General features: G+C 40.3%; 12 protein-coding genes and 1 long non-coding RNA gene across 27 annotated transcripts; 7 read left to right on the top strand and 6 right to left on the bottom strand.

The window, feature by feature from the left end:
- Positions 1-11,417: 11,417 nt before the first annotated feature.
- Positions 11,418-19,126, bottom strand: LOC134627153 (tRNA (guanine-N(7)-)-methyltransferase-like). The gene is made up of 6 exons (XM_063473091.1): positions 18,943-19,126; positions 18,595-18,722; positions 18,315-18,499; positions 15,243-15,356; positions 12,803-12,904; positions 11,418-12,438 (listed from the first exon to the last, which is right to left on the bottom strand). The coding sequence occupies exons 1-6, from the start codon at positions 19,020-19,022 to the stop codon at positions 12,313-12,315; spliced, it is 735 nt and encodes a 244-aa protein (XP_063329161.1). The 5' UTR covers positions 19,023-19,126; the 3' UTR covers positions 11,418-12,312.
- Positions 19,127-20,501: 1,375 nt separating this feature from the next.
- On the bottom strand, positions 20,502-29,513 carry LOC134627152 (E3 ubiquitin-protein ligase MARCHF9-like). The gene is made up of 4 exons (XM_063473090.1): positions 29,115-29,513; positions 25,578-25,733; positions 24,098-24,290; positions 20,502-21,372 (listed from the first exon to the last, which is right to left on the bottom strand). The coding sequence occupies exons 1-4, from the start codon at positions 29,460-29,462 to the stop codon at positions 21,053-21,055; spliced, it is 1,017 nt and encodes a 338-aa protein (XP_063329160.1). The 5' UTR covers positions 29,463-29,513; the 3' UTR covers positions 20,502-21,052.
- A 14,553-nt stretch (positions 29,514-44,066) lies between these two features.
- cdk4 (cyclin dependent kinase 4) lies at positions 44,067-57,390 on the top strand. The gene is made up of 8 exons (XM_063473089.1): positions 44,067-44,324; positions 50,808-51,042; positions 51,125-51,260; positions 51,435-51,602; positions 53,584-53,693; positions 54,895-54,945; positions 55,031-55,166; positions 56,593-57,390. The coding sequence occupies exons 2-8, from the start codon at positions 50,825-50,827 to the stop codon at positions 56,692-56,694; spliced, it is 921 nt and encodes a 306-aa protein (XP_063329159.1). The 5' UTR covers positions 44,067-44,324; positions 50,808-50,824; the 3' UTR covers positions 56,695-57,390.
- Positions 57,391-60,316: 2,926 nt separating this feature from the next.
- Positions 60,317-79,232, top strand: LOC134627852 (arf-GAP with GTPase, ANK repeat and PH domain-containing protein 1-like). Its single transcript, XM_063474284.1, has 20 exons — positions 60,317-60,895; positions 61,451-62,693; positions 69,429-69,487; positions 69,579-69,666; positions 69,982-70,067; positions 70,175-70,316; positions 70,396-70,530; positions 70,658-70,779; positions 70,994-71,152; positions 73,039-73,122; positions 73,393-73,497; positions 73,591-73,738; positions 74,336-74,464; positions 75,492-75,629; positions 75,762-75,821; positions 76,064-76,215; positions 76,516-76,606; positions 77,241-77,463; positions 77,627-77,927; positions 78,358-79,232. The coding sequence occupies exons 2-20, from the start codon at positions 61,535-61,537 to the stop codon at positions 78,637-78,639; spliced, it is 3,663 nt and encodes a 1,220-aa protein (XP_063330354.1). The 5' UTR covers positions 60,317-60,895; positions 61,451-61,534; the 3' UTR covers positions 78,640-79,232.
- A 5,269-nt stretch (positions 79,233-84,501) lies between these two features.
- Positions 84,502-94,789, bottom strand: LOC134627150 (phosphatidylinositol 5-phosphate 4-kinase type-2 gamma-like). The gene is made up of 10 exons (XM_063473087.1): positions 94,505-94,789; positions 94,319-94,416; positions 93,485-93,581; positions 92,809-92,958; positions 88,050-88,196; positions 87,704-87,742; positions 85,309-85,422; positions 84,980-85,232; positions 84,739-84,842; positions 84,502-84,658 (listed from the first exon to the last, which is right to left on the bottom strand). Exons 1-10 carry the CDS (start codon positions 94,652-94,654, stop codon positions 84,578-84,580), a joined length of 1,233 nt encoding a protein of 410 aa, XP_063329157.1. The 5' UTR covers positions 94,655-94,789; the 3' UTR covers positions 84,502-84,577.
- A 47,410-nt stretch (positions 94,790-142,199) lies between these two features.
- Positions 142,200-143,332, bottom strand: LOC134627149 (insulin-like growth factor-binding protein 5). Its single transcript, XM_063473086.1, has 4 exons — positions 143,023-143,332; positions 142,657-142,685; positions 142,419-142,538; positions 142,200-142,304 (listed from the first exon to the last, which is right to left on the bottom strand). The coding sequence occupies exons 1-4, from the start codon at positions 143,330-143,332 to the stop codon at positions 142,200-142,202; spliced, it is 564 nt and encodes a 187-aa protein (XP_063329156.1).
- Positions 143,333-145,605: 2,273 nt separating this feature from the next.
- LOC134627148 (SPRY domain-containing protein 3-like) lies at positions 145,606-165,223 on the top strand. The gene is made up of 11 exons (XM_063473085.1): positions 145,606-145,707; positions 147,110-147,256; positions 147,354-147,429; positions 152,399-152,523; positions 153,176-153,308; positions 153,407-153,595; positions 158,703-158,852; positions 160,626-160,683; positions 161,338-161,457; positions 161,535-161,659; positions 162,952-165,223. The coding sequence occupies exons 2-11, from the start codon at positions 147,129-147,131 to the stop codon at positions 163,084-163,086; spliced, it is 1,239 nt and encodes a 412-aa protein (XP_063329155.1). The 5' UTR covers positions 145,606-145,707; positions 147,110-147,128; the 3' UTR covers positions 163,087-165,223.
- A 722-nt stretch (positions 165,224-165,945) lies between these two features.
- Positions 165,946-175,613, bottom strand: LOC134627847 (LIM domain and actin-binding protein 1-like). Of its 2 annotated transcripts, none has more exons than XM_063474278.1 (8): positions 175,158-175,613; positions 171,727-172,143; positions 170,065-170,119; positions 169,874-169,962; positions 168,879-168,957; positions 168,695-168,726; positions 168,452-168,585; positions 165,946-168,375 (listed from the first exon to the last, which is right to left on the bottom strand). In XM_063474278.1, the coding sequence occupies exons 1-8, from the start codon at positions 175,170-175,172 to the stop codon at positions 167,307-167,309; spliced, it is 1,890 nt and encodes a 629-aa protein (XP_063330348.1). In that variant the 5' UTR covers positions 175,173-175,613; the 3' UTR covers positions 165,946-167,306. The 2 variants fall into 2 exon arrangements, with proteins under 2 accessions (XP_063330348.1, XP_063330350.1); XM_063474280.1 differs by lacking the exon at positions 175,158-175,613 and adding an exon at positions 173,014-173,140.
- On the top strand, positions 169,889-171,875 carry LOC134627849 (uncharacterized). The gene is made up of 3 exons (XR_010093934.1): positions 169,889-169,985; positions 170,095-170,166; positions 171,769-171,875. It is a non-coding gene; the product is annotated as an uncharacterized LOC134627849 (long non-coding RNA).
- A 6,942-nt stretch (positions 175,614-182,555) lies between the features above and the next one.
- Positions 182,556-206,508, top strand: znf740a (zinc finger protein 740a). 13 transcript variants are annotated; one of them, XM_063474264.1, is made up of 21 exons: positions 182,557-182,896; positions 185,324-185,486; positions 185,697-185,879; positions 186,520-186,666; positions 187,298-187,418; positions 187,660-187,743; positions 189,881-189,964; positions 191,772-191,855; positions 192,355-192,438; positions 192,921-193,004; positions 193,366-193,449; positions 194,097-194,180; positions 196,305-196,388; positions 196,763-196,846; positions 197,238-197,321; positions 197,727-197,810; positions 198,955-199,038; positions 199,439-199,522; positions 201,788-201,871; positions 202,355-202,473; positions 203,254-206,508. In XM_063474264.1, the coding sequence occupies exons 2-21, from the start codon at positions 185,442-185,444 to the stop codon at positions 203,425-203,427; spliced, it is 1,965 nt and encodes a 654-aa protein (XP_063330334.1). In that variant the 5' UTR covers positions 182,557-182,896; positions 185,324-185,441; the 3' UTR covers positions 203,428-206,508. The 13 variants fall into 13 exon arrangements, with proteins under 13 accessions (XP_063330344.1, XP_063330345.1, XP_063330334.1 ...); XM_063474265.1 differs by having other exon boundaries at positions 182,557-182,900; XM_063474266.1 differs by lacking the exon at positions 182,557-182,896 and adding an exon at positions 182,913-183,255.
- Positions 206,509-207,646: 1,138 nt separating this feature from the next.
- Positions 207,647-211,514, top strand: smug1 (single-strand-selective monofunctional uracil-DNA glycosylase 1). The gene is made up of 2 exons (XM_063473084.2): positions 207,647-208,155; positions 209,392-211,514. The coding sequence occupies exons 1-2, from the start codon at positions 207,832-207,834 to the stop codon at positions 209,935-209,937; spliced, it is 870 nt and encodes a 289-aa protein (XP_063329154.1). The 5' UTR covers positions 207,647-207,831; the 3' UTR covers positions 209,938-211,514.
- A 556-nt stretch (positions 211,515-212,070) lies between these two features.
- On the top strand, positions 212,071-217,488 carry LOC134627146 (calcium-binding and coiled-coil domain-containing protein 1-like). Its single transcript, XM_063473083.1, has 13 exons — positions 212,071-212,389; positions 212,483-212,585; positions 213,827-214,029; positions 214,129-214,341; positions 214,432-214,580; positions 214,670-214,739; positions 214,892-215,146; positions 215,239-215,364; positions 215,642-215,737; positions 216,017-216,108; positions 216,217-216,355; positions 217,118-217,200; positions 217,367-217,488. The coding sequence occupies exons 1-13, from the start codon at positions 212,222-212,224 to the stop codon at positions 217,392-217,394; spliced, it is 1,725 nt and encodes a 574-aa protein (XP_063329153.1). The 5' UTR covers positions 212,071-212,221; the 3' UTR covers positions 217,395-217,488.
- Positions 217,489-219,149: 1,661 nt separating this feature from the next.
- On the bottom strand, positions 219,150-255,535 carry LOC134627845 (retinoic acid receptor gamma-A-like). 2 transcript variants are annotated; one of them, XM_063474262.1, is made up of 9 exons: positions 255,426-255,535; positions 243,820-244,181; positions 224,435-224,583; positions 223,023-223,164; positions 222,758-222,921; positions 222,433-222,609; positions 222,047-222,251; positions 221,699-221,857; positions 219,150-221,541 (listed from the first exon to the last, which is right to left on the bottom strand). In XM_063474262.1, the coding sequence occupies exons 2-9, from the start codon at positions 243,986-243,988 to the stop codon at positions 221,222-221,224; spliced, it is 1,485 nt and encodes a 494-aa protein (XP_063330332.1). In that variant the 5' UTR covers positions 243,989-244,181; positions 255,426-255,535; the 3' UTR covers positions 219,150-221,221. The 2 variants fall into 2 exon arrangements, with proteins under 2 accessions (XP_063330332.1, XP_063330333.1); XM_063474263.1 differs by lacking the exons at positions 243,820-244,181; positions 255,426-255,535 and adding an exon at positions 235,754-236,226.
- Positions 255,536-266,887: the final 11,352 nt, after the last annotated feature.

The raw sequence follows: 266,887 nt of genomic DNA, 5'->3' as shown, positions 1-266,887 counted from the left end.
AGTGAAACACAGAGTGACACCGACATGCATGTTATACATGCAGAAGTATCCATCAGAGTTACTGCAGTGTTAAAAGCCTGTTACCCTCAGATGATCGGACTCTGTCATGAGCAAACAGTGTGGGGTTTTTTGCTGATTAAAACTGTGATTAGGAGAATTTTTTTTCCTTGCCACTGCAACATCACATGTCCAGTGAGCCTGCTGGTGGGTTACTTAACCCCTGCTGACATCATGCAAGATATTCAGACTCTAAGCACTTAGATGGTGTTTGGGATAATGTGGAGAACACGCCAACCCTTTAGATAAATTGTCTTTATTTTATGGTCCAATCTCTCTACAAAGGCCAGATATGGTGTGATTTTTTTTTAATTGTTTGTTTATCTTTTTGGCTCAGGGGAGGATTCAGTCTTATGAGGATCACTTTCTGTGCTTCTGGCCCTCCCCACACACACACACACACACACACACTTACATAAACTGTTCAGTATAATCAAAAATACACCCTTGATAGTCAAGCTGAACATGGAGATTAGTTCTTCTAAATCAGTTATTTTTCCAAAGCGGAGTGCTGGTCCAAGGAGACGGAAGTGCGAACATTACAAATAAAAGCAGCACGACTGTGACATAATAAAGTTAGATTTGATTGCACAATGATGATAGTGAATCAAGTGCTTGCATGGTGGATCGATGCAGGCACTTGATAACAGCTCCAATTGTATTGAAGAACTCCTCAGGGTAGGTGGAGGATATTGTCAGGAGACCAATTTTACGCATTGCAGCAATCCTCGTACATCTGACATCCATCTGACTAGACCATGAGAAGTGACTTCTGAATTAGAAGCTGCAAACAAACTAACTTTGACTAACGAAGATAAAAGTGCACCATGGAGCAGGACATGAGGCAATGACACCAGACTTCCTGAATCGAAGATGCATAGCTATCTTGAAGGGTGATAGATAAAGAGTGACCTCTGAAATTTTCATCAACACTAATAACTTATTAGACATGGCCACTCGTGCCTTGATAAGTCTCGGTCTTACACAACGCAGTGCAAACGTGTTATTTTTTTTGCTGGTTTGCTGAAGCTCCCTGTCCAGTGGATAGACAGCCTGAGAGACAACAGCAACATATAAACCAAACCAACGCTGGATCTCAGCAATCTTTTGGTGCTATGTAAAGCTATGATGATGTCAGACTGATGTCATTTTTATTGCATGGAATTAAAAATTCTAACTCTTTGTAAGAAAGATGGACACATTTTTGCACTGGTGTCAATTGGACGCACATCCTCACTTTCTTGTTCAGCTGGCTGGTAACTTAAGACCACACAAGGAACGAATTTCAATTAATCTGTGCTCGCCTCAGAAGCAGGGGATTAATACTGATTATGAAAAACCTAATAGAAAGAATGGCTTCTTTGTGCTGGTGTAAGGTGCAAAGTGTCGTGGCCCAAATGTAGATCATGCTATAGAGCACAGAGGGGGTACCCTCAGAGGTATTTTCCCTTATTGTATTGGCCCAATGCCCAGAAAGGAGGTAGTTATACTCCCAGACTAGTGTGTCAAAGTTCACATCTGCAGTCTGCCTGTCTGGGTGGCATCAGAAGAGTGCCTTTATACACACTTTCAAACACACACAGATGTCTATGTACCAGTGTGTGTGCCTAAGCGTGCATGAATGAGAATGTGTCTCACTGTTTTTCTTCACTCTGAAAGCTGTTAGTATAATTTATATATGGTGATGGGTCTCCCCGGGGACACCAAACCAGTGCTTTCGATATTTGAATGATCATGGACAGACATGACCTGTCGTCGGCTGTGTTTCATTGTTTTGTTGAATGTATCCCTATTTCAAATATAGTCATCAGGTAACAAAAGAAAGCTACTTTTAAAGGCCTCTTCTCCATAGAAAAGGAACATGGCAGCACAGGTTAGGCTTGCAAAATTGCGTCTGAACAAAACACAAGACTACAAAGTGGAGATGTTTGGCGGTAATGCACGCCACCATGTTTGGCGAAACCCAAACACAGCATATCAGCACAAACACTTTACAGTCAAACAAGGTGGGGGAGGGGTGATGATTTGGGCCACAGGTCCTGGGGACCCTTGCAGTTAAGTTGACCATGAATTCCTCTGTATACCAAAGTATTCTAGACTCAAATGCGAGGCCATCTGTCTAACAAACTGTATAAACTCTTGCTATTACAAAAGGAAAATGATCCCAAGTACATGGCATCAAATCTACAACAGAATGGCTGAAAAGAAACAAATTAAGGTGTTATAATGTCCCAAACTCCAGACCTCAACCTGATTGAAATGCTGTGGTGGGACTTTAAGAGAGGTGTGCATAAACAAATGCCTGCAAACCTCAATGAACTGTAACAAAGCTGTAAAGACAAGTGGGCCAAAATTCCTCCTCAATGATGTGAGAGACCGATAAAGTCATAGAGAAAACAGTTCTTTCTCACATGGCTGTTTATGCTTGTATTAAAGGTTTTTTTCTACTCTTGGATCTTTATATCACAGAGAGGGGACATACTTAATGTGTGATTAGTCCGTTCTTTGCTGGATCATTATTATTAAACTATTATTATTACCTTATTGTGTTTTACATGCTGCTCACATTTGTGTGCTTATATCTCACACATGGTTTTCATATCTCAATGTTTAAAAATGGTCTGTCTTCAGTGTGTGAGATTCAGTATGTATTTATACTGCTTCCGACATGCTCGGGCAACACAGTGTACACTCTGACTCTGCAAAAAAGTCAAAGTGTGCTTGGAGTGACTCAGAGTGTCTGGCAAATGCCCAACAGCTGCTTGAGAACACAACGGATATGAAGATGTGGTAATGAAGACTAAAAATATAGCAATAAAATTACTGAATAATGATTTTTATTGGCATACATGTGGTAACTGATTAAGACTGTGTGGAGTTAAGAAAAACACACACCTCCATGTCTTGAATAATAAATAGGTGTTTAAGGTGTCATAAAGGGCATCTGTCAGAGTAAGAGCACATCTGGGCACCAGGTGTGCTTGAGGTATGAGAAACCGTTTTTCACTCTGGCTGTGTATGAGGGATGTCCACCGCAGTGACTGCATGCATGCAATGGATAATGACATGTTTCTGGGCTGCATGTAAAGACTGATCACAGGGAAAAACGAATTCTCTATAATAACTATAATATATAATAAGAAACCAGCAGGATCTCTGCAGGTTTGATCTGCATGTTCTGTGGTCGGCTTCCGACAGACAACATGCAGCATTGCAGTGTTTAAAAGAGGTTTTCAGTGTTGCTAGATTTTCAGAGTAGTGCATCTCCTTTTTGTTCTACTTTGCTCTTTTGACTCTATGTATTGAATTTATTGCATCACACATTGATCAGTGGTTGTAGATTTGAACACAATTGAGCAACAGTCTTCAGAGCCACAATAACCTTTCGTTCTTCAATAAAATATTAGAAAGCACAATGGATGGATAAAAAAAATTAAAATCACTTTTCCCTTGCATTTGTATCATGTGTTTAGGAGTGGCACTAAAACACAAATTGCTCAAAATCCCTTTATGAATGAGGTGACCAAATTTCATTTGCACTCTGTGCCTTAAATTGATAAAAAATCATGTGTGCAAAATGAATTTATGCTATTTATGAAAGGTTTCCAAAATCTGGAAGATCCCATCCTGACATACATAAAATAAGTAAGAAAAAACAAACGAGTCAAATGAGTAAGAACATAAATAATACTCAATGTTTTTTGTTTATAATGGGGTTTTTTTTGAGTGTTTTGCACAATTGCTGCACAGAGACATTGGTTTGCTCTCAAACCTGCTTGTTGGCTGGAGTCCTCCCAGATTCCAAAGATATACATGTTTGATGGTTCGTTTTAAATTGACCTGTGGATCTAAGTATGACTGGCTCCAGCTACCCAATTTAGAATGGGGTGGATGGATGAATAAAAGGATGGAGGGATTTTTCTTGAGTAGGAATTTGCTGAAATATTGCAAATAACAAAAGCGCCAAAATCCTACCTAGGTGTCAAATACATGGACCGATTGAACCAAATTACCAACCTTGCAGTTCTACAAGCATGAAAAAAAAAATTCAACTTAACCTGAAAAAATCAAAGAGCGATGTAACTAGCTGTAGATGAATCTCATCCAAATCTGACAGTGATACAAACCAAGAAAAATATTTACCCAGCATAAAAAGTACAGATTCAGACTAACCCATGACCCTTATGTAGCAGCTCCGACATGATTAATGACCTCTCAGCACATATATTGGGGTGATCCAATGCAAGCTGACTTGAATAATGAGGCGGTCGTGATGTCATGACCGGCAGGAGTAAACAATTACTGAAAGGGCTGCAGCTGCACTCCGCTTCAAAAATAATTACCGGTGTCCATCAACGCCAAAGTTTACTTTTAAAAGTTTGAACAGATCACATTTCCTTCTATTTATCACTGACACATGCTGGCTGGACAAAAATAAAAAGGGAAGAGAATGAAAACATGGAATAAACTGCGTTGCTTGGTAAAACTTTGAGACATTTGCTTAGACAGTTTAAGTGATGTTTAAAATGTTTTTTCCTGAGTAGAGTGGATTGATAACCGTACTTTACACATACATTTCCAACATCTGTGGCTTTGGATTTCCAGCTTCATCTATGGCCGCCATTTATTTCAGTAACGAAAAAAATAAAAATAAAACATCACCATCACTGTGTCTACAGTGGAGGGTCAGACTGAACCCTGATGCTGACTTTATGTCAGTCTGTGAATAAAAACAAATGAAAGATGAAAACAGTTGGAAAAGTTATTTTGTGAAATTTTTTTTGTTTTGAAATGAAGAGTTGCAAGAATGGGTTAAAAGACAGCATGTGAAGCTGAATACAAAGTGAGCAGTTTTTCTTTGTTGAGTTGAAAGCCCGGGAAAGATTTTATCGGACACTTAGGTCAATAGAGAGAAGCCCAAATGAGCAAGGATCTGATTCTGAAGTCAAACTTGCAGGATGAGTTTCTCTTTTGTGGCTGCGTAAAGCCCCATCAGAATAAATCTTTTTTTATGGGAACGTGTCAGGATTTTGCTCTAGAAACATAGCACCTCGGTCTGATTTAGGGTGAGCCTGAGGTGGCAGGGTGGGATGTTAATGAGGCAGCAGAGGTTCATGTCTCAACCTGAGTATTAGGAAGGAAAAGAGACAGGTGAGTGCTAGTGACTTGGCACAAAAAGAAGGAAATTTTATGATACATTATTGTGAGTGTAGAAAGAAGAGTAGGACTGTTACGTCCCTCTGCAGGCCCTAATCTCCTCAGTGTGTTCAGCTGGTGCTAATTGGCCACACCTAGTCAGGTGTTGATAAAAGCATACCCGAGGCAGGCTTTCGGGAGCTCACTAGTCTTTGCCTTGGTGGCACCAGCCATTTCAGCCAGCCTGCTATGCCATTTTAAGATAAAAACCTCTTCTCACTAACACTCTGTTATTCATCTCCGGATGAGCCCCCACGTAACATAAGTGGGGGCTCATCCGGGATTGTTTGGACATTTTTGTGGCGACTGAATATCAGTTTGTTTCTCTTTTAAGTGGGTGAGTGAAGGTGTTCACTGTGATTGAGCAACGTCCTTTTAGTAAGTGTGTTTCAGGGGTACGCTTTGGGGTTTGGTGGGAGACTGTACCCCTGGTCTGCTGCTTAACCTTGAGTTTGCTTTTAAAGTTGCCTCGAGCTTGGTACACAACTGAAGACTAGGTAGGTAAAGTTAGGGTTTTATTGTTTTTAGTGTTTTAGGCTGGGAGTTGCACATAGTAAATCAATGGCACCAAACTTGGCAAGAGGTTTGAGACCATTCATTAATTATGGTCTTGTAGCTGAGGCAGGTAGGCTGTTTTTAAGTTGGCATAGTGTGTACACCATGTGTGTGTGCATCTAATATGTCAGTGTTGGTGGATGCCAAATGAGATCCTCATGAGGTGAATGTTTTGTGCTGTGACCTTTAGTGTTGTGGAGGATTTGGCTACTTTGGTTAGGTCACTTGTGAGTGTTGTTGGTCAGGTGATGGCAATAACGCTCAAGTACCTGAAGGCTTCAGAGGGGCTTTTAATTTGTTTAGGGGTCCTAGAGGAACCCTTTTGAGGGAGGAGGTGTTACGTCCCTCTGCAGCCCCTAAACTGTTCAGCTGGTGCTAATTGGCCACACCTAGTCAGGTGTTGATAAAAGCATGCCTGAGGCAGGCTTTCAGGAAGCCTCACTAGCCGTGCCTTGGTGGTACCAGCCATGTTAGCCAACCTGCTATGCATTTTAGGATTAAAACCTCTTCTCACCTAAAATCTGGTGTCTCCTGGTCTCCTTATTTATGTTGCAGTTTTTGAGCCGGGTCGTAGCAAGGACAAAAGCAACTGCAGCTTCAGGAAACTGCTCAGAACCGCAGGCGGAGACACAGCTGTCACTGGTTCTGTCACACATTCAGGCACTGGGGTTCGCTGTGAACTTTCAAAAGAACTCGCTAATCCCGAGTCAGCAGATTACTTTTCTTGGTTTGGAAATATGCTCGCTTTCCAGCCGCGCACGTTTGTCGGAGCACAGAGTGGCCACGTTTCATCGCTGCCTCGCTCAGTTTCAGCTGGGATTCAGACTGCGTTTCCAGACGATATTACGTTTGTTGGGCATGATGGCATCTATGATCGCCGTAGTGCCACTTGGACTGTTAAAGATGAGAGCGTTTCAACGCTGGACTCTCTCTCACCTGTGCGCATCGCGTCACCTCCGGAGGAGGCTGACGGTAACCGCGTCTTGCATGCTAGCTCTCCGTCCTTGGAGGGAGCCCTGGCTGCTGCATCAGCGCTCTCGGATTGGGAGGGTGTTGTTTTGCAAGGTGGTGTCCACAGATGCTTCCCTAAGAGGGTGGGGAGTGCTGTGCGAGGGTGCATCAGTGAGAGGGATCTGGTCCGCAGCCCAGCGCCAGCTGCACATCAACCACTTAGAGCTGTTAGCAGTGTTCTTAGCTCTAAAGCATTTCCTTCCAGTCCTGGAGGGCCAGCATGTCTTAGTCAGGATGGACAATTCAACAGTGGTGTCTTACATAAACAGGCAGGGAGGAACACGCTCTCTTCCCCTGTTGAAGCCGTCTCACTCTCTGCTGTTATGGTGCAGTGTTCACCCACGTTCCAGGCCACCTGAACTTGGGGCTGGACCTTCTCTCCGGGGGGATCCTCTGGTGAGAGAATGGAGGTTACATCCTTTAATAGTGGCTCAGATTTGGGATCTATTTGGCAAGGCGCAAGTAGATTTCTTTGCCTCCAGGGTAAATACTTACTGCCCCCTGTTCTTCTCCATAATTGACCACAATGCACCCTTGGGCATGGATGCACTAGCGCACCAATGGCCAGACGTGCTCCTCTATGCATTTCCCCCAGTGGAAATGATATCTCCAGTTCTAGAGAGAGTGCGTCGGCAGTCTCTCTCTCTGATTCTAGTGACCCTTTGGTGGCCCACAAGTTCGTGGTATGCAGAGATAATCAGCCTGCTAGCAGCGAGTCCTTGGCAGTTTACTCTCCGCAGGGACCTCCTCTCTCAGGCAGGAGGAGAAGTGATTCATCCACGCCCGGATCTGTGGCGCCTTCATGCTTACCTGCTGAGAGGTTAAACTTGATTGCTAAGGGTTTGCCCACCTAGTGTGATAGCAACAATTCAGAGCGCTAGGGCCTCATCTACTAGAGGCTTGTATGCTTACAAATGGCGAGCCTTCGAGCAATGGTGCCAGGACCGCCACACTCTCCCATTTCAGTGCTCTATTGTGGATGTTTTGACATTCCTGCAGGAGCTGCTGGATAAGGGCATTTCATTTTCGACAATTAAGGTTTATTTAGCAGCTATATCTGCTTGTCATATTGACTTTGACAGGGTGACACCAGGTGCACATCCCATTGCCATACATTTTCTGAAAGGGGTTCGCCGGCTGAGATCCGTGCTTAAGTTCAGTGTTCCTGCTTGGGACTTGTCTTTGGTGCTGGAGGCCCTTTGTAGCCCCCCATTTGAACCCATTGAGTTCAAATGGGTTTCATATAAATTTCTTATATGAAAGAAATTTATATGAAATTTCTTTCATATAAGACTGCATTACTTCTTGCTTTGGCTTCGGCAAAGCGAGTGGATGACCTTCATGCGCTGTCTGTGCATCCCTCCTGAACACAATTCTCGTATTGCGTCCAAATGCTGCCTATTTTCCCAAGATCATGCCTGCAGCTCTAAGTGGTTGAGATGCATCCTTTTGCATCTGAGGAGCAGAGGAGGATGCATTCTCTTTGTCCAGTTCATGTGCTACGCACCTACATTGAGCACTCTCAGAATGTGCGTTTATGTGACCAGCTGTTTGTCTGCTTCGCTAATCCAACTAGAGGTAGAGCTCTGTCTAAACAGAGGCTGTTCCACTGGATTATAGAAGCTATCTCACTGGCGTACAGCACCAAAGGTCTTGCTTTGCCCCAGGGGGTGAGACCTCATTCCACCAGGGGGATGGCGACCTCATGGGCTCTTTTTAAAGGGGTGCCTGTAGCTGATATTTGCACAGCAGCTAGTTTGGCATCACCGCAGACTTTTGTGTGGTTTTATCTTTACAGCCCCTTCGGTGGCTCAAGCTGTCCTTTCTGCTGGGTCTACCGCACACTAAGGTGGTGGTGGTCCGATTCCGGTTTGGTGGCTGCTCTGCAGGGCGTGTATATATGTCCCATACTTATGTGTTGTACCGAGTGAATCGACTGAAAGGGAAAAAATAGTTACGTCTATAACTTCTCTTCCCTGAAGGAGAGGAACGAGGTACAACACAAGGTGGCCCCACTGAGCAGTTTGGCTCGGTGAAGAGCGGCTATCGAGCTGAGGGATGACTGTGATGACAGAAGTTATAGACATAACTATTCGTTTTGGACCCAGATTATTCCGCGAGGCTCCTAAACTACGGTAGCCATAATTCATCAAGTGGTGCGGCTTCGTAGCTTACCAAAGTCGTACTAAGACATTTTTTGACAGATTTTTGAGCAGCATGTACCACATAAAATCAGTTCGAGGTCACTAAGCACAACCAGAATTCACACATAAGGCACACCGGATTATAAGGCGCACAGTCAATTTTTGAGAAAAACTAAAGTATTTTAAGTAAGCGGAAAATACAGTACTTTTTCATATGACTGTTTAAGGTTTTAGCTAGTATATTGTAGCTGGTTATTTTAGCTCAAGATCAAGTTTGAAAATGGAGAGAAACACGAAAAAGGTCACTTATGAACTTGTTCCAGTTTTCTTCCTAATTTGCCAAAATCCTAAGCAGTTTGTGGTTTATCAGAGAGGGCTTGTGGAGTCATGTGTCTGAATTTTTCTTAGCCGGGACAGTAACTTCTTTAGAGCATATTGGTTGTCTGGCATTCTTCCAGTGACAACAAAAAATAAAAAAAAGTTATTCTTTCAGGCTAAAAAGTAGTCTGGCACAAAATTCATCAGTACATTTTTTTTTTTTTTGCTTGTGGCTAGGGTTTGTCACCAGCCCTATCCATGTCTGCGCTAAACAAAGCTAGTCAGCTGCTGGAGGTAGTTTCATAACTAAGATACAGTACACACAAAAGAGCGCCATCAATCTTTCATCTGGTTTAAAGATGTTGTTTTATCACTGTGTAGTGCCAGAACTGTAGCTTTAAGTTGTCGATTATGTTATGACAAAGTAAGTCGAGCACCTGCCTCTGTAAAGACGTTCAGGGGGATTTATCTTTGACCCCAGTAACATTCCAATATCTGGATGTAATAAATTCTTTTTGGGTGAAACAAAAGTAAATCCACATTGCTTTACTAGTCCTGCCAAATGCAAATCATTAAGTTTCCCTTTCCTGGATTCCCCTGCAGAGCATTTAATAAAACTCTTATTTGATGACCTGATAGCATTAAAATGTTGCATGATGCATTGATTTGGCTGGCTCAGATGGGTTTGTTGCCATATGGCTAAAATAAGTGTCAACAGAAGAGCGGCTCCCCATCGTCACTCATTTGATGGACTGATTAACGTTCACACCATAAAAAAGCTGGTAATACTTCCTGTATTTAGCAAAGAAAAAGAAAAGAAATTCATGAACAACAATCACATTACTTGGTAAACTAGATTAACTATTTTAAAAATGGATCAAGTAAACTGTACAATACTAATAAGCTTGAAAGTCGGTATTTGCCATGATCCCCTTAACTCTTCAGCACATCCTGAATTCTCCTAGCCAGACAGTTTTATGTCAATATGATCCCACACTGAATCAATAAAGTCGAGGTCCAGGCATAGTGCTCCATTGTGTGTTATTCTATCCAGGTATGCTTTTACAGCATTGGCAGTGTGTTTGAGATCACTTTCATGCTAAAATTAAAGCCACTAAAACATTTTACAGATGATATTGCATGGTGGACAAATCTTAGCCATATGGCAACAAATCCATCTGAGCCAGCCACCCTTCCACTGTGTGCATTTCTGATTTGGCTTCAGTGAACATTAGATGGATGAACTGTAGGTCCAGATGCATCTCTCAGGTCCTGTGTCAGGTCATACTGTGCACCATGCTGTGATATGCCAAGTCTTTGGCCAATAACTCTTTGGAAATCAAGCTGTTGGTGCAAAAATACTATTTTATGCCAAACTGTGTTATCTTTGGCATTCTTTTTAGATTCAACTAAAGAAATGGGAACAAATCATGCATTTACGTGACAGGCTGCAATTAACAAAGTGCCTAAAGATACAATTTAAAGTGTCTGTTATCTGTAAACACAATGCTCATTCATCCCTTGAGTTAGGTGCATTTTTTTCCATTACTGAAAGACTCATACGACAGTGCTAAATGGCTTTACAAAAAAGAAAACTGACTAAAAAAGGCGGAGATACAAGGACTGAAAATGACTGTAAAAGCAGCCAATGTCCAAGGAAAACCTTTGAAAGACCTCCGGAAACCCTGGAGAACTATTGCTCAAGACCACTATAATAAAATTCCAAGAAAGTCTGGCTCCTTGGAAGCAAAATATAAAGAAATGTGGAGAGGCTTGAGAGTTTTGCACTCCATACATACTGCCAAATGTGGTGAACAAAGGATACAAAAGTGGAAAGATTTCTAATTGTGATGACAACAGGTATTTTGAGTGCTTCTCTCTGCTTTCAGCTCACGTTTTCCAGTGTTTGGGTTTCAAACATGAAGGCATGTACGGTCCTGTTTTTGTAATCACTGCAGCCTGCAGCAGCAAATGGGATTCAAATCTGCCCAGCTCCCTTTCCATACTCCTATCTAGCAACTTGGAATGGTGAGTTAAAATTTTTAAATGAACACAAAGTTAGCATTTTCACTGATTATATAATTGGACTTTATAATGGAACATGCACTGCATTTGTAATATAATCCACTCCAATAATATGACATGCTGTCCAGTGACGTACAACAACAGCCAGTCTAACAGTTCTGTGTTTTAGTTAAAGGGAGTGAAATGCTACAGTTTTATTTTGTGTTGGTATGATACAGCCATACAGTCTATGGATACACGTACATAGAAGAAGTTGATAACTTAGCACTCCAACACCTCATCCAAGTATTGAAGGCATTCATGTGACAGCACATGAGAAACCGCTAAAGTAATTATTGGCTCCAAAATACCAAGATGGCAATGGTCACTTGAGCCTTGAGGCTTCCAAACAGGAGTTTACAGTGGGTGACAATCATTTATATACAGTCTAAGAGTGAAAACTATGTGCCTTTTCAAATATTTGCTCATAATCCAAAGTTAAAAAACCTGGGGAGGGTTTTCGCAGCACAGTTATCAGTGAACTCTGCAGCACAGTTTGATAGGTTTGTGGTTTTAGATAACAATATTTAACCTGTCCATTTTCATTATTATTCTAAGAATAATGTTAGTAAACAAATTATGAATATAGAAGTCATTAAATGCATTTTAAATTTTGTTAGTAGTTTGTTTTTTTTATTGAAATACTGTACATCTTTACATGACATCCAAAACAGCACACTGACATTTGGTGAGAGAAACTAATGAACAAGAGAGGCAAAAAATTAGAAAGTGTAACCAAACATGTCAGATCCTGTCATGTGCTACGTCTCTTTTACAGTCTGAGAAAATTAAAAAAACATAAATTATGTGGAAAAAGCCCCCCCAAAAATTGTTTTTTAAAAATCTGCTAATATTAAAAGGGTCCATTAATAAAAGAAAAAAAAAAATCAGCATTCATCTGGTTGGTGAAAAATCCATTAGCAGAGCAGCTGAACCCACGCACAGATGACTGCATAAGGCATTTATTTCAGGAAATCTCATGTGGATCCTCAGTCCTCCGGAAAACTGCAAGAAAATTCTTTCCTCCATTTCTCTGCACTTTCTTTCCTTCCTCTGTGCAGGTACCCAGACGACTTATGATGACATCATCGGCCTGCCAAAAGAGGATTTAGGATTGAATCACATCTAAGGGTACAGCAGACCAAAACGTGCATTTTCTGACACTGTTCAGTAACTTTTTAGCAACTTATTCTAACATACAAATCAATTTACCACCATTCTGCGCTTTTCTGATCAATAATAGAAAATTTATGTTTCCTATTTAAGGAAACAGTGCAATATTTCCTACACCATAGAATATATTTCTCTCTACCAATATTTGAAAAGCCCCCCCCTCCCCGAAAAACTATTTACTATTTCATATCCTACTTTTGACTACTTTGCTCCAGTGAGCAGCTGAACAACAAATGCTGATGTCATGACCTGCAAACACAGCGATGCAAAGCATGTCAACGTACCAGTTCTTCATCGAGGACCCGCGTGAACAGTGGATGTTCACTGAAGTGCTTCACCATCCAGAGGTGGACTTCCTCCACATCTGTGATGGTATATACCAAACCCTGACACAAGCAGACAAACACACAGACATCATTAACACAGCTCTGAGAAAAATACTAAAACTTTGCTATTTACTGATATGAACCCATTTATCAAAAAACAAACACACTCGCTGCACTGATGAAAAAATAACAAACATATATACGAGTCTCTTTTTTTTGACACTGTCAGACATTTCAGACCTGCAGTTAGTTATATGGTTTCATCACCTTTGGAGAGCAATTTATCTCTAAAGATAAAAATAACCTATTGCCAACACAGAGGTGAATCACCTGTGTCAAGGTAGTTTACTTTGGAGACAGTGCTGATAAAATTACTAGAACTTGGATTTCTTTGAACACTTTGAAAAGGCACAGATTTCCACACCAGTGCATGTCAGCACGTATGTGTCTTAATTTCCAGAAAAAAAAAAAAAAAGCAGGGTGAGGGACGCCGTTTTATCCTGCCGTTCTGACAATACCCAAGATTTAAAACTTAGTCACAACTTAAAATTAGACTCGTTTTGGTTTGAAACTGCCTCTACAAATGAGCGTACACTTGACAGCCTCCGCTCCCACCGGCAGTTCTGGCTGCGAGCCAACGCTGAAGGCCCTTGTAGAGTTTGCACGCACACCTGCGCACACACAACGTATGTATGCACACGTGCATCAATGCACACACACACAACGGAGGAAAAAGGATAAATTTAGACACAAGCCTTCCATTGTTCCCCACAACCTCCATCAGCGTTCACTCCCAGTGTCCCACTGCTGCCTTGACAGCTCTGACAGGCAGGACCTGGGTGTATAAACCAGCTGTAGGCCACACCGGTTCCCACATTTTATTTCCTGTGAACTCACAGGTTTGTGCACAGTTCAATCATGTAGGAAACTAGGGAAGAAATGGTAGTTTAATTTTCAACTGTGACCCATAGTAGGGAAAAAAATATTAGTTGCATATATGGAAAAATACTTACAGTAATGATACAAGCTAAACCACACTGTTTTAAGTGGTTATTGTAGTGATACACTATCAATTTCCACTGTCAACAAATTCCATTAAAAGCTCCAAACCATCAGTGGACTCAGCCTATTAAAGCGGGATTCATGGTAGTGCATTTGTATAGGTTTGCGTTGGTGTTTGGATATACAGAGTGAAGGATTATTGGTATACAACCTACAAAACATATACAGACCCTAAGTGGGCTTGAACAGAAAGGGCAGCAACAGTAGAGTTTACCGCAGAGAGAGAAGTTTTCAACATTGTTAACACTGCAGGGCACGCTGAAGGACCAACAGGAAGCAAGAGTAGCCCACAGACTTCTTTATTTACACATTTTTGACACTGCCCCCCGGTGACAGTAACACAGTACAACATGGAGATGGCGGTCTGCAAAGCTGTGCATAAGCTCAGCGTAGGATCAACGCACAACTACGCTGGTCTCTGAACAGCTGTTGTGTTTATCCAAAGACATACGTGAACCATACTGCAGCACTGACGAAAATGTTACTTTAACTGAAGCTCAGCGCTAATGCAGTAGCCATTCTGACTGTGCATCACTCTGAGATTTCCTTCTTTTCATACACATTTCAGTAAAAATGACAACCAATCAACATTTCTTTACTCCAGGTGACTGAAGCAGAAAAAATGTGTTTTTTATGTTTGTTGTTTGTAGTTTATCTGAAGCGATAAAATTATTTGTGCATTTCCAATTTTAAATGATAAGCAAGAAAACTGAATAGTTATTTTTTAATTTATTATCCAGTACAACAAGTGAGAAATGTAAAATAAAGCTCAGGACAGAATCCTAAGCTATGTATTTTTTCTACTCATTTAAAAAAATCATAGACTTTATCTTTAGAGTCCGACCGATATCTAAGTTGATAGTTTCTATTTGTTGATTCATTGGTATCTGCATTTATAATGGCCTGTTGCCCACCAAAGGGCACTCTACAAATTCCCTGTTGGCAACACGTTTTTGGAACGCCACATACACGACAACCCGCTGATCCAAGCAGTGTCGGGCAGAGCGTCAATAAGCAATCCAACTTACTGTAGCAATGAAAAAAGATTATGTTTAAATGCAATTATCATATAATCTTAATAAGAATTCATTAATAACTACACATAACAAATCTGTTATGTCTAAAAGCAAAACAACAAAACAAGTATTAGCTGTTATATCGGATTCTCTTACATCCCTAAATATCAGTATTGGTCTTAAATATCCGATATCAGTCAGGTTTTAATTACATTGAAAGAAAACTGGAAGAAGGACAATGTTTTACATTTTTGTCTGATAAATGATGTTTGCATTAATGTTCACTAAAAACTTGGAATAAGCATAACTCAGATACATACCCCTACTCTGAGCGTGTAGGCGTATTCTGCCAACAGAGTGGGACTAATGATCCTCCATTTGTGCTTGGTCTTCTTAAAGTGAGGGTCAGGGAAGAGGAAGAACATCTTAGTGAGCTGAGAGACAGAAACAACATGTTAACAGTCACACAAGCAAAGACCAAACAAAGTGTAGGCAGTTTTATTCAACTATATTTAGCCATGCAACACAACAAAAGATGAGAAAATCTGGCCCCCATAATATGCTGTTGGATTTTAAACACTGAGGATTGCAAAAGTGGAATTTCCCTCCTTGATTTTTTTTTCCTTTTCTTCCCACAAAGTTCCCCGTGTCTCCGTCCTTGACAAGTGTACAAGTGCAGGCTCCGTTCATATTTGTCTGGCTGATATATTAAAAATACTTCCAGTCACTTTTTATTAGTTAAAATAAATAACATCAGGTACAGACAGAGAGTTGTGGGGATAATCACCGGGGACGGCTACAGCCTCAGGGGCTCCTTCAGTGCTGATAGAAGGTGGAAAAACCTTCAAAGAACTGAATTATTTTTGGGTTACAAAACACACCAACAAGAGGGAGGAAAAAAACAGAGTTTGAATCTTTTAGATACACTGTTCCAACACTTGAAACACGGCGTGCATGTGGGAAGGATTGTGGCTAGATTTTCATTTCTAGTCTGGGTGGTCTTCACTTAATACTCTCACTTTGAAAATTTGAATGATTTTGAGCCTATTGTAAGAAAAGGTAGACACCCAACGTTAAAGGAGGATGCAGCTGCACTGTTTAGCTCTGGGAAAAAAATATGAGCCAAGAGGTATTAATGCTTAGAGGCACTGAAGCTCTGCAAAGTTGCTCTTAGCACTGTTCAAAGTCCCAACTCTTTCCAGCATGTCCTATTATTTTAAATGACCTGAAATTGCATACTAAAATATAAATAGATTAAACAAATGTGCATGTTTCTATATGAAACACCTTCATGATTTGTGCTCCATAAATGTGTCACTGTTACAGTTACTCCTCTTTTTCCCCCTTTAGTTGATACCCACACAGGGCATTTGAGGTGAATTTTTTATGCAGGATACCTGAATGAACCCTGGTACACTAAGCCCACTGAGCAGTCTAATGCGGGTTTCAACAAGTCATAGAGCGCTGCAGCTAATTGGGCCGGATAAAAGGCGTCTCGCTCAGCTGATGTGATGTCAGTCAATGACCCCATTGTTGTGAAATCCCTGGATTTATTGGACCTTGTATAAATTAATTCAGTCCATATGTTGAACACGTGCATATTCTTATTACCTTGGCATTTCCAGCACAGACTGTCAGCGTCAATTTAACGTTTTTAAAGCCCACGTTGGCTGAGCCATTAAAAAAAAGGTCAGGTTTGTATATGTGCTCTAATTCAATAACCTGCACATAATCATATTAATGCTGGCCCTATATAGCAGGTAGGTACATGTGGTTTTTACTCTATTCAAAAAATGCATTAGTACCACAAAAATGGTGCTGCAGTGATATATTTTTTAGGTTTGCTAGAGAACTGTAGAAGCTAAAATGAGCACACAAGCATTGAACCGCAACAGAACCTGTAGTAGATTTTTGCAGCTGATGCTGATAACAATTTTATGGGAGTATTTATATGCAAGCTGGTAAATATCCACACAAAGAAAGAAAGAAAGAAAGAATGTGTTTCTATTTTTGCCTCTGTACACCGCCACAAATTTAAATAAGGCAACCGATATGTGATTGAAGTGCAGTGTTTCAGCTTTAATTCAAGGCATTTAACTAAAGTATCTAATTTACTGTTTAGGAATTACATTTATTTATATACACAGAGACTCAAAAACAATTGACTGATGAGCAGCTTCATTTCTATGTGAGGCCTGTTTTTCCTGTTATTTTGTGACAAGTAAAGCAGACAGAATATCTTAAGTTGATTCAAAGTGTTGAATTTTTATGAGCGCTAAAGAAATACCAGTGAGGGAGGTTATCATTAGGCTGAAAAGCTAAAATAAACCCATCAGAAAGATAGAGAAAAACTTTAGGAGTGGCCAAATCAACAATCTGGTGCATTCTTAAAAAGACTGAATACACTGGACAAGCTCAGCAACAATGAAAGACCGCAGAAGACGACTAAAGGTCATGATGACAGAATTATTTCCATGATTTAGAAAAACAACTTCCCAGAATGATGGAAGGAGAAACGTATGGAGATTGAGAGAAAAAGCTCGTGATCCGAAGCATATCAGTCTAGTGTTTATTGATGACGTGACTGCTGACAGAACCAGCAGGATCAACTCATAGCAGAGCATCTCAAGGGAGAGAACACAGAATTTGGTCATGTCTGAGAGTTTTACACTTCAAAAATCCCATTTAAAGTCATGCTAGTTTGTTCAGTTTATTTTAAGTGTCTGAAAATGAGGATGACGCATACATATGTGTAACTCCTAAACAGTTAATGCAAATTTTTTGTTAAACTTTAAAAATCTGCACTTCATTCACATCTTGATGGTCTGATTTAAGTGTAAGAACTACATATAAACTGTGTTATAGATGAATGCCGCACCGCAGACACTGACATCCGGTGTTATTATCTTATTCAAGAACTGAACATTTAATTTTAAATGTGTTTGATATTTGCCTAAAGGGGAAAGGTATTCTAATTTGATATGTCAAATGTGTTTGAAATGCTTTTAATTTCTTTAAAAACAAAAGTGAAAAACTGCAACTGATTCAGAAGTGACTTCTAACATTTTGCATTATGTTTGATTGAAGCCAGCCTGAGCCAGCTTTGGAAATTTAAGAGTTCTAATACGAATTCCAACAAAAAGCTCAATTAAACCAAATTAATAATGTTCCCTTTTTAATTTCTTAAATCACACTGCTGCCTTATAATGCCCTCATACTTAACCTTTTTCACTAATCCATTTTATGCGGGTAAGAGACCAAGAACATTTTTTAGGGGACTAATCTGCAGCATTTTTGTGAGCTCAAAGCGAAATATTTCTGCAGGAATTACTGAGCGAGTTAAGCCAAAAGACACCTCTGCCGTGCTGATTCATTAAACAGCAGCAACCCACCTGTCCTTTACAAAAGAAGTTGGGGAGGTACTTCATGGCATTGCTACGAATGCAGGCGATGTTCTGGTAGCTCCCTGGATTTGAGGCACGCAGCGACTGGATACGATCCTGAACATAATCTGACACTTTCACCCGGATCTCCATACCCAGGATGAGCTTATCTGGGAAGAGTGGAGATAACTCCACTGGAGTGCAGAGAAAATAAAGACACAAACATGATGTAGATTATGGAGCAATAAAAAGCTGAATGTGGTCTTTATACACAGGTTGTGTGTACTACCTAAAAGCCCCCCATATCCACATCCAATGTCAGCAAACTCGACTCGAGGGGGCTCTGTCTCACTCAGGCTGCCAGTGAATAAGTCTGGATACAGCTTGGACCAGTCCATTTTATCAGGACACACAGGGCTGAAGAGGAGGAGGAGAAAGTACATCACTATAAACAGTTTTCAATTAAATCGTCTTCTGCGGAAGACAGACCCCCTTTAAAACTAAAGGATCCATCAGCAGCGATCCTCTATTTCCTGTTTCTTTTATGTTATCTGTTTGTTTTATTTTCATACCAATCCAAACACTCAGAAACACTTAATCGTGCTCACAGAGAGCCGTGCACATGGAGCTCACTCACTAATCAAAGGTGTGGTGCGCCATCGGGTTTGAATGGGCTCGCTGTCTGTAGTAACGCTTCTGCGGCATGGACGAAGCCATGATGGCTCAAAGGAAAGCTGTTAATGCTGACGGTATTCAGGATGTTCACCCAGTTATGAACAAACTGCCGGAATCTGCGCTCACTCACGCTTGTTTCCACTCAGTTTGTTAGTCGAGGGGTTTTTTCGTCATCACCAAGCGCCCGCTCAGGGTTGCCAGGTTTGCTGATACCGGCTGAAAAACTCAACATTACAGTTTCTTTGTTTTCAAGTGATGTGTGTTGTTTTTAATGTTTACTGATCTATTACAGAAACCACAAAAATATGTAAACAAATTTTACCTGCACAAAGATAAACGTAAGTGTAAAAATGCAACTCCTCCCTAGTTGTAAGATGGAATGAAATTACCTTAAAGTTCTGTTTCTTTTCATGGACATGCTAAATGCAGTTAGCTATTTACTGCCGTAATGCAGCGTAATCTCTATGTGGCTATATATAGGGTATATATATCAGACCCAATGGGAGCTGATCCTCAAGCTTGGAATTGTGAACGTTCTTCAGTATCTTAGCTGTTCCTAGGACTGCTGTCTTCTGCACAGAAACCTCGGATGTTGTGCGTGGGATCTTTTAGAATCTTATCTTCCAGTTTCTGGGTTTGATCTCCTAGTGCTCCCATTACTACTGGGACCACTTTTGACTTTGTCTTCTACATCTGCATCAGTTGTTCCTTCAAGCCCCTAGTACTTCTCTGTTCTCTTTGCTGTCCACTGGGATGGCCACATCTATCACAGCTGTGGTCTTCTGCTCCTTGTCAGCCACCACTGTGCCTGGTTGACTGGCCAGCAGCTGCTTGCCTGTCTGGAAGTCCCACAGGATCCTAGCACCTTTGGTGGTGTCTCCCGTATGTGGCAGAGATGTTCTTGTACACTATCCCAGCCACTTAGTTGTGTCTCCACAGCACCTTTGTACAATCTGTAACTTGGGTCCAGCTGGCTGTGCTAGACCCCTGCCTTTTTAGATCTGATTCTTAGGGGCCACACGTATTCACTCAGAATGACATCCAAATGTCTTTACTGTGGATCCTGGTGGGGTGGACAAGGGACTGGTGTGATTTGCCTTGGAGTGCTGTTTTCCACAGTCCCAATGAATTCCTGATTAATTTTATTAGCTCACTATTAGTCTTGTTCGGTGCCGAGCACTCCAGTGGTGCACTGAGTCGCAGGCTTTCTTGTTGTCAGTGCAGGTGATGTTCAGGTTGGCCTGCCTGGTGTTAGAGTCCTGGTGTACTGCTCTATCGACCAGGAGCTGGTGCTTTGGCCCTCTGGTGTTATTTCCAATGCCTTGCTGAGCTGTGCTCATGTATTGACTCATGTGCCTACTCAGTTTACTCAGTTTGGTTAGCACATTTTTTAATATTAGGATTTTTACTGACAATTGACTGTTTAAAGCATCAAACAGTCAGATCTTTGTTTCCTAAATTGAGACGAGACAAAACCTAGAACATAAAATGTGACATTCTATGCACTTTTAACACATCCTAAAGTTTTATTGGGCATTTTCTTGACTTATCCATCAGTTCAACTTTAAGTGAAAACAGCACAAGTTACCAAGATCATGGCAAACCCTCAGAAATACACAGAAACATTAGAAGGGGAACTGCTACAGTGGTCATACGTAGAAGCACAATCATTATCACCATCAAAATCTCCCTTACGTTGTCAAATCCAAATCAACCTTAAAAACAAATCCAAATCAAACTTTTTTTTTTCTTTTCTAAGTAAAACAAACTTGTTTGGTTACATTTTGAAACCTTAGTCATAGTGTTAAAAATGGTTACTTGCTTTAAGAAAGAATCTGTTCAAAATCTGTTTTTTTTCCTCAATTCACAGGCTTCACATTTAAAGTCTCAAATAAAAACTTCAAGTTTCTCACAAAATAGGTAATACTCATCCTTAACTTCAGCAGAATCTGAGAAGGAAATATGAAAGTGGAAGTTCACGGCAGTGTTTATATGGCAGATTGGGATTTTATTTAATTAAACCCCAATCAACACTTTTCTCCTCCTTAAACATTACAGCACTTTAGTCAGCTTCATACGGTGGTCACTCTCATGACCACCTCATGGTTGCTGCTGTGCAAGTTGTTGGGTCTTAGCTGGCTGAGGAAATGTAAAACAGTGTAGCCACAGTGGTGGTTGAGAATAGTCCTGATATGGCGGTTTGCCCTCCGGCTGCTGTCTGTGACAGTGTGAGAAGAGTTCCTCTCTACTCGAACAGTGCTTTTGCTGCTGGAACTGATGGGGTCCCCTAAGTCCTTTGCTTTGTCATAATTCAGCACTTTCCACTTCTGGTTCACCGCCTGCCAGCGCTTAAAGATCCGGTAGACAGATGATCCTTCGTGGATTATAAGACCTGCATGTGAAGATCAAAGGCAAGAAAAGAAATGTTACTGTAGGCATTTAAGGATGTAGAATGTTTCTGTCCTCATCTGTGTTTGTGTGCAAACCAGAACATGGTGTGCAATGTGTGCTACAATTCCCAGGTTAACTGACATGTCTCCTTGAAATAGTGTGCAGCGGTGGGCAACAGGCTTTGAAATATGTGTGCTCTCATGTGGTGTGTGTGTGTGTGTGTGTGTGTAAAAAGTGTTATTCTATTGGCAGTGCCATGTATTGGAGTCTGAAAGGTTTATCAGAGGGCCAATCTTAGCAGCAGGTTGTTATTTCTGGCCAATATGGCGATGCTGATCTATCAATGTCTGAATTTATAACAGCTGATAAATAAAAAATTTAAAGAGTAAATAAGTGACAGGAGAAACACCAGTCCACCATGTCATGAGTGTTAATGTTGCATAGTTTGTCCACTAGAAGGCACTTCCTGTCAACTTCCAGCAACAATAACCAGCTGATCAGAGCAGAGGCGGGCTGAGCATAAACAAGTATAGCGGCCTGAGAACCAGCCTATTCATTTATGTCCTATGTAATGGACATTTGTTTTTGGTCTAGATATCTTTTGACTTATTTGAGCTGCCCTACTAAGTCCTGATGCACTAAATAGAGGACATCTTCCATTGATATCTCATGTGTTTGGGTGGCCTCTTTTAGCTCCAAAGAGGAAGGAAATCACAAAAAAAAATTGAATGGGAAGATCCCTTTTTCCTTGGTTCTCAAGAGGATATATCAGAATATTTTATATCACCAAATATTGGTATTGGTTTCTGTCTCAAAAATTCTATATCATTCAGTCTCTAATATAAACCCTGCTGTATTACAAAAGCAGCACACTCAGTGTAATACCTGCGTGTCAGACCAGAGTGTTCCTCTCACCATTGTCTGAGTACAAAAAGTTTTCAGGCAAACTCTTTCAGTTTTCTTCAGTGTGAAATCCTAGTGTTAACTTCATCCTCTTTGTGCTCCAGATTCGCTTCGTCTCCCTGCAAGCTCCTGATCCTCTTTGGTCTGCCTGCCCTCCATCAGACCTTCATTCTATGTGGCCAAAGCCATTCAGGGACATGCTCTCCTAGAATTCAGATCTAACAACGCTAACTTTTTTATATTAAAGCCACAAAAGCATCTATTCAAAATGTATTTGGTTTTATTTAAAAACCTAACAAGAAGCAATCTTAATATTGGGGATGCTTGGTTTTCCTTTAAAAAGGAAGTAAGCAATCATATTAAATTACTTGTTATAAGCTAAGTTTGGATATGGTAACTGAAAAAAAAACATAAAATAATGTATCTTACAGGATGTAGTGCAATTTTGTGTAATTATAGGGAATATACTCTTGTCATTCACATAGCTTGGAAATCAGTGGTTCTTTATGTATAATCATGTGCAAAGGTTTTTGATCATTTTTGATACAATAGTCACAACAATAAGAAAAACAAGGATCCTGATCCCATCATCATCATCAGACTGCAACAGATGGAGCTATTAAACAGCAGCTGTAGCAGGTTTTCTTTGAAACTACCTTAAAAATCAGTGCAAGTTAGAATTAGACTCTGTATATACTCTAGCCAAAAAAGTCACACATTCTAATATTTCACTGAACCGTCTTTAGCTTTAATGCATGCATTTGTCTTGGCATCGCTTCAACAAGCTTATGCAGTGTCACAACATTAATTTTCATCCTGAGTTGCGTTAATTGTTCGCCAAGATTTTGTACTTATGATGGGGGAGTCGGAAGTGTTCTCCAGCACATACAAAACATTATCAGTGGGGTTAAAGCCTGGAATCCATGGTGGCCAGTCCATGTGTGAAAATGATATTTAATGTTCCCTGCACCACTCGTCCACAAGAAACCCCAGCAACACTTGGGCAGGCATTACACTGCCCCCACAGGCTTGGACAGTACTAGGGATGATGGTTGCATCACTTCATCCCTTGTCTTCTAATCCTGATGCAATAAGAGACAACACGACCCTTTTCCATTGCTCCAGAGTCCAATCTTTATGCTCTATAGGCAAATAGAAGCCTTTTTTTCTCCACTGATATGTGGTTTTCTTAAGGCTGCACAGCTGTTTAGTCCCATCCCCTTGAGTTCTCTTCACATTTTGCTTCTGGAAACACACTCTTGCTTTCATCAGTAACCATAAACAAAGCTGCAGGTTCTACTGTTGATTTGCTTTACAATTTGATTTCACCAAATATTTAAACAATCTCTGACTGTTTGATCATTCGAGTTTTCTTTTCTGACCATATTTGTTCCTCAAAGTTGATGGTAGTAATGCCGTGCACCATTCTTAATATGATTTCAGTAGTTTTAGTAAGTACATTTTAGTAGCTTGATGCAGGCCAATAATTCAACCCATCTTTTTTCACGACAACGGCAACCTGTTGCCATCCCAAACATGTTAATCCTTGTAGTAATGATCCAATGGAAAGCTCCTAAAGCACCTATTTACTTAGATAAACCAAACCGTTGCCCTTTTGTGGGAACCTTGCAGTGTATATGGACTCACGACAAATTACTTAGAATAATTACCAAATGATAAATTCTAATAAATGATTAGGAAATTGCAGAGTTGTAAGATAAAAAGTCAGATTATGCAAGAATGGCACTCAGTTTGATGACATTTACACCAAGTGTGAAATATATAATAACGAATATGTGGCAGCCGTAGTATCTGTGTCTTACCTATGCAAACTATGTCCATGAAGCCGTACATGCCGTAGCATATCTGGAAGAGAAGGTCCTGCCGTTGCCATTTGGCTGAGGGGCTGAGAGAGGACCAAACCAACCAGGAAATACTTGCGATGAGGAACAGAGAGCCGAGGATAATGGCTGCAATCTGTACCTTCTCAATCACAGTCAGAGAGATGGCCTGCCACTGGGTACAGACACAAAAACTGAATGAAATGGTTTTTCAGATAGAAACTGCAAACTGCTTCTTGATTATGTGAGATAATAGCACAGAGTTTGAATCGTTGCCGTACATCTAAAGAGGCCCTGGTTTTTTATCAGCACATATTTCCCAGATGGTTTCTGTGATTTCTGGAGCATAATCACTGAATCTCACAGGCAATAACAGAAATTGTGTTTTGCAGGTTTGAAAGTGGATTTGAGGATAATCTGATCTCCATAATGAAACTACAGACTCTTCTCTGTTGCACCTTTTTGAAAGAGAATAAATTACAGGGAACAAAATTATTCTTCGTAAGTTTCAGTGTCTCTTCTCTTTTTTGTCCTGCCACAAAAGAAAACTCAAAATTTGTCAAAATTGGAAGCATGTCTACTCCTGATTCTGACTGTAACTAATCATAACTATGGTACTGTGGCATTTATTAATTTGGCATGTATTAGCCAGTATGGAACAACAGTAATGATGGCACATTCTCCAACATAGCATACGGCATCTCTCACACAGAAAAAGGACACAGGTCGAATATGTTCTGTCATTTCCTTCCCCTGGCCCCAGACCAGTCAAGGCAGATGGCTGCCCCTCCCTCACTCCGGTCCTGCCGGAGGTCTCATCCTGATAAAAAGGAGATCTTACTTTCCGCCTCTGCCAAGTGCTTGCTCACAGGAGATCATCAGATTATTGGAGTTTCCTTTCTAAAATTATAGGGTCTTTACCTTGCATTAGAAAGCTCCTTGAGATGGCTGCTGCTATTAGCATTAAGATGCTGAATTCACTTAGACCAAATCATTCAACTCTTTCAAATGTGCAGTGCCTCATTTTATTGTTCTTGGCAACCTCCGCCTGCAAGCCCTCAATCCTCACTGTTTTCTTCTCCATTTGTTCATAGAAACCCTAAAAATAGCTCTGTGAAAAGTATGCAAAGCTACTGTGCTTCCTGTTGGGAACCGGTGCAAGTTTACTGAACGGCATGAGTTCAAAATGACTGGGAGCCTGAGGGGATGGTAATGTGAATACTTCATGGCCTCTACAGAGTGCCAGCACATTGATTCTTAGATTACAGTGACCCCTAATGTGATTATTGTGCTCCTCTGCCAGTCAGTCACTCAAATCTGGCAAATTAACCTTTATTGATGGCTTTCGGCCATAAAGCCATCAAGGATTTTATCCTTGTAGCAATTCTAAGTCCTATAGGAAGGTTTTACACTGTTAACATTAAAACACAGTAAGAGTAGAACAAAACCACATTGACCATACCTGCAGTGGGTTTTTGGTTCTAATGGCCAACACCTGGTACTTAAAGTAGCAGAGCTCACAGCTCCAGGAGCCTCTCTCACTGATCCAGCGGATAAGGCAGGACTGGTGGGTACAGCGCACTGAGCCATCACAGCGACAAGGGCTCAGCAACTCCCCCTGCAGGATGAAACATTAAGTGCATGAAATAGCCTTCCACAGAGCCTCCTGTAGGGTAAAACTCCCACCGAATGAAGATTTGAGTCACACAGTTGACAGTAAAAATAGGAATAAAGATCTCTATCGTTGATTTTGATTTTCACAGCTTTAACAGTGTTCCTGATGTGTTTTACCTGGCGAAGACATTGTTTGAGGGCATCTCTGGGTCACAGACCTGTCTGGAGCAAGTACCAACAGATAAAATAATTTACTGTTTCTGGTTGGCAAGAAGGGGGGTGGTAAATGTTTGAGTTATGCCAGTGGGTTTTATAGGGTATGTGTGGCGTAGTTACAAATACCGTGAATTAAATCAAGACTGGACTCGTACTCCATTGCAGACAGCTGCAGACACCGTGGATGAATTGTTATTCTATATTATCTACAGGTCTGCTTTCAGGAAGAGTACACAGTTAGCGACTCTGCAGTGTTGTGGTTGTGCTGGCTCAATTGTGGTCACTGCAAATTGGATGCATGTCCACTGAGATATACACCCACTGACCTGTCGATGTAGAACGTGTAAAGATACATACAGTTGTGTTCTGTTTTAATACGGAGTTAAAAACTAATTACACTTTCCATTGTTTTGCCTTGACTGATAAGCACTGCCTGTACATGTAACCTCACAGTGTTGTGTTATCTCTCTCTGTAGTGAACAGGATCCTGTAACTCCAGCCTCTCCTTTGGGAACCATCTTAGAGTTTGTTGACTCTTCCTACTCTTTCTGACAGCTTGGAGTGCTTCTTTACTTGGCAAGCTTTGCTGGCATTTCATACTGAACATTGTTTGGCTTTTTCAGCCTGCTGCTGTGCTGCTGATGCTTTGCTACTCTCTTTTTGTGGTGAAGTAATCAATAGCCAGTGAGGCTTTTTTTTGTTGTTGTTGTTAAAAAAGGAGAGTTTTTGAAGAAATTCTAGGAAATTATTACTTATGGGAAGGTTTGTGGTTTGAACTTTGGCTCCTCCAGTCTGCATTTTGATCTATCCTTGGTAAATATACCAATGGAAATGGAATGGAAATGCAGTACATAGGGCTAAAAAACAGAGTTGGTATTGCATGGTTGGTCAAAATCTGATTGTACTGCATTCATAATTCCATCAATTTTGACCAAATCCCCAGCACCACCAGCTAAACCATGAAATAGCCTCTGCTGTGTGCTACAAATGCCTGCAGACACTCACTGTTGTACCTTTCTCTCCTTTTTGAGCCTTTTTTTTATTAGTGAATGATTTATAGGTCAGTGTTAAGAGGTTCAGCACACACAAACAACATTCCTCTGAAAATATTCAGGTACACGGAGTAGTCTGAAAATGAGTGAAAGAGCAGCCAAAGTCCAAAAAAATAAGAGAAAAAGACAAACTTTGAAAGACCAAGAAAGCCTGGAGAACTATCGCTTAAGACCACTTTAAAAATGACAAATAAGTCTGGCTAATTGGAAGAAAAATTTAAAGAAGCAAGAGGCGGCTCAAGATTTTTGCACAGTGTATAGCATATATGTGCTGTCTGCCTTAATATCCTGCGCTTAAGTGATTTCAAACATGAATTCACGATGACACTATGTGATATTCTTTGACTATATGCTTCCTAAGACCTTTATCTGAATACACTTACCTTTCTACTTCCCCCTTAAAAGAAACCACAGGATATCTGGTGCAGGTTTTCATTGTCAGCATGAGACTCCCTAAGGCCTTTGGACTGACAACACTCTTGCACATCTTAATTTATTTCCTGTCTGACTCTGGGTGACGTGCGAGGCCTTTAATTATGTGGATTTCTGGAGGCGAACCAAAAACTTTACGGAGACCTCCAGCAGAGTCTGTCTGTGGGAGACACTTTCACTGTACTTTGACCTACAGAGTCAGAGTTATTAAACAGATACTACCCTTCAAATCCCTTAGAATAACAATGAGCATAGATTGATTTATTTTCATGCTGAGAAATCCTTCTTAAAACCTTTCTTTATTGCTTTTTTAAAACAGCCTAATTTTGTGCATCAGATGCTGAATCTGTTACCGTAAAGACTTCACTACTTCACACAGTACATATAAAGCTCCTCCCTTTTCTCTGAGACTATTCTTAACTGATGCCCTTTGTCTGCCCACTGCTATTTTCAGATCGCTGTTGATAGATAGTTCCCCTATTTTAGTCTTACTCTCTCTGAGTTCGTTCTCTCTCTCTTTTTTAAACTTCAGAGCAGATGTAATGCAGTCTTCCAGATACTGAAAACAAGTTGAAACTGATCTACAGTAGCTGACATGTTCTCCATGTGTTTGCAAAGGAAACACATGGAATCCTTACTACATCCATGGCACATAAAAGGAATCCTTACTGATTTTACACATCAAGATTGCCTTAAAGGTCCTCTGGAGCACTTTTGCATTTGTGAAAAAAGATGTTATCACAGGTTATATCTGGCAAGCAATACAGAATTGTCTGTTGATGTACTCTCAGACTTTGGGGGCAGTGGGAATACTGAACTCCTTCATACCTGAGCATGAAAAATAGTCTTAGATTATTTGTTCACTCTTTTTTGTAACACAAGGAGACTATATGTACAGTTTCACTATGCAAACTTGAATTGACAGTATATTATGCTGAATCTTGACTCTTATGTGACTCCAGTAAAGGCTGAGGGGCTTTATTTGTGTGTGTCAGATGATACCACTTACTTACTAGTCCTCAGCAGCTTCAGGAATTATCCCCTGCTCCTAGCATTACACACCCAAATCTCTAACTGAGTTGCATTGTGGGTAATGCACAACACTTTTGGAGTTTCAGTCCTCACTGGTAAAGTAAAAATCTGGAGATTTCACCCTCTGCAGCTTTATCGGCTGTTCCCTTATTTTCCAAGCAGATGGATCTATGTGTTTGATTTGGCACAGATTTTACACCAGATGTCCTTCCTGACACAACCTTTATAACGACTTGGGATGGGCATTAGAAGCACACTTGTTGTGACTTCCTGAGAACCAGGAATTGTTCACATTTCAGGTAAATGTGTTAACCATTACACCTGCTCCAGGTTTGACCATTCATTAAGTCTGCCTCTAAGTAAATCACACTCAAGTAAAGTATTTGAGTGCATAAAGAAAGAGCTTGAGTGCACTGGGCTAAATGCAGCTCAGGCTGGTGGTAAACTTTAAAGATCTGGCTTCAACTTCTTTACTATTTTGGACAATGAGTAAATTTTCTAAGCAAACGTTCTCCATGTATCCGGTGGAAACTTTTCTTGTCTTAAGACAGTTTCTTCAAGTGATTAGAGGGAAGCACCATGAACAAGCCACTGCTAGAGGCTCCAGTGGTGTTTGTTCCTCCAGCACCAATACCTTTTTTTTCTAACTTTACCTTTTCTGGCCCCTGGAAGCAGATCCGGCACTGCGGTGATCGCGTCCCGCTCTCTGAGAGACTCGGGAGTGAAGCAGCATCCATGCTTCCTACTCCTCCTCCCTGAGGTTTGGCACCTTCTTTATCCTCAAACGCCAGGCTACGTGGCCGGAGGTCAGAGCCATAGTACTCCTCCTCGTCGTCCCGCTGAGAGCAGCTCAGCTGTGGCCAACCACAGCCTCCAATAGCGAGCCCTCTCATCGTGGTCTGTGTGTTCGGGTCAGTGTCCGTCCTCCTGCTTGATCCAGAGCGCATCAGTAGCAACACTTTGAGTTCATTAAAGAACATCCGGATGCGATACTTAAACATTCTTCAGCAGCTTTACTACACAGCCACAAACAGAGCAACCTTCAGCTTCACTGTCACAGTCCCTTCATTATTATTATTATTATTATTATTATTATTATTATTATTATTATTATTATTACTATTATTATTATTATTACTATTTTTGTTGTTGTTGAGGTATTGAATTGATTCAAGTAGACAGTTCAAATCTTACTGAATAAAATTCAGATCTGAATTGAGAAAGCATGCGACTAACATGATAGGCTATTAGATCAGCCCATAGCTCTTTGCATATCCTGTTGTTATAGCATGTGCACCGCAATCCAGCCAATAGGGAAGGATTATTTTTCATGGATAGAGGCGTTTTCTTTCGGGATTCAATGGAGGCTGAGAGCCACGAACTGTGAGGCACAAACATTAAAGTCAGAGTAGTCCAGCAGCATCCTCTTACACGTCTCCATCCCGCTCGCTCGCTGATATCGCAAGGTTCAAACGGGTCATCTCGATGTTGTAAATCACCAGGAGCTGTCCGAGGTTTGCCACAAAATGTTTTCTTCTTCTTCGTGCGGAAGAGCAGCGAGGGTGTCTGAGGTGTGGGGTTGATGCTGAATCCTATTAATAACTAAGTCCAATTCGATTTATATTTGAGTTTCTCATTTACCCACAGAGCGGGTAGAATTACACGAGGTGACAAGCGTGCATCCTTTGTTGTCTGGCAGTGGCGTCCATCACTTCGCCACTCTTTCCTCCTGTTCGCTTTAGCCCTTTCCCCCCCTCTCTCTCGTTCTCTGCTGTTACATCGGGGGGTGGGGGGGGGGCTCGTCCCGCACTTTCTCCCCTTAAGCAGGTCCGACAGCCAGATTATAAAGTTGGAATCCAGCGGCGTTCAATCTCAGCGGAGAAAGCGAAGAAAATAACATCACATGAAAAAAAAAATCCTTTCACAGCAACTTGTAATACCACTTCTTTTCCCGACCATCTCTGCGCCACAAATCAGGGAGAGCGAGAGGATGCCAGATATGGATTCCTGTGAACACAAAAAGAGCCGACCGCAACTGTCCCTTCCGGGTTGCTAAAAAAAACTGCACCTCTTCACTTATTTAGCAAATCATATAAAGACCCCGGAGAATAGGCGAGACAATGAAGTGCCACTTCACCTGGTAGACTGTAGTATAGTGTCTCCTTCATCATAATCCCCAGGATGCTGAGATTCGATTTTCAGAGGTTTCGCATGCACGTCAGCTCAAACCACCCAAACTTCGTTATCTGTATAGTTTCCTATTTTTTAAAAAGACCTTTGCTTCTTGCAGCTAAGAAGAAATTATCTCCATCCTTCATTGGTGGTGTAGCTGCTGACTGTGGCTGCTGTCCAAGGTGCTGATATTCATGTGACGTTAAAGCCACGTGCTGTTATTCATCTGATGGTTGAGAAAAAAAGCAACTATTGTAATAATCCAGTGAGTGAGTGTATGTGTGTGGTTGTGAGCTGTTCTGGTATTACCCATGTTGTAGGGACCTAAATCTACTCAAACAGTCGATTTATAGGGACACGTCTTTCTTCTGGGGACAAAAAACAAAGTCCCCTCAAGGAAAATCATTGAATTGCATGGAGGTGTGGGTTACTGTAAGGTCTGCACAGGGAATGAAATGTCCGCAGTAATCATTGAAGCCCAACAGTTTGTGTGTGTGTCTAACAACCAGAACAAAAGCTCTCCAGGGTTGAAACAGTAGAAAGTGTGCATATAAGATGATTTAACAGATCCATCATTCACAGGAACATAACAACACAGCACACATAACTGTTTCAGAGGAGACAGTGTACGGTTTATTATTAAATAAATAAACATGCTCTCTGTTCTCCCATTACAAGAAGCAGTGATTGGGCCGGAGCGAAAAGGCAGATTCAAAAGATGGAATGTTTCACTAGAAAGAAAAAGCTTTATTTATTGTTTTCTCATGAGACTTGATCACAGGGGCTGGAGGGAAAACTAGAGTCAGTGGTGAGGAATCCACTGCAAAAGAGGGAAAAGTGAGTTAGTTGTTGCAAAATGTCAGGGGGAGCAATTGTGGATGTGATTAGTGTTTACCTTTGTCCGGCAGGTAAGTGTCAAGATGTTCCAGACAGAGAAGGATCCAAGGGAGGAATTCCTTCGACAGGTGCTTCCAGGAGCAGAGAGGCAGCTATGTGAGTGATCTTGAGTGATACTTTCTTCAGTGATCGATTAAGGAATGTACTGCATTACTTTTAAGAAAAGTCACAAATAAAATGTTATTCATTAATTTTTTTGAGTAACAGCCCCCAGTACTATTTACAGCACAGTGGTGAGTTTTAGCTTAAAAATACAACATGTTATAATAAAAACTGTAAAAGTATATTATGTTTAAGGAAGTCTACAAATCGCCCTGATTGGTGATCTGTCTACAGTGTCCCTGATAGCTGGGATAGACTGTTTTCTTACAGTCGTGTAGAGAGAACTGAAGCATGTCTGCATGGACTCTGAGAACATCAGTGTATCGTCTGTTCGATGTGACAGGGACCAAGAGTTTTGACTGCACAGATTGAAATGATTATTTTGAGCCATAGGGCTTTGACCTGAACAAGTAGATGCAGTCAGACTGCTTGGTAATGTCCTAAGTATAAAGAGGTCATGTAGTGAGATCAGGAATTATTACTCACATTTATTATAAATCACATTTTTATGACACAAAGTTTGTTTTAGCACATTAAGATCACAGCTGCCACACTTTCACCCAAACCTCACCTAAAGCAACTGCAAGGCTTCTGTGTAGGTGCAGATGTTGTGGTATTTATTTAGACTACATGAAACTGTGTGTGCAAATGTGCATTTGTCATTATTTATTTTGGTATTAAATAATTTTTTAATTTATGGCTTAATGTGTTTCTTAAAGCAGCCACTGTTTCCCATTTTGACAGCTTCGCATGAAGATGCAAAGCTGTCAGGAAGGCATGATGTCATCCTGATGTCATTACCTGGTAAGGTAACAGAAGAGCTTCTTCGGAGTTTAATTGGCACCGTCTGTGTTCCAGCTTAACCAAACTATCTCATTTACATCAGCTGATTGTGGAGGCCAGGTCGTCTGATGCACCACAACACCTGGAGGCTGTGTAAGGGCCACAGGTTCACCTGGTCTGTGATACATAAAGCCATGGTAGCTGGAAACATAAATCTAATTGGACCAAAGTACATACTTTGGTCTTCCACTAGTTCAGCTTGTGTCTTGGCCCAAGCAATTTTCTTCTTATTATGGAGCTCCCTGGGTAGTGTGTGCTATTTGAACTGTGGGAAGCATTGGGCTCTACTCTGAGGTGCTAGTAATAGGCAATTTGAGGCTGGTAACCAAACTTTCATCAGCCATTGTGACATGAAATAGTAGGCAAGCACGGGTGTTGCTAATCACATTAATGAAGGCTCAGTTATTTTTAGGTCCAGAAGTATCTTTAATGTGATTAGTAACATCTGTGCTTACCTACTATTTTAAGTCAAAATGGATTTTGTGAAAGCAGACTGTCATACTGAACAGTTTGACAGTTACTTGGATTTTATAGAACAAAGGATCTTCTTATTGAAAATGACATAAACCTCCTTGAGAAGTAAATCAATCATTTAAAGAAGGAATATAGAGAAAAATGATACTTCTTAAAAACATAAGAAGTCTAGTCTGAGGTGATGAAACAAAGCAAAAACAAATAAACAAAAATCAACAACTAGATAAATTATTCCAACGAGATAGAGCTTCTTTTTTTTTAACCATACTTAGATACAGAGAAGACATGAAAGAAACACTGATGAAACTTAAAGAACATCCTGAAGCAGAAGGAACTTTTTTTTTAGTCCATAATGACAGTCAAAGTGAATACGATTAAAAATAACTTAGTACAAATGATATCTTCAACGAAGAAGAAGCTCACTGGGTTTGTCAAGCACTGCAGATGTAATTGTCAATTTTATATGATTTAAGAGGATGAAGATCAGTTTACAGGCATTCTGAAAACACCAAACTTGCTTTTTTCAAGATGTAATTAATACAAATTCAGTTTAGAGTAGATTATGATACCCAAGTATTTTTTTGTCCTTTCAAAGTGTTCCAGCACCATTACTGGTTAAAGCAAAAGATTTTGACTTGAGGTCGAGGTTCTGCCTCTTACTAATGAGCACTCAGTAAGGTTTGTATTTATTATGCAGTAGTTTGTTTGCTCAAATCTACATTTGTAGAATATTAAAACTGAATTACAGTGCTTCTTGAACTTGTAAAACCTTTTTTAAAATATAATACTGTTATCTGAATAATTTGTTTTTTAGAGTTAGCAGAAAAATAAAGGTTCAAATCATTAATAATATCAGAGAAAAGAAACGGTTTCAAGGTAGAACCACGAGGCACCCCTCACTGCTGTGTAATCAAATCTGATTTGCACTCATGCAAAAGAACAGTGCTTAAGTGTAGCTGTGAAAGATTAATTAAGTAGCTAAATAAGAAATTAATAATAATATACTTAATTATATGAGACTAATAATATAAACATTAATCCAAATTATGAATATAATTATTAATCTGTAAAGCCCTCTGTTATATGACCAATATCATAGATTAAATGTTAATGTTAATGTATGAATGTCACAAATTGGCTCTGTGTAAGCAGAAAAGGCCCCAAATGCAAACTCGCGGAGACGAAAAGTTAACTCAAAAAGAACACAGCTTTATTGCCGGCATGGTGGTCATACAAATAACAACACAAAACTAAATTAAGAAAAACTAATGCACGAGGAGCCACAGGGAGACTCACACACAGCTATAAGGGAGGACGCAACACTGAACACAGGAAGACTGAGGACTTAAATACACACATGAGGTGATCAGGAGAAGTGGCAACACATGGGGAAACAGCTGAAACAAATGAACATAACAATGTCACAGGGGACGTGTAAAACTAAACACTACGAACACAGGAACACAGGACCTCTTCAGAATAAAACAGCAAACATAATGAAACGCAGACATGACTACATGAACTTGACGACAAAAGACATGCAGACATGAAACACAGAAAGGACATGGGAGACTTAACACAGGGGTTGAAAACACAAGGGGAATCTAATAAACAAATGAATTTAAAAAACCCAATGAACTTAAACATAACCCATAAACATCAAAATAAACTAAAACTCAAAACGCTGGGTCAAAAGACCCAGGATCATGACAATGAGCTGAAGATGGTCTTGTGTTTTTCTTTACTAAGATGAACTGTTTTTCCTATTATGCGGGTTATTTGTTGTGTACTGAGTACCTGATGGCCCAAAAAAACAAGAAAGAAGTTTCAATCTGAACAATCTGAACAAGACTTACGTGAAAATCATCTCTGGTTAAGATATTTTAGTCATACAGAGAGTATTAAGCTTTCAACGAGTCAAAAAATGGCAGCTTGGGAAATTTCTAAATATAAAACATATTTAACATTGTCTACATTTTTTAGCAACGTAGAATTCAACTTGTGTTACTTTTCATGTATTTTCTTAACTGCAGAAAACACAGGTGTAAATCTTGAAATGAATAATTAAGTTATATACTTCAGGTAGAGGTATGGTTTTCAGGGGAATTGTGGGGGAGAAAGCTCATCAGATATTAATAGCGCTTGCACTTTTCAGTGATAATATTAAACTTTAATCATTTAGAATAAGTACTTTTTAAAAAGAGATACAGAATGCATAAGAAACCTAATGCATCATACCGTAGTGGTCTGTGTATGGAGTATTTACCTGGTGTCTTAGCTTTGTGTTTTTCAAAATAAAGGGGTGGTGAGATGAAAACTCCAGAGATGCCTGAAACCCTAAGGAACAACTTTATTACCAGACAAACGTGTTTCGGCTTGTGTACTTCATCAGGGCTATTATAAAAAAAACAAACAGCTTGTGCTTAATTTAAAATAAAACAACAGAAAATAAAAAAACTAATGAATCAATCAGCCATTCACACATAAACATAATCATTAATGGGGATGATGATGGTTCAAATAGGCTCTGGACCGAACCATTACAGGATAAGGTGACTGGATGTCACCTTATACATGTAAAAGTGGGTCATTCCCACAGGTGCACAAAAAATGCAAACAAGATAAAAATTATACATAACAATCACAGGAACTCTAGGAAATGAATTCCATGAACTAAACAACAACAATTTGCATCACAATTAAAAGTTTTTTTAGAGACATTTTTTCAGAGACAAAAATAGATTGAATCACAGAAACTCATTAATAGCTAGATCTTCATTCATACCTTTGGGAAATAAACTCTTTAAATGGAATATCTAGAATGCCTCTCACCTTTTTCTGATGAAATTGATATAACCAGCTCTTTGACTGAGCTTAATGGCTTCAATGCCTATAAAGAATAAAGATGAGCTACAATGTTTTTCATTAAAATGTCTTGCAACGGGGCTGGTTAAATCATTTCTCTTAATAGAACTTCTGCGTTTGTTAATTCATTCTTTCACAGGACAGGATGTTTTGTTGCATCGACACTGTATCATGTAGACCACAATTTTAGTTTTGCTGGTAATAAAGCCTTTTGCATCAATAATCTTGCTACTTGGTTTTACATTTTTGAGTATTCTCAATGTATGGAAGACCCACAATTAAAATGACCTTGTAGGTTATGAGTTACCAGGTGTTGTTTCTGAGGTTTTAGAATCACAAAAAGCTCGAAAAACCCTATCCTTAATGTTTTTATCTCTCTTACAAGTTATCATTGGCGGTTCTTTAAAAATCTCCTCTAAATTTGAAGGACGTGCCAATGTTTTAAAATTATTTCTTTAATGTTCCTGGTTTTTGTTGTAATGGTTGTGCAAAAAACAAGATTTCATTTGGGTTTTGGAGGTTTCTTAGTCACCAGTGAAACTTCCTGTTTTTTGAGTCCACCTTAGTTTCTGCAAATCTTAGCCTTTCCTCTTTGTCATTTTTATAACATCTTTTCTTTGCTGTAATTATATTGTTCAGGAATTTCACAAATGCGTTTGAATCTAACGACTTGGCTTACAGGTAAACCTTTTTTGAGGCTGAAAACTTCCAGCGTGAAGTAATGTATTTCAATACGTAGGTTTGGAGTAAAGAGATGTGGACAGATATTTGTCTTTTTTGGTTACTATTATGTCAAGAAAGTTAATTTCTTTACTACTATGATCAAGAGGAAAACGTCAATCTGCAAAGTGTTAATTTAAAAATCGTGCAAACTCCAGTACCGTGGAGACTGATCCCTTCCAAAATAAAAATACATCATCTATGTACCGTTACCAAGGATTTTTCTACCAGGAGGAGTTGGCCGTCCGACTGGGGTCTGGTGTGTGGGGCCTCCCTGCTGCTGCGGAGTCGGGGCAGTCTGCTTCTCCCCACTGCAGGGAAAAGGGTAACACTACCTGGGTCTGGGTGCAGTTTCCCCCTCCAGGGGCAAGGGTACCTAGACCCGGTTCTTAGAGTACGCTTGGGGAGTGTGATTGTGTGTACTGCGTCTCTTTATGTCTGTCTCCACGTTGGTTGAGTGTGGAGTAATTGTTTATGAGAGCATGAGGGTGGGAATGGATGTTTGTATCTGTGTGTGCCTGTATGTCTGCGTCTATATGTCAGGTTGGGTATCAGACACCACCTCTCTAGGGACATCTCAGGCCCTCCAAGGTATGGAGACCTATCTCCCCCCACCACTTCCCTTGCCAGTGGCAGACGCCCTCAGACATCGGTGCGTTGGTGGTTCTTTGTGTCCGGGGATGGGCGTCCAGGTACACACCAGCTCACTCCTTGGTGGCTGCTTATCGGGGCCTGGAGCCTGGGGCTCGCTCGGGCCACTTCGGGGGTGGGGTGCCCTCAGCCTCTCGGCCTGGGGCTCGGTCACTCAGGCACAGCTGGCTGCCGGCGCAGCACACGGGCACGTCACTGCAACCCCCCCTGGCTTCTCCTCCGCGGCTGAGTGACCCCTCATCTGGGGCTTTCCTCAGCTCTTTCTAGGATAGTGGCGCAGCTGCCCCTCTGTTGGTCTTCCTTGGTCTCTTGTGTTCTGAGGGCCTCTGGATGTCTGGGGCCTGGATCTCCTCCATACCTGCTTCATCCCCTGGAGGACGGGGCTGTGGCTCCCCACACCCTCTAGCAGATCATTACATGAAGGAACCTTTTAAATACAAGCGCGCTCATGCTCACAGGTGTACACACGGGTGCTCACACACACAAACTACACCCTTTTTGCTCCAACCTCAAAGCACACTGTGCGCTGTCAATCTCACGTGCTGCACAATAATGTTTAATATTTAGTATTTACTGCTATATTCCCATAGATCATCGTGATGTTGTTTATTATGTTGCTCTTTTTTTTCCTTCTGCTTGTTTTCTCTTTTTTCTTTCTCAACAGGTGATCCAGGTGATTGATATATGTATTTTTTGTCTGCTTATTTTGTTGGTTTTTGTTTTTTGCTCTTTATCCCCGTCCCTCTTCCCCGCTGTTTTTCTTTCCCTCTTTCTTTCTCCCCTTTCTTTTCCCCAGTCAAGTCTGTCCCATATTTAGCAAATGAAAATAAAATAAAATAAACAATAAAAGGTGAATCAAATAGACCATTACGGCAAGGCTGGGATGGTCCATTTGGTAAAGTAAATCCGTTGGGCATCTTTCTTTGCCTTTAAACAACAATTCTGATGGCAAAAGAACCAAACGGGACAGGCAAAAAAAAAAAAAAAAAAAAAGAAAAGGATTTTTTTGGTGGTCGTATAAAATTCATTCTTCCAGATGGCCAACAAGTAAACAAGCAAAACTAGGTGTCATTTTCGTGCCCATTGAAGTGCCAGAAATTTGAAGCCATAGTGTGTCATTATAAAAGAAATCATTCCTCTTCAGAACAAAAGCAGCCAGCTTAATTAAAAAGGAGGTAGATGGTGATTTTGTAGGCCTGTAGGCGAAAATGTTCGACTGACTCTTTGTCTTTGAGGCTTTGTTGTTTTTTCACAAGGATGTAACATCATTCATTGGTGGGAGGTATTTGAAAAGAAGCAGAAAATGAGAGCTGTCTTTTATGTAGGAGTTCAAGGTTGGTACGAATTTTTTAATATGGAAGCCTACAAAAGTTGATATTCACTCGGTTAAACTTCAGGTGGTTGTTCTAGATTTCTGTGGATTTTTGGAAATATATACAAAAAGCTTTTAAAGGATGTTCACTGAGTAAAAATGTTTTTTCCTTCAGAGAAATTTCACCATAGAAGAAGTCCTCTTCAAGGAACAGAAGGAACAGCTGTTTACAGCTTATTTACTTGTGACCATTATGACAATGGCACCTCCTTTCTTAGAGGCTTTAAATACAATTGATTTATCCTGTCCAAGCTCTATTACTGCTTTCTGTTGATCATTTGTTAAATTATGTAAGGGAAATCAAGTTCTGTGAGTCTACAGTATGTATCTATCATGTGATTTCTGTTCTCAGTGGGACAAAAATTACTTTTAATATTAAAATCACTTCATTTTGACAAGACTCACTTTTCATTAAAAATTCTCTGACGTTTTTACAGCTCTTAAAAACAAGTTCAAATGGACTTACAGAAGGAGTTGGCACAAAAGAAAGACAAAGTTCAAGCACTGATAGTGGAGCAGGAGTCAATACAGTTCTGCTCAGGTTGACAACAGCTGACTTCTTCCCCAATATTGAGATCGGGTCCATGGGCGGTTGAATGGATCTTTTCCTTTTTCCCCGTCATCCAGGACAAAACATTTTGCCCAAAAAAAGATGTCCAAGGTTGCTGGAGAATTTGCATTGTGTCTTTTTCTTGTTTGGAGTGGTTGAAGGGAATCTTTGCTTGGATCTGTGTGTCATTAAACCAAACTTTCTGTTCTGTTGGGCGTGGTTCAGTGATGGTGGTTAAATTGTGAGCGTCTTTAGACCAGGGATATATAAATCCCTCCTTATAGCCGTTCTAATCTCTTAGGAATTCGGGTTTTTTTAGGTCTTTTATTTCTTTTTCACATTCTGGTAATCTTATATCAGTTTCCTCCATTTGTTTTAGTGCATTATTATTATCTCTTGTCAACACTTCCAGTTGCTGTTCATTCTTTAATATTTCATTTTGTATCTTACTCTCTTTCTCATTCAAGTACTTTATAGTAATAGCCATCAGCCAAATGGCTTTCACATACAGTCGAAACGCATTGACCGTAATCAAGTTGTTCCCTAGTGTTTCAAGTGTTGCTGTAGTTTTTATCTCACCAGTTCTTTATTTTTCTCCAAGCACCGTGGAAAAGGTGAAGCTGAGGCAGAAACTTTTACATAACTGATTTTTAAAATAAAGAAACTTTCATAATTTATGCAGAAAGGAAACAATTTGGTCCATAATATGTTCAATCATAAGCTACAGTCATGATATTATACACAGTATCAGGTCTTACTGGGTCACTTTCATACAACTGAGCCATCACTGATGTTATTATTAACAGCTGTGTTTATAAGGCAAGTAAAGTGTCTGCAAGGGAAGAGTCTATCGAAGGTTCTTAAAATAGTTCGAGATCACTTCCTTATAAATCTCTATAACTGACTCTGTGTTTTCTCAGCAGTTCTCCTGGTAGGCAAAAAGCCCTCAAGCAGCTTAACAGTTTTAGAGAAGCATTGCCTTGTTTTAGAGTTTGTCCCAGCTACTGGGACAGCCTGCATGTCACTGTCACTGTACTATATTCCCATTTCTGGTCACAAGTAGACAATGTCCACTTTCTTCCCCTCTAGCAGGCAGCAGGCACATAAATGCAAGAGTGATGGCTGGAGAGAAAGCTGTAAAAGCAGTGAAAGATAGCGCCAAATGGATTTGTTGTGCAGGATATCAGAGCACATAAATTTTAACTGACCAAATGGGATTTTATTTATAAAATACTACGTCCACCATTCGTGTTTTTGTTTTTTGACCCCATGCATCAGTGCAGACCGATTGTGGAGTTTGTTCATAACCAATAAGCATCCATTAAGTAAATATAATGAATGTGTCTGGGATTGAATTCACCCCATTAAAGCCCCTTTATTTCCAGTACTAAACACTTGTATGTTGTTTTGGGTGCCTGATGCAGAATTCCCTCAAGGCACAAAGACAGACAGGATGTCCATTAGTGTGGACAGACGATAAGATCAGATTATTGTTAACAAGAGATTCACAGCCAAAAGTATTCAACCTAATAGCCACGTGTAATTCATTATTATCTAATAATGCAACACTGAATTGTTGTAACAGTCTGATAATCTGTCCAGGATACTCCACCTCTTACGCTACATCAGTACGACAGACTTGATATCCACCACCTGCTACTCTATATTGGATAAGCATTCAAAATAACAGTATGGACAGACTATTAGCTGCCAGAGATGAATGAAGCTGATGTTATTCCATTTGCATCTTTTAAATAAATACACAATTAGCCATTTTACTAATCTAATTACACTGTTTAGTTTTCATGGTGTAGTCTTTTTCTCCTTTTTAGAGGACACCTGTTTCTCTTTTGAATTGTTTTTTAGACTAACTGTTGAAAAAAACCTGTTTTGAAATTGAAATTAGGTGATGTTTTAAATACTGAACATATGGAGAGATTAAAGAAAAAACTGTTATATTAATTTGCAGGTCCATATGTCTCTAGATAAAGTTTGCAAACAAATGCATATTTTAACTGTTACATTACTCATATACTGTGCACCTCAGTACTTGGTATTTATGTAAAAGGTGATTTTAGGGTATGAAATAATCTATTACATACTTACTGGTACACAGTAAACAGAGGACAATACATATATGTATATTTCAAGGAAGTTGTACAACTTTTAATAGACTGGCTAGTCCTCTAGCCTCCATAGAGGAGGTGGGTGAGAGGAGGATGTTAGCCAAGCTAATGCCCATTATGGACAACAGCTCTCACTCCCTGCATGAGACTGTGGAGACTCGGAGCAGCTCCTTCAACAGTTAACAATTACAGCCACTGTGTAGGACAGAGCATCATTGCAGGCCCTACATCCCAACAGCAGTCAGACTGTACGATAGGCACATAGGATAAATACTTGCTGACAAAAATATGCGTGTATATATTATCATTCCTGCTGCACTTTATTTATGTATTTAAAAAAACCTTGATTTATCTTTTAGAGTATTTTGCTGTGTATAGTATTGTACAAACCAGTCTTGTGTAGTGTTTATTTGTAAATCATTTTTCTTATTTATTTATGTATTTTAATTGTTTTCTGAAGTATCTCTAATTCACTTTTTCTTTCTGCCCCTCGTGCTACAGTAACAAGTGGATTTCCCCAGTGTGGGTCTATATCTAGACCATATCTATATCTGCATCAGTCTGTCTGTATCTGTCTAGCTGTAGCAAATGCAGAAAAAGAAGAGTGATTTCAATCTTAGAGTCAAAACTCATTTGAAGAACCACACTGCTTCAGTTTTGTACAGCTTGACTGGATGGACGGATTTTTAACATATTTTTGGGGGGGATCTAAAAATCTATCAGGTACTTCATATAAATTTTGATGATGTGTTAATTAACTCATAATTAGCATAAGTATTTTTTGATCAATTTAAGTTATTTATTTGTCTGTTTATTTATTTTTCAATGCCACCAGCACAGTTTTCGTCTTTGAACCACAGATTTCTGCCCATAGAAGGGACATGTCCCCACCAATATCCAGCGATTATTGAATTGTCCCCACCAATAATTTGATCTCTTCAAGTAAAAGAAAAACCCGATAAAAAGAAGGGGGAAAAAAACGATCTGTCAACGTCTCATTCGCCCAGCGGTGCAGAAAGAGTTAAATTACGTTCTCTACTGGAGTCCTACGTCATGTGACAAATATGGCCAATGTGATTGGCTGTGCCTTTCAGGGAGCTCTGTTTAGTTTTAGCAGCGGCAAGCCTGCGCTGCGAGGAGGAGAGGAGGATGGCAGCACAAAGGTAGAACCTGGATATAAGAAAGTATTTTTCAAAGAAACCTGTAAGTCACTTAAAGTCAAGCTTACTCATAAAATGTGCCCGTCATAATAACGCTACAGGCTATGCTAGGCTTTGGCCCACATCAGGCTAAAATTGTATGTAACCATGAATAACATGTTTTGGAAACTAACTGCACAACAGGCAGCACTATTAGTTATGTCAGTCTCAGAGCAGCATTTCTAATTTTGATTGAAACTGTCAGAGAAAACGGCAGCCTCGAGCAAGCCAGGATATTAGTTTACAGAGGCTGTTAAAATTATATGTCTAACGTTAAAATGTTGGTGACACAATAATTTCATCCTAATGGTACTGACATATTCATAGGGTTAATTTTTGAGACAAAATATCATGAGGTAGTCATGATTTTGCAAATATTCCACCTTGTAGTGCAGTTTGCACAAATTGTTTTAAAAATGCACTCACCCTACAAACATTACTGACGAGTCAAGATCTGCACAAAGTGACAGAAACACTGAAGCAGCTACACATTTTATTCTTATTGTCATGTATGTCCTATTTGTCAGGTGACAGAAGAACCAACACAAAGCTCAGAGAGCAATGGTGATACAAGATCACAGGTGAAATTGGATGATGACTTGGTGGTTCATGACTGTATTTGAAGCACATGTGTGACTGCATGTATGTGGAATGTCTCACTGTTATTTATCAGGTGACAGAGGCAGCTCTGCCATGTTGTAGCTCAGACAGAGGTGAAGAGGCGAGGTCACAGGTGACTGACTGATGATTTGGTGCTATAGATTAACTAGTATTTATTATCATGACAATTGTTAGGCTGCTGATGTAAATTGATTCATTAGTGTACATTTGACAAAGAATCTGAATTGACATGTCTCACTTTTTATATGGCACGAATCAATGTGTTATTTTATCAGGTGGCAATATGTCCTAGTGCAGTCAGAGGGGAGGAGCCAGGGCCAAAGGTGAGGCACATCAAGCACAGAATAATATTTTAATCTGAGGATAAAACACAGGTACTGAGGCTGAAAGAATTTAACATTATATAATTCACATATAAAACTATGAATTGTAATTTTAAATGGTTTAAAAGCATTTAGAATAGGATATGTAGGCAAGTATATTTCTCATTTTTTATCAAGAAGCAAAGACAAAAGGGGGAAAAAAAGAAACAGGGCAGGGTTTGGTGGTTGAATTATCCGTCCCCACCAATGCCAAAACCAAATCTACGCCCATGCTTTGAACGTTAAAAAAATAAGCCAGTTCAAACTAAGAAATGATTTGTTTTATATGCTGAAATTTCAAGAAACTATTTGTTTGCTTGTTATCAGTTGTTAAATATTTCTAAGCGACGTAAGCAGGCTATGTAATAATGTTTTTGCTAACAGTTATTCTCCTGCGCGACGCACAAACTCAGACACGGTAATTTGTAAATATATATTCTAAATAATAGTTTTGATGGGACAAATTAGATTTGCAGGCAAGCGGGCCTACTACATATCAATTATCCTTAACTATCTCCCGACTGATTGTCATATATTGCTAATAACTGCAGACTCTGGATACTTTATAAAAGTTTAAGACGCACAGCTGAGCTCGGGAGTTTTTCATTCATTTGCTGGTGAATTATTTTGGCTCCGCCTCCGAGATTTGCTAGAAGCAACAGGAAGACAACCCAAAAGGGGTGCAGGCTTGAAGAAAAAAAACACAGTGGAGGCCGAAATCATCTCGGTGTATTGGCTTCTCCACAGCAGATCCACTGCTGGGCTATAAACCTTACCCCGGATCCGACCTGCCACTTGTGACCCGTTTGTATGCGAGTTATACGTGGCAGATTAGTGAGCATGTCTTCCTCATAGAGCTAAAGTGAGCTTACCTGCCACAGAAGAGAGAGAGAGAGACAGACGGGCGAGGTGAGTACAGTATCTGGGCTGACGATTACTCGAAGCCGCTTGCGATCAGTGTGTGTGACACTGATATTTATGTAATGTGGCACAGATGTGGAAATGGAAGTTGCAGGCGGGGATTTGCCTCATCCGCCGCTTGCTGTAGTTTGCTGTTTTCCCTGCCACGTCAGTGAACATGTAGGTGAGGAGAAAAAAGTCCATGTGGCCTGTTGTTGCTGCACTTTGTTGCCAGTGTAATTAACAAAGGAGCGCTATGGAGGAGCACCACGTGTCGGGACAGAGCAGGCTTTCTGTGTGCCCTGGCCTGCTTTCTCTCTACCTCCGCCCACTGGCCTTCAGTGTCACTGACTTGCATTTTGCTTAGAAGAATCAGTAAATGAATGAAATATGTGGAGGTAACTGTGAGCTTCACGACCAGTTCTGGCAGCGATCAGTGACCCCAATGTTGTCAGACGCTGAAAATTCCAGATGTGCAGCTGTAGTGTGTCCCCTGGTTGTGCAAGCTGTTCTATGCTGGATAAGGAAACCGGGAGATGTTTTTAGGGTTACAAGTCATGGGTTGTTCACTTCCTGAACGACTCTCAGCTCAGACAGTGAGACCACAGAAAGGCTGATCATTCATTATGAGAGTCATTGCTCTACAGGCAGGCTGTGGTAGTTTCACTGAAAATCACAGGGCTGTTCTGTTGTGTCCTGCTGTGAAGACAAGGGGAAAACACTGCTGGCACTAGAGCCCGACGGATTATTTATTCTGACCACTGTCAACCAAGAATGGGGCAAAATATACATGCAGTAACCCTCTCTACTGGTTCCTCCTGCCAGATATTATCAGTACACATGTTTGACAGGGTTTCGCACATTTGATTCATTTGATGTCAGTCATAAAATTGTGCTTCCCACAGTTTGTTTAGGTCAATAAATGTAGACATTTGATCTGCCTGCTGCAAAACTTACATTTGAAGCCAGTTCTGGGGAGCAGGGATAAATATTTAAGTCAGCCCACACAACCAAGTGCAGCCTAGCCCAGACCAGTTATACTGGTGTTAGAATTGTGAGGGGAAGGTTTCCTCCCTGTGAGACATCCCTGACTCCCAAACCTCCGAGAACCCGCAGAACCAACATGAATTACAGAGTGCCGGTCACTGCTTTGTGACTGTTCGTGGTCATTCATTATAAAGTGAAGGAGTAACCGAAGTTGCATGCAGTGAAGAGGCAAGTGCAGTGCATATCATTTATTATCTCGACACATGTTGAGTACCGCTGTATCATGACGCCTTTGTTATCACGGGCAATGTTTTGGCCTATCATATCAAGCGTTAGTAATTTCCTGCCCTGATATTAATTTGAAGCAAATACAAAGGAACTGACTGCTGCCTGATAAATGAGAGCGCTAACAACTTGATTTTTTTTTGTTGCTGTTGCTCTTTTAACCTCTGAAATGTGAGGTTTAATTTAAGTGTTGTATGCAAAGTAACTGACAAAGGTGTCGACTTAAATGAGGAGTTAAAGGTGAATATTGGAGTCAAGTTATGTTGCTAGCTAGTTTACTGCTTTTCCCCTTTTCAGGCACATGAAACATGCTCATATGTTCATATTTATATATTAAACCAAATCACAACAGCAGTCACCTCCAGGCACTTTATACTGTAAGGTCAATACCCCAACAATCAGATGATCCCCTATTATCAAACACTTGGCGAGAGTGGGAAGGAATAACTCCCGTTTAACAGGAAGAAGCCTCCAGGCTCAGCGAGGGGCGACCATCTGCTTTGACTGGGGTGAAGCAAGGAAGACAGGACAAAAAGCACATGGTGGAAGAGTTTAATAATAACGAATGATTAAATGATATCAACACATAGTGAGTGAAAAAATGTCAGTGAAGAAGAAACACTCAGTGCATCATGGGATGCCTCCAGCAGCCTAGGCCTATTGCAGTATAACTTAGGGTCGCCTGATCTTGCCCTAACTATAATCTTTGTCAAAAAGGAAAGTTTTAAGCCTCATCTGTATGTATGTAAATATATCTTGATGGCAAAATTGATCTCAGTGTTATTTAGAGAAGTGAGTTCTGTTTTGTCCTGTTTTGTTTTTTGCAGAAGAGAAAGTTTTATTTGCATCCTGTATGTCGGTTCATTTCTTAATAATTTCGAGAGAAATTTTGGTGGATTCATGTCAGCAGATGAGTCTGACTCAGTTTTCTTTGCACAAGAGGAAGAAATGCGGTAAATTAAAGCAATACCTCTTCCTCTTAGTAACAACAGTTTATATTGACTACATGTGGTTTATAATTGCCGTTTGTGGTTTAGAGCATGTCTGGATATATAAAAACAACTGTAGGCAATATTAGTCATTTTTTTATTCTTATTTGATACAGGATTTTAGCCGATGCAGTGATCCAGTGGATTACTCCTTCTTTAAACACTTTGAGATATTAATAACAAATGTGAACTTGGCAGGTTTTTTGGTTCCATATGGACATTCTCTACTCGTGGAAGATGAGGACTGTAAGATTTTTACTGAATTATCTGTATGCTCACAATAAGCCCATAAGTGCACTCTCTATTTATTTGTTTTCCATCTCTGGGCTCATATAAAACACACAGAGATGCTTTCATACTGTGTAAGCCAAATATCTAACAGCCGTTTACAGTATTGGACTTTGGATTACCTGTGTTGGAAAATGACGTTAGCAGCCAAATCCAGAAGAGAATGAATTCCTTGTTGAAGTGTTGGACTTTGAGTGGATTGTTTTTCTACTCCTTTGTCGCTGTGCCTTTCTTCAGAAAAATTTGAGTTCTAGACCTACTTCATCTCTCTTTTCTCTGATCATCGTTAATGCATAGAGTCAGGTGATGTTTCTGCTCTACTTTTATTAACACTTTGAGTCACATGAAAATAGGGAAAATAGATTTTGGCAGTACATCAGCCTGAAGATGTCAGGTTACAGTCAGCTTTGCCCTTTACTCCTTTTACTCAGAAGGCATGATCCAAACAGACAGTTTTGCTGTGCTGTGGTGCGTAATAAATACTGTTAAATGAAAGTGGTGCCGAATCCAAAACACTGGAGTCTAGTTTGGTTTGAGGTCTTTCTTTATTTCTTCGACAGCAACACATCACTCCCTCTGTGACTTGACATAATGGCAGACAAGTCTTGGTCTAAACAAGATCAACAGGTTCTTAAGAGACCCTGAATGGGACATTGTTTTGTTTTCACACTTTAAAGAGAAGAGAACTTATACCAAGGAGTAAGCGAGCTCAAAATGCAAAAGCAGGGCTTGCAGAGAGATCCGTATCAGGCATAATAGGTGTAGTAGGTCAAAGGGGTGTGGATGGATGGAAATCAGTTAGGGGATGGGCTGAGCGGAGGAAGTGCACCAAGCTGCCTTGACAGATTAAAGGCCGAGGCTTTAACAAAGAGAAGGAAGCAGAGGGATGATGTTGTCTCTGGCCATGTACCTGCTTCCTGTCGGGAGACTGAGGGCTGGAGCAACGGCACAGAAAGATTTTTTTGGTCGAGTGATTGAAGGCGTTTCCTGTGCTGCAGAGTGGTGGGCAGAAGTCCCTCGTGAAAGGACCTCACCTTTAAAGTGGAGCCGCATTTGTTGAGTCACATTACTTTTTTTCCCTTCCACTTGTGGATTAAAAACCTAAAATTAATAGTATTTCCCTTTTTTGATGGGTGCGGGGTAAAGGGTGGGGTGGGGGTAGCAGTTGTCTTTATGTAGCAGTTGACAGTTGGGGGCAGGCAGGAAATGGGAGGTGGAGAAGTCAGGTGGGGCCGGAGGAGGGTATGATACGCAACACGTATTCCTGGCTGGAATCAAGCTTAAGATGTTTTTTGTGTCGTGCGTTTCACCCATTTCGCAAATAAGGCACTTCACATTTGATAAGTATATAAAAGAGCACTGATGAATATATCTCCAATCTACCGATGTTGGCTTAACTGGCCTTCAAATGTTTTGCAGCTCCAAGCATAGTTTTGTATTACAAACACACAGTGAGAAAAAAGCAAAGTTAATTCTGTTATGTGCACAAGTCAATTTTAATAATGCTGCTGGGTAAAATAGAAAAATAACACTAAAATAACATCAAAGTAACTTTTTGTTTGAAAAATCTTAAAAAACAAATGTGTAAATTGTAAAGTATTTACAGCATATGTACATTTTTAAGGAGCTACATTAAACGAGCTGAGTGACTAACTGACATTTTTACCATAAGTTTGTTAAGATGTGGGACATTTTTCTACTCCTAAAGCATTTTAGTATAACTTTCTAGGCCTTTCTATATGTATATATCTGTATGAACCTTATCACCTCTTCAACAGGTAGAGCAGTCTCAGTGAAACTTTGTGCAGATTTGCGTTTGTTTCACGTGTCACGTTCAGCACACGTCGCTTGTACGTAACTTAACTGTCACCTGAATTTGTATCTGTGGCAGAATTTTGTTTGTCTCACCACGAAATATGAATTGAAGAATTTTAAAAAGCATCCCAGGTCTACCTGTTATAAACATTCAAGTGAAGTACAATTTATCCTTTTTGATAACTTTTTATTCTTTAAGGTTATTAAATGGTAGGAGTGGGAGCATCGTAGAGATAACGGTACAAACCGGCTTTGAAAAGAAAAAAAAAACACCTTCACTGACAAGGAATAAAAAGACAGACCATATTATACCTTACCATAAAGACCTCATAGTACCATATTACCCCAGTAGAGCATCCTGCTCTCAGACTGCTGGTTTGTGGTTCCCAGGATATTTAAAAGTAGAATGGGAGACAGAAGCTTCAGCTTTCAGGCCTCTCTCCTGTGAAACCAGCTCCCAGTTTGGATCCAGGAAACAGACACCTTCTCTGCTTTTAGGATCAGGCTTAAAACTTCCCTTTTTGACAGAGTTTATAGTTGGGACTGGATCAGGTGACCCTGAATCCTCCCTTTGTTACACTGCAATAGGCCAGGGCTGCTGGGGGCTTCCCACTGAGTGGTCTTCACTCATCGTGTGTTTATACACTGCTCTGCATTGATCGTTACTTATTATTAATCTCTGGCTCTCTCCCACAGTGTGTTTTTTGCCTTTCTTCCTCTCGTCCCTCCCTCAGCCTGGTTCTGCTGAAGGTTTCTTCCTGTTAAAAGGGAGTTTTTCCTTCCCACTGTCGCCAAAGTGCTTGCTTGGGGTTTTCTCTTTACTTTTGTAGGATCTTTACCTTATAATATAAACTGCCTCGAGTTGACTGTTTGTGTGATTTGGTGCTATATTAATAAAATTGAATTGAATCAAAATTAAAGGGGTACTACATAATTGAAAACTACAGCTGAGACAGTCAAATGTATTTGCACAGCAACACTGACAGCAGTAGTGAGTGGGCTAATTATCTCAAGAAGTCAAAAGGACTAGTGCTGCTAAAGACTTGCACTATAACCTATAACAACACTAGTCTTTGGATCAATTCATTCACAAACAGACACTAAACTGAAAGCAAAATGAACAGACAAGGACATTTTTACAAAGGTTTGGTCTGGTGAAAAAGTGTAAGGTCTGCTAGACGAGGGGAAAAGCCAACAGCTGCTGATAGAAGTGGATCCCTGTAGTGGGGGGTCTTTGTCTGGAGTATTAAGGAAAAGGTTTAAAAAATGAAATTTTTTCAGTGCAAAGTAGTGGAAGCAGTTAAACTGAATAATGTCAGCAAGCTAGAAACTTTTTCACATCAAAAACAGGCTAAAGCTCAAAGAATAAAAGAGAAACTGGTAGCTACCAAAAACATTTGCTATAAAAGCCCCCGCTATAGTTAAACAGATAAAAGTAAGCATACTGTTGCTATAGAAGGTAATTTGCAAAGTTAAAAAAAAAACACGAACAGGAAGACTTTCATTGAGAGCGCATGAAGTTCTAACACAAAAGTGCTTTTTTATCGCCACTTCGAAGTTATTTCTAAGATGGACTGCTGGCAGTGTGACAGGAAATAGACTTTGTACTCGTTTAGAAATGGATCCTCAAGCACAAGAGCTGTTGAGGAGCATCAATTCATTTTGGATGTGGCAGGTTTGCAGAGATGTGGTAATGAATTTCAGCCTCTGCCTGGTGTTAGCCCGAGGACTTTTCTCTCTTTATTACTGAACAGTCACCAGCTTCTCCCACACAGAATATGTCTTTGGGAAGATGATGTTCCTTGTCCAGTATATAGAGTTCATAAAAAGTTCATTATGCTGGTTGACTGTTGTTAAATGGGTTTTTATAAGTTTTTTTTTCTTTTTGCATTTTTAAGCAATGCCAGTGTTGTTGTTCTCTGAAGTGGATGGTCAGATAACCACTTGGGTCCAGGCAGTCTTCATACCCAGAGGGTGAATCCAGCTGACTTTAACGATTTCATGACTTTTTTTCTAGCTTCATCATGTATTTGCATCTTCAACCACTGTGATCGGTCACTTGAAGCAGTGCACTTTCCACGGGACATTAACCGATTGCCAGTAATATCATTATTGCTTTATGTGTCAGGCTCTTTCAACTTGGCCATGGCCCACGGCACCAGCATCCAGTATGACCCGGTGGCAGAAATCGGTGGAGGTGCTTATGGGACTGTTTATAAAGCCCGGGACATTGAGAGCGGGCAGTTTGTGGCTCTGAAGAGCGTGCGTGTGAGGACAGACCAAAACGGCCTCCCGGTCTCCACAGTCAGAGAAGTGGCTTTGTTAAAACGGCTGGAGCAGTTCGACCACCCCAATGTGGTCAGGTGGGTGTCGTCTTTTCATCTTGTGATTAAAATTAACTGTGAATGCTTCACACAGGAGTCGTGAATTTTCTTACTTGTGCAGGCTTATGGATGTCTGCGCCACCAAGGGGGCAAACCAGGAGACCAAAGTCACTCTAGTGTTTGAGCACGTGGACCAAGACCTTAAGACATACCTAGAGAAAGCGCCAGCACCGGGATTATCTCCAGACCGCATTAAAGTGAGAACTGGCTCCAGCTATATCTACACTAAAACTAAACTAAAGCAAAATAAAACTGCTTATACCACATTCCAAGCATGGACTGTTCTGCTTATTACTCATTTAAATCCCTGTTCCCAAGCTGAAAGCTGTAAAATATGTAGTTCCAGTGAAGCTCTGCTTGTGTTTTTGCAGGATTTGATGAAGCAGTTGCTGTGTGGTCTTGCATTCCTTCACTCTAACCGCGTGATGCACAGAGACCTGAAACCAGAGAATATTCTGGTAACCAGCCAGGGCCAGGTGAAGCTGGCTGACTTTGGACTTGCCAGGATCTACAGCTGCCACATGGCCCTCACTCCTGTGGTAAGACGTGTATAGAGTAATTTTCCAAAGGATATTGTAATTTTTTTTTCTAACTTTGATTAATTCTTATTGTCGATTTTCTACCATTTCATTGTAGTCAGCACTTCAAAGTGTTTTAGGCAGCTAGACAGTGAAAATAACATACAGTGTCCAGTCTTCAACATTCTGGTGCCAGGCATAAACATTTTGAAAAATATGCTTATTTGCCTTCTTGCTTAGCGTTAGATAAGAATACTACAACCAGCAGATGGTTAGCTTAGCGTAAGGCAGGACTGGAAATGGTGGGTAAACAATCCAAAAGTAAAAAAAGCTGCCAAGTAGTAACCACAAGCCTCGGTAATTAATACATTATATCACATTTTTGTGTAAAGATGTTGTGTAAAATCTCACGCCGTGACTTGGATGGGAGCAGTAACTTCCTGAAGTGTTATCAGATTGCCAGGAAATACTCCAGGACAAACCATGATGCCTCAAAACTGCATTTTTATAAAAAAAAATAAGACGTAATATTCAGATTTACTGCACTGGCTAGCATTTTATTACTCATGTTTAAACTGCTGTGCCTTGTTTTGGCGTTTTGCTTTTAATGTCACGCACATTTGCCCCATAATTAAAGATGCTGTATTGTGGCTGTGTCAGCTTATTATTTGTTTTATTTGAATTGTGAAAAATTGTTTTAGTGGTTTAAAAAATGAACAGTAAAGTAACAGTAAAAGGCCAGTGCCATGCTGGTATTTCTGTAACTTTAGCTAAATGCTAGCTTCTGCATTAGCATGAGTACAGTGAAAGAGAATTACCTGCTGAAGATGCAGATCTTTGCCAAGCAGGGACATTTTTCTAGGACTTTTTAAAAAGGGAGGCCCAACAATTAGTCAACTGAGTCAGGGAGGGAGGCTCATAGAGTTATTTTTGGTTGCTATCTTAATTACAAGGACAGGAAGTAGCTCCACATGCTTATTTTGGTAGATTTTTTATACCAGATAACCTTCCTGACACGACCCCAAAGGAATTTATGTTCCCTCCTGGGATTAAACCACAGACCTTTTACTGATATAGTGTGGAAGTACTGGAGGGGGCTAAAAAATATTATATTAAATACGTAGGAAAACAAAAGCACTTTAAAAGTGTTTTTAAATTTAGTAGCTGTAATGATTTTAATGTTCACCAGACCTCCATTAGAAGACGTAGCTTCCCCATAATTATAAAGCACCCTTGCTGCAGATTCAGATTTAGCGGCAAAGTAATGGAGCCAATAAAATAAAGAGTGGTTACAGCAGTAAGTATGTTTAATTTTCCTGAGTGCTAGAAAAGAACACACATCGTTTTGCTTACACTTTGCAAATTCAAGAGTGGGGGGGGGGGGGTGCTAGGCAGTGGATCAAACCAATGTGGGGTGAATGAGGGGGAGCACATCTTTTAACCATGTTATTTAACCCTATAGCGGTCACTGCACGTAATGGTATTTACATGCAGTGATGCACTGAGGGCCACAAAACAGTTTTTAACAGAAAAAGAGGCTCAAAACTTTCTTGTCTTCCTATCTTATCTGTAATTTCCGCCCATGGTTGGAGTGACATGACTACACAATTTTGGAGAGGCAACATGGGGGCCCAGTTGAATATCATTGGGGGTCGACTGCCCTGCCCCTGTTACTAGATAATGTTTTGGGGTTTTTTTTGCTAAACACTGTCTTTGCACTACGAATAAACTCTTTTATGTGATCTTCAGACGTCAGTAAAGCATTTTTTCTCACCTCAACCTGAATGACACACTCTGGAAAACATCTGCAGAAAAGCAGCTAATGTGCGAGTGTTTTGTTCTTCAACAGTATTTGACCTGTTTGCTGTTTGCGACTCTGTTAGAGCCCAACCTCAAGTTAGAAATTCCCGTTAGATCATGATGAATTAGTATCAGCATATACATATTGATAAAAGGTTTTTTTTGTATGTATCCATTGAGCTGTTCTGTTTGTGTCTTCCAGGTTGTGACCCTGTGGTACCGACCTCCTGAAGTCCTGCTGCAGTCCAGTTACGCCACACCCGTGGATATCTGGAGCACCGGCTGTATCTTTGCAGAGATGTTCAGACGGAAGTGAGTCAGCATTCGATTTTTGCGATCTGAGTCACTAAGTTAAAAAGTAGCAGAGGCCTGATTACTCATCCTCTGCGAGGTGTGACGTGAGCTCTGGGTTCTCATTAAATTCCTGAAAATAGATTAGATTGTGATTTTAAATCATCTCCATCGTGCCAAGTAAGTTTGATTTGCTCTGGTTCTGTATGAAGCTATTGCCTCGATAACCATGACATCCTTTTACTGCACCTGTGATAGGGAAGCAGTGTGTATAAAGGCACAAACCTGGGACTCGTGACTAGCTTTTTATTTGCTGTTCAGGTTCTGAAACTGTTGGCTAAGGTTAGAGAAAGTTAAATATTTACAAAGTGTTGTTCATTTTTTCGGTTTAAGTCAGGCTGACTTTCTCATGTTTGACATAGATGTGGATCATTTCCTCTTTTTAATCACGTGCAAGAAATATTTAGTAAGATGCCAGGACATGATAGCAAATCCAGTGCAAATGTGCAACAAGGCTGAACATTTTACAGATATATGAACATTTCTGCATTCTGCTTCTGACTGAAACCAAAATATGTACGGCACATTTGCAGTCAGTGTGTGCTCTCTGGTCCTGAGGCATGGGCGGGTTTTTAGTTTCTCATATATTAGTACATATATCAGTAAAATGAGTTTTAATAAGGGTAAATTGGTTTAAAGAGTAAATAAAAAAGGTCTTTGCCATAAACACTTTATAGCTGTAACTTAGGCATGGATTAAGGTTTATTGAGTTAAACTGTATTTTTTTATAGCTGTTTAGGGAATGATGATGCTTGGTGATACAAATTTACCATTTAGAGCCGGGGTGGGTAATTAACCAATAAGCTTAATATTAATATTAAGAACTGACTTCAGCTCAGTATTCATTTTTTTCGGTGATTTAGAGGTTTAATTTAAGAGACTGATCCTGGCGCTGTGATAGCAGCAATTTTGTGAACCTATTAGAGAAGCTTTTAAGTTTAATCAGAAATGCTAAGAAGCAGTTCAGTGATGTACACAGCAGCTCCACCTAGCGGTAAAAATGACACATTGCATCAAAGAATGATGTTACTATGAAGATGGTGAGATTCTTATGATTCATCAAAAATGCACAGTGTTATGGTGTTGTAGCTTTTAGACCAAAGGTCAAAAATAACCATCAGCTTCCAGCTTTTAACTCGTCTTTGATCTGTCTGCGTGTTAGACCTTTGTTCTGTGGAGAATCAGAAATGGACCAACTTGGGAAGATTTTTGAGTGAGTAACAAACACTTTCAGTCACATTAACCCGACTGATCATTCTCGCAACTCCTTTGTCACTGAAATTTACACGTCATTTCAGGGTTATCGGCTTGCCGCCAGAGGAGGAGTGGCCGACTGATGTTACACTGTCAAGGAAAAACTTCCCCACTCTCACGGCTCGCCCAATCACGGACTTTGTCCCAGAGATAAATGAGCATGGGGCGCAACTGTTGCTGGTAAGGCTCGTGAATTAAATCATTAGTGCGGCTTTGCATCCTGCCTGGTAGTTGATTTATGTCTCAGCTACATACCGAGTTAAAATCAGGGCATTAACAGATTAAGCAACCTCAGATCCCAGAAGAATTTCATTTGCCTTAAACACGAGCCTCAGGAATTCAACTGCTGCGATCCTGACAAATTCCTGTGACTCCTTTTGCTTATTCAGCTGGTTGTGTTAGAGGAGAAACCAGGACTTGTGGAAGTGCCCTTTTAAGAAAAGGGGTTTTGTCTGCATGCTTTACAGAGTGTTGGTTAAAGAGAAAATATGACTTAAATTGACATTTTAAATGGAATATTTAAAGGAGATTTACAGTAAATGTTCATTCCTGTGATTAAAGGCGTTACCTAACTATTTAAAGTAGACAGAAGATTTTATCATGTCTCCCCGTATGATGTGATAAATAATAGAAACACAAGTGCTTTTACTTCTCAGTTTCACTGCAGAATTGATAAATAGGACTGAATCTGCCAGTGAATCTTCTTTGGTGCAGGAAACATACCTCGACATACCTCACATCATGGTTGCTGCACATCCATGATGTGAATCACCCATTTAACCACATGCCAAAAGTGCTGTGGAGGCCATCCGAGTACAGTGAACTCATTGCCATGTTCAAGAAACCAGTGTGAGATGATCTGAGCTTTGTGACATGGAGTGTTATCCAGCTGGAAGGGTACACTGTGGTCATAAAGGGATGGACATGGTCAGCAGGCTGGTAGGCTGTAGCATTTAAATGGTGCTCAGTGGTTCTAAGGAGTCCAAGATATGCCAAGAAAATAGCCACCACCAGCAGCAGCTTGAACCATTGATACAAGACACGATGGATCCATCTTTTCATGTTGGTTACCCCAAAGTCTGATCCTACCATCTGAAAGTCACAGCAGAAATCGAAAGACCAGGCAACATTTTTCAGTCTTCTGTTGCCCGTGTGAATTGTAGCCTCAGTTCCTGTTTTTAGCTGACAGGAGGAACACCTGGTGTGGTCTTCTGCTGCTGTTGCACGTCTGCTTCGAGGTTTGATGTGCTGTGCATTCAGAAGTCTGGCCATTCCCCTCTGACCTCTAAACTCAGAACTGCCGCTCAGTGGACATTTTCTCTTTTTTTCTTTGGAAACCCGAGAGATGGTTGTGTGGGAAAATCCCAGTAGCTCAGTAGTTTTAGAAATACTCAGACTGGCACTGCAACCGTGCCACATTCAAACTTACATCCTCTTTCTTCCTGATTCTGATGCCCAGATTGTCTTGACCATGTCTACATGTCATGAGTTGCTGTCATGTGACTGGCTGATTAGATATTCATTGGCAGTTCATCAAACTGTCCATTAAAGAGCTCACAATGTACAGTGACACACTTCTAACATCATGCTACTCTTTCCTCCACAGAAAATGCTGACCTTTGACCCCTTGAAACGAATATCAGCCTTAAATGCACTAGAACATGAATATTTTCGGGACGAGGCGACGTCGACTCAGACAAAAAGCTGAAGTCGGCCAGGGGAGCGTGCAGCAAGAGGTAACAGTGTCGGAAGTTTCGGCGTATTAGTGTCATTCACCGCTCTGCCTTTCACGATGTCTGCTTCGGAATATTATTTTGTTATTCCCGCATCACAAAAAAAAAGGTAAAAGGCTGAGAAAGAGGAATGAAATGAGGATCGCTGCTATGGTTCTCAATGTGTAAATGTAACGAGTAATAACATGTCACGTCTTAAAGGACAGTACCAGTGTTTTTTCACGTATCAGTATCGTCAGCAGGCACTCATAAACACAAAAGTCGTGTCATCTCCGACGAAATGTTCCTCCTGCGACATTTCTGGACGGACAGAAGTGACACGTCAGATTAGAAAAGCCATTAGATAGTGAGTTTACTGTAGCTGTATTAATATAATACAATAGGAACAATAACATTGTAAGACTGTGACAGGCATTGAGCTGTATGTAAATGATTTAACCTAGCTGTGTTAAAATCGTGAGGAAAAGGAAGAAGTAGAAGTGGATAAGCACACAAGAACGACACACCTTATAAAAATACTGGTATTGGCCTTGAATTAGCTCAAGAAACAAAAGTATTTTTCTATGTGCTGAAAGACTGAATGGGTGTACTTCATTTCGTGTTTAACATTTGTCTTCTGTTGCTGCAACCATCTGAAATCAGTCATCACTGCAAATAGAAATAAATGTTTCAACCACATTGAGGCTTAATTGTGTTTTATTACACAGATTGGGGGTCTGTGTGGAATGAATGAGCGTGAAAGAAGAATGAAACCGAAAAATGGACTGAAATGTGTTTCTTGAATGAACATGAGGTATAAAATTGTGAATCGTGCCATCATTAGCATATTCAATTAGACGGTACTGTGAAAGTCCCCCCCTCACTTCTTTATTTTTTTTAGGTAAATGGGACAGATTCAGTCAAACAAGTGCAAGTATTTAAGGCAAAACAGAGTTTGTAATATTTAATATTTTGTATGACCACCTTTATTCTTCAACACAGCCTGAACTCTCTTATGCAAGCTTCGTCATCATTTCTATAAGTATTGTCTCGGGAATAGTTCTCTGGACTTCTTGAGGGACATTCAATGATCTTCTTTGGATGTTTTCTGCTTTTTATTCTGTTTTTGGTCAAGATTATCTCTCTCCGCTTGAATAATTTTTAAGGTCTGGGCTCTGGTGAGGCCGATCCATCACTGATAGTGTTTTGCTGTGTTTTTTTCTATTTAGGTATGCTTCAAAAATAAAGTTACTGGCCGAAAGTTTCCAGGTGGTATTACATGGTAGATAAATTCATAATTACTCATAATTCCATCAGTTTTGACACAAACTTCAACACACTGGCTGAAACGCAGACCCAAACCATCACAGAGCCTCCAGTGTGTTTTACAGATGGCTGCTGTACCGTCTCTCCTGACCTCCTCCATACCCGTTGATGACAATTTGAACCAAAGATTTCTCATATGGATCCATCACGTCATCAGACCTGTTGCCACTGATTTTCAGTCCAGTCCTTGTGTAATTTGGCATTTCTCTGCCTCCTAGCTTTGCTTTCTTAAGAATGCCTTCATGATACCACCTTTCCACTGAGACCATTGAAGCTTTAGAGAACAGTAGATGGATCAACTGAAGAGGATTTGGGTTTTTCAGATACTGTTTTTTTTTTTTTCATCCCTGCCGCTTCTTCTTTTGTTCTGCATGTGTTCAGTTTCTTCAGATTTTTTAAGGAGACGCTGCACAGCATGCCGAGATGTGCCATGTTTTCTACTTTGGGAGTAAACTTACATGAGAAAAAATGTGATTTTATGCCTTTCAAACTGTGCTGTTTGTGACATTTTTTGTAGTTATATCTAAAGAAATTTTGGGAAAAATACTATTTTATATTTTTATTTTATTTGAATAAAGTTTTATTTTTCTCGTGTAGACATTACATTGGTGCATCCATTGAGTCATTCAAGCATTGAATGACTCATAGGTCAGTGTGAAGTAGTTTAACAAATAAACAGTAAGTCCGGCTCCTTGGATGTGAACTATAAAGAAATGAGAGGAGGCTGAAAGACTTTTTCACAGTACTATAAGATAGTAATAGGCACTAGTAAGAAATGTGTTTATAGAGTGTTTTAGACTGTTAAAAGCAATATTTAAATCCCCAGGTCTATCTTGATTTGGTTAGATGAATACGTTTACATTAACAATTAACTGTGCACTTTTGTGTTTTTGCAGCATTCCCATTGTTAGCAAAAAACTCTAAATGCTATCAAGGCTGAAAAATGTGAATTAAGTGAAGACATATGAATGTAATGTTTTGGCAGGTAAGCACAAAACTACATATTAAACACTGTTCTGCTTTTTAAACGTGGGTTTTAACTTTCCATGATTTCCACCTAAATGGCAACCACCTGTGGCTACAAAGAAAACACTCAAAAAGCCAGAAAATTAAACAGGCATTTGAAAATAGCGCCATTATTAGCACAACTGAAATATCTGACACATACTGTATATGAGTAATAGACATTTTTGACTTTTACGTATTAGTTAAATATGGAAACGAATAGATCTCATTCCAGATATGTGGAAAAAGCAAAGTGAACGGTTAACAAGTGAATTTTAACGTACATATGAAAAAATGAGCAACAAAAATGCCAGTGAAGATTTAAGTCGATAAGATAAGATAGGATGAGATGAGATGAGATGAGATGAGATGAGATGAGAGCCTTTATTAGTCCCAGAGTTAGCTTCAATGTGTGTGATTGTACTGCTGCTGGAAGAAACTCTACTTTTCATTATTAACTGATTATGATGCTACTATTAGTATTTCAACAGCCTTAATAAATCACAGTATGTTTAGTAAACATCTTAAAACCACAAAAGCTTTAACATAACATACGGATGCCCATAGGTTTTACGGCTCGATCTTCTGTTTTAATCGAGACAACAAGAACTGTGAGTCTCAGGTTTAAATGTAAGAGTGAGAAGAATGCCGTTTGCTTGATCCCTGAGTCATGTTATTGATGCTGACAGGTTCATGATTAAGAGACAAGACAAAATAGAGGACCTTCTACCTGAAGGTTGTGTATTACATTACTTCTAAAGTATGTTTTTGTCCTTCCGCATCTTATATCTTCTCTGATGTCTTCCACCTAACTTATCATCAATATCTGCAGTTTTCCCTCCATTTCTCCTACTGTTACTGTATCTAGCTTCCCTCCCTCAAAAATCTATCTTCTGTTTAACATTTTCTATATCTTTCTATTTTTTTCCCCTTTAGAAATGATCCATCCTGTACATCCTTACTTTCTCACTCAAAGAGGACATGCAGTGAGGCAGAGAGAGAAAGCAGGAGCTGCTCACAAGGAGAGCGGAGAGAAAGAGCTAGAGACAGAGCAGATGCATTGGCAGGAGAAGAGCTGAGGCTTTTTTTCTCCTTCCTGTCTCTCTTTTTGTGTGTGTGTGTGTGTGTGTGTTGGCACAGATAAAAAAAAATGTGATGAAGGTGGGCAAGGACCACCACCGCCTCACAGCAAGCTGCTCATTCCCCAGCCTGATTGCCCGAGCTGCATCCAGCGTGGATGTGGTTGTGCGGCAGGCTAACGGCGGGTAAGCAGGGGGGCTCCATGGCTCTGTGGCAGTGAGAAGAGGAGGAAAGAAGGAGAAAAAAAGGAGGAGGGGCTGTGGTGAGCTGGTGGGCTTCCTCTGCCTCACAGACACATTTTATTGACTTGCTAATTGGATGAGGCACTCGGAGGAGAGGATGCAGTGACCGAGAGGAGCTGCTCTCCAGAGGAGGCATACATGCAGAAGAAAGCATTGCTTGGGTTGTGGAAATCAGGCTACTTTATCCCTCTTTCTTTTTTTTCTTTTTTCTCTTTTTTTTTTTTTTAGCTTTTCTCAAGACATAACAACAGATGTTTTTTCAGCATCTCTCAGTGACCCTCACACTGTGCATACATAATTTTATGCATGACATTGTCGATCGGAGGCTCCAGCTGCCAGACGCTTCGTGACAAGTGAATGATTTCCATTTTGTTGTTCCCCTTTCACCTGTTTTCATCTTCAGTTGGAGCTCTTTTCTGTCAGCCTTGTTTGATGTGCCATTTGATATGAATGGTAATCCGGTGGCAGGATGATTTCTTCGTCAGATCAAATGTGCACGGAGCCGTGAATGGATACTCTTCAGTGGGGAGAGAAAAAAAAGAAGGTATGATATGAGCAAAAGCCGAGACAAATATTGTAGTAGGGTGGCATTATACAGCTAGTATTAATATTAGCCCTATTCAAGAAATGGATCAGTCATGAATGTATAGACTGTTGCATAATTCCAGGCTGAAATCTGAGGCAGGGACACCTACTCCGTGGAAAGATATACCTTATTTAGATCCATCCATATGTCTCTGTGTCAGATTTGCTCTGAATAAATGAATTTAAGAAGGAAAGCAAGGCAGAGAGGGGGGAGGATTATGAATGAATCAGTGGTAGAGACCAGTAGTAGTGGTGTGCATTGAAGAGGATTAATGGAGGCATTTAAAAAAAACAGTCTAGACTTGTTTCACCAGTGGGTCAGCCTTCTGAATATATTCCATAAATTTGCAATTCAAGTGTTCCTCTATTTTTTATTACTGACTTCCTGTTTTTATTAAGGTTTTAAGAGCAAACTTGGACTACTGTCAAGTGCATTAGCCCGACATCAGCCAAAATCTGCCACACATCATTTGATCAGATCTGTATTTGATTTTTTTTTTCTTCTGGTCTTCAGTCTCATCCTGGTTGCCATGACCGAGGTGTGCAGGTCTTTTGAGGTCAGAGAGCAGGTGTCACTGCACTGAGGTCTGCTGTCCCAATGAGCAAAGCAGCCAACCCACAGAGACGCACCACCTACCTCATATCCCTCACTCTGGTGAAGGTTGAGGCTTTGCCAGAGGATGTAGCAGGAAGCCAGACGGAGGCTCTTCCAGAGGGGGAAGGGAGCCCTAAGAAGGAGGAAGAGGAGGAGAAGGAGGAGCTGAACATTGCTCCTGACAGGGAGGAAGAACCTGTGTGTTTGGAAGTGGCAGAAAAAGAAAACACAGAAGTAAAAGAGGAAGTGGAACAGGTGCGGGTCAAGTATGGCAGCCCTAGTGAGAACAGAGGGAAGCCTGAGAGGAGGGATGGACACCAAAAAGACACTGTATCGGTTGGTAAGAGCAAAGACGCTTCTTTTGAACACCCACCTGTCAAGCAAATGGTTAAAGTATATGGAGGAACTACCACAGAGGGAGCTGCGCGCAGAGAGGGACCTCGCTCAGATGCCTTGCGCCCTAAGACTGAGCTCTACCGGGAGCCCCCCATGCTTTTCTTAAAGGGTGAAAATGGAGCGGACTTGAGCGGTCGTTCACGTTGCAGCCTCCCCTTTTCTGTCCCATCACAGGTCAGCCCACGTCCTGAAGTCTTGATGAGATCCCACGCAGGAGGCAACTCTGCATGGAGGGAGTTCAGAGAAACTAACACAACAACCTTGTATCACTCTGCAAAGACTTTGGACAGAAGGGATAACCGCTTTGGGGACCAGTCCCCCTTATCGGCAGCTACAACCATGGGGCCTTATAGGGCGTCCTGGGCTGACAGCGATGGCAGGGGGGCGCTCATCCGTCCCGGAGCTCCCGTCAGCGGAGGATATTCAGGCATAATGACCCGGGACAGCCCTCAGGGGGAGAGATTTAAGACAGTTTCCGTTTCCTTACCTGGACCTCCCGCTACCGACATGTCCAGGCCTCAGAGAAAGCCCACAAGTCGTACCCTGGACAACAGCGACCTACATTGCCTCTCTGAGGACCTGAAGAAGGGAAAGGAGGGACAGGGAGGAACAATCCACCGTGCTCCTCCTCCTCCTCCCCCTCGTGATCGTAAGATGCTCAAGTTCATTAGTGGGATTTTTACCAAAAGTGCAGGCGTGCCAGCCGGCGTCAACACTCCACCTCCGCTGTATCCACCTGTGGAGAGAGGTTCGAGTGAGGAGGAAGGTAAGGCAACCTCATAAATCTACTGTCTCTTCATACAAATGCAAATGCAGGCTGTAAACAGTAGCACACCAGCACCCCTTTATTTGACAGTCTCACTCTTCTGGACTCTTTTGACAGACCCAGACCTAAATTAACACGTGCTTAAAAATCAGAGTTCGTTGCACATGGCGAACAATATGAATGAGATCTCTGGTGTAAAAGTGGCAAAAAAAAATCATTTCAGATATATTTTGTTTCACCCAACAGCAGTCCCTCGGGAGGAAAAAAATTAACCAATTAAGATGATTCGTTTATTCTGTGTAATTAAGTAGGGTCCCGTATTTATTACCCATGTATATTGCCTTCTCTGGAGTTTGTGTGGAGCTAAACCCCTCAAAAAAACAAAACCGCCCCCACTTAGTTATGCTCAAATGCGCTCGCTTATTTATTCACACGTTTAATTTATGTGAAGCACTCGCTGAAAGTTCCACGCAGACACAAGTGTAGTGAAAAAAATGCATTATCATTACTTTAGTTTGGCTTAACGATTTGTGTGAAACATCTTCTGTAATTGTTTCCTTTGCACATTTCTCCGGGGAAATAGGAGACTTGTGTAAATAAATAAAAAAATAGTTAACATGAACATGTGGTACCTTTACAAGTGAGCTTTGTCATGTTTGTTGTATTGCATGGTAGGTAACACCCGAAGGGCTAGAAATGTTCCAGTTACTTAAAGCTAATAGGTAACTTTTCCTATTTAGTGAGATCAGATGAAACAATTCCACTTATTTGTGGGCTCTTGGTGTATTTGATATTAGTTTTAGGGTGGAATAATAATAAATATGTAGTCATAAACATATGACCAAAATGCAGGCATCATTCATTGGGAGGTGACCATGGGAGATAAGATTAGAAATGAGTACATCAGAGGGGCAGCTCAGCTTGAGCAGTTTGGAGACAAAGTTAGAGAGGAGGGCTGAGATGGTTTTGACATGTGCAGAGGAGGGATAGTAGATAGTGCACTGCACAAAGGATGTTGAATACGGAGCTGCTAGGAGCAGGAGGAAAAGAATAAGACCACAGAGAAGATTCGTAGATGCAGTGAAGGGAGGACATGCATAGGGTTGGTGTGACAGAGGAGGATGCTAGGGGTACGGAGATGAAGCAGATTATTTGCTGTGGCGACCTCTAAAGGGAGTAGCTAGAAGAAGAAGAAGAAGAAGAAGAAGCAATCTTAATAACATCTGATGAAATAGCGTACCTTTGAGAATTTATAAGAATTACAACGAAAAACAAATAATAATATTTTTCTATCTGGACATAGAAAATAAATGCCTGAGTGAATATTAATGTGGATGAAGAGTATTTGTTTTTAAGGTTAAGTGGTATATGTCCTTTCAATATTCAATTACTCTTTCACGGCACAAGTGGGAAAAACACAGCTTAGCTACAGTAATGAATTTGTGCTGCTAATAGAAAACTTGCTCGTATAAATTAACTATTTTGATAGTTATTGCAACCATTTCACATTTTTATTCGCTGTTCTCTTTGTGCTTAGCGGTTTTGGACCTTAGAAGCAATTTAAATACATCACCTTGTTAATATTATTGATATTTTATTGACCAATCATCTATTTAAGATGTTAATAGATGATGAAAATAAGCTTGTTGGTAATCATTAGATTTGCAGTGTAAAAAGTAAATGTCAAGTTAATATCTTAGTTAAAAATAGAAGCTGGATCTGATGTAGGCCTGCAGGATATCTGATGGAGAGGTGATTAGAATATTAGGTCACTGTGAATTAATAAACCTATGGCAAGAGGGGGGAAAATTACAGCAAACTTACTGAGAGAAGGGGAAGAGCTCCAAAGAGATTTTTAAAGTAAGAGTGTTTCAAATGTGTACAAGCTGTTCCTCCTTGGTAAAGCTGAGGCCATCACGGCAGTAAATAGCAAAGCTGGGGGGGTTCATGTGAAAATGCTGTCATGTGTCTGAGTGCTTTGACTCTATGTTTGGGATATCAAACACACAGAAATGTGTTCAGTGTTCATGATGCAACTCTATCAATTTTTATTTTTTTTTTCTTTCTTTAAAAAGAATCTTTGACAGGGTGTGTAGGATTTGGAGTAAGCCCTGAATAATTTGTCGGGAGTAAGTGGGACATGAATAATTAAGGTTTGGGATACACAGAGCTGCGTTCATCGGCGGAGCGAGGGGAGCGGGTCCCCGCCACTTCCTGCTCTGTGCGTGGAGTTAATCAGCCTTCAAATGCAGTCCATTCATTTGTCAGCGTTATGTTGTGTCATGATGAGTCTGTAATTGCAGCTTAAAATGTCAGCGTTCTGCTGGCGGACAAACTCGGTGATTTTGATGCAGAAAATATTGGCCAACACCGGCAGAACGTAAGAGACGCGCGCAGTTTCGTGTTTTCAGGTGGACATCACATCTCCATGCCTCTCACACACGTCGCTGTATCCATGAGAGACCGTTTATCGTATAGAGACCCAGGCTTGGATGGAGGCTTCTGGAAAATGGAGTTGCCATGGCAACAGCAAGCCGCGAGAGGTGCTATTTGGTCTGTGGTGTGACGCTCTTGATGGAGGGGAGTGTGGGCGCAGGTGGGGGGGATTGCCCAAAGATGGGGACGAGGGAGAGTGGAGTCGGTTTAAAGTTAGTATCAGTATCTGTGTCCCCGTGGAACCAGGACGACGCTGCAGCTCGCTCCACCCAGCTCAGCGTGACCTGCCAGCTTCAGAGTGTGCGCGCGCGTGCGTGCGTGTGCAAGAAATGTCTGTGTCATTGTCTCTGGTGATACAGTTTCCTCATCACTGTACATCTGTAAGCACTATCGCAGTGTTTTTGCCCCCGCTGATGGGGATTTGTGTTGTTCCTTCAGCTTCATATTTGCACATGTGTGTGGTGTCCTCTATGGCTCTGTCTGTCTGTCTGCCCCTCTTTTTCTCTCTGCTCAATGTCCATTCACTGACATCTTTCTGTCAAAGATAAAGCAAAGCAAAATTTAGCCATAAAACCTGATCCAGAGCCCGTTCACTACAAAGATATGCTTTATTTATAATGCAGCGCATAAAGGCATTTAAAGGGTAAAAGAAAAGCTGCAGATAATAATATAATTGTAAATAAATTAAAGTTTTTAAAAATCTCTTTGTTTTAAAGAATTCTTTTGGCTGCCAATTCCTCAGCCCATGGGTATAGATATATATATATTTATATATTTGTCTTATCACTGGTATAAACCCTGAAACTAGTCGAGGTTATTATATAATATTCCTGCTGAATCTTGCATTTCTTTCAAGACAAATGTTGCAGCTGAGATTAAGTGACTTGTGATTTATACTTCTGTAGAGTCTGGAAAAGAAATATATCCATGACCTCAGAATTAAATTAAAGGCTGAGCTACAGAGGAACAAAAATAAGAATAAGAATACATTTTAACAGTTGCCTTGGTACTCTACCTCCCACACTAATACTGCTGTCTGTGCTGCTGTTAAAGAGTTTTTATCATGTAATTTGTCCACTATACAAAATATTATTTCAGCCTGTGACTGTAGGTTACACTGAGTGATAGAATTACACAGTAAAATAGGATTTGGTGTTATGATGACAGTTAACCAATGTACTAGGTACATTTGGCCATACTCTCACCATCATTTATCACCGTGACAGTTTTTAATATTAATTCTCAGTCATCATAGTTGACTGAGAATTAATGTTCATAATGTTCTGGTGATGTTCATATCGCTAAGAGGCAGTGACAGGAAAGCAACACAAACAGCTGTTTTTGCAGGGTCTAGTCATTCCACAAAGTGTGGTTAATGTAGCAAATATATTGTTAAAAATGCAATGAAAGAAGGTGTGTTGTGTATGAAAGTTTTTCACAGACAGTTCCTTCAGGAATGAAATATAGGATGGGAGGTAAATAGTGACTCAAATAGCCACTGTCATAACCGAGGTATGCAGAAGAGCATCTCAAATCTTGAAGCAGATGGGCTACAGCAGCAGAAGAACACACCCGGTGCCACTCCTGTCAGCTAAGAACAGGGAATTGAGATTAGAATTCACAGTGGCTCAAAATTTTGAACAAAAAAGGTTGGAAAAACATCCAGCATTGCAGCAGGATAACATCCCATGTCACAAAACTCAGATCATCTCCAACTGGTTCTATGAACATGACAGTGAGTTCACTGTACTCAGTGTACTTCCACAGTATCCAGATCTCAATCTGAGGATGTGGTGGACAAGGAGAATCAAATTATAGATGTGCAGCCAAAATATCTGCAGCAACTGTGTCATGCTATCAGGTCAATATGGAGCTAAATCTCTGAGGAATGTTTCCAGCACCTTGTTGAAGAGATGCCATTAAGAAATAAGGAAGTTCTGAAGACAAAAGGGTACAAACCAGTACTAACAAGGTGTACCTAATTAGATGCCTAGTAACTAAATGAACACATTTTCTGTACAATAACAACGTTAACAGACAGAGGATTTAGTGCGCTCATCTCTAGAGTCCGACGTCTGCCACAAGTTTAAAATGATGCTGATTATGAGTTAGCTATCATAAAGAGCCATTTACTTTCTGTCTCCTCTCCTCCTCTAAACTAATTTCAACAAACTGTGTACACCCAGAGTCAGCCCTCAAGATTACTTTCATACAAGAAAAATCTCCAGTGCAGTAAATCTGTGTGTTCCTTGAGTCCAGTGTTAGAGGATTACTCAACAAAACATTATTTCGCAGAATGCTGCATGAGCATACGTGTTTCTACAAATAATTCTGAAACACTGTGACTTATATTTGACTCAAATCTTAACCCACTTTAGGTTATTTGACTTTCTTATGCAAACGATCTTCCATCACAAGCCTTTTGAATCAGATTTCATCTTCTCAATACCACAGAGCACCAAGTGGCATACTCGGTCTTGTTTCAGTTGACACTGACTTCTATAAAATTCATGAAATGAGGGGAACTGCACAGGGAATAAAATGAATTATCTCACTCCAGCTGGCTCATATCTCTTTTCTTTTTCTTCTTTTAATCTTCCAGGGTGAATAAAAGAATTAATGGCTCGTTAAGGTTGGTTTTCCCGGTTAATCACAATAAGAGGGAGAAAAGAAGTTGGTTTAACAATGTTAGGGTAAAGTAAAGATACCTGCCATGCTGGCTAACTCGTATAGACTTGCACATTTGTACACTTGATTGAATTTTCTGGGTGCTCACAGTTGGGGGAGTGACAGCCTCTTTGAGCTCAGAGGGTGGATGGGGGCGCTTGAACATTAATGCTGCTCACTGTGTTGGATCCACAGATAGTTAGGCCAAACCTGGCCAGCAATCATACTACTGCTAAGTGTTTTTGGGACATTGTGTGTGTTTTAGAAACTCGAGGTTCGGTGTTAGTTTGTCCTTTGTCACGGAAAGCTTCTGGTCTTGTTTTTATTTAAAGCTTTATTATAGTTTTCTGCTTTATCCTGACTCCGTAACAATGCTGGAGACACTTAAAGTCATATTTTATTTTTTAATTTTTTTATTTTTATTTCAAATGAGGCTAACTAACTGCGGTTTTCACTCATCATCAAAAGCAACTTCATGGTTGCTAAGTCTGCTGTAAAATGTTACCAAGGATTGAATTGTTGTGTTAAAGGGTTGAGTAGAGCTATTTTGCATAAAAATAGCAGGAATATGTTTAAATATAAATCTATATTTTAAGTCAAATTATTTATTTAGGGGGCAGTACAGTAATGCAGTGGTTAGTGTCACCACCTCGCAACAAATTGTAAATGGCCTGTATTTATATAGCACTTTACTAGTCCCTAAGGACCCCAAAGCGCTTTACACATCCAGTCATCCACCCATTCACACACTGGTGATGGCAAGCTACATTGTAGCCACAGCCACCCTGGGGCGCACTGACAGAGGCGAGGCTGCCGGACACTGGCGCCACTGGGCCCTCTGACCACCACCAGTAAGCAACGGGTGAAGTGTCTTGCCCAAGGACACAACGACCGAGTCTGTCCAAGCCGGGGCTCGAATCGGCGAACTTCCAACTCTTGAGCCACGATCGCCCCAACAGGAAGGTCTTGGCTTTGAATCCATCGGCCAGCCAAGTGCTCCCTCGGTATGGAGTCTAAATGTTTTCTCCGAGGACTCTGGCTTCCTCTCACAATCCAGAGTCATGTTAGGTTTACTGACAACTCTAAATTAGCCGTGGGCGTGAATATGAGCGGTACTGGTTGCCTCCATGATCTCTCCATGATAACCGTGTGACATACTGCCAGCCTGTCCAGGGTGTAACCTGGACACTAAGAGAACAGGCACCCAGGCAGGGTGTGCCTCTTGCCCGATGACAGCTAGGATAGGCTCCAGCCCCCATGCAACCCTGACTTGGGTAAGATAAAGGTCAGGGATGGATGAATAATGTATTTATACTAAATGCTACCGAACTGACTCCAGATCAGCACATACACACCTATAAAAACTATCAACTTAGAATATTGGGCCTGTTTTTAGGCTAGCTTTGATTAGTCACTGGGCTGCCTGCGTCTCACACAAACCCCCTCAAAAATGAATGTGAGGAGCAATACCACCCAAAATAGCACATAGACTCAAAGCAGGGGAATACCCAAGTGCTTTATGTCCTATATCACGTTATATATATTTGTTTGTTTTTGTTCCCGTGTTTCAACTCAACTTTTCATTGATGAATCCTGTCTTCCTCTGTTTTTGCTGTGAATGTTTGCCCTCAGTTGTATGCACCAGCAGTCAAGAATGGACGATGAGCCAAACTGTGCAAGAGCTACATCTGGTAAGCAGGAGATTATAGTTTTTACAAATCAGTTTGTGGATTTAATATTGAATTTATAATTTCTCTCTCTGTCTCTCTGTCTGCTCTTCAGGGTGTTTTGGGCGGTCTGTGCAGTGGGAAGTCTGCTCTGGTCCACAGACATTTAACTGGAAGTTACCTCCCACTGGAGAACTCAGAAGGTTGGTTTAACATCTCCACCCATTAAGAGCAGAGCTTTGTGAATTCAGTTCAGATTGATTTGGTTTAACTTATATAGTTGACAACAACAGTCATCTCAACTCTAAAATGTAAGGTAAAGGCTGAACACTATTAAAGTCAGATCTCCGACAAGCGACACCTGAGTCTCCTCCAGCAGATGGATGCTGGCTGTTTCTGATTTAGATGATCCAGGATCATTCTTTTAATCACTTTAATCACAATTTTAGTGCTGTAAAAATCAAATCAGTTATTATGTAAAAGCTTTAAAAACATTTGTTTGTTCCAATATTTGCCAGGACGCCAGTATATTAAGGATGTGCTAGTTGATGGACAGAGCCATCTGCTGATAATCAGAGAAGAGACAGAACTCCCGGATCCTCAGGTGGGTGGAGAATCGAGCTGAACTTGTTTGAGGGCTTATTTTTAATAAGAGTAAGTATTTCTTCCCTCTTGTGCTTTTTGACTGCTATTATTTTTCCCTTTTGCTAGTTTGCAAGTTGGGTGGACGCAGTAATCTTGGTCTTCAGTTTGGAAAATGAGGCCAGCTTCCAGGAAGTTTACAAAATCTATCACCAGCTTGCAATCCATCGGCCTGTAACTGAGATCGCTTTCATAGTCGTCGGCACTCAGGGTAAGATGCTCACGCTCAGCATCTGCGCTTCCTTTATAATGAACTCTCGTTGTAGTTGGGTGATTTTTGCTTATTCCAGATAAGATCAGCAGCACCAACCCCAGAGTGATAGATGATGCCAGGGCCAGACAGCTCTGCTCAGACGTGCGGCGCTGCACTTACTATGAAACCTGTGCGACGTACGGCCTCAATGTGAACAGAGTCTTCACGGATGGTATGTATGTCTGTCATATCCAGAACCATATGGTGTATGGTGCTGTAGAGGATGGACAAATATGAATTTTATTTAGGACTAATGTTTCATTTTTTAATTTAATTTCTGGGGGTTTTTTTTGCCACAGCTGCTCAGAAGATCATGGCAGCTAAGAAGCAAGCTGCCCTACTGGCTTCTTGTAAATCTCTTCCCAATTCTCCCAGCCACTCTGGAGGCTCCACCCCAGTCTCCGGTGTCTTTCCAGGACAGGTAAAACCAACACATTACCTGTTGTCCATAAGAAGTTATTCCCTCTAGCTTTTGTTACTCTATTTTCTGTATTTCATTTTGCTGTCAGGCTATTTTTAAAGTGTGCATGCTGTTGTATCAGACTTAGCTATTTGCTCCTTCTGCTCAATTATCACTTCATCTCCTCCGTCCTCCTCCTGTTCCTGTTTTTTTTCCTCTCTCTCCCTCTCTTTAGGCAAGTAACGGTGGGCAGAGCAGCGACTACTCGTCCTCACTTCCCTCCACTCCTGTGATCAGTCACAAAGAGATTGGCAGAACACTGAGAGGGGAGAAGCAGGATGGTACTACACCTGTCTTGGTTCGTAGCGTCCGAAGACGCACCACTAGATTTGCGGTAAACATTACTCAGTGCAAGCTCCAATCATGCTTAGAGACCCTTTTGCATTTTTACTGTCAATCTTCTTTCCTCCACTTTTTTTCTTACTCTAAGCCAACCCTTCAGTAGGTTTCCATGTTTAGAAAATGAGCTGTAAACACTTGGCAGGACAAACCAAACCCAATGCAGGAACATACTTATGGTCTTAAGTTATATAATACAGACAGCTAATTAAGCTGAAGTGACCCTATATTAACTATAGGGTGCTAAATTATCAGCTAACTGTAGGCACAAGCTGCGTCCAGTGATGCAAAATAATTCCAATAAAATTGTTTTTCTCATCAAAGCTGAAGCACTGACTTCTTAGGTTTTCTGTTTGTGGAATTAAGAAATTCAGGTAACTATGCAGCAAATTATTATTTGACATCGGATTGGTCACATTGGAAAATCTTAGTGGTTCAAAATATAATTTTGATGATGCTGAAAGTTTGTTGCATGCTTTAGATAAGTACTGGGCAAAAGTCTTGAGCCATTCCTCATTTCCTTATATTTTGCTTCCAAGTAGCCAGGCTTTGTAGCAGTTGCCTTGAGTAATAGTTCTCCAGGGTTTCTGAAGTTTTTCTTAAGGGATTTTCAGAGAAATGTGTTTTTTGTTTGTTTTTTTGACACTTTGCTTAGTACATATTTTAAACTTATCTTTAGCCACTTTGTTACTAACAGGCTGTTTCAAAAAAGTAATGATCCCAAACACACAATGGATCACTATCATTCAGAGCCCAGACCTCAACATTATTAAAGTAGTGTGAGCTCAAACTGCCAGACAACAAAACAAAAGGCAGCCAACATCCAACGGGGAGCTTTTAATGTCCGACAAGAAGCCTGGAGAACTATTCCTGAAGACTACTTAAAGAAATTAGAAGAAAACTTGCCTAAGAGAGTTGAAACTGTGCTAAAGAATACATATCATGCCATACCATATTTCCATTTATGTTTGTATATCACTGCATCTTTTTCTCATTTTCCACCCTTTATTTTGAAATATAGAGACATGAGGGATGGCTGAACACTTGTCCACATCACTGCAATAATATAGAGCAGAGTAGTATAGAGATAGGTGGGGCTAACAGTCAAAGACAATACACTGGCAGAGACATGTACTGTAATATCCATTACAAACATTACATATTTGTAATGTCTATTATGTCTATAATGTAATTATAATATTATATTCACTTGGGGTTTTGTTGAATGCTGTGAAAATTCAGCCTTATGGGAAAAACAATCTGAAATGTCATTAAAAACCTGCATTAACAAATGTTTGCATCACCTTGGAGACCTACTCATCTGGCTGACTCAACATTTGAATCTAATAATTAATGCTTATGTTTAATCACATGGATCATACTGGCTTTTAAGCTGCTGAATGCACCATATATTTAGAAAGCCTTCACTCATTTTGTCAGTGTTTTTTTACACTGGGCAGGCAGTTTATTCAGAGGATTATCAGAACAGCAGCCTCCTGTGTCTGGGGCTGAAGTTGATTATAGTGAACCAGAAAAGTAAAGCTGTGGGTCAGAAAAGCTAAACAGTGGTCTTACAGACACCATACAGATGAGGAAAACTACAGAATTAGGGTGGTAATTCTCTCTGGGTTTATTGCTATAAGTGACCAGAGCTGTAAGCATTTGATTAGACACTTACATAAAAATACAGATTAATGCAGCTTCATGTAAAGCTACAGACAATTATTCTGAACCAGCTGCTATAAATACACACTTATAAGCCAGCTTTTACAGTCAGCAGAAACTTTCCAGCAGAAACTCTGGGAAATATAAATTAAAATCAGCAGTAAGCTGCCCATTCCTACCCGATGCGGTTATTGTCCATCCTTTCCCTTCCTTTAGGGCCGGAGAGGCAGCGACTCAAACAGAAGGAGCGCAGACTTTAAGGGCGATCTGGGCAGCGGGCGCTCCATTCCCATCAAACAGGTAGGGCACCGATTTGCACTTGATACAGAAACAAATATGATGTATCAGATGACCCTCAGCAGAGGACATCTCACCAGCAGTCACTTCAGACGTGTGAAGCCAATTTCATCGTGTGGCGTGATGAAGTGCTGTGATCTCCCATTCTGGCCTGATGAATAGATAGTGGGTGTTTTTGGCAGCCAGCTTTCATTATGCTGCCGTAATATGTGAAATGAACACTTGAGACATTAGCAATAAATTGACAGTCTTCTGTGTTGTCGCCTCCGTAAGGGCATCTTGCTGAAGCGCAGTGGGAACTCGCTCAACAAAGAGTGGAAGAAGAAGTATGTGACATTGTCCAATGATGGCATACTGTCCTATCACTCCAGTGTCAATGTGAGTCGGCGTGTTAACAGAGCGCTCCAGAGCATTATGCTGCTGAAAGCACGACTGATGTTTGATGGTAATGGCTGATGCCTGGTTTGGCAGGACTACATGCTGAATGCCCCTGGGAAAGAGATGGACCTGCTGCGAGTGACAGTGAAGGTGCCGGGAAAGCGGCCGCCTCGTGCCGTCCCTGCCTGCGCCCCTCCAGCTGGGCTTAACGGGCGGGTCAAAGACGTTCAAGGAGCTGAGGGTAAAGATGTTCTCTATGGTACACAAAAGAGGGAAAAATCTTTAGATGTCTCACAATAGCTAAACCAGTTATTTCTTGTAAACCTTATATATATTTAAATAAACCTCATGTAAATTAATTATGTCATCTAAAGTTACTGTGATATTGAACAGATTTTGGTCTAGCTAATCTAAGGAGCTCAAGATTTTAAATCTCCATGCTGGTACTTTTCTCTGTGGAGCTGATAAGATGAAATATTTTACCTGATGACCTTTTTCTATTAGAGACAGTGATTAAAAAAAATGTAGATATGTAGAAAAGAAGGCTACAGAACTGCTTTGTACGTATTGTTCTTGGCATTTTAAGACGGTTGTAAATGGAGGGGTCAAGCATTTGTGCAAACGGGGGGAAATTGCAGCAGGCTGTGAAACCCCTGCAAGACTACAAAACAGCATCATAAGGAATTTTGCAAGTGCTTTAAGAGTGTGTGGGAAAACTAAATCAGTAATGCATGCAAGTGTCAGAAAGTGTCACTGTTTGTTTTCACATTTAGTGTTTGACTAAATTGCTTTATTATTAAGTATGTGGTTGTTTATATGGTTGCTACCCTTCCTGTAGTCCCAATGAGTGCGAGCAGTCTCCTGCAAGTTGAGGAGATGGAGGGGCTGGGTGGTGCCCTGTTCCTGAGGGGTAACAGAGGTGTGCAGCGATGTCCTTCCACACTATCTAACCACGCTCAAAGCATTGGTGAGTATGGGACTAAAAACATGTAAGACAGTGAAATTTCTGAAATGTAACAAAAAAAAATGTTATTAAAAATGTTTCAAAACTACAAAGACAGCATGGCTGTGATCTTTGAGCCCTCACTGCATGGGTTCAGCAACACTTCATAGCACACTGTCATTAATGTCACCTCTACAAATGCAAGAAAAATCTTTACTTTGCAGAGAAAGAAAAACATTCTTTAAAAAAATTAGGAAGGCTCTCACCTTTTCAGGGCACAAGCTCATTTAGGCTAGACTGAGAAAAAGTAGGAAACTATTCTGTGGACCATCCAGTCACAATTTGAAATTATTTTTGGGTGGCATGGATACCGCATCCTCCCAGCTACAGAGAAGAGGGACCATCCAGCTTGATATCAGCATACAGTCCAAAAGCCAGCATCCATAAAGGCGTGGCACGATATTTGTGCATTTGGCCTGAAAGACATAGAAAGGGTTTGTTCCCGTGCAGATGATGTCATTTTCTGGAAATGTCTTGCTTTTTTTTCAGCATGGCAATGTCAAAACATTCCTCACGATCTGCAGCTGTGTGGCTCCACAGCAAAAGAGCTCAGGTGCCGCCTGCAGTATTGAAAACTAATATAACAATATGAAAAGAAAAACATGACAAATGAGGCCCTGAAATATTGAGCAGCTGAAATAGTATTTTGAGCAAGGATGGGAAAAAATTTCTCTTTTAAAACAACAACAACATTTGTTTCACTTAGTTCTCATAAGCCCAGAGTTGATGCAACACAGTGGCAAACATGTCCCTGCACCAACTTTTTAAAAAGGTGTTGCTGATATCAAATTTAAAACGAGCGCCTATTAAAAAAACAACACTGAAAAACTTTAAAATCTCTCAGTTTCAGCATTTGATTTTTTTTTTCTTTTTACTATTTCCTCCAGTTTGTGAATGATTGCATTCTGTGTATAATTCATACAGTGTCCTGCTTTTTCGGAAACAGGGTTGTAGTAATTTTACGTTTGTTATCCTGTCTGCTCGTTACAAGACTCTGCAGTTGAGGGAGTCTCGAGCTCTTCCTCTACCAAAGACGTAGGTTCTGCCTCCCCGCTCACGGACAGAAAAAAGCATCGCAGAAAGAAGAGCATGAATCAGAAAGGAGATGCCACCGCCGGCCAAGCAGATGGTAAATGATGACAAGCTTCAAATATGTTTTCATAGGCACCAATCGGGATGTTTCTAATGACATTTGTAGCTTTACTACATATGACGAAGACTTTGTGTTTTTCGCTGATATTTTCTCTCTTCTCTTATGCAGCTAAGCGCAAAATGTGGAAACTCAAAAGCTTTGGTAGCTTAAGAAACGTAAGCAAGACAGGTAATATAAATCAACTGCGCTGCCTCCACACATGCCAGGCTGTCACATTAGGAGTCAAGTTTCTAATTTAACATATTGACTATTAATCAATTAAATTCTGCAGATCAGCAGCATAAAACTAAACCTTGCTTATGCACAACTGTGATCCTGAAGTGATGTTAATAACCTACTGCTGAAATTCCTGCATCCAGAAATCATTAAAAAAAAATCTGAGCTCTGTGTTATTGTCTTTCTTGTCTCAGACGAGGATAACTTTGACTTCCTCATTGTGTCGAGTACTGGCCAGACGTGGCATTTTGAAGCCCAAAGTGTGGAAGAGAGGGACTCCTGGGTCCAAGCCATCGAGAACCAGATCCTGGCCAGCCTGCAGCTGTGTGAAAGCAGCAAAAACAAGGCAAGAAACAACAGGAAAACATTCGCTCTCTGACACACAGCAATCTAGTTTTTCATTCATTCATTTTATTGCCAGTGACAAATGGTAAATATTACAGACTTCCTGCAGATAAAAAGCTCCTTGAGAAAAAACAAGAACAGTGATTTTTTTAAAGATCCACCCTAAGTTGTTTTTTTTTCTATCTGTTACTGTCAGTACAATGACTGCGGTCATTCATCACTTTTTTTCTTTGCAGAGATAGATTTAAATAGGAGAGTTCATACAAGTTCATTTATTCTGGTTACTGTTTGTCTCTCACAGGCTCGAAGGAACAGCCAGAGTGATGCAGTGGCTCTGCAGGCGATACGCAATGCAAAGGGCAACAACTTCTGTGTCGACTGTGACGCTCCCAGTAAGTCATGCTTGCCTATTTCATCCCTAATTTGACTGCTCTGTTTGCTTTCACGTTTGGAAGTTTTAATCAGAGCCGAGGCCTCTTTTGTTGTTGGTGTAAGAAGCTGCGTAGAGCGAGGAGAAAATAATTTGCTGCGGACTTGAACTTCTTTGTGTTCGTACTCTAGAACAAATGTGGACAATCACCGTGGAAAATGGGTATGACCCTCCTCCGTCTGACAGTCTGAAAATAGCTTTCCGTGCCTTAGAGCATTCAAAGCGGGGTACTTTTAACTTTTAAATTGGTATTTAGCATAATTGAAAACAGTCATTCATCCGCATGCTATGAGATAAGACAATGGAGTGTGAATGCAAATATTTTTATGTGCCTTTGTGTGGTATTTTTCACATCCCACACGTACCACATTTTTCACATGATCTCTGTATTGTTTGAGGGCCAGATAAAGAATTTTGATGACTTACCAGATCTAAATTAAATTTAATGCTGAGGTTTTTTTATGCTGATTTCTCAGACTCTTCTGTTGTGCACCATGGCCGATCGGGCGCATTTTAGTGGCACGCAGCCAAATGAAATTGGTAGACTGTCAGTTTCAAATGAAGTTAATTTGTTATGTGCACGCTCCCTCTTCAAGATCCTACCTGGGCCAGTCTGAATCTGGGCGCTCTCATATGCATCGAGTGTTCCGGCATCCACAGAAACCTGGGGACTCACCTGTCACGAGTTCGCTCTCTGGCGCTGGATGATTTGCCACGAGAGCTGACGCTGGTTCTCAGTGCTATCGGCAACCACATGGTCAACAGTATATGGGAGGCACGCACAATGGGCCACCGTAAACCAGCACCCGATGCTACACGGTAAGGACAAATCATCTTTATATATATATATACAAGTTTTCTTTTTTTATAGTATGGACACATGAGCTGTGCAGCTCTTTCTCTGAGTCCACTGGAAAGTCCAGTGCTGTCATCTGTCAGCTGTAAATGCTGATGACTCACTTGTTTCTCTGTCCTTGTCTAGAGAGGAGCGGGAATCGTGGATAAGAGCCAAATACGAGCAGAAACTGTTTGTGGCGCCGTTGCCTCCTCCTACGAGCGAGGGCCCAGACATCACTCTATCTGGCCGTCTTCTGTTGGCAGTGATGGAGCACAATCTCCCCAAGCTGCTGCTACTTTTGGCCCACTGCACTAAGGAGGACATTAATGCCCCTCTCAGCCTGGCACGCTCCTCCCGGTCGCTCTTAGCTCTGCGGCTGCCTGCTTCCCCCCTGCACGCTGCCTGTCAGCAGGCTGATGTGGTGATGACGCAGCTTCTAATTTGGGTTTGTTTCTCTTTGTCTCTCTTTTTTTATCTTACACTGGTCCGGGCAGCTACGAAGTAGGTATTCTCAAAAATATATAGGGATGTTGCTGCAGTGGAGGTACTTGGTTAGGTAATGATTATAAATTTCTTCATCACAGCAAACCATTTTGTAGAGCTGTGCAAAAATGGTAAAATTACCTCCTCTGAGTCGTTCACTCAGCAAAGAACAAAAGTGGTCTAAATAGATGACTCAGCAGACAACTGAAGGTGATCTAAATGTCTGAAAGGTACAAAAGCTCTCTTAATCGCACCTTTCTGACATCATTTAGAGCAATCCTGTTCAGGCTTAACTTTTTTTCCTACACATTCTAAAACTTCCTTGAAGTGTGGAGGATGGGATTATTACATAATCTAATCCACTTTGCTTTCTTCTCTTTTCCCGCCTGCAGTATGGCTGCGATGTTCGGTATCGGGACGCTCAGGGCCAGACAGCGTTGGCTCTGGCTCACAGCGCTGGCAGCCAAGAGTGTGTCGACATCTTGCTCCAGCACGGATGCCCGCACGAGCCGCCCCCATCCGTCGCCGCGACAGTCGGTTTCGCAGCGGCAGCCACATCCAGCTTCCCTGTTGCCATGACACCAAGCCTGACGGTTGCCACGACACTCAAGATCTCGCACAAGAGCGGCGGCACAAGCTTGAGTTACAGCACCTCCAGAAGAGCAGTGTCATAACTGAAATGTGGTGTGGCATAAAGCCTGTGCGTCAGAGTGTGTTAGAGTATATGTTTGTGTGTGTGAGTTTGTCACTTTACCCTCATAGTGTCATTGCGCGTCTACACAGGCCAGCGGGACTGATGGACATGTTGCCAGATGTTGCACTCGTAGAGCCAGATGAGGTTCTAAAAGGTGTCTGTGTGTGTGTCAGGAGTGTAAACTGTGAATCACACAGCCACATGCAGTCTGCTTGAACGATTTAACCAAAAAAAAAAAAAAGGCAAAGTCTTCTCATTACGCTTTACAAGTGACGGTAAGGTAAAAGGAATACGACATCCTCTGCCTCTGCATTCAGGTTTAAAGGAATGTATTTATCCTGTATGGAGGACTGAAAGTGCCAAAATAAAAATAAGCGCATAAATGACAAAATGTATATAAATGAAATACAATTAAAATTATATTCAAATTAATATAAGCAAAGGTTAATTTATAAAATGTGACATAGGCTGATATAGCATCTTCAGTTCTTCAATGATCTCCCTAGGCAGTTTTTTCTGTTGTCAGACTGGTATTTATTAACCAATTGACAAAAAGCTGATCCCACTTTAATTGAGGCAATTGTAGAAATAAATATAAAAGAAGGGAAATATACAGAAATAAATAGAAGGGGGATTGGGTTGCAAAGGGAAAAATGTAGTAAAATAAATAAAATTTATTTATTTAAATTTATTCTTACTTTTTTTTTATTTTGGCACTTATAGTCCTCCATAGTTTATATCAGATTGTATGATTCACGTTTCAGAATGCAGCCAGTGTTCAACTTTATTCTCCACTCCATTAAAAATGGCCTCAAAGAAGCTTATCAGAGTATCTCCAGGCCAGACGTAAAGAACTGCAATAAATTTTAAGATTTGAGGCGCATCTTGAATTTCTACCGTTAAAGATCGCAACAGTTTTTCATTTTGACTGTGAATGTGTGTTTATGCTTAACACAGCTGCTAATTCAGCTCATAAACGATGTGTAAGCCGACATGAAAAAGGGATGGCTGTTTTAGAGATAAACAGAGTACGTGTATAGAAATGCATTGATAAAATACTATGATTCTAAAAAACAAAAAAAAAGCTTAATTTTCCAGAGTGTTATTGTATGATTTGTACAGTTGGTTATGTGTATAAAAATCCAAGGGTTACTCTGTTCAGAGATTTACTGTACAGCGCCCCGGCCCAGTTATTCTTTGATAACCGCCTGATTAACTCTTTGACATCCAAAACGGGAGGTTTTTATGTTACGTTTGTATCGGTGTGTCTGACATAAATAATGTATAGGATGTATGCATTATGACTCCAGCAGTAGCTCATTATCAAGGTGAGTGTAAAACTAGATGTGCAAATGAACAAGTGAAATGCCTTGATTTTGGTTGAATGTAGAGAAAAAAAAACAGATAAGTTAACTGTTTTAAAATACTAACATGTTTTTCCAGATAATGCAGTTTTTGGTGGACTGTCAGGGTGTTTTGTTTTTTATTCCAGCTGTGTCTAATAGAAAAGGAAAGTAGGGTTTGCCAGATGCAGATGTAGGCTCTCATCTACAAAACCTGGATTTTGAACGATTCAATATTTGTAAACATGCACCAGAGGAATGTTCCCCGATTTAATATCTTTTTTTAACGGCATAAAAACATCTCTCCTGCGGTACTGTACTTATAAACTTGTGTTTATCTGAAGGCTCAGCTGACTATACATGTCTGTGATTTAAACATCTTCTTCCATTTGTATTCCATTTGTATTTTTTTACTCATGCAATGATTCACAGAGTATTCATTATTAATACACTAAGGCTACTGCCCAAGCTGTGGTGTTTTTGCTTAGAGTTGTGTGTGTGTGCGTGCGTGTGTGTGTGTGTGCGTGTGTGTGTGTGTGTGTGTGTGTGTGTGTGTGTGTGTGTGTGTGTGTGTGTGTGTGTGTGTGTGTTCAGATTTGGGTTATTTATTGACTTATTTTGTCCCCTTAATAAACAGTATAACTTACACCTTGGAGCTTAAGAGAATAATTGCATTATAAACACTACTAAAATGTGGGGTTGCTTACAAATGTTTTAGTTTTTGAAAAAAAAATAGTTGTTTTTATCGAACATAAGATTACACATATTAGAATTACACTGTAAATAACAGTAAATAATCATATAAACCTGAAAACACTTCTACATAGAGTCAATGTCACTGTGGACCTAATGGAGGTTTAGAACCAATAAATTTGGCTAGTCGAGAATCTGAGAATGGCCAAGGAAACGATAAAGATGGATAAGGAAAAGACACTGAGTAAAGGAATCTATGGCTTTTTCTTGTCAACTCTGCCCAGAAGGACAGCATCCTGGAGTCCCCCGCTATACTGCCAACACTGAGACTGATGTTCTGTAGGTACCATATAATGAAGCTGCCAGTTGAGGACCTTTGAGGCATCTGTTTTTCAGACTAGACTCTGATGTACTTCTCCTCTTGCTCAGCTGTGCTCCGGGACCTCCCACTTCTCTTTCTGTTCTTTGTTAGAGCCAGTTTTGCTGCTCTGTGAGGGGAGACGTGCATGCTGTTGAAGTCTTTAAGTTTTCCTTGGCAGTTTCCCACATGGAATAGCCTTCACTTCTTAGAACAAGAACACTCTAACGAGCTTCAGAGGAAAGTTTTTTATTTTTAAATGGGGCAATTTGAAACTATCATTGAACCCAAAAGGCTGATGCTCCAGACACAGAACTAACCAATTACTTCTCTACTAATCAGAAGAGTGCCAACCTAACTGTAAAAAGGTCTTGGTAATGATCAGTCAGCTTTACAATAAGTGACACAGCGTATCAACAGAGGACTAATAGTTGCTGAAAATAAACTTCTGGAGCTATTCTAGTAAATATAATTAGTGATTGTGATGATTAATGATACTACGTGCCATTAACTAAAATTTCTAAACAATTAAAAAGTTATTTTATGAGAATACAATGGTACACTACAGGGCCTCCTACACGTTACACCTACAGGACCTGCTAAACCATGGAAAACCATGTTATGAAGCTCCTAGTGCACAGTTTTTGTGCTGATGTTAATGCCAGAGGAGGTTTGGAGCTCTGCAGTAACTGAGTTAACAGAGCTTTGGTAGCACTATGTGCCTCAGCACTCAGCAACCCAGATGTGGAACTTCATGTGATCTGACATTTTGCTGTACCAAACACATCCACTTTGCATTAATATCATTTACATTTGATGGTGGAATTTCACAACTCATCGTTGCAACGGCGGCAACCTATTACAGTACCACTCTCTTCAGAGCGACCCACTGTTTCAAAAATATTTGTAAAGGCAGGCTGCATGGCTACACCACTTTGCATTTAATCACTAATTATTATGAAGTTATTATTAAGCTCTCACAGAGTGTCTTTTGTCATGTCTCCCTCCCCGGCCCCTCTGAGCATGGGTCTGCCAGAGGTTTCTTCCTGTTAAAAGGGAATTTTTTCCTTCCCCCTGTTGCCAAGCTTGGCAACAGGGGGTCATGTGATTTGGGGGGTTTTCCCTCTATTATTATATTAACTTTCAATATAAAGCACCTTGAGGAAACTGTTATTGTGATTTGGTGCTATATAAATAAAACTGAATTGAACTGAATTCCTTTGTGTTTGTATTTATACACCTGTGACGAGGAGACTGAAATCACATGAATTCAAAGATTAAGAAATGTGGCCCAACACTTTTGTCCATATTGTGTATCATCGTTAAAAACAGGGACATTTGTCAGTGACTACAAACTTTTGTAGTACATGATCAGACAGCAGGTTCCTGTTTTCAAACAAGCTGAGAGCCTTTTTTTTCCTGACAGCCGGAGTCCTTTGGCATTCAGCAGAATCATTCAATACTCAACTACCATAAGATCTTATGGCGCAACAAAGTCCTCGTTAAAGGCCTCTACTGAGTCTGCCCTACTTCTTTGTAGGTCATGGACTTATTTATATATCCATCTCTGATTCAGTTTCTTGGATGCATGGTATACCAAATCCCATTTTTTCCCAGAAAACATATGGAGACAAAAATAACAATTACCGCTGTATGAGACTTCTCTATGAGTTAGGGTCTCTCTAAAAAAGATAAGAGAGCTCTGTGTAGCATGCTATTGCCAAAGAAAATGCTCTCGAGATCACCTGGTTTATAGATTCAAGAGTAGATATACACAGTCTTTAGCACAGGTATAATTAATATATGTTCACATTACAGTGAAATTATAACACATGGACCCAGACTTTAGCTCTGGAACATAGTACGTGTAAACAAACCTATAGTGTGTTTTGCAAATGCTGAAAGAAAAATATCCAAAACGTAAGTAGCATACAATAATTAATATACTTCTTTTTGTTTTAGGTTAAAAGACAAAAAAATAAAAATAAAAAATAAAAAAACATTTAATGTCTTTTCCTCTTATTTCTCATCTTTCTGTCCCTCCTGTTTGTCCACACAGCTGTTATTCCAAAGTGAAACCCTGCTGAAGGATTTTCAGGAATGTGTGCCAGGAGGACTGGGACAACTAAATAAAGACAAAAATTAATGCTGTACCACTGAGAATACAATTTAAGGGAACACATGTACAGCTAGGATCACATCAGCTTGCTTCAGCTTGCAGTAACTAATGACACTTAGATCCACCCTAACATTGTGGTTCCTACTTTACTCAACAGGATGTTGGCAAAGAAAAAAGTAAAAATATAAGAAGCAGTTAGGTCATTAAAGAACTTTGGTACAGTTGGTACATATGGCACACCTTGAACTTACCATGGTTACTATAGCACAGTCCTTAAACTAATGTGACTGTTGGTTGTTGGTGCCAATGGGCTGGACTCAATATTATTACACAACCTCTCTAGGGTTTACAGAAGCTATGCAGACGAGCATCTCCAACAACACTTCAAACCTTGAAGCAGATGGGCTTCAGCAGCAGAAAACTCCACCCGGTGCCACTCCTGTCAGCTAAGAATGGGAAACTGAGATTACAATAAGCAAAATCACTAACATTAGACAATAGCATATTGAAAAAAGTGTTGCCTGGTCCGATGGGATGGTAGGATCAAAATGTTGCGTAAACAGCATGAAAGCATGGATCCATCCTCCCTTGTGTTAACAGTTCAGCCTGATGATGGTGGTGTAATGGTGGGAGATCTTTTCTTGGCGCACTTTGGGCCCCTTAGCCCCAACTGAGCATCATTTTAATGCCACAGTCTCAGTCCTGTTACTATGTCCATCCCTTTATGACCACAGTGTATCCACCTTCTGATGGTTGCTTCAGCAGGATAACGCACCATGTCACAAAGTTCAAATCATCTCAGGCTGTTTTTTTGAACATGACTGCATTCAAATGCCCTCCACACTCACCAGATTGGGTATGGTGGAACAGAAGATTCAAATCATGGATGTTCTGAGTGATGCTATCACATCAACATGGACCAAAATCTTTGTTTTCTTTGTTGAATCTACACCATGAAGAGTTAAGGCAGTTCTGAAGGCAAAACAGTCCAAGCGAATACAAGCAAGGTGTACCTAATAAATGCGTAAAGCTTATTTTATCATCTTTGGCCAGTAAAAAGAATACCTTTATATTAGTGATGTTTACAGGTGTAAACTTGAAAGATGTCTTTCAGGAATCTTTTATTTCTTGCTGTCACTTAGACTCAACAGTAGTGTTGCCAAACCTTTACGTCAAAAGAAAAGAAACCCATTAACAACATTGAGCTGCCAAGAAGTCCTTTATGCAAATTCTTCACTTGGAATAAATGCACAGCCTGTCTCGAAGTGTAGAATCCCATGAATAGTAAATATTTTTTAAAAAAAGGAAGGGAAACAAAAGGATGCCATTAAATTATTAGTGCTTTATTGGTGATGCTTTGATGACTGCAAAGCTGAATTCCTCATGTATTAAATGAATCCCTAAACTAGGCAAAGATTTTGGCGATGAACTCTTTGAAGCGTTTAGCGTATTGCTCTGGATGAACAGTTGAGATCTCAGCTCCTGCCTACAAAACACACAGACATACAGTCGATCAGAAATAAGTAGAAGCAGCCCTTTACACTTTGCAGAGCACTGATCTCTCACCCCGTGTTTGACAGCCTTGGCAGCGTGAGCGGCTTTCTTCTTGGTGTCGTACTGCGTCAGCACGTCAATCAGACCCATAAAATACACCTCCCTACGGGGCGCACCTACAAGGGAGCGATTCACAGTGTTTGGCGAGCGATATTGATCTGCGCATATGATCTTATCTTGTGCAGCACAGTGTGAGAGGAAGTTTCTGTGGGTGAAAAAGCGCAGGGCTCCTATCTCAGCTGTCGGGACTCACCCACAGCGCTCTGAATAGCATACACATCCACATAAGGGTCGAACTCCCCGGGACCCATGGGTTTGAAGGAGTTCATGTAGCCGGTAATGCCTTCAGGGGAGGTGGAGTGGGGAGCAGGAGCAAGGCCATTTTCATCATCCTCTTCCTCCTCATCGGACAGCTCCATCTCCTCCTCCTCCTCCATCTCGGCTCTTTCGACATCGTGGATACCGAGCAGCAGGCTGTAGTCCATGATCCTCATACGTACAAGAAACTGCAGTGAGAGAAATAATTACACACCAGAGGCAAGAAACACAAAAATCCCACACAAAAAGCAGCGCCTCTCTTACCTCAGTGTCTCTGTTGAGCTTGTCCATTATTTTCTCCTTCTCTTCATCACTCACATAAACTTTCTGCATGTTATTCATAAAGTCCACATCCTTATAAGTGGGCAATTCCTTGACCTGAAAATACAGAAAGAATTACAATATTCATTCAACAGCATTTTTCTTTTCATCAAAACATTTGTAGCCCTCCCATTTTCATATGATTAAAGCCAAATAACATTTTCATAATTTTGTTTTCTGAATCAGTACAGATGGAAATATCAAAGGTTCCCGCAGCTCTGCAGCTAGTCAAACTTCCTCTATTAAACCAGATATTTCTTCATCTTTTTTTTTTTATCTAGGTCAGCGTCGCTGGAGGCCAAACAGAGGGCTTCTGATGTTTAAAACAGCCTGTTGCTAAGTGATTTTTCTGTGGGAAGATTCATGAAAGTCTAATCTTAAAATCACATTTGTCACAATGCGCAAACAATAACAGTTACACATAGGAAAATAATTCCACACTCTGCCCTCAGGCGCACATTTCAAAGAGAAAAAAAATACATTTTTGGTTTGCAGTCTTAGATGTAGCCTGTCAAACCGGGGAGAGCAGCCTGAATACTAAACACGTCCACATCTTCAGACAGACTGTGGGGGCAGTAGCACACGTGTAGCCACTTCAGGTATGCTAAGTTTTTCTTTCTCACTTCATCTTTAATCATTTTACTTGCAGTTGGTAATTGATATAGCTATCAGTCCAAAAGTCAGACAATGTTAGGCAATAATAAGATGTTTTTTTTCACAGTAATGGTGCCTTTTAGTGGCATATCATTATCGTTATCATTATCATTACACCCAATACTGAACAATTGTTTGTTAATTTCAGGTTACACAATTCTCAGTGAGCTAAAATCAAAGTTTAGGCTGAAAGATTCACAGTTTTTCAGGTAAAAGCTTTTTTGGAATCACCTTGTTGGTGCAGAAATGCTATTTTATGCCTGTCAGACTCTGTTATTGTTTTCATAGATTCAACTAAAGAAATGGGAACAAATTATATGTTTTTGTGACAGACTGCTATTAACAAAGTTGTGTATTATGTGTAGACACAACACTGGATCATCCCTTGGGTTAGGTGCATTTTTATGCTTGAATGATTCACAGGTCACTGTTAAGTAGCTTAACAAACAACAACAATATTCCTTTGAAAATGGGCAGGTACAAGGATTGGATTGAAAATGAATGAAAAAGCAGCCAATGTCCATAGAAAAACTTTAAAAGACCTTCAGAAAGCCTGGGTTGCTTAAGACTATTTCAAAGATCACAACAAAATCTGGTCCAGGAAGCAAAACGTGACAAAATCGAGGGCTTAAAACTTTTGCACAGCACCATATAAATAGGTTGTTGTATCCTGCTCATCATGGCAGATAATCATGTGAGCTGACTACAAGATAAATAAATAAAGGAACCATATCAAAGATGCATAACTAAATAAACTAAACTTTAATGGCTTACAAAGTCAACCTGGCACTATTAATTAATAGACTTGATGAACCCTAAAACTTTACTGTGTTTGGTCTTCAATCAGTTTGAGCAATTTACTGAACCTCTTTTCTGTACCCCAACAGTTTTTCTTTTTGCCTCACTGAGATATTTCTACCATTTTTATTGGAGTGTCTCTTTTCTGAAAAAGAAAAGAGCAAAATATTCAAAAATATTGTAGAAAATGTTAATGATAAAAAAAAAGCATTTTCAAAAGTTTCTGTGACTCAATATATGTCTTTCATTTAAACGTATTAAAAAGGACACCCACAAGGGAAGCACTGGTAAGGAGAAATTAGAAAGAAATTCTGAAAATGAATCCTATGGAAATATAGCTGCATAATGGCTTCGACTGCTGTGCAGATGTTTTTTTTTTAAATGCAAAGGCCTCTCCAAGCTTGACGCATGAAGTTGAAAGACGAGTGTTTATCAGTCAGGGTCAGCTGCTGTTTTTGACGTTTCGTTTTTATGTCTCTCTCTCACAAGTCTCCCAGCTTGATGTGAGCACAGAATTAAACCACTTCAAAAACTAAAGACCAGAAAGGCACTTGACTGGTTTTGGAAATAACAACCTCATAGATTATATATTTTTCCTTTTAGTGCAACACGCTGTGTATAATAATCCAGTGGAGCCGAGCTCTTTTTGACCATTTTCTTACCAGAGATGGTTGTGCAAGGTTATCATAATTAAAATTAACAAGCTCAAATGTATTCAGCCACTCTTTTATTGAGCCTGAGTCAGAAGATGTAAAAATAACCATCTGTAATAGATCACTGCCTCTTAAGCACTCCACGGCCACACATGTGCTTTATTTCCGGTAAAGACAAATGTCACTGGAACTCTTGTGGACAACAGACTGACTTTACCTGAATCTGATCTCACCTTTTCTTTAAAACTGGCTTCACGAGACACCAGCGAGCCCTGATGAAAGAGAAGAAAGTGACTGGTGTTACCGTTGAGCCAAAGATCCATATTTGCTCATTACTTTCAAAGCTATAATAGTCATTATCACTCATGTGTTCTAAGAAATGATACACGTGTGGCCATAAATCCAACAGTCTACTATAAATAAATGGTTTGGGGTGAAGCATAACTTTAATTCACAAGCATTTAACACTCAGTTTTTAAAAACTATTGTCTTTAAATGTTTTGGTAAGTTAGGCATTTCAATAGCTGATAAAAGTAATAAAACACTATCATATGAGATACACTGCCTCTGGAGGATTACCTTGAGGTCATACTTCCTGTGTACGTGAAGTCGGTGGCTGAACATGTTCCTCATTACTAACAGGTAGGTGTCCTCACTCTCCACAGTGACTCTGTACATGGCCAGGAACTGAGGGAGGAGCGTACTGCCGTGGCAGGTGACAATGTGCTGGAAGAGACCATCAGTACATGGATTTTCAGTCATGAAGAGTAAACATCTGCACATGAATATAATAAGTTGTGGTTAATGCTCTTCCAGAAGATCCTCCTATGGCATCTGATCAGCACCGCAGATGTAATTTAGGCTTGGAATAATTTACAGGACGAACTCCATTTGAAAACACTGCCTGCATTTCAAACAGATGGCTTAATTTTTATATGACTCTACACCGTTGTTAAGACATTGCATAAGAGGTAAAGTATGATAACATAAAAGAGTTCCTAGTAAGATAAGGTTTTTCTTGTAACAGATATGATTCAACGCACAGGTAATATAAAGTCATTTCATAGCATCATAGCAAGAAATGCCAAGAAAGGCAGGGAGGATGTACAGTCCCAGCAAGTAAACATGGATTTACACAATGCTCGACTTCATTTTTTAATCAGCTTTGTATTTTGAGACGTTTGTTATACCTCAAGTATGAAAACAGTTCATTGTGATGAGCAACAATAAGCGTCAAAGCCACTGAGCACAGCGTTGTCTGCATTTGTGCACTGGAGCGTCTACAAGTGAAACTGAGCTAATTCTGATGGACTTGCAGTTGGTAATATACTGAATGACATTTGTGTCAAACCTTTAATTAGGATGAAACAAATGGACCAAAAAGAAATACAAAACTTCACTGAAACCAAGGAACACAAAGAGAACACTAAGAGAGATATCAGGAAACTTTGATAGTGGACAAAGGGACAACATATATACATATACACACACAGAAGGGCTGACAGACAACAGCCTGTACTAACAAGCAGGATTTTGTCTTATCCAGGTAACTCCAGAGTTAACCCTGGGTTTTCTGTACTCTGAAGGTGGTGCACTTCTTACCAGGGTAGATGGCCATGGAAACTTGTGGTTGTGTCTGCACTTGAGAGAATTAAAGTAAATGAATTTAATAAAATACTCTGTTAAAATCCATCAGATTCTCCTGTGTCCTATTGTTAGAGTTGAAATATTGGTAAATCTATCACCTTACAAAGCTAGTTAACTACTGTGAGATTTTCAGTCTGTATTGCGTGTTTAACCTCTTTGTATGAACAATCTGCTGCTTATCTTGACTGCCAGTGTTACAGTAAGTGAGTCGACCCCCGGGTACACCGACGGGTGGGGAGCAAGGCATACCCGAATGCACTTAACATATGTCAGAACAATCAGAAATGAAAGAACACGAAAGTTAGGAAGATATGCTAAATATGGAGGCAAGAAGACTCAAATTAAATATGAAAACAGAGTCATGGGGACATTGGAGGACAAAAACACAAGCACAGAAACTGAGGGAGGAAAAGATAAGGAGACAGCTAGGGAACAAAACACACAAGAAATATCAAACTCAAAATAAGTTGGGGTTCTAAGCAAGAACCCCAAACTCCAAAGAAACTGAACTGGGAACCAGAAGAGAGTTCAAGCTCTCATAAAAAGGCGTGTTTCACATGTCAAATGATTCTTCTCACACAAATGATCCCTGTGACTGTTGCCTGCTCCAATTAGAGCCATTATCAGATGATGATGATGATAAAGTGGTCATAAAACCTATAAATTGAAAAATATAACAGCGAAATGCAACACTGTAACAAATAAAACAAAATCATTTATCTTGGGATTTGGCAGAGTGGTGAAGAAAACATTTTAATTTGAGTTAATATATTTATGTTACCACTAAGTGTGTGCTCAGCACTGCTGTTTATGTCTAATATGGTGGCCGCACATTAGACCTCGGAAATTTTAAACTGGCAAGTGGAAATAACTTTAGTTTGTCAGCAGACCAAAGTGAATCTGATTTAATTGATTGATAGGTGTTCATGGTGTGTGTTAAGTCTTCCTGCAGCTGCAGTTCGAACAGTGTAAAAGAGACTTGGCAGCAGATTAGAATCAGGCATAACAACATTTAAACATTTTCTGCATCACCAGATTAATATATACACACTCTAGTGGCACCGTTTGCACAGCTGTACATTTACAGAGCCCATTATTAAGAGGTTTTAGTAAAGTAATAGTAGTAGGTTTAACAAGCTGCATATGAAACATATAGCTCCAGCAGAAAATCTATATCACACTTTAAAATGTTGTAAATTAAGCAATCATTAAAAAAACATGGTGTTTTCAAACAGTGACCTGTTATCATGATGATTTAGCCTGGTAAAAAGAGAGCCGCTTTCATGACACTGAAAACTCTGACTTTAAGGTCAAGACAGCTCTCTAACCCCTTAATCTTGCTTCGCAGAACATCTCTATGAGCTCATATAGAACAACAAAAACAAACCACTCAAAATTACTAGAATGATAAGAATGACCGACTGAGCTGTCGATTATATACCTACACTGGCAGAGTACTGGCTCACATTAGCATTGTGAACAAGCTAGAAACAATTCTAGTTTGTTTAACAGTAGCACTACACCTGTCCTAATCAATCTACTGTGCTCACACAGCATACACAACTCTTGTGGTCAGCATCACTGCAACATTTAGTTTTCTAAATAGTGTCTAAAATTTTCATCTTTCCCTGATGATTATCAGTAACAATCTTATTGCTCTATAAGTTTTTATATATGATCTTAAACAGAGCCCCGCACTGTACCTGCTGACCTTATACTAAGGTCTGTTGGACATAGACTAAGCCTCCGTTTGAATTGAGTCTTTATATGAATTATTTATTCTCAGATCATGAAACATCACAGGGACTGCAGATGAGAGAATAAGAATTAAAAATGCCCTTTAAACATTAATTTAATGAAATACTCAATTAATATCAATATCTTATTGCATTTTGATATGATAAATCTGTTAACCTACACAGTCTGGCTTTCTTTTCAGGCTTCAGATAGGCTAAGCGTTATTATTAACCAAAGTCCTTAACACATACAATTTTAATACGATATTACTCTTAAGTGCTTTTTCTCTTACATACCCTCATACTGCTTTGTCTGTAGCAGCTATGTTGCTTTCAGTCATATTACCTGTTTAACTTCTTCATATTTTTCCCATAGTATTCTCTCACCTTCCTGTGTAACATCAGCTGCTCTACTGCTCTAGTGCTAATGCCACCACTTTCATGTGACCGCAAAGGGGAAACCCTGGGTTAACTTAGCAAGATGATTACCAGCTACATGTGACCGCTTATCCTGATTGCCAGTGTTAGGGTAAGTGAATCCAGATAGAGGAAAGATACCCTGGGTCTGTGCAACTCGGTCTGTAGTATAAGTCTCTGATGGTGGTGCGTATTTGATTCTCTCTTGGTGATTTATGAGAAGGAAACATTTTGACAGGTCTGCGAAAAATCGTTATGCCTCAGAAGTAATATCTGTAGGAAGGAAATCGTCTGTGAGTCATCAGTTAATTATTTTTTTTTGGTAACCCCTCCTATATCAATTGATACCAGTGGTGCCAACTTTGGACATGGCATTTTTATTGATTTTTTGGCACCAGGACCAGTCTCTTTTTAGTGGAAATGCATTAAAGTGATCTGAGATTAGGGAGTGACATTCACTGACAGGCTCATGCAACAGTATCATGGCTTACTGCAAGCCCTTTTAAATGTCATTGGTAACATCAGTGCTTTTTCAACAACAACAAAAAAAGCTGTGCGAAGGCCTTTTATGGCACTACAGAAAAGAAATACAGTACAAGTAAACAAACATCATGGTACTTGTTAATATGTCATGTGACTTAGCTTTCTCTGTTTGGTGTGTTATTTTTTTGTATCTGTATAACCAGAAAAAGCTCTGACAGAATCATTCTTCAATGTGAATTATTTAATAAGCTTCAATTTAAATGTAAAACTGGAGCCATGAAATTCTAACACCCGTGTCTCAGCTTTGATGCTGTAAAACCTTTACCATGGCAACCAGGGTTAATGTAAAAAGGGCACATTTTATTCTTGTATAAAAACGACACAAGGAAAGAGAAAAGACTGGTAGATGTGTGCATGTATGAAAGGAATCCAACGATCGTAACCATGCACACACTCGAAATACTATGTTCTTAGTTCAATTCAATTCGTTTTATATAGCTCCAAATCACAGCAACGGTCACATCAAGGCGCTTCATACTGAAAGGTAAAGATCTACAGTAAAAGAGAGAAAACCGCAACAATCAGATGACCCCATGTGAGCAAGCATATGGTGACAGTGGGAAGGAAAAACTAAAAAGGCTAAAGAAGAGGCAGCCATCAGCTGCAACCAGTTAGGGGTGAGAAGAGGGAGACACAACAAAAGACACACTGTGTAAGAGAGCCAGAGATTAATAATAACTAATGACTAAATGCAAAGTGGTGAACAACCACAGACAGTGAAAAGAGGTGAAGAAGAAACACTCAGTGCACTATGGGAAGAGCCCGGCAGCTTAGCCCTTATTGCAGGTTACTAAGGGAGGATTCAGGTTCACCTGAACCTTTATCACAAAGTATAGTTTTGAGCCTTATTGTAAAAGCAGAGAGAGTGCCTCTCTCCAGTATCCAAACTGGGAGCTGGTTCCACAGAAAAGGGGCCTGAAAGCTGTAGTCTCCAATTTTAAAATTGAACCTACTCTCTGACCTTTAAAGGACATATAAACTTGTGTCAGTCCTACCTGGTGATATGCAGAGAGCGCATTATGCATTTCTGCAACCTCCTCACTGGAAATTTCTTTTATAACCAAAGTGCGATCATACGATGTCAGCAGCAGGCCCGCATATTTCCCTTCGTCGTCTCTGAGAGGAGGACTGCGAGCCAGAGAAACCTGTCGGTGAGTGAGAGAACAGCATTGTGAGATCAGAAGGAGAAGCCTCCTGCCCTGGGAAACCTTTCACATTTTAAAGTGTTGAACCAAATGCAAATATCTTACATTTACCGGAAATGTAATGCTGTGCAGCATCGGACCATAATAAGCTTTGTTTTAACATGCTTCTTGCATTGCTCTGACTGCAGGTCTGCAGTAAGCTAATGTGACTTTTATCAGCAACAATATGTTTCCCGTAATTGTGTGCTAAGCAAATGTGCACTTCCCAGACTGGAGGATGGCTGTGTGCCACCTGGCGCATGCAAAATACGACACAAAGAAATGCAAATGTAGAAGCGAGCAGATCAATACGCACATAAAAGTTCATGGTTTCTATCAAAGGAAAACACACAGAGCCTTGGATGTTCTCTGCTTGTGCGACTCTATGTTTTTTTTCTAATGGCCTCCACATTTTTGTGAAACGATAGATTTCGTCCATATGTATATTTTAGCGCACAATGAAACGCAGACTTGCAGTGAATCATACCTGGAAATCTTGATCCTCAATGCCAAAGCGCTCTCGCAGGTTTCTGAACACTTGAGGACAGTACTCTTTGAATTTAAACTGTCCTGGAAGAGTCTCCCTGAGGAATAATAACAATAACGCATAGATTTAGTGTGCAGCAACATTTTACAAGAGATCTATGCTCGTGACTATTAGCTGACTGAATTATATTAGGGATCCTGCTGTTTAACAGCTTCCAGATCAAAACAAGTTCAGAGAAATCTCACTAAAGGAACGGCACTTTAACCTTGGGAAAATATTTTATTGGTCCTCAAACCTCTCTTCATAAGTCTTTACTCAACCCGGATTCCTGAATGGATTAAAGGATTATTGAAAGCCTTTCAGTTTTCTAGACTCAGTCCTTATAGAAACTGAACCTAACAACAGACACTGTATAGGACAGCTTTTATAAATGATTATTATACTGTAGCACACTCTGACTGACACTCTTCCACCACTATTTCAGATAAATCCATCAAGCTAACCTTTTTTTTCTTGCCTTTTTTTAAATTATGTTGCACAGCAAGTAAAAGAAAAAAACACAAGTTAATGCTGCACTTCTAACTTTAGCCCATAACATCATCCTTTCTCTTTCGAGACAATATTGCACTGCGCTCATTTCTGTGGCTATAATGTTGGTGAAGAAAAACACTGTTGCTCTCTAAAGGGGTCTGGATATTCTGATAAGCAGAGACAATAACACCGAGAAATAAATCATGAGAGGAACAAAAATCTGTGCAGTTTACAGGAAGCAAAACGAGGCTCCTGCAATCATGCAGACAGAGCTGAGTAGAGCCTATGAGCAGAGCACAGTACTTATTGAAGAGGTGGTTGTTGACTTTGATCTTGGTGCTGGCTTTGAAGTCGTCTGGGAGCAGCATGACAGGTACGGGCACCTGGCTCAGGTCATTAATCTGCGCATGATCAGTGGATAAATAGTTAATAATGAACATTTTCATACCCAGGCAGACAGAAGTGCACATTAAACGGCCTTATAGCTACCGAATGATTGACTCCCCACATCAGCACGCTCAACACGGGGTCACTGGCTCGGAAAACCTTCACTTTCTGTTGAACAAAGTGTTTCTTCTTCGTCTTCCTTTTTGGCGCCAGAGTGTTCAGAGGGTTGGAGGTAGCACTGGGAGAAGACATTTTCAGGCAGGTATCCGCGTCTCCGTCTGTGGGCAGGCGTTTTGTTGTCTCTGTATGTAAAGTAGGCTAAAGTCCGCCCTGCAGCAGCCTATTAGCGCTTTGATCCAACACCCTGCGAGCCCAGCGCCTTTTGGTCCTTCAGTCCAGCAAGAACAGGTGCAGAGCCTCCCCCAAAACGGGCTGAGCCGTTTGAATTCATCTTATTATGTGGCTCATTTCTAAGCTTTGTTAATTTGACATAACAGAACGCAACCATGCTGTCACATTAATGATCATTTTCGTAAAGCTTGCTTACAGGCAGAACTGCAGTAAATTACCAGTGCTGTACGATTCTGCAAAGTTTGGTATCCATCCGATACCAAGTAAATAGAGGGCTAGTATTGCCGATACCAATATCGATACTGAAACTTTTAACTTGTATGTAGGGGAGAGAAGTGTATTTTTTAATGTGGTTTCTTTTGGAGACCTGGAATCTATAGAAACAAAGTATCCATCATATTCTGCTGGCCCACCTCTATTATTACAGCTCTTAGTGATTTGTAAATTATAATTAGGCTTCATATATATATATATATATGTTTGTTTGTGACCTTTAAAATGTAACAATTTATGTTTATAATAGCACATGCTGTGAGGGAAATGTGTTTTGTTTCCGTTTACTTAAATAATTTTAAATTGCATCAGTTTGTTTTTTTATTCAAAAATTACGGTGGCCCTCTCAGCCTCCGGCTCCATCTGCCCTTCCCGAACAGAGATAAGCAAGTTTCTCCGCGACTGCAGCTGCCAGTCAAAGCTGTCATGATGACGTTTCACCCCAATTTAACAGCTTTGTGTTACTAATTAGAATCAAACTTATAAGAAAGGAGACCCAATGAACATAAATCAGCCTGATGAGAACTACTGATAATGAAAGAAAGCATCTTTGGAAAAAAAATGATCTGAGGAGATTTTGTTTTCTAATTTTAGTCTGACCCCAGTCCCATCCGCTAACATAGAGGAGGGGTTTTCTATGACCTACACTGCAGCCAAGACACTAGGCGGCGATAGAGACGTTTTGGCTTCATTTTTGGGGAGCATGTTTCCTACAGTATTGCTGCCCTCTGCTGTTGCAGTACCTCACAGTCAGACGCAACGGCTCAGTCACCCGATGCATTGTCTCCAAAATGTACATATAAATGAGACTTTTCAAAGAAACTGATTGTTACAGCTTTTGTAATACATTCTTCGACTGCTTTTGACCTTACGGACTACACCCATTATTATTTGCTTAACATTATTTGTGTGGTATTTCATTTTTATTCATTTTAATTTCAGCAGGTGGTATCACTCCCACTTTTCAGTCGCTTACCTTTTCCAAAACAATGATCTTTCTTTTGTTATTTTCCTTACACTTAATCAAAGTATTAGTAAGAACAGTCACAGCATTCAGAATGGATGGTTCATGTTTTCTACAGTATTGTTATTTTCTCTCTCTGGGTTTTTAGTCGCATTCAGTAAGATCATCAAATATGAAAGTCTAACAGCAGTACTAGTTAAGTAGACAAAATACATCCTGAAATTATGATTGTAGAGCAAGCCAATTAGGAGCAACTAAAAAAATAAAGATTAAAAAAAAAAAGATATTCAGGTTAACTTATTGTACTTGTATGTATGTGTGACTTTACAATCTGAAATCATTACGGCCCCTTAGATGAGCTTAACTGTAAAATGAATCCTGCTCAGTGTGAGGAGCACCAGTGATGGCTAAGACATTTGTTGGAACATTACCACAGTCACTGATGCATATTTTAAGTCAATTCAGAAAAAAATTTAGAAAGAAAAACACAAATCACAGGATGTAAATAATGCATTAAAGACTTTTTTTAAAAGCTTCACTGTCTGCATGTACTTTATATTAATCAGATGAATACTGAGCACAACACTGTGCTTATTACGTGCTAGTAATTTGATGTCAAACTGTCCCAGACAGTATGAAAAAATGAAGCCACAGTTCGTAGCCTGAAGAGAGAAACTGCAACTTCTCCAACGTGGAGTAATAACCGAGCAAATACTTGAGGAATCAACAGCTGACAAGCATCTCGTATTCATCATTTAATACTGAAATGCAAAATTCACATACAGCTGCCACTGAGTGTTATCGCCCTCGTGGGGCGTCACGTCACATTTCATCTTACAGGTGATCTCAATGCAGGACACAGTGGAAATGCGCCACGGCTCCAACCAAGTGTGTTTTCACACGGTGAGGATTGAGGAGGAGATGATGAGAAGCCAGAAGTCCATGTGGAAGAACTGGCAGATCATATAAGCCACGTACGCTGGAAAGATCCGCAGGAAGAGACAGAGAGAAACTGCACGGAAGTGATTGCACAAACTCCTACGGGACAGGCAGCAAAACGAGCATATGAGAAAGCAGTCAGGTTGATAGCAGGCTTTGCATACACACATTGAGTCGGATTACATTTATTGATGTCCAAAAGACTAACTGCCTGTTTAGGTAGGAATGAAGAAAGAAGGACTGTACACTGTAGTGTTACTTAATTTATGATGTTAGCATGAGTTGTACTGATGACCATAGATAGTTAATTATCAAAGTATTTATTAACTGCCCATAGTTATTAATAGTTGTTTATGATCAGTAAAAAATAAAACAAACAGTGGGACACAGAGTTTTCTTAAAAATACACACATAAAAAAAGTCTTTGGTATATTAGCTTACCTGTCTCTAGATGCTCCCAGGGCTAGGACTATAGGATCTGCGATCTCCAGCATGGACTGCAGGATTGAAGCAACAACAATAAAGAGGATGATAGAGAGGTGGAAGGCTCTGTGGATGACCTGCAGCTCAATGAGGCCAGTTTGGACCGCAAGGATTAGCAAGGTGATACCTTCAGTCATCCCCCTGCACAGAGAGGAAACAAATTAGAGTTAACACACCACACAATTATATGCCTTGGCTTTGCATTCAAGTTGGAGATCATAGACACGTTTATCCAGACTTGACCTTTGGGTATACAATGTCAGTTATTTTATCCTATTGGACAGTTGTGTGAAATGCAGACATCCTTAAAGAATAGTTCCAGATATATGTGTTTCCACACGAATGGGATAAACAGTCAGAAAACATATTGCCTCCAGCCGTGATGGTTACTGGGACAGAGAGGTTGAAACAGACTAAACTAATTAAAAGAAACATACCACACACACACACACACACACACACACACGTGTGTAAACACGGTGAAAGAGCAAAGTCCGAGAAATCAAGCACCACGGCTAGCTCCGCCAGCCTGCTGCCAGTGTGAAATGACACATTTGTGGGTGCTTCCCATGGCGGCGGCATGAAAAGAAGAAGAGGAGAAAGGATGGATGAGTCTGTGCTTAGCGGTGTTGTGCTACAAAATGATGGTCTGCCAAAAACGGATCGGTCGTATTTAAACTGCCATAACAACTTGTTGGTCTACAATATGTGAGAAGATCTATCAAATGTAACCTTCATGAATGAAATGAAGTCATCTTGAGCCAGAAACAAAATTGCTATAACAAGGTAGAAGCGGCAATCAGTTTTTGTTAGTGACTTGTATATATGCTTTATTTATGCAGTTGAAAAAATGTGGTTGCCAGTATAAATGTGTTTTTTTAAGAGTAGTGTGGCCAAGAGGACAGCAGATGTTTCAAGAAATGTAAGAATAGTTGTGTAAAGATATTTTAAGTGGACCAAGAGGATAAGGCCTTTGTAAACTCTGTTGCGGGAAGTCTATCTAGCAAGATATGTAAAGATATTGGCCATAAAAAACAGAGGGAAAGATAGGAAGTGAGTTTTTGTGAAGCAATGACTTGTTGGCACAAGAAGAGTGGTCGTTGGTAGCCATGACAACAAGGAGGTCCCATAAATGGGGCTGGGCTGTTTGTTGCTGGCAGGAAAAATCAAAAACAGACACCCCCCCATGAACAAAAAAAAAAAAAAAAAGAAAATCAGGGGAAGCCCAGGCTGAACAAGGTTCATCCCTCGGAATTGTGATTCCAAGATCACCTGCCTGGACCTCCCCCTAGCAGATGAACATAGAGAGGGAGGAGAGCCGAGGGCTCGAACCCGGACCTCTATGTTTCTAACCTGCTAGCCCGCCATGTGTCGCCACATGACGGGCGAAGAGAATGGGGAAAATTCTTCTATTTCAAGTGCACATGCTGTACATCGTGCAAGCAGCCTTTCCAAATTAGCTGGAGACCACGCATTTTTCACTCAAATACTCAACACATTTCACACACTCACACCTGCTTTTTGCCCTGCACACCTCTTTCTCTAATTATTTATCAAAAAACACTCCTTTTTCACCTCTGCTACCTTGCCTTTATTACATCCTCTTAGCTAGCACCACTGACTGGACAAAACACCTACCCACTGCTTTTCTCATCATTTCTTTTGTCACGGTCAATTCATTCGCCTGGAGGCGTTAGCTAAACCAACTTTACAAAACAAGTTTCCCCGAAGAGTCCGCTTCTCAGCTTAGCTGCCTACATTTCAGGACCTAGCTAAGGATGGTACTTACCCACACAAACACATTTAACTTACCGAAAAAAAGCCACGGGGCTTCGGTCCGTCTGTGGGGTAGTCCACTTTACTCAAGAACACCTCAGGCTGTCACTTTGAAACAGCTGGTCGTGGTTTTGGAACGTAAACGCTGGACCTCCTCTCAGCCTCCGGCTCCATCTGCCCTTCCCGAACAGAGATAAGCAAGTTTCTCCACGACTGCAGCTGCCAGTCAAAGCTGTCATGATGACGTTTCACCCCAATTTAACAGCTTTGTGTTACTAATTAGAATCAAACTTATAAGAAAGGAGACCCAATGAACATAAATCAGCCTGATGAGAACTACTGATAATGAAAGAAAGCATCTTTGGAAAAAAAATGATCTGAGGAGATTTTGTTTTCTAATTTTAGTCTGACCCCAGTCCCATCCGCTAACACAGAGGAGGGGTTTTTTATGACCTATACTGCAGCCAAGACACTAGGCGGCGATAGAGACGTTTTGGCTTCATTTTTGGGGAGCATGTTTCCTACAGTATTGCTGCCCTCTGCTGTTGCAGTACCTCACAGTCAGACGCAACGGCTCAGTCACCCGATGCATTGTCTCCAAAATGTACATATAAATGAGACTTTTCAAAGAAACTGATTGTTACAGCTTTTGTAATACATTCTTCGACTGCTTTTGACCTTACGGACTACACCCATTATTATTTGCTTAACATTATTTGTGTGGTATTTCATTTTTATTCATTTTAATTTCAGCAGGTGGTATCACTCCCACTTTTCAGTCGCTTACCTTTTCCAAAACAATGATCTTTCTTTTGTTATTTTCCTTACACTTAATCAAAGTATTAGTAAGAACAGTCACAGCATTCAGAATGGATGGTTCATGTTTTCTACAGTATTGTTATTTTCTCTCTCTGGGTTTTTAGTCGCATTCAGTAAGATCATCAAATATGAAAGTCTAACAGCAGTACTAGTTAAGTAGACAAAATACATCCTGAAATTATGATTGTAGAGCAAGCCAATTAGGAGCAACTAAAAAAATAAAGATTAAAAAGAAAAAAAAAAAAAAAGATATTCAGGTTAACTTATTGTACTTGTATGTATGTGTGACTTTACAATCTGAAATCATTACGGCCCCTTAGATGAGCTTAACTGTAAAATGAATCCTGCTCAGTGTGAGGAGCACCAGTGATGGCTAAGACATTTGTTGGAACATTACCGCAGTCACTGATGCATATTTTAAGTCAATTCAGAAAAAAATTTAGAAAGAAAAACACAAATCACAGGATGTAAATAATGCATTAAAGACTTTTTTTTAAAGCTTCACTGTCTGCATGTACTTTATATAAATCAGATGAATACTGAGCACAACACTGTGCTTATTACGTGCTAGTAATTTGATGTCAAACTGTCCCAGACAGTATGAAAAAATGAAGCCACAGTTCGTAGCCTGAAGAGAGAAACTGCAACTTCTCCAACGTGGAGTAATAACCGAGCAAATACTTGAGGAATCAACAGCTGACAAGCATCTCGTATTCATCATTTAATACTGAAATGCAAAATTCACATACAGCTGCCACTGAGTGTTATCGCCCTCGTGGGGCATCACGTCACATTTCATCTTACAGGTGATCTCAATGCAGGACACAGTGGAAATGCGCCACGGCTCCAACCAAGTGTGTTTTCACACGGTGAGGATTGAGGAGGAGATGATGATGAGAAGCCAGAAGTCCATGTGGAAGAACTGGCAGATCATATAAGCCACGTACGCTGGAAAGATCCGCAGGAAGAGACAGAGAGAAACTGCACGGAAGTGATTGCACAAACTCCTACGGGACAGGCAGCAAAACGAGCATATGAGAAAGCAGTCAGGTTGATAGCAGGCTTTGCATACACACATTGAGTCAGATTACATTTATTGATGTCCAAAAGACTAACTGCCTGTTTAGGTAGGAATGAAGAAAGAAGGACTGTACACTGTAGTGTTACTTAATTTATGATGTTAGCATGAGTTGTACTGATGACCATAGATAGTTAATTATCAAAGTATTTATTAACTGCCCATAGTTATTAATAGTTGTTTATGATCAGTAAAAAATAAAACAAACAGTGGGACACAGAGTTTTCTTAAAAATACACACATAAAAAAAGTCTTTGGTATATTAGCTTACCTGTCTCTAGATGCTCCCAGGGCTAGGACTATAGGATCTGCGATCTCCAGCATGGACTGCAGGATTGAAGCAACAACAATAAAGAGGATGATAGAGAGGTGGAAGGCTCTGTGGATGACCTGCAGCTCAATGAGGCCAGTTTGGACCGCAAGGATTAGCAAGGTGATACCTTCAGTCATCCCCCTGCACAGAGAGGAAACAAATTAGAGTTAACACACCACACAATTATATGCCTTGGCTTTGCATTCAAGTTGGAGATCATAGACACGTTTATCCAGACTTGACCTTTGGGTATACAATGTCAGTTATTTTATCCTATTGGACAGTTGTGTGAAATGCAGACATCCTTAAAGAATAGTTCCAGATATATGTGTTTCCACACGAATGGGATAAACAGTCAGAAAACATATTGCCTCCAGCCGTGATGGTTACTGGGACAGAGAGGTTGAAACAGACTAAACTAATTAAAAGAAACATACCACACACACACACACACACACACACACACGTGTGTAAACACGGTGAAAGAGCAAAGTCCGAGAAATCAAGCACCACGGCTAGCTCCGCCAGCCTGCTGCCAGTGTGAAATGACACATTTGTGGGTGCTTCCCATGGCGGCGGCATGAAAAGAAGAAGAGGAGAAAGAATGGATGAGTCTGTGCTTAGCGGTGTTGTGCTACAAAATGATGGTCTGCCAAAAACGGATCGGTCGTATTTAAACTGCCATAACAACTTGTTGGTCTACAATATGTGAGAAGATCTATCAAATGTAACCTTCATGAATGAAATGAAGTCATCTTGAGCCAGAAACAAAATTGCTATAACAAGGTAGAAGCGGCAATCAGTTTTTGTTAGTGACTTGTATATATGCTTTATTTATGCAGTTGAAAAAATGTGGTTGCCAGTATAAATGTGTTTTTTTAAGAGTAGTGTGGCCAAGAGGACAGCAGATGTTTCAAGAAATGTAAGAATAGTTGTGTAAAGATATTTTAAGTGGACCAAGAGGATAAGGCCTTTGTAAACTCTGTTGCGGGAAGTCTATCTAGCAAGATATGTAAAGATATTGGCCATAAAAAACAGAGGGAAAGATAGGAAGTGAGTTTTTGTGAAGCAATGACTTGTTGGCACAAGAAGAGTGGTCGTTGGTAGCCATGACAACAAGGAGGTCCCATAAATGGGGCTGGGCTGTTTGTTGCTGGCAGGAAAAATCAAAAACAGACACCCCCCCATGAACAAAAAAAAAAAAAAAAAGAAAATCAGGGGAAGCCCAGGCTGAACAAGGTTCATCCCTCGGAATTGTGATTCCAAGATCACCTGCCTGGACCTCCCCCTAGCAGATGAACATAGAGAGGGAGGAGAGCCGAGGGCTCGAACCCGGACCTCTATGTTTCTAACCTGCTAGCCCGCCATGTGTCGCCACATGACGGGCGAAGAGAATGGGGAAAATTCTTCTATTTCAAGTGCACATGCTGTACATCGTGCAAGCAGCCTTTCCAAATTAGCTGGAGACCACGCATTTTTCACTCAAATACTCAACACATTTCACACACTCACACCTGCTTTTTGCCCTGCACACCTCTTTCTCTAATTATTTATCAAAAAACACTCCTTTTTCACCTCTGCTACCTTGCCTTTATTACATCCTCTTAGCTAGCACCACTGACTGGACAAAACACCTACCCACTGCTTTTCTCATCATTTCTTTTGTCACGGTCAATTCATTCGCCTGGAGGCGTTAGCTAAACCAACTTTACAAAACAAGTTTCCCCGAAGAGCCCGCTTCTCAGCTTAGCTGCCTACATTTCAGGACCTAGCTAAGGACGGTACTTACCCACACAAACACATTTAACTTACCGAAAAAAAGCCACGGGGCTTCGGTCCGTCTGTGGGGTAGTCCACTTTACTCAAGAACACCTCAGGCTGTCACTTTGAAACAGCTGGTCGTGGTTTTGGAACGTAAACGCTGGACCTCCTCTCAGCCTCCGGCTCCATCTGCCCTTCCCGAACAGAGATAAGCAAGTTTCTCCACGACTGCAGCTGCCAGTCAAAGCTGTCATGATGACGTTTCACCCCAATTTAACAGCTTTGTGTTACTAATTAGAATCAAACTTATAAGAAAGGAGACCCAATGAACATAAATCAGCCTGATGAGAACTACTGATAATGAAAGAAAGCATCTTTGGAAAAAAAATGATCTGAGGAGATTTTGTTTTCTAATTTTAGTCTGACCCCAGTCCCATCCGCTAACACAGAGGAGGGGTTTTTTATGACCTATACTGCAGCCAAGACACTAGGCGGCGATAGAGACGTTTTGGCTTCATTTTTGGGGAGCATGTTTCCTACAGTATTGCTGCCCTCTGCTGTTGCAGTACCTCACAGTCAGACGCAACGGCTCAGTCACCCGATGCATTGTCTCCAAAATGTACATATAAATGAGACTTTTCAAAGAAACTGATTGTTACAGCTTTTGTAATACATTCTTCGACTGCTTTTGACCTTACGGACTACACCCATTATTATTTGCTTAACATTATTTGTGTGGTATTTCATTTTTATTCATTTTAATTTCAGCAGGTGGTATCACTCCCACTTTTCAGTCGCTTACCTTTTCCAAAACAATGATCTTTCTTTTGTTATTTTCCTTACACTTAATCAAAGTATTAGTAAGAACAGTCACAGCATTCAGAATGGATGGTTCATGTTTTCTACAGTATTGTTATTTTCTCTCTCTGGGTTTTTAGTCGCATTCAGTAAAGATCATCAAATATGAAAGTCTAACAGCAGTACTAGTTAAGTAGACAAAATACATCCTGAAATTATGATTGTAGAGCAAGCCAATTAGGAGCAACTAAAAAAATAAAGATTAAAAAAAAAAAGATATTCAGGTTAACTTATTGTACTTGTATGTATGTGTGACTTTACAATCTGAAATCATTACGGCCCCTTAGATGAGCTTAACTGTAAAATGAATCCTGCTCAGTGTGAGGAGCACCAGTGATGGCTAAGACATTTGTTGGAACATTACCGCAGTCACTGATGCATATTTTAAGTCAATTCAGAAAAAAATTTAGAAAGAAAAACACAAATCACAGGATGTAAATAATGCATTAAAGACTTTTTTTTAAAGCTTCACTGTCTGCATGTACTTTATATAAATCAGATGAATACTGAGCACAACACTGTGCTTATTACGTGCTAGTAATTTGATGTCAAACTGTCCCAGACAGTATGAAAAAATGAAGCCACAGTTCGTAGCCTGAAGAGAGAAACTGCAACTTCTCCAACGTGGAGTAATAACCGAGCAAATACTTGAGGAATCAACAGCTGACAAGCATCTCGTATTCATCATTTAATACTGAAATGCAAAATTCACATACAGCTGCCACTGAGTGTTATCGCCCTCGTGGGGCATCACGTCACATTTCATCTTACAGGTGATCTCAATGCAGGACACAGTGGAAATGCGCCACGGCTCCAACCAAGTGTGTTTTCACACGGTGAGGATTGAGGAGGAGATGATGATGAGAAGCCAGAAGTCCATGTGGAAGAACTGGCAGATCATATAAGCCACGTACGCTGGAAAGATCCGCAGGAAGAGACAGAGAGAAACTGCACGGAAGTGATTGCACAAACTCCTACGGGACAGGCAGCAAAACGAGCATATGAGAAAGCAGTCAGGTTGATAGCAGGCTTTGCATACACACATTGAGTCAGATTACATTTATTGATGTCCAAAAGACTAACTGCCTGTTTAGGTAGGAATGAAGAAAGAAGGACTGTACACTGTAGTGTTACTTAATTTATGATGTTAGCATGAGTTGTACTGATGACCATAGATAGTTAATTATCAAAGTATTTATTAACTGCCCATAGTTATTAATAGTTGTTTATGATCAGTAAAAAATAAAACAAACAGTGGGACACAGAGTTTTCTTAAAAATACACACATAAAAAAAGTCTTTGGTATATTAGCTTACCTGTCTCTAGATGCTCCCAGGGCTAGGACTATAGGATCTGCGATCTCCAGCATGGACTGCAGGATTGAAGCAACAACAATAAAGAGGATGATAGAGAGGTGGAAGGCTCTGTGGATGACCTGCAGCTCAATGAGGCCAGTTTGGACCGCAAGGATTAGCAAGGTGATACCTTCAGTCATCCCCCTGCACAGAGAGGAAACAAATTAGAGTTAACACACCACACAATTATATGCCTTGGCTTTGCATTCAAGTTGGAGATCATAGACACGTTTATCCAGACTTGACCTTTGGGTATACAATGTCAGTTATTTTATCCTATTGGACAGTTGTGTGAAATGCAGACATCCTTAAAGAATAGTTCCAGATATATGTGTTTCCACACGAATGGGATAAACAGTCAGAAAACATATTGCCTCCAGCCGTGATGGTTACTGGGACAGAGAGGTTGAAACAGACTAAACTAATTAAAAGAAACATACCACACACACACACACACACACACACACACGTGTGTAAACACGGTGAAAGAGCAAAGTCCGAGAAATCAAGCACCACGGCTAGCTCCGCCAGCCTGCTGCCAGTGTGAAATGACACATTTGTGGGTGCTTCCCATGGCGGCGGCATGAAAAGAAGAAGAGGAGAAAGGATGGATGAGTCTGTGCTTAGCGGTGTTGTGCTACAAAATGATGGTCTGCCAAAAACGGATCGGTCGTATTTAAACTGCCATAACAACTTGTTGGTCTACAATATGTGAGAAGATCTATCAAATGTAACCTTCATGAATGAAATGAAGTCATCTTGAGCCAGAAACAAAATTGCTATAACAAGGTAGAAGCGGCAATCAGTTTTTGTTAGTGACTTGTATATATGCTTTATTTATGCAGTTGAAAAAATGTGGTTGCCAGTATAAATGTGTTTTTTTAAGAGTAGTGTGGCCAAGAGGACAGCAGATGTTTCAAGAAATGTAAGAATAGTTGTGTAAAGATATTTTAAGTGGACCAAGAGGATAAGGCCTTTGTAAACTCTGTTGCGGGAAGTCTATCTAGCAAGATATGTAAAGATATTGGCCATAAAAAACAGAGGGAAAGATAGGAAGTGAGTTTTTGTGAAGCAATGACTTGTTGGCACAAGAAGAGGGGTCGTTGGTAGCCATGACAACAAGGAGGTCCCATAAATGGGGCTGGGCTGTTTGTTGCTGGCAGGAAAAATCAAAAACAGACACCCCCCCATGAACAAAAAAAAAAAAAAAAAGAAAATCAGGGGAAGCCCAGGCTGAACAAGGTTCATCCCTCGGAATTGTGATTCCAAGATCACCTGCCTGGACCTCCCCCTAGCAGATGAACATAGAGAGGGAGGAGAGCCGAGGGCTCGAACCCGGACCTCTATGTTTCTAACCTGCTAGCCCGCCATGTGTCGCCACATGACGGGCGAAGAGAATGGGGAAAATTCTTCTATTTCAAGTGCACATGCTGTACATCGTGCAAGCAGCCTTTCCAAATTAGCTGGAGACCACGCATTTTTCACTCAAATACTCAACACATTTCACACACTCACACCTGCTTTTTGCCCTGCACACCTCTTTCTCTAATTATTTATCAAAAAACACTCCTTTTTCACCTCTGCTACCTTGCCTTTATTACATCCTCTTAGCTAGCACCACTGACTGGACAAAACACCTACCCACTGCTTTTCTCATCATTTCTTTTGTCACGGTCAATTCATTCGCCTGGAGGCGTTAGCTAAACCAACTTTACAAAACAAGTTTCCCCGAAGAGTCCGCTTCTCAGCTTAGCTGCCTACATTTCAGGACCTAGCTAAGGATGGTACTTACCCACACAAACACATTTAACTTACCGAAAAAAAGCCACGGGGCTTCGGTCCGTCTGTGGGGTAGTCCACTTTACTCAAGAACACCTCAGGCTGTCACTTTGAAACAGCTGGTCGTGGTTTTGGAACGTAAACGCTGGACCTCCTCTCAGCCTCCGGCTCCATCTGCCCTTCCCGAACAGAGATAAGCAAGTTTCTCCACGACTGCAGCTGCCAGTCAAAGCTGTCATGATGACGTTTCACCCCAATTTAACAGCTTTGTGTTACTAATTAGAATCAAACTTATAAGAAAGGAGACCCAATGAACATAAATCAGCCTGATGAGAACTACTGATAATGAAAGAAAGCATCTTTGGAAAAAAAATGATCTGAGGAGATTTTGTTTTCTAATTTTAGTCTGACCCCAGTCCCATCCGCTAACACAGAGGAGGGGTTTTTTATGACCTATACTGCAGCCAAGACACTAGGCGGCGATAGAGACGTTTTGGCTTCATTTTTGGGGAGCATGTTTCCTACAGTATTGCTGCCCTCTGCTGTTGCAGTACCTCACAGTCAGACGCAACGGCTCAGTCACCCGATGCATTGTCTCCAAAATGTACATATAAATGAGACTTTTCAAAGAAACTGATTGTTACAGCTTTTGTAATACATTCTTCGACTGCTTTTGACCTTACGGACTACACCCATTATTATTTGCTTAACATTATTTGTGTGGTATTTCATTTTTATTCATTTTAATTTCAGCAGGTGGTATCACTCCCACTTTTCAGTCGCTTACCTTTTCCAAAACAATGATCTTTCTTTTGTTATTTTCCTTACACTTAATCAAAGTATTAGTAAGAACAGTCACAGCATTCAGAATGGATGGTTCATGTTTTCTACAGTATTGTTATTTTCTCTCTCTGGGTTTTTAGTCGCATTCAGTAAGATCATCAAATATGAAAGTCTAACAGCAGTACTAGTTAAGTAGACAAAATACATCCTGAAATTATGATTGTAGAGCAAGCCAATTAGGAGCAACTAAAAAAATAAAGATTAAAAAGAAAAAAAAAAAAAAAGATATTCAGGTTAACTTATTGTACTTGTATGTATGTGTGACTTTACAATCTGAAATCATTACGGCCCCTTAGATGAGCTTAACTGTAAAATGAATCCTGCTCAGTGTGAGGAGCACCAGTGATGGCTAAGACATTTGTTGGAACATTACCACAGTCACTGATGCATATTTTAAGTCAATTCAGAAAAAAATTTAGAAAGAAAAACACAAATCACAGGATGTAAATAATGCATTAAAGACTTTTTTTTAAAGCTTCACTGTCTGCATGTACTTTATATAAATCAGATGAATACTGAGCACAACACTGTGCTTATTACGTGCTAGTAATTCGATGTCAAACTGTCCCAGACAGTATGAAAAAATGAAGCCACAGTTCGTAGCCTGAAGAGAGAAACTGCAACTTCTCCAACGTGGAGTAATAACCGAGCAAATACTTGAGGAATCAACAGCTGACAAGCATCTCGTATTCATCATTTAATACTGAAATGCAAAATTCACATACAGCTGCCACTGAGTGTTATCGCCCTCGTGGGGCATCACGTCACATTTCATCTTACAGGTGATCTCAATGCAGGACACAGTGGAAATGCGCCACGGCTCCAACCAAGTGTGTTTTCACACGGTGAGGATTGAGGAGGAGATGATGATGAGAAGCCAGAAGTCCATGTGGAAGAACTGGCAGATCATATAAGCCACGTACGCTGGAAAGATCCGCAGGAAGAGACAGAGAGAAACTGCACGGAAGTGATTGCACAAACTCCTACGGGACAGGCAGCAAAACGAGCATATGAGAAAGCAGTCAGGTTGATAGCAGGCTTTGCATACACACATTGAGTCAGATTACATTTATTGATGTCCAAAAGACTAACTGCCTGTTTAGGTAGGAATGAAGAAAGAAGGACTGTACACTGTAGTGTTACTTAATTTATGATGTTAGCATGAGTTGTACTGATGACCATAGATAGTTAATTATCAAAGTATTTATTAACTGCCCATAGTTATTAATAGTTGTTTATGATCAGTAAAAAATAAAACAAACAGTGGGACACAGAGTTTTCTTAAAAATACACACATAAAAAAAGTCTTTGGTATATTAGCTTACCTGTCTCTAGATGCTCCCAGGGCTAGGACTATAGGATCTGCGATCTCCAGCATGGACTGCAGGATTGAAGCAACAACAATAAAGAGGATGATAGAGAGGTGGAAGGCTCTGTGGATGACCTGCAGCTCAATGAGGCCAGTTTGGACCGCAAGGATTAGCAAGGTGATACCTTCAGTCATCCCCCTGCACAGAGAGGAAACAAATTAGAGTTAACACACCACACAATTATATGCCTTGGCTTTGCATTCAAGTTGGAGATCATAGACACGTTTATCCAGACTTGACCTTTGGGTATACAATGTCAGTTATTTTATCCTATTGGACAGTTGTGTGAAATGCAGACATCCTTAAAGAATAGTTCCAGATATATGTGTTTCCACACGAATGGGATAAACAGTCAGAAAACATATTGCCTCCAGCCGTGATGGTTACTGGGACAGAAAGGTTGAAACAGACTAAACTAATTAAAAGAAACATACCACACACACACACACACACACACACACGTGTGTAAACACGGTAAAAGAGCAAAGTCCGAGAAATCAAGCACCACGGCTAGCTCCGCCAGCCTGCTGCCAGTGTGAAATGACACATTTGTGGGTGCTTCCCATGGCGGCGGCATGAAAAGAAGAAGAGGAGAAAGGATGGATGAGTCTGTGCTTAGCGGTGTTGTGCTACAAAATGATGGTCTGCCAAAAACGGATCGGTCGTATTTAAACTGCCATAACAACTTGTTGGTCTACAATATGTGAGAAGATCTATCAAATGTAACCTTCATGAATGAAATGAAGTCATCTTGAGCCAGAAACAAAATTGCTATAACAAGGTAGAAGCGGCAATCAGTTTTTGTTAGTGACTTGTATATATGCTTTATTTATGCAGTTGAAAAAATGTGGTTGCCAGTATAAATGTGTTTTTTTAAGAGTAGTGTGGCCAAGAGGACAGCAGATGTTTCAAGAAATGTAAGAATAGTTGTGTAAAGATATTTTAAGTGGACCAAGAGGATAAGGCCTTTGTAAACTCTGTTGCGGGAAGTCTATCTAGCAAGATATGTAAAGATATTGGCCATAAAAAACAGAGGGAAAGATAGGAAGTGAGTTTTTGTGAAGCAATGACTTGTTGGCACAAGAAGAGTGGTCGTTGGTAGCCATGACAACAAGGAGGTCCCATAAATGGGGCTGGGCTGTTTGTTGCTGGCAGGAAAAATCAAAAACAGACACCCCCCCATGAACAAAAAAAAAAAAAAAAAGAAAATCAGGGGAAGCCCAGGCTGAACAAGGTTCATCCCTCGGAATTGTGATTCCAAGATCACCTGCCTGGACCTCCCCCTAGCAGATGAACATAGAGAGGGAGGAGAGCCGAGGGCTCGAACCCGGACCTCTATGTTTCTAACCTGCTAGCCCGCCATGTGTCGCCACATGACGGGCGAAGAGAATGGGGAAAATTCTTCTATTTCAAGTGCACATGCTGTACATCGTGCAAGCAGCCTTTCCAAATTAGCTGGAGACCACGCATTTTTCACTCAAATACTCAACACATTTCACACACTCACACCTGCTTTTTGCCCTGCACACCTCTTTCTCTAATTATTTATCAAAAAACACTCCTTTTTCACCTCTGCTACCTTGCCTTTATTACATCCTCTTAGCTAGCACCACTGACTGGACAAAACACCTACCCACTGCTTTTCTCATCATTTCTTTTGTCACGGTCAATTCATTCGCCTGGAGGCGTTAGCTAAACCAACTTTACAAAACAAGTTTCCCCGAAGAGCCCGCTTCTCAGCTTAGCTGCCTACATTTCAGGACCTAGCTAAGGACGGTACTTACCCACACAAACACATTTAACTTACCGAAAAAAAGCCACGGGGCTTCGGTCCGTCTGTGGGGTAGTCCACTTTACTCAAGAACACCTCAGGCTGTCACTTTGAAACAGCTGGTCGTGGTTTTGGAACGTAAACGCTGGACCTCCTCTCAGCCTCCGGCTCCATCTGCCCTTCCCGAACAGAGATAAGCAAGTTTCTCCACGACTGCAGCTGCCAGTCAAAGCTGTCATGATGACGTTTCACCCCAATTTAACAGCTTTGTGTTACTAATTAGAATCAAACTTATAAGAAAGGAGACCCAATGAACATAAATCAGCCTGATGAGAACTACTGATAATGAAAGAAAGCATCTTTGGAAAAAAAATGATCTGAGGAGATTTTGTTTTCTAATTTTAGTCTGACCCCAGTCCCATCCGCTAACACAGAGGAGGGGTTTTTTATGACCTATACTGCAGCCAAGACACTAGGCGGCGATAGAGACGTTTTGGCTTCATTTTTGGGGAGCATGTTTCCTACAGTATTGCTGCCCTCTGCTGTTGCAGTACCTCACAGTCAGACGCAACGGCTCAGTCACCCGATGCATTGTCTCCAAAATGTACATATAAATGAGACTTTTCAAAGAAACTGATTGTTACAGCTTTTGTAATACATTCTTCGACTGCTTTTGACCTTACGGACTACACCCATTATTATTTGCTTAACATTATTTGTGTGGTATTTCATTTTTATTCATTTTAATTTCAGCAGGTGGTATCACTCCCACTTTTCAGTCGCTTACCTTTTCCAAAACAATGATCTTTCTTTTGTTATTTTCCTTACACTTAATCAAAGTATTAGTAAGAACAGTCACAGCATTCAGAATGGATGGTTCATGTTTTCTACAGTATTGTTATTTTCTCTCTCTGGGTTTTTAGTCGCATTCAGTAAAGATCATCAAATATGAAAGTCTAACAGCAGTACTAGTTAAGTAGACAAAATACATCCTGAAATTATGATTGTAGAGCAAGCCAATTAGGAGCAACTAAAAAAATAAAGATTAAAAAAAAAAAGATATTCAGGTTAACTTATTGTACTTGTATGTATGTGTGACTTTACAATCTGAAATCATTACGGCCCCTTAGATGAGCTTAACTGTAAAATGAATCCTGCTCAGTGTGAGGAGCACCAGTGATGGCTAAGACATTTGTTGGAACATTACCGCAGTCACTGATGCATATTTTAAGTCAATTCAGAAAAAAATTTAGAAAGAAAAACACAAATCACAGGATGTAAATAATGCATTAAAGACTTTTTTTTAAAGCTTCACTGTCTGCATGTACTTTATATAAATCAGATGAATACTGAGCACAACACTGTGCTTATTACGTGCTAGTAATTTGATGTCAAACTGTCCCAGACAGTATGAAAAAATGAAGCCACAGTTCGTAGCCTGAAGAGAGAAACTGCAACTTCTCCAACGTGGAGTAATAACCGAGCAAATACTTGAGGAATCAACAGCTGACAAGCATCTCGTATTCATCATTTAATACTGAAATGCAAAATTCACATACAGCTGCCACTGAGTGTTATCGCCCTCGTGGGGCATCACGTCACATTTCATCTTACAGGTGATCTCAATGCAGGACACAGTGGAAATGCGCCACGGCTCCAACCAAGTGTGTTTTCACACGGTGAGGATTGAGGAGGAGATGATGATGAGAAGCCAGAAGTCCATGTGGAAGAACTGGCAGATCATATAAGCCACGTACGCTGGAAAGATCCGCAGGAAGAGACAGAGAGAAACTGCACGGAAGTGATTGCACAAACTCCTACGGGACAGGCAGCAAAACGAGCATATGAGAAAGCAGTCAGGTTGATAGCAGGCTTTGCATACACACATTGAGTCAGATTACATTTATTGATGTCCAAAAGACTAACTGCCTGTTTAGGTAGGAATGAAGAAAGAAGGACTGTACACTGTAGTGTTACTTAATTTATGATGTTAGCATGAGTTGTACTGATGACCATAGATAGTTAATTATCAAAGTATTTATTAACTGCCCATAGTTATTAATAGTTGTTTATGATCAGTAAAAAATAAAACAAACAGTGGGACACAGAGTTTTCTTAAAAATACACACATAAAAAAAGTCTTTGGTATATTAGCTTACCTGTCTCTAGATGCTCCCAGGGCTAGGACTATAGGATCTGCGATCTCCAGCATGGACTGCAGGATTGAAGCAACAACAATAAAGAGGATGATAGAGAGGTGGAAGGCTCTGTGGATGACCTGCAGCTCAATGAGGCCAGTTTGGACCGCAAGGATTAGCAAGGTGATACCTTCAGTCATCCCCCTGCACAGAGAGGAAACAAATTAGAGTTAACACACCACACAATTATATGCCTTGGCTTTGCATTCAAGTTGGAGATCATAGACATGTTTATCCAGACTTGACCTTTGGGTATACAATGTCAGTTATTTTATCCTATTGGACAGTTGTGTGAAATGCAGACATCCTTAAAGAATAGTTCCAGATATATGTGTTTCCACACGAATGGGATAAACAGTCAGAAAACATATTGCCTCCAGCCGTGATGGTTACTGGGACAGAGAGGTTGAAACAGACTAAACTAATTAAAAGAAACATACCACACACACACACACACACACACACACACGTGTGTAAACACGGTGAAAGAGCAAAGTCCGAGAAATCAAGCACCACGGCTAGCTCCGCCAGCCTGCTGCCAGTGTGAAATGACACATTTGTGGGTGCTTCCCATGGCGGCGGCATGAAAAGAAGAAGAGGAGAAAGGATGGATGAGTCTGTGCTTAGCGGTGTTGTGCTACAAAATGATGGTCTGCCAAAAACGGATCGGTCGTATTTAAACTGCCATAACAACTTGTTGGTCTACAATATGTGAGAAGATCTATCAAATGTAACCTTCATGAATGAAATGAAGTCATCTTGAGCCAGAAACAAAATTGCTATAACAAGGTAGAAGCGGCAATCAGTTTTTGTTAGTGACTTGTATATATGCTTTATTTATGCAGTTGAAAAAATGTGGTTGCCAGTATAAATGTGTTTTTTTAAGAGTAGTGTGGCCAAGAGGACAGCAGATGTTTCAAGAAATGTAAGAATAGTTGTGTAAAGATATTTTAAGTGGACCAAGAGGATAAGGCCTTTGTAAACTCTGTTGCGGGAAGTCTATCTAGCAAGATATGTAAAGATATTGGCCATAAAAAACAGAGGGAAAGATAGGAAGTGAGTTTTTGTGAAGCAATGACTTGTTGGCACAAGAAGAGTGGTCGTTGGTAGCCATGACAACAAGGAGGTCCCATAAATGGGGCTGGGCTGTTTGTTGCTGGCAGGAAAAATCAAAAACAGACACCCCCCCATGAACAAAAAAAAAAAAAAAAAGAAAATCAGGGGAAGCCCAGGCTGAACAAGGTTCATCCCTCGGAATTGTGATTCCAAGATCACCTGCCTGGACCTCCCCCTAGCAGATGAACATAGAGAGGGAGGAGAGCCGAGGGCTCGAACCCGGACCTCTATGTTTCTAACCTGCTAGCCCGCCATGTGTCGCCACATGACGGGCGAAGAGAATGGGGAAAATTCTTCTATTTCAAGTGCACATGCTGTACATCGTGCAAGCAGCCTTTCCAAATTAGCTGGAGACCACGCATTTTTCACTCAAATACTCAACACATTTCACACACTCACACCTGCTTTTTGCCCTGCACACCTCTTTCTCTAATTATTTATCAAAAAACACTCCTTTTTCACCTCTGCTACCTTGCCTTTATTACATCCTCTTAGCTAGCACCACTGACTGGACAAAACACCTACCCACTGCTTTTCTCATCATTTCTTTTGTCACGGTCAATTCATTCGCCTGGAGGCGTTAGCTAAACCAACTTTACAAAACAAGTTTCCCCGAAGAGTCCGCTTCTCAGCTTAGCTGCCTACATTTCAGGACCTAGCTAAGGATGGTACTTACCCACACAAACACATTTAACTTACCGAAAAAAAGCCACGGGGCTTCGGTCCGTCTGTGGGGTAGTCCACTTTACTCAAGAACACCTCAGGCTGTCACTTTGAAACAGCTGGTCGTGGTTTTGGAACGTAAACGCTGGACCTCCTCTCAGCCTCCGGCTCCATCTGCCCTTCCCGAACAGAGATAAGCAAGTTTCTCCACGACTGCAGCTGCCAGTCAAAGCTGTCATGATGACGTTTCACCCCAATTTAACAGCTTTGTGTTACTAATTAGAATCAAACTTATAAGAAAGGAGACCCAATGAACATAAATCAGCCTGATGAGAACTACTGATAATGAAAGAAAGCATCTTTGGAAAAAAAATGATCTGAGGAGATTTTGTTTTCTAATTTTAGTCTGACCCCAGTCCCATCCGCTAACACAGAGGAGGGGTTTTTTATGACCTATACTGCAGCCAAGACACTAGGCGGCGATAGAGACGTTTTGGCTTCATTTTTGGGGAGCATGTTTCCTACAGTATTGCTGCCCTCTGCTGTTGCAGTACCTCACAGTCAGACGCAACGGCTCAGTCACCCGATGCATTGTCTCCAAAATGTACATATAAATGAGACTTTTCAAAGAAACTGATTGTTACAGCTTTTGTAATACATTCTTCGACTGCTTTTGACCTTACGGACTACACCCATTATTATTTGCTTAACATTATTTGTGTGGTATTTCATTTTTATTCATTTTAATTTCAGCAGGTGGTATCACTCCCACTTTTCAGTCGCTTACCTTTTCCAAAACAATGATCTTTCTTTTGTTATTTTCCTTACACTTAATCAAAGTATTAGTAAGAACAGTCACAGCATTCAGAATGGATGGTTCATGTTTTCTACAGTATTGTTATTTTCTCTCTCTGGGTTTTTAGTCGCATTCAGTAAGATCATCAAATATGAAAGTCTAACAGCAGTACTAGTTAAGTAGACAAAATACATCCTGAAATTATGATTGTAGAGCAAGCCAATTAGGAGCAACTAAAAAAATAAAGATTAAAAAGAAAAAAAAAAAAAAAGATATTCAGGTTAACTTATTGTACTTGTATGTATGTGTGACTTTACAATCTGAAATCATTACGGCCCCTTAGATGAGCTTAACTGTAAAATGAATCCTGCTCAGTGTGAGGAGCACCAGTGATGGCTAAGACATTTGTTGGAACATTACCACAGTCACTGATGCATATTTTAAGTCAATTCAGAAAAAAATTTAGAAAGAAAAACACAAATCACAGGATGTAAATAATGCATTAAAGACTTTTTTTTAAAGCTTCACTGTCTGCATGTACTTTATATAAATCAGATGAATACTGAGCACAACACTGTGCTTATTACGTGCTAGTAATTCGATGTCAAACTGTCCCAGACAGTATGAAAAAATGAAGCCACAGTTCGTAGCCTGAAGAGAGAAACTGCAACTTCTCCAACGTGGAGTAATAACCGAGCAAATACTTGAGGAATCAACAGCTGACAAGCATCTCGTATTCATCATTTAATACTGAAATGCAAAATTCACATACAGCTGCCACTGAGTGTTATCGCCCTCGTGGGGCATCACGTCACATTTCATCTTACAGGTGATCTCAATGCAGGACACAGTGGAAATGCGCCACGGCTCCAACCAAGTGTGTTTTCACACGGTGAGGATTGAGGAGGAGATGATGATGAGAAGCCAGAAGTCCATGTGGAAGAACTGGCAGATCATATAAGCCACGTACGCTGGAAAGATCCGCAGGAAGAGACAGAGAGAAACTGCACGGAAGTGATTGCACAAACTCCTACGGGACAGGCAGCAAAACGAGCATATGAGAAAGCAGTCAGGTTGATAGCAGGCTTTGCATACACACATTGAGTCAGATTACATTTATTGATGTCCAAAAGACTAACTGCCTGTTTAGGTAGGAATGAAGAAAGAAGGACTGTACACTGTAGTGTTACTTAATTTATGATGTTAGCATGAGTTGTACTGATGACCATAGATAGTTAATTATCAAAGTATTTATTAACTGCCCATAGTTATTAATAGTTGTTTATGATCAGTAAAAAATAAAACAAACAGTGGGACACAGAGTTTTCTTAAAAATACACACATAAAAAAAGTCTTTGGTATATTAGCTTACCTGTCTCTAGATGCTCCCAGGGCTAGGACTATAGGATCTGCGATCTCCAGCATGGACTGCAGGATTGAAGCAACAACAATAAAGAGGATGATAGAGAGGTGGAAGGCTCTGTGGATGACCTGCAGCTCAATGAGGCCAGTTTGGACCGCAAGGATTAGCAAGGTGATACCTTCAGTCATCCCCCTGCACAGAGAGGAAACAAATTAGAGTTAACACACCACACAATTATATGCCTTGGCTTTGCATTCAAGTTGGAGATCATAGACACGTTTATCCAGACTTGACCTTTGGGTATACAATGTCAGTTATTTTATCCTATTGGACAGTTGTGTGAAATGCAGACATCCTTAAAGAATAGTTCCAGATATATGTGTTTCCACACGAATGGGATAAACAGTCAGAAAACATATTGCCTCCAGCCGTGATGGTTACTGGGACAGAAAGGTTGAAACAGACTAAACTAATTAAAAGAAACATACCACACACACACACACACACACACACACGTGTGTAAACACGGTAAAAGAGCAAAGTCCGAGAAATCAAGCACCACGGCTAGCTCCGCCAGCCTGCTGCCAGTGTGAAATGACACATTTGTGGGTGCTTCCCATGGCGGCGGCATGAAAAGAAGAAGAGGAGAAAGGATGGATGAGTCTGTGCTTAGCGGTGTTGTGCTACAAAATGATGGTCTGCCAAAAACGGATCGGTCGTATTTAAACTGCCATAACAACTTGTTGGTCTACAATATGTGAGAAGATCTATCAAATGTAACCTTCATGAATGAAATGAAGTCATCTTGAGCCAGAAACAAAATTGCTATAACAAGGTAGAAGCGGCAATCAGTTTTTGTTAGTGACTTGTATATATGCTTTATTTATGCAGTTGAAAAAATGTGGTTGCCAGTATAAATGTGTTTTTTTAAGAGTAGTGTGGCCAAGAGGACAGCAGATGTTTCAAGAAATGTAAGAATAGTTGTGTAAAGATATTTTAAGTGGACCAAGAGGATAAGGCCTTTGTAAACTCTGTTGCGGGAAGTCTATCTAGCAAGATATGTAAAGATATTGGCCATAAAAAACAGAGGGAAAGATAGGAAGTGAGTTTTTGTGAAGCAATGACTTGTTGGCACAAGAAGAGTGGTCGTTGGTAGCCATGACAACAAGGAGGTCCCATAAATGGGGCTGGGCTGTTTGTTGCTGGCAGGAAAAATCAAAAACAGACACCCCCCCATGAACAAAAAAAAAAAAAAAAAGAAAATCAGGGGAAGCCCAGGCTGAACAAGGTTCATCCCTCGGAATTGTGATTCCAAGATCACCTGCCTGGACCTCCCCCTAGCAGATGAACATAGAGAGGGAGGAGAGCCGAGGGCTCGAACCCGGACCTCTATGTTTCTAACCTGCTAGCCCGCCATGTGTCGCCACATGACGGGCGAAGAGAATGGGGAAAATTCTTCTATTTCAAGTGCACATGCTGTACATCGTGCAAGCAGCCTTTCCAAATTAGCTGGAGACCACGCATTTTTCACTCAAATACTCAACACATTTCACACACTCACACCTGCTTTTTGCCCTGCACACCTCTTTCTCTAATTATTTATCAAAAAACACTCCTTTTTCACCTCTGCTACCTTGCCTTTATTACATCCTCTTAGCTAGCACCACTGACTGGACAAAACACCTACCCACTGCTTTTCTCATCATTTCTTTTGTCACGGTCAATTCATTCGCCTGGAGGCGTTAGCTAAACCAACTTTACAAAACAAGTTTCCCCGAAGAGTCCGCTTCTCAGCTTAGCTGCCTACATTTCAGGACCTAGCTAAGGACGGTACTTACCCACACAAACACATTTAACTTACCGAAAAAAAGCCACGGGGCTTCGGTCCGTCTGTGGGGTAGTCCACTTTACTCAAGAACACCTCAGGCTGTCACTTTGAAACAGCTGGTCGTGGTTTTGGAACGTAAACGCTGGACCTCCTCTCAGCCTCCGGCTCCATCTGCCCTTCCCGAACAGAGATAAGCAAGTTTCTCCGAGACTGCAGCTGCCAGTCAAAGCTGTCATGATGACGTTTCACCCCAATTTAACAGCTTTGTGTTACTAATTAGAATCAAACTTATAAGAAAGGAGACCCAATGAACATAAATCAGCCTGATGAGAACTACTGATAATGAAAGAAAGCATCTTTGGAAAAAAAATGATCTGAGGAGATTTTGTTTTCTAATTTTAGTCTGACCCCAGTCCCATCCGCTAACACAGAGGAGGGGTTTTTTATGACCTATACTGCAGCCAAGACACTAGGCGGCGATAGAGACGTTTTGGCTTCATTTTTGGGGAGCATGTTTCCTACAGTATTGCTGCCCTCTGCTGTTGCAGTACCTCACAGTCAGACGCAACGGCTCAGTCACCCGATGCATTGTCTCCAAAATGTACATATAAATGAGACTTTTCAAAGAAACTGATTGTTACAGCTTTTGTAATACATTCTTCGACTGCTTTTGACCTTACGGACTACACCCATTATTATTTGCTTAACATTATTTGTGTGGTATTTCATTTTTATTCATTTTAATTTCAGCAGGTGGTATCACTCCCACTTTTCAGTCGCTTACCTTTTCCAAAACAATGATCTTTCTTTTGTTATTTTCCTTACACTTAATCAAAGTATTAGTAAGAACAGTCACAGCATTCAGAATGGATGGTTCATGTTTTCTACAGTATTGTTATTTTCTCTCTCTGGGTTTTTAGTCGCATTCAGTAAAGATCATCAAATATGAAAGTCTAACAGCAGTACTAGTTAAGTAGACAAAATACATCCTGAAATTATGATTGTAGAGCAAGCCAATTAGGAGCAACTAAAAAAATAAAGATTAAAAAGAAAAAAAAAAAAAAAGATATTCAGGTTAACTTATTGTACTTGTATGTATGTGTGACTTTACAATCTGAAATCATTACGGCCCCTTAGATGAGCTTAACTGTAAAATGAATCCTGCTCAGTGTGAGGAGCACCAGTGATGGCTAAGACATTTGTTGGAACATTACCGCAGTCACTGATGCGTATTTTAAGTCAATTCAGAAAAAAATTTAGAAAGAAAAACACAAATCACAGGATGTAAATAATGCATTAAAGACTTTTTTTTAAAGCTTCACTGTCTGCATGTACTTTATATAAATCAGATGAATACTGAGCACAACACTGTGCTTATTACGTGCTAGTAATTTGATGTCAAACTGTCCCAGACAGTATGAAAAAATGAAGCCACAGTTCGTAGCCTGAAGAGAGAAACTGCAACTTCTCCAACGTGGAGTAATAACCGAGCAAATACTTGAGGAATCAACAGCTGACAAGCATCTCGTATTCATCATTTAATACTGAAATGCAAAATTCACATACAGCTGCCACTGAGTGTTATCGCCCTCGTGGGGCATCACGTCACATTTCATCTTACAGGTGATCTCAATGCAGGACACAGTGGAAATGCGCCACGGCTCCAACCAAGTGTGTTTTCACACGGTGAGGATTGAGGAGGAGATGATGATGAGAAGCCAGAAGTCCATGTGGAAGAACTGGCAGATCATATAAGCCACGTACGCTGGAAAGATCCGCAGGAAGAGACAGAGAGAAACTGCACGGAAGTGATTGCACAAACTCCTACGGGACAGGCAGCAAAACGAGCATATGAGAAAGCAGTCAGGTTGATAGCAGGCTTTGCATACACACATTGAGTCAGATTACATTTATTGATGTCCAAAAGACTAACTGCCTGTTTAGGTAGGAATGAAGAAAGAAGGACTGTACACTGTAGTGTTACTTAATTTATGATGTTAGCATGAGTTGTACTGATGACCATAGATAGTTAATTATCAAAGTATTTATTAACTGCCCATAGTTATTAATAGTTGTTTATGATCAGTAAAAAATAAAACAAACAGTGGGACACAGAGTTTTCTTAAAAATACACACATAAAAAAAGTCTTTGGTATATTAGCTTACCTGTCTCTAGATGCTCCCAGGGCTAGGACTATAGGATCTGCGATCTCCAGCATGGACTGCAGGATTGAAGCAACAACAATAAAGAGGATGATAGAGAGGTGGAAGGCTCTGTGGATGACCTGCAGCTCAATGAGGCCAGTTTGGACCGCAAGGATTAGCAAGGTGATACCTTCAGTCATCCCCCTGCACAGAGAGGAAACAAATTAGAGTTAACACACCACACAATTATATGCCTTGGCTTTGCATTCAAGTTGGAGATCATAGACACGTTTATCCAGACTTGACCTTTGGGTATACAATGTCAGTTATTTTATCCTATTGGACAGTTGTGTGAAATGCAGACATCCTTAAAGAATAGTTCCAGATATATGTGTTTCCACACGAATGGGATAAACAGTCAGAAAACATATTGCCTCCAGCCGTGATGGTTACTGGGACAGAAAGGTTGAAACAGACTAAACTAATTAAAAGAAACATACCACACACACACACATACACATGTGTAAACACGGTGAAAGAGCAAAGTCCGAGAAATCAAGCACCACGGCTAGCTCCGCCAGCCTGCTGCCAGTGTGAAATGACACATTTGTGGGTGCTTCCCATGGCGGCGGCATGAAAAGAAGAAGAGGAGAAAGAATGGATGAGTCTGTGCTTAGCGGTGTTGTGCTACAAAATGATGGTCTGCCAAAAACGGATCGGTCGTATTTAAACTGCCATAACAACTTGTTGGTCTACAATATGTGAAAAGATCTATCAAATGTAACCTTCATGAATGAAATGAAGTCATCTTGAGCCAGAAACAAAATTGCTATAACAAGGTAGAAGCGGCAATCAGTTTTTGTTAGTGACTTGTATATATGCTTTATTTATGCAGTTGAAAAAATGTGGTTGCCATTATAAATGTGTTTTTTTAAGAGTAGTGTGGCCAAGAGGACAGCAGATGTTTCAAGAAATGTAAGAATAGTTGTGTAAAGATATTTTAAGTGGACCAAGAGGATAAGGCCTTTGTAAACTCTGTTGCGGGAAGTCTATCTAGCAAGATATGTAAAGATATTGGCCATAAAAAACAGAGGGAAAGATAGGAAGTGAGTTTTTGTGAAGCAATGACTTGTTGGCACAAGAAGAGTGGTCGTTGGTAGCCATGACAACAAGGAGGTCCCATAAATGGGGCTGGGCTGTTTGTTGCTGGCAGGAAAAATCAAAAACAGACACCCCCCCATGAACAAAAAAAAAAAAAAAAAGAAAATCAGGGGAAGCCCAGGCTGAACAAGGTTCATCCCTCGGAATTGTGATTCCAAGATCACCTGCCTGGACCTCCCCCTAGCAGATGAACATAGAGAGGGAGGAGAGCCGAGGGCTCGAACCCGGACCTCTATGTTTCTAACCTGCTAGCCCGCCATGTGTCGCCACATGACGGGCGAAGAGAATGGGGAAAATTCTTCTATTTCAAGTGCACATGCTGTACATCGTGCAAGCAGCCTTTCCAAATTAGCTGGAGACCACGCATTTTTTCACTCAAATGCTCAACACATTTCACACACTCACACCTGCTTTTTGCCCTGCACACCTCTTTCTCTAATTATTTATCAAAAAACACTCCTTTTTCACCTCTGCTACCTTGCCTTTATTACATCCTCTTAGCTAGCACCACTGACTGGACAAAACACCTACCCACTGCTTTTCTCATCATTTCTTTTGTCACGGTCAATTCATTCGCCTGGACGCATTAGTTAAACCAACTTTACAAAACAAGTTTCCCCGAAGAGCCCGCTTCTCAGCTTAGCTGCCTACATTTCAGGACCTAGCTAAGGACGGTACTTACCCACACAAACACATTTAACTTACCGAAAAAAAGCCACGGGGCTTCGGTCCGTCTGTGGGGTAGTCCACTTTACTCAAGAACACCTCAGGCTGTCACTTTGAAACAGCTGGTCGTGGTTTTGGAACGTAAACGCTGGACCTCCTCTCAGCCTCCGGCTCCATCTGCCCTTCCCGAACAGAGATAAGCAAGTTTCTCCACGACTGCAGCTGCCAGTCAAAGCTGTCATGATGACGTTTCACCCCAATTTAACAGCTTTGTGTTACTAATTAGAATCAAACTTATAAGAAAGGAGACCCAATGAACATAAATCAGCCTGATGAGAACTACTGATAATGAAAGAAAGCATCTTTGGAAAAAAAATGATCTGAGGAGATTTTGTTTTCTAATTTTAGTCTGACCCCAGTCCCATCCGCTAACATAGAGGAGGGGTTTTTTATGACCTACACTGCAGCCAAGACACTAGGCGGCGATAGAGACGTTTTGGCTTCATTTTTGGGGAGCATGTTTCCTACAGTATTGCTGCCCTCTGCTGTTGCAGTACCTCACAGTCAGACGCAACGGCTCAGTCACCCGATGCATTGTCTCCAAAATGTACATATAAATGAGACTTTTCAAAGAAACTGATTGTTACAGCTTTTGTAAAACATTCTTCGACTGCTTTTGACCTTACGGACTACACCCATTATTATTTGCTTAACATTATTTGTGTGGTATTTCATTTTTATTCATTTTAATTTCAGCAGGTGGTATCACTCCCACTTTTCAGTCGCTTACCTTTTCCAAAACAGTTATCTTTATTTTGTTATTTTCCTTACACTTAATCAAAGTATTAGTAAGAACAGTCACAGCATTCAGAATGGATGGTTCATGTTTTCTACAGTATTGTTATTTTCTCTCTCTGGGTTTTTAGTCGCATTCAGTAAAGATCATCAAATATGAAAGTCTAACAGCAGTACTAGTTAAGTAGACAAAATACATCCTGAAATTATGATTGTAGAGCAAGCCAATTAGGAGCAACTAAAAAAATAAAGATTAAAAAGAAAAAAAGATATTCAGGTTAACTTATTGTACTTGTATGTATGTGTGACTTTACAATCTGAAATCATTACGGCCCCTTAGATGAGCTTAACTGTAAAATGAATCCTGCTCAGTGTGAGGAGCACCAGTGATGGCTAAGACATTTGTTGGAACATTACCACAGTCACTGATGCGTATTTTAAGTCAATTCAGAAAAGATTTTAGAAAGAAAAACAAATCACAGGATGTAAATAATGCATTAAAGACTTTTTTTTTAAAGCTTCACTGTCTGCATGTACTTTATATTAATCAGATGAATACTGAGCACAACACTGTGCTTATTACGTGCTAGTAATTCGATGTCAAACTGTCCCAGACAGTATGAAAAAATGAAGCCACAGTTCGTAGCCTGAAGAGAGAAACTGCAACTTCTCCAACGTGGAGTAATAACCGAGCAAATACTTGAGGAATCAACAGCTGACAAGCATCTCGTATTCATCATTTAATACTGAAATGCAAAATTCACATACAGCTGCCACTGAGTGTTATCGCCCTCGTGGGGCGTCACGTCACATTTCATCTTACAGGTGATCTCAATGCAGGACACAGTGGAAATGCGCCACGGCTCCAACCAAGTGTGTTTTCACACGGTGAGGATTGAGGAGGAGATGATGATGAGAAGCCAGAAGTCCATGTGGAAGAACTGGCAGATCATATAAGCCACGTACGCTGGAAAGATCCGCAGGAAGAGACAGAGAGAAACTGCACGGAAGTGATTGCACAAACTCCTACGGGACAGGCAGCAAAACGAGCATATGAGAAAGCAGTCAGGTTGATAGCAGGCTTTGCATACACACATTGAGTCAGATTACATTTATTGATGTCCAAAAGACTAACTGCCTGTTTAGGTAGGAATGAAGAAAGAAGGACTGTACACTGTAGTGTTACTTAATTTATGATGTTAGCATGAGTTGTACTGATGACCATAGATAGTTAATTATCAAAGTATTTATTAACTGCCCATAGTTATTAATAGTTGTTTATGATCAGTAAAAAATAAAACAAACAGTGGGACACAGAGTTTTCTTAAAAATACACACATAAAAAAAGTCTTTGGTATATTAGCTTACCTGTCTCTAGATGCTCCCAGGGCTAGGACTATAGGATCTGCGATCTCCAGCATGGACTGCAGGATTGAAGCAACAACAATAAAGAGGATGATAGAGAGGTGGAAGGCTCTGTGGATGACCTGCAGCTCAATGAGGCCAGTTTGGACCGCAAGGATTAGCAAGGTGATACCTTCAGTCATCCCCCTGCACAGAGAGGAAACAAATTAGAGTTAACACACCACACAATTATATGCCTTGGCTTTGCATTCAAGTTGGAGATCATAGACACGTTTATCCAGACTTGACCTTTGGGTATACAATGTCAGTTATTTTATCCTATTGGACAGTTGTGTGAAATGCAGACATCCTTAAAGAATAGTTCCAGATATATGTGTTTCCACACGAATGGGATAAACAGTCAGAAAACATATTGCCTCCAGCCGTGATGGTTACTGGGACAGAGAGGTTGAAACAGACTAAACTAATTAAAAGAAACATACCACACACACACACACACACACACACACACGTGTGTAAACACGGTGAAAGAGCAAAGTCCGAGAAATCAAGCACCACGGCTAGCTCCGCCAGCCTGCTGCCAGTGTGAAATGACACATTTGTGGGTGCTTCCCATGGCGGCGGCATGAAAAGAAGAAGAGGAGAAAGAATGGATGAGTCTGTGCTTAGCGGTGTTGTGCTACAAAATGATGGTCTGCCAAAAACGGATCGGTCGTATTTAAACTGCCATAACAACTTGTTGGTCTACAATATGTGAAAAGATCTATCAAATGTAACCTTCATGAATGAAATGAAGTCATCTTGAGCCAGAAACAAAATTGCTATAACAAGGTAGAAGCGGCAATCAGTTTTTGTTAGTGACTTGTATATATGCTTTATTTATGCAGTTGAAAAAATGTGGTTGCCATTATAAATGTGTTTTTTTAAGAGTAGTGTGGCCAAGAGGACAGCAGATGTTTCAAGAAATGTAAGAATAGTTGTGTAAAGATATTTTAAGTGGACCAAGAGGATAAGGCCTTTGTAAACTCTGTTGCGGGAAGTCTATCTAGCAAGATATGTAAAGATATTGGCCATAAAAAACAGAGGGAAAGATAGGAAGTGAGTTTTTGTGAAGCAATGACTTGTTGGCACAAGAAGAGTGGTCGTTGGTAGCCATGACAACAAGGAGGTCCCATAAATGGGGCTGGGCTGTTTGTTGCTGGCAGGAAAAATCAAAAAAGACACCCCCCCCCCCCCCCAAGAAAAAAAAAAATCAGGGGAAGCCCAGGCTGAACAAGGTTCATCCCTCGGAATTGTGATTCCAAGATCACCTGCCTGGACCTCCCCCTAGCAGATGAACATAGAGAGGGAGGAGAGCCGAGGGCTCGAACCCGGACCTCTATGTTTCTAACCTGCTAGCCCGCCATGTGTCGCCACATGACGGGCGAAGAGAATGGGGAAAATTCTTCTATTTCAAGTGCACATGCTGTACATCGTGCAAGCAGCCTTTCCAAATTAGCTGGAGACCACGCATTTTTTCACTCAAATGCTCAACACATTTCACACACTCACACCTGCTTTTTGCCCTGCACACCTCTTTCTCTAATTATTTATCAAAAAACACTCCTTTTTCACCTCTGCTACCTTGCCTTTATTACATCCTCTTAGCTAGCACCACTGACTGGACAAAACACCTACCCACTGCTTTTCTCATCATTTCTTTTGTCACGGTCAATTCATTCGCCTGGAGGCGTTAGCTAAACCAACTTTACAAAACAAGTTTCCCCGAAGAGCCCGCTTCTCAGCTTAGCTGCCTACATTTCAGGACCTAGCTAAGGACGGTACTTACCCACACAAACACATTTAACTTACCGAAAAAAAGCCACGGGGCTTCGGTCCGTCTGTGGGGTAGTCCACTTTACTCAAGAACACCTCAGGCTGTCACTTTGAAACAGCTGGTCGTGGTTTTGGAACGTAAACGCTGGACCTCCTCTCAGCCTCCGGCTCCATCTGCCCTTCCCGAACAGAGATAAGCAAGTTTCTCCACGACTGCAGCTGCCAGTCAAAGCTGTCATGATGACGTTTCACCCCAATTTAACAGCTTTGTCTTACTAATTAGAATCAAACTTATAAGAAAGGAGACCCAATGAACATAAATCAGCCTGATGAGAACTACTGATAATGAAAGAAAGCATCTTTGGAAAAAAAATGATCTGAGGAGATTTTGTTTTCTAATTTTAGTCTGACCCCAGTCCCATCCGCTAACACAGAGGAGGGGTTTTTTATGACCTATACTGCAGCCAAGACACTAGGCGGCGATAGAGACGTTTTGGCTTCATTTTTGGGGAGCATGTTTCCTACAGTATTGCTGCCCTCTGCTGTTGCAGTACCTCACAGTCAGACGCAACGGCTCAGTCACCCGATGCATTGTCTCCAAAATGTACATATAAATGAGACTTTTCAAAGAAACTGATTGTTACAGCTTTTGTAATACATTCTTCGACTGCTTTTGACCTTACGGACTACACCCATTATTATTTGCTTAACATTATTTGTGTGGTATTTCATTTTTATTCATTTTAATTTCAGCAGGTGGTATCACTCCCACTTTTCAGTCGCTTACCTTTTCCAAAACAATGATCTTTCTTTTGTTATTTTCCTTACACTTAATCAAAGTATTAGTAAGAACAGTCACAGCATTCAGAATGGATGGTTCATGTTTTCTACAGTATTGTTATTTTCTCTCTCTGGGTTTTTAGTCGCATTCAGTAAAGATCATCAAATATGAAAGTCTAACAGCAGTACTAGTTAAGTAGACAAAATACATCCTGAAATTATGATTGTAGAGCAAGCCAATTAGGAGCAACTAAAAAAATAAAGATTAAAAAGAAAAAAAAAAAAAAAGATATTCAGGTTAACTTATTGTACTTGTATGTATGTGTGACTTTACAATCTGAAATCATTACGGCCCCTTAGATGAGCTTAACTGTAAAATGAATCCTGCTCAGTGTGAGGAGCACCAGTGATGGCTAAGACATTTGTTGGAACATTACCGCAGTCACTGATGCGTATTTTAAGTCAATTCAGAAAAAAATTTAGAAAGAAAAACACAAATCACAGGATGTAAATAATGCATTAAAGACTTTTTTTTAAAGCTTCACTGTCTGCATGTACTTTATATAAATCAGATGAATACTGAGCACAACACTGTGCTTATTACGTGCTAGTAATTTGATGTCAAACTGTCCCAGACAGTATGAAAAAATGAAGCCACAGTTCGTAGCCTGAAGAGAGAAACTGCAACTTCTCCAACGTGGAGTAATAACCGAGCAAATACTTGAGGAATCAACAGCTGACAAGCATCTCGTATTCATCATTTAATACTGAAATGCAAAATTCACATACAGCTGCCACTGAGTGTTATCGCCCTCGTGGGGCATCACGTCACATTTCATCTTACAGGTGATCTCAATGCAGGACACAGTGGAAATGCGCCACGGCTCCAACCAAGTGTGTTTTCACACGGTGAGGATTGAGGAGGAGATGATGATGAGAAGCCAGAAGTCCATGTGGAAGAACTGGCAGATCATATAAGCCACGTACGCTGGAAAGATCCGCAGGAAGAGACAGAGAGAAACTGCACGGAAGTGATTGCACAAACTCCTACGGGACAGGCAGCAAAACGAGCATATGAGAAAGCAGTCAGGTTGATAGCAGGCTTTGCATACACACATTGAGTCAGATTACATTTATTGATGTCCAAAAGACTAACTGCCTGTTTAGGTAGGAATGAAGAAAGAAGGACTGTACACTGTAGTGTTACTTAATTTATGATGTTAGCATGAGTTGTACTGATGACCATAGATAGTTAATTATCAAAGTATTTATTAACTGCCCATAGTTATTAATAGTTGTTTATGATCAGTAAAAAATAAAACAAACAGTGGGACACAGAGTTTTCTTAAAAATACACACATAAAAAAAGTCTTTGGTATATTAGCTTACCTGTCTCTAGATGCTCCCAGGGCTAGGACTATAGGATCTGCGATCTCCAGCATGGACTGCAGGATTGAAGCAACAACAATAAAGAGGATGATAGAGAGGTGGAAGGCTCTGTGGATGACCTGCAGCTCAATGAGGCCAGTTTGGACCGCAAGGATTAGCAAGGTGATACCTTCAGTCATCCCCCTGCACAGAGAGGAAACAAATTAGAGTTAACACACCACACAATTATATGCCTTGGCTTTGCATTCAAGTTGGAGATCATAGACACGTTTATCCAGACTTGACCTTTGGGTATACAATGTCAGTTATTTTATCCTATTGGACAGTTGTGTGAAATGCAGACATCCTTAAAGAATAGTTCCAGATATATGTGTTTCCACACGAATGGGATAAACAGTCAGAAAACATATTGCCTCCAGCCGTGATGGTTACTGGGACAGAGAGGTTGAAACAGACTAAACTAATTAAAAGAAACATACCACACACACACACACACACACACACGTGTGTAAACACGGTGAAAGAGCAAAGTCCGAGAAATCAAGCACCACGGCTAGCTCCGCCAGCCTGCTGCCAGTGTGAAATGACACATTTGTGGGTGCTTCCCATGGCGGCGGCATGAAAAGAAGAAGAGGAGAAAGGATGGATGAGTCTGTGCTTAGCGGTGTTGTGCTACAAAATGATGGTCTGCCAAAAACGGATCGGTCGTATTTAAACTGCCATAACAACTTGTTGGTCTACAATATGTGAGAAGATCTATCAAATGTAACCTTCATGAATGAAATGAAGTCATCTTGAGCCAGAAACAAAATTGCTATAACAAGGTAGAAGCGGCAATCAGTTTTTGTTAGTGACTTGTATATATGCTTTATTTATGCAGTTGAAAAAATGTGGTTGCCATTATAAATGTGTTTTTTTAAGAGTAGTGTGGCCAAGAGGACAGCAGATGTTTCAAGAAATGTAAGAATAGTTGTGTAAAGATATTTTAAGTGGACCAAGAGGATAAGGCCTTTGTAAACTCTGTTGCGGGAAGTCTATCTAGCAAGATATGTAAAGATATTGGCCATAAAAAACAGAGGGAAAGATAGGAAGTGAGTTTTTGTGAAGCAATGACTTGTTGGCACAAGAAGAGTGGTCGTTGGTAGCCATGACAACAAGGAGGTCCCATAAATGGGGCTGGGCTGTTTGTTGCTGGCAGGAAAAATCAAAAACAGACACCCCCCCATGAACAAAAAAAAAAAAAAAAAGAAAATCAGGGGAAGCCCAGGCTGAACAAGGTTCATCCCTCGGAATTGTGATTCCAAGATCACCTGCCTGGACCTCCCCCTAGCAGATGAACATAGAGAGGGAGGAGAGCCGAGGGCTCGAACCCGGACCTCTATGTTTCTAACCTGCTAGCCCGCCATGTGTCGCCACATGACGGGCGAAGAGAATGGGGAAAATTCTTCTATTTCAAGTGCACATGCTGTACATCGTGCAAGCAGCCTTTCCAAATTAGCTGGAGACCACGCATTTTTTCACTCAAATGCTCAACACATTTCACACACTCACACCTGCTTTTTGCCCTGCACACCTCTTTCTCTAATTATTTATCAAAAAACACTCCTTTTTCACCTCTGCTACCTTGCCTTTATTACATCCTCTTAGCTAGCACCACTGACTGGACAAAACACCTACCCACTGCTTTTCTCATCATTTCTTTTGTCACGGTCAATTCATTCGCCTGGACGCATTAGTTAAACCAACTTTACAAAACAAGTTTCCCCGAAGAGCCCGCTTCTCAGCTTAGCTGCCTACATTTCAGGACCTAGCTAAGGACGGTACTTACCCACACAAACACATTTAACTTACCGAAAAAAAGCCACGGGGCTTCGGTCCGTCTGTGGGGTAGTCCACTTTACTCAAGAACACCTCAGGCTGTCACTTTGAAACAGCTGGTCGTGGTTTTGGAACGTAAACGCTGGACCTCCTCTCAGCCTCCGGCTCCATCTGCCCTTCCCGAACAGAGATAAGCAAGTTTCTCCACGACTGCAGCTGCCAGTCAAAGCTGTCATGATGACGTTTCACCCCAATTTAACAGCTTTGTGTTACTAATTAGAATCAAACTTATAAGAAAGGAGACCCAATGAACATAAATCAGCCTGATGAGAACTACTGATAATGAAAGAAAGCATCTTTGGAAAAAAAATGATCTGAGGAGATTTTGTTTTCTAATTTTAGTCTGACCCCAGTCCCATCCGCTAACATAGAGGAGGGGTTTTTTATGACCTACACTGCAGCCAAGACACTAGGCGGCGATAGAGACGTTTTGGCTTCATTTTTGGGGAGCATGTTTCCTACAGTATTGCTGCCCTCTGCTGTTGCAGTACCTCACAGTCAGACGCAACGGCTCAGTCACCCGATGCATTGTCTCCAAAATGTACATATAAATGAGACTTTTCAAAGAAACTGATTGTTACAGCTTTTGTAAAACATTCTTCGACTGCTTTTGACCTTACGGACTACACCCATTATTATTTGCTTAACATTATTTGTGTGGTATTTCATTTTTATTCATTTTAATTTCAGCAGGTGGTATCACTCCCACTTTTCAGTCGCTTACCTTTTCCAAAACAGTTATCTTTATTTTGTTATTTTCCTTACACTTAATCAAAGTATTAGTAAGAACAGTCACAGCATTCAGAATGGATGGTTCATGTTTTCTACAGTATTGTTATTTTCTCTCTCTGGGTTTTTAGTCGCATTCAGTAAAGATCATCAAATATGAAAGTCTAACAGCAGTACTAGTTAAGTAGACAAAATACATCCTGAAATTATGATTGTAGAGCAAGCCAATTAGGAGCAACTAAAAAAATAAAGATTAAAAAGAAAAAAAGATATTCAGGTTAACTTATTGTACTTGTATGTATGTGTGACTTTACAATCTGAAATCATTACGGCCCCTTAGATGAGCTTAACTGTAAAATGAATCCTGCTCAGTGTGAGGAGCACCAGTGATGGCTAAGACATTTGTTGGAACATTACCACAGTCACTGATGCGTATTTTAAGTCAATTCAGAAAAGATTTTAGAAAGAAAAACAAATCACAGGATGTAAATAATGCATTAAAGACTTTTTTTTTAAAGCTTCACTGTCTGCATGTACTTTATATTAATCAGATGAATACTGAGCACAACACTGTGCTTATTACGTGCTAGTAATTCGATGTCAAACTGTCCCAGACAGTATGAAAAAATGAAGCCACAGTTCGTAGCCTGAAGAGAGAAACTGCAACTTCTCCAACGTGGAGTAATAACCGAGCAAATACTTGAGGAATCAACAGCTGACAAGCATCTCGTATTCATCATTTAATACTGAAATGCAAAATTCACATACAGCTGCCACTGAGTGTTATCGCCCTCGTGGGGCGTCACGTCACATTTCATCTTACAGGTGATCTCAATGCAGGACACAGTGGAAATGCGCCACGGCTCCAACCAAGTGTGTTTTCACACGGTGAGGATTGAGGAGGAGATGATGATGAGAAGCCAGAAGTCCATGTGGAAGAACTGGCAGATCATATAAGCCACGTACGCTGGAAAGATCCGCAGGAAGAGACAGAGAGAAACTGCACGGAAGTGATTGCACAAACTCCTACGGGACAGGCAGCAAAACGAGCATATGAGAAAGCAGTCAGGTTGATAGCAGGCTTTGCATACACACATTGAGTCAGATTACATTTATTGATGTCCAAAAGACTAACTGCCTGTTTAGGTAGGAATGAAGAAAGAAGGACTGTACACTGTAGTGTTACTTAATTTATGATGTTAGCATGAGTTGTACTGATGACCATAGATAGTTAATTATCAAAGTATTTATTAACTGCCCATAGTTATTAATAGTTGTTTATGATCAGTAAAAAATAAAACAAACAGTGGGACACAGAGTTTTCTTAAAAATACACACATAAAAAAAGTCTTTGGTATATTAGCTTACCTGTCTCTAGATGCTCCCAGGGCTAGGACTATAGGATCTGCGATCTCCAGCATGGACTGCAGGATTGAAGCAACAACAATAAAGAGGATGATAGAGAGGTGGAAGGCTCTGTGGATGACCTGCAGCTCAATGAGGCCAGTTTGGACCGCAAGGATTAGCAAGGTGATACCTTCAGTCATCCCCCTGCACAGAGAGGAAACAAATTAGAGTTAACACACCACACAATTATATGCCTTGGCTTTGCATTCAAGTTGGAGATCATAGACACGTTTATCCAGACTTGACCTTTGGGTATACAATGTCAGTTATTTTATCCTATTGGACAGTTGTGTGAAATGCAGACATCCTTAAAGAATAGTTCCAGATATATGTGTTTCCACACGAATGGGATAAACAGTCAGAAAACATATTGCCTCCAGCCGTGATGGTTACTGGGACAGAGAGGTTGAAACAGACTAAACTAATTAAAAGAAACATACCACACACACACACACACACACACACACACGTGTGTAAACACGGTGAAAGAGCAAAGTCCGAGAAATCAAGCACCACGGCTAGCTCCGCCAGCCTGCTGCCAGTGTGAAATGACACATTTGTGGGTGCTTCCCATGGCGGCGGCATGAAAAGAAGAAGAGGAGAAAGAATGGATGAGTCTGTGCTTAGCGGTGTTGTGCTACAAAATGATGGTCTGCCAAAAACGGATCGGTCGTATTTAAACTGCCATAACAACTTGTTGGTCTACAATATGTGAAAAGATCTATCAAATGTAACCTTCATGAATGAAATGAAGTCATCTTGAGCCAGAAACAAAATTGCTATAACAAGGTAGAAGCGGCAATCAGTTTTTGTTAGTGACTTGTATATATGCTTTATTTATGCAGTTGAAAAAATGTGGTTGCCATTATAAATGTGTTTTTTTAAGAGTAGTGTGGCCAAGAGGACAGCAGATGTTTCAAGAAATGTAAGAATAGTTGTGTAAAGATATTTTAAGTGGACCAAGAGGATAAGGCCTTTGTAAACTCTGTTGCGGGAAGTCTATCTAGCAAGATATGTAAAGATATTGGCCATAAAAAACAGAGGGAAAGATAGGAAGTGAGTTTTTGTGAAGCAATGACTTGTTGGCACAAGAAGAGTGGTCGTTGGTAGCCATGACAACAAGGAGGTCCCATAAATGGGGCTGGGCTGTTTGTTGCTGGCAGGAAAAATCAAAAAAGACACCCCCCCCCCCCCAAGAAAAAAAAAAATCAGGGGAAGCCCAGGCTGAACAAGGTTCATCCCTCGGAATTGTGATTCCAAGATCACCTGCCTGGACCTCCCCCTAGCAGATGAACATAGAGAGGGAGGAGAGCCGAGGGCTCGAACCCGGACCTCTATGTTTCTAACCTGCTAGCCCGCCATGTGTCGCCACATGACGGGCGAAGAGAATGGGGAAAATTCTTCTATTTCAAGTGCACATGCTGTACATCGTGCAAGCAGCCTTTCCAAATTAGCTGGAGACCACGCATTTTTTCACTCAAATGCTCAACACATTTCACACACTCACACCTGCTTTTTGCCCTGCACACCTCTTTCTCTAATTATTTATCAAAAAACACTCCTTTTTCACCTCTGCTACCTTGCCTTTATTACATCCTCTTAGCTAGCACCACTGACTGGACAAAACACCTACCCACTGCTTTTCTCATCATTTCTTTTGTCACGGTCAATTCATTCGCCTGGAGGCGTTAGCTAAACCAACTTTACAAAACAAGTTTCCCCGAAGAGCCCGCTTCTCAGCTTAGCTGCCTACATTTCAGGACCTAGCTAAGGACGGTACTTACCCACACAAACACATTTAACTTACCGAAAAAAAGCCACGGGGCTTCGGTCCGTCTGTGGGGTAGTCCACTTTACTCAAGAACACCTCAGGCTGTCACTTTGAAACAGCTGGTCGTGGTTTTGGAACGTAAACGCTGGACCTCCTCTCAGCCTCCGGCTCCATCTGCCCTTCCCGAACAGAGATAAGCAAGTTTCTCCACGACTGCAGCTGCCAGTCAAAGCTGTCATGATGACGTTTCACCCCAATTTAACAGCTTTGTCTTACTAATTAGAATCAAACTTATAAGAAAGGAGACCCAATGAACATAAATCAGCCTGATGAGAACTACTGATAATGAAAGAAAGCATCTTTGGAAAAAAAATGATCTGAGGAGATTTTGTTTTCTAATTTTAGTCTGACCCCAGTCCCATCCGCTAACACAGAGGAGGGGTTTTTTATGACCTATACTGCAGCCAAGACACTAGGCGGCGATAGAGACGTTTTGGCTTCATTTTTGGGGAGCATGTTTCCTACAGTATTGCTGCCCTCTGCTGTTGCAGTACCTCACAGTCAGACGCAACGGCTCAGTCACCCGATGCATTGTCTCCAAAATGTACATATAAATGAGACTTTTCAAAGAAACTGATTGTTACAGCTTTTGTAATACATTCTTCGACTGCTTTTGACCTTACGGACTACACCCATTATTATTTGCTTAACATTATTTGTGTGGTATTTCATTTTTATTCATTTTAATTTCAGCAGGTGGTATCACTCCCACTTTTCAGTCGCTTACCTTTTCCAAAACAGTTATCTTTATTTTGTTATTTTCCTTACACTTAATCAAAGTATTAGTAAGAACAGTCACAGCATTCAGAATGGATGGTTCATGTTTTCTACAGTATTGTTATTTTCTCTCTCTGGGTTTTTAGTCGCATTCAGTAAAGATCATCAAATATGAAAGTCTAACAGCAGTACTAGTTAAGTAGACAAAATACATCCTGAAATTATGATTGTAGAGCAAGCCAATTAGGAGCAACTAAAAAAATAAAGATTAAAAAAAAAAAAAAGATATTCAGGTTAACTTATTGTACTTGTATGTATGTGTGACTTTACAATCTGAAATCATTACGGCCCCTTAGATGAGCTTAACTGTAAAATGAATCCTGCTCAGTGTGAGGAGCACCAGTGATGGCTAAGACATTTGTTGGAACATTACCACAGTCACTGATGCGTATTTTAAGTCAATTCAGAAAAGATTTTAGAAAGAAAAACAAATCACAGGATGTAAATAATGCATTAAAGACTTTTTTTTAAAGCTTCACTGTCTGCATGTACTTTATATAAATCAGATGAATACTGAGCACAACACTGTGCTTATTACGTGCTAGTAATTCGATGTCAAACTGTCCCAGACAGTATGAAAAAATGAAGCCACAGTTCGTAGCCTGAAGAGAGAAACTGCAACTTCTCCAATGTGGAGTAATAACCGAGCAAATACTTGAGGGATCAACAGCTGACAAGCATCTCGTATTCATCATTTAATACTGAAATGCAAAATTCACATACAGCTGCCACTGAGTGTTATCGCCCTCGTGGGGCGTCACGTCACATTTCATCTTACAGGTGATCTCAATGCAGGACACAGTGGAAATGCGCCACGGCTCCAACCAAGTGTGTTTTCACACGGTGAGGATTGAGGAGGAGATGATGATGAGAAGCCAGAAGTCCATGTGGAAGAACTGGCAGATCATATAAGCCACGTACGCTGGAAAGATCCACAGGAAGAGACAGAGAGAAACTGCACGGAAGTGATTGCACAAACTCCTACGGGACAGGCAGCAAAACGAGCATATGAGAAAGCAGTCAGGTTGATAGCAGGCTTTGCATACACACATTGAGTCAGATTACATTTATTGATGTCCAAAAGACTAACTGCCTGTTTAAGTAGGAATGAAGAAAGAAGGACTGTACACTGTAGTGTTACTTAATTTATGATGTTAGCATGAGTTGTACTGATGACCATAGATAGTTAATTATCACAGTATTTATTAACTGCCCATAGTTATTAATAGTTGTTTATGATCAGTAAAAAATAAAACAAACAGTGGGACACAGAGTTTTCTTAAAAATACACACATAAAAAAAGTCTTTGGTATATTAGCTTACCTGTCTCTAGATGCTCCCAGGGCTAGGACTATAGGATCTGCGATCTCCAGCATGGACTGCAGGATTGAAGCAACAACAATAAAGAGGATGATAGAGAGGTGGAAGGCTCTGTGGATGACCTGCAGCTCAATGAGGCCAGTTTGGACCGCAAGGATTAGCAAGGTGATACCTTCAGTCATCCCCCTGCACAGAGAGGAAACAAATTAGAGTTAACACACCACACAATTATATGCCTTGGCTTTGCATTCAAGTTGGAGATCATAGACACGTTTATCCAGACTTGACCTTTGGGTATACAATGTCAGTTATTTTATCCTATTGGACAGTTGTGTGAAATGCAGACATCCTTAAAGAATAGTTCCAGATATATGTGTTTCCACACGAATGGGATAAACAGTCAGAAAACATATTGCCTCCAGCCGTGATGGTTACTGGGACAGAAAGGTTGAAACAGACTAAACTAATTAAAAGAAACATACCACACACACACACATACACATGTGTAAACACGGTGAAAGAGCAAAGTCCGAGAAATCAAGCACCACGGCTAGCTCCGCCAGCCTGCTGCCAGTGTGAAATGACACATTTGTGGGTGCTTCCCATGGCGGCGGCATGAAAAGAAGAAGAGGAGAAAGAATGGATGAGTCTGTGCTTAGCGGTGTTGTGCTACAAAATGATGGTCTGCCAAAAACGGATCGGTCGTATTTAAACTGCCATAACAACTTGTTGGTCTACAATATGTGAAAAGATCTATCAAATGTAACCTTCATGAATGAAATGAAGTCATCTTGAGCCAGAAACAAAATTGCTATAACAAGGTAGAAGCGGCAATCAGTTTTTGTTAGTGACTTGTATATATGCTTTATTTATGCAGTTGAAAAAATGTGGTTGCCATTATAAATGTGTTTTTTTAAGAGTAGTGTGGCCAAGAGGACAGCAGATGTTTCAAGAAATGTAAGAATAGTTGTGTAAAGATATTTTAAGTGGACCAAGAGGATAAGGCCTTTGTAAACTCTGTTGCGGGAAGTCTATCTAGCAAGATATGTAAAGATATTGGCCATAAAAAACAGAGGGAAAGATAGGAAGTGAGTTTTTGTGAAGCAATGACTTGTTGGCACAAGAAGAGTGGTCGTTGGTAGCCATGACAACAAGGAGGTCCCATAAATGGGGCTGGGCTGTTTGTTGCTGGCAGGAAAAATCAAAAACAGACACCCCCCCCCCCCCCCCCCCCCAAGAAAAAAAAAAAAAAAATCAGGGGAAGCCCAGGCTGAACAAGGTTCATCCCTCGGAATTGTGATTCCAAGATCACCTGCCTGGGCCTCCCCCTAGCAGATGAACATAGAGAGGGAGGAGAGCCGAGGGCTCGAACCCGGACCTCTATGTTTCTAACCTGCTAGCCCGCCATGTGTCGCCACATGACAGGCGAAGAGAATGGGGAAAATTCTTCTATTTCAAGTGCACATGCTGTACATCGTGCAAGCAGCCTTTCCAAATTAGCTGGAGACCACGCATTTTTTCACTTAAATACTCAACACATTTCACACACTCACACCTGCTTTTTGCCCTGCACACCTCTTTCTCTAATTATTTATCAAAAAACACTCCTTTTTCACCTCTGCTACCTTGCCTTTATTACATCCTCTTAGCTAGCACCACTGACTGGACAAAACACCTACCCACTGCTTTTCTCATCATTTCTTTTGTCACGGTCAATTCATTCGCCTGGACGCATTAGCTAAACCAACTTTACAAAACAAGTTTCCCCGAAGAGCCCGCTTCTCAGCTTAGCTGCCTACATTTCAGGACCTAGCTAAGGACGGTACTTACCCACACAAACACATTTAACTTACCGAAAAAAAGCCACGGGGCTTCGGTCCGTCTGTGGGGTAGTCCACTTTACTCAAGAACACCTCAGGCTGTCACTTTGAAACAGCTGGTCGTGGTTTTGTAATGTAAACGCTGGACCTCCTCTCAGCCTCCGGCTCCATCTGCCCTTCCCGAACAGAGATAAGCAAGTTTCTCCGCGACTGCAGCTGCCAGTCAAAGCTGTCATGATGACGTTTCACCCCAATTTAACAGCTTTGTGTTACTAATTAGAATCAAACTTATAAGAAAGGAGACCCAATGAACATAAATCAGCCTGATGAGAACTACTGATAATGAAAGAAAGCATCTTTGGAAAAAAAATGATCTGAGGAGATTTTGTTTTCTAATTTTAGTCTGACCCCAGTCCCATCCGCTAACACAGAGGAGGGGTTTTTTTAAGAAGAATATATGCATTTTGTATTCACATGTTGATGTCATTCATCTATCTTACTCAGTGCGGTGTGGTCAGACTCATCAGAATATTTTATCATAAATAAATACAATAGTGACAACTGATGTAGAATTCAGTGGGTCATGCTGAGCCTGTGCCACTTTGTTAGGTACACTTGTACGTGCAAATATGTCATGGCATTACCATGGCATTTGAGTGTGTAGACATGGCCTGTATGACCTGCAGAAGTTCAAACTGAGCAGAATGGGGAAGAAAGATGATTTAAGTGACTTGAACATTTGCATGGTTGCTGGTGCCGGACAGGCTAGTCTGGTTATTTCAGAAGCTGCTGATCTACTGATATTTTCCCAAACAAGGTTTACAGAGAATTGTTTTGAATGGCTGTTATCTGGGTGAAAATGCTTTATCTATTTCAGAGGTCAGAGGAGAATGGCCATACTCCTTTAGGACGTCAGGGCAGATGGCATGGATACCCAACTTTGTGAACACGATAACTCGAGAACGAAGTGATGGTACTTTCAGATTGGTACAATATGTGGGTCTACTAAAAATCTTGGACAAGTTTGAATATTAGTGACCTCAGCTTCAGTGATCTCTGCTGTGACATTCAGGTGATAGTGTCACAATAAACAACATATAAGCACGTATCCACGATGCTGTGGATCAGCACTTCAGGCTGGTGGTGGTGTAATGGTGTAAGGGATATTTTCTTGGCACACTTTAGGCCCATTAGGCCCAATGGAGCATCGTTTAAATGCCACAGTCTGATTATTGTCGCTGACCATGCCCATCCATTTATGACCACAGACCCATCTTCTGATTCCTGCTTACAGCAGGATAGTGCATCATGTCATTGAACATGACAATGAGTTCACAGTTGCTCAAATGGCCTCTTCCACATTCACCAGATCTGAAGCCAATAGAGCACTTTTGGGATGTTGTGGACCAGGAGAGTTTCATCATGTGCAGCTGACAATTCTGCAAAAACTGTGTGATGCTGTCACATCAATATAGACCAAAATATCTGAGAAATGTTTCCAGCACCTTGTTGAATCTATGCCATAAGGAATTAAGGCAGTCCTGAACTCAAAAGGGGACCCAACCCAGTACCAAAGAAGTGTACCTAATAAAGTGGCCAGTATGTGTGGATGATATCATTTGAAAAGTTGCACTGTATAAGAGGTTAAATGTTGGTTTGTGATGAACAATTTTTAGTAAATTAATTATCCTGATAGTAGTTATACTTAAAGTGCTCATGATGCACATGCAGAAGTGCCCTGTTCACAGTCATATACACTGTCTCATTCATGCATAAGCATTGTGGGGCCAGTGCAACCCTATGCTTCCTGCTTGGTTGTTAACCACTAAGACTTGTAACACAGTACTTTCTGGTGCAAATTACAGTGGGAGCTGTAATTTTTACACTTCACAAAACCACCAGGTGGACCGTATTGGACCATTCCACGGGCCAGTTAGGGCCTCCAGACCACATGTTTGACACCCTTGTTGCAGCAAATCATAATATTCTTTCCATCGTGGTTGCAGGAACCACTAGACTAAAGAGCTGAGACTTCTTGTTTAAAGGGCCAGATGAATTTAAAAACTAAAACATGTTTTATTTTAAAAATCTTTAATATAATAACCAATAAAAATCTTACATTTATTTTTGTAATACTGTGTTTCGCCGTATATCAGTCTTGAAAATGAAAAATGCCCCCAAGTCCTTAATCACTAATGGCGCTATCAGTGTTAACATAAATAGAATATCATAACCAAAGTAACATAAATAGGATTACATGTTGAGATATTTTACAGCATTGACAGTTGTACAATTACAGTTTCAAAGTTTAAAAAAATATGGAAAATATATATAAATACACTGAAAAGATACAAAAACAAATTGAAAAAAAAGACAGACCATATTTTCTAAACTTATTGTTTGGATTGAGAAATTTATGAAGTTAAATGACCTTAAATAACTGCTTTTGTGGGTTCGACTGGGTGTCAAAATGGAAAAAAAAGACTTTCTTCTGAGCTGATTAGAGAGGAAGAGGAGAATTAGGGAATAAAAGCTGGCATACACCAGTGTGCAGGACTCATTCCTAATAACAAAGTGTTTCGGGATAAAATTCTTTTGTTTTTCTCCACTTTGAGAATATAATTGAACCCACTGAGGCTGATTCCTCAGACACTCACCTAACCAAATTTATTGCTTCTTTAATCAGCCCTGGAGGTTTTAGCTATGCCGGCATAATTGGAAAAGAGTTTTTTTCTAGTGATCAGTCAGTCTTTTAAAATTCTAAACTTGCATTAATAACACGATGTGCCACTGGTGGATGTCGAAAATGTGCCTCTCTATGCTTACATAGATATTCTTTTCAAGAAAAAAATCATAAATTATTTATGGTTAATCAATCCAATAATCAATAGCTGTCATTTACACTATTTAGAATCAGTGTCATGTTAGGATGAAAACAAATGGGGTTTCCCTTCAAAAGCAAACAGCATTTTTAAATGGCCGCGTGTTGTGAGGGTTGACGTGAAAGGACATCAAACCAATAAAGTTTTAATGTGTTCAGCAGAGGGCGCATGGACACTAAAGTTTCACCTGATTGTTAAACAGCCTTGTAATAGTAATGTCCTTCTCTCTGCTGGCGCACAGTCACATAAGAGGCACTGTGTTCGGTCCCTTTACGCTCCGTCTGGTGTGCCTTCATCGTAATCTCACACAGGGACTGAAGCTTCAGCCTCCTCGTTGCATTTAACAGCTCAGACCACCCTTCTGTTTAGTGTTTGTAGACAGGGGCATGCCGTTCTTGTCAACACACCAACACTTTCCTCGCCGCCCACCTCGAGATGACCAACACTGCCGCAAACACAACAGACATAATAAAGAGTTAAATGCAAAGATGTCTGGTCTCTATAGAGTCAATGTGAGATCAGTCCTTTTTCCTATAAATCATCTAATTTGGAAACTCACCTGCTTCTTTCTGAAGAAACCACGCTTGTCACAGTTGGGCATGTAGATATCATGGTTTGACGTAAATAAATGGGCATTAAGACCTTCGATGATTGTCGTTAGCAGCTGACGGCATGGAGCCTGAGAGAAGGAACAGAGTTAACCGGATATATGTAGTGCCTACCTTAATTCACTGTCAGTCATGTGCTCTTTTTGTTTTGTTTTTTAAACATATACAGTGCATGATGAGGGTTTTTACCTCATCTGGATCCTCAGTAGGTGTACTTTCTAGTGTATGAAAGCAAATAAAAACAAACAAGAACATTAGTTTTTAAAATTTTAGCGTTTATGCCATTAAATTGAGGAAGATTTCACACATTTTGAGATCTTTTGCTTGGTAACACATGTTGATTTCTCTAGTCATACTCCAATTTCCATTATAACATGATAATAACCTGAAAAGCAGTGAGTTAAAAGCATTTAATGTGATATTTAAGATTGTATCTCAGCCAACAAGAGCAAAATAATAATAATAAGTATTCAATTACTCCTAAATCCATAATGTTTCTCTCTCACTGATTAAATCATAGCTTCTCCCAGGTACAAAAAGTAAGCTGAAACTTACCAGCAACGTGGACTGGTTTAGTCGGGCTGGCGCTGCTGGCATTACTGCAGACTCCTCTGCCTTCCAGCAGGGCACGCAGGGGCTTTGGCTCATCGTCTGGAGGTGCACAACGCAGACCGTGGGCGCAGCTCAGAGTGTAGACGCCACACGGCTCTCCAAGAGCCAAAGTTGTGGCATTTACCTCTACAGACGGCTGCCTCTGTGAGTGCTTTCCTCTGCAGGTAGGACATCCTCTGGACGGTGTGGTCAGTGGGCTTGAACAAGCCAGCTGCAGGAGGAGCAGCACCAGGATGTTTAAACACAGAAACATCTTACACTAAAAGTTGTCTGCTAATAAATGGTTCCAGTGCAGCCTTGTAGCAGTAATAAACGGTTCCAAGATTCCCTTTTCTAACTCTGTTCCCAGTTTTGGATAATTTGCTCCAGCTGAGAGCAGCAAGTGATAATACAGCTGACAGACGCCACTGGCAGCAGCTTTTAAAGAGGAAAGGTATGGGAGGGATACGTGATGGAGAATGTTAGCTTTCCATCTCATTTCCACACAGCTGAGCACACCCCATTTGACTTGTCTCTGACACATACACGTGCTCACGCACGCTCATGCCATTTGTTGCCTGTCATGCCACTGGATAGCTATGTTTTCTACATTGACATAAATCACAAGTGATGCTGCGTTTGCTACACCATTGCTCTGCCTTTTCCCCACTTAGAGGATCATTTATCATCGTCATATATTTACGGAGGTGCTGCTTTATTATGGCCAGTCAATCATAGTAGGGCTAAAAGATGAAAAAGACACTTTATTTTCTGCAGCATAAATTTAGTTTTATTACACCACGGTTTTCAATGGCATTCAAATCTCTAGCAGAATTTAATATTAAAATGATTTGAATATAAAAAAAATAATAAAAAATAAGTAAAAAGAGTTTAAAACAAGGAATAAATCTGGCTTTATAGCCTCAAAAAACACTCCAAATAGTGGAAGTTTTTCATCGTTAACAACAGTAAAAGCATTTTGGCACTCCAACACCTCCAACCTTTTTATTGATATTGTCACTACTTTTTTTTTTTTTTTAAACGCTATCCGCTAAATCGACAGTGTGTTCTCAGAGTGTGTTTACAGATTCTCAGGGCTGAAGCTGACACTGATTGACACCGGGATGTTGAAGGAGTGCCGCTGAAGGCAAGATGACTAAGACATCAATAGCCACAAGCTAAAAGTCCCGCCCTGTACATTCCGCATTTGTGAATCACAAACACATGAAATTAAAGGACAGGATCAAAGTATTTTGCCATAAAATTGATACGTTTAATATCTCATGGTTGCTAGGACTTGTAGGGTTCTGCTTTCATTTTCCCCACCAGAAGCAAACTTACTCTTAAGTTTAGTATTTATGTCAATTTTTTTCCATGCCGGTTTATACAACTGTAAACCAGCTCACAAACTGAGGTTCAACTTCATAAGAAGCTGTGAGGGGGATGCAGTGTTTTGCTTGACATTTCAAAATCAAGAAAATAATCCAAAAAAGAGATCAATAAGGTACTTTCAGCTGCTCCCTTATTTCCCAAAGGGTTGCCAAAGCGGATGGATCCACATGTTTGATTTGGCACGGATTTTATGCCAGAGGAACTTCCTAATACAACCCTCCTATTTATCCAGCCTTGGGACTACTTGGGACTTTATGTGAGCTCTAGGAGCTTCTGAACCCCTGAGGTTCGAATGGATTGGGAATCTTGGTGAATGTGTTGACTATTACACCACAGAGCCACTAATCCACTAGATTAAAATATTAAAATATCTGTTACAAAGTGAAAATGAAATATGTATAACTAAATTCATAAATACGTGGAATAAAAATAAATTCAATTTAAAACTAAGAATTACCAGGGTCCAGGACCCTCTTAGGTACACTCCCAATAGGGCTTAAAAATCTGGGATTCTCCACCAATTGCTCTTAGATCTGAAGAAGCTTCTCAGATGAGAAGTTTCAAGAAAGATTTTATCAATATTCTACACACCTGATACAGTCTACTACTACTACTGTCACAGTTTGAGGACCGCTTGTATCTGCAGGGGAATGTTCAGCAGGGTACCCAGCCTAATCTTTTCAACCTATTCCGGAAGGTTCAGTCCATACGTGCGTTACGCAACGTCCAACTTTCTAGGATTTCCTTATCTGGATGATGCATCCAGATTATTTCAACCTATTACTTTTTTCCTCAAGTCGGTGAATGCAGTCCTAATGGTAACAACATCGTTTTGTATGCTCTAAAACCAATACTTCCGCATAAGAGTTCGTTCCTAGGAGCAAAATAATTACCTACCTGGTCAAATAAAACAAAACCAGCCATTTATAAATTAAAACATATGTTTTATTTTTATTTTTAAAGTATTGTCGAGTCGGTCACGCTACTTCTTTTCTTATCATATGCAAAGAGAGTTGGATGTAGACGTAAAAAACGCAAACTGTAAAATCAAAAGGGGAAAAATAAAAAAAACTACAAACGGCATCGCTGTCTCGCGGCACTGCGCAGGTTAAATATTTCTCTCCGTATTCATCCTCACGTTTGATTGGTCGAGGAGGCGGGACTTCCGACAGCGCTGGCTTGGCATAAAGTGGCAGAGTTCACCTCCTTAAAATTGGAAGAAAAGCCGAAGAACGACGCGTTACAAGTTATAAAACAGTAAGGAATCATTATAAGACAGGGGGACTTTGAATAGTGTGGGTATAAACTCAAGTGTATCCATGTTTACGTCATATAATCAGCCACAAAGCGAGATAATGTTGTGGCGCTGAAGCAGCTAGCCGGCCAACAGAGTCCTGTCTGTAGTTTGGGAAATGCAGTGTCGTGTTTGGGGAAGGCTCGTAAATTAGTAAATCGTAGCGGTTAAAAGGCAGGAAACAAAGTGATAGTACGACCTTACGGCTTTCATATTTATTTTCTTTGGCAAAACAAAAACAAAAACAAAAAAACGCACGCATATATATTATATGTTCGCATGATAGTGACTCGTATTTTACATAGGTTTCAGTAGTGTATGGCAGCATTTTCAGACTTTTTCAACTCTGCGCATGTCTGTATAATGATCCACCTCTGACTCAGTGAAAAGAAAATACCCACACCACCGTTCACGACAAATATACCTCTGTAGTAAAGGGTGAATTTGAATTTCAAAAAAGAAAAATATAACTTTGTGTGTACTGTCACCTGAGTCGGCACGGCTTTGATTATAGACTTTAATATTAGAAAGTAGTATCACAGAGGTAGACCTGAGACATCAGCTGATTGGGTAACTAACAGGTGAAGTACAAATCTATTTGTCATTTATAATACAAAACTTTCTGTTTCAAGCTCCTGCTTTTTAAGCTTTTCAGTTTTTTGTCTTGTTTGATAGTTATCTGAATATTATAAGAATAAAGTATAGTTTAGGAAAAAATACGTGTGCATCCTTTTACTAGTAAGTGATTAGCCTTTTTATTATCAGCACTTAATAAAGAAAAGAGAGCAAGAGACAAAATGAATCTGGGAGTCATGTATTCATGGGAATCTTGATGATGAGACAGTCTATTCTTGAGTCAGCCCCAGTTCGGTTAGCGTGTAGGTCACCCACGGGAAAAACCTGTCCGTCACGGGGCCAACACAATGGGGGGGGCTCACGTTCGTGCCTGTTGGCAGGGTGAAGTCCCTGTCCAGGCCTTTGCTTGTCTTTGGAAAGTAGGATTAAATGTGAACGGAAAAACAGAGTCTCCTCACAGGAAGGGTTTGGCCTGAGGATCAAACCCAAGTCCTTCGTATTGTTTGATTGCACAATATTGTGGTCAGAAATCATTACTGTTTTATTAAGGAGGTCCTGTGCTGCCCCTGAATTTCCCAAACTTATACTTTTGATGACTGCATTTATATTTAATTTTGTCTCATAAACTCATGTCAGTTATATACTAACTAAACCTCTGTGCCTTGTAGACGATAGAGTCAGCGTAAAAACATTTCTTGTTCATAATTTGGTGGAGTGGTCCACTTGTACAGTAACTTTTGGTGTTTTAAAACCAATTATTTTATCTCAGATGTGCTCTTTGTGTTCTAGATTGTGATGGTTTTCAGACATGGACGACATAAACCTTCATTATCGCTTTCTAAACTGGAGGAGGCGAATACGAGAAATTCGTGAGGTGCGAGCTGTGCGTTACCGGGAGAGACTCAAAAGGATGTTGAGAGATGGTGACGTACTCAGGTAAAAGCAATGCCACTTTGGAAGATGGAAGTGAACCTTTCTACTAATTTGGCATCTGATTTCACTTAAGTGCTGATTATTACGGATCTCTTTGTAGGTATCATGGGAATTCAGATGAAGTTGGCTGCTTTGTGGCGGCCAGGCCACTGTCGAAAAGAAACCGCTATTTTGAAGTAAGTGCACCATCCTATGCGTTTACTTAAAACACCATTGTGATCATTTTTGTAACTTCGCTGATATTTGTGTTTTCACTTGTCTTGCCTATTCTGCAACAAAATGTACGTGTCCATAACCATGATATCTTGGATTGATTGCCACATTAAAGAACTGAAATTGGGACCAGCTATATGGTTTTAATGGCCACAGCTGGGAACCATTTTTGGGTGTATTCACATCAGGCATCATTACATGGATTTCCCCTCTCGTCTGCTGTCATACACTCACACTACACCTAAAGAAACGGGTGTGTGTACACTTCAATTTGTCTCAGAAACTTGCTCTCTCTCTCTCTAATTGACTTTTGAAAGTGGTCACACACTGTCCTCTCACCTTACCTGTACATTTGTTAATTAGAAATTAACAAGCTCTTTGTATTAAAACTATTATTCCCATGCTCATAAATGGTTAATGATGACACTAATTCCCTGCCAACTGAACTGTACCTGTGCCCAGTTCTTCTCACACTCACACTGGCCAAACACACTGATCTTAGGGGGGTTAAACATGCTCAGGCACAGTGTGGATCGCCTGCTGAGTTCACTCTTACTGCTGTGAGTTCACTCTTACTGTTGATTAGTTGATGATGTAATGTTGGAAAGTCCAACAAGTTTTCTGCCACCCTCTTAATTTCTGAGCTGGACTGTTTTCACTGTTTTTTAAAATCGAAGACTTCTGTAGACTTTCTCTAGTGTAGGCTTCTCTTAGTTATGACCTCTGTGAATTTTCACATTTCACAAAACCCAAATGGGTATTGAATAAAAAATGTTTTAAATGTATTTTTACTGCGCTGTCATCGTAGTTCAGTGTTAATAAAAAAGCCATGGGCCCGTTTCCACATGACAGTGCAGTTTTAGAAGACTTGAATGTATTATGTGTTCATTCTGCAGTATGCAGTTTAATTGATGTGGAAGTTCCGTTCAAGTAATGAAAGTGATTGTGCACAGAAGAACTTCTTTTGTGTGGTGTTATCGAAGAGAAATGGTGGTCCCGTCTGAGCCTGAAAGTAACTGAATCTAATCATCAGGCACTTGTAAAATATTCAGCAGTATATTTAAAACTCATACAGAGTCTGTCTGTGTAACACTTTGCAGGTTTTTGTTCAGGCCACTCATTCAATATGAATGCACAAAAATACATTGACAACAGTACAAATTAATAATAAATTTTGTTTAATTTTTAATTGTTTCGATTTGGTTGTTGCTATAGTATATTCTTATTTTTTCAAATATGTAAAATATTTTTTTTAAAAATATTCTCGCTTTCCTCTTCCATGCTTTGCACTTGCACTAGCCAGCAAGGCATTCTGTCACTCACTATATAGTAACATACAGTGCTTCTGGGAATGCAAGAAGTTATCAGCACATTTTATAAACTGCTCATTTATACACTGAGCCTACAACTACACAATGTGTAATTGCACACATTAAACAAAGAGTAGCTAGAAGAAATAAAACCTTGTTATTGTCATAGGATTTTATTAAGCATTACTTACATATGAGGTTGCCTATGATTGTAATCTGATAGCTTTATTGTAAATAGTGTAGTCATGTGGCTAGGTGCTTTTCCAGGTCTGGACTCTCTCAAGTGTTAATGCTACAAAATGACACTAAAAGCTCAAAGCACAATGATGCAGAGTTACAACAATGAGTCGTTTTTTTTAAATATATATACATAAAAAGTTTATGAGTTCATGAGTGATGCATGAACTGTTAAAAAGAATAGACAGACTCCTAAAGGTGAGAAAAAATTGATTATCAATTATGAGTTATTATGAGTGTAAAGGTGAGGCTGTGTTTTACCCGTCGGTTAGGGTTAGATTCCTACCATCACCTATTGTCTGGGTAGTGACTGAAAGAATGAGGTTATGGATATTAGCAGCGGGAATGAGTTCCCTTTAAGGGTGGCTGGACTCTATAGAAACAGCGTGAGGAGCTTGGTCGTTGGTCTCCATGAGTGGCTTGGAGTAGGATGTCTCTTAGGTGAGGTGTTTCGAGCACGACCTACTGGAAGGAGCCCACAGCGCAGTCTGAGGACTCGCTGGAGAGATTATATCTCTTTGCCTGCTTGGGAACACCTATGGGTGTCCCCACCCGGATGAGCTGGAAGACGTGGCTGGGGAAAGGGAAATCTGGGTTTCTCTGTTTATAATGCTGCCCCCACAACCCGAACCCAGAAAATCAGCAGAAGATAGATAGACGATTGGATGGATGATTCATTTTGGTGGATGCGAAAGGATCAAACATCCACAGTCACTGTGTGGCTGAAAAATACAAACATTCATTTCTTGTACATTTAATTTTGAAACTGTGTAATAGGAAGTTCAGTCTTGGCACTCCCTCTTTATTTTGTGTGACACAAGAAGACTTGGCAGGTCCCCTTCGTTTTTGGAGTCATGATGAGAGATGAATCATGAAACTTCATGGAAAAATGATGCCTTTGAGAAACGAAGATGTTTCAGCTTGCAGTGGTGATTTGTGGAATCACTTGGCAGGTTTTTCCTTTGTTTTGTTTTTTTACATTCTGTGCTGTTGAAGCCAAATTCTCAAAGTCATACCTGCATGTTTTTGAAACAACACTGTACATATTTCCAGTAGCTCTAATTTTCAGCCACAGCTCATTCAGTTTACCAGGTTTCACTTGAGGGTTCATTTTTTCTTTTGAAGCTACATTTTTGAATCAAGGGAGGACCTTGAAAGAGCCCATGATTCAAAATATTTGTTCTTGAAGCTTCAGTACATGATAGCAATCACATTTAATCATAATTCATGCTACAAAGAAGAAAACTCACTTTATGATGTTGTAAATAGCTAGTGTCGTTTCATTTAATTAAAAAAGTGATTTTTTTGAAATTATTGTGAGTATTCTAGAAAAATATTTGCAAAATCAAACTTCACATTTCTAGCAAATGATTGTCAATTTTGCCAGCTAATGAGGGAAGATATAGTTAGCTAAAGTTAGCAAACTATGTAGGCTAGTATTTGACATCTTCAGCATGCAGTTTTTTAAGGATATGTTTGTGTACTCGAAGGCTACAAAATACCTCTTTCTTCGTTGGGCTGCCAGATTTTACTGTCAACATCAATAAATTCTGATTCTGATCGCTTACTTGAAAACTTCTTTAATCAGCACCAGCAAAAGTACCCAGTTGGGTCTCCATTATACTTGTTTTGTAATTTAAAAAAAGAAAAACAGATACTCAGTGTTTAAGTTTCGGTGGTAACTTTTGAGCTGTTGAGTCTGATGATTCAGTCACTTAATCCCTGACAAATCAGTTCATAGTTCAAATAGTCACAGCTCATGTCAAGCCATGCACCCTGTATTTATTTTACATTTTCTGGTAATCTACATACTGTACAACATAAAAATCCCAGGACAGTGAATGTATCAGAATCTGCCGTGTTCAAACTTGCCAACACACACACATCCTGCTTGCTCTGACGTAGAGTGAAAAAGTAACCAGCCCTCAAGACTGATACTTTCATGTGCTTCACCCTAGTGACTCACTGTATGGGAGTTACCTTGGAGGAGGAAGAATACAATTTGCGCAAATGGGCTTTTCAACTAATAAATGATTAAGTGGATGCTAATTGTTGGCCTGATTGCAGATTTTAGGGTTCACCCACATGCTTTCCAGTAGAACAAAAAAAGAAATAAATATTGCTTCTTTCTCTCAGGAGATGAGTGCTGAGGTCATGGGAAAAACTTAAAAAGTTTCCTTTTCTCTTTGCCCTGGATTTGCCAGCAGTGCTCCAGTTGCATTGTGTCCTTTAAGGGTTCCCCGGGGATGATGACATATGGTCACTATTTAGTTATCATAACAGTGGTGCAGCCCAGCTCGTTACTTAGTAGTATTCACTTTGAACCATCGTGTGGGGTTGTACAAAGATCTGGCATCAAGTTGGTTTGGAAACGTTATGAAGTGAAAAGACGAGGATTGCAAGTCCAAAATAAAACATGTAACAGCATGTAAAAAATCTGCAGTAGAACCCATCTGGCAAACAAACCTGCAGGACCCTAGCAGTTGGTTTTTCAGATCAGTTTATGTGCTGTGATAAAATACTTAAAAACTCTTAACTAGTAGGTAAAACCACGTTGAATAAAATGTATTAATAACAGCAGGATATACATGATCAGATATCCATCAGCATTTGTTTTAGTGCTGTTCTTTACTTTATGACTAAATAAGGACTCATAAACAAAAGATGTTTATGTTGGCGCAAAAGTACTAACGTTCCATTAGAACCAGGTTCATATTGGTTCTAAATACAATATTATACATGTATTATACAATATATTAACATGCTAGTAATTAACATCTCTTTTAGTCATCAGCATTATAATACATTATGCAAGAATTAGCTTAAATCCTGGTTATTTGTGAACATGCACATACTATGCGTCTTTTTATTAGTGATTAAATTGACCTTGTCCTCCAACTGCCACCATAAGACAAGGTATGCATATGCATCCTTTAACCTCACTGCTTGGTCTCATACTGCAGATCTTCTAAACACTGTCCCACTTTTTTATAAAAGCATCTTTACATTTCAAAGTATAATAACTTTGTTTCTATATCACATTTGAAAATGGAATTGAAAATTCAAAAGGCAAAAAAAGACAAAACTAAAAAATATAAGTCGCATTTAAGATAAAGTTTAAAGATAAGAACATAGGACACAAAAATGCAAAGCTCAACAAGTTAATATGAAATATAGTACAATATGAGTAATGATAATAATTCTCAATTAAAAAAAGATAAGATCATTGTGTTGCAGGAAGCAGTTTAATAAAAGTCACTGATTCTGTTGCAGGTTGTTTCAAAGCTTTTGGATTTAGGAGCAGCTAGAAGGACCGCACACTTTCTTCTTAATGCCATTAAAAAGTGATTTTAATAGATGGTAAAAGTGCTTTTGGTCTTTTCAGGTGACTATAATCGAAACAGGAGTGAGGGGAATGATTGCTGTCGGTTTGGTGCCTCAGTTTTACAAACTGGATCATCAACCAGGCTGGCTACCAAATTCTGTGGCTTTCCATGCTGATGATGGCAAGTATGTGACAATTATTTTCTTTACAGTTACATTCATGATATGGATATGCTCCACATTAAAGACTTTTAGCAGTGTGTGCTCATGTGTCAGTCATGATTGAGGAACCAGAAACATAGCACTTTCGTTTGAATACTTTTGGGAACAGCCTGAAGGAGCACACTCACATATTTAGTGTTTGGCTCTTGTGAGTGTGAGAATAAAATGCTTTCAGCAATTGGACGAAGAATAGTCGATCTGCACATCAGGATTTATTGAGCAGGTGTGGTTATCTACTTTGTGAAGGTTTCTTGTATGTTCCCTTCAAAAGAATGAAGTGCGAAGTGATGAAAACTTACCAAGGGCATTTTCTGACCTGGAACTGAAAGCCATCAGCTGTAAACAAGCATGTTTTAATTTTTTTGGATCATTAGTTTTCCGTTTTATATCGTGTGTTTTTGTTTGAGCTTTGACAGTAAATGATTGGAAAGAGAAAGAGAGCGAGACCTAGATTATGACACGACTTCTTACTTTTACACTTGCACATAATGCAGTACCTTAGATCCTTAGATCAATGACTTAAGGCTTTTTTGTCTGATTTTTTTTGTAAAGATGGAAACAATGACTACAGTGACTATAGCGAGGTAAATGGCCTCTCCTTTTTGTCTCTCTGCAGGCTGTATAATGGCAACACTGTAGGACAGCAGTTTGGTCCAAAATGCTGCAGAGGTGACAGAATCGGTTGTGGAATATCACTAGATGGTGAAGATGGACAGTTAACAGTGTTTTTCACCAAGAATGGTCACGAAGTAAGTAGTGCACCCCATAAGTGCCATTGTATCACTTTACACAGATTTCATATATTCTCGCTGCTAATCTCTTAAAGACTGTCTGACTGTGTGCTCAGGTTGGCAATGTGGAGATCCCAGCATCTCCTGATGGTCTCTACCCTGCAGTGGGGATGCACTCTTTAGGTGAAGAAGTGCTGCTGGACCTGAATGCTGAATGGGGAATGGAGGAGGATGATGGACAGATGATAGTTGACAGTCACGAAGAGGACTGGGCTCGTCTCCATGATGTCAAGGTCACTGGCACGGTAAGTTCTTTGGAACAGGTTGGCCTTGAGGATGTGATGATAAATTGCCTAACGTGAGCCACTTCACTGAGCAACAAAGCAGCGTAGATAATGAAAAATATCAGGTGGTGTGGAATAGAAAATGAACAGAGCTTCATCCGTCTCTTGAGGATAGCAGCTTGGAGCTATATTGGCAGCTAATGGCATAATACACTAAAATCTTCTAGCAGACTGTCAGAGCTGTATTGTAAGTAATGTAGGAAAAAGAAAGTGTAGATCAAACATACAGTGTTGTTTGGTTCTGCTGAACTGGATGTGGTAATCTTTTCAAACTGTCCATCATGTTATTGCTAAATCAGGAGAAGAATCATGACTCTAACCCTAACTAACCCTTGCAAGATCCAGCATGTTCAGACACCATCTGAGTCTTCTTAAAGTGATTTAAAGTAAGAGAATCAATTGAAAAATACAACATAATGTTATGTGGTGTAAGCCTTTATCTAAGTATTAGTTATTATGAATAGAGGCAAACAGGATAATACATAACTTTATAGCAGTACAGTAACTGTTTGTAACTATTATGATGGCTCAGTGGTTACCAAATAATCGCCCTGGGCTTGTGCTGGTTTTCTCTAGGATCTCTGGTTTCTTCTGTCATCACAAAACAAGTTAATGCTCTTAACCCAGGACACTTTCACAAAACAGATTCTAAATCAAAAGACTTTCATTTTGTGGTTAAACTGGCTCTAAACCTTTAAGAAGCTGTAGCAACTGGTGACAAATACTATACGTTTATGCCCATGTAGCGGGGTACAGCTAAACTATACTGTGCTATAAACCATTTAGTCAGTGTTTGTATATTCCTTTAAAAGGGGGCTTTGAATTAAAGAGTTAACATAAGAAATGTGCTCACATGTATAATATCATTGATGGAATTAGTGCATCATCACCCACATTACAACCAAAACGTTGATGTTGTGACAGAAATTGTGACTGCAATATTCAAGATTGTAAAGACAAGAAGTACTAAAGTGAAACAAAGCAATAGAAAAATAAGCAACATTTTCTCCGAGGTGTTCAATGACAACTCTGGCTTTCTACATTTGGGTCGTCCCCCCCCCCCCTTGACTGCTTGGCTACAATGTTTTTGTCTGACTCAGCAGTTGATACACACAAAAACTGCACTCTTAGAGTAACCTCCATGCCACCCGCACATTTGTTTATCCATTATTTCTAAAAACATGGCCCTCTCTTGTGTAAGTGCAGGGCCTGCAAGCTGCAGCATGAACAGCCAGCCTGACCTTCAGGAACACAAGTTAAGGATAGCACTAGGATGCCAAAAGCACAACGAGTTTTAACTTAAAAGTTCTTTTTTTATTTATTTAACCAGACAGGTCTTTAAGAAAAAAAAATGTTATGGTCCTTTGGCAAAAGGCTAAGCCTCTTGAGGATTTCACACACAGTATTGCAAGGATTCATCTTTTTGATTATGCATCCTAGCTCTATAGCAATACTTTTTAGCTACCAAGAGTCTGACTATAATACACAAAATCTCAGCTTGTTTGCGAACTTCTCTTACACAATCAATAGTTGAGCAATCAGAATCAGCACACAGGCACAGCTTAGGTCCCTAAAGATTCTTATCTATATCAGATGTTATCAAAGAGCCTAGCAACCACCTGTCAGTGTGATAAAGTGACACATTTGTAGCATTTATGTACTTACAACACCTTCTAAAAGCATCATATCATTTTTATTTAGTGACAGTAATTTCTCATTTTAGCCACAAAAATCAAAAATATGAACAATATCTTGCGATGTCTTCATGTTGCTTAGCAAACACCTAAATGGGTTAACATGGGCATGCATTAGTGAGACTAACTATAAAAGACTGAGATGATCAACCTTTATCTTAAATTAAAGCCATTCTATGTGACTCTCCATATACAGATGGGCAGTGAGTAGGCAGACATCCGCTGTCCGCTGTCAGCAGACATGTCTGTCTGCTGCTGGGTCTTGCTTTTGCTTTACTGCAGTAGGTATGGAGTTGTTGGTATTATGTGTTACGTTAGTATCATTCTGTTACTCACTTTATTTTGTTGCTACTGACAACAGCAACAGTGGATCATTGCCAGTGGTATCAGTAAGAACGCCGCAGGACTTTTAAGATTCTATTCAATCAGAACTAATTCCTCAGATGTTTGGGTTTCTTTATCTACTTGAATCTCATTTTCGTTTTTCACAACAATATTATATCATCAAGTTCAATATTGTCATGAGCTAAAACCGGCACAGGTATTTATAGGTTACTGAATGATTAACTAGCAGCTGTAATCCAAATGATAGCTGTGAGGTCAGCCAAAGTTACAGCATCAGAGCAACTGTTTTCTACTTAAAGAAAAAAAATATTCAACTTCTCCAGAAATTAATCAGGAGTAAATACTAATTTAACAAATAATACATTAGATAAGATTTAAGAATGCAAAATGGCATCATGATAAAATTTAATCCCACTTGTTCGTTGTGACAAAAAAAATAGGAGTTAACTGGGTAACTGTTTTATTTTTAATGAGATTTTAGGCAGAGCACTTCTGGCTTTTTTAACTGATGAAGGTATCTTCAGATGGTCATATTATGTGCACATGTCCTCATCTGCTCTGATGACATTTTAATGGGTCCTGTGGAGAGAGAATGAAATTAGTAGGGCTGAGTTTCTTGGCTGCATGTACGAAACAGGGCAGCCCCTGTTTCGTACCCAGACAGTTAAATGCATAGATGACAAATTAATTTCTGTCATAGAAAGAAAGATACGCACAGTATTGCAGCCTGGGTTTTACCAGCAACAACTGAAGCGTTAAGTTTTCAGCTCGTCCATCAGCCAGCTTTGAATACCCTTTGGGAATTTCATGAAGTTTGGTATAGATGTTCACTTGGCCTCAGTAATTATAACAAAATTTCCAAGATAAAATAAGTGGTACTGTTTCATATCCAAAAGGTCAAAGGTCTTAGATATGGATATGAACTCTAGCTTGACTGGTTGGTGTAACACTGGTTTCTTCTTGCATTAATGTTAGATGGAAACATGCTCTCTCTTTAGCGAATGTTTATAGCAACCTGAAACAGAAGCTGTAATCAAGCTGGTGCAGAATCAGACATGCAAGCATGCACTAGCAGTCAAATATAATGTAGTGGTTATAATCATTCGGATAAACTTTCTTTCTCCAGTTTTGTCTTTTAAGCTGTCAGAGTGACACATACAATTTGACTGACCACCCACTTGACTAAAGCAACACTGTTTAAATTCAACTATTGGAGAAATTATTTTGGAAAGTCTCAGTAATCTCTGTAGGCTTCTAAAGCTTTTGCAATAAATTCCGAAAGTAGTGATTCATGTAAAGGTAGGTCCATGCTTTTGGACAGTAACACGTTTTTGTTTTGTAATTTTGGTCTTTGTAACAAACAGCTGTTATAAACAAAACAACCAAGATGTTGTGAAGTGCAGATTTTCAGGTTTAATTCAAGGGGTTTAGCAAAAATATGGCATTAACCATACCATTTTCTACATGGTCCCTCATTTACAGAGGCACAAAAGTAATTGGGCTGATAAACCGTTTTACGGCCGGGTGAAGTCTGTTCACTCAATATTCAAAATATATTACGCAGATGAATTTGCATTTTGTATCTGTTCTCTGAAATTCTCAATACAAGGTCCAGGGACATGGCAGTACAAGTGAGGGAGACCATTGTTGGGTTGAAAATCCAAAATAGATGGCAGAGAAATGGGAAAAAAAACTTCAGGAGAGGCCAAAATCAACAGTACATTCTTAAAAAGAAGGAATGACCAGCTCAGCAACACCAGAAAGCCTGAAAGGCCACCAAAGACAACTAAAGTACATGATGACAGAATTATATCCATGTTTAAGAAAAACAACAACAACATCTAGCCAAGTGAAGAACACTTTCGAGGACGTAAGTCTACAGTCAGGAGACACTTGAATGTAAATAGAGAGGGTTTACAACAAGGTTACTCAGAGAACAAGAAGGCCAGATTAGACTTTGCCAGGAAACATCTAAAAGAGGCTGCACAGATCTGGAAAAAAGTTTTTAGACAGATGAAACCAAGATTAGCTTGTACCAGAATTATGGGAACAAAAAAAAATGTATGAAGAAGGAGAGAAACTACTCATGATCCAGAGGATATCGGTCTTATCTGTCATGTCGACATGCAGAGACAATGTTATGGCATGGCTGCCAGTGTAACTGGACCACTAGTGTTTATTGATGATCTGACTGCTGATAGAAGTAAAAGGATCAATTCTGAAGGGTACGGATAATGACCATACTGCAGAAGTAACCCAAAAGTTTCATAAGGCAAAGAAATGTATTAACTTAATGCAGAGACAACGAGGCGGCTGCAGTTCAGGCCTGGCAGAGCATTTCAAGAAAGGAAACAGCATTTGGTCCATGGGTTCTAGACTTCTGGCAGTCCAAGACTGCAAAGAAGTTTCATCCAAAAAAAAAAAATCCTCGTATTCATAATTGTGTTGCTTTGATATGCTAAATTAATATTTATCATCTTAAAGTGAGGGACTGTGTATTAAAATGGCTGTTTCCCAAACAGTTAAAGCAACAATTTTGTTGAATCAAATCTAAATGTCTGCACCAGAATTGTGCCTTTGTTTAAAAAACATATGGACCTCACTGTGTTTTTGAGATTAGCAGAGCAGAAGTTACATTGGAAATCTGGCAGGACTTTAGTTACTCGATTCTGAGATAATGCCATATGCTAAAACATAATCTAAATGCAGCACTAGGGAAGTTTGATAATGTAACTCGCCTCTAGTCAGCTGTAGCACCAAATCCTGAATGTGGTGAATTGACAGAAATTGTGTTTAGGTGCTTGGGGATTTATGTATAAGATTGAAATACAACTTCATGTTTATTTTATCCTTTAAAATTACCTATAGACACATTTTTCATATTTAAAGGTATAAAGTACCTTGCTACCTAATCAGATTCATCTTGTACACTCTTGATACTGTTTTCAAAGTAATGTCTGTATGTAATATTATATGACTTCTCCTACTAGCTGTGCATGTTTAACATGTCTGATGGGTCATGTCTGCAGCTGCTGGAGTACGTAGGGAAAGGGAAGAGCATCGTGGATGTGGGCTTGGCTCAAGCCCGTCGGCCTCTAAACACACGCTTCCACTACTATGAGCTGGAGATCACAGATGCTGGAGAGAAGTGTTATATTGCACTGGGGCTGGCACGCAGGGTAAGAGGCTCCTCGTTACAGTCATCACGATAATGATCACATGTCACTGACATTGATACAAGGGGTAATTTACTATACACACACCGTGGTTATCTGTCAGTAAAGAAAACTTCTCTTTGCCCCTCTAACACCTCGTCATCGCTCTCCCTCATTTGCCCCACTGCTCTCACTGTTTCCAGTCTAAGTGATGGATGACCGAAAGAGGAAAAGCTAACAACAGAATAAATATTGTCTCATTTTACCGCTACATCTGGTTTTCCATAGAAGGTTGTTCCATATGCATGCTAACATGTTTACCGACTGCCCTCCTGAATAGGAAAGTTAGTCCTACTTCTTCTATATTTCCAAATAGTCAATCATTGTAGATTAGCAAAAAATGATTGCACAAGTTCCTCGGGCCTGCCTATCTATCTATCTATCTATCTATCTATCTATCTATCTATCTATCTATCTATCTATCTATCTATCTATCTATCCATCCATCCATCCATCCATCCATCCATCCATCCATCTATCCATCTATCTATCTATCTATCTATCTATCTAGGATCATTTATGTGGAGTAAATCCTACATAACTGGAAAATGATGTCCTGTGTTTTGAAACTAAATTGGATCTGTTAAATATTTACACATCAGAGATAAAACAAACTGCCTCTGGCCTCATGTGAACTCTGTGCACATCCTGTTTAATACAAATAACACACTGTAATAATTGCTCAGGCTGCAGCGATTGCATCGTTTGAATGAGTGATATGAAATGAAGTTTGGCTCAGATGTTGTTGTTCTCCGCCAGCTCGCTCGTGCTCGCTGTTCTTAGTTATTGGATGCTAATTGATTGAGCGTCACTCTTCATAATCGCACCACTGCTTTGCCAGCTGGGATAGTGCTCTCAGCTTGGGAGGTAATGGATTGCTGTTGCAGACACCCTTGACGTTAAGCTCCCCCTCACTCCTCTGCTGTTAGTTACTGTGTGTGGGCACGCCGTGCCCTCGGGTCAGACGTCGTGGAGAATAGAGCTCTGTCATTGTGCTGATTGTTTTCCAGGAATTGTTTTTCTCAGTGTGTCTGCGGTTTTAGTGGAGCATTATAAATCCATCAAACGGTCATTCCTGAGGTTAAGTTCCATCCCCCGTCATCTCCTGCGAGATGCATCAGTCTGCTGATGGGAAGTATTACCTCTTGCTGCAAAAATCAAAACAAGGGTCTCTCTCTCTCTCTCTCTCTCTCTCTCTCTCTCTCTCTCTCTCTCTCTCTCTATCACAAGGTAACAAATGCTTAAGTTACTAGTTGCTCAATCATTGCTTATGTTGGATAAAGGAACACTTGTTTATAGTGCATTCCTTTTGGGGTTTTTTGAAAGTGTCACTGTCTACTATTTACTTGCCTGTGGTATTGTTCCAGTCTTATCTTCTTCACTGCAACGTGCGATTTCTCTACCTGTCACTGTGCACACAATCACTCCAGTGCTCTGTGTACGTGGCTTTGTGTGGATACGTTAACCACCTAAATTTAGGCTAAACATGTACCTATAAAGTCAGCGTTAGGCTGGTTTTATTTCAGATAAAAGAATCCCTCACAGCTTTGAATAACTGTAAATAATACAAGATTTCTGCTGGGCATCTCTGAACAGCACCTTTAGGACGTCTATTATGTCTAAAAAAGTCATGATAAGCATCCCATCTTAGAGAAATAAATGTATAAAATAAAACAATCAGCCTAGCAGTAATTTATTCCATCATCAGCCACAGCTAATTTCTTTTTTGATTTTCAGGACTATCCAAAAAACAGACATCCAGGTTGGAGCAGAGGGTCCATAGCTTATCATGCAGGTGAGAGTGCTCAGTCTGATCCTGATGGTGGATGATTAGGTGTCACTGTCTGTCTGTAAACATTTGCACTCCAATCAAGCCCACGTTTGAGTCCCATTGTCACAATGGTACGATGGACATTTTTTTTTTGTAGTGGACACAGTCATTGTGTAGCCATCTGTGACACAGAAAATGGCACCAAACAAATGTTTCCAGCGATCTTAAAAAGGGCTGAATGGTTATTATTACTGATCATTGCTTTAAGTTGTATTAATGTAATGTTTCTGATTGATTCCTGAGTAGCTCTATTTTACTCCCAGCACTTGGGAAAAGATGTAAACTTCAGAGTGATATTGTTTCAGTGTAATCGGTGCATGGTCTCCCTTATGTCTATGTCTGTTTCCTCTGGTTGCTCTGATTTCCTCCCACAGTCGAAATCATGCAGATCAGGTAAAATGGAAACTCTAAATTGCTTGCTGGAGTGGCCGTGTGTTTGTCCAGAATCGCTTCTTTGGAAAATGAATGATGGATATTTCTTTACACTGTTCACTGTTACATGTTGGCAGATGAGAGATTTGGTTTTATATCTTGATATCGGCATTTGTTTCTTTATTATGTAATACTCTTGTTAATGTGGAATAAAGTTGTAATCAGATTCCTTGTTGTTCTTCATAGATGATGGGAAGTTGTTCCACGGCAGTGGGGTCGGGGACCCGTTTGGGCCGCGCTGCCTTGAAGGGGACATCATGGGCTGCGGCATTATGTTTCCGCGTGACTTCAGCATTGATGGCGGAGGTGATATTGTTCGCACGTTTTTCAAAGTGCCTTCACATGTGCAGCCTCTCACTTTCTTTCTTACTGGGTACTTTCAGATGACATCGACGACTGGGACTTCGATGGGGTTGCTAAGCCCTTTGAGGTTCACAATGATTTGTATGCAAACAATGAAGATGAGGATGAGGAGGAGGGAGAAGATTTAGAGGGGAGGAAGGTCATGGTGAGATCCTTTCACAGTGTGGAAATTCGAATCATTTCTTTATGTTTTGATAGGAAAATGGGAAACAGGTGCAGCAGTTTATTAAAACAATAAAGCCATAAATGAATTTACAGTATATAAGGAAAAAACTGAATTTATACAATTTTGAAGAGTTTGAAAGTCAGTATTTGGTATGATCCCCTTTTACTCTTCCACGCAGCCTGCACTCTTAGACAGCTTTCTTATCATTCGGTAGTCTTCAGGAATACTTCTCCAGGCTTCTTCAAGGACATTCAAAGCTCTTCTTTGGATCTTGGCTGCCTTTTGATGATCCCACACTGCTTCAGTAATGTCGAGGTCCAGGCTGTGGGGTGACTGATAGTGTTCCACTGTGTGTTTTTTCTGTCCCGGTATGCTTTTACTGCATTGGCAGTGTGTTTGGGATCATTATCATGCTGAAAAATGATCTGGATTCATCACTCCTTCAGACCTGTTGCCACTGATTTTCAGTCCAGTTCTTGTGTAGTTTGGCATACCCCAGCCTTTTCCCTTCCTTAAGAATGGCTTCTTGACAGCCACCCTTCCACTGAGACTGTTTCTGTTGAGGTTTCAGTGAACAGTAGATGGATCAGTTGAAGGGTCAGATGCATCTCTCAGGTCCTGTGTCAGGTCTTTACTGGATTTTTTCCCCCTATTTCTTAAGGATTTGACTTTCAGACACTGGTCATCTGCTGTAGATATTTTTTAGATCTGCTATTTCCTTTTTAATCCTCTACAATCTGCTCTTTTTTTTTAAGTAAACACTACACACAGTGCATATACCAAGTTTTCAGCTAAAGGCACTTTGGGAACAACACTGTAGGTACAAAAATGCAAATATACAATTTTTTGTCTGTTAGACTGTGTTATCTTTAGCATTTTAATGCAGATTCAACTAAAATGGGAGCAAAAGTTGTGTTTTTGTGACAGTTTTCTTGTGCAAAAAGATACCATTTGAAACTATTTATTTTCTAAGCTATCTGTTATGTGTAGGCACAACCCTGGTTCATCCCTTGAGTTAGGTGCACTTTTTTATTGCTTGAATTCGTCTGAAAATGGTGAGGTGCAAGGACTAGAGTGAATAAGAGTAGTAAAAGCAGAAAAACTTTGAAAGACTCTGGAAAGCGTGGAGAGCACTTTAAGAAACGGCAGTAAAGTCTGGCTCATATGGAAGCAAAATATAAAGAAATAAGGGGTGGCTCAAAACTTTTGCACAGTACTGTATATGCCATCTTCCCAGCAGATAGTCTTAATATATTTTCTTTGTTGTTCAGGTGTTCTTCACCCGGAATGGAAAAGTGGTGGGCCGGAGGGAAGTGGCCTTACCTGTAGGAGGCTTCTATCCTACCATTGGCATGATGAGCACTGGGGAGAAGGTCAGAGTGGACCTGCACCCCCTCAGTGGATGAGCAGGGTGGAGGAAATGAGAGCTGAATGGTGAGAGCAAGGACAAGGGAATGAGCTTCTGTGCATTTTGGAGATCCGATGGTAAAAATCAACAAATTCCAGAATGTTCCCGGAAAAGTCATTCCAGTGTAGAAGCTGAGTGTGGCTCCCTCGTGCTGGAAGAATAAGTTAATATGCTGGCAAAAACTTTTATAAGAATTATGAGTCAATATTAAATATGTGCCTAAAAATAGCTTTTTTAAAATTTTATATTGTAAGAAATTGTTAAAATAATCTGAGATTTTTTAGGAATATGGAGTAATGCTGTAGCAATAATACATAAACATCTTAAAGTTAAAAAAGGGCATAAAATGTCAAAAAGAGGCTCAACAGAATAATGAATGTGAAAGTCCAGAAAGAGCATGAGCTAACAAATGGACCCTATTAGTTATCAGCAATAATGCATGTCAGCAAATGGCACTCTCACAGCCTGCAGCCATCCTGAGCTTATCCTCACAGCTCTGCTGCTTCTTCCTAGTTACAGTGAATTACTGACACTCAGTGGTGAGAGTCGAAGTTTAGAAAAAAAAATCCTCAGAAAGTCTTCCAAAGAAACAGCTGTGCACTAAATGAACAGTGAGTTTACAGGAAAAACTAGCTGCTCCATTCCTTGTGGGTATGTGTGCTTGTTCTGACATGGAGTCATTACAGCTTATTTTGTGGAAACAGTTCAAGCCACATGCTTTGACAGTTATGAGATAATTAAATTTAATAGCAATTTGTTGAAATTACATTAAAAACTGTTTAATGGCCTTTAATTGCTGTGTTGGTGGAAGCTGTTTAAATAAGCAGAAATGTTCTGTAACTCTCTGTGCTGTTTACCTTTTTTAAAAATCTGCTATGATTAAAATCGAAACCATGTGAGAGGAAGAAGCTCAAATAGACTTGGGTGACAGTATGAGGTTCATAGTCCTGTTTATTCATTTCCCTTGAATGCTTGAGTGCTTGGTGTCAAAGTGTAACTACATACATGTGCTTTACTTTTTTCCATCAAGCAACCAAGAAAATCACAGATGTTTATATCAATGAAAAGAAATGCCAAACTCATTGGAGCCTTCTGATGTTTTCAGGGGGGGAAAAATTATGTAATCCTCATATTGAGTGTGTTTTCTGTGGATAATCATTAAGTGTTTTAGAAATGCATATCAAATGTCTCCAAAGGAAAACTCTGAAGAGCAATTCTCAGTTATCAAACTCCGTCAGGGCAAGAAGTAAGGCCTTATATTTGCATAAAGTGAATTTCTCACTAGTTGGACTGTTGGCCTACAGATCTGAATGTGTAAAAAGAAGCCATACTGTAATATTACTTGCTGCTCTCAGGTATATTTGAAAATCAAATTTGAAAATGATATGTTGTCTTTTTTTTCTGCAGTGATGTTATCTTGGGCTGTACTTTGAATTCAGCCAAACGTTTTCATGTTCATCCTTTTTTTTCTCACGTCACATTATTTTCCACTATAATCTATTACAAGTCTTTTGTTAAGAAATCTCCACATTTCCTCTGCCGATAGTTAAGTTGTAGCAGAAGACGGTGCATTTGTGTTACAGGTTGTGAGATGTTCATAAAAATATGGCAGTGGGTCTTCATTTGCTGATAACTCCACCATTTAAAGTGTTTTAATTTTATCTCCAGTTCTGTAAATTAAGTCTTTTTATCAGCTGCAGTTGCACCGTCAATCAGTGAAGTCAAAACACCTTACAGTAGAATATTGATCACCTTTAGATATCAAACAAGTGCCTCCATGCGGGTGTTGGAATTGATTCGTGTAAATGTTTTTAGGCAGAAACTTCTTGTGCATCCCAGATGTTTTTGTTTCTTTTTGGTCAGCAGATATTTTTAAAAATTATTAATTATGCTCCATTGCTGCTATTTGTGTGCTGACATAACGTTTAGCATACTGTCACATCAGCCTGTACTGTAAACCATTTTGGTGACCACGCCTAGCAGGAGCTGTTGCAACAGACCTATCCTGCCCTCACATCCCTTCTTATATATGTTCTTCTTTCATATCGAATTCACTTTTTTTGTATTTTTTTGTCGTCTCTTAAAGCAATCAGATAAATATGCCAAAAATGTTAATAAAATATTTAAAGTCATCACACTACTGACCACATTTTTCTCTTTCCTCTTCCCTTTAGGTTTAATTTTAATGAGCATGCTGTGCTGGCTGCTAACTTTAAATCTTAAGACTAACTTCACTTTTTTAATGCCAGCAAAAAAACAGTTGTTTCTTCTATGTAGATGAAATGTTTTTCTGGTTTAAATTTTTTTATTCAGCATTTTTTTTAAATGGAGATCATATTAATAGGTTTTTCAGATAAGCACAACATTTATGGGATGATTAAGGTAAATATCTTTCTAAGCACCTACACTGGTTAGATAACAGCAAAGCTGTAAGATGACAGTAAACATTGGATGTTATTCATTCAGTATAAAGGATAAAGGGATAAAGTTCATATTTATCACAAATTAGAGCTTTTTCTTTGGCTCACTGTGAATCACAGATTGTCTGTTCTCAAATGGAAATCAATGACCTTGCCAGCATCAATAGCACTCATTTCCAGATAAATTAAGAACGATGATGTATTCTGACTGGTCTGAAACTGAATAAAATTAAAGACCATGACACAACGGTCTACAGCAAAGAGCTGCTCAGATAAGAACGCTGGCTGTTCTCTGGTTACACTGTAATGGATTAATTGGTGAATTTCAAGTAAAGATCTAAATGAACCTTTGTGTTCCTGTGTAGTTTATACATTAAAAGAGTCCATTTTGCTCAAATCCTCCATTGAACTGACAGCTTAGACTGTGGTACCCAAGGTTTATTGTTCAATTTATTAAAAACATACATCCCACCAATATAAAATACAAAGTGTGAACATACAGTATAAACTGGATTACATTTGAGAAGGATGAAACAAAAAAATCTGAAGGCCCCAAGGGTATGCAACTGAAAAGTTTCCTACCAGAAAAAGTTCTGTACTGTGGCAATGGTGATTAATAATAAAAATATTCTAATATGTAACATCACAATCAAAAAGCTCTAAATAAATAACATATCGAAGCTTTTTCAGCTATGATTGAGACTAAGGGAAGCCTTTTCTGATACGCCACTGTAGCTCTAATTGTACTTCTATCAAAGCAAAAATCCCCCAGCAGCATGGTGTTGGACTTCACTCGCTTGTTTGTCTGTATACCTAAATATCTAGTTACTTTAACCAAGTAAAAGCAGCTGGCCTTGTGATAGTTGAATGTTCAGATGCACGCTACATTAAAAAAACAAAAAAACAAAATGTAATCATAGTTAGATGTGGAGCCCTGCGTCAGGCTGGCGACCTGTCCAGGTGTACCCCGCCTCTCGCCCTATGATAGCTGAGATAGGCTCCAGCTGGCATAGGACACTTGATTGATTGATTGATTGATTGGGAAAATTAAGTGATTTCAATATGCCTGACGCTTGCAGAGAGGAAAAAAATCAGAGTAATTACATAACAAAGGGACGGCTATTAGGGAGTACTGACACTAATGGACAGTATTTTCATCCCTGAGAGAAGACAAGGCTTTTGTTGTTGTATGGAGATAAGCTAAAATCTTATCAAGCACATGATTGTTCAGCTTCTGTTTAATTTTTTCTCTTTAATTTACTATTGAAATTAAATCAAAGTGTAAAACCTAAACTGTAATATCTGTGCTTTCTGACATCTTAGCAGTGCAGATATTTAGACTGTTTCTTGCACGTTATGACTGTTTGGCTGCATGCAGTCTGGTACTCCCTGTAGTTAAAGAGTACTATTAAGTGCCACATAAATTATAATAGATTGTGGATACACCTCCTGCACATAATATGCTGCTCACGCTGCACATAATGACCACAGTCAATGATTCAATTTAACAGAGGCCAGCCTTCCAGTATTATCATCAGTCATAAACAAGATACATCAGATATGTTTAAACTATATAATGAAAATAAGTATGCGAAACAAAATTTTGCATTTTTAAGTTATTAACTGTTAACATAAGGCAGTATTCAATATATAAATATGCATGAATGTGCATACTTTATTACACACTTTTGCATCACTATAAAATCTGGCAAAGCTAAAATTATAATCTACGTATAAACTGAGAATATGAAAAGGGGTTTTAAGGTGTAAGGAAGTGACAGTAAAATTGTAAGGTACTCTATGACTCAGTGTCCTCCTCCTCTTCATAACAGCGGTTCTTCTTGATTATATCCTCTGCACTCAGATCCTCTGCATCACTTCCTTCTTTGTCCTCTTCCCAGAAGCCCACATCCTGGGATGTGCGGTTCTGGTTTGGCTTTGATGGTGAAGAAAGGTTGATTGGCATCTCAGGAGACGAGCTTCTCAAAGAGCCCTCATCCCCAGCCGCCTTGTCTCCTTTTGTATTTCTTTTTACTCCTTCATCTCTTTCTTTCTTTTTCTCAACCTGACTCGCCACATCCCCCTCAGAGATGGTCTCTTTATCTTCACTTTGCATCTGAGACATCTTCTTCTCTTTCTTTTCCTGCTGGACTTCTGGATTATTTTCCTTGGTTGATTCTTCAGAAGATGTTTTTTCCTCAAAAGATGCTCTCCATTCCTGCAGAGATTTGAGATGGCGACGAGGCTCACGAGGACCTGTGGGGTTTGTGGACTTGGGTTTGGCTGCTATTGTAAAAGGCCGAATCCGCTCCTTAAGAGAAGTGCTCCTCCTCAGGCTCTTCAATTCAGCGCGCTCTGAGCTCTGGAAAGTTGAAGGCGCTTCATCATCTGGAGGCCACTTAGCTCTCCAGGGTCGGCTTGAACCAATGTCCTCTGTGACTGGACTAAGGGATTCTGTCCCGGTGTGCCGCTCACCCGTCCGGGGAGGCCAGTCGATCTTCAGCTTGCGTTTCTCAGCTGGCTTTTCGGACTGAGCTTTCTCATCAGAGCTCACATTTGTCTGCTTGCGACTCTGCTTTTCCAGTAAGGCGGTCAGATCTGTAACCTTAACCTGTGGAGACGTTTCCCCATCTGGGACTGGCTGCATGTCTGAGGCACTCTCAGCTGGACTATTCACTGTTGCAGTTTTCACTTCTTCTTTTTGCTTCACCGCTTCAACATCTTCATCTCCGTCAACTCGCGGCTCCCAAATCTCCTTATGAGGCCGATGACCAAAGCCTTCATCATAGTTGCCTTTGGCTTTGAAGAGCTGGTTGAAATGGGCCTTGCAGTAGATGTTTCCATGCAGAGAAGCATAATTTGCAAGACTATAAAACAGACAGGAATATTTACATGAGAGGAGATTATGATATAGAAGTTGAAGCATCTGGTGTGAATGCTTACCTAAGCTTTGTGCTGCAATGAATACAGCGGAAGCAGCTTTTGTGGTAGACATGCTGATGGGCCACAAGTCTCTCCAGTGGATACACTTGCTTCGTACAAGCGATGCACGTCTCCCTCTCTGGTGGGCGAAACTTCTAAAAACATAAATAGTGTCAGCTTTATTGACAATTAACACTGGCTGATTTTTTGTTTTTTTTTAAGTTAATGATATGTGCATGTCTACTGTTCGCTGTGGTGACTCACCCGCGGTGATTTTGGTTGCTCCGTGCTGTCCCCTAAAACAGACAGAACATAAAGGAGCTCAGTTGCTGCTCAATTATTAAGACTGGTAAAGCAGACTAGTAGCACTAGTGTTTTAAATAAAAATATGTACAGTAAAATGAAATTTGCACATGACTGTATCCTCCAAGTATCCTTTAAGACCAACCATTGCATTCAGGCACAGGCGTGACTTTCTCATTTTCAGATGCAGATGCTTTTGGAGCAGATGACTGTGGGGCCGAAACCTGGAGGAAAAAGAGAGAAGAAGAGAGAAACATTGATTGTTATATAATAAACAATGAGATGTTCACCTGTTTCTGGTACAGAAAGGTAAACATCTCAGAGAAGCATGAGTTACAAAAGCAAGGTAGAACAAATGGTCTGTGCTGAATGATAAAATTCATTTTCTGTGTGGGAAAGATTAGATGAGTTGCTGGCAATAACATGTCAGCACCTGGATGTATTTATGCATGTAAACATGGCCACGATGACCTGCTGAAGTACAAACTGAGCAGAGACTGGAGAATTGTTGCATGGTCTCTATTTCTGCTGCAGCATTCAGATGGTAGGGTAAACAACATAAAAGCATGGATCAAGCCTGCCTTGTATAAACAGCTCAGGCTGCTGGTGGTGGTGTAATGTTGTGGGGGGTATTTTCTTGGGAAACTTTGGGCTCCTTAGTACTAAGGGAGCATCATTAAAACACCACAGCACCTGAGTAGGGTTACTAACAATGGCAATGCCTTTATAACCACAGTGTACCCATCTTCGACGGCTGCAGTATAACACTAAATGTAACAAAACTCAATCTCAAACTGGTTTCTTGAACATGACAATGAGCTCATATATCCACACAGTTAATATCCATTAACTGTGTGATCCTGTCACGTCAACATGGACCAAAAATCTCAGAGGAACTTTTCCAGCAGCTTGTTGTCACTAAGAAATAATGCAGCTCTGAAAGCGAAAGGGGCTCGAACTCAGTACAGGTAAGATGTAACTAACATATATAATGAATAATGTTGGACTTTGATTGTTGTTTTGATCACTTTGAATCATGTTCATTAAAATTCTCTTAAAATCTCCAAAATACGAGGTAATCTTTTAATTACTGGGATTTTCACTGTTTTTGTTGTGAACCTTTTTATTACATGAACTCACAGAATGCGTCTGTTCTTGTTTAGCAACAGCAAACTGGTACTTGGCCATCTTTTCCTTCAGAGATGATGATCGCCTCAGCACAGAGCGACCTGAAGCAGAAGAGAGGATCAAAGTAAGTGCCTTGCCTGACGTTGTTTTGCATTAAACCCAAATCTTTCTGCATTTCATTAATGCTACTGATATTTGCTTACTGCTTGGCTGCTCCACGTCATCTGATGAAGTACTGCGAAGTGCTGCTCTGCCACCCTGGAAGAATAAAACAACTGATGGGTTCTGAAGATCAGTTTATGAAGGTGAAGTTATGAACTTTTAAGCATAAATTTGTTTTCTGCTCCTCCCCTGCCTTTAATTGTGGCCTAAATCAGTTCATTTATCTTTTTATTCATAGCATTGTCACTCACAAGTGGTCAAAAGTCACACTGCCTGTAGGACTGGATCAAACCCAAACAAGCTGCAAGTTTTGAGCAGCAGATATTGAACTCAGCAGTAAAAAATGCACAAAATCAAGCTGATGTGCTTTCCAGGCATCCAGTGAATACCTGGCAGTAACCAGAGCAGTATCTGCAGAGACAGCCATGCAGCATGTGGTTGAAAAGAACCAAACACATGTTTGCATGTGGGCAAAGAACCAAAATTATTCTACTCTACTTTACTAAAGAGTGAGCTGTGTGCGTTTGTGTGCCAATATGCCTATTTTACTCAAACAAATGACAAAACCACAGTTTCTCGCACCACTTATCCTTTACACACATGAACTGGTTTGGACCAATTAAAATAGCCCATTTCTACAGACTGCTTCACTGGAACTTTGGAGTCCTGTTGTCTCGCAGACCGCCCCTGCCATGCAAATCGAACACCGACTAGAACATTAAAATATTGAAAGCTGCAGCCAGACAGGGGCAAAGGGTGCACTGCACTATATTTGATTATAAGGTTATATAACCATTTCAGTTATAAAGGCTCCAGTCTAATTTTTAAATGTTAGTAATATAAATTTCACTTCTTCTTTACTAGCAGTGAAAAACACTACAACTTAGTTCATTTGATTTTATAGGTTGTTTCATGACTGCAGTACATGGTGTATACAGAGCTGCACAACAAAATACAATAAAAAAAATTTAAATATGATTCCCAGGACTGGGAAAATCCCAGTAGAGCAGGGTACACACTGCAGCTAATAAAAAGTGAGATAAAGACAACTGCTCCTCAGAAGGGATCCTGTGAGGAATGAGACGGCCCTAGGTCAGGAATGCTTCTGCATTCCTCTGTTACAGAAGATAAAGAGTGGCATACTTGTTGTTTTGGGCTGAATGAATGAAAGATAGAGATGAGTGGGTGTTGCTGGGGAGAACAAGGGTAAATTCACACGGACAAGCGCTCCTTCAGAAAACAGAAGAAACTGAGTAAAAATGGGTAATGCATTTAAAACAATCTAAATATGAAGGATGGTGAAAATCTGCAGAAACTATACTAAGCACTGAGTACTTCTGCACGTACAGGACGGTCACAGGTTTTTATCAATCATTAATATGTGACTCAGAGCATCTTATCTCTGTTTATGAACTACGAGTCACTAGTATACTGTTGGACAGAGATTGTAGCAGCAAAGCAATTAGCGTGTATGATTGTTTTAAATGTACTAATTATCTATGGTCATGAAGGCAACATGGAGCTCACTACATGTGGGAAACATTGTGCCATCAGTCTTTTTTCTAATATTGCACAAGACTGGTCTGACTCAGCATTATGGTTACAATTATTTTACCCAAAAGTACTAAATCCTTACCCTCAGATCCTCATGTTGAGGATACAGTGACCACAGCTACAGGAATATCAAAAGCAAAATATTTTACCTTTTCCGTGGGCTCTTCTCCTTTCTCAAACTTCATCTTTAGGTTGTTCAAAGGCACTCTGGGCTTTTCATAAGAGGCACGCGGGCTGGTTGGAACGTGCTGGTCAAGCTTTTCATTCGTCATCTCTTCCTTCTCCATCCTTCTCTGGTCTTCAATCTCTGGAGCTGCTGAGGCCTGCTGAACACTATTGGCTGTGTGTTGACCTCCCTGATCTGTCAGTGGGCCAGGACTCTTTACCGGAGGCTCAGTAACGGAAGGAGGCCTGTTCAAGGTACGAGGCCTGTGGCGTGAGATGGGCTGGTGTGGTGGTGGAACCGAAGAAGGCTTGTCCTGATCACCGGTTCCTCCTTGCTCCCAGCGCTTCTTCAGAACACTGAGGTTGCCAGATCGCAGGGCTACTGTTCCACTCTCAAAAGACTGCAAGAAAGAAAAGAAAAAAATTTAATGTTGAGCATGTTATGCTTACCATAAAATCTCTGTGTATAAGCTAAACTATACACGCATACACTATTAGGACATACAGCTTTATCCACAGTCCCATATAATGGAATAAAGGAAATGCCTGAATCTGAACTTGGCTTCACCCAAGGATTAGGTGAACAGCTGTTCAAAGTTGGTCCAGGAAATAAATATTATGCTGTGGCTGCTGAATTTTAACAGCTGGCTCAAGATGGAGATATCTGAGACAGATCCTTCAGTTGCATTCCTTTCCACATGACAATTTCTACCTTACCCGAAGACACTGACAGCAACTCTTTTCACCACTTATCTGCTGCCACCAGTGACAGGAAGACAGCAGCAAGCAGCATGGCACAATAATAGAAGGCATGAACTTCCTTAATTATGAAAGTGTTGGAAAAAAAGAGGATGTGAGAATGGTAAGAAATCAACTTGTAACATGAACTTTTCTATCAAAGCTTCCTGTGTGAACATTTAAACAAGTTATCCTATTACTAAATTAAACTTAATTAAATCTCCTTGAATAAAAGAAACCAAAGTAGAGATTACAAGTGAATGAAAACCAAACCAAAAAAAACCGCCAAAACCCCATCCACTACTAGACACCACTACCTCGGCCATAGTGAATAAAATGAATCTGGTACATCTGAAAAAGAGTTGAATTAACATTCGGACAGACAAAAGAAGAAATCTGTAAAAAAAAAAAGCAGGGACAAAATAACAAAGGCACAATGACAGTCTTTGTCAGGCAAGACCACAAGGAATATAAATAACTGAAAAGTAATGGAGCTGGCCCTTGATTTTCAAGCCAAAAGGAAGAAAGTAAACCTTGAATGCGATGAAATGGCCGAACGAGGTGTAACCACAACTAGACAGCAAAAGGTGTGGGAGTCCTTTGATTGGTCCTCTACAGGTCACAGTGCAGACAGATAGTGGGAGGCAGAGCCCTCCCGGATGCTAGCAGCAAGACAAGATCTACTTGTAAGAGCTAGTCCAGCCCCTTTAACAGCAGGAAAGTGAAAGAGAGAGAGTCAGAATACCCAGGAAACCAGAGCAGGAAATGATTCAAACAGGGAAAAGTTAACTCTTTGTTAACTGTGACGACTTGGACAGCCTTTCAATCCCAAACGATTTATCAAGATAATGTGACTAAAAACCGTATCTATGGGATTTATGATACCAGACTAAATAATACAAGTCTTAGGATAAAGACAAAATTTAAAAACATGGACACAGCCATTCAAATAAATAGTTATTAGAAAACAGGAATGGTTGTACCAGAATTATTCATCAACAAATTCTTAGTAAAAAAATGAAAATAGCTTAACAATGAATTGTGATGTTGTGGTGGAACATTTTTGTCATACTTTTCATATCATACTGGAGACTGTGTACATTTTTCTGAGTTTTGAGATTCATCGGTAGTACTCAATGGAGACTTAATGGAAAATTCGTTTTTTTTTAACATAGGCAGTAATTATATACTGCTGAACAAGTTTTTTAAGTGTTAAATGCTTGACATGTAAGAATTTACATCAGTCTGAACATAGACACCCTATTTATACTATATTTATACTATAAATAAATATAATAAATATCACAACATTAACTCACGCTTTAAGTTAAATGTCATGATTCAAACTGGAACTCACTCATACTCGCAGACTCACTGGATTAAAATAGCGTTTTTTTTATTTCCCCTCTGCCATGATGAATCACAGTATCAGAGCTCCACAAATTAAAGGGTTTTTTTATGGCCACTGTGGATGAACTTCAACCAGGTTCAAGCTACTCAGAGCTGCCTTGGCTAATTATCCAGCTGCTCTGGAACTGGAACTACACTTCAAAAGTTCAGATTAAAGATTCATGTTTTGTTAAACCTGCTTTCTCCCATCAGAACACTGTCAGAAGAACCACATCACAGAGTATTACACAGTTGCCTTGATGGCCACTGATTTCTGAATTTAAAGGTACTTGCCGAATATTTCGCACTAATTATAGCATAGTATTAAACTATCTGAAACTGCAAGACCCTATACCCAGTGCATTTCTTTCTTCTTCCCTAGTTTTTTCTGCTTAATACTGCTTAAGCTACAACGACTGTGTAGAGTTATCAGAACAACTGAATTTGACTCACTTCATCAATATTTTGAGAACAGCTACACCATCAGATACCACAAAGACCCTTTTGAGAGGCTTTGTTTGCAGGTTCCCTGGTTGCAGGAGGAAAATACATGTTGGATAGATGATCCTGCCAAGCAATAATCCCCCTCACACAAAAAATTACAACATATAAAATATAAGAATAAGTTGCTCTCATACTGAATTGTTACATCACATAAAAGGATAAAAACTGTAAGGAAAAAAAATGATTTTTCAGTTTCTTATTGTAACCATTTGTTGTTGAATCTGTGAATATTAACATAATATCACATCGTTTACTCTTTGCAGTTTAATCGTTTGGTCCCTCATAACTATGCAACAAAATTATTATCAATTTTTAATGTAATTTATCTGACAGATTATTCATTTCCCCCTTCCCCCACCTCAAACACACACACACACACAGACAGCCAGATGGCGTTTTTACGCTGTTCATTCAAACTTGTCTCAGACACACGTGGAGATGACTATTATCCTCAGATACTGTAACTAGACCTTTGTGGTACATGAGCTATACACCTACCTCATAGACATACAAGTAAACCAGAATGATTCAGTCTAAAGCATAAGTTAGAGAAAACAGTTGTTAATCCAACTATTTACACTAGCAGTGTTTCATTACAGTTACGTTACAACAAAATAACACAGGGTAGTGTCTGTCTAATGCAGTCACATCATGTTTCTATGGGAGAGGAAGAAAGGCTGATGTCATCCTCATTACCAGTCATATCATTAAACACAGAAAAAAGAAGCTAACTACCCTTACTGGTAAACAATAACGATATTATACACAACCATGGCTACAATACCTCATATTTCTTCATGGTATTAGCTGGTGGGTTATTGGTTTAATCCCAGTCCAGGTTTTTGCCAGTCTTTCTGACAAGGCAGCTAACCTACAGTTGGAAACATTGCACGGGGATTACACTAAAGTAGGATTATGGGCTTGATAGCCTGCCCATCGCAACAAGTGGCCAATGAGATGTAAGCCAGGACAAGACATTTGGCCCAGACAGTGTGTTGGCATGGTGAGTGTGTGTGTTTGCATGTGCACTCTTCATACTGTAATTAGTTGAACACCATTACTAGGGGATGCTGAGCAAATGAAGCAAGACGTGCTGCATACAAAAACATCATTTAATCATGCTGTTCATTATGACAGGATTATCAGAATGCTGTAAACAAGACGTGATGATCTTTATGTGAGAACTCTTTCTATTTTTTCATGTATTAAATTCAGGAACAGCTGCACAAAACTATTTAACTCATGGTAAAATAGAAATTACTCTAAACTGATGTCACTGGAAAATGAAATGTTGCTACTATCCATCTGTTCAGAAAGCTTCAGAGAAGTACTTACTCCTTTTTTCTTTTCTGCACTCAAATCTTCAGCAGCTTTCTGGTATCTGAGAGAGAAAGAAACAACACTGACATCTAGTGATTCAAAACAATAACAAGCACATACACGTAATTTTCTAAAAGGCCCATTTGTTCCTTCAAGAACCTTGTGAGATGTAAAAAATGTAAACTCAATAAGTGATAGACTTGAATTTAATTTTAATGTTGTTTTTTTTGTCTGATTTTGTTGTGTTTATATAAGGTTTTAATTTAGTTTCTTTTATATTTTTATACCTTTAACAGAAAATATATAGTATTCTTTGTCATTTTTAGCACTGTGTAACACAAACATTAAATCATAAAGTATTAAGAGGTCTTATCCATACATCATCAACTAGTTGGTAAGTGCTTTAGATCAGTGATCACTAGTCTTTAACTACAAAAATGTTTAACATGTATTGCACTCAGCAACAATTAAAGTTTGACTATTCAATAAAGCTTAATTAAAACTCAAATATAAGTCATTGGCCAATTATTTTTGATATATTACACACAAAATACTGAAATTGTGACTGAGATCAAGAGACCACAAGAGCAAATCACATAGGTCTGTAGTAGGGTGTCGTCTACGTGGATTCAGTTTTCAGTACATAAGTGTATCTTTAAGCTTTCATTACTATTAGGGTCATTTTAAAAGTACAAGCAAATATTACTGACAACACAGTGTTACTCACTTGGAGAACCGCTCTGCAATGGCATTGGTTTTCCCGCGGGTGCTGACCAGAGAGAGCTCCTTCGCAGTGATACGCATGGACTGTGCCGCCCAGTTCCTTCGACTGAATGGATTACTTTCCATGTCTGCCAATTAACCAAATACCTAAAAGAAACAAAACACAAATACTCCTAATGTAAGAAATATGTATTAGAATACAGTCTGCATTTCTTAGCTTCTGACACTAATACTCAAACAATTTCAGGCATCTCAACACTACAGTTCATGTATCTGTTTGACGCAATGGCAATATGGTCCCTTGTGCATATAGTTAAGGGATGTCTTTAGTGGGCAACTGACTATTCTGCTGCACTGATTTACTGATGTTTCTGTTGTCTCCTATTTTCTCCATCTTCGGGGAAAAAGTCACAAATAAGAAAAACTATAATTTTTTTAAGTGTCTATTAGACACTTAAATGAAGAATTCTTGCTTTTCATGGAAATAAAGTGACAGACTCCCTCTTCCTATCTGCATTTGCTATCAGTCCACCAAGTTATCTGACAGCAACACCACTTTCTTGGCATACGCAACCTCTTGAGAAGATTTATGCCAGAGTGAAAATTTGCGCTTGAAATACATGTGCAGGCCTATGACATGCACTCTGTCAGATATCTTTTCTCGCTCCTGACATACATACGACGGAGTACAAGCACATGAAGTGTGGGATGCAAACACACAAGTCAACATGTTCAAACTTGCTCTCCAGCTTGTGCTGCTTGATTGCAAGACAGCAACACAAACTGATAACAGCTGAGCGTGAGCCCATTGTCCTTACAAAACCAACATTCATAAAGGGCCAACAACCACATTCCCAGCAAACAGAAATGTCTTCTTTGTCATGAATAATGCCCTGACAAACCCATACTTTATTGGTACAGTGTTCCAAGTCAGCAGGGACGGATTAGCTGAACGTTAGCCCATGAAACCCTGGTTTAGTGCTCAGACAGTATGTTATAAAGCCATAAATTGGAAATCACTGCACAGTCAGTAATCATTTATCTTCCTAGCTGGACCTTTCACTTAGGTGTCTCTATTACATCATCACTTAGATGCAAAGCAATAATTGGGACAAGCATACTGTGAGGACTTTGGACTGAATTTCGCCATAGCACTGACTACATAGACACAAAAATAGTCCAATACAACTGGTGCTCATGAAATCACTTTTGGATAAACGTGATTAAACATGACTGCACATATTACATATTTATAAGATGTATTTCTAGTCAGTTATATATAGTTAATTTCATTTACTCTGAGGTTAGTATTAGAGTTTTTAGGAGAGACACAGATTCACAACAGAATAACTTTTTATGAGGTTCTTACATCTGAGAGGCTACTCGTTACTGCTACAATGTTTAAGCCTGGCAGGAAAGTCAGTTTATCAATTGATTAATTGTATATTTTGCTGTAGTCAGTTACTTCTTCATTCAAATTTGATAGCTGTGCTGAAAAATGTACTATTCATCCTTTTAAACTGCAGATTCTTTTGCAGGTTGTCCAGGGGCTGCAGTCCATACCTGCATGCACTGCGACTGAAAGGTAGGGACACACCCTAGACAAGCTACCAGTCTGCCACAAGGATAATACAGGTCATTTCAGTTTAAAGTTGCCTATCCGCTCTTTTGCATATCCTTAAACACTACACGCCCGAAGAAACCAAAGAAAATACAAAGGACGTCTACGATTCAAAAGCAAACACAAATCCCTACTATTAGAAAGAGAGATTTTCTACATGTACGTGTTCATCCACTCATCGACAGGCAGCAAAAAATTGTACACTAATACAAAGGAAAGAATGAAATGCTTCATAGGTATGCAAAACAAATGCTCAGAATTCTGACTTCCTGTTTAGCAACCTTATATGGAAACCTGAAAGGGGAAAAAACTGTATTTACTGTTTAAGCACTTAATAAAACATAATGCAAGTCAGTTTAATGGCTTTTTAGTATGACAACAAATAATCTAATCTTTCAAAAACTGTCACTCTGTCATCTCTGGATTATATTATTAACTCTTAGCTGTCCTTTTCCAACTGATCCACAATTCTAACAATTACTATTTGTGTTACTTGTGCAGGTTTTCAACAGGAACATCGACTAAATCAGAGGTAACTTGGATAATACATCTTAAACAAAGCCTGAAAAGAACTAAAGCTAAGATTTGGTGTGTGCACTTTTGAAATGTGATAAAAATACAGAAATTAGAATCTTTATAGACTTATCAATAACCCGTTTATATACTGACCTTTATCCCTTATTTAAAGTAAAGTTCTCCGTGACAACAAGTAACCACAACACGGTAACAACTAAGGAGGAGTCCGCATTGTTTGACACATTAATGAGCTATGATGCAACTATTCTTAAAACCAAAACCACAAAATCAGCTGTTCAGACGAAAATAACCGAGTCTAAAGTGAAGACTCAGCACAGAGGCGAGCAACAGACGCGACATTAAGAACGGCAGCCCTGTTCAGGGGGCATCGCGTCTTTTTGAATTTAAAAAAAAAAAAAAAAACTTTAATTACAGGTGCAACAATAAGATGGTGGTTATAACTGCGAGCTAATATAGTTAGCCTATAGACCTACACTTTAACAAAGATTTAAACGCTCAAAATTTTATTCAAAGTAAGTTTCAATTAAGTTTCACATGAAAGAGCTCAGTGACTACGCTTAAGAGTACAAGCTTAGCTGCTGGGCTGGTTTGGCATTTTCCCTGGAAGACAGCGAGGAGGAGGAAGAAGTATGTGCACGTGCTTGACAATAAAATTCAAAATCTCGACCTAAACAGTCACCGACTGCCTCAGTGTTTTCAAAATAGGCGTTATTATTTTGATAGTAACTACAACGTATATTAAACCCCGTTTTATGCTATTATTTTAGGTTTCGTCTTACCTGTGCGAACTTCCGTTGAGTCACTTCTTTTTTTTTTGTGAAACCTGTGCGACACCTGACACTGCTGCCGCCACTGCGTCACCGCCCGGTGTGGATCGAGCAGAAAGGTGCAGTGGGAGTACGCGAGACAAACGTCACGTGATTTTATGCACCAATGACCTTAGGTGTTAAATTACTCCTACCTGGTATATTTGCGTTTGTGCTTGCTTGCAGGGTGAGCTGTTGTTCCTATCTAGAAATTCCAGATAAAAACCGTTTCTGGCGACGGGAAAGCTCAGGGAAGAAAAACATGAAGGAAATAGGTTTGGGGGGTTTCTTTGCTTTGTCTTTTGAAAGTTTTCAGCAACTGTTCTTCAACTTGCTAACATAATAGCTTGATTATTAGTGTAGTACTAGTGTTATAAAATGCAATGTTTCATCCACAGAATGCAGTAAAATGCTTAAAATAGTAAAAACAGAAGTGAGACATACCATCAGTAATCAAGGCTCCAAAGTCAAACATAGCATTGTGCCAGCTCAACAACATTACTAAAGCCACTATTTAAGACCTGCTTGTGGAAAATAGCCTATTAAGTGTAATGGGTGTCAAAACAGGTTGTGTCAGGGAAGGGACATTGAATGTTTGCATGATATTTGCCTTCTAAATAAGAGCAGCTGGATGAGCTACAAGGAAGGAAGATCGCAGCTTTAATTTTGCTCAAGTGTATGAGTCCTTGAGCAAAGTACTATCTGTTTTCTGTGCCAAGGCTGTTACGGGGAACTGAACTCATCTCAAATGGGGCCAAGTGAAATATTTAAGTTAGTGGCGGTTTTTCAGTTGAATAATTTGTGTTCTCTACCAAAGAAATGCATATTTGCTCACTCTTCTACTAATGAGAGGAATTTTTAGTCAGTTTCGTTATCTAATGAGGATCTGTTGCTATTTTGAAAACATTTAAAAATACATTGCTTGCAACTTAAAAGAAGTAACTGGTATCACATTTTCGCATTGAAACTATTAGAATTATAATAACACACTTCAAAAAGGCTGAGACGGGAGCACACAAGCCTCTTTTCTTTTAAGAACATGGGGACATATTTATAAGTTCTACTTGTTGTTGATTATGTTGTGTCTGTGTTTGGCTTATAAAGTTTTGATTATGTGTTTCTAAACTAAACATTCTCAGTTTAGTTTCACTATTTTTTACAGTTTACTTGGTAGTTTGTTTTTTTGGTTTGTTTGTTTGGTTAAGTCTCGGTCTCTCTGTTTGGTGTTGTCATGTTTTTGTTCCTGTTTTATTTTGTGCGCATGGTGTTTCCCATCTCCCTGATTTCCTCATGTGTCTATTTAAAGTCTCAGTTTGTCTTAGTTCTCTGTTGTATCATACTGTAATACTATTGTCATGCCCGGGCTGCATTTCTGTTTGTTTTACCTGGACTTTGTTTTCTGCTGGTGTCTTTGATTACATGCTCTGCCTAAATAAAAGGTCAGACATTTTTTGTTCCCTCAACTTATTTGACAGTCTGCATTTTGGGTCCTTTATCCACACAGGTTCTGATCTGCAGACAGAATGCACCGTGCATCACACCACCGCAAGTGCCAACAATTGACACATGAGCATCAGAACTTGACCAGACAGCAGTGGAAAAATATGGCCTGGTCTGATGAATCAAGTGTTCTTCAATCACGTTGATGGCTGGGTGTGTGTGTATTGTTTGCAGTATGGGAAAAAAAATCAAGTAGGTGCAGCCAGTGTAATGCTTTGGGCAATGCTGGGAAACCTTGGGTCCTGATGTTACTTCAACTCATACACCTACCTAAGCATTGCTATAGGCCTGCCTGTTCTCATGGGATCAGGGAAAAGAGAAGAGTGCAGAATGAGACAGGCAACAGGCTGTTACCTCATATGAGCACCACAGCCTGCTCTGCACCACTCCAACAATAGTGCATTACTGTAAACTTTATCACAAATGTGCAAACTAACCAGATTAGCCTGCACTAAATTGCGCTAAACTGTCTAGTAAACTACTTTCACGAAACCTTGTCTTTAAATACCACGGAATTAGCATTCATAACACATCATATAAAAAAGCACTATCTTTAAAAACACAAAAATTTAAATAGGAAATTACATGCATGAGACTGTCCCCGTGTATATACTGTATGTATAGTAGCTAGCTACTCACCCTTATTTATTCCACAATTTATCCCAACATCTTTGCACTTGGCACCATTAAACATATGAATATCCCATACATGCTGTTAATGTCTGTGTCATGCTGCTGTGTTGCTGTAGTCTCCACTGTTTGTCTATTCTGTTTACACTGAGAGCAAAGGAAAAAAAAGGAGCTCAATTCCTTGTATGTGTACACAGTCTTGGCCAACAAAGCTGTTGCTGATTTTAAATTTCCGCTTCACTAAACGTTCACTTGCTGAGCAGTCCTTTCTTTTGAAAGTAACACTCATCTTCCTCTCCGGTCTTGTCTTGCGTGCATCTTAATTTCTAAAATGTATCACGTTAAGGTTTTGTTTTGGGTTTTTTCTCTCTCCCTGGGAAATACAGCGAGGAGAGGAGGAGCTACAGAGGAGGAGCAAACACAAACTCCTCCTCTGTAGCCAGCTACTGTAGATGCTGAAACACCACAACCGCTACCTTACATCTGCACCATGAACACATCACAGGGATGAGAAAGAAAATATCCTAGGTGTTGTGCCAAAATAAGTTAACAAATTAATAAAAGGTAATAATTTTCCAAAAATGTCCTGCCTACACTAGCCTACATTACCAGTAAGGCTAGTTTTATGATACAAGCTACAAGATGCGATGAACTATAAAAGCCAATAAGTAATCAATGATATCCAGCATTACATTATTAATGGCAAATAAAATAATCATAGCCTATTCTAATCACCAAATGATATAGATTAATTAGAGGAAATGTGTTTAATTCAGGCTAATGTGTAAAGCAAATACAAAGAAAGGCTCAAAGTGCAGAATGAAACTGACTAAAAGGAATCAGTGATCCTTACACTACTGACAATGACGTCACCAAATCTAAAATTGATATATAGGAATAAAAGCTGCAGCGTCCACAGTAATAATAGTAATGGGCTAGTGATGGTTATTAATTTGGCCCCATGTGCACTTCAGCCAAGCATGTGAGAAGCGGCAGCAGACTGAGCTACTACTATAACCCTCTGGTGTTTGTGTGCACGTCCCTGTTTTCTGTCATTTTAAGCGCTCGCTCCTTTTCGTCTGCGTCTCTTCAGTCGTAGTCTGTATCTGCTGCAAACTCAGAGAGACCAGCAGCACCACAACACACAGCCACAACAGTGTGGAGTGGGCGTCAAAATCCCCACGCCACTTATGAAAATGGACTGAGTTTTTGTCCGCCCTTTCGAGCCAAGGCTCTCTTGTTCACGGGGAGCTGATAGAAGATGACCCTTTTCTCTTCGCTTGAGGAGGCTTTGCTGCTGTGTGGGGGAGTGGGTTACATCCTGTGGCGTTTCCTGTGTTTGTAAACTAGACGGTACAGAAAACGTCGGGCGAGTGAAGCAGAAAGGTAGGTAAATATATTCTCATTTCTTCTCAGATGCACCGCGGATTCCAAATGTGCATTAAGCGGTCTGGTAGCTTTATCTGCAAAATCCACCGTGTGGTAGTAGAGCAAATGGGGGTTTGCATAAAATTACGGCGTCAATGTTAGCTCTCGCTAGGCCGCTAACAAATGTTAGCTTATTCGTCGGGAGGGGGAGGCACTCGCTGCGACGGCCATCACGAATGCCTTTATTACTCAGTCTTGTCTTGAACCGCTTTAGCTTATATCGTAAGAAGCGTCGTTGTGTAAAAATAATAATATTAATACATAAATCTAGCAAGATATATACGTTCGCATTGCAGCTGTGTTACATCGGTGACCAGGTGGGCTTCAAAATTTGCTCGATTACTGGCAGTAACATTAGAGTGGGCGAGGGCGCCCGCGAGCGGCTAGCTGATGGCTAGCTGATGTTAGCTAGGTTGTTCCAGCATCAGCAGAACTAATGATGGGTTGGGTGGTAGTTTGAAGGCCACCCGTCGGTAAAGCTAATAAATTATATTATATTCAGAGCAACTTAATATTGGCTCATTTAATTTTCCCCGCCATCACAAAACACAGGTACTAAAAACTGAAAATAACTACGCGACGTGTTCGTGTAGTGTTTTAATCAGTGTTGGCTGATGTTAGCATTTCGCTAGCTGTCTGTTTTCCTAGCAACGTTAGCCCTTTTTAGTTAACCCACGCCGATGGCGAAAACCTGGTGTAAAACAACATTGCTGGCCACGGTTAACCTTTGTAGTGTCGCACAAGCGTAGCATTTAATCCGTATAATGGTGAGTATAACAACGATCCTTCAAACTAACACAAAACCCCATGAGAACCCCTTCACAAGACCGAGCAGTGTTTCTTTCGGTAATTTAATGGCCTCCTCGTAACATTCGAGTTAACAAACCTCGTTTTTAAAAATACAAAACGCACGTTTAAATGCAAACGATCAGCGTGGGTGCAGTCGGAGAACTTTACGTGATTTTTTACTTTATTTAGCCTTATAATTTATTGCATTGCAAGCACTTTTGCATTAGTCCCCAACAGCACACTAATAATCACCCTCACTCATATATATTCCACAACAGCTAGGGTTTTCTCCATGATATCACCCCAAGTTGTACTTTAGAAGGGGATTCAAGTAATCTGAGTTATTTCCTTCAAAATAATAACCTCCCCTGATAGAATCGCACCCACGCAGCTGCTTCTTTTGTGCTATTAAATGTTGAATTCTGGTTTGTATTTTACACGTTTTTTTTCTTTTGTTACCTTTCGTACTTAACATATTTGCTGTACTACAAATTATACATGATGTTTTTTTTTTTTAAGAATTTCCCATGTTTAAGTGTTTGGACATGTTAATTGTCTCATCAGTCATCCTGGTATTTTTAAATGTGATTTCTCTGACTCTGCTGTAGTTTCTCTGCAGTATGCCCATCTTCAAAAGTTTCTGTTTTTGCACAAATATATACTTAATTGTGAAGACCTGAAGTTTTTACACAAATTGAAACCAGCTAGACCAAAAATGACCTTTCATGATGCCTTACAAGAGTTTCGTATATATTACCTAGAGCAAAGTGGGCCTTTTTAGATTGTTGGCACAGAGCTTGTTTTTTTTTTTTTTTTTTTTTTTGAACTAGTGGGGAAATTTTCATAACCAAACTTCATCCAAATACATACACCAAAAATTATCATTTGATGTGCACTAGGCTTACAGTATTTAGTAGGTTAACAGAAATGGTTCTCAAAACACGGAGCTTTACGATCCTTACAACCTATGCAGCATATGCTGCTTCTATATGCTGCACATAAATGAAGTGATGCTAACTTAAAATGTGTAAGACTATTTAGTTGTTATAAATTTGCATGCATTGTACTTGAAGCTACTGTAAAATTTATGCTATATGCATATCTCTTAAATTCACCTCCACACTAATGTCTCAACACAGACAAATCTAATATGCAGAACTGGGAACAAAACAGATTAGAATTGTAAATATGCCCACCCATATTAATGATCTCTTGCAATCATAGGAGTGTTGTTAATGTTGTGCAAATTACAAGCAACACATTTTTGTTGTGTTAACTAAACAGCAGATTTTTTTTCTTGTATTTTGCTGGTGTTGCCTCAGCAGTGAGATGAGTAGGATATCTGATCCCAGTCATGATTTGGCGTGTTTATTATAAAATGGGGAAAAAAACATAGATGTAAGGTAAAAATATAGCATGAGTAAGTAAATCTTAGCCACAGTTAGTAAACCCTTTATGCAAATCAGTCCAATCATTTGTCCAAATGAGAAACATTTCTGTATTATATTTCTTTGGCATATGTAACGGTAAAGACAGCAGGTGCTGCTGTTGTAATTTAATGTTTGTCTGTTTCATCCACATCCTCCTCTTCCTCAGTTTTAATGCTAGATGAGTGAGGTGGGTGTGGCTTCCCACCAGCCCGACCATCCTGACTGACGGATCTCTGGATGACCTTGTCCCCACCCCTGCCCCTGCGCTCACATATACAACAGCAATGTCACATCTGCCCAGCAGCTCAGTCCGCGACCATATGAAATGGGTTTGTTTTAAGAACACCAAAGTGGTGACAAATAACTTTCCTTGCAGTCTTGTGTCACTCAGGATGTTGTCGTTGATGACTGCCAAAGCACATTGCGTGCTACTCGCAGTATTGTCTTAGATGCAGATTATTTGAAATTGCAGACTGCTAATTTGTTGAAATGGTTGATGTGGTTGGTAAAGTGTTGTTGTTAACTCTCTTTCTTTGCAGGCGGGGCTGCTTGGCTGCGAAGCGGTCCTGTCCAGTATGGCCCTGATGCAGGCCAGCTCCATGGCCGCTCCACCCAAAAAAATGATGGCTCCACTTGGCCATGCACCACCGCAGAGAGAGGGACCTGACCGTGCTCCTCAGAGCCATATGATCCTCCCATCTGGAATGAGCTGTCCACCCTTGGTTAGGACCCACGTGGGAAATGTGGAGTGGAAATTGGGCTGTTTTATGTTGTGTTACTGATATTGTGAAGGGTGTAAACATTTGGCACAGTTCTGAATTATGAAATTCAGAATGTAAGCGGACATCCTATTGTGATTTCTCCCAGTTTAAAACAACTTTTGCTTTCTGTTTAGTATTTTAACTTATAATTTAGATTGGATATAGATTGGAATTGGAATTGGGATAGAAAAGGGGATTAACCTAAGCACTAACAAGTTATACTCAAGGGTGCGTAGTTAGTTCCCTTTTTAGCCCATTTTCCTTTGTCTTCCACAACTTACAAGTTTTTTTGTTTTGGCAAACGAAACTTGCAGTTACCAGAAAATTAAAGAGCACTTATCAGTTCTCCATCAGAAGGTATGCCAAATGGTTTTAAAGTATGTAATGGTTTAACTAAAATTAGAAAATATAAACCTCAACTGTTATATGTGACCGACCTCTGCTGCCAGCGTTGGCAGAAATGGACATAATGGCTAAACTGCATCATTTCAGCTCAGTAATGTCCATACATTCTGTTTTTGTCTCAGAGAGCACTTTTAACCCATTCTTAAAAATAGGAAACGATTAACTTTTTCTCTTTTTTTTTTGTCTGGCTTGGTAGCTTATCCGGAAGGAAGGTGAATTCCAAGCTCCCCGCCTGCTGGATGAGAAAGAGATGAGGGCCAACGAGGACATGCAGCAGAAAAAAAAGAACAGGAAATCAGTAACGCCCTGTAAAGTGAGAGAACAAGAAGGAAGGGGAGGGAAGGTCAGTGGCTCTGATTGCTAAATAGGGAATTGTCTCTGTTGCGTCTGTTCATTTTTGCTCACTGCAGAAAATGCGCCCAAGCCGCTTTGTACATATTTTGTAGTTAAAGCATTTAACTTTATTCGAGTGCGCCTGACTTGGATCTCTCGTGTGCACATTTTGTTTGTGTGGGGGTGGGGGGAGGAGCTCAGGGAAGATGTGGAGGGGGTGGAGGATCTCTGGAGAGGAAAGAGGGGGAGGGGAGCAGAGTGGAGCAGAGCACAATAACTGCAGTTGTGTGCATAACAGGGGGAGCAGTAACATGAGGGCATTAGGCCATTGGAAGGGGTTGTGGGGTATTTTGTCAATTCAGATGTAAATGACGTAGTTTGAAAAACAAAACAACCTTTCATGTTGTCTTCATTCATACTGCTGATTTTAAGGATTAGTGGTTATAAATAACTCCCATTTTATATCTTAGGAGAGTAATAGCTATAGGACTGCACTTGCTGACATTTCACAAAAATTAGAATATCATCCAGTTCTGATCAGTTGGACGGGTGCTTTTTTGGGGGTATAACTGAAATGTTAGTACACAATGAAGGTGTAGGATTGAAACTGTTTAACCACTGTTCTTGACCATTCTCCGTAGGGCGCAGGTGGCGATGAGAATGGTCCATCATCCAAAGTGCAGAAAAACTTTATTTGTGATCACTGTTACGGAGCGTTTAGGAGTGGATACCACCTCAAAAGACACATCCTCATTCATACAGGTATGGTTTGTGTTTGGAACAGCTCAAGTGCAGTTAGGCCAGGACAGCCTTTATTGCCTAAATATGTGAATGACTTGTTAAAAGAGGCTTTGAAAGCTTGAGTTATACTGAGTCTAGGAGTGTGCAGCGACTGTGAAGTTTTGCAATGGCCTGCTTAAAACGTTGTTTGGTAATAGCTTTTGCCTCACAGCCACCCGGTATCTGTGGGGACTTTAACTAAAACTGGTGCTCTTCGGTTTAGGGGAGAAGCCGTATGCTTGTGCCGTATGTGACATGAGGTTTATTCAGCGTTACCACCTGGAGAGACACAGCCTCATTCACACGGGTATGCGTCTTTTAACCGTACCCATATTACATAAGTCTGACTACTTATGTAGTCTGTCACTTAAGTCAATGGACAGATGCTCAGGATTCATTTTGTCAGTGGACAGTAATTTCCAACAAAGCCACTCCCAAAATCTGTTCACCTCAAAATGTTCAGTCTGATAATTATGTGTTCCCAATAACTGGAAAGTTTACAGTGGGAAATTGAATACTGTGTGGTCCAATAACCCCGAGTCCACTATTAAAAACTCTTACTTTTTCAGCATTTATAACAAGTTTTCTTCCCTCTGGATTACATTTTGATCAGCATCAGTTGTAGAAGTATTTGCAAAATTTTAGCATGTATATTAATTTAGTCTAACAGAAAATATGATACATTTCTCTGTGCTCAGTGTTAGATTTAGTGTTTAAAGTGGGGTTTTTTCGTTGTCTTTAGTTGCACTTTTTTCCCTTTATTTTTGTGTGTAAATATTAAGATACATTTTAGTAGTTTTCTGTTTTAACATTACAACTGTAAACATGTAAACATAACACAGTCCATTTCACTCAATAAACTTGCACAGCAGAATCTTTCTTGCTTACAAATTTGACCAAATTACAAAGACTAAAATTAAACGCCTGTGTATATTAGTCAGTTTTGTAAGTACACCGTATTGCTGTTAAACAATTCATTTTTGTCTAAAATCCAGGTTATGTTATTCTAATAAAGTAAAATGTGTTTTTGTTTTTAGTTTATTTTGGCTAACTCTACCGTAACCCTGAAGCAGAGTTCAGCTGTAGGTCTTGTGGAGGCTGAAATTACTACCAAAGCTTTGAAGCTTAGAAGCTTAGCGAATAATTACCACCACTGCTCAACCCATTAAAACAGCAAAGAAACAGAGGAAAAAAGGACATAGCAGTAGTAAGGTGAAGTCAAGGTGTGTAAAACGAGATGGCTTATCTAACAGATGAATAGCCAAATAATTGCATACAGCATCTATATTTTGGTAAAGCTCAGGAAATTAGTCTGTGTTGTGACTTTGTGCAAATTCAAACTGATTTGTTGGGTCTTGTTTCCAACTTGTTGGCTCTTTGCTTAGACTTGTTCTTTTGGCTGTATTTCCTTTTTAATTAGCAAGATAAGCATTTCTGATCTGGACTTTTGTTTGTGCAGTGCTGTTTGATCCTCCCAAGATGTCTGTCTGATACACTTGTCTTAACATAGTTTGGTCTTTTTTTTTTTTTTTTTTTTTTTTTAAATTTAAACTTCTTCATGGCAGATATACCCAAGTTTTCTGATGTTACCTTATGCAGTACAACATGTTACAGTGCAAAATGATGGAACACAAGTACAACAGACCACATTTGACTACCCTTTCTTCTACACCATCCTTTTATTTTTTTTTCTTTTTCCCAAATATCTGCCAAGACTTTCTTGCATGCAGTTCCTATACAAGTTTCAATTCAGAAGCAGATATATGTTGGTAAACGTTCTCTAAACGGTTGTTTAGAAACCAGCAGTATCGGTACATAGATGAATTATTTATTATTTTTCCTCCCCAATATTCTTACATTTCTAAATGACAACACCCACAGTTCTCTTAAGACTTTTTGATAGTGGACTTAAAAGTGGAGTTAGACCTGTGGACCCGTTTCTGTGAATTTGAATGCCTGAAAGCACAGACTGCAAAACATGCAATGCATAGTTATTTGTGCATGTTTAAAATCATTTAAATAATTTTTGTATACAATTCTTTTTTTATATGTAGTAAAAATGACTGCATGGACATCAAAGGACTATGTTCTTAGTTTTTTTTTTTTGTTGTTGTGTTTTTTGTTTTGTTTTTAATTATATAAAATATAAACTGAGGATTTTATTTAAAAAAAACTTGGATTTTTTTTTAAAAACCTCATTGTTTTAAAGTATGCACTATGTGCAGGTCAAACCTGTTCTTCAGAGCTGCTGCCCCATTATTCCCCCCATTTTATAAATTTAATTAAAAATTCACCAATAATCTTTAAGAGTAACCACTTGCACTTTGTGGCAAAATTGCATCTGTTCTTTGTTTTCTACATTATATATTATATAATTTATTTTCTAACATAATCGCTTATTTATTAGAATGAATAGCTAATAATTTTATGCTCTGTGTGTGTAGGGGTGAAGCCGTACGCTTGTTCCATGTGTGACATGAGGTTTTTCCAGCGTTACCACCTGGAGAGACACAGACTCACTCATACGGGTATGCGTCCATTTACCGTACCCAGTTTAACTTTTAAAATCAGTTCTCTGAAATCAAAATTTATGCATTTAAAATCAGACACAAACAGCTTACAGGTAAACATGCAGCTGGGAAACGGCCTTTTTATAGTTTTGTTTTGTTTGTTTTTTTGTAAAAGGAGAACATTTTTTTGTGGGATTGAACTTTTGAGTAAGTGTTGAACACATTGTTTAAAGAGCTCTTTAGGGTATTTGTTATACCATGAAAGGACTGAATTTTAATATATTCAGAAGAGAGGAAAGGGAAAGTTTATCATGGTACAAAAATGCATCAGCATTTGATTTGCTTTATTTCAATCATTTAACGCTTGAATCACTTCAGTATACATCAGAATGTTAAATTACATGCATACACCGACAAATCTTAGCATTTAGCATTGCCCAAAGTTGCTCAGGTGGACTTGTCAAAGTACATAATCCCTCTTGTACCATTGCTGTGCACAAAAATCTTCATTCATGCAATTTTTAGCCAAGGGACAAGACTCTTGTACCAAAAAAAAGTTGTCCAAACATTTGAAGTTTCCAAATGTGTTCCAAGGGTTTGATCTGTCATGTTTGAACTTTAGCTGTATTTGGGTAAGTGCTCGTTGTGAAGAGCAAAATAGACAACACCTTTGTTGAAATGAAATTTAAAAATAAATGACTGTCATCTGAGAATAATTTCACTTTATTAACATTTTTTTAAATTGTATGTACATTTTTTTTTTTATTATTATTTTTTGTGGTGAATCTCTAAAGAACAACTAGTGCACGAAACAGGAAGTGTTGACTCAAACAACTGGGGCTCTATTGGGGTTACCTGAAGCCCCCAAATTTGGCCGTCCCTTAGAGGTCAAGTCATCACACACAGCCAGTGTAATCCCCGATTGATACTCTTTCTGCGGCTTCACTTCGGGCAAAATGAGTAAAGCTTGCCATCAGCTGTTGTGTATAGCTGCATAGTTGTGTACCAAGTAATCATCAAAAAACTGACTATTACTTATTGATAATTGACTTAGTTGATCTACAAACGAAGATTCAAGAGTTCAATTAGTATTTTTTTGTTCTTCTTTGAAAAGTGACATTTCAGTAATGTGAAAATACTGTTTTGCCTAAATTTCACATTTCTGTTAACTGTATGAGAAAAGTCATATTTAAGTAGTTGATTTGATTTGGCCATGGTATATTATGGGAATAGTCCTTTGATGTCCACATTTTAAATGTAAACTAATGGCTGAGGGCTTCATGTTTCTAAGCTGTAACTGCCTTGCTTTTTTACAATAACATTCATACAGTTACTGAGTTGCGTCTCTTGTAACTTTATGGCAGAAAGCAGATTGTAAGCTTTTGCAGGCCATCACTTTGGTGTGCAAGGAAGAAGCGCGCATCTAGCAACATGTTTTCTTAATTTTGCTGTAAATGGAATCAATGTGCACTGTGTGAGAAAAACCATTTGCTAAAAAAATGCTTTGTTACCACGAGTGATGGTTAACTTTGGAGAATGTTTGTGCTTCGGCTGGCCGGTGTGATCGCGCTCACTAGTTGTCTCGCTGCTGACATGTATGGCTTATGCCCTGTTGCTGCTTTTTTTTTTTTTCTCCCCCCCATAGTGCTATTCAGTTTATTTGAAAATGAGCTGCCCCCCTTTCTTTTACTCATGGGATGTAAAACAAATCGCTGTTTGCATGAAGCCTGGTTAGAATATGAAATGCCTGCCAAAGTCTTGAGTAATTTGATGCCTTCCTTTGAAAGAAGGTCTTAGCTAATATGTTGATACTTTGTGTATGTAGGGGTGAAGCCGTACGCTTGCTCCATGTGTGACATGAGGTTCTTCCAACGTTATCATCTGGCAAGACACAGCCTCACTCATACTGGTATGCGTTTGCTTACCGTAGTTCATTAGGTAGACGTGTTTTAAGTGTCTTAGCTTTCTACCTTCGTGCATTGTGAATAGGATTCCAGCCCCCCCAAAAATAAATAAATAACATGTTGAAGAGCATGAGGATGTATCCAGACATGTAATAGGAGGATGAAAAAGTGGTAAACCTTTAGTTGAAATCTTGCATACATAGTAGGGGTATGTAAAAAAAAAAAAACCTCAGCTTTTCCCCTGCTGAAAGCTCTACTTTATCTGTACATTTATACCGTTTTTGTTTTGTTTTATTTTGTTTTTTTCCAAATTTCACTGAAATAAGTCGAGTGTTGTCATAGTTCCTATAACCACTGCTAAATCTAAATTGTGCATTGGCTTCTCAGGCCGATTGGTATAATATGTGAAACAAAAAGAAGAGCTATTCTAAGGGAAGAGTTGTGGTCATGTGTTAAAAATTGATGCCGTTTCTAGCTGATATTTACAAACTTTTATGTGTGTAGGGGTGAAGCCATACGCTTGCTCCATGTGTGATATGAGATTTTTCCAACGCTACCACTTGGCAAGACACAGCCTCACTCACACGGGTATGGGTCTGCTTTTTTTTTTTTTTTTTTTTTTTTTGCTGTCTTGGTGCCCAAATACCCAATTTTAAGTTTGCAGGCCACTCCTTTTTATAGGACCAAATACTCATAAACATCAAGCATTTTTAACTGTTGAGGCATATAAGGAGTGCATTTCAGTTTTCTACCTCAATGTTACAATAACAGTCATCTTGATGAGTACTTTGAGTCAATTTTGGCTCTCAAAAAGCATGTTGGCATGAAAAGTTTTAAGTTTGGCAAAATACTTTTTTTTTTGTTTGTTTGTTTTCCCCCCGCCCACCCTTATTACAGACATGTTAACAGATTATGAAATGTTAGACATGTGCATTTAGTGTGGCACTGTACTGGTGCCACTGCTTTTGGCATGTCTGGATACATTATATAAGTGAGTCCTTGAATTCATTGTGCTTATTTTATTATTGTTATTACTATTATTTTCAAAGGATTTTGCTCTGTGTGTGCAGGGGTGAAGCCATATGCTTGCTCTATGTGTGACATGAGATTTTTCCAGAGATACCACCTGGCAAGACACACTCTCACCCATACGGGTATTAAGTTTTACTTGTCCCTCTCACTTAACATCATTAGGGCTTGTTGATATTTGTTTGTATGTGTGTGAATCACCTACCCGACAGACACAAAGCAAGCTGTAATTTTTGTTACTACATATTCTTGATTGTTAGACGTTAAGAATGAATAGTTTTGTCTTTTCTGTTGTATACGTTGTATTTGCTAACTGCTGTTAGGGTTTATGTGACACATTTTTCTGTCTTGTATGTTTAGAATTAGCTGGTCATGAATATTGACTAGTTTATGTAGATTGACAAATTTTGTGCACATAGTTCATGAGAACTTTTTTTTTTATTATTATTTTTGTCCCCCCTAAAATTTCACACTGTATGCGTTTAGGGGTGAAGCCATACGCTTGCTCCATGTGTGACATGAGGTTCTTCCAGCGTTACCATTTGGCAAGACACAGCCTCACTCATACTGGTATGCTTGATTAATTGTTCCACTTTCACTGTGAAACCTTATATATTTATAAACCTTATACTCATTTGTTTTATGTTGATTTCACCGTCTTATATGATACTATAATTATCACATTGTTGGTAAATTAATTCCCCCTCATAAAAAAAACAATGTTTAATAGAGCTTTTAGGCTTTGTTGGAAAACTGTCCACAGAAAAAGTGACTCTGTCAGTTACCTTGTTTTGTGATTAACACTGTAATGGCACTATTGCATGGTTATTCTTGACTGTTGTATATTGAATGAAAGATACATTACACTAAAAAGCCTTTAAATTGCAGACATTGGTAGTATAAAATGTCTTTTGCAACTACCTGTTTCCCCACATCTGGAGAAACTAAATGTTGGTGATTTTTTTTTAATTATTTTTTTTTAGTGGGTAATCCTCAAGTTTCAACCAAACTTTAACATGCAAAAATCTGTTTCTTTGATTATTTTTGATTTCTTAATACGCCTTTTAATGTCCGTATATTGTTAGTCTTTTCAGTGTAATGTGTCTGTCAGTAAAAAGGCATGCTACAATAGTTAATTTGTCATTTATTTAAGTCTTGGTGTTCATCACTTTCACCATTGTGTTGAAATACATCTGATGTTGTTGTGCTGTCTTTAGGAGTGAAGCCATATGCTTGCACCATGTGTGACATGAGGTTTATACAACGTTACCAACTGGAGAGACACAGTCTCACTCATACAGGTATGCCTCGCTTTTTAAATCTTGCCCCCCTCTCACCCTGACTTTCCCCTTGCATGTGCCCACAAATAATGTTTACGTGGCTGCTTCAAACTCGAGTTTGTGTTGCTTTCTATCACTTTTCTGACAAATGCTAATTTGTCATGATCTACCTGTAAGGATCTTCTGTAAGAATTTGTGTAGTAATATTTCCCCCATACTTTGTATATGAAATGACATGATGACTATAAAGTGAAAACTCAGTACCACTCTAGTCTCTAGTGTTTATTTAGCTATTAAAGTCATAATTATGTGTACCTAACAATTATTGTGGTAACTCTGTTTGATACTTCGGCAGAGATGGGCAGTAACGCATTACTGTAATCCGATTATGGGTTTCAAGTAATGAGTAAAGTAAGGGATTACTATTGCAAAAAAGTAAATAGATTACTGTTACTTTCCCGTAAGCAGCCTGCGTTACTAAACTGTGATTTTGTTTGTGAGAGTGTCTCATGACAATGATGTACAAGCGCACGACGTCCGTGGCAGCAACAGACATGTGTAGATCAACAATGGATAATATGGAGAGAGTACGACCATGCAGCGTTTAAAGCTTGGAAGTACTGACATTACTTTGAGTTTGATTCCGTAAAAGTGACAAAAACATTAGCGTCCGCTGTACACTCTACATGGGAAGAAAACTTCTTTCAACAGCGAAGTATTAAACTTTAAATCTGAGCAAGCACCTAGCACGCTGCCATGGGAATGTGAAATTCACAGAGAAACCCCTGGATCCCCCCACTGACATGACCGCTGCGTCACCGAGCAAACCTCCACTGGCCCCACTCACTGGAATATGCAGAAAATAGGTTTAAATGTTAAACAAATTTCTTCCAGTCAGAGACAGTTGCATATAATTGAATTTTTGCTTGATGCAATGTGCATAAAGTTAAGAGACTTTTTCATTTGATTCAAATTTATATGATGGATAATGCAGAAAAAGTAAGAGCATGAAGGTGGTGAGTCTGCAACAAATGTTTTTATTCAAAAGTACAAAAGATGATATTGACAGCTATGACATTGTTTGCATCATTTAAAGTATGTATCAACTTTTTATATTAAATCTTGTAAACTGTGTGTATGGGGAAGAACAGAAAAAGAAGAGTCATATTACTTGCAGCTTTGAATATTACAGTTAGCCAATTATCTTGATGTAATGAAAAAATTTTTTATTAAAAGATGAGTGGGCTTTTTTGTTTTTTACATGTTGATACTGAATTTAAGATTTGTTCATTGGGAATTGTTGTGCAAATTTACAAACTGAATTAAGGGGTGTATGTTTTGTGGCCTTGTTGGAAGAAGTGGGAGGGGACTTTAAGGGAAACATTGTCTTTTCAGTTGATGGGAATGTTACTTAGATCGGGACTGCCACTATCCAGGCCAGTGTTTTTGTTTTCCCCCCCCCACATAATCGTGTCATTTCACATTCAAAGTGATGGTCAGGAACTAACACAAGCTTCTCTCTTTTTAAAAAAAAGCTGTATATTTCCAAACTACAGATTTCTGTTATGGAAGATGAAGTTAATTTGTGCTTCGGTGCTAGGATAGGTTCTGTATGATGATTTTCAGAGCAGTTTCCTGTTAATTCTTGCTCCGCAAATGAATGTGCAAACTTAATGTCTTGTGCAGAGTTGTTTGCCAACTGCCTAAAATTGTCACACCTTCTGTGATCAGCGTGAACAAATCTATTCCAGAAAACCTGTATGTGGTATGTTGAAATTACACGATTAGAAGCACCCATTGACATAGTGTGAAAAACTTTTTGTTGTGCTAGTTGGAATGTGGACTTCAATTTTCACCCCAATTTTTTATTTCTATATTTTTTTTGTCATTTTGATAGGTTTTTTTGTTTTTTGGTTAGGAAAATTTTAATTCTACTTTCTGCACAGGGCATTTTCCTTATTATTCAGAGATGCAAATGTTGTTTTCAATTGGAATGACAGATTATTAAAGCATGCTGGAATTTCCAGTTTAAACAAAGCGCTGATAAGTGCAGCCAAACTTTACTAAGGAATTAGTAAAGTTTAACATGGATCAATTTTGGCAGTTGAGTGTTGTTATGCTAAAGCTGGTACTTTGTGTGTATAGGGGTGAAGCCGTACGCTTGCACCATGTGTGACAAGAGGTTTTTTCAGCGCTACCACCTGGCGAGACACAGCCTCACTCATATGGGTATGCGTCTGCCAATCTTAAAGTTGTCACAAAATTAGGATGCTGCTACATGTGTATGCTTGAGCTAGTCTTGTAAATCTGTATTCAGACACAGTTTATGATAAGATTCATTCTAAGTATAATTTCAGCTAGATGACATTATCAGCTCATGTTTAAGTGAACTTTAGAGCCCCTCTGGGAAGTTTGTAATTTGAAACAAGCATCTTAGATTGTACCCCTGTAAGTTACTTCAGGGGTATGACATTGGTTATTAACCACAGATATCAATTTAATCCACACTGGCACATTTAATTTATCAGGCATAATTATAGATACATTTTTTTTTTCTCTGTTGTAGAGAATCAAAAATAATTCTCTTGATGCTCTGCGTTTAGGTGTGAAACCTTACGCTTGCACCATGTGTGACATGAAGTTTTTTCAGCGTTACCACCTGGCGAGACACAGCCTCACTCATACGGGTATGGGTCCGTGCACCGTGCCCATGACATGTGTTGTTAGCAAGTGTGCACATTTAATTTAGTTAGTTTGTCTTATTACTTATATTTAGGGGACATGTCATGTATAAATCATTATAAACATTTTCTTGTCTTTTGTTAGCTGTCAGCAGTCAGAATCAACAGGATAACCATAATTCAGTATTTTGCTGCTTTGATTTTTGTTGGCAATTATAATCTAAATTTATTTGGGGAAAAAAAGTTCTGGTTTTGCATGAATTGGCCACTGTGTGGTTAATAACCAATAGCTTAAATATTTTTTTCTAAATTAAAAAAAAAAGAAAGAAAGAAAATAAAGGAAAAAGAGGGAGAGACCGTGAGGCAAAGTAATATAATATTGCTACTCTGCGTTTAGGTGTGAAACCTTATGCTTGCACCATGTGTGACAAGAGGTTTTTTCAGCGCTACCACCTGGCGAGACACAGCCTCACTCATATGGGTATGCGTTCGCCCACCTTACCCATTTCACTGAAATCAGACTGTATGTGCATTTTGTTACGAGTAAGCTGTTTATGCTAGTTACTTTAAAGTGGCCAGAAGAATGATGTTGATGAATCCTACCCTACATTATGTTCATAATTGTAACGTTTTATGTGACTGTGAGGAAATACAGGACTGCAACATCATCAGCTCATGTAATGTGTTAAGCTGTGGATTTGAGAATTGGTTCAGTTTGTATTCTTTACTGGAATTGGATGAACAACAAGTTACAGCTTTAAAAAAAGGAAATTAATAATAGTGGTTAACAACCCATCAATTCTGAATAAATTAAGTAATTTGCTTATTGATGGATTGTGAACACAAAAACGAGTCTGAAAATAATACCTTAATGCTTTGCATTTAGGTGTGAAACCTTTCGCTTGTACCATGTGTGACATGAAGTTTGTTCAACGTTACCACCTGGCAAGACACAGCCTCACACATACGGGTATGCGTCAGTGCACCTGCCCATAACACTTTATATTGGTCACTGTCACACAGCTTTTATTGTACCAATATCAAGTATTACCAAGTACCACCAGTTTACATCTTGCATAGCTATATAGGGAATTTATAGAGATGCACCGATTGCAATTTTTCTTGGAGATTCCGGTTGCTGTACACACCTACCAAACAAATCGGGTTCAACAGATTTGTATAACAAGACAAATGTCAGGGCCTGCATCATTTTCCATTATCCTTGTAACTTCACCACATAACGGGTCATTGACTTTTTGTGTTTTTCACTTATCTCCAAAATTTCCCTTGATATTAACCTCTTAAAATCGTTGCTTATACCGAGGCTCCTGGTTTGCAGATGGCTCTGAGATCTGGCTAGCTTTAGTCACGTTCATGTTCAATGGGATCAAAGTGATTTAAGTCTCAAACATTTTTGTGGTGATCCTCCCCAGTTTAGTTTGCCAAACTTTGTGCCTTGACTCACAGTGAGGAACTTAGATGCTAATGACATGTTAACGTGTGGCTGTGACCATGGATGTGAATTGATTAAGCATGCATGAAACTCACTAGTAACCCAACGTATGGGAGCCGGTCTGGGCCGACAATGTTGGAAAAAGGACGATTCTGCTCCTTCATGAGTCAATCGGTGCATCTCTAGTAATCTAATTAAAATAATGGACACCCTTTTGAGCACATAGCATCTTTTGAAACAAAATTAACTGTAGAACTCTGGATTGTAGAGACATTTGGCTAATTAGAAAAATCAGAGAATCTTATTTCTTGTGAAATCCTATTTCATTACTTGCCTAAAAGGAGAGATCACTGTTGGCAAAATGCTTAGTTAGTATTAAGACTTTAATATTGGAACATGCTTTTATAGAAAGTGATGGTCTTTATTAAAGTTTACCCAGAGCTTCAGTTGTAACTCTTTGGAGTACTAATATCTTGATTTATATAGATAAAATGGTCCATTAACTGATTTTTGTGGGTGTCTAGTGTTTCATGAAGAAAACATTTGGCATCTTTGTTTTGCATGCATCGGCAAATGTGTGGTTAATGAATAATAGTCTAGATTTTTATTGGTAACATGGAAACTGAGGTAAAGTAATATAATATTGCTACTTTGCGTTTAGGTGTGAAACCTTATGCTTGCACCATGTGTGACAAGAGGTTTTTTCAGCGCTACCACCTGGCGAGACACAGCCTCACTCATATGGGTATGCGTTCGCCCACCTTACCCGTACTACAGTACTTTCATTATGTTAAATATAGGGACAGTTACTATTATTCTTACTAAGTAGTGCACTTATCTTAATCAAGGCTATCCTGTATTATCTGTGAAAGGAAACATTATTACAAATCTTGGCATGTACGTAAATCTTGGACTATGATATCATCAGCTCATGAGATGTGTTTAGCTGTGGATTTGAAATTTGAACAACAGTTTAATGTATTCTTAATTGGATTTAGAGCGTAATCTTTGGCTAGATTAAACAAGTGAAGCATGGTTAACAACCCATCAATTGTAAATTGATGTTAAAAGTACAATACTGATTGATGGATTGTAAAACAGAAGCTCAAAGACTTGAAATTAACATATTGATGCTTTGCATTTAGGTGTGAAACCTTTTGCTTGTACCATGTGTGACATGAGGTTTGTTCAGCGTTACCACCTGGCGAGACACAGCCTCACTCATACGGGTATGCGTCCGCGCACCTGCCCTTATCACATTGTATACAGTACTGTGCAAAGGTTTTGGACAGTCAAAATAAAGCAAGGCTATTTTAAGAGATGATGCCATGAATAGTTCATTTTAAGTAACTCCATATAAAGTTCAGATTTGGACTTCATATTCTGCCTGTTAGTTATAGGAGAACCTGCCACAATTTTCTTGTCTGTATCGACTGTTTCAGCGCATTCTCTCTTCATGTAATCCCAGACTATCTCCATGATGTTAAGGTCATGTAGAGGGCATCTGTTGTAGAACATGATGTTCATTTTGTCACTGATCTTAAGTTCTTTGTAACTGTATTTATTTAGGGTTGTTTTACTAAAGAATGAATTGGACCAATCAGACACCTTAATTATAATATTGTTTGATGTAAAAAAAAAAAAAGATATTAAGAACTCGAGTTTCTCAAACTTTTTCACAGTACTGTAGATGACTTTTATTTATTGTGTAATATAAAGGATACTTCTGTGTAGTTATAAAGTAGGCACATCGTTTAGCACTTCTTAGGGAGAATACCTTTGGATCTAAAACAGTATTTTATTCCCCTAGGGGTTTGGTTAGTTGCTCCGAATGTTTGAATTGCCATTGTTCACGCTTTATTTTTTTGTAGTGTGTTTGGTTAATCTAATATTTGAACTGCAGAATATCTGACCAACACCCTCACTCCATTTAAACCTGGTTGTGATGTGTATCTGGATACATTATCTAGATCAAGAAAACCCTGTGTATTATAATTGGATGCCAAAGGACCCTGAGGGGTTTCCAAGGCTGCCAAGACATCTAATCTTCCCAGTGTGTCTTCAGTCTTCCCCTGGGTCTCCTCATGGATGGACAAGTCTGAAACTCTTGGCCTACAGTGTCCTGGAGGCACTGAATCACCTCTGCTGGGTTCTCTTGGTTGAGATAAGGACTCTGCTCTGAGCAGTTCCCAAATGGCTGACTCTTTGTCTAAGGCTGAGCCCTGACGTATGTTGGAGGCTTATTCCCATCATTTGTATCTGTACTTTTTTGTTCACTACCCATAGAACTTGTGTCAACGAGTAAAATCTGATATTTCAACTTTAGAGCATCAACATTGATGAAAACAGAAACGCACACATACTCAGTAGCTGGGTTGGTATTAATACCAGGAGATTTAAACAGACCCTGGAACCAGCACTTAATCATGTTTTCCCGATTAAGAGCAGTACTGATCATTTAGTTTATCTATTGAAAATGCAATTAATCTAAAATGTTAATCCAAAGGTCTATGAATCAGATTTCATTAGACAGATAATGTGTCCAGATTGCATACATTTAAAGTTCTAATACCAGGTGTTACTCTGGGTTTAGTTTGTTGTTGAGAAGGCTTAAAGCTTTTTAAAATCTCCTTATAGGTAGGGTTTGGTCATAATCATTTCAAACCCCGTTCCAAATCCAATACCTGAGATTGCCAAGAATCAAATGTTTAGAACACAAAACACATTTTGTGTACATTTTAGTAATTTGTCCTTAAAGTCTTTGATTCTTTTTAATCAAAGGTATGAAATGGCAATTCTGATACTTCTGTGTCCCAGTAATGGGTGCATTAGCTCTCACCCATAACCTAAACCACAAAATAAGTCGAAACCACTTTTTTTCCCTTTTTTATTTTATTTTTTTAATAATAACTCAATGTTACAAAATCCAATTGTCACTGACAAACCAGTGTAAAACAACTAGGGTTAGAGCGAAACATAGCCCCAGTTACCAGTTCTACCTTAACTACCCTCATTTTACATGTTTACATTTATGATTGTAATAATTTAATCAGTAATCTATTAAAGTTTTGTGAAGTATTTGTTACACTACATATTGACAAAAACCTCAGCTAAACATGAGTAACTTAGTTAAATATATATAATATTAGTAAAGAGGGGATATGGGTCCAACATCAAATTTGTAAACCTCAAAGGGAACAAATACTATGAATTCTATTTATTATTGGTGCACAATGACTTTAATCTCATACAACACACAGGACAGGCTTTGGTGATATTGTTTCAAAATGTTTATCTCCTGTATTATGTTAAAATCTAACTGAAGTCTATTAGTTTATCCAGTGGTCGTAGCTGTGTAGTTGTAGTGTCTAAATATTTTGGCGTTATGTCTGAAAAATAAAGTACAGAGTGCATAGACAGTGCATAGTTAGGTTGAAAGTTGTGTTTGTTGGACTTGTGAGTGGTAGGGCTAATATATTGCTCTGTGTGTGTAGGGGTGAAGCCGTATGCTTGTTCCATGTGTGACATGAGGTTTATTCAGCGTAACCACCTGGAGAGACACAGCCTCACTCATACGGGTATGCGTTCCTCTACCGTACCCTTATTACGGAGAAAGGCACTGGCGCTTGCAACATAACTGGGTCACAACAAACTCGAGTTTGGATTGTCAAGTCATTTGATGGGATGTTGAACCAGTCTCCAAAAAAAAAGAAAAAAAAAAAAAGAAAAGTTGCCCCAATTTGTGGGCCCTCCATCATGTGTACATCCGGGCCACAAAAACATGAAATTCCACTTTGATCTACACATAATGAGTTGATGACGAGGCCTTTTTAGAACATCAGTTATCAGATGCTGAAAATTCACTGTTGAAATTTACTAATAAGGGAGTTGTTTTGTTTTGTTTTTTTCCTGATGTTTTTCTTTTTAAATTTTTTTGTTTTTTTTAAGTGTTGGAAATTTAGTCTGCAAAGAAAGATTTAGTAAGTAAAAATCTGCCCGCAGTTTGTTGGTACAAGACGCTAAAATTGATGCATTGACTTTGTATTTGTGTGCTCTTTTAGGAGAGAAGCCATTTGCTTGTGACATGTGTGATATGAGGTTTATTCAGCGCTACCACCTTGAGAGACACAAGCGTGTCCATAGTGGAGAGAAGCCTTACCAGTGTGAACGGTGCCAGCAGGTATGTATGAATAAACACAGAGTACACGCGTGAGGTGTCATACGTGCTGAATTTCAAATTTGGACTTGAGTGGGTTGTATCAGTACCACCAGATTTTTCAGTTCCTTTAGACAGGCTGTTAAGTTATTTTTCTTAAGAGGTAAGATTCTCATACTGCAGATGAACTCCAGCTCCACCGCCTTTGACTGCACCTAGCAACAGTAGTCCTTGTTTTGCTCTGTGGCGAGCTAACTGAAGCAGCACGTGCTGTGGGGTTGTGGTTTGAGTGAAGATAGAACTAGATATATACGTTAATACAGACATAAATACAATTATCAGTGAAAGCCACAGTGGTGTCTCTGTCAGCAAGCCAGCCAATGGGGGGAAAACACGGCTGGAAGAGATGGGTCTAGCTCATCAGCACAGGAAAAAAGAAGAGGGGTTCTCCACGAGTGATTTGATCTTTGCCAGTATCGATGCACTAAAACTAGAAATGCTAAAATATGCTGCCATATAAATACTTGGATGGATTGATGGCACTGCATCTGGATAAAGTCTATATATAGGGAACAACTGTTTTTCCACATTGTTAGTCACTTTATTGAAATATTAGGGACTTCTCTGCATTTCCCACTCTTTGTTTACCCTTTGACACACCTGAGTTTAGAGTAATCATGTATGGTTTAAATTCCTTCCTTCATAGTTCCATTTTACTCTGACATTTTTAATTTTACCATATTTTTAAAATGATGACCTCGAAATTGACCTGAATTGACCGTGTCTAATATTTATCTTTTGAAGAACTTTTCGCGCACAGACCGACTGTTGCGACATCGGCGGTTGTGCCAGGGGCGCGGCGTAGCCAAAGTAGAGAACCAGCCCTGTTGCGAACCACGCCCATATCCCCAAGAACCCCCACCGGCACCCCCAACCTGGAGCCCCCTGCATCCACCTCCGGGTCGACTGGCGGTCTGACATTCCATCTTCCCTGGATCCACAACACCTCCAGAGACGGGACAAGCCACAGGGTTTCTTCTCAGCTCTGTGCAGAGTGCCATCACATTCTAGCACAGACTGATCTTGCAGCTCGAGTCTTGGGATTAATAACGACAGCGGGACATTTGTGTTTTGTTTTGTTGACTTTTTACTGTGTTTCTGTTTCTTCCCATTTTTTAAGATGAGACTTTTCTGTGATAAACGGTGGTCCTGTTTTGTACTTAATCTATTTGATTTTTGCAAAAAAAAAAAAAAAGTTTATTGTTCAAAAAAAAAAAAAAAAAAATTGCATTTGGTGGTACTCGGACAGGAAACGGTTGACTGTGTGATGAGGTGGTGAAGAAGACTATTTGAGCTTCTTTCTAATTTTTTGTTGTTGTTTATTCTCTTTGGCCTGGAAAAGATCATAAAAGCATTTCAGCCATTTCAGGTTAAAGTTATTAAAACTGAACTTTTCTTCCAGGTAAAGCAAGGAAACTATGTTGGCATTTCATGTACAGACCGGAGTTTACTTGCCTTGTATCGGACAGTGTTAAGCATAAAGACAGGTCATTGAAAGCATCATCACCATTATTATTATTATTATTATTATTATTATTATTATTATTATTATTACTGTGTAAATCTGATGTGATGCATAAAATGTTTCCTGGCTTTTTCAGCTCGGAAGGTCCAGTTTTAATGATTATTTTGTAAGAAAAACAAGGTGTTGACGTAAATTGGAATTTGGCTCAAATGCAGTCTTTTGCCACCGTCACCATCGTATCCTGAGAAAACCCGAGTAACTTTGTGTGACATAAAACTAATATCAATAACTGTAAAACCAGGACTTCCAAGAAACGAAAGTGCGACCTGCAGTCGACGAGGTGCGCACTTAACGTGTGTCGGGTCACAGAGCGTCACGCGTTTCTCTGATTTGAGGAGGCAGAACAGGACGGCAGACTTGGCGAGCCCTCCTTCATGTGTACTGAGGGCGTGTGGTGGTGTTCAGCTGTAAATATACAGAACATGTATAGAGATCTGCAGCACTAAAGCAGGACATTTCCTCTGCTCGCTCATGCTGCATAGATCCTGGTGTATAATGATGCAGGTTAGCCACTTTTGAAGTCCAGTGATGTTTGTGCAGATCACTTTGTGAGATTAGTGGGCGTATACAAAATCTTGTGGCCTTAGTATGTTTCTGTTGTTTTCTTTTCTCATCTGCCTTTTTCTTGGCCGTTTATTATTGTGGATCAGATGTATTTACTAGCCTTTCGTCGTCATCATCATCATATTATTATTATTATTATTTTTAATCCTTAAGCTGTCGTGGTTACTGAATGTGGATGGATTCAGTGGCGCTGAACCAGACTAATGTGCTCTTCTGTTGAGAAGTCATATTTATGGTGATAACTGAATATTTTGGGTCATAGTTACTGGTGATGGTGTAACACAGAATATAATCCTAAAAAAAAGGAGGCCATTGCGCGTGGCGGTCCGTGTGAGAAGACAGTCGTGCTACGTTGTTTTCCACGCGGCGGTGCTTTGGCTGGTCGCAGGCCACAGCAGGATCAACACCTGCTTGACTCTGCCGCACACCTAACAACTGCTTTTTCATCCAGACATTACTATACAGTTGGTGTGGAATAACGGATGCCCGTCACGTCTTTGGGTTTAGCCTTAAGTTGCGGATACACAAATAGTCATTGTAGTACTAAATGATAGCGTTACAAGCGATTTCTTTTACATTTTGAACTTTTGAAAGTACTCGGTACAGCAAGGAGTGGCCCCACGGGGCCCGCTTTGCTGCTTTTTAATGACTTTCTCAAACACGCTCCTTTCTGTGACTGGTAAACTTGTGATCACGTCGTCCTGTTGTTTAACCCAGAAATGTCAGTGCAGACTGGGGCGAATAATCTGTTGGTAACTACGGTCTTATTCGGATAAATAGTGAGTGGTCCAGATGATACTTGTGGAGATGGGAGTCCCGCTGCGCTTTCTAGGGTCTGTGAATTGTAGGATGAAGAGATGTTTGTGTTCGATACAGAGAAGTGGAAGACTGAGTCGAGTGATGTTTTACCAAAAGTATTAATGAGAAGCTTTCTTTAAATGGTCCATTGATTATCAAATCTGTGCGCACAAAGATGGGATTCTGTTATCAGCGACTTGGCCTTTTAAAGAGCAGAGGAGCCAAGTTTGAGAAATGAAATCCTCTGCTGTGGAAACACTATTCCCAATCTGTGGAAGGGACACTTCTGGTGTGAGCACATACTGAAAACGGCAAAAGGGCAATACAATATATAGTAGACGTCACTTGTTAATACGTTTTTGTCATTCACTGTTTTTAGTATTCTCATTGTTAAATGCAATAGAATCCTGTTGTAAGATTGAGGTTTTATTTTTTTCTTCTTTTTACAGACAGATCAAAGGAGGCTTTTGTTTTTCTGTTTTTTTTTTTTGTTTTTTTTTTGTCTGCGAGTTTGTCATCACATTTTTGATGATTGTTTCAAGGACCTTTTTTATTCTGATGAAATTGTAAACACTGGAGTGTAAGGAAAAAAGACAAAAAAAGAGATGGATATTTTTGTCCTTCAATCTGTACTAGATTTTAGGTTTTAGACAAAGCCTATTTCTCCTCAACTTGACACGAAAGGTGGACAGAACAATTTGGATCAGTACAGTTGAGAGCCCAGTATGTTCGGTGATTTTTGACACTAGAGGCAGTAGTACCGCAAGAAAATGTTTTCTTTCTTATACAAAGTCCCTGGTATTTGTAGTAAATTATATTGATAATGGTATTAGATGAACAACAGCATAACAGTAGCTATCACAGATTAGTTGTTTTCTTTATTAGTCTTGCATGCAGAGTTATGGTCCTCAGTTAAGATAGGATCTTGATATTAATTATTTTGTGTAGGAAAATGAGTGCATAAGAATAACTTCCTAAAAAAATGTTACAATGATTAATGTAAAATGGGCTAACTAATATGTACCCTTGTGATCCAATTAGTTTCAACTGTATGAAAATCAGAGGAGAGGCTTCTTACTATTATGCTGAAATAATAAAAAAAAGAATTTGTAAAGGAATATGATTTTTTTTTTTTTTTTTTTTTTAATTTTGTGTTTTTGATCTCAGGTAAGTTAAAAAAAAACACTTCAATGATATGTCACTTGTATTTGATTTAACATCTAGGTGGCTTCATGTTTTGTTTTGTTTTTTCTAATGTAACTTCTACTTCATACATTTTTATTTATTGTCCTTTTGATATAGAGATGATTTCCTCTGGTGTTTATGTGAGCTTATTATAACAAAGGTTGTAACCCATAGTGAAGAGTATCAGGACAATCACAAAAAAGAGTTTGTGATTTGTTCATGCTCACATTGTAACTGGTGTTCAAAAGGTAGAGCATGTTATTGACCTCTGTTCCTACCACCTGAATGTTGCAGTGGCAACTGAGAATCATCAGTCCAGGCAATGTTTTCAGTCTTCTGTTGTCCGGTTTTAGTGAGCCCGTGTGAACTGTTCCCTATGTTTCCTGTTGTTAGCTAACAGGAGTTGTATCCCATCTGCAGGGCGTGTTGTGCATTTAGAGATGGTCTTCTGTAAATGCTTCTGATGGTGATGTGGTAAAATTCCAGTATAATAGCAGTTTCTGGAATCCTCAGACCAGCCTGTCTGGCACCAAAAACCATGCCACTCTCAAAGTCACGCTTCTTCCTCATTCTGATGCTCACTTTGAACTTCAACAGGTCATCTCGACCATATCTGTATGCCTAAATGTACTGAGTTGCTGACATTTGATTCGCAGATTATATATTTGCATTAACGCAGAGTTAAACAGTTGTGCCGAATGAAGTTGGCACGTGTGTGTATATATATATATAAATATATACACTTGTTCAGTTAAATGTATTTGTGTTAATCAGTCCACAGTGTGTTCTGCCATCTTTTAAACACTTCTGGGCATTTATTTTGAACTAGCATTCAAACTAACTTCATTCTCAATAATTAGCTTTATATATTGAACCCTTTTTTGGGGGAGCAGTTTAAAAAGTTTGATGTTGCCACAAAGTACTTTACAAAGTATTTTTATGCTTCTGCCACCATGTTTGCTGCTGTGGTGGACTTCTATAGATTTTATTCTTTGAGTATCATCTCATAATAATCTCTCATCTCATATATCATCGTCATAACTCTGCTAGTCTTTTTTGGTGGCTGTAATAACACCATTGTTACTGTAGATGGCAGCAGCCGACTCGAATGAAGTGACTGAAAGACGCAGAGGAAGAAAATAGTCTCGCTTAAAGACCCCGAACAACAACAAAAACCTGGGTTCATCGGTTTGGAAACGCAAAGTTATTGCTGCTTAGTTAATGGGAGCATATATAATCATTTAAAAAAAATGTTCAATGAAAACTCTTCTGCGAATGAAGCCGGTGAAGTCGCTTGTGGAGACGGAGAAGAGGACGTGCCCGTCTGTGAATCAAAGGAGCGGGGCTTTAATGCTGCTCATGAGACCCCCTCTGCCAGGTTTCTGCGGGCTGAACTGGAGCTGAACGCTCACCTCCGTGGCCTCCGCTTCAGCGACCCTGTCCGGTACATCTACAACCCGCTGGAGTACGCCTGGGACACCCACCGCTGCTATGTGGAGAAGTACTGTCAGGCCGGACAAAAGATCCTGTTTTTGGGGATGAATCCCGGACCTTTCGGAATGGCTCAGACAGGGGTGAGCACAGAATTTGAGGCATAGTACAGTTTCCAAATCGCTTATGACCGTAACATGAGCACAGCAGTGGTAAAAGGTTTTAAAGGGCTGTGAATGCGGAAGCTAACGCAAACAAACTAAGGAGACAACCTCCCAGGGGCGCTCCTATCATGTTTTCAGCGGGGTGTCGCAGCAGAGACCTGCAACATGGTGGATACTGCCTATTAAATGCAGCACACACCAGGATGAATGATTTAAGATTTAATTAAACAGTGTCACAGGACAGGAACTTGAAAATTGCTTTGTATGGAATAACTGTTTTGCAAAGTGATGAAACAAGACTAATATGTAGCAATATTAACAGTTTTAACACCAAAATATACACTAGCTAGCCACTTTATTAGGTACACATTGCTATTACTAGGTCGGACCCCCAATTGGCCTCAGAGCTGCCTTCATTCTTCGTGTCACAGATTCAACAAGATGCTGGAAACAATCGAGATTTTGGTCCATATTGACATGAGAGCATCACACCAGAGGATGGGTACACTGCAGTCATTAAAGCAACAATGCAAACTGAAGACTGACAGGACTGGTGCCCAGTGTGGTCTTCTGCAGCTTCAAGCTTCAGCCTATTCAGAGATACTCTTGCGCATACCTTCAATTAATTAACATGCTGTCATTTTACAGCATGTTAATTAAATGTGTTGTTTAGCACAGCTGCATTGTCAGTCCACTGTTTTTTTTAATTACGGCCTCATGCTGGATTTGAGGATCTTACATGATTATAAGTAATTACCACAACCCTTATTTAGCGCTACTTTTAATTAAAATTCCCAGTGTAGCCCACTTTGACATTTTGTTATTGCACACACAACAGTGAGGGGGCAGAAAGTTTGATGAGAAGAGCTGATCATGTTAAATAACTGAACCAACTGACAATTGGTAGTCATCTTCCTGTATGATTAGGATATTAAACTGCTGTGGCATCTGTAAAGGATACAGCTCTTCATCCTCTATTATAGCTCCTATCTCTCTCCATCCTGTTTCCTCCACATGTATTTAAGGAATTGAGACATCATGTAGAGAAAGCATGCAGGGTCACTGCAAGGAGGACCGGGGACAGAGAAAATGAGGAGCCACAAAACAGAGAGATGATAAAACCCCTCTGTTGTAATTTACCATCAGCATCATGAAGACTCCCAGGCTCCCTCTGACCTCAGAGCTGCTTTAAATAATCTGCTTCTCTTTGCGCAGGTCCCGTTTGGTGAGGTGAAGTCAGTTGTCGACTGGCTGAAGATCACGGGGGAGGTCGGCCGCCCACAAAATGAGCACCCAAAGAGACGAATCACGGGGCTCTCCTGCACTCAGAGCGAAGTGAGCGGCGCTCGTTTTTGGGGCTTCTTCAGAAAATTGTGCGGTGACCCGGCTGTCTTCTTCCAGCACTGCTTTGTGCACAACTTGTGCCCGTTAATCTTCATGAGCGACAGCGGGAAGAATTTAACACCCCCTGAGCTGCCCGCAGCTGAACGGGAGGCCCTGCTGCGCCTGTGTGACATTGCACTGTGCCAGGTGGTGGAGGCACTGAACGTTTCCATGGTGGTTGGTGTAGGAAAGGTGGCAGAGCAGCGGGCGCGGCGGGCTCTGTCTGCTGCAGGTGTCAACGTGCGTGTTGAGGGCATCATGCATCCATCGCCCAGGAACCCACTGGCTAATAAGGGCTGGGAGGATGTAGCTAAAGCCAAACTGCAGGAACTTGGTGTTCTATCCCTTCTAATTAAAACTTGCGCCAATCAGTCATGATAATTCTTTTCACTCCAACACCAGATGAGGATGTGTGGCATTCCTGTGTATCTTTCAGTTCACAGATGGTTTGGTGCACTGTTGAGAAGGGCACACTCACTTACCTCTTCATGGCTCCATCTGTGTGTCCAAACACATGCTGGTAGCTCCAAGGAGAACCTGTAACACTACTGCTTTTCCACATCTGTTACCACAAATGCTGTAAACACATCTGCTCTGCAACTGCATTACTTCAAGACGAGACTCCTGCTGTGATCAGAGGCTGCAACATGGCTTTAAAATATGGAGCCAGAAATATTTCTACACTAATGACTGTACGGTGCTTTGAGTAAAGCCTTAGCTCAGGGTGTATGTGTATATCCAATATTGTATTTTTCTTTGTGTGTATAACAAGCGCTACGTCTACAACTGAACCCTACAATTAAAGTTCATGTGGCCTTATATTAATCAGCTAATTAAGATGTGACCTATGAATTTCCTATAAAAGGACAGTGTTGATGTGTTAATATCAATGAGGGTCACAAAATTAGATCGGAATAGAAAAGACCTAAATTTAGTGAAAGTCAAAATAAATTTAGCTGGCTACACAGACAGCTTTTTTCATGTTGCACAAAATATATATTCATACAGTGATAATTACATGGGCAGAATCAATCTGTGGTGCTCTTTATGACATGTTTTATAGCTCTATTTTAAATTTTCATTTAGCTTGGTAATGTATTTTATGGGTCTGCACACTGAATTTTCAGTTTCAGTTTTGTTTTTATTTTACTATTTTTTTTTTTTAAATTTTATTTTACCTTGAAATAAATACTGGCTGATCAAATCTCATGCTGCAAACATGAAGTTATACTGACAGTTAAGGCATATGTTTAGCTGGGAACAGGTTGTTGAAACATATGCCAGTTGTAAAAGTAATCTGTCATTAACTGAAATACTGAGTTAATGAAAATTCTCTGCTTTTATGGCCACAGAGAAATATAGAGGAAAACTGGGAAAACCCAGGTATAAATCATAAAAAGAATGATTGTTGAAAGCACTATTATCAGTATGACCACACTGACATGTAAAATATAGCTCTGAAAAAAAACTTGCATATGCAGCAATCAGATGCCCTAAACCTAAATTTGTTAACAAATGCAACTCTCTTGGCTTTGTGCTGAAGCTACACTGCCATCAAGTGTTCAGAGTGGGAACATGATTCTTACACAATCACAGGGGGAAAAAAGGTACATGATATTAGATTTGCTTAAAAAAACAAACTTGGATACGATGTGTGTTTATCACTGGTTCGGGATTATCAGATCAGATTAAAATAAGTGCAGAATATCCTCATTTTCCATATTAAAAACAAAACAAAAAAAAGAATCTCTTTGCTGTGATACTGCCGGTTTTATGCCTCTCACTGGTTTCTGGCTGGTGGGTGCGCTGAAGTTGTTATTAACATAAATGTGAAGCTCTGATGATTTCCTCACCCCCACCCGTGCCACTACTGAGAACTGCAATCAGCAGTAACACCAGGCAGAGGATCTTGTGTCCTGTGATTGTAATGGGAGTTGAAGTCCACAGCTCCACCGTGTCAGTTGAGAAGCTGTGTACTCATGAACTGCATCTCCCGTGACTCAGCGAGCGTCACTAATTTTACTCTGGGTGCACATGGCTCAGGAGATGTTGTGAAAGTCTTGCACCTGACAGGACTGCTCATCAGTATCGACAGACTGATGCAGAGCTCCTGTCCCGCATGAGGTAGCAGAGCCATCAAGTTCATTTCAGAAGACTCAGGTAAGATTAACACCACTGAGTTTCAGCATTTAGGCCAAGATTGACCTGTTGACTTGTTAACAATGGGAAGTAGGTTAGTTGTTAGCTGAATGTCACAACTGCAAACATGAGGGAAGATTGATTACAATTTGTTTGTTTTTTACATTTCTGTAAAAACTTTATTTGTTATGTTATTATGTGTGCCATTATTATATGATATTTATGTTTTTTAAGAATTAAATATATTAAAAATGTTTTAGTATAAAGCTATTAGCTAACTTTGACTTTTTATAAATAAAAATAAGTTTGAAAGACTTTCCATTAGTCTTTAAATAGAATGGTCATTCTTATATGCGAAGACAAAGAGATCCAACCAGATCTCTCAGTCTCTGTTTATTTTGTAGGCTATATGGCATAATGTAACTCCTCAGTAGGTAAACAAGCTGATGAGCCAGGTCACCGCTGTTATGACCATGCTGCATTCCTGGACCGATGCTGCTATCGTCTTTCATCAGCTGTTCGCATGTTTTCTTCTTTAACAGCAAAGCTTCCTATCGTCATGGACAAACAGCCCAGGGTGGTGTTTCGAAATGTGGGGCAAGTGTACTTCCCCCAAACCAGGGTGGAGTGCCACTACAGTCTGACCTCAGACCATCAGTGGAGCAATAGTGACTGGATAGGAATTTTTGAGGTACAGTCACCAACTACAGCACCATCCCATGTGTTGCATTGTGGTAGTCACATTGTGTGCTTTATGACATAGAATATGTTTATCCTGTTATAGATGGGATGGACTTCAGTCAAACAGTATTACACATACACATGGGCTACTGTTCCTGAAGGCTACACAGAGGGAACCAGTGTTGACTTCTGTGCAGTTTTCCAGGGTAAGAATTGTAATAAACGCTCCTGATGGTTAATGGTCTATCTGTTTTGTTGTTGTTGTTTGTTTGTTTGGCTGAAATTGCCCTGTCCTCCCTGGTTGCACATTTCACAAATACTGTGTGCTCGTTTGTACCTTTTAAGCATAGATTCATATTTCATAATAAACTTTATTGATGTTAGACCTGGCTCTGATGCAGCACCTCAGTTCGGCATCTGTCTGAAATAAGCCTTATTAGCTCCTTTTCATTGGCTGCCCCTCATAAGCACAAGGATTAAACTCCAAAACTGTGTGCCTCAAAAAATGAATACGATAGATATCCCTTCACTTTGACATCATTTCATCTCAGAGTGATTACTATACAACTACAGACATAAAAATCTGAAACTTTAATATCCACCACTGTTTATGTATGACAGAGAACGAGGAAAAGCATAACGGGTCCTCTTTAAACCTGCATTCTTTCTAATAGCCAGCAGGGGGAGACTTTGGCTTCAACAAAGAAAAACTATTTTGTAGACGTCTCAGTATGCAGTATCCAGATAGGTTTCTATTCTTAATTGTAACACAGGATGGTGAATATTTTGAAAATTGTGGCCCCATTCGGGGAAAAAAGATCATTTAGGGTGTAGCTGAAAAGTTATGATTGAAAAATAAGTTTCTAAATGAGTTCCACCCTTTGCTTGTTCTGTCCACCTATAGACAAACAAACAAATAAACAGACAGATAAAACCCAAAATGTGTATGTCAAAGTGGTTATGTCCACCTCTCATATACAGTCTGTCTCTGTGTCGCCCGTCAGTGGTCACTGACACCCTGGGGGAAAAAAATCTGCTTTCCCTGTTGCCAGCTATGTAGAGAATGAAAGTTTTAATTTCAGTTGTTCAGCAGTTGCTGGAAGGATTTGGGGTTTCCAGGCAGTCTGCTGACCGAGCTCTAGGCCTGTGTAACAGACACACCTCAGAGTGCACTGCTGCATCACCACAGCAAAGTGATACCAGGGTGGTAAAAAAAGATGCTGCTGTGCACTTTTATAGAAGATTAGCTGTTGTTTTTAATGTTTTCACTGTGATCAAATAAAACTAATTAATGCAATGCATTAGGAGCTTATAATGAGATTGTACTGCACTAGTTTAGTTTTTTTTCGATTTGGGCCTTATTTTGCATTATCATAACTGTAACTGACAGTAACTGACAGTTAATTTTAGGCACTAGAGGATAATAAGAAATGTCTTCTTGATACAGCATCATACCTGCCCCGCCCCAGTACTGTAGAGTACCAATTTGTGTATGTGGACAAGATGGGAGAGGTGTGTGCCCGTAGTCGTTCCTTCACGTTCTGTGCTCCCAAGCCGCTTGAGGAGCTTGAGACCCTGAAAGAAGAAGAAGATGCAGAGGATGGAGAAGAAGAGCTGCTCTTAGTCATTCCCAGAGCTCAGCTGCTGCAGGTGGGAAGAGAAAATGTTTATTTCTTTTCATTATCTTTGACACAGGAATTAGAAATATGTTTGAAAATGCTTCGTCATTTCTTCCTGTGTTGTCCACAGAGCCGGCTGGAGGAGTGCTTAAAAAAGCAAGGAGGTTTGCAGCAAGCGTTGGATGTAGCGAAAAAGGATACGGAGAATGAGAAAGAAAACACTAGAAAGGCAAGAAGTGAATGGGAATATGAAAGAGAAGCAATGAAGGAGGAGATCATGGAGCTCAGAGACAACCTGAGACACAGCCGAGAGATGCTGAAGACAATCGAGGTAAAACACGAGGTGCACACTGATCACCAGTGGTGCACTGATAGCTGATCATTGAAAATTCATGAAAAGATGTATTCTCTTTTCTCTCCATGCAACTGAAAGGATGCGAAATACAGTCAAGAAAGTCTGGCCTCTGAGCTGAGTAAACTTGCGGCTGAAAAAGCTGAAAGAGAGCAGCGCATCAAAGACCTGGAGGAGGACGTCGAGATTCTGGCTGAGCGAGAAAAAGAGCAAAACAGGGAACTGGAAAGGCAAGCCCTCGCAACACATGTCAGCTGAGTCATTCTTGGCTTGTCCAGCCACTTTGGCCTGAAAAGTGAATTTATTTTTTTTGCCACAGGCTGAAAGAAAGAGTGAAGAAAATGTCCTGTCAAATGAAGCATGATGAGGAGAAGAGGAAGTCTCTGCAGGTTAACTGCTGTGAAGCTTGTCACTCTATAACACACAAAAGCCAATAACCCGTCATCTCACTACAAACAGACGAGAATCAGATGTTTTCCTGTCTTTTCTTCTGGCATATTCTCCCGCATTGTATCTCTTCATGCTCCCTGACTCCCCGAAGATGGAAAATGAGGATACTCTGGCCGAGGCACGACTGCTCCAGGAACGTCTCGAGGGAAGCGACCATGTGGCAGAAGGCCTGCGTAGGGAGCTGAGGGACCTGAGCACCCGACAGGGTCACACCCACACTGACCTGCACCAAGCCCGACTCCAAGTGGCCCAGCTCACTCTGCAGCTGTCTGAGGAGAACCTCCTCCTGAGGGAGGAGCGGGCCAACTGGGCTTTGGAGAGAGAGGCATACAGACATGCAGCAGAAGTGAGGATGCAGAATATGCATCAAAGTAAAAAGAAAAAAAAAACCCAAAAGAAACAACAAAAAAACTAAACTGTTTTCATGTTTTTGTGCAGACTGACAAAAAGAAGCTGCAAGATGTTGCCTGCGAGGTGCAGAAGAAGGAGGAGTGGCTCCAGGAGGAGAGGATGGAGAGGGAGAAACTAGAAGTGCAGCTCGGGAGAGAGAAAGACTACAATAAAGTAAGAAACTCAAAGCACATCGCAATCGCCGTTCAGCTCTAAATATAACTGCTTATGTGCCGCAATTCTGCATCATGAGATGCTCAACTTACAGTACAGAGAGCTGTGCCAGACTTCTTTCATTACTCACATACTGGCACAAATAGAAAACCTTCCATGAACAGTGAACAAACATTTCCTCACGACAACATGTGATGAACAGCGGGGAAGATGAGAAGACCCATCAGAATGGTGGGCGTTCAGGCGACCTGAGTATAAATGTTGCTGCCCCCTGTAGGTGCTGCTGGGTGAGGCGAAGCGTGAGCTGCAGGAGCTGAGGGCCAGTTTGAGAAAGGTCCAGAAAGAAAGGGAGGAGGAACAGCTTCAAAACCAGGCAAGGATTCAACACCAGATCAACAGCACAGCTCACGATTCTTTAATCTACCACAAGAAACAGTATAGAGACGCTAACCAAAGCCCTACGCTTTGGTTCTGCTCTTCACGGGATAGGCATGAATTAAACTGGCATTTCTCAACAGAACACAGCAAAATGTGTTTTTCGCCCAAGCTCAGTTACACGTTTTAGAGAGCGACTGCTGATTAGTTTAGGTATTCATTCTCATCACCTTCCTTTCCTGATCAAATCTGTGTTTTTGTAATTTGAACCTTGCAGGATTTGGTGAACTACATCCATCAGTTAGAGCAGAGATTAGGGATTGTGCCAGAAGCTGAAGCAAGCAGTACAGCTCCCACGTGCGTATGTAAGTAAAGAGATCTTTTTGCATGCCACGCTGCTATTTCATTGAACTGTAATGAAAACTAAGTTAAAGACTCACTGCTGGTTCATACAGCTCCTGGCTCTACCCCTGCGAGTGATGAGAGTGCTTCCTCCAGGTCAGTCTTTGCACCTGTTTCCTCATCCAATGACCTGCAGCAGCCCGACAGAGCTGAGATCCCTCCTGAGACACAGATCCAGAGCGAGGAAGAAGACACACCAGCCTCTGACACACAGGTAAACCCAGGACTGATACACCTAGGTAGGGAAATATTTGGCTAGTTGGCCAAATTAGTCCTCAATTTCTGTTTCACAGGAGAGTTTAATGCCGCCTGTTGGAAATCAACTACTAAAGTCTGTGACTTTAGACAAAGTCTAATGTGACTTTGTCTAAAGTCACATTAGACAAAAGCACCAGACCAGTGTATCATCCCAGAGCGCCCATCGTCACAACATGTCTCCTAACTAATCCATTTAATAATTTATGGCTTGTGTAATGAGCTTATTTTAATTCCTTATAGACAACTTCCTCATATTTGAAGTGGTTTCCAACAAATTACTGCATTTTGCAGTATAATTTAGATGATATTTGATACGGATACGGATTATTAGTACAGCACAAACGTTTGAGGCATTTCAGTTGTCGCATACAGTCAGAGTCATGAAGAACTATTTTCTCTCACAAAAATGAGTCCTGCACCAGATTATTTGACCCTCACTAAATCCTAAACTAGCGGTTTTAAAAAGGCAAAAGATGATCTCTTCGAATGCTGATTAGATTTTTTTTTTCATCTACTGCGCTCTACTGGGTACTAATTGATCATTAAAGACTATTTGGATGTAATTTCTCAGAGCTCTTTTACACCACAGAAAATAAGATGAAAGTAAAATGAGTACCACACTATATTTCCGTTTTGAAACCCCGGTCTCAGTCCAAGTGTTCTGGGTGGATACAGACCCACAGTTCACCTGCATCTCTGCCTCTGTCTGTTGAACCAGGATGAGGAAAGGGAGCAGTGTGAACCCTCTGCTGCTGAAAGAAAGAAACTGATCCTACCAGAGCTCATCAACCCCGTCCTCAGGTGACACGGCTGGCTTTCCAGCAGTTACACTTCACACGCCCTCTTTTCTCCGCCACAGCTGAAAATAAGACTGAATAAAATAATAGGACGGTCATGCTAAGCGAGAAGCAGAAGTGTGGAATTATTTACCTTTGCTTAAAACTTTCAACTCTCTTTGCCTCTGCAGTGAGCTGGCTGACTCCCCCATGTGGTAACACAGGGATGGATGGCAGGTTTCCCGTGTACCACTGTGGTATTATTTTATATGGGTCATAAGAACACTTGAGACCTATATAAAGTCCCCGTCACAAAGGGTATTGTGCTTTTACCTCAAGAGTGTCTTTTAGGAATTTGCAAGTCTTAAGTGAGCTAATGTTCGCTGTTGTTTTATGCCGTTTGTGGTTTTAATTCTGATTCAAACTTAGTGACACTCAGGATGAATTTTAATTGCAAATTGAATTTTTTGTTTTCCGAACTTTTAGATGAAGATTCATATTTTCGAACTTTTATTTCATTATTAGGTGTCTGTGTCACAGCTGTTGTGAGATATCAGTTGCACACACTAGCCCCCCCTGGGCTCTGCATGTGAGTGTGACTGCACAAAGTGTGTCAAGTGTGTGGGTGTGGGTCACAGTCAAGTGCGAAATGCTTTGCTCCTGGCTCGTTTGGTGCAGTTCAGGTAAACGTTTGTTATTCAATGGTGCTCTTTAATAAAACATAATAATGAATACCAGGTGAGTGCTGTGCCTAAACGTCATTATTTCACCATTTGATGATTTTTCCCAAAGTGACCCAGAAATGTGCAAAAATGTTCTTTGAAAACTTAATACCATTGTTCAGAAATGGTTGTACACCGATGCTGTTCCAGGTTATATTTGACCCGTATCTCTTCAGATAGACTTCAAGGTAGCACTTTATAATAGTGTCACAGTATTAAGTATAAGTATTAATAAGCACTTAATTCGTCATTTATCATTACTTCTCCTTAGTATGTCTTTGATAAATACAGAAGTTTATCCATGTGTTACTGTTACACCATGTACAGCAATGATAGCTGTGTAGCTATATACAGCCTTCATTGCTACCACATCACTGCTAATAATAATCATAATAATTATATATTATAATCCCATGTAAATGATGACTTAAGCACTTCCTAATACCTTAATAAAACTTAGTAGTTTGACATTATTATAAATTGCTACCGATTTCAGATCCACCACTGTGGCTAATATCAAGGAGAATGATGGTTATAGGGAACCTTGAAACTATGAAGCCGTGCATGACAGAGGTTACAGAGCTCAAGGGGGACCCTGACACAGAGACAAGCACCTGCTGGCTGTTGAAACAGTGAAGCAGAAGGACAACATAGGAGTGATCATCTATGGCGTGCATAAGGAACAGAGGTCAGAGGGTGACTTGACGCAGACTCCAAATCTGCAAAAATCAGTTCGATTCAGTGCTGAGATTAAAGTGAAAGCCAAACTAGATTAAAAGAGGAGTTGTGGGAAGTCATCAGGTCATTAAAGAGCCTGAACTGCCACTTTAGTGTGTGCAGGAAAAACATATACCAGTCCTGCAGATGCAACATTTCCTACCGCTGCTTTCAATGCACAGACTAGTTTATGACAAGCATTTTTTTAAATGTTGCATTAATCTTGATGATAACAGATTAGAATATACTTAAATCATTGTGGCTGTTATGTTTTCATGTCTCAAGTGAAACAGGACATGATGTTGTGCGATAGCATGCGGAAAAATAGTAGATGCTGTTGGAAAAGCTAAAAATACACCATTCCTGCTCTTTGATTAATAAAGGACTAATCGTCCATTTATTAATGTCAGACACTTATTATGAGGGAATTCTTGGCCTGGGTCACACTGAAGTATGTGAGTGTTAAAAGATGAGTGGCTGCTTGGTTCAAAGATGTGTAAAGGGATTTCAAAGAAGATGACAAGTGGAGACGCTATAAGGTCTGAGAACAAAAAGAGCATTTATCAAAATACAAGAAACAACAAATAACAAATCACGAGCCCCCAAACAGCAAAATATAGTATTGACTTCTCATAAAAATGTAAAAACAAGAACATATCAACCCAGTTTTTGGATTTCCATGTGTGTGTGTGTGTTTGTGTGTGTGTGTGTGTGTGAGTGCATGGATGTCAGAGCCATCAAAGCTATTTTGATACAAGTCAAGTTGAATTAAAACTCATGAGGAACCTGAATCCCTGAACATGACAGAGACAACGACCTTAATAAAAAGCAGTAAGCATTGTAAATGTTTTGTTTTCGTCCAAATGTAACGTAAAATCCATATTTGATCTTTTTTAAATGCCACACTTGTGTGTAGAGCTCTTTTTAAACTGCACCAGCTCAAATCCAGAAAAAAATAAAAAGGTTTTAAAACAAATAAAAGAAGGAAAAAACCTATTCCAAACTATCATGGTTATATGAAACAGAAATACTTTTAAATACTGAACAGTTTGAGTCGGGCTGATCGTGTGCAAGGTGTGTTCTGTCCTTTCCCACAGTTGTTTGGTTCTAAAGTTTTCACAATAAAACAGCAAAATTACCAAATTTAGGAGCAAACTTGGTGGGCCTTTCTTATTTAACGCGCCTTCTGTCTTTATCAACATAGCACACATGAGAACCCCACTCAGTCACTCAGTGCCTGTTTGTGTTGGACGGTTGTTGGCCAGAACTCGAGCAGTCCCAAAACAAGTGTACGTGCGAGGGATTTCTCCAACCTAAAGAAAAAAATATCTAATATTTGTACATTTTTTAAAATTTTTTGTTGCAAAATCCATTTTATACACATTTACAGATGCTGATAATTGGACACTCACTCATGTGGATGATAGCAGTGATGTAACATGTCTATTACACCAACCTGTTTACTGGGACACACTCACACACACACGCACACACATCTGAGGTTTCTGTGATGTAAACGGCTTTTAATGGTTGTGTTTGCTTGGATGAGTCTTTGCTTGCCTTAAAAAAACAGGAAGAAAATCTTATGGCTTAACTGTACCTGGTTGTTTGAACGAGTGCATGTACTGAAAGTTTGAATGATTCCTAACCTGTGTGAAAGAAGAACGTCTGATGGAAAAGAAAAGAAATGCTGTAAAAACAGGTGAAGCGTGGCCCTGATCAACTGGAGATATGTTTTCCCGCATTTCTCTGACATTTTTATTATTTGGCCCACAAGCACCAGGGTTTGAATTAAAGCTGAAGTCCTCTTGCATTTCTTTCAGATTAGCCAATCAACAATCCTGAATGATCACACTTTGAGTTTGAGTCCTGCTCATGACTCTTTAGCTATTGCTCTTTTTCCTTTTTGTTTTCCTCTTTTCTTCTGCTATTGCTTCACTGTGTCCGATAAAACTAACGCATACGATAAAAAGCACAAATGTCCAATCAGATGCGAGCACTGAGTGTGAAAATATACACAAAAAAAAGCAACACGAGGTCCCACAAACAAACAAAAGACAAAACAGTAATGTGTACATGCTTATAAAAACCATACAATGAAAAAATAAGTAGCATATCTCTGAATAGTAATAAAAGTAATTCTGAGAAGACATCTGTGGCATCTGGACGCCACATAAGAGTTCTGTTGCTGCAATGTACTCTTACCATCAATTTTATACAAAGCATAGCCCTTAATAGATAGCGGAGGAGTGCATTTTTTGTCTCTCAACAACTGTTTTTCCTGTCTTTGTGCGGACAAAACGCTTTTTTTTTAATATATATATATCTTTTAAACATTCTGGCACTGTGATTTTCTTTTTTAACTGTGCCCTCATCAATCCACTGAAATGTAGTGCTTTTGCGTCTCCAAATTCCTCACTTGCTACACTGAATTGAACACATTTTCCTTTCAGTCAGTATGTACAGTATACGCGGATATGTGCTGTGCGAAACGCCGTTTTAAGAGCTTTAATCTGTGAGGTTTCTACGAGCTGACGTTGCTCGGCAGTGGCGCTCGGCGAATCCGTGCGAGGCAGCGGTGTCGTCTTGTGTCTCTCTTTCTCTGTCTCACTGCGTCTTCCCTGTCACGCCTTTCTTTTGCGCGCCCGCTGCCGCCTCCCCCCACGCCTCTCCGTCGCTTTCTGCCCCTCGCTCTTTCTCCTCGTCCCAATAGTCGTCCTCTTCCTCCTCCTCTTCTTCCTCGAAGGCTGACTCGTACGTGGCCTTGTCCTCTTGCTTGATGGCTTGAATGGCAGGGGGAGCAGCTGCGCCGCTGTCGCCCGAGTCGCTGCTGTCCTCGAAGGAGTCCGGGTTCTCCAGCATCTCCCTGATCAGGGGAGGCATGGGGCCGGGGATCTCTGTCTTTAGTGTGATGGCTCTTTCTGCACCTGCACACACATGGACATTTATTTACTCGTAGGTATAAAGAAACAAAGAACGTCACATGCTAAAAGGAGTCATCTAATTTCAGTACTTATGCGTGTTGAGCTTTGACACTGAGATCTACTCCAAACTGTGGTTGTGCTATGAAAAAAACAAGCTAACCCTTGGTGCTGATTCCCCTGAGGTCTGTGACTTTCATCAGCATTCGGGGAAACATGTGGGGCTTGTTCGGGCGTCTGCGTCGGGTGTAGATCTTCAGGGCCTCTAGCAGCGGTTCCTGCAGCTTGTCCACCTTCTCCGGCTCTTCCAAGTCCATACGGTCTAGGAGTGAAGTGAAGAGAGTGGACACAGCAAAACAATTACAAGAAGTGAGACACTGTTACAGCCTTCATGCTACCGACTGACTGCTAAACTGTGACCATAAACTGATGTCTCTTCGTTTCCATCAATAATTCCACGACTGCAAGCGGACACGATGCAAACAGACGCCGAACAGTGACCCAAGTTTACCTCCGCAGATGAGACAGATTGCGCTGAGCAGCCCTGTCTCGGTGTCGTCCATCTCCAAAGGCAGCAGCTGACCGGCGAAGGCAAACACCAGGTCTGTGAGCGGGCCAAAGCCGGCATTATGCATCTGGGTCCTGTTTAGAGTCAGGCCATCTGAGAAGGTCATCGTGTCCTGCTCTGGTGTGTAGCGAGTGCATATCCTCAGCATCTAAGCAGGGGAAGAATATGATGAGGCATAAACCAGAAATTTCTAGACAGAAGTTCACGTTGAAATTTTTTCACGGGAGCTGTTCAGAATCACAAAGCAGCGTGACAAATAGAGAATAGCTTAGGGATGTGGAGGTGTAGTCGATTAAAGGGGAGGAGTAATAGGAACGTGGCGCTAGTACCAGGATGTCCAGACATGCAGATTTGAGGAGGGTGATCTGGTCAGCGATGGTGAGCGTAGTGAAGCCTGGTAGCCGCTTGGCAAACTCCACAATCTTTATAATGCACTTAGTGGAGAGCTCACTGAACTTATCCCATAGGCCCAAGTCCAGCTGCACTCTGTGGTCAGCACTTGAATTCTGGGAGAGAGAAAGAGGGACACTTTTTTTTCTTTCTGTGTGACTGTGCAAACTCCACATAGTGTTTGTCCTTCCTGCAAAGCGGTGAGCTTAAGTGGAGCGTGAGTGTCGAGAAGTGGATGCAATTATGTGCTAAAAAAAGACTCACTGTGGTGTATTTTCCTAGTTGGCACAGAGACGGGAAGGTCTCTTGGTGAGCTTTGCTGACTTTGTTGACCAGCTCCTCCAGTTCTCCACTTAGCTCGTAGTTCTCGGGCAGCACCACTTCCTCCTTCACGTCCTTCTTCTTTTTGTTCCTGTCGTTACGCACCGCTACCGGGAAACACGTGCACGAGATGAGGAAAAGACACAACTCCTTTTGCTTTTTCCTCGATAGCGACACACCGACAGCCCGTAATATCTGAGACGCTTACCTTCTTTGGACATGCCGACCTCAAAGCACTTCTGCAGCCGACAGTACTGGCAGCGGTTGCGGGTAACTTTGTTGATCTGACAGTTCTTGTCTCTGTGGCACGTATACACCATGTTCTTTTGAATGCTGCGCCTGAAAAAACCCTAAAACAGACACAGGAAAATGTCTTGGACATGGATGCCACACAATAAATACATAAAAAACTTAAAAAAGCTACTATTGTTAGTCAGGATTTGGTACTATTTAGTAGATCAGTGCAAAGACTGTCTAAATAATTTAATCTTCTGATGTAACAGAACTATGATCTTTCCTTCTTAGTGCAGCAGATATTGATCCCAAGTAGACACCGAAAGAAAAACTGGCACATGTATTTTTCATGATTGCTTTTTTGCTAAAGCCCATCAGAATTTAGAAAATCCCACGACATCGACACAGGCAAGAAAATCTGGCTTTTCAGTTGAACTACACTCTTCAAATGAACACCGTGTCACAGCAGCCAGCAGCGTTAAAAGTACTTTGGATTAAAAAGCAGGAGAGCCTAAAGCATTAACCAGCCAACTTCATACTGTAGGTGGCTACATGAGTTAGCTGATACAACGGGGAGGTGGGCAGTGGAGCGGTGCATCAGTCATCTCACATCAACAAGGCTCTAGGTCGGTGAACTGAGTTGAGGTGATTCTGGATGTGTTAGTGTGACGGTAAGTGTTTAACCTGCGTTAGCTGGTTAAAAAATAAGCAGTGATTACATGGTGTGGAACCGTGAGAGGTAGCCAAGGGTAAAAGAAATAAATTGTCCAAATGTAGTTGTATGTGTCATAGTGCTATGGGACCTGGACTGGTCTTCTACTCTATTTGAGCGCTCAAAGCTCTTTATACAACATGTTTCATTCCCACAAGCACTTTTTTGTTCTGACTCTAAGTTCTTTCACACTCTGGTTAACACATTGGGAACAACTTGGGATTCAGTATCTTGCCCAAAAATACTTAGGCAAGCAGTCTGGAGCAGCCAGGGATCAAACCACCAACTGTCCAATTAGTGGATGACTTGCTCTACCTCCTGAGCCACAGCTACCACAAGAGTAATGGCTCAAAGAGCACAGCACTGTGCAGCAGCAATTGTTATCAGACCACTGGAGCAGATATCTTGTTTCACTTGAAACAAACAAGTTCTGAAGACATTTTTAGGTTATACTTACTTATAGCCAAAAGAAGCCATTTGCCCGTCACAAACAGCAGCACACTGTTCATTTGTAGCTTTAATCATGTGCAGTTACGTATGGATACACTAGAGGGCAGCTCAGCGACAGCAAGCACATCTCTGTGCACATCTGTCTGCCTTACTTTTCAGGGGACCTCAGCTGTTCACATTACACATGTCCTGTAAACTCCTCGTGTATCTCCAACTTCATTTACCTTGCAGCCCTCACAGGAGCTCACTCCATAGTGATAACCAGATGACTTGTCCTGGCACACAAAGCACGGCTTATAAACGCGAGGAGGAGGAGGCGGCGAAGGAGAGCTTGGCACCATCTCCTCCGAACTGGTGCTCTGGGTCTCCACGGCTGCGGAAAAAGCACAGAATGGAGAAACAGTTGAGTATTCTTATGAATTCAGAGCATCTTGTTTATACTTATTCTTAAAGTCTTTGAAACTTTGATGAAAGCTAATACAAAGTGATTAACAGAAAGAGTGGTCAGCAAACAACCCCCCCCTACCCCACACAGGCCACCCCTCGGAGCCAGAAGGCAAGCTCAAAGGCAGACATTTTTAAGAGAAAAGGGAGGAGGGGTGGCACTGCTGATTGACAGGGACTTAAAAGAGACACAATTAGCTGATGGCCAGATGGCCCTGCTGATAAAAATCTGATTGGCAGCTGAGATTTGATTGGCTTTTCCATTTACTGGTGAGTGTGGGGGGAGGTGAGATACCGCTGTTGGATTTTTGACTGGCATCTGAATTTTTTGTGTGTTTGTGTGTGTGTACGAGTGTGTGTAAGCTCCCATTTTTATTTGAAAGGTCGTCCAAAAAGACCAGCCCGCAATACCCCTAGCCCCATGTGAACAAACAGAGATGAGATGTTTATGAGACTCCGCTGTCTCCTTATGTTCCTTCTCACTGTCGCGCTAAAGAAAACTGCACACTGTATAACACCATATGCTGACCCCAGGCAATGCCATTCCTCTGCCGCATGTGAAAACGCTCAAAACAAATGATACAAAATGGATACAATGACGCGTTTAATCAGCCGCGCCTCCTCGCGCTGCAGTCAGAGAGCAAAAACCGCAACATGCCTGGTACACATTTAAAGGCGACGACTACGAAACAAGCAGATTCCTTTCGAACGTGCCTTTCAACTTTCACCTTCACTCACCCCAACTTCACCTCTCTCTGCCCATTCCCACCCCCACTCTCTTGTTTCCTGGCCCTAAATTCCTCAGTGCAGGCCGGACAGGGTTTAATAGTAGCCCAGGCTCATAAGCAGGCCTATAAACGTTGTGTCTCGGATGGGAAGGAGGCCCCCAGCCAGGGTGACGGCCTCTTTATTGGGATCCAGTCACCTTGGGCAGCTATTCACATCAACAGCTCCATCCTAGGATCCCTTCCTAGTAAAAATAAAGAATCTGGGGTCAAAAACCCAAAGTCACAGCCCCTCCTGTCACCTTCAATGGGTAGCACAGGACTGAACCAAATGTCTTGCCCCAACCCCAAACACTGCAACCCCAACCTGAACCCCCGCTCTGTCATTAACAAGAGCGGTAAGGTTTCAAAAAACAGAGGGGCAAAGGCACAAAGGAATAATCTAATAAAAGTAGAGGAAAAAATGAAAAGAGAAAGAAAGAGGAGGGGGAAAGGAGGTGAGCTTCAGGACAGAAACTTCCCAGTGGCCGAGTGGTTAAATGAAATCCTGACTATTTAACTTTGACCTTGACTGAAGAAAGTATTGCTAACTAGAGGAGCTCACGAATGTGTTCGACACTGTGTTATTTAAAAAGTGACCACTCAGCGTGCCTAGCCCATTAATCACTTTGGTGAATTTGGAGCGGTGGTGTGATGTTCTGCATTGGTTTTGCCACTGTTATATGGAAGTGTGTCATCAGTCAGTAGACGAGTGTGTAAGAGTCTCTTTCAGTAACACAATGAATCTGACGTGGAAATACAAAGCACACCAACCAGAATCACTGCACACTACCAGCATCTCATCATTCAACATTATTACTGTTATTACTGTTAACTTGTTTATAGTAAATACAGGTTTGCAGGTCTCTTTAACACACTGCATCTTCACACACTGCTGTGACTCGTTAGTCCCTTTTCTTAAAAAAGAAAAAATCAGATTCAATGACTTTTTTTCAGCTTTGTACTCTGTGATCTTGACTTCTTTTATGTGAAGAAATTGTGAAAACATATTTTCTTTGAGCACACTCTGCACATCTCAATGCACATTTGTATTCACTACACTCACGGCTGATAGACTTGTGGGAATTGTAAATGAAAGAATGAAAGAAAAAGGTTTGCTGTGTACTTTCTGTGTGTGTTCCCAACCTGCTTTAAACTCTTAGTGTGTGAAACTACACATAGATTTTGGACTCAACGAGAGGAAAACACAGTATAAAATGCAATAGATGCAATAACAGCACGAATGATTTTCTCTCAGGTGTTGATTGAAAGAAATCGTTTAACTTTAGTTAGAAGTTATGATTGAAAAAACTTTCTTTGGGATATAATATCAGCTCGATGTTAAAGAGGCGTGAGAAGTGAATCACATCAGGTTTTTTTGCATAGTTTAAGAAATGCGATCGATTGTATTGGATGTACAGGTGAGCACAGCAGTATTACCAGAACCATCCGAAATACACAAGTGGTTATCAAAAACTTACAAGAGCAGATTCTCTGCTGTGACGGAGTTTAAAGCCAGAAAGGAAAAACCTCACCAATATCGTGGAAAACCACTTTCTCCAAAACTAACAGAGAGGTATAGGCAGAGACTGATCTAAAGTTTGACGAATAAGGAAGGTCAAGATTTGTTTTCTTAATGAGAAGACATACAATTGCATGTTTAAAGTAGGCTGGCACCCTCTCTGAGACTAAATAAGTAATTAGAGTCGTTAAAATGAATGGACCATTTACAGACGAGGGGATATGATAACATGTTGTTGGGGCGGTAAGTGAAACGGGCTCACAGTTATGAAAAACAGCCGTTAAGGTAAGAGTGGGTGACTCATTATTGTTCATTGTAGCATTAGTTCTGAGAAGTGAGATCTTATCAAGAGGAATATTTAGAAAGCTGTCACAGTGCAGGAGAGATACTTGGAAAAACAGAGGTAATGGGGTTAAGAATCAGTTGTCCGGAAGAACTCTTGTTTTGATTTGATGCTATATTAATAAAACTGAATTGAACTGAGGACGATTCTACTGGCACGAGTAGAAATCAGGTCTTGAGGCCTCGGCAGTCTCCTGATATTTGTTTGGAAAATGTCTTAAAATTTCATAAAACACTTGCAGTTTGTTCTTTTTCCACTTCCTTTCTGCTCTCCTGTTGTCTGAGTGCCCAAGTAGACTCAACTACCATTTTCCTTCTTTCTAAATTTTTCCATTCAATGATAAATAGCGACGAAACATAAACCAGCAGAGACAAAAAGCAAAAAAATGTAACAAATTATAGGCTTACTAAAGTCTGCAAGTGTTTTTTAAAGAAACTGTTATGGTTGTATTGTCTTTAAAACCCAGTGATGTTGTGGGTTCAGCAGACCCACAAACAATGGGGTAGGTACCAAAAACTCGAACGCTTACAAGCGGGATTTTTTGTGCTGTTGACTTCTTTGTTCTGTAATACATAAATTAACTAAAATGAATGAAACATTGTATTATGTTTACACTGCAAAACAGTAAGTCAGAAATAAAACAGGACGTTTCTCATAAATTACTGATTGTTTGTATGTCTTACTCACTAAACAAGGTTTTTAAAAAATTATGTTTAAATTAGCAGCCAATAGTTGTTAATGGTTGGATTCTGATATGTGATGAATAATAAGTTCCTAGTTCCTGCTTTTTATGGGCAGATAAATAAAGGATATACATATCAAATATGAATGTATTCGGAGACACAGGGATTTTGAAATTAAAAAAAAGACGGGTGCTTTGCACTACTGCATACAGTAACAATGAATAAACATGAGGATTCATTTTGCATTGTCTTCTGTGTGACTTTAAGAACGTATCAACGTGCAGCTTCCAGCTTTTTCATCTGCATGGATTTGCTGCTTCTCTTCTTCCGATGCAAAACTAAATGGAAAATCTAGAAAAAGAGCAACTTGGGATTCGGGGTTATTGTGACAGACACACAATAGCAGCTATTGTATTTGTAAAAAATGATTTCATATGTATTCACGCAGGTCAGAAAACCAGACTAGAGACAATAGTCTCTTTCTATTTGCTTTCCTCTCAAAAGAAAAGGCTGCAGATAATTACTTCTAAAGCAACAGATGCAAGAAAATCATTCAGACTTTGAGTTTCTGGGTGTTTTTTGTAATAGTGTGAACGCACACTATTTTGGCTTATTAGAGCAAAGGTGTGAGAGGTGGAAGTGAAGGAGTCGGCGCTGGATGAGTGGTGCTGCAACCCGATCGCTGTTTTCTGTTTATATAGTAACACTGTCAATGTAAAAGTGGCCCTGAGAGAACCAGTGGAAAAACAGCTCCCATTGAAACGGAGAAGCTGCATCTGGCGCCAGGAGAGAGGTAGTGACTGACAGTGTCTGAAGGTGGTGAGAGCAGGTGAGGAGGGACGTGACTCAGAGACACATGACGGAGGGAGACAGGGCGAGAGACGCTCGGCTGAAGGCGGCGAGAGAGGGAGGGGGAGTGGGGGTTTTACCTGGCGTGGAGAAAGAGGGAGAGGAGCCAAAAACTGTCGGCAGCTGTCATCACCCTGAACTGAGCTCAGCCTCAGAGCTTCGGCTTGGGAAAAAGAAAAAAAAATCCCTCTCTCTCTTAACCTGCAACTCACCCCCGAGTATGTCACAACATCAATCAGCACTCCGCTCCGCTGCTGGACTCAAAAAGCATGACACGCCTCGTGTGAATCAGCTTAATCAGCTGCTGTAACGCAACTACTACACAGAGATTCACATTCAACAAAAGCGATAAATATAACCTGTCATATGACATATTTCACACTGTAGCTTATCGTCGTGAACCGGAAAGCCATCAAACTAAACTTCATCTACTCACAGCCAGGCTTCAACACAATTCGACTCCTGTCTTCTGCGGACTGCGTCACACTACAATATTCCTCCTTCACATGTCTTTTCCATCTTCCTCCTTTCCTGTTTCCTCAGTGTTTGTTGTCAGATCAGCACATCTCTGTTTAGACAACAGCAGCCGCTCTTCTTTATCAGCTCTGATGCCTGAGAGTCAGAGCTCAGGAATCAACATATCACTCCTGAGAAGTTTACTAGAGCTACACTGTCAAACTATCTTCTGACGAGCATGGCTTTAAAAACACGGGAGGAAAAAAGAAAAAAGAAAAGCTTAACCGGGTTTTAGCTGTTTAAGTGAGCAGACTTTACAGCAGGAAGTGATAAAATCCTTCAGATGTGAGTCAAACTGCAACAATAGTAACTGCTTTTTACTTATTTGTGTGTGTGTGTGTGTGGTTTTCCTGCTTTTCCTCTGTGCACTGAATTTTTTGAAAAACATAAAAAAATGTGCAAACTGGCTGAATTTTAAGGGAATCAATTTTCTAGTGATAGATTATTGTAGACTGTACTATTTTGCTGTTTGCCCTGCTGTAACACAATAATTTCCTTTGTGGGGTCAATAAAGTATCTATGTATGTATTTATTTTATTTCTGCCCTGACCATTCTGTATTAACAGCTACATGTAAATGAAAACAAAGTAACCACATGCTGAAGCAGCTTAAATAAAAATAATCGCACATAAAGAGTAAAGTGACACTGCAGCCGTTCCTTGTGTGTGGTACATGCCCTGTAGGACCTGCAGCCTGGCTCAGCCGGCCTCCATCACACATCTCATTGAACCCCACTTTGTCCTGAGGGCTTGTGCTTTACCTCGCATCTTTCTTGAAATGGGAGGTAAAGCAAAGCATGTGTAAACTTTAATAATTCCTATACTGTTGTTTGTGAGCCATATCGGAATTCAGGGAAACAGTGACTCAGTTTACAGGAGATTCGAATTCGTAACCTAACCAAAACAAATTTTTTTTCTCCTCCAGCCGTTGAAATTTTTAATTTCGATAACAAATGTAGCTTTTACATAACTTCTCGCCAAACAAAATGTTCAGCAGCGTGCTGTGGAATGTGCATGTACACGCGAATGTGTGTGCGTGTGTGGGCTGCTGCACAAGTCCAGGGGTCAGTTGGACAGTGAGCGATGGTTTTCCGTGTGACTTGGAGTGCAACAACACTCGCAAACATGGCGAGAGGAGGGAGCGAGGGAGGAAACGCTGCGATAAATGTCCTTTATTATTAAACAGTTGCAATGCAGTCCATAAAAAATTCACAAAACTGATGACAATTTTTTTTTAATCTGTATTTCATACTAAACTGTATTAAGAGCAGCAACAGAGGTGGTGGTGGGGAGATTTGGGGGAGGGGGGTTCAACCGCAAATATGCTGAGCAAGTAATTACCACGACAGCAGGGAGGAGACGGGGGAGATCTCAGTGACAATCCCTTTCATCAGCTGTTCTAAGTTCAATACCATTGCCCCCCTCCTCCTCTTCCCGAGGCCCTCACTAATAACCCTCTTCCCCCCTGTGTCCTCTCCTGCCTTCCTGCCCTGGCAGGAGGAGGAGTCCTTCCTGTCACTGGCAGTGCCTTTTTAAAGGAAGGGCTGTGAAAACCAGACTACTGTCCAGGAGATGGCTCCATAAAAACTGCACCAAACACTAAAAAGGAGGCAAACACAAGCAAACACAGAGGCAACAGTGCACAAAGGCACGCACGCACACACACACACACACACACTTGCACAAACTCGCTTACAAAAACAGAAACCAAACCCTCCATCCTCGCGAACCCTTGCACTGTTGTAAAGCGTGCCAGAGCCTCAGTACAAACATGGCCCCGAAAGAAGATAATCTGCACTTCTCACACTTCACGCCAACAAAGTAATAACGCAAGGGAAGGTTTCAGAACAAAACCTGGAAAACAGCAGTCGTTGTTGTTGTGTTCACGGTCAAGGAGTTTGTCTTTGTCGCCACGGCGTGTGAGTGTGTGTGTGGGGAGGGTGCATTTACGGGGCAGGTTGTTAAATTCAAGTTTGTCCCTTTTGTCCCTTTCTTTCTTCCTTTTTTTTTTTTTTTTTTTTAAATAACACCCAATAAACCAAGCTTTATATTTTCCCACCTCCCCTGCTTTTGGATCTCACTCCACAGTTTGGGCACCTTAAATGCAAAACTGAGACCAGCACAGTTTCTCAAACACATTCTCCTTTGCTAATCTCAGCACGCACACACACATGCATGTGTGGTAGTTAAAACTGCATGACCCAATGGCAATGTGGTAAGATTTTGTATTCTTGTGTTAAAATAAAAGATCTTAGTGTTATCTTAATCTTATTTGCTAAGTTTTAATGTCCTGAAAACGTTATGCTGCTATACAAAGACCTAATGATGCGGTGATACCGTTCAACCTGATTTACTTCTGAATGTTACACCCACCAGTAAAACAAGTGATTTGCACTTGGTAGCGTGAATGTAAATAATGTAAAAGAATGTAAATGAAATGAAATACTGTAGGACATTAATAATTCTGAATCATTTAGGCACGGAGATAATGGGGTGAAAGCTGGAACGCCACGACTGGAGACAAGTTTTAGCATGACTCCGCTGGACCTCACAAGAAGTTGGCCTCGAGCTGGAACAATCACTAATCAGAAGAACTGGATTCAAAGCTTTCATTAAACTACAGCAAAAATAATAAGCCTTCCCCACATGAATCACACCTAACATTTGCCACGTCTGGAGGTTTCAAAATCAAAAGGAATTACACTAAATTTGCATGCAAGCTGTTGCCTAATTACTCAAAATAATCAGACTGAAGATATAATCTTATTAGGGCACTTACACGAGTCAAAGCAATGAAATAATCTGTCAGGATACATTGATTTTATTTCACCAGAGAAAGCGATGTGAGAGGCAACTCTGTTAAAAAGAAGGAAAGTTGGCATATTGTTTTACTAGCTGGGAAAGTAATCTGAACCTAACCCACTAGTAGCCACTCCATTCTACACAAAAAAATGTGTGGTCATATAAAAAAAAATCTGAAACACAATAATATCGCTTAAAGCAGGAATGTCAAACTCATTTTACATCATGGGTCACATACAAGCCCGATCTTAAGTGGGCCGGATGAGTAACACTTTCTGTCATTAAACCAAATATTTAATATCTGAAATTGTATCTTAAAATGTCTTTTAAACCAAGAGAAAACAGTGCAGTTTTAACTGCAGTTTTTTTCTGCAATTTAACAAATGTGTAAAATTACAGAAAACACTGCCCAGACTGTTATATATTTATCAAACAAGAAGTTTTGGTTGATTAATTTTTTTATAACTGAAATTTCTATAGTAAACAGTAAAAATCAGGACAGAAAATTTTCTGTCATTAAACTCTTTATATTATAATTTGACTACTTTGGTGTAACATAAATGGCTCTTTAGCTGTAAAACAAAATACTAAAAACAGCTACAATTTAAAATAAAGTTTAAAGTCCCCAAATTTATACCCTCCTTCATATTTTCCAAAGCTGTCCAGCCGCCTGGATTAGAGTTTTTGCCAGACCGATTGTGGCCCCTGGGCCATATGTTTGACACCCCTGACTTAAAGTAAGAACTGACAAATATTAGAAAATAATCAGCTACATATAAACACAACACATGTAGCTGATGTAGTAAGGTTATTATTAAACTGCAGCACACGTTCATCACAATTAAAAGAATCCGTTTTCTTCGAGCGGATATACATATACACGCATATGCTGAACTTGTGTTTACACATCAGCTGCCCTGTTTCCTGCTAAAAGCAACAGTGGAGACAGAACGCGGAGCTCCAGAGAAAAAGACTACTTCACACACACTACCAAACTGTATGAGAAACAAGTGACACTGCTGTGAGTACAGCCAACATAAATATCTAAGTCCTTCTACTCCAATAAAGACAACACACAGTAAAACCGTTTTTATCTCGTGATTTAAGCACAAATCTTGTCAGTCTATAACAGCATCTTCCAACTGTATCATAGTTAGCTTTGCTTCTTCTGTGTGATGATACGATGGCCCGTTGTTATAGCAGCTTTGAAGAGCCTGATCTCAAAGAGGAGAAGATGCCAAGCAAAAACGGGGATTACTACTGAATGAAGAGAAGACCGTTTCCCCTCAAGGCTCTAAACACCAGGACACAAAGGGCAGCAGTGGGTTTAATCCCAACATCTAACTTCATCCTGCCACTCCTCTCTCACCCCGCTTCGCTTTTAAGTCCCCATGCCCCTTACACACCACCTAATCTCTTAATTGGGCCTTTTATAATTGTAATTGAATCATTAAAAGCTCTTGGTTACACAACACGAGGCCCGTAAGCTGATCCATGTATGGGCAAAAGAATAAACACACTTTACTGCTGGGAAGAACACACAACTACTGGATGAAAAAGGAGATCTTCAAAAAAGGAGGAAAAAAAAAAACAAATGTCACACCGCACAAGAGGCAGTGACAGAGAGAGCAGACAGACTCAGGCATGTCCCCGCTCCATTTAATGCCTCCTGACGTTGAAACAAAGGAAGGCAAAGAGGTGCTGAACTGCCTCGCAAAAAAACGCAGGAAAAGATGACCCCCCCCTTACACACACACACACACACACACACACACGCACACACGCACACACACACACACACACACACACACCAGAGAGAAGACAGAGAGGCCAAAATGCCCTCAGGAATTTAGCGCCATAATGTCCAACAGAACATGTTCACCCAAAGCAATGCTGAAAAAGAAAAAGCATTCACTTGTTCTCTTTCTAATCAGGTCTAAAGATATGGCATGCACCAGTTTATAGGAAAGTAGGAAAAAAAATATCAAAATCATGTCAGACTCACAATAGATCCTGAGATGTTGAAATGAGCCATGGCTTTGGAAAATAGTAAAATAAAAACCAAACTCAAGTTCCTGAACCTATTTTTGCAACTGAGATGATACAAAATGTAAAATCTTGCAGAAAAAACCAAGAAACTATCAGCCAATGCAAAAAACAGCAATACCTACAATTTATTAAATAATAAGCAAGTGAGCATAAATATGACACTTTATGAGATACATGCGATCATTTTCTCTGTGAATCAAAACATTAATCAGTCAAAGAAACTGTCAATCATTTTCTCTCAATTAATGAATCAATCAGTTAGTGATGCTGAAGTGAGCACTCTTCTAGTTCTTTCACACTGTTTTCACCAGACGATTTGGCTGATGCTAGTTCGAGCAGCCTGTATAACTTAAAAAAAAAAAAAGAAAGAAAAAGAAACTAAAAATACATTTTATGCAGTTAAATAACGATGATTAATGAACATTTGCGGACATTTGTCTTTCAGTGTGGCATCTGGCAAAGCTCCGCGGCGAGTTGAAACAGGCCCTGCTGTGGTGTTTGTCATCCTGACTGCTCATCCATCATCATTAGCGAGCACTGCGGGCTCGACAGGGTTTGATGCGCTGGTATCTAAATAATTACTGAAGATAAATAGGCTCAAGGTGCTCGGTGGGGACATCTCAAATCGCGTCAGAAAAGTTTCAGCTCGGCGACGCGCCCGACTGCACTTCAAGTCGAGCTCCTATAAACGTTTGTTTTTTTCCAAGTCACCCAGCCAAGTGTAATCTGAGAGTCTGAAAATGGGCTCCGCGACAGTTACAAAAGGTGGCCTCGTTATTTTACGAGATAAAGCAAATTTTTTCCTCATTTGTATAACTGTGTAACTGTGTGGTGAGTGCATTGTACCTCAATGTGTGATGCAACTTTTGGTCAAACGTCAAAAGAATGTGTAGCCTGTGGAGTTGAGAAACAGTGACTGATAGCATGTCAAGCCATCCAACCTCTATCTTTTAATAACTGTGCTTCTCATTTCTGCAGAACGCTGCTAAAATTCACATTTTTCTTTAACTGCTCTTGCATCAGTGCTCGCTCAGATCAAATCTTTTTAAAAGTGAAAAAGCTCCCCTCGCCCTACTTATCTTTATTTATCTTCTGTAAATGATCCGTTTCTAACTAACTGAGGCTCTGTGTTTGGGTTTGTTCGCCTGATTGCAACCATGTGATTTCGAGGCCCATTTGCCTTCGATCTGTCAGTGCAGCGTTCGGCTCGGACGTTGGCGCTTGTTGTTTTCTGGACACATCGGCGGGTTAAGTCCCTGCATTGTTTGAAAGAGCTGTCAATCATGTGAAGTCATTCATAAGGAAAACAAACACCCTGATGTATAAATACACTCCCCAACTCACTCGCTCACACTCACAAAGCACGCTAAGCACATAAACAAACACACTGCAGGGTGAGAATGGGTACACATAATCGAAAGGAATCTGACTCTTCCTGTGGAGAGAGCTCCGTGATAACAAAACCAGGGCTCTGATAAGAACACACACATATGCTGGGACACACACACACACACACACACACACACACAGCTGCTCTTTTTTACAGTCTGACGGACAGGACAGAGTACTCACACTGAACACTGCTTGTCCCAGCCCAGGCAAAAGGGTCCAGCCCGGAGAAGTAAGGGGTGGCCTTGCTGAGCATGCAGGAGCCTTGCCTGGACACATCGAAGAGGGGCCGAGGGGCCAGCCCCAGAGCCTCCATGCAGTCGAACATGTTTCTTTGCTATTGAGGAAATCTCAAAGTAACTTAATGCCCTGAGTGGTCCAGGTGTTCCCTGTCTGTCTGTCTATCTGTCTATCTGCCTGTCTTTGACCCTGCCACTGCCCCCCCCTCCTCTGCCTGGCTGTCCTGTCTTTCCAAAGTCCTCTACATGGACAAACTCCCCTCTTTCTGTTTTAGTTTTTTCCCCCTCTTCACCTTATCACCGTTCTACAAGTCGAGCTGCTTCTACCCCCTCTGCTCCCAGATCACTTGCTCGCCTCCCCTGCTGTAACTGATCTCAGTTCCCCTCTTGCTGGCTCTCTGGGCCTCTCACACTCCGCTGCAGTCACGGCCAACTATCTGAGCGGCTCTCCCAGTACTGAGAAAAAAGGGGGGGGTGTGGTTAAGGAAGAAGAAAGAGGAGGGACAAAACAACACGAGGAGGCGTGTACCTGCTTTCCCCAACTGGCCACACAACAGTCCCTCTCTCCTGGGCTCTTTTCTCCTTCAACTTTTCAAACTCACCTCTTTATAATTCATATGCAACGAATGAAAACAAACACTCCTCTCCTCCCCCTTCCCCCTCCTCCCCCCCATTCTCTCCCTACGCTGCGCTAGCTCCTTTCTCCGCATTAACTTTGTTTTTGTTTCACCACAGCAGGGAAGAAATAGCCTCTCTCGCAAACATCTCGGTCAACTTTAGCAAAATAGAAAAAACTTTAAAAAACAAAAATCTTCTCCTACTTGGCAGAGTATGAAGCACAGCGTTGTTGTTTGCTTGTTTTCACGGTGCTCTCAAACCCCACAGCAACACAGGGACGTGGCCCCAGACACACACTTAATGCCTGTAATATCCCTAAAATTAAAAACCTATTACAAAAGGTTGCTTTGGGAATATTTACTGTGATTTTTTTAAAATTCAGTTTTCTATAAATTTGTATAGAAAGAATGCAGCAGAAAAGAAACCTACTAAATCAAACAGATCACATGCCAATATTTTTTTTAATGTTACACGGACATAACTGTGTAATTACATAAGTAGGAAAAAAAATAGAATCCAAGACATGAGTGAGTCATTATTAAAAGGAATTTCATATGTGCAGATGGTCTGCTGTGTACCGACGACCGGCAGTTGCAACTAATCACAATTAATTAAACACAAGTAAACATCGTGTCACTTTTGCCAACAGCTGGTGCCAAATCACGTCATTCTTTCCAGAAAGCCTGTATAAGAACTCACGATCAGCCGATCATGTGTAATTTATGGATTTATGAAATACTGCCTCACAGACAACAAAGAGAGACTTTTCACCCGAAAGTTTATGAATAATCCATCCATGGTCGGCAACCTGATGGGCTCTTTTTTTTTGGTTCAAATGGTTCAATACATAAATAATTCACTTTTTTTCTCCCCAACTTTCTCATGCTGCACAAAGTTTTGACCGCCTTTTTAAGGTTTCTCTTTCGCCACTAATTCGTTGCACGTGCAGCCGCAATTAAAATCTTCTGCGTTGATTCAAATGGATTCAGTCATCCTCCCTCCCCGAGCGTGCTGGATGCTTGAAGTGCGGCGAAGTGCGGCTCAGCTGCAGGCGAACCGTGCTGGCCCAAAGTCTAGATAGTTTGTATACGAGACACACTCACCCTCCTCCCTCCTCTCGCTCTCCTCCTCCCTTTCCTTCCCTCGTTCAAGAGGGATGAACTCTGGAAGAAACCCCCACTGGGGCTCTAACACCCCCCACACACACTTCACACACACACACACACGCATGTGCACATGCAGGCGTACACGCCTGCACACTGACTTTCCAACAGCCTGTGGCTTTGAACACTTCATATTCCTCTCGCGTATTACAATTCTCTTCCTTCTTTGTTTTCCCCCTGCTTTTTTGTTTATATTGCTCTCAATATCCTGAACCCAATCTTCCTCATTTTTTTTAACTTTATATAATATTTTGAAAACACCATACACAATCTCTGCCGGTTTTAGCAGATTAACTTTTATATTCATCTCGCCCCTTACCCCTCTAGCCATCCCCTCGGTCTTGGCCAAGCTGTGCACACAAGCGCACACCCGCTCACTACGATGCACTGTGGGGAGCGTAGCTGCACAAGCCCGCTGAACTCTCTCCACACCTTGAGACAATTACCCTCCCTGCCTCGCAGCACCCTGCCCCCTGTTGCTGCTTTGAGGAGAGAAGCACACAAATGAACGAGGGGGGGATGCGAAAGAGGGAGGGAAAAAGAAGACGAAGAAGTTGTATCATTTTCCTTCTATTTTACCAAAACACGGGCTCACGCCTGCTCTTTAGGCTCGGCAAATTGCACCTCTTTGCCTTTGAAGCTTAAAACACAGGACTCCCCACTCAGCTCTGTCCCTGCTCTTTTTCTCTCACTCACACACAACTTGTAAGAGGACCGAGTCGCATTACAGCTATTCACAATCAGGTTCTTCGGCTATTCATCCTGTCGTCATGTCTGACACAAACACACAGCGCCGAACAATGGCCCCTCTCTCTCTCTCTCTGTCTATTTCTCCACAGGCACCTCCTCCTGCTTGAACCACAGTTATTTGCACAAAGTCTCACTGCGGTCATCTGTAAGCGCACCAATACAGTCACAAATGTGAGGCAAGGAGCACAAGACTGCTGTTTGTGATATTCATGGGTGTTGGAATGTGCAGCCTACAGAGTGGCAGTGGAAATGTGTGTGTGTGTGTGTTCTGACACACAGACAATTATGTGTGTATGTGCTTAAACAGAGTGCTTATGATGACAGACACAAAAGAAAAACACACAAGCCTCACTCTGAGCCATTAGGTTCAAATTACTAATATCACACATGCGTGCGCACACACACACACACACACACACACACACACACGCGCGCACACACACACACACACACACACACACACACACACACACACACATTCAAAACATTACAAAGAACAAGATGTTACTAGTAGAGAAATTACGAAAGTACATTGTGTTCACCGCTTCCCAGCGAGACTTTCATAACTCTAAAACTATTTAGCCGTAGAACCAATTTTGTCTCCAGAAAACAAAAAGAGGCGTCAATCGATATTCTACGTGAAATCCAGATACCGTGCAATGTATTTACAGAACCTTCTAGGAAACCCGGAGCAGGAGGAGCAGGAAAGGCTCAGACAAAATCAGTCGCATGTGTGTTTTGCCAAATTTGCCCAGCTATTAGGGGAAGAAGAGAGAACTCAGAGCATGATTAAATACACAGCAGGGGTCTTTTGATGTGGATATCCGCTAATTTCAACTCCAGGGATGTTCCGAGTTTCATCTCATTAGGAAACAAAGTCCAGTTTTCCACTCACACTGATTAGGGCATGGATTGAATTAATTTGCAAATCCCACTCAAACTTCCACAGAAATTTTTTTATAAACTTTTGATTCACTTACTACACTACCAAGAGATAAGTACTTTATTGTAGCCTCACTTGAGGGTAAAGAATGGGCTTATTGGCTGCATTGTTATTCTTCCTTTTGAAACCCTTCTTGGCAGGCAGCCACAGTAAACTCTGTTTATATATGGGATACCTGCAGAGTTAAAGCAATTAGTTTTCAATTTATTGACTTGATGGAGAAACGTGTCAACGCCTTTCCCAAATTATAATGATGATAACTGAATTCCTCCTGCAATACCGCACACACTTGCTTCGTATACCAAACACAGATGAGGAATAACCATGATAACGCTGGACAAATATAATCAGTGGCCACTTTATTAGTTACACCTTGTTAGTACCGGGGGGGGGGGGGGGGGGGGGGGGGGGGGTGATTAAGTTACCTTTCTTCCCCCATTTCAATTTCAGCAGGTCATACTCCTTATGTTTACACGCCTAAATGAATTGAGTTGCCGTCATGTGTTTGGCTGATTACATATTTGCATTAACCTCCTAGGATCTGGCATCCACATATGTGGACATCACATTTTGGGTTATTTAGACCAAAATATTAAATTTTGCTCTACAAGGGCCTGATATCCACTTAGGAGGACATTGTACTGCTACTGTTCTATCGAAATTTAAAATGAATATCCTCATATGTGGCTCTCATTTTTCTTAGAAACAAAAATAGGGTAAAAAAAAAAAAATCTGGTGATTCTTTGTTTTTACATTCATCGGGTCCCAATATGCCCAAATATCAAAGAGAAATTAAAAATGCATGCCATGGAAGAGTTCGGGTCTTAGGAGGTTAATGAGCAACTAAAAACACGTATCTAACAAAATGACCATTAAGTGTATGTATGTGGCTTCTAGTGGCTCATCTTAATATTTGTGGTCAGCAGACTGAACATAGAATATAAGACATAGATAACGTGAAGCACAAACAAACCTGAAATTTCCCACCAACGCGGGGTGTCAGTGAAACTCTGTGAAGCACAAAATTTTACAGAATGGATTTGTATTTTTTGTGTCCTCAACTTCTAAAACTGACGTAAATGATGAAACTCACGCACTTTACAGTGTTTGTTCCTCTGCATTTTATCTTTTGTGGAAATGTTAAATTTACATTTCAACACTGTTGTGCCCGTGGCCCCAAGACACCGATTTGTTTGTAATACAATACAGAGAGGAGACGATACCAGAGTGAGAGCTTCACAATGCATGCGTGTACAATCCTCTGAAGTAAGCAAGACTTGGAGCGAACTCAAGCACAACTCTTTTTGCTGCCTTTAAAATAAATGTTGCGTACCAAGAATTTCCTCGACATGGCCAACAGCATTTCTGACTTTTGAGAGAATAGAGAGCCAAACTTGAGGCCATTAGCTTATTAGCTGAGTTCTTCTTCTTCTCGTGCTTTTATAAAAATATAAAGTCTGCTCCACAAAAACTCAAATGATGTGCATATGGTTAGGAAAAGGGGAGTAGGTGGTGACTGAACAGGTGATCTCTTTATTTTCCTCACCTCCTTTGAATTATACTACTTCCTAAGTTTTGCCTCAAATTGAATCATGACTGCGCTGATGATGCTCTGCTCTGTAAATACATGTTTTATATCTCGGGGTTGAATGTGTTAAAGACACAAACACCAGTAATTCCTGAATCTTTGGTGCTGACTCACAATCTACAGTACAGTTTTAGGACTCTGCCATTTATTAATAAGAGAAAACAGCAGAGACAAAAGCAAATTTTCTGATTAAAATGATTCTTTGTTACTTTGTTGCGCCATTACTAAACAGTTTGATGCAATACTTTTGGACACTGTGTGTCAAAACAAATCAAAGTTACAGTTATAGCAAATATAGGCTTAAAGAGCACAAGCTCTGCTTTAATTTGAGGGGTTGGACAACAATAGCACTATACCAGTTGCAGATTAATTACAGCCATTTTTTAAAATTCTGTATTTTCAAGTACTCACATGTACAGTACTGTGAAAAAGTCACGTGTCATTCATTTCTTCACATTTTGCTCCCACAGAGCCAGACTTTTTTGTCATTTTTAAGTGATCTTGAGGAATAGCTCTCCAGGCTTTCTCAAGGTGTTTTAAAGTTTTTCCGTGGACATTTGCTGCTTTTTCACTAATTCTTTCTCCAGATCTTGTAACTGAACATTTCAGAGGAATGTTTATTGTCTGCTTGTTAAGACACTTAACACTGGCTAATGATATATTCAAGCATTGAAAAGGCACATAACTTAAACGTACAAAGCAGAAACTTAGAAGCAATTTTAAACTGTATCTTAAGGCACTTTGTTACTAGCCGCCTGTCACAAAAACACATCATTTATTCACATTTCCTTAGTTGAAACCGTGAAAATGCCAGCAATAACACACACCTTGGGAAATTTGGCATATTGCAATGTGGTGTCTCCTTAAAAATGGATAAACCTACCTAAAGAAAATGAACAGAATCTGAAACTCATGTCCTTAAGAAATAGAAAAAAATCCAGCAAAGACCTGACACAGGATCTGAGAGATGCATGTGACCTTTCAGCTGATCCATCTACTATTCACTGAAGCCTCATCAGAGATGGTCTCAGTGGAAGGACGGCTTTCAAGCAGACATTTCATTAAGGAAAGGAATGTCCTTCAAAAAGCCTGGAGAACTATTCCTGAAGTTTTCTTAAAGAAACTACATGAAAGCTTGACTAAGAGCATTCATGTTGAAGAATAAAGGTGGTCATACCAAATATTGACTTTGAACCCTGTCAGAACTGTGCAAACTGTTTTTCCTTATATATGCTTATATCCCTTTCACATTTTCCAAGCAAAATATAAACAGATGAGGGATAAGTCAAGATTTTTGCACAACACTGTATTTGAACAATGTAATATTATATATCATAATATTAATCTTCACTTTGCACACAGAGGCTGAAGTAGTAAAATATATAGAAGTTAAAATAGTAAAATAATAAAAATTATGACCACAGATATGTGCACGTAACTCTAATCTTAAGGAATAACATATAGAGTCCAGATAATGCCACATAACTGTAATCCTAGATTTTATTCAGGATCTTTCTCACATCTTTTCTTCTCTGTCTTTTCTACACTAGCAAAATGATTTGACTGATTTACATACAGTGTGCATACCTGGCAGTCTGTCTGAGCTTCATGCGACGCTTATCATCATCTATCTGGAATACTTCATGCTGTCCCTTACATCTTTCTGTCTCTGTCTGTGTATCTGTTACAGTCCCAGAGGCGACATCTCAAAGATGTAATCACAGCCTGAGTGCCATTAGCCTGAAGATCTCCCTCTTGTAGAGAGAGGCTCCAGAAAATGACTAAAGATCAGCAGATAACTGCAGCTCAGTGAACACATCATCTGTGCACACACTGACACAAACTCACACTGATTGACAAGTGTGCTCAGCAGGGTTTTATAAACCTGATGCCTGACAGAACATTTGAGACTGTAACTATAAATGCTTTCCAGTGTTGAAAAAGAGGGATGGAGCAGCGTGCTCTGCAGACAATTAGAGATTAAACTAAGGTAAGACATTTTTTTTGTGTATTGTAAAGGTTAGCTTTCTAATCAACAAAAACACAGATTTAGTATTTGTGGCTTGTTAATGTGTGACTAATAACAAAAGTGGATATAACAAAAGTCCTTTTCAACAAAAAGTATGTTGCAGGAGAAGCTGATTAAGTGCTTTTCATCCTTTAAATCAACGGTTATCATCTGTCTTTGTTCAGACCTTACATTTCAACGTTTCGAGCGACTTTCTGTGTCATCGAGTCACAGTGAAGTGCAATAGCACCCCCTGTGACTCAAAAAGTGAACTCTTTCTCGATCTCAATCTAGCACCGCTTACTCTGGGATCAAGTAAGAAACTCTTTTCCCTTTTTCCAGCCCCCCCTCATCTGCCTGGTTTACCACATGGAAAAATGTTTTTTTTTAAAAACAAAACAAGAAAAAACCCTCTTCTCTTCTCTTCTCTTCTCTTCTCTTCTCTTCTCTTCTCTTCTCTTCTCTTCTCTTCTCTTCTCTTCTTTTCTCTTCTCTTCTCTTCTCTTCTCTTCTCTTCTCTTCTCTTCAGCAGTGTATGATCTAAAGCCTAATTATAACCTCAAATTGGCCCTAAAGACTTTTTCCAAAACTGTGGAGTCTCTACTGTCTTACACCGAAAAGCAGTGGTCAGGAGACAGACATTGGACACACTATCTTGTCATGTGTAGGGGTGTGAGATTCTGATTTCTTGCCTCCTGACTGAACTTTACACTAGTTTAAACCGTTGTTATTATGTGACACTGTGGCATTTTTAAGACAGTTAAATATGATGCGTTGCTTTAAGGATAAGTGAAGTAACCAGTTACATCATGGTTCTCATACAAACAATTTTTAAAAAAATGCTTAAAGAAACATAATGGACACATGAACTGCTTCAAACTGCCAATAATACACATCTTCAGAGCAACATATAACAATTATAGTAAACTTTAATACTTACACAATGCAGCCATCTCTCTGGGGAGGTCTGCGCCGAAACGGCCAAAAAGGTGACTACTGGCCAGCAGGTCAAAGGGGGAGTGGCTCCGCATGGAGTTAAAGGTGAAGGGGTACATGGCACGGGGGTAACCCGTCATGTGACGCACTTGGTGCTCTCTGTTGGCCGCCATCGTGACAAGTACAGTCGTGGTTTAGATGACTTTTCTCAGAATTTCTTGCCGTTTCTTCTTCCTCGTCAGGAGCCTCTGCTGAGTTTGAAACAGACTAGTGCCATTCAGCCCCTCAAAGCTGCGGGCCCGTCTGCAGTCACAGAGAGGTAAGAGGGATGAAAGCAAGCAACCAAGACCTGGCCAGGTCCAGACTCTGTAGAGAAGAAGAGAAGAAAGAATGGCTAAATATGCCTATTACCTTTAAACTCACCTAAAGTTTTAACAATCCCATCAATTCATTCAAAAATCTTTAACGTTGAGCACAAACCTGAGATACCTAAAAAAGCAAACTCCAACCACGAAGCCAAATTAGTGAAAGACGTAGAAAAGGAAACAAAAGTGTTGAAGAAGCAGTTGCGAGAGCTGAAGCAGAGGGGAGTACAAAACTTTCATCCTTCTTTTTGTCTGTCTTCCAAGTAGTGCAATAATTTTAGGCAATGCCATATGATTTAAATCAGCAGAACTGTACTATAAAGGGTCTCTCTGTTTCCCCTGCCAGCCTGACTCCTGCCAGCCTGCCCGAGAGCGGCCAGCTACAACATTGGTAAAGTTAACCCTTTACAGGAACACACACACACACACATGCACACACATAATAACTCATTCACATTTTAACTGAAAAAAGCAAAAAGAAAGTCACTTTTCCTCCACTGCCTTCAAGGTGCTCAATGAGCGCAACTTTTCTCACCTTTAACCGTCTCTCAGGATTAACACTGTGGCCCATCCAAAAAGTTAAATTAGGGCAGCCCTCATATCATCTTACTCTATGACTCCCATCCCCTTCACTGATTTCATGAGTGGGTGGAGCTTAAGTCTTTGTGGTTGGGCTGTGGTAAATACAGCTCGGCCAAAGAATGTCTTGTTGTTTTGGGCCTGCTTCAGCATGGGAATCCAACACCCGGGGTGGGTGAGAGGCACAGTGAGAGAATTATGAATTTACAAATGTCCTACACTGAACTACAACTGTATGACTAACGCTCTGATTCAGCAGATACGCATACTTAGTTCTAAGTATCTGTCTGTATGGCTACAGAGAGAAAGGTGCGATCAAAAGGTTGGTCAGCTAGTGCGCTGTCATCACTAACGATGTTACTTCATGTTAAATTTGGATCAGTTTGAAAGAACGAAAATTGCAGAGTTGCGCGGTGTAAGCGGTCAAGGGGACTTCTCGGGAGCAAGCTAAAAATAGCAGCTGCCATGGAAGCTGTGCGGCACACATCTTTTGGACGTATGCTTTAATCGTTCACAGTACAAAATCCAAGGAACTCTTAAAGGTGTGGAAAGTCATATATGATCAAACTGGTCAAACCAAGTAACTGAGCAAGAAGGCTTCTCTGCCAGAGGTGGCCAGAAAACTAACGGCCTTCAGACGGCCTCTGCAGAGAAGCTGCTGGAAGGACGACCTTTTCAATTGTGCTCCATCAATCACGTCTTTATGGCAGAGAGAAGCCAGCTTGGTATTTGCTAAACAGCATTTATGAGAAAAAAAGAAAAGAAAGCGTGATGAGTGAACACTGACCTCTCTAAACACTATCTGTGTGGTCCTCACCTGGCTCATAGGTGTCAAACATATGGCCAGTGGACCAAAACTAGGTCTAATGATGCCCATTTGAAAGTTTGCAAAGTGTTTTTTTAGACTTTTTTGCTGTCTATATATACTAAGAAGAATGCAACACCTATAGGCCCAGGATGATGACAATTCTTTGGTGTTATAATAGAAGTATTTTTTAGTAATGACAGTAGTAGGACAGAAGATGGGAAAGGGGAGCGATTCTTTCCTGTTCCGGTCATCTACAGATCAAAGTGGACTGTGCGTGGTCCACCGGTGACCCCTGCCTTTTACAGGGAAGCATGGTGGTTGTAGCATCATGCTATGAGAGGGTTATTTTCAGCAGCAGGGACATACAGAAAGACACTTGAAGAAAACCCAGTTCCAGAGTGAGACTAGGAAACAGCTCACCTTTCAGTTCAATTTCGACCCAAAGTACACAACCTCAACAACGCTGGAGTCACTTAGAGGTTGGCTGATAGTGTTTGAGTGTCCTTTAGCAGCAGCCCGGCCAAAGCTCAGACAAAAAACTTGGATAGTAGCTCACTGATGCTTCCCAACCAATCTGATGGTGCCTCAGAGGATCTGGCAGGAGGAACGGAACAAACTGCCCAAATTTAGGTGCGCATAGCTTGCAGAAACCAAAAACACTCAAAAGTTGCATCCGCTGCCAAAGGGGCCTCTACAAAGTACTGAATAAAGAGGTACTAAATACTTTTGTAAAAGAAACGTGAAAGGTATTAAAAATATGGTTTAACTTTGTTATTACTGATTATAGATTCACGGGAAGTGGCGGTATGCAGTGCTGGAACGATTTATCTGACAACTTTAAAAAGTGAAACACAGCGTAGTGCTACTGATTTTAATTTGTGTTACCACTAAAGTGCTTCTCACTGTCATTGACAGTAATAGGGTGGACCAACTATTCAACTAATCTACAGTGTGCGATTACTAGAGGAAAAAGTCTTTTACGTCCACTTTCTCCCACAAACGCACACATACAGTAGACGTTACACGTACACACAAAGCCACAAAGTCAGCGCAGTGAGTGTTGTTTTAAAAGTCATATTTCCCGTATTGACATATAACTGCTTGGCTCTGCTGTGGTTTTTTCTTCACTGTGAGGGCCAGTCAGGGAGAGTCCCTGCAACTGTTTTTCACAAAGCCGTTTCGTGTTTGACGATTAAAGAATGTCAAACACAGGTCAGACAAAGTGTGCAGCGATTAAAAACAGGATTACACGCGCGGTGTGGAATGGCCACGTTTTGTAAAACTTATGCATACACATGTCTCTCTGAAAGCAGGACACGGAGAGACAGTCAAGAACGGACATGCAGGCTGCCGCGGCGAGCGCGCACAGATGTTCTTTGACTTTAATCATGTTCATGGGCAAGTAATCAGTGGAAAACACACAACGTTCACACATGCCGAAGCGCCATTGAAAGCGGCAATTGACCTTGAAGAATGAAGTAGTAAATATAGGACAGAGAATCCTGTCGCAGATGCAGCAACTTCGAGTTGACTCTTTAACCAATCAATTTCAAAGGCTGAAATCAGTACTATGAAAGCCAGATGTATAAAAGGATTGGGATGAAGAAGAAAAAATCAAGTGTCGAAAGCCGAGGAAAAAGATGGAAAAAAGAGGGAAACAAAGGAAAAGAGGGAAAGAGAGAGAGAGAGTGTGAGTGTGTGTGTGTGTGTGTGTGTGGGGGGGGGGGGGGGGGGGGACATATGAGGGAGTTTCAAGCATCTGGCAGGCCATGTGTAAAAAGTGAGCAGAGTCCTGTTAATTAGAGCCATACTGCAAATGGCATTAATAACAGAATGAGCAGACTGTGGTACGGCAGTATGGGAGGGGAGGGAGGGGAGGGGGAGAAAAAGTGGGCAGAGCGGTTGCAGAAAACATACATAAAAATAAAGAAACTACTTTATTTCCACTAATAAACTATGAAATAATGAGTGCCCAAGCCAAGGACTGGTTTCTTTCTCTCTAACGAGCAACACCCCCGCCCCCTCATTCTGCCTCCAGGGGGAATACACCTTCGGTAGGCCAACAAAAGTGGCGCTGTGTCTCCGGGCCTCCTGGCCTAAATGCTGCTTTTATGAGACCTGGCTGGGTCAGGTCAAACTGGGTCATCTGGTCCTGGTCGTGCTGACACACACACACTCACACATGTACGCACGCACACACACACACATAAAACTGATGCTCTTTTTTTTTCTCCCAGATTTTTGAGGATGAAAAAACAGACTTGCTGCAAAGAAAAAAAAGGATGGGGGTTTCCAGCAGTGTTATTAGCTTGTTTTCTCTTAACTTCCATCAAACCACACGTACTGGAGCCACATCATTGTCTTTGATGCAGTGTTGCAACACTTTTGTTCAGCTGTAAACAGACGAAAGTCAAAAAACAACTTTCTGAATAATATGTTTTAAGCTCTTATTAGGAGCATTATCTGGATTCAGTTATCCTGGGTGTAAGTGTTACTGAACTTTATGGGTTTTTCCAACCCAATTCGGCTTGAGGTTATAGTTATGAAACCACACACACACGCAAACGCATGCACACACACACAGACTAGCATTTCAGGAGTTGGCCTCACTAAATCTAACATGTAAGCATCATGCTATTAATGTCTCCCTTTCCCAGGATTAACTAACCAGATGCAACACTTACGCAAGCCATGCGTAGGCATGGTACTACAAATGGTTGGAGGACTTTGCCAACAAAACCTCCAATCATCTGTGAAAGGGACCCTGTCAATACTTGTGCTCTTTTCAGTTGGCAGCATTTGAAAATTTTTATATTGAACAAGAGTTTACAAACCACCCCCAGGTTGTTTTATGGAGATCTGTGTTCCTGCAAAAATGCCTGAACAAAAGGGCAAGTGCAATATTTTCTTTGGTTTGGAAGCCACAAAACCCCATATAACAGCCACCATTTAATTAAAAGGCAAGTGGGTTCAAACTGCACCCACACTGTGTTTTAAACTACTTTTTCTATTTTCCTACGCTTCTAACCAGCCTAGCCTCTGTTTTAAAGTCTCCTGAAGAAAAAAAGAAACAAAATCAAAGTAAACAAAGCTTAATGGCAGCACTAGTGAATGGCTGTATTCAAATCTAAAAACTGAATAACTGCAGTTTTGTGGCTCAGGAGGTAGAGCAGGTCATCCACTAATTGGAAGATTGGTGGTTCAATTCCTGGATCCTTGAGCAAGATACTGAACCTCGAGTTGCTCATTCACACTCATGCACGTTAGATAGAAAGCATGTATAAATGTGTGTGTGTGAATGGGTCAATGATACATGTTGCATAAAGTGCTTTGAGTCCTCAAGGTGAGCAGAGAGGTGCTATATAAGAACATAGAGATACAGCAGAAAGCTGTCCACACACTGACTAAACAGTCCAATTTGTCCACACAAAAAACAAGGGTCATTATTTTAAGAGTTCATTTAGGCAGACAGTTTTGACAAATGGCCAATATACAGAATCATGCTGACAAAGGGGTATGTTTTTACAATTATCCACCTTAGCACGGAAATAAGCTCGGCTTCCACCATTGCTTTAAAAGAAAATGACTTCTTTGCCAAATTACCAAATGATTTCTTTTTCTCTGTGGCAAGATGTTTTGTAAAACTGTAAAAACACATTATGCAGGGTGGAGTCGGGCTAACACTGCAGTAGCAGCCTCAGGAAATAGCCTTGGTCTGGTGACAGATCATCAGTCTTTGGCGTATTGACAATTTGGTCACAACTTCAATAAAAGCTCTGTTGGCGCGGAGATAATGTGCCTTAACGTTTTCAGTCAGACAGATAAATTAAGACTTTTGTGTCTGAGAAAAGAGTGGTAGCAGAAAATGTTTCTAGCCTAACACCTCTCTGCATCCTCGCTCAACATTTACTACATCCTCTCCTCTGGCCACAATAGGGACTGGAGGTCTGGTCCCAGCAGAAAGCCACAGCGCCACAGAAATGAAAAAGCACTCACACTAAGAAAGAAAACTAGCATCGCTCAGAATCCAAAACTTCTGCTGTGTGCTATTGTGAAACAATACATCAGCATCACACCAGAAAAATAAGCTCCACACAAACCTATGTGCGAAAGCTCAGTGTATCATGCACACATGTAACATTTATAACATGATTTTAAAGTAGGCCAATTACATAAAAGAAAAAAAAACTGAAAAAACATCGTTGCCCACATTTATGCTTGTGTGTGCGTTAGTTCGTGTGGTCCTGTTCATATGTGGCGATGGAAAAAAATAAAATGCTGGGACTTTTTTCCCTTCATTTTCCCGACTCTTTTTTTGTGGCGAACATATTTGTCCCTCAGGTTTTTCCACTTCGTACATTCCCTCACGTCCATTTCAGTAGTTTCAGCTATCTCCCTCCAGGAATCTGCTGACATTATATTTAGACTGTGATTATTATTTTTTATACTGACATGATGATTTTGATGATGAATGATGTCGTATCTCTATGATGAAGTAAAAAATGGAGTTCCCAAAAACCTCATATATCATATATGTTAGACCAGGCGTTAAGGAGCTAAGGTCGGATCATCAGTCACTTGACTCTGAATCCAAGCACAGCTTAGAGTTTGATCCTTTGATTCTTAAATGTCAAAGCCTTACTGCTCTTAAAATATCAGCACATTTAGGGTGAGCTGGGTTTCTCCTTGTAAGGATGACCTGGAATACGGTTAGGCAGTTTTTTGTGTGCCAGTGATGCAGTGTGGAAAGAGTAACCACAGAGAGGTTGTTTCCAGTCTCTGTGTACTGTTTTGTTGAACGTTGCTCTTCATGCTTTTAACTGCGTGAGGTAAACACTGCATTTGTATCTGTGGCAAAACCATCACAGAGCTCTTGTACCGGGGGGAAATTTGATATTGTCTGAGGTTTGAAAAATTCAGGGAACTTTGCATACATGGAAGTTTACTGAATTAAGGAATATATGACCAGTTTTAGAAGGTAAATGTTAAGATTTTGTACTAACAGGCTCGGTCATGTAAACGCGTGTTGCTGTCTGGGTGGAGCACAGGGGTGATACAGAGCTCATGCTTGGAGGAGATCCAGCTACTACAAACTGGAACCGCACACAATGAATGCTCTGCTCCACATCACCGATGCCCCTATTGTATTTGATCAAGTCGTGAATAAGCGCTCAGTGTTGGCACATTTGATGCATTACACAACAATGTTTTCTGTTTATTGATTATGCAAAGTGTGACAATGTTTCAAGCGTTTACAAAACATAGTTTATCTGATATTAAACACATAAACGTTGGAAGTTGGAATTTCTGAGTCCCTGGCTGGAATTTTTAACTGAAACGCCCCTTCAAGTCAGAATTCCAACACAAAAAGTCGAAGCGGCCCCGTCGACCCCGGCTAAACAATCCAAGACGGCGGCAGCACACGTCAACAGCATCGCGGTGCATTGCTAGTGATGCATGGATGGCTATACTTTGCTAAGCAGCAAAGCAAATCCTGTTTTCCTCGCTTTTACGACTACTGGAACGCGCTCTGCTCCGACATCGAGGCCAACGAAACGCTCTGGTCTGTCGGGCTGAGAAAAAGGTCACTCGAACTCAAAACGGCCGTTTCTTCACTTCAATTTTTTTGGACTTTTTTTTGTTTTGCTTTTATTAAGTTCAAAAGATGTTCTCACTCTACCCAACCATTTAGTCATTCTTCTTTTCAAAGCATCAAGTGTAGTTCAATCCAGGGCGATGTGCGTCAGCTGGAAAATAGGCAGGTATTCAAGGGTAAAGTGCTACAGGCTTATTCTTGTGTAGTTCTTTTGTGGCTCTGAGCTTTGCTTATCTGCATCTGTCCCCCTCTCTCTTTCTGTAATCTACTCGCCATTGTCAATGTAAGATCAAGCAAACAGTATTCTATGTATTCAGCTTCTTTTGGTGTGCAGACTAAAAATGTGCTTACAGGCTAGAGAGGAATTTCTAATGGAAACAAATGCAGATAAAAAAAATAATCAGGTTTTGTTGAAAGTGAACCATAGATACAGATGTATCTATGGAGACAGTAAGGAAATAAAGAGCCCAAACTCGGTGCTGAGTGTGAGCGGACACAAAGGTTGAAAAGTCCCCCGAAAAACAGCCAAATGCAAGGAAAAACATGACTTCAGCGGGGACAATTAGCTGTAAACCATAAACCACAAACTAATCTGGCTTAGTGAGTGCAGTCAGTCAGACATGAGCTATGCTGGACAGGGCGAGTAGGAAATGCATACACTGACACACAAACACCATTACAGAGGAGAAAAAACACAGGCACCATCACCCATAAACAGCGTAATTAGATTTTCCAACAAATGACCGTACTATATTTTATGTCAAACTGACATATAAAAATGTCTTTTGAGGAGTACAAATACTGCTTTGCCATAAACCATCAGTGTCTGACAGCCATCTTATAACCACAAAATGTTTCTGGCTGTGGGGAACACATATTTTCAATTTATGCACGCAATTATGTCGTTCGCTTCGTCGAGACTGTACACTCCAATGTAAATATTAGGTATCAAGATACTATTTGATAGCTATTTTTCAAGTATTGTTACTGATAAATATCCTTCTGAATCTTTGCAACACATCCATCTTATTACAGTAGGGGTGTCAAACATAAGGCCCAAGGGCCAGAATCTGCTCACCAAAGACTCAAATATGGCCGGCTGCACACTTGCATAGGACTAACTACCAAGCCGTAGTGAAATTTAGAAAAAACGTTTGCTTTACTGCTGAAATCAACAAGTTTTGGAGTGCCAGATTTACTAAATGAGGAAACATAGTGTGCGATAGCAACCCTCAGATAGTGCTCATAGGTGTGGCTAATTTTATGGGTGATTTACAAAAGTTGTGCTGTTTTCTAAACACAGGCGCAATTAGCAACAAATTGCAGGTTGCAAATGTTACTAAATCTGTTTGCAATCTAGATTTAATCACTCACCTCCCTATATTTATACCTTGAGAAAGGAACTCCCAGAAATACATATGCAACAGGTCAAACGGTCACTGTTTCTTATTTCCATCACACTCTTTACAGGTTCACAGTGATGACTATGGCAAACTGTAAGCAAACAAAACAAAGAGGAGGAATAGCAAGGTGGTTTTAAGTGCAACAACCTATACCTCTCTGCAACTAATTTCACCACTGAGTTGCAGGTTGTTTTTCCCTAGCCACCAGTGGTTGCCAACTGATCTCTAGGCCCGTGTGAATCGAATCGAATCAAAATAATGCTCAGCAGACAAAACATTGATCCTGTGTTGCAAACTTGCCAGAAAATGTAAATTGACTGCAATTCTTAGCTTCACTTTGGTGAACACATTTAAAAGACGAGACGTGGCATGACTTGGAATAACAAGGAGGCAATTCTGTGTTAGCAGTGCTAATTGGGATGATGCTAGTGATAGTAATGTTTCGTAAATGGCACAATGTTGTCATTATGTGAAGGTACCCTGTGGGCTGCTGAGGCTCTCCGTGTTGGCGCTGGGGTCAGCTCCTGTTGCTTGAGGCTCAGCAGCTTAGTCGTGGGTCAGACCTTACTGAGGCGTTCAGTAGGCAGCTTTTCACTTAGTATTAAAGTCAAATGTGACACACACAAACACACACATACACATCCTCAGTCTGTTTCTCGCTGTTCCACCACAGAGAGGATTAGAGGAGCGTTTAAAGGACTCATAGCCTGTGCTGAAGAGCAGCCCTGGGCCATGATTAAAAACACTGAGATGCTCTTTAGGCACACTGAGACACATTGAGCCTTGTTTGGGGAAAAAAGTGCAGCGAAAGCAACAATGAATGTTACAAGTTACGTCCAAATCTCTGAAGCCAATTGGGAACGTTAGAGCGAACCACAGCCAGTGCACTCTCACCAAAATCTCTCTAAATAACTCTGTGGACAATATGTAATTCTGAGGAACAAGAAAACATTTGTGTCCTCCACTCTCAAAAGCAAGTAGCAAGCACTCGCTTCTTTGTTCTGGAAGTTCCAAGTTTCCATTTATATGTAGTAACCAAGAGAGCAACCCATATAAAATGAAACTCAGCTGACATGGACAAGGAAAAAAAAAAGATGGAAGCTGTGTAAGGGAGACGAAATAAAGGAGAAAGAAGTCAGTGAGACAGAGGGAATAAAAGAGAGAAAGAGAGAGGAGCCAGACATCCTTCTCAGCCTGAGGGGCTGTCAGTCTTGTACAGAACAATGATGAGATTGCAATGCAGTTAAACACGTTTTATCTAACACACCCAAACACATGCACATGCAAGCAAACAAATATCGTCTCTAGCAGCTTTTTTATGCAGAATAAAACAATTAAACAAACAAACAAAAACAAAAAACAAGGCCTAACCAACTGCAGATGGATCATAAGTATTAAACCTCAAATGCTGAAGAGAGCCAACCTGGAATTAGCGCGCTCAATAGCCGGCACTCTACAGAGATCTGCCAAGAGAGAAAATGAACAACTGATGAAAAGAAAGGTGAAGAGAAGCCATATTCAGTAAGTCTCTCAACCGTTCTCCACCTTGTGATCGCTCTAATATAATATGCATCGTTTTACACCCAGTTGTTTATGTCCTATTTGTAGACTCCTGCACTTTTCCTCCGGACATGCTGATGAACATTCCTCCCGACATTAAGGAAAATGAATCTGGAATAGATTTGTCGAGAGTTTGCTAGAGGAGCTCATGGCGAGGCCTCGCATTGCACGGTGCGAGCACTCCCCTCAGTGTAGTGTTAGGAGACAGATGCAGGAAAGCTCAGCTCAGCTGGGAAGAGGCACTTAGCATGCAAATAACATCTTAATCACGATCATCAATCAAGCAATGCATCTGTATTTATATAGCACATGTCGCACAAAGGATGCTATTTGGAATGATTCAGAGTGCACAAAAAGAGCTTGTGTTTCAATATGTGGCCATCACTAAGCTTATTCACACATACATGCACACTTTCTCTCTCTCTCTCTCACACACACACAGATAATGCAAAGCAGGAGTGGTGATCAGACACACACCAGACTGTCTTGTGATATCCGGAGTAACTGATTTCAATGTTTCCATCCAGCTTATATAATTGCGTGGATGGGAACCTGTTTATATAACCTTCAGCAGGGGATGAGTGGCTCTGTGTGTACACACTCAGGTAGTCTAGACCTCCTCAGCCATTTGTGATGTTGATGGAATGATCCATCAACTCTGACAGTCAGGCTGTCGGCTGTAGGGGCCTGCAGGGTGTAGAAGCCACTTCTTCTGTTGCTGGAAGTGCGTCTGATAGTTAGGAAGCTTGTGTAATACCCCCATATCTGATGTATGCAGCGTGTAATGCGCTGTATGGGAACTGTGCCATCCTTGAAAATTCTGGGGGAATTTCAACATCCATTTCAGCTGATTTCCTTTCCAAGATCGTGATTTCAACAACCGTGAATCAGAGTTTGGGAAGTCGGGAATTAACCGCAGAGCTGTACACTCATCCGAGGGCAAAACAAATGAGGACGCACGCACACGGACACAAAGATTTACAAAAGTATTCATCATCTGAAACGGAGAGCACACGCAAGTGCCGATCAGCTTTCATTCGCTTCCCGAGCTGTTTCTGTTGTTCTTTCTCCTTCTCTCAAAAGCTCTGTTCTCAATTAAAGCTGTCCTCGGGAAACTCAATCTCCCCACTCATGCTGCCCCAGAAACACACACACACGGAGAAAGAGAGGGAGAGAGACAAGAGAAACACGAACACATCTCACTCATGCTCTGACATGTCCTCTGTCTGTCTTCTTTCTCTTGCAAACTGCCGACTTGAATTAACTTATAAGGAAAGTAAGACTGAAAAGCAAACTTACCAGACCAGGGAGAGGGGGGTCAAAGAAGGAAACACCACACAGAAGAGTGGTTTGTAAGTCAGTGGAGAAATGAGCCGAGGAGGAGTGTAGTTGTTGAGTTTGTCAGTCAGAAGTCGCTCTCGCAGCAACGTTTGAGCTCAGCCTGTTGCATTCCTCCTACCTCTCCTTTTCCCGTCTCTCTCTCTCTCTTTCTCTTTCACCAACATACACCCTCTCTCTCGGTCTCTCTCTCCTCCTGAAATCATTGTGTACTTTGATTCACAAACCCTGCCTCTGTCACGTGATCCAACACTTCAAATATACAGCACATTTTTTACCAGCCACAGAATGCCCGAAGGCAGGGAAAACAGGGTCTAAAAATCTTAGGTTTCAACTTGCTGAACCCCCACCACCCCCACCGCCACCTCTTACCCCCACCCCTCTCTTTCTTTGTCTCAAAGTCTGTGTCTCTCTCTTTACCTTCACTCCATCTACCGCATACTGTCAGTCAACACTCTTTTTGTTAGACTTCAACTGTGTGGCCGTTTGTTTTGAATTTCTAAATTTGTTCATCCTTTCCTTGCCATCCAAAGATAGACCTAAACCAACACACGTACGCGCGAGAGAGCGGCGCGTACATGTACGTACAGCCGCCCTCGTGAAACAGTGACTAACTCACAGACATACACAAACACACACACGCCGCAGAGGGCTGCACACCTTTGGGGATATCGGTGTCAGTTTTTGGCATGTGCTCCATGTTTACAATGCCTTGACTTTGGGACTCCGGCCAGCCAATGTGGGAGTCCGGAGGCCTTGAGCCAATCGAGGGCTACTCAGTGGGTTATTGTGACTAAATGTTCCTGATGGGATAGAAATAAACTCTAGCATCCCTGTGACTCAGGGTGATGGAGACAATTGTTTAAAACTGTCAAATGCGATACTAGTAGTGCCTATTTTCAGATTTTCATTCAACATGTCCATTTAAAGTAAAAAGAATGTAACTGATTGCAATTGAGTAATAATACAGATAAACTGTGTACAAGTATGGAAATCAAACCTCAACGCACTAATGAAAATTGCAATTGTGCATTTAAAGTGGTGCAAATATGCAAAATTTACCAAGTGTCACGGGAACCCTGGCATACACGTCAGTTTTCATTAAATCTCAAAAATGCAAATGCTGTGAGCTGTTTTCCATCTTGCCTAGCTTGAGAAATACAAAGGGCCATTCTCTTAGCAGTTACCACACCTTTAACTCAGTTGAAGTGGAGTCTTTTCCTCCTACAGGATTTTCCTAAGCAAATAAGCCCTGTCGTTTTCGGGTAAGGAAACGTTTAACAGAGATACATTTGATCCATGATGAGATCAAACCTGGCCAGACGGGCCTTGAGGGACAGAGCTAACTGCCTCTCCATGTCAGAGATAAAACTGTCTGCTACCGTCTGCCTGACTGGCCTCAGCGGTGAGCCGGCTCATTACAGGCGCGTCCACAACAGCAACAGCGAGCAGCGTGGCGCAGGTCGACTTCCAGCACAGGACTTTACCCTCAGGTTGACTGACCAGTTTTAATCAGCCAAGTATTTAAGCAGATTGATTAAACACGAGTAATTCAGTGCCATGCTAAATATCTCTGAATAAGTGTACCTAAGTTTTTACACTTATTATCTATAATATCAGACTAACATAACTCTTTTTTCATAAAAAAAATGACTATAAAATTAAATAGTTCCTCCACACTGTCTCTGTAGGTGATTATATTTTACAGTATAAATGCCAACATGAGAATGACATACAGTAAAGAACAGTACACCGAAAAGAAATCTAATCACATTCAATTTTACTTAACTTTTTTCATCTCACGTTTTATATTAATGTTAATATTTCATAAACCAAAAGTGAGAGTCTGACTACAAATAAATATAGGTTATTAACTAAATTAGACTTTTTGTTTGAGTAGTACAGAGCAGGTTCAGTTTGGTCAATTACCTGATACCTGTGTGTGTCTGCACTGATCGGTTGCCATTAAATAGGTGTGGTTAGATGGAGGGTGTCGGTTTTGATTTGTGTGTTTAATCTTTCATCTGTGTTTCCTCCTGGAAAGGTTTGGAAGTCTGGAAAAGACTTTGATGCTAAACAAGTTATATTTCAGTTCAGAATGAAGTGCTTCTATCGCCATGCAATACTTTATGAGCAGTGCGTGTGTCGGTGACTCCCCACCTAACCGGGGACGGCTAAAGAAATATGTTTTGGATTAGTCAGTACATCACGAGCTCCTTTCATACATGATATGAAAACAACAGACCTAAGCCACGGTGAAAAATGAATAACGGAATATGTAAAGAGATCTGTAAAGATATGTTTTGTGTGTTTAAACAGTAGGATGAATGAAATACCTGGAATGGATTTTCTGGGATTTAATGTACAAATAGAGGACGTTTTTTTCACATGTTGTTGCCCACTCGGTCACACCAACACTTTTATTTTGAACTTAATGTAAAAAACAACAGAAGAGTGTCACACAGATATTTATGGAACTATTATTATTTTGTTTTTTGGTTATTCATTGGACAAGAGGAGACAGGAAAGTGGAGAGACAGCAGGGAAACGGTCCAGGGTGGAATCAATGCATACAGGCTGCCTTCTCCACTAAGTGAGTTTGTGACTATAACGCCAAAAGGTAACAATCTACACATGTTTAATAGTCATTTACTGCATTAACTATTATACTTTGTGCCTTTTTAAAAAAAATTGCTTGAGAAAGAAACAACCTGGAACGGTTATAATCCAAACTCCAGGTTCACTCCTTTAACTATCAAATTTTCCGAAACCCTTCCCGGCAAAGGTGTCAGTGAGGAGAGGTGAAAGGTTAGTGCTGTTTGTGTTTCTGTGTCAGTGAAATGCACAAAGACGAGGTGAGTGTATAACATCTGAGTGTGAAAGGCACATTTGTGTATTTATGAATTTCAAGCACTTGCACAGAGCATCCTTTCTTGCACATGTATCCACGTGCTGATGCGTACTCATACCAGTGGAGACGGTTAAAGACACATTTTCATTTTATCTCCCACTTTTATTCCAGTGCGAGTGGCTGTTAAAGCAGACTGACTGAGTAAGGGGATTAGAAATGTAAGAAGGGTTTCCTCTGAGGCCTGCAGGTAAAAGTTTTGGGGAAGTTCAGCCTGTGATAAAGAAGGCCTAAAGATGTAAAGCAGAGAAGAGAGGACAAAGCAATGGCCAAAACTGAAGAGGAAAAATGAGGGGAGCTTATAACTTTTTGCAGAGCTTGAAATGGGGCCCTTTTTGGCAGCAGGCAGTGGAGAAACCACAGAATGGTGCGACTCTGGAGTTGAGGGGTGGAAGAAGCAGGAGGAGGGGGGGGAGGCAAAGGACAAGGAAGCAGAGGAGAGCGGCGAAGGAGGGGGAAAGAAGAAAAGAAAGGGGTAAGGAGGGAAAGGGGAAGGGGGGGGGAGTTGCAGACGACAGGTTTTAATCAGCAACAGGCTGTTGGTAATGAGATCACTATCCCACTGTGCTCAGATTGATGTCATGTGAAGCACTGTGGCGCAGGGCGAAGCATGCAGAGGATGACAGGCACGCATGACAAGCTCACTCGCTTTCCCCGGGCACACAAACACACACGCACGTATGGAGAATGTCAGAAGACGGCGCAACGCTCGCACCAGCGCTGGCAAGTGCCCACAAACTAATAAACAAGGGCGCAACGGCTCACGCAGAAAATATGCACGCACAACACACAAAGAACCTTTAATACGCCACAACACCCTGCTGTTAATTTTCTTCAAGCGAGTAAAAGAGCTGACACAAATATAATCACACCCACACATACACTATAAACACATTTCGGATCCCAAGGCTCCTTTATGTCTTTTCTGTCTCTCAAACTGCTAAACATGCCTACACACAAAGAACATACTGTACCAGCGGTGAGGGTTGGCTAGACTAGCAGGCAAAAAAGAAAAAAAAGGAAAAAAAGGAAAGGAAAAAAAATAGAGGGAGCATAGGAGGAGAGAAAGCAAGGGCTGCTGGGGGAGAAAAGGTGAAAGGAGTGACATTCTGGGTAGCAGCTGTCAATTCGGGGGACACGAAGTTCAACAAAGAACGCGAGAAACGAAGGCGCTCATTCGAACAGAGTCGAGACAGAAATATTCAAATAATATGGGCAAAATTTCATTTTGAACGAGCAAACGTGCGTTTTTGATCTTGTTTGCAACAATTTGTGTTAGCGGATAAGCTAAGAGAGAAAAAAAGACGAGGGGAAAAAAAGCGGGGTGTACATGTGCATCCAATAGTTTTTCCTATATAAATGTTCCCCGAAAATTCAACCATGATGTCACCATGAACCTGTTGTGAACCCAACTCTGTCAACTACCATTACCGTCTCATTCCCTCTCCGTTCCCACTTTCCAGCACTGCCTCTCCATCTCCTTCCACTCTGTCCCCATCTTGTTCTTGGACTTCTTTATCTTTCACCATGCAATGTTGTCTGGCTGCATTTTTTCTTTTCTACTCATGCTGCATATGCTGCTACACCCGACACCCCCACCCCCTCAATCCACTTTTACTCCCTCTCTGAACCCAACCCCCAAATACACCAACACACACACACACTGCTCATAGCCATTTGGAGAGTCTCTGGTATAACAAGGACAGTTTTAATCAGAACAAGCTGGCATATTTTGGCCAAGACCTGCACTTATGGTAATTCAATCAGAAAGAAAGGAGAAAGAGGGAGAGAGAAAAAGTGAACAGGGGCACACAGAGGGTAGTGGAGTGTGAGACAGGGAAATAAGAAAAACAGAGGGAGGAAAAAGGAGACAGTGGGCGGATGGGAGGGTGAGGTAGGGATTGAGTGGTTTGAAGAAGTTTGAGCCACATGTGGAAGTGATTGTCTAATTACAGCAGATATGTATAAGTGTTACTGCCTGCAGGACAGATGCTGATTGGAGGGCGCAGCACCGTGAAAATGAGATGATTGGACGAGGAAGAAATTAAGATGGATAATTGGTGGAGGAGGGGGCAAGAGGAGGAGAACCACACTGGGAGAAGTGCTAGGGTGGCTCCTGCAATATTCTCTGTCCGAGTCTGAATACAAATCGAATTTCTTTCTTCCAGTTCAGGTGGTGTCATCATAGCAGCTCCCTCAGGAGTGCTGAAGGCAAAAAGCTTCAGCCTGTAGATGGTACTAAAATGAGACAGTACACAAAAACTGAACATACACCTATGCACACCATCAGGCTAGACATTAAAACTACTGACAGGCAGGTGATGTAAATAACACTAATCACTTGGTTACAATGTAACATTCTGCTGGGAAATCTTTGGTTATGGTATTTATGTATGTGGGACATGTAACACCATTTTAATCACAGTCAGTATAGACCATGGAAGTATGTTCTCAGATCACAGGAGCCTTCCTCAACAGGTCAACACCCCCCCCGCTACAGAACTCTTGAATGGCTTGAGGTACATGACAGAGGCCATGGTGCTAACCCAGCCTCCATACTCCCCAGGTCCCAATCCAATCAACGTCTGTGGGACCTACTGAAACCACGCTGGACCCCAGAGGACTCTGCCAATATCTGAGACACCACAGAAGACCCCCAGAGGTCCTTGTGCCCTAAAGAGTAAGTATTTTGAAGACACTAGGAGGACCTACACATTATAAAATATGGTTTTAATGTGGCCAATTAATGCACAAGAGTGCAAGACAATTTGTTTCAGGTGGGAAAGGTTGTATGGATTGCTTAGCTACAGCAAGACATTATACCGGAGGTAACTGGATTATGTTTTCCCCTGGTTTCAAGTGTTTTTCTAAGATTTTTTTACCACAAAGACAGCAGTAGTATGAATATACTCTGTAAGAAAGAAAAATTAAGGCTTAAATTGCAACAAGTTCAACGATACCTACAATCATGTGAAAAAGAAAGCGTTCACAGGACTCTATGTGCTTCTGTCAAAAAATTACGTACACCCTTACTACTTCCATACAGATGACAAAGGTAAATAGCAACTAAGTGCTGATAATCAGATGGCTTGATTGATTATATGATCCAGATCCACAGGAGGTTTGACCAAAATATATCTATAAAAAATCTGGAAATCAGGTCTTTGTTAACACAATGCCACAACCTTCCTAGGAGCAGACGTCCCAGCAAATTTACCCCAAGCTCTGATTATACAGAGAATCATCAGAATTCCAAGGAGTCACATCTATGGCGTGTTTAGAAGAACTGCCAGGACAAAATATGTTCTCTCTAAAACCAACACAGCAGCACTGCTTAGCTTTGTACGTCTGCGTCTAAACAAACTACAAGACTTCTAAAACGGTCCTCGTCTGCTCATATGTGTGAGGAAATATTTTTACCCTGCACAAAAATATCAGTTTGCACACAAAAATCACCATCAGATTACGAAACATGCGCTCCGGTCTATTTTGTAATAACCACCCAGCATATGTTAGTGAACCACAGTCATTCTGAACCTAGAGGCTTGTGTGGTCTGTATGCAATCTGCTACACCCCTATTTCTTTATATAAGTAAACATGCCTATCTTATAAGAGACAAGAGAAAGTCCAACTGAAGAAACCTAAACAATTCTGTCCAAAGAGGAACCCAAAACATAGACACAGCTTCCTTAAATGTTTCCACCGGAGTGAAGAAAGTTTAGTAAACAAACAAACAAACAATAACCCCCAAAAAACAACAAGCGAGACTCCAGCTGGAATAATGAAGGTTCGGAATATTGATTTCCCCTGAGATACTCGCTGTGGCTCAGGTAAAATAGCACATAAATTTAAAAAAAAATGTTTGAATATCAAAGATTATATGAAAAAAGACTACAAGAGAATGTAGGAAACAAGTGGAGGGCAAGGATCATGTGATCTATCAGATGAGAAAACAAATAAAACAAAATGCACACGGACCACCCCCCAAACATCCGGATTCTTCAGCATCCATGAGGTTAGGACTAAGAAATCAGGCCGGTGTGTGATGACATCCAGCAATGATAAAAGTCATTTGTAATAAAATATAACATATTTTGAAATAAGGTGAGCTAAAGAATACTGAAATTCAACTATTTAGTAGTTAGTTTGCTTTGCATGCAATTTATTTATTTATTCTTTCATATAATTGTAATTCTGATCATTTTGTGGCTCATTGCATTCTGGAAAACTATAACTAATGATAAAAGGGCAATATTAACAACAACAACAATAATAATAATACTTGTTTTTATTATTATTATTAGTAGTAGTAGTAGCAGTAGTAGACAGCCAGGCCTTCATTATTTCAGGTAAACAAATTCAGGTATGAAAATATTGACAAACAACTGATTGGTGTGTGAAACGTTTGTACGCACCACGTTTTGAACAGCATCAAACTTACAACACAATGGTTGAAAAACCGAATCAAGGTGTTGCAATGGCTCAGTCAAAGTCCAGACCTCAACCCGACTGAAATACTGTGGCGGGACCTTAGGAGAGCTGTGCATAAACAAATGAACCCAGGCAACGCTGTAAAGAGGAGAGGGTCTCCTGATAAAGCCATACAGATAACGATTACTTCAAGTTATTGTTGCTGACCGTGGTTCTACGAGCTACTGAATCATGGGGTGTACTCAGATTTTCACAGGACTACACAGAGTCATGTGAAAAACTTTCTTTTTCACATGACTGCAAGTTTCTTGCACAGCCTGTGACAGTTCACTTCAACACATGATGAACAAATGGGAGCTCCAGTACTAGGGTTGAAAGGTACATATTCTTCTGTTAAATATTCCTCAGACCTTCTGTGATAACACTGCCTGCTTGCCATTTACACCTTGTCGCTGTCTAAATTATACTGGAGCATGCAATGATCAGTGGCTGACTGTCGTAAATATATATGGATATATGGATCTGACACAGCAACGTAGGATTTCAATTCACTGGAAACTGGATGCTGTAAAAATCTACAGCCGCGGGTCTCATGCTACATTTTTTTCATAGAGTTCGTGATAAAAGTATAAGTAAGTGCTCCACTAGTCTGCAAAGTAATTAACCAAAATTACACTAAAGGCTAAACGAGTTCAGAAGATTCCTTTAGTTTCTTTTTGGTCTTTTTTTTTGGCCCTATCATCAGCAGCAGCAATCAACTTTCTTCGCTGTGTACTGAAACAAAGGTAAATGCATTAAACTGCTTGGATACAGTGGCATTGGATGTCCCCCTCAGGATAATTTGGCACCTCTTCACAAGAAGCCGCTTGTCAACAGATCTCAGCAGATCTTGGCTGCCTACTGCCGTGCCTGTCTGCCTGTCACAAAATGTATGCCCTCTGGAGGGTAAGCAGGGGCAAGTATCACACATAGACTGTTACTGCTGTCATAATATTAAACTTTGTTTTCCAGGTACTGTTTATTAGTTACGCTGGATGCTGCTTAGAGTGTCCTAAGGACCTATACGGGCCCAAATGAAGCTAACGATCATTCTTCCAGTGTATCGCTGCTCTTTATCAGCATGTTTACTCTCTTTTATTAGCTGTTCCCGAAATTCCCCTCAAATTTTCCACCAGTTGTAGCTAAATATATTTCAGTTTAAATTAAACCACTTCACTGCACAGCACAACCTGATATACAAAACGAGTTTACCTAACTGCTTTTTATTGGCTGATTTAAACTGCCAGACACTTCTTCTTCTGCTGTGCACGTAGGCTACATGAACTGCACTGCCTTCAAACTCTGTCCTTCTTCTGTCCTCAATTTGATATTGACACTTCAGATTAGTAAAGTCCGAACCTGAGAAAACCACTTATTACATCACAAAAAAAATATTATTTTATTTACAATCCATCACACTGTTAATGTTAGCACTGTTGTTTGAAGGTAAAGTTGTTATATACTGCAGTTATTACTTCACTTTCTTCTTAATGGCTTTGTTTACGTTACAAAAAGTATTTCAAAACTCTTTAATTTACAGTGAGTACCTTTCACCTCTCATCCCCTGCAGGGGAAACAAATCTCCATCACTGATGGCTCTCTTCACTGTGATAGCCATCAAAAAGGAAACTGCTGCAGGACATTTTGGGCCTCAACATGAAAGTCACTGCCACTCACTGCACTTCATCTACAAAGGGAAAGAAAGAGACAGTGTAAATTTGGATGCATATACTTTGCCTTTAGTTTGTTAAGCTTTATTTGTTCTATCTGTATTGTGCCCGAGGGGCGGGTGGAGGATGATTTTGTTACATAAATAGAGGCATTAATGTCATTGGAAAGGTTTTTTACAGGACTTTGTGCAGTCCTGTGAAATAATAAGTATACATTTACTGCTTCCATAGGAATTAAGACGTTAAGTAGCAGCTAGATGCTGCTAATCAAATTGCCTTGATTACCTGATCATCATCAGCAAGCATGGGCACCTCTATGAAAGCTGACATTTTGGCAGCTTGTTGGTCTGGAACAGCTGCGTGTTAACATAATGCCACAGTTTTACCAAGAGTGGACGTCCTGGCAAATTTACCCCAAGGTCAGACCCTGTAATGCTCAGAGAAACTGCAAAAACAAACCCAAGAGCTAAATCTCAGACTCTACAGGCCTCAATTATCATCACAAATGTTAAAGTTCATCACAGTACAACTAGAAAAAGACTGGACAAGTTGTTTGAAAGGGATGCAAGGAGAAAGCCTCTTATTAAGTTGAAGAAGTCACAAGACTTGTGGAACATTGTTCTCTGGACAGATGAGAGCAAAGGGAAGATGTCTGGCTGTACAGCACAGCACCATGATTGGATAACAACATACACAGCACATCGACACAAACACCTCATAGCAACAGTCAAGCACGGTGGTGGGGGGTTGATGATTTGAGCCTTTACTGCAGACACAGGCAACTTGCAGTCACTGAGTCGCCATGAACTGTATGTCAAAGTATTACAGAGTCAACTGTGAGGTCATCTGTAAAAAAGCTGAAGCTTGGCCAGAACTGGGCCATTACAAAAGGAAAATGATCCCAAGCACAGCAGCAAATCTACAACAGAATGGCTGAAAAAGAAAAGACTCAAACCGTTGCCAGACCTCAGGATGATGAATTCTGTGGCGGTACCTTAAGAGAGCTGTGCAGAAACAAATTTTAGCAAACCTCAATGAAATGAAGCAACGCTGTAAAGACTCTGGGCCAAAATGTCTCCACAATGATGTGAGAGACTGAAAATGATCACTTCAAATTATCGCTGCTAAAGACGGTTCTGCAAGCTACTGATCACAGGGTGTACTTTGATTTTCACAAGACGGCAGAGTCCTGTGAAAACTTTCTTTTCCCTGACTGTACTCACAGCTCCTTGACTTACTAGTCAAATCCACACAAAATACATGCAAAAAAGGGGCAACACTGTAGCATCTCCACAGTGTCGACATAGCTGTGTTAACTGGGTAAATTCAGTGGGAAAATAATTCCTGCATTTTCATTCAAACTTGAAACGTACCTAAATATGACACTATAAGAAAGGGCCAATATAACTGAATGAACTGTCAAAGAGGAAGCAGTGGGTGATGGATGACAGCCCCAGGCACAGCTGTACTGATTCCCCCGGGAGTCACCTGCAGCAGTAAAAACATACCACTCAAACTGTAAATGCAGTACTGTCTGTTTTGACAACCCTCTAACATACTCTGCATATTACATGCAGACAATACAAAGAGATTTACAGAGCTTGAATGCTTTTTTTTATTTATTACCCTCTCTATAACTCTAATTAGAGCCCTAATGCTAATAATGTACTGCATCCCAAATTTAGTTCTTCTTGCATTTCTGCTATATACAAATACATCCAGTACCTCAAGTATGTTCAGTGCGAGGGCAGCTTAGGCTGATCGATAGTATTTCATCAATTTAAAACTCAGAGGGAGTTAGAAAGGTGGATATAATGGCCAGGATTAACTGCTGAAAATACTTTCGTAGACTTCCTCACGTAAGCTAGCACTGCCACCTGGAGGGAAACAAATTATATTAAAACATATTTTAAAACCATGGGTCTGACGGGGGGGTTGAGGGGATTTGATGGTTGTTTTTCTTTTTTTGGTCTGGGATTATTATACTCTGTATAGCTGATTGACAATTGGGTGACCCAAAAACCCCAAAAGATGAACTAGTTTTCTTTCTAAAATGCAAGTTTCAAAAATAGATTCCCTACTAATATACAAACAGCTTTCCCATCTCTGACACATTTTCACTTTTATCATATGCTACATAGCGGTGACCTGATTCTTTGTGGGGACAAAGGCAAGACCCACATCGGTCTACTTCGCCAGAAGGACCTGCCAGGATTTTAACCACACGGTGGCGCTGTTTAATTGAGTATTGCACTACTACTACTACTGCAGGTTTTAAGCTCCCTCTCAATAGAAGCAACCTAAGAAATTAGATGCTTATTGTTGTACTATTATTATTGTTGTTGCTTATTGTAGATGTACTGAAGTAGGGGAC

This window comes from Pelmatolapia mariae, linkage group LG5 (genome assembly GCF_036321145.2).
Source record: "Pelmatolapia mariae isolate MD_Pm_ZW linkage group LG5, Pm_UMD_F_2, whole genome shotgun sequence".
NCBI classification, from domain to species: Eukaryota; Metazoa; Chordata; class Actinopteri; order Cichliformes; family Cichlidae; genus Pelmatolapia; species Pelmatolapia mariae.
The sequence above is the reverse complement of the archived record's forward strand: the minus strand, read 5'-3'. Positions and strand labels throughout refer to the sequence as shown.

Bases quoted from the DNA above. Each gene is read 5' to 3' on its own strand.
- LOC134627153 (XM_063473091.1), bottom strand. From the start codon at position 19,022: ATGGCTTCGTCCATGCCGCAGAAGCGTTACTACAGACAGCGAGCCCAT. The intron at 15,357-18,314 runs GTGGGTTGCTGC...TCTGTCTCTCAG, and splicing joins ACTTCTTTTGTAAAGGACAG to CTCACTAAGATGTTCTTCCT. The intron at 12,439-12,802 runs GTACGTTGACAT...CTCTTTTGGCAG, and splicing joins GGGTCCTCGATGAAGAACTG to GCCGATGATGTCATCATAAG.
- LOC134627152 (XM_063473090.1), bottom strand. From the start codon at position 29,462: ATGTTTAAGTATCGCATCCGGATGTTCTTTAATGAACTCAAAGTGTTG. The intron at 24,291-25,577 runs GTATGGTCAATG...GTCTGTACCCAG, and splicing joins GAACCAAAAACCCACTGCAG to TGGCAGGCCATCTCTCTGAC. The intron at 21,373-24,097 runs GTAAGACACAGA...CTTCACATGCAG, and splicing joins CATGGACATAGTTTGCATAG to GTCTTATAATCCACGAAGGA.
- cdk4 (XM_063473089.1), top strand. From the start codon at position 50,825: ATGGCCCACGGCACCAGCATCCAGTATGACCCGGTGGCAGAAATCGGT. The intron at 51,603-53,583 runs GTAAGACGTGTA...TGTGTCTTCCAG, and splicing joins ACATGGCCCTCACTCCTGTG to GTTGTGACCCTGTGGTACCG. The intron at 54,946-55,030 runs GTGAGTAACAAA...ACGTCATTTCAG, and splicing joins CAACTTGGGAAGATTTTTGA to GGTTATCGGCTTGCCGCCAG.
- LOC134627852 (XM_063474284.1), top strand. From the start codon at position 61,535: ATGAGCAAAGCAGCCAACCCACAGAGACGCACCACCTACCTCATATCC. The intron at 71,153-73,038 runs GTAAACATTACT...CCCTTCCTTTAG, and splicing joins GACGCACCACTAGATTTGCG to GGCCGGAGAGGCAGCGACTC. The intron at 75,630-75,761 runs GTAAATGATGAC...TCTCTTATGCAG, and splicing joins CACCGCCGGCCAAGCAGATG to CTAAGCGCAAAATGTGGAAA.
- LOC134627150 (XM_063473087.1), bottom strand. From the start codon at position 94,654: ATGTCTTCTCCCAGTGCTACCTCCAACCCTCTGAACACTCTGGCGCCA. The intron at 87,743-88,049 runs GTAATCCTCCAG...CTCTTTCATCAG, and splicing joins ACAGGAAGTATGACCTCAAG to GGCTCGCTGGTGTCTCGTGA. The intron at 84,659-84,738 runs GTGAGAGATCAG...TGTGTTTTGTAG, and splicing joins CCAAGGCTGTCAAACACGGG to GCAGGAGCTGAGATCTCAAC.
- LOC134627149 (XM_063473086.1), bottom strand. From the start codon at position 143,332: ATGTTTCTGTGTTTAAACATCCTGGTGCTGCTCCTCCTGCAGCTGGCT. The intron at 142,539-142,656 runs GTAAAAACCCTC...TCCTTCTCTCAG, and splicing joins CTACTGAGGATCCAGATGAG to GCTCCATGCCGTCAGCTGCT. The intron at 142,305-142,418 runs GTGAGTTTCCAA...TGTTTGCGGCAG, and splicing joins GTTTCTTCAGAAAGAAGCAG to TGTTGGTCATCTCGAGGTGG.
- LOC134627148 (XM_063473085.1), top strand. From the start codon at position 147,129: ATGGACGACATAAACCTTCATTATCGCTTTCTAAACTGGAGGAGGCGA. The intron at 147,430-152,398 runs GTAAGTGCACCA...TGGTCTTTTCAG, and splicing joins AAAGAAACCGCTATTTTGAA to GTGACTATAATCGAAACAGG. The intron at 161,458-161,534 runs GTGATATTGTTC...GGGTACTTTCAG, and splicing joins CTTCAGCATTGATGGCGGAG to ATGACATCGACGACTGGGAC.
- LOC134627847 (XM_063474278.1), bottom strand. The intron at 168,958-169,873 runs GTGAGTTCATGT...TTTTTCCTCCAG, and splicing joins AACAAGAACAGACGCATTCT to GTTTCGGCCCCACAGTCATC. The intron at 168,727-168,878 runs GTTGGTCTTAAA...TGTCTGTTTTAG, and splicing joins GCCTGTGCCTGAATGCAATG to GGGACAGCACGGAGCAACCA.
- znf740a (XM_063474264.1), top strand. From the start codon at position 185,442: ATGTCACATCTGCCCAGCAGCTCAGTCCGCGACCATATGAAATGG. The intron at 185,487-185,696 runs GTTTGTTTTAAG...CTTTCTTTGCAG, and splicing joins TCCGCGACCATATGAAATGG to GCGGGGCTGCTTGGCTGCGA. The intron at 196,389-196,762 runs GTATGCGTCTGC...CTCTGCGTTTAG, and splicing joins ACACAGCCTCACTCATATGG to GTGTGAAACCTTACGCTTGC.
- smug1 (XM_063473084.2), top strand. From the start codon at position 207,832: ATGTTCAATGAAAACTCTTCTGCGAATGAAGCCGGTGAAGTCGCTTGT. The intron at 208,156-209,391 runs GTGAGCACAGAA...CTCTTTGCGCAG, and splicing joins TCGGAATGGCTCAGACAGGG to GTCCCGTTTGGTGAGGTGAA.
- LOC134627146 (XM_063473083.1), top strand. From the start codon at position 212,222: ATGTTTTCTTCTTTAACAGCAAAGCTTCCTATCGTCATGGACAAACAG. The intron at 212,390-212,482 runs GTACAGTCACCA...ATCCTGTTATAG, and splicing joins ACTGGATAGGAATTTTTGAG to ATGGGATGGACTTCAGTCAA. The intron at 214,030-214,128 runs GTGGGAAGAGAA...TGTTGTCCACAG, and splicing joins CCAGAGCTCAGCTGCTGCAG to AGCCGGCTGGAGGAGTGCTT.
- LOC134627845 (XM_063474262.1), bottom strand. From the start codon at position 243,988: ATGGCGGCCAACAGAGAGCACCAAGTGCGTCACATGACGGGTTACCCC. The intron at 223,165-224,434 runs GTAAATGAAGTT...TGTCTGTTTTAG, and splicing joins GCTCCTGTGAGGGCTGCAAG to GGTTTTTTCAGGCGCAGCAT. The intron at 221,858-222,046 runs GTAAACTTGGGT...CTTCACTCCTAG, and splicing joins AATCTGTCTCATCTGCGGAG to ACCGTATGGACTTGGAAGAG.